The sequence below is a fragment of the Sminthopsis crassicaudata genome, chromosome 1, assembly GCF_048593235.1.
Source record: "Sminthopsis crassicaudata isolate SCR6 chromosome 1, ASM4859323v1, whole genome shotgun sequence".
Classification (NCBI taxonomy): domain Eukaryota; kingdom Metazoa; phylum Chordata; class Mammalia; order Dasyuromorphia; family Dasyuridae; genus Sminthopsis; species Sminthopsis crassicaudata.
In genome coordinates, this window is record NC_133617.1 from 138336777 (window position 1) to 138601096 (window position 264320).

The following is a 264320-nucleotide window of genomic DNA, read 5'->3' on the forward strand; positions in this document are numbered from 1 at the left end:
CATCTGCTATCCAAGATTCCTGGTATACTAACTCAATGTCTGCCCATCCAATTATATTATACAATGACAAATAAGCATTCTTCATCTGCCATGTTTTTCTGATGTGGTGGTGGCTGGGACTAATTCTCTTGAATGCATATGGATCTCCTCAATATGACAGGCAACCTAGAGTTTTCAGACAAAAAGCCCAAACGCATCAATTAATAAGAGCATCTGGAGAATGTCACCCTCAGTAGAGAATTCCTCCTCTGTTTGGATTCTGTGCAGACCATTTTTCACAGGACTGGGAAACACCTTAGTGAGTAGATTTCTCCCTATTTTATGCTGATAAGTCATTGGTTCATTGAACAAAATTGTGTCTTTGCTACACATCATAGAACATTGTATGAATTTAACACATTCATGAGACACCTTTGAAAACAAATTTCTCCTACCAAGCCAAATATGTTTTTAAAAAATGTAGCAGGACTTTATGTTCCTAAGCTATTCATTCAGACCTGAGTTTATTTTCAGCCTTGAACATTTACTAGCTATGTAATCATGACCAAGTCTCTTTACCTCTGTGCACCTCACGTTTCCTTATCTGTAAAAGAGGAATAATGATAACACCTAATTCCCAGAGTTGTTAGGAGAATCAAATTAGCTAATAATTATAAAGTATTTAGCACAGTGCCTGACCCATAGTGATTATGACTGTACTCTCCAAGAGAAGACCATCTATAAAAGTCTTCCTGTTCCCTTCTCTTTCTTTTATGAAGAATATTGTTGATATATGCATTGACTATTCCCATAAAAAATTTTATAGAGAGAAGAAAGTAGGACCTTGGAATCAACAACTACAGATACTTATTTGCCTTTAAAAAATTTGTTTGGAAAAAGTAGAACCCGTGATATTTTCCATTCTTTTGGAATCTTTACATCTTTATGTCATCTTGAAAACTGATCCCCAAGAGCTTTTAAAATTATATATTTAAGAAGGTAAAATGCAGTGATTATTCTTCTTAGTCATTTTGGTCAAGCTGAGTAAAGATATAGTTCAGAGATAAGAACTTTAAATGGAAGTAGTAAAGTAAATGGGAAAATCAGGATTTGAAAGTCAAGTTAATAAACTGTAGACAAAAACTTGAAGCCCATTGGCTTTTAGGGAAAGCAGAAATAGCATCTAGGAAGTAAAATCCTGAATATGAGGGTTGGGAGAGAGAAAATGAAGTAGTGAAAGTTAAAGTCAAGAAGTCAGAATCAATTTGCCAGGTTTTGATGGGCTCATGGGCTAGAATAGAGAGAACAGACAGCCAATGGAGAAGACAGTGATTGAGTTTACCTGAATGTGCTGCCAATGCTTCTTTTCCACCTTGACTTCCCTTGCAGATTTACCTCTACCCATCCAGCTTGCCAACACATCTCTAAGGTCTTGACAACCAAGACTCCTGGCGTCTTGATACTTTCCACTTCTTTTTGCTAGCAGGGACTCTTGTTAGCAGTTTACTGAGAGAGCTGCAAACAGTAACAGTTTTCAGCTAAGCATCTCCAAAGAAGAGTTGGGTCTCCCAGCTATAAGCTGGCATGTGGCTTCAGTCTCTTCCAGTCAATCAGCACTCTGGAAAACTGTGCTAATGCTGCTGAATAGTTCATAGTCTCCCACATCTTTGATCGAGGAGGGGAATTCTAAGGTTCAGGCGCTGGCCCTGAGTGGTTCTGAGAACTGTCCCAAAGACTTCTGATTAGGTCAGCAGCCTATGAGCTGTGGGAGTTCCCCGGAGGGCCAGAAACACATCACTAACTGTTCTTTGCTGCATGCTCAACCATGACTGCATCAAAGTATAGTGAATGTGGCCAGAGCCATTGTGAAGGAATGCAACAGCCTTTAAGCCATCAGCTCTGACATGTTACTAGAACCAGGCTAGAGTGAGGTGTTTATAAGCCTCTGTTTCATTAGAGTGTCCCTAAAGATAGCAAGAGATTGCCAAAAAAACAACCAAGTTGATTTGCCAAGGTTAAACAGCCAAGATGTGAACATTTTGAAAATACAACATGCCATATTTAGAAAAAGAAAAAAAGAAATTTCCATGCTAACTTTGGTGTGTATTTAAAATGAAAAGCAACTTATACATAGATTTGTGCAATCATCTTCTTTTATCATACTGTTATAGAGATGCTTATTTTATTGTATAAATTAAAAATAAAATAAATTTGAAAAAAGAAAAAATACCATATTATTTTAGAAGACATTTCTGTTGTAGTGGACATTTTATCTCAGTATTCTAATATGCTTTTTAAAAACTATTATTATTGTTGCTATGGTTCAGCAACACGGGTGAATTTCTGGCATAATATAATGATTTTTAGAATGAGCATCACTCCAAAAAAATTTATAATGATCATCATGAGACAAATCATTCTATATCTAACGCCCTTGCAATAGTTTTAGTATAGCAACATACCACTATCAAGAGCTTTATTAACACAATGCTTAAACTTTTACTTAAAGGGACGCGACCATTTATTAATCATGTAGACATTTATTTAAGATAAGAATCTACTGCCTACTACATGAACTCAGTTAATGTCTTAGAGAGTAATAGATTTTCTTTAATATATACCATAGGGAGTGCTGAGCCCTATGTCCTTCTGTTCAGAAAGATGAGACGTGCTTTAAATGCAATCCAGATGCTCAGACGTCTTTTGGTTCAACTCTTTAAAGTGCCAGGGCAAACCCTATGAGATGGAGCACATATTCCTAGGACCCTGGATCAGTTCCTCTCAACTGATAACACCTAATAATAAACAGATAGCAACAAAGGTAAGCAATGATTATCCCTGAACTTATTTGAACCAATGACCTCATCATTACCAACTTTTAAACTACTCAATTAACTGGCCTTCCAGTTTCAGGATGGATAACAAATAAAAATCCGTGATATTGCCACTTGGAGAGAGAGAACACAGACAGTTCACAAGCAAAAGAAAGCCCTTCTGGTTATAAATTCTGCTTTTCATGAGCATAAATAGATACTGATGATTGATCTCACTTCCAGCAGGGCACTACCAAAGCTCCCAGGGAGTTCAATAGCACACTCCCCCAGTAAACTCAGGAAAGTAATACTAAGTGGATGCAAAAGCCTGGGGCAGGAAAGATGCAAGTGTTCAATCATAGGTGTTCTCAATTGATAATGAGAAGGAGAGCTGATATGCTCAAAGTTTTCAGAGGCCTGAGCTTTGCTGATGTAATTTTGTCCATGGATTTCAATTCAAATCAATACAAATCCACAAGCATTTTGTATTTGCAGCACTGAGATGGGCATGTAGGAGACAAAAGCAACAATCCCCATCCTCATTTATCTTATATCTTACTGTGGGGTGGGGTTGGTGGGGACAACATTTATATAAAAAAATAAAATATGAAATGTATGCAAATTAACTGAGGGAGAGACAGATGTGGCTTCAGAATCAAGAGGGCCTGGCTCTAGGCCCCCAGCAAGCTCTGTTGTAGTGGATAGTTGCTTGGAGTGAGGAAGCTCTGAGTGCCAAGCTACGTGATCCTGGTAAATCACTTAATCTCTCTGTGACTCACTTTTCTGTCCGTAAAGTAGGATTGTTAATAGCAACTACCCTATTGTTGGATGCTTTGGGGTAGCTAGGTGGACAATGGATGGAGAACAGGACCTGGAGTCAGGAAGACCTGAGTTCAAATGCTGCCTCAAACATTTATTAGCTTGGGTAAAGTCAGTTGGCCAGTTTACCTCAGTTTCTTTCTCTGTAAAATGGGACTAATAACAGCATCTATATCTTAAGGATATTATCAGGATCAAATATTTACAAAGCACCTAGCAGAGTGCTTGGTATAGAGTGGATACTATATAAATATTAAGTATTTTTATTATATTTAAAGCATTTTATAAACATTAAAATTGTATTAAGTACTAGCTATTATTATTATCAAAGATAAAGCAGTTTGCTTTTAAAGTACTATATAAATGCTAGTTGTTAGTACCATTATTGTTATCATTATATATTGCAGAACAGATGCTAACCTGCATTGGAAGAGAGAATTTCAGGGCAGCTAGACGGCAAGGGCAGCTAGGTAACCACAATGGGCAGAGCACAGCCCTGAAGTCAGGAGGACCTGAGTTCAAGTTTGGCCTCAGACCACTTAACACTTTCTAATTGCGTGACTCTGAGCAAGTTACTTAACCCCAATTGCCTCAGCAAAAAAAAAAAAAAGGAATTTTCTTTGAAGGAGTCGTCTTTAAACAATGAAATAAAAAGTCTAAGTCAAAATAGAGCAGGCATAGATAGGGTGCTGAACTTAAAAGTTAAGAAAACTTGAAGTCTAATTCTATTACTGACATTTGCTATCTATGTAATCTTGGGCAAATCATTTAGCTTCAGTCTGCCTCAATTTCCTTGTCTATATTCTGTAATTCTACATTCCTATTCTATATTCTATAAAAGGGGATAATAATAGTACCTAGCTCCCCAGGTTGTTGTAAGGATAATATTTGCAAAGGACTGGCAAAATTTAAAGCACTATACAAATGCTGGCTATAAAATAGCAACAGCAAACATCAAAGCTACTGGGGGTATCACTAACAAAAAGGACTTACCAAAAAAATTTCAAGTATCAAGAGACAAAGTAATAAAAAAAATATCAAATAAATATATATCAAATATATGGCATATATTTAGATATATTATTATATAAATAAAATATAAACATTATATAAATATATTAAAATAAATATAAAATAGCTGAAATGCTAAATCTGTCTTTTATAAACTGTCATGCAATAAATATAGCAATGAGTTCATTGAGACATAAAAGATATAGATCTAAATGGAAGCTTCATAATGAAATGCTTGATTAAGGGTCCAGAGAACAAGACATAGAAGTTATTAATAATTATATAAAACAATTAATGATTATAATTTGTAATATAATGTATCACTAACAGGAAGGACTTTTATAAAAAAAATCAAGCAAATTAAAAGATATATAAAATATATGGCACATATTATGTATCATAAATTATATAAATAAATAAAATATAAAATTATATATATCATGTAATGTAATATAACATAAGACTATCCAATTACTAGGATTCAGTTGAAGCACTGAGGAGTTAAATGACTTACCCAGAGTTCCTAAGCTAGTATGTGCTAAATTGAACTCACTTCTTAGTTGTTTAGTTATGTCTGACTCTTCACCACTCCATTTGCCCTTTTCTTGGCAAAGATGCTGGAGTGGTCTGCCATTTCCTTCTCCAATGGATTAAGGCAAACAGGGTAAGTGACAGCTAGTAAATGTCTGAAAATGGACTTGAACTCAGGTCTCCGTGACTCCAGGCCTAGGGCACTATCCCCTACATCCTGGACATACTCAAAAAGGAAAATAAATGAATTCATCAATAAAACAACATGTGATAGGATCTCAAATCTAATGTATTCTATATTTGAATGACACATGAATATATGTATATTTCAATTGTTGAACTCACTGAAATAGAAGGGCAGGTTAAAAGAAAGGCCAGATTTTTCCCAAATCCCCCCCTCCCAAGGAAGGATGTGAATAACATGCATTCACTATTTCCAGCCCTGTCCTTGCTCTGCTATTGGCCCTTAGAAAGCTGAATCAGCTTTCCTTGGGGATTCACAAGCAAATAGGATTTCTTTCCTATTAGATTTCCTATATTCACAAAAAAACTATTAGTCTTCCTGAAGTTGACATTCATTACTATCAATTTCAGGAAAATTTCTGCTAACAAGAGGCTGGGGACAGAGACAGAGACTGGACCTGTGATTTCACTGGCAATGGGAAACTCTTGTTAAGGATACTTAATCTATGATACATTGTTGGTGGAGTTGTGAAAGAATCCAGCCATTCTGGAGAGCAATTTGGAACTATGCCCAAAAAGTTATCAAAATGTGCATACCCTTTGACCCAGCATTGCTGCTATTGGGATTATATCCCAAAGAAATACTAAAGAGCGGAAAGGGACCTGTATGTGCCAAAATGTTTGTGGCAGCTCTTTTTGTTGTAGCTAGAAACTGGAAGTTGAATGGATGCCCATCAGTTGGAAAATGGTTGGGTAAATTATGAAGATTATGGAATATTATTGCTCTGTAAGAAATGACCAGCAGGAGGAATACAGAGAGGCTTGGAGAGACTTACATCAACTGATGCTGAGTGAAATGAATAGAACCAGAAGATCGCTGTACACTTCAATGCTGTATGAAGATGTATTCTGATGGAAGTGGATATCTTCAACATAAAGAAGATCCAACTCACTTCCAGTTGATCAATGATGGACAGAAACTACACCCAGAGAAGGAACACTGGGAAGCGAATGTAAATTGTTAGCACTACTGTCTATCTACCCAGGTTACTTATACCTTCGGAATCTAATACTTAATGTGCAACAAGAAAATTGGATTTACACACATATATTGTATCTAGGTTTTATTGTAACACATGTAAAATGTATGGGATTGCTTGTCATCGGGGGGAGGGAATGGAGGGAAGGGGGGATAATTTGGAAAAATGAATACAAGGGATATTATTTAAAAATTACTCATGCATATATACTGTGAAAAAAAATTCTAAATAAATAAAAAATAAACAAACAAATAAATAAATAAATGATACTCAGTCTACCATGAAGGTTAGCACTTTTTCTGCAATCTATAGTCTGAGAGTTACTTAGCTAGCATAACAGTAGACAATTATGTTGAGCTGGAAGGTTTGCAAAGTATTTTACAAATATTCTCATTTTATGAGTGTTGTAAGTTTAGAGTGGAGGAAAGTTAGAGGCTGACCTAAGAGAACACAGTATGTGTCAGAACTTAAACTCAGTTCTTCCTGCCATCGCGGTCAGCTCTCTGACCACTATCACCAAGGGTGATAGAAATTATCCAGATTTTGAAAGAATTTTTTTAAAGATCATTATTCATAAATACTAGTCGCCAGAGTTGCATTGTCTATATTATACCTAATATGATAGTATTATTATAGTAGTATTATTATAATAGAACATATTTCTATAATAATGCCTTAAGTTTTACAAAGCATTTGTATCACAACAGTCCTGTGTAATTAGTAGGACAATATCATTAAGACCATTTTACAGATAGGGAAACTGACACTCAGAAAAAGTTGAATGATGTGTCGATAGGATAGTCACATAGTTCTGAAACACTGCAAAGGAGCCTTGAACTCATGTAGTCTGGCTAGCAACATGGCTTCATGGAAAGAGTCCTGGATTTGGAAGCAGATGACCTAGCTTTCTTTGTGTCCTGGGTGTGTCTCTTATTAGCTATTTGAACTTTAACAAGTCACTTTCTCTCTAAAGCCTCAGACAAGATATCCCTTTCATCCCTAAAGTTCTATGATTCTATTGTAATGGGGTCTATGAAGCATGCTCAGATTGCCTAACATGGTGGAGCTTTCTTGGGCCTGCCCAGATCTCCTAAGCATTTAACATGTTTGAGTATTCTGTTCACTTGTTCTATGTTCACTCGACTATGTTTTGGTCAGATGGCATAGCAATGTCTGTCTGTTCATCATTTTGACACAAACTAATGTTTATAGCTAAAACTGAATTTTAAATATAGGCCCAATTGGGAACATTTTATTGAAGCTAGATAACTTTACTTTTTGTTAGGCACAGTTTTTTGGGTCCTTTTTGATTGATTGCTGTGTATAAGGAATTGTATGAATCTTCAAAATGCACATAAGGGGAAAGGTGGCATGTGTGAGAAAGAAAAGAAATTGGGTGTTTTTAGTGTTTGTAACTTTATTGCTTTGAGAAAGAAAATGGAGGATGCCACCTGCACTCACACAGGTAAAGAGAGAAAAAGAATGGGAAGAAGCTGACAGGAGAGGAGTTGATAATATCCATCATATCCCTATCCCCTTTCATTACACTAGAGACAGAGAGAAGTTTCCTCTTTAGGTGAGATCAGGGACTCCCTCTCTGTTGGTTAAGCTGATTTACCTCCTGATAGGAGAGTTACTTTACTCTATATTGTCTTGAATATATTTTTATATGTGTATATGCTCGGATTTCTGCTTGCTATTAAGTTTACAAATAAGTATCTTTCCTATTTGCCACATGGAACTAGTATTCGGTAAGAAGCTTGGGGTTCCTCCTTCATTAAGAACCAGCAATCAGAACTTTGGCTTGAACCTGAAAATTATTTCCCCTAGAGTCATTCCTCACATTTAAAGGAGCACATAGTTTACATTTTAAATTGGGATCCTCCCTTTCTGAGGAGAGCAGAGTGATCAGAGTAAAGTTGGAGAAGATACTTGAGATGTGTCTCCTCCCTGAGAGTCAAACAGAGAGCCTCCTGGCACTATGCATGGCTTAACAAATGGCTACCCCACACCAAAAGGGCAATAGACTTTTCATACTACTGTGACTAATAGAAACTTAAAATAAAGCTATAACATAAGACAACTAAAGAAGGTATTACTGATCATCTCAGAAATTTATAATAAAACTAAAGGTTTGACTGACCACCTAGTTCAGCTAGAAGAAAAACTTTCAGCAGCTCTCAAAATGTGGTCCCATGGAGTGCCCCCCCCCCCCCCCCCCGGCCTTGTTTGTAGTTAGGAGCAGAGGAAGAAAAACAAGTTTTTGTGACTCCCCAGGACAGATTCAGGGGGCTTGGGTCATGGTCAACAGGACACGATTAGCCATTCACCCAGGTGCAAGGAACTTGGATCCAGACAAGATACCAAGAAGCTTGGGTCCTGTTCATGTATTTTACTCCTGGTTTTTCTCAAAATTTAGCCAATGGTTTAAAGTAAACATGTCCCTGGGGAAGGTCTAACTAATGAGCAAAGAGTACACATGTCCCTTTGCCACCCCCAACCCACATACACACCTTTCCCTATAAAATACCATCCTGAAGTTCTCCCTTATACCAACCAGTCCCCTGATGCTGCTTGGTCCTGTCCTGTTTTATATGACAATAAAGCTTTTGACTTTGAGAAACCAGCCTCGTGCCCAGGTAACCCTCACCTGTCAGACCTGCTCTCCCAGTCATTCTCTGACGCTGAGAGCAGGCCGGCCGAGGGCAGGGGCGCCCCTCCCCCTCTGCTGCTTTCTCTAGGAACTGCTCTTGAGTCCTTACTCTTCCCCCCTGCCTCTGACTCTGGGCCCTTCTCAGCATCTCCTGCCTCGGAAGCCACTGGGCAGGGCGCTTGCTGGGCCCAGCACCTGTGGGCACCCGCGCAGTCCTGCTTTCCTGAGCAGTGCCTCCTTGGAGTTCTCCTTCCAGACCGGGGTGCTTGCTTAAGCAGGAAGGGGGCCTTCACCCCTCCCCCACGCGCCCTGGTTTGGGTTCTCGTATCCCAGGGTAACCAGAACCTCCCGCCGAGTCCCCTGAGCGGTAAATTCACAGAACTGAGGAGGAAGCCCACGGCCTTCTCCTGCAACACCACCTGGCCACCGCGCCATTCAGAGGACCAGGGCAGGCGGCCTGAGCACGGGCCTAACGCTCCTAGCCACCGTTAGGCCTCCCCCCTCCTCCTCTCCCACGGGCCTCCTCTTCCTAACCCACTTGCGGACCTCCCTCCTCCCCACCCCCAACTCCTCCAGCTCCTAAACCCCGAGCAACTCTTCTGTTCTAGCCTCCTCCTCAGTGTCCGGGTGCGGGGCGGGGCAAGACCCCCAGCCCCGCCCACCCGGGGGGGCCTTGCCCGCGGAGACCCCACTCCGGCACCCCGACCTGGCCCGGTCGGGCCCCACTTATTCTTCCGCACTTTGGGCTTCACTCCCGCGGACTCCCTGAGACTGCCCCGGGAGAGTCCCGCTGGTGCGAGGCGTGGGGCGCGTACGAGGCGCCAGACGGGCCCCTGCACCTGCGCCGGGGACAGCTCCGGGACCGCTCCCGGACACGTGGGACTCCCAGCGCGGTCCTTCCGGGCAGTGACGCATCTGACGGCCTGCCAATGGGAGGGAACCTCCTGCTGGGGGAGGAGACTCGAAATAGTACCACCTCCTGGAGGCGGGGCGGGAAAGGAGGCGAGGGGCGGGGCAGACAAGGGACCGCCCAGATCTGCAGGAGGAGGGGAGGGGGGAGAGACGATGGTACCCCCAGAATATTCAACATATATGCAACAAGCAAAGGAAAGCAAACCATGAGGGATACAAAAAATGAAAAAAAAAATTGATTAAAGCTTGTTTAGAAGGTCTGGAGAAGTTACAGAAAGCCAGGGGGAACTAATAAACACTGAGATCACAGAACCTGTATTAGAACTTACTGCCACTTTAAAATCTTTAGTAGTAGATTGTTTGGAATAGTGAACCCATTATATGGAAATATGTACAAGTTGGAAAATGGATAGAGCAGGGAAATCGTTGGCTCTGAGATCTTACTTAAGGCTAGTTACATCCTGCAGGACTCGGAGTTAAAACAAGGTGCTTTTTAGGGACAGACTTTGGGACACTATGGTCAAGTTCACCAGCTTGGGTCCTGAGTCCCGGCAGGGGCCATGGTCCTGGCCACGGATGTTATTTAATTCAGCTCCAAACACTTGCTGGAAGCTCCCAACGCCTGACAAGGCCCCCCCCTCCCCCTCGGTCACTGCTTGCGTGGTCCTTCACGTCTATACCGAGGGCGGGGTGCCGGGGAGGAGGAGGACTGGAGGATCAGACGGAAGGTCCGGGACTGGACCCCTGCTTTAGTGCTGGCTAATGACCAGAGCCAGGACGCCCATCTCCCCAAGTGTCACTTTACATGTAAGAAGCAGGGCCTTGGTCCCGAGGCGGCCCCCAAGGCGTCCTGTCCGTGCGTCCCCTGGGCCTTGCCCCTCTGTAAGCGGGAGGGACCCTGGGACCGGGACCGCCCCGGTGCATGAGCAGGAGGTCTGAAGCCAGCCGCCCAGCTTCCCGCCCCCAGAGCCTCAGACTGAGGGGCCGCGGGGCAGCCTGGTTCCCTCCTTGAGCATCTCTCCGTCTGAACACGGGCGACTTTGGATGTCTAACCCTTCCTGATGGAGACAAGAGCCACTTACTCTGTTCTTACCTCTTTCTGCATAAGACCTATCCTTTCCCTCGGTTCCTTGGGGGCCTAGGAGGCAAACCCCGGTTGGGAGATGCACAAGACCTCCGGCTTGTGCTCACAAAGACCACCAGTTTTTGGTCTTCTCCAAACACCTGTGTCCTCTTCTTAGCCAACGCCTTGTGTCTAAGCTTGGCTTTATTTTTGTATTAGCCCCCAGCTGGCACTTCCTTCTACCACCCACCTCTCCCCTGCCTCCCCCTCCAAAGACTTACGAACCTGGAGGCTTGGGAAGATGGCATACTAGGAAGTGTCCTCAATGTCCTTGTATATCTTAAAAATCCCACAAGATACCCCCACGAGAGGCAATATCCTCTTACGCACCATCTAGAACTGCAGCCATTCTCTCCTGCCAATCACCAAGGGACCACTGAGGACTTTCCTTAGAATGGTATCCCTTAAATTTGCAAAACCACCCTATGCAGATTGGATCAGTCACTACCCTTTCCCACCAAGCTTGGGAAATTCAGAATTAGCTCTCCAGGATTTAAGACTTCTCCCTTGTTGGGGCCCCCTGTGTTCCCTCTCATCCCACCAGGAGTCTCATTCATTTTGTTTCCCAGTGAATTCTAAAAAATGAGACTCCCTCCCTGCCAACACCAATTCTTCCTGCAACCCAAACCGTCCCATTTCTCTTGATGAAGTAGCAGCCTCCTTTGGAGCAGCTCAGGAAGCATAACCAAGATCTCCTGTGTGTCCCTCATGGTCCCTGGCCAGCTCTTGAGAACAGGTGATGCAGCCTCCATTCCCATTCCTTGATTCCTATTACTCTTCCCCAGACAAAAAGTGGGAAATGGAGTAGGCCCAGGAGGGCCTCTGTAGTTAGGAGCAGGAAAGGGAAAACAAGTTGTTGCCCACCAGGACAGGTGCAGGGGGCTTGAGCTGTGGTAAACAGGACATGGTTAACCACACACTCAGGAGCAAGGAGCTTGAGTCCTGGTACACAAGATGCCAGGAAGCCTGAGTCCTGCTACAAGTTTCTATTCCTTTGTTTTTCTCAAAAATTGGCCAGTGATTAAGAAATAAACATCTCCCTGGAAAGGGTCTAGTCAGTGAACAAAGAGCAAAGAGTAGATGTCTTTTCCCCTTCCCCCACCTCCACTTTTCTCTATAAAATACCCATCCTAGGGGCAGCTAGGTGGCGCAGTGGATAGAGCACCAGCCCTGAATTCAGGAGGACCCGAGTTCAAATCTGATCTGACACTTAACACTTCCTAGCTGTGTGACCCTGGGCAAGTCACATAACCCCAGCCTCAGGGGGAAAAAAAAAAAAGTAAAATATAAAATACCATCCTGGAGAACTCTCTGGACCAACCAGTTCCTTGATGCTGCTTGATTCCATGCTGATTTATATGACATAAGGCTTTTTCCATGGAGAAACTAGTCTGGTGTCCCAGTAATTCTTTTCAAGTCTGCTTTCCCACTGCATAGGGATGCCTGGGGCTCCACCAGGTCTGAGGCATATTTATAATAATGCAAGGACAGTTTGATTTCTCATATGGTAAATACTAATAGATATAACCCACATAAGCAAAAATTCCTGGGAAGGGTCCTCAGTCATTTTTAATGTTTTTGATCCCTAGGTCAAAAATTTCAGAACTGCTGCGGATGTAGTCCAATACCTTCATTTACAAATGAAGAAACTGATGTCCATAAAGGTTGTATAATTTACACAAAGCAACATAACAACATAGTGACAAAAACAGAAATAGAATTTCCAGATTCTCCAGTCCAATGGTCTTTCTACTGTACCACAGCTATATTTATCTATTTGGGACTAGGATTTAGAATGAAATTCCAAATTCTAAACAAGTGGGTTTTTTTTTTCATAATTGTTGTTTTTTAAGATCTTGCCTTTGATATGTATCACGGGCCAATTGTCCAGGTTATGGAAAATATGAATTCAATGGAGGAAGGGGGTGGAGGGTGGAGAAGGAGGCAGGGTGTGGTCCAAAATAGGATCCAAGCAGTTAAAGAAAGCCAGGCCCACGTCAAAGCCAAGGACTCACAAATGCAATCCATCCAGAGCTCTAAGCAAGAAGTTGTAAACCAAGTATTAGAGCAAAAGACCCAAAACTTAGGAAAGATCTTTGGGGAGCAAGGCCAGGAAAACACTAGGGAGAGGAATGAGCCTAAGACAACATTTTTAAATAGGATTAGTTTGCTAGCGGGCTCCTCCCTTCTCTAGGACCTAGGAAAGTAACAAAAAGTAAGCAAAAATAACTTTCTTAAAGCAGACTAAAAAGATGTCACAAAATTGGTACATAATAAAGTTCATGTACTTTCCCTGGTGTTGAACCCCTCAGTTATTCACTCACTATTCATTTTTTATATTCTCCTAAATCAATAAATATTAAGTATCCTCATATGTTTATATCCATATACATACACACACCCACTTTAAAAAGTCACTACTATGATTTCATTAACAATTCTGGTATTTTTCAGGACTGTTTTACATTTTAAAAAAAGAGATATTGCCCCAAATATCTTTTGTTTATGTTGGTTACATTTATTAATGTTTACTTACCACATTCAAATCTAAAATAATTTTTGTATTGTTATAAAAATACTTTATGCTTTTAATAATATTTTATTTTCCCCCAATGGCATGTAAAAACAATTTTTAACATTCAATATTTAAAATTTTGAATTCCAAATTCAGTCCCTCCCTTATGTCCTCCTCCCTCTAGTCTTCCTCCCTGAGATGATAAGCAATCTAAATATATGTTATGTATTATATGAAAATATTTTGCATCTCCTGAAAGGGTCCACATTTTGAAAACCACTGATATAGAGAATTCCTACTAGAAAATCATCTCTCTACCAACATGGATTTATACCCACTCAGCAACTTATACTCTTATAAAATACTTCCCTACCTCTACACTCATCTAACTGCAATAGCTCCCTATTACCTCCAGGACCAAATACAAAATTTTTGGTTTGGCAATTCAAAGCTCATCCTCCACCCTTACCTTCCCAGTTTTCTTACCCCTTCTGCCCTGACATTTATCCTGGTATCCATAAACAAGACTCTGGGGCCCCAACATTTTCATTGCCTATTTACCAAGCCTAAAGTGCTCTCTCTCCTCAACTCCACCTAATCCTGGGCTTCCTTTATATCCCAATTAGTATCCCTCCCATTACAACTCCTCTCAAATCCAGAGCCTTCCCTTCATTATTCATTTTTCTATTTATCCTGTAACTTGTTTGTATATATTTATTTGTAAATTGTTTTCCCAATAGATTAAGGGCAGGGACTGCCTTTTGTCTTTTTTGATATGTTTGTTCCCTGTTAAGTGGATTTACAAATTATATTATCTACTTTTAAATAATCTAATTTCTACAAAGTAGACAAGGTTTTAAAAGATTATTGTAAGAAATCTCAGATTAAATGTAATACTAATGTGAGCACAAGCGATCACCAAGCCAATGGCAAAACTGGCATTTCTACTTTTAGAATAGTCTCATCAGTTGCATTATGAGGTAACAAGAATATTGACTGGTTGAATCATCTCTGCCAAAAAGTCCACCAAAGAAATTTAAAATTACCAGGATTTTTTTTTTTAATGTGGACTTACAGCATAATTAATGATGAATTTTATCCTAAATCCAAAAGATATTAGCTATTGATATTATGGAGCCATCACAATTAGCAAGACATTTTAAAGTTAAGTTTTTTGCTGCTAAAATTAATTATCTGCACACTTTAAAACATGGGAACAGAATTTGCTAATCTGTTTAACAATCTTCTCAATGAAAAGTGGCAGTGAGTGATGAGCCTATTTATAAAGAGATAAAAATGCAATCAACCCCTTCCAATTAGTTTGTAAGAACAACTGGCTAACACTAGGGAAGATGTAAATTTAGTAAATACTTTGTATAATTGGTGGACAGAATTCAGAAATAAGTTTCATGATTCAGTAAGTGAAGCCAATGATACACATCTCCCATCAACATCCCTATATCTATATGAGATAGCTTTTCCTTCTATGACAGCCATAAAAGTCAAGTATCAAAACAAATTAAACTTGGAACTGTATTAAATATTATTACCATCATTATTTATTTATTTTTATTTTTGCTGAGGCAATTGGGGTTAAGTGACTTGCCCAGAATCACACAGTAGGAAGCGTTAAGTGTCTGAGATGAGATTTGAACTCAGGTCCTTTTGACTTGAGGGCTGGTACTCTATCCACTGCACCACCTAGCTGCCCCTGTATCAAATATGTTAGATCAAGATTTTTTTCAAGTCATTATAGCATATTCAATCACATTCTCACTTCAAAATATCATCTTAATATCAATGTTTTTGTGGAGTTAATAAAAATATAGTGTGTTGTTCAAATATTTATTTCATCTCAATTTCATCTTCTCTCATCTATTTTGGCATATCTTATATGATGTTTAGCATGACTATATATGGAGAGAGAGAGAATTTATAAACATATATGTGTGTATGTGTGTGTATATGGATACACATGCTTTAGGAATGCTCAAAACATTTTTATTAGTAGGAGAGCATGAAAGTCGGGAGACCTAATTTATTTATAAAAAGATAGATTGAAGTAGATAACTTCTGAGATCCTTTCCAGCTTTTTTAGAACTTTGATCTTACTAATTTCTAATAAATTAGTTACCTTGGGAGAGGAGTTTTCTATCATTATTAGACATGGATTTCCAACCTGGACTATTGTTAACTGCAGGAGGTATGAGATGCTTATCAAGGGAATACTAGAAATATTTGTTAAATAATATATTTGAAATATTACACAAGTAGTGGTATTAGTGAAAATTGTAGATTGGAGAGGAGGTAGTGAGGAGGAGGTAGTAGGTGGGCAAGGAAGAAGGCATAGTGCATCTGAAAAATATGACACACATTAAAGAATATTTACTGACTAAAATAAAATGAATGAATTTTAGATGTAAAATCTTTGTCATATTTAGCTAAAAAGAAATTAGTGGCAGCACCCAATAAAAGAAGAACTCACTGATCTCTGCAATACCCAGAAATTTTAAATTGGTTTCAAGTCAATAAAGTTAAAACATTTTTGGTATGCCCTTAGAGAAGAATATTCTATTTTCTCAAAATGTCCACACAAGATTTTATTTCTGTTTATAACAACTTCTCTCAATCAATCAGAATTCTCAAGTCTTATTTTCAATCAAATTCAATGCAAGAAGCAAATTGAATGCTAAATAAGATATTCAGGTATCTCTTTAAAAAAAACTAATCTGAGAATAAAACTGTTCCTTAAAAAGAAACAAAATTAAAGTTCTTAATAACTTATTTGACTGTTCTGATAAATATTCAAAATTTTATGATACTAAAAAAGTGATGTACTGAATAAAGTCTTCTTTGTGAAGCATTATTTTGTGCATATATAGGATAAATTATAAAATGTATTTCTTTTTATATTGAAGAAATGAGTGGGAAGGTTTTATTGTAAGCCAAGAGATGTGGGAAAGACAGAGGTCTACCAGTACCACACCTCATATTATACTACAAAGCAATCATTTTAAAAAGGTATTTGGTATTGGTATACTAAAAGGAATTTGATATAAAAATAGAAAGATTGATCAATGGAACAGATTAGGTAGACAATGTACAGAATCAAAAGAGCATAGTAATCTACTATATGATAAACTCAAAGCTTCCAGCTTTTTGGGTAAGAACTCACTATTTGTCAAAAACTATTGGTAAATATGGAAGTGGTCTGGCAGAAACTAAGTATATATTAAGTTATGATACATATTCAAAGATAATCTCCAAATAGGTACATGACTTGAACATAAAGTGATAAAATAAATTAGAAAAGCAAAAGAAAAGTAATTTGTCTGATCTAAGAATGGTGACAATAAAGAGAAACAATTTTGAAAGACCTAAGAATTTTACTTAAAGCAAGAACTAACCCACTATTCTAAAAGACTCATGATGAAACTTGCTACACACTTATTGATGGAGGAGATGGACTAAGAATGCAGAATGAAATATTTTGTTGAACATGGCCAATGGGGCAATTCATTTTGCTTGATTGTACATGTTTGTAATAATAGTTTTGTTTCATTCAGGATAACTGAGAGAAAGGGACTTTTGTTGATTAAAAAAATAAAGTATGTTATGCTTAAAAAAAAGAAAAGAAAAGAAAGTATTGAGGGGGTGAGGATGATGGGATGAATAGACACCAACAAAAGATCGAATTCCTGGTAGCAACCCATTTTCTGACAGGGCTCCAGTGAAGAGCAAGCTGACCCTATAGAGTTACCTTGTACAGACAAATCTATCCTGTATATAATCCAAGGCTATCTTATAACATTTACTGATTTACTGACACACATAATTAGCATAATTAGCACACCTTGCTCTGGAACCTTTCCCATAAGAGGTGCTACCTTTCCTCTTGCTAATTCAGCTAGGAAACAGCCAAAGCTTGGCTCCTTGACCTGGAGATGGTTTAAGCTGTGAATTCATTCCAGACAATTTTCCACCTTTGTGACTTATTGTACTTCATCAGAGGGATTAGAGATTTCAGTGAGAATAAAGAATGGATAAGAAGCACTAGACTTATAAGGCATAAAAAGAAGTGGAATTATAACAGATTATGACCAGCTGGGAGAATGTCAGAGTTTCTAATGGGAAACATGGAACACTTGTGGTGTGTGACCATCCCCATGTATAGCTGAAATGGAGTAAAAGAATAAAACATGAGATTTAAGGTATTTAAGAAATGGGATGAATAGAACTAAAAGAGTCAAGGAATTCTTGGGTTACAGTCAATGAAGCATGAAAGTTCATAAGAGAGTAAAGTTACTTGGATAGGTAAATAAAGCCAAGGGAAGATGCACTGGGAGAAAGAAAATGAATCAAAACACTCTCAAAGGATCACTGGAGTTAGGAAAGTTGAGGAATTGTATGGTGAGCTTGTTGCAGGGGTCTTAAACACGAATAATAAGGTTTTCTAGGATGAATTCAAGAATTTATGTATTCAAGTCAAGACTTAAAGTCTGAAATGCACATTGAAACAGAGAAATGTGTCAATGTAATTCAACAAGCATTTATTAAGTATTTATCATATGCTAGGCTCTAGGAGTATAAAGATACTCTCCTAGGGGTATTATTTTTAATAAAGCTTTCATTTCTAAAATAAACAATAATTACTGAGAGAAGTAAGTATGAGAACATAGAACTGGGGACATCTGTTCACAATAGATCTTTACATAGATAATTCAAAACACTTAAAAAATGTATAAAACATTAGATTTGCCACTAAACATTTGGATGGTTAGGGAAAAAGCCACTGAGACAAAACACAGTAAAGCATATAGAAGGAAGGCATAGTTTACATAATAGTTTAAGTGAAAAAGACCTGGAAACTTTAGGAGACCACATTATGAGCCAAGTGTATTCTAATACCATAAGATGAATGGTATCCTGTCAGATATCATCTGAATCATTGAGCTCAGTTCAAGAGAAAGCATTTACAAAGGATGCTGATTGAATCTTAGTACCACAAAGTTACATTTAAAGAACACATCCCACCTTTCTACCGGTCAATAAACTGAATGTGCCCAAGTGAATATATAATCCCTCCCCCTGGGGGAGGTAAGGCTGGTAAATTGCTTCAGCTCTGGAGCATTGGATTGTTAATCAGTCAAGATTTATATAATTAAGTAAGTACCTATTATGTGTCAGGCACTATGCTAAGCATTAGAGATACAGAGAAAAGCAGGGTCTCTGCCCTTGAAGAGCTTATACAATCAAAAGGGGAGACAACATGTAAGCAAATATTAAAGTCCATTAGGTGTCTCTTACTACAGGTCTTCATGTAGAGCAAGGTTTCTTAATACCAAGAGAATTATAGATAAATTTTCAAGTATCCATGATTTTAATAAAAAAAATATTCACCCTTTCATTTTCATGAACATCTAACTGCAATTTAGCAGTTTCTTCCATTATTTTTGATACTATTTTAATTTTTTCCACAATTACATGTTAAAACAATTTAAAATTTTTTTTAAGTTTAGAATGCTAAAATCTATTCTCTTCTTCCTTCCTCTCTCTCCTTGAGATCAATGTTTTACATGTGCAATAATGTAAAAGATTTCTTTATCTGTCATTTTGTAAAGAAGATTGAATTTTTTAAAATGAAAGAGAGTGAAAAATAGCATGCTTCAGCCTGTATTCAGACAATATCATTCTTTTTCTGAAGGCAGATAGCATGCTTTATCGTAAGTCCTTTGGAATTGCCTTGAATCACTTTATTGCTGAAAATAACTGTCATTTATAATTCATCACACAATATTACTGTTATTGTATACCACTTTCTCCTGGTTCTGCTCACTTCACTGTACATCAGTTGATGTAAGTCTTTCCAGGTTTTTCTGAAATCCTACCTTTTCTTCTATAATTCACATAGGCAGTAAAACAAATTCTGAGAGGGTGTCTACAGCTTTACTATACTGCCAAGAGAGATCCAGATCACAAAAAAGACAAAGAACTCTTGACGTAGAATTTGGATGACCTCTTGTGGGGGATGTCTTGGAGGAAATTCCTATTCATGAAGAGATTTGAAATGATTTTTGAAGTCCTCTTCAAATCTTAGCTTCTATGATTTCATAATGAAATAATATCTGCAGAAATGCTTTGGAAATTATAAAGTAAAATATCACTGACAAGAGACATGACATAGCCCATAAACAGTTGTTCTTGGAATCAGAAAAAGTTGGATCCAAGCACCACTTTTGACATACATGAGCTTCATAAGTAGTACCAAGTCAATTAACCCATTAGCATCCTTAAACAACTCTTTAATATTTAATTGATTTGCCAGTCTAAATTTATGGAGGGAGTTTGCTTCATTCTGGAATGGAGAAATGAGGGGAAAAAGATATTTTCTAATTTTGTCCAATGAAGTTCAGCTAGAAATAGTCTGGGATAAATTCACGATTTAGCAACAATTTTTAAAAATATACTCTAGAGATGATTGATTGAAAAGGATGCATAAAATAACTGCTTTGCATAGTTAAATAAAGGTATTCTCATACAATCAGAGGCAATTAGACAGGACAATGAACAGAGTACCAACCCTAGAGTCAGGAGGATCTGAGCTCAAATCCAGCCTCAGACAGCTGACACTGTGTGATCTTGGACAAGTCACTTAATCCAAATTCCCTCACCAAAATAAACAAAAAATTCATCTTCATTAGGGTCATAGAGCAAACTCAGTACAGGAGCAGCTGAGACCTGCTCTCAAATGATTTTGATTTCTTCTACTAATCCTCTACATTTTGAAAGTTTTTTGTTCTGTAACAAGCTGGAGATTATGAGTATTTGATATGGTGATATTTAATGTTCAATATATCACCCTGAAATTTTGGTGGATTGTGATTGTGAATAACAAATAATTCAGTCTATAAAAATGCTCTAGTTTCAGGAGTATTCATTTATTCTTTTGAAGTCTACATTGATAGTAAGGTACTTTGCTATTTTTTAGTCCAAGAAAGCATGTACTCCTAGATTATTTCTCATTCTACTTCTTCCTTTCTGGTGAGGAAGCATTCATTTTCCAACAGCTGCCATAGCTCTTTGTGTTTCATTAGTATTGTATAGACTTTGTTAATATACCTCCTACATCTGTTATAATCTATTTTATAGTTCTACAAAGTGTACTTTAAGACCAGCGTTGTGTAGGCATTAATTGCTTTAAATTTGTTCCTCCTACATTAGCCTTTGATTTCAAGATACTTGCAAATCTCTTAATTATTGAGCTACAGCTTTTCCCTGAATTGTTTTATTTGTAAGTATTGCATTCTTCCATTGATTAAATTTGGCCTCTAGATTCAAGCCCAAAGCCTTTAATTTCTATCTTTCCTTAGCATATGTTAAGAGTTTTATTCTTATTGAGTCATATTACATTTTACTAAATTGTTCTCATCCACCCATTCCACCAGGGGAAGTCTTTACATGTTTGAGGTAGATACCTCCCCCCAACTTACCATAGGATTTGAAAATCTCTGGTTACTCTTCAACCTGAGTTAGCCCTTCTGCCAAAACAGTTTACTGGGTTGTGGCCATTATGCATGTTACAGCTTCTTGGAGCCACAGATGAGAGTTAGGTGAATCAGGTGGATACCAAAGATAGAAAGCATCACTATAAAGGGTTCTGCAGCCTTCACACCAAAAGTACCAGTCTTCCCAGAACAAACCCAACACCCTATGATGTGCCTTCATTGGAGGAGGCACTGTGCTCTATGAGCAAAGCAGAATTAAATTAGTTCAAAGGAAACAAAAATATGCAGAATTAGAGAAGCATCATTTTTAAACTTTAACATAGTGATGTCATTTTGGTCCTCTTTGAAACTAAAAAACAGTATTTTACTATCATTGGAGGAATAATTCACAATATAAGAAAGCTGTTTTATTTGTTTTTCAGTAAGGTTATATAGCTTGATATCATGTATACATCAAATAATTAATAAAATGTTTACAAAGTCCTTTGACATTTGAAATTTTCACAATCTAGCTCTTTCCTTTATAATCTTAAATTCTACTTCATTGCAAGAACTTTATGATTTATCCCTTTCTTGATGTTTCTTATACATTAAATTCCATCTCCCTTTGGATTGACTATATTTCATACTTGGGATGCTCTCTCTCCTTGCTTCCTTCAAGACTCAGTTCACATTCCATCTTCTGCAAGAGGTTTTCCTAAGTCCTCAGACTCAGGAATCTTTCTTGCTAAGGTTATTTTAAATCTACTGTGCATATATTTTACTGATCTATTTATTTACATATTGCCTCTTTTGTTTGATTGTTAGAGCTTTGAAGCTAGGGACTATTTTTGCCTTCCTTTTGCACCTAGTATTATGATTAATTAATTGATGAAATCGAACTGATTTCATCTACTAAAATGTATGACATGAAATTGGAAATTGAGGGGATTCTCATCAATTGAGAAGTGGATGAACAAGCTGTGGGATATGATTGTGGAAGAATACTATTGTGCTCTAAGAAACAATGAGGATAACTTCAGAAAAACCTGGAAAGACCTGTATGAACTGATGCAAAGTAAAGTGAACAGAACTCTAAGAACATTGTACACAGTAACAGTCAGCTGTGGATGAGTTAGCTATTCTCAGCAATACAATGATCTAAGATAATTCTGAAGAACCTATAAAAAAAAAAAAAAAGAAAGAATTGATGGAGTTTAAATGCAGATTGAAGAATACCATTTTTTTTTTCGATCTCTGTTGTCTTTCACAACATTGGAAATAAATTTAAAATGAAAAACTAAACTTACACAAATTTATGGCAAATAATTTCAGCCATTTTTTTCTGTTTTTAATAATCCTATTATCCTTTAATATTTGCAAGAAGAAACAAGCATTTATTAAGTGCTCTGATATTTATTACCTTTTTGACAAATCAAACTCCCTAGGCTCCCTTCATCTGTAAAATGGAGATTGGACTGCATGATCCCTGAGGTGTCTTATAGCTCTCATTCTAGGACCTATGATCCTAATATATGTCAGATGCTATGCTGGATGTTGCGAGAGAAAGAAAGAAAGGAAAGAAGGAAGAGAAGAAATAAAAGGAAGAGAGTAAGAAAAAAGGAAGGAAAAAAGGGAGGAAAGGAAGGAAGAAAAGAAGGAGGAAAAGTCCTTGCTCTCAGGAAGCTTATGTTCTATTGGGAGAAGACAAAAACACCCAGAAAATTAATATAAGATATTTACAAAAGCAGGAATGAAATAATTCCTGGGGAGGTGTGGGATCAGGATAAACTTCTCATAGGAGTTGGCACCTGAAATGGGCCTGGAAAGAAACCATGGAATCCATGAAATGGAGGTAAGGAATGAGTGCATTCCAGATCTGAGGGGTGGCCAGTACAAAGATAGAGATACTGGAAATGGAATGCTATTTGAAGTAAACAGCAGGTAAGCCAGGTTGGATGGAATGTAGAGTGTGTGAAGAAAAAATAGTACTCAATAAGCATGGAAAAGAAATCTGGGACTAGCTTTAAGAAACCATCAGGACTTATTACTCTTTTATATTAGCAATCACTAAATGCTTTTCTTGGAATATATGTGGTAAAAGGATTTATTTGAGTCTGTGTCTATTTTTTTTTTTTTTTTTTAAGAACTGCAGAAAAGGCAGCTAGGTGGTGCAGTGGATAGAGCACCAGCCTTGAATTCCCAAGTTCAAATCTGGTCTCAGACACTTAACACTTCCTAGCTGTGTGACCCTGGGCAAGTCACTTAACCCCAGCCTCAGAAAAAGAAAAAAGAACTGCATAAAAGTTAGGAAAATCATAATGGTTGAGATCAAATATTTGAAAAGCTCCATGCAGAAAAAGAATTAAATTTATTCTGGATGGCAGTTATAGAAAGGCAGATTTTAATTTGCTATAAGGAAATAACTTCCTTATAAGGAAAAAACTTCCAAATAGTCAAAACTACCAGAAAGTAAAATGGATTGCCTCAATAAGTAATAATTATAACAATTATAACAATACTGCCACAATAATTAAATAATTAAAGTAGAAGGAAAACTGTTCTTCATATCAAATATGGCAATCAAATGAATATAAATGTGTTAGTAGTCAATGAAAGAAAAAAAAAGATGATTCTCTCAGTGATATCTAAGAGGCAAGGTAGAGTACTGGAGTTGGAGAAAGGAAGACCCAAGTTTAAGTTCTACCTCAGTCACTTACTAGCAGTATGACCTTGGACAAAGGACTTAATCTCTCAGTATCAGTTTCCTTATCTTTTCACCTGATCATCTTCCACATCTTTCTTATCTGTAAAAATGGGAATGATTGCAGTCACCTCTCGGGGATGTCGTGAGGACCAGATAAGGAAAGTATGTTGTCTACCTTAAAGATTTTTTTGTTTTTTTGTGTTTTAAGTGCTAGTTTTCACTATTGTTGTTATTTAAGTCTCCCCTTAACTCATAAAGGCTGTGCTATTCTGGACAAGTCTTTCACCACTGTTGTCTTTCATTCATCATCAGAAAGGTGACGCCATAACTTGAATTGGATTGAAGTGAGAGTGGACTGTGCAAAGTCACCAGCATTCTGTCCTCCAGAATCATCTAGTCCAGTGGCAAGTGTCAGGAGAACTGGAGATGGGCCTTGATCCAGTGGGAGACCTTGGTCTTTTTAAGTTAAGGTCTTTCCCAGCTCTCAGTCTGACTGAGGCAACACCCATTCAGTGTCTAAGACAGGGGTTCTCAAACTACAATCCACGGGCCAGTTGCCGCCGCTGAGGACGTCTATGCGCCCGCCGGTAAATGGGCTGAGCGGCTGAGACCGAGTGTGAGCTTTTGTTTTTACTATAGTCCGGCCTCCAACAGTCTGAGGGACAGTGAACTGGCCCCTATTTAAAAAGTCTGAGGACCACTGGACTAAAGTTAGATAAGAAATGAGACAAAGAAAGGCCTTTTTTACCTAGTCAATAAGATATATATATATATATATATATATATCTTTTTTTTTTTTCTTTTTGATCTGGTTTTTCTTATGCAGCAAGATAATTGTATAAATATGTATACATATATTGAATTTAACATATATTTTTACATGTTTAACATATATTGACTCGCCATCTAGCTGAGGGGATAGAAAGAAGGAAGGGAAAATTTGGAACACAAGGTTTATCCATGCATTTGTTGTTTTGTTGCTGAGACAATTGGAGTTGTGACTTGTCCAGGGTCACACAGGAAGTGTTAAGTGTCTGAGGTCAAATTTGAACCCAGGTCCTCCTGACTTCAGGGCTGGTGCTCTATGCACTAAGTCACCTAGCTGCCCCTATGCATATGATTTGAAAATAAAAAGCTCTAATAAAAAAAGAAAAAAAATAAGGCATGCATTTGAGACATGGCAAGCATAATCTGGGGCCGGGGAGAGGGGGGGGAAGAACCTTAGAGTTTCTAGCCAAAATAGAAAAAATTACCATGCACATTCACTCTGAATCATCAAGGCCCAAACAATGTTTTTCTCTCTGGGTCTATTTATTCTCTCTCTCCAAGCCTATTAACTACCCTTAGTCACTGACAAACTTAACATTCTCTTCCCTTCCTAAATTACTTAATGTTGTACACTAATGGTAGCTGATGTTGCTTTAACAACCTATCACACATTGGCCTAATGTTTTCATAGAAAGCTCTACACAAATAATAATTCCCAGGGCAGCCTGTCTATTCTTAGTCAGTCAATAAACATTTATTAAGTGCTTACTATGTGCAGATATTGTACATTTTATCATCAATCTGTTCCTCAAGAAATGGTAGTTCCTTATACTGTTTCTTTAGACAATATCTTATCTCCAGGACAACCTGTGACAAGCAATACAATATCAGTATTCTTTGTTGTTGTTGTTGTTATTGTTGTAGAGACAATTGGGGTTAAGTGACTTGCCCAGGGTCACACAGCTAGGACGTGTTAAGTGTCTGAGGCCAGGTCTGAACTCCTCCTGACTTCAGGGCTGGTGCTCTATCCACAATATCTTAACCACATTTTGTAGCTGAGGAAATGGAGGCTCAGAAAAGTAGAGTTCTATAGTGTAAAAAAACACGAGCTGTGGAGTTAGAGACCATTGTTTCATCTTTTGGTTATTATTCCAATCCCAACCCTGGTACTTGGGTGATGTTTGCCACTTTATCTCTCCAGGATTAAGTTTTCTCTTTTACAAAGTGAAGAGGTGGGACTATAATTCCTTCTAAGGTCCTTTCCTGGTTTAAATCTGTTCTCAAAGAATTGAATTATCCATTATCATTCCCCAACTATCAGATATGGGACTCCAACCCAGATGTTCTCAATCTAAAGCCAGCCTTCATTCCACTATACAAAGTTACAAAAAATGAAGTCCAGATCCCTTTCATTATAGACTTCTTAGGACTGTCTTAGGAGGTCAGTTTTAATTATTTTTCTCGAAATGCTTTACTTTCCCCACAATTGTTTGTCAGAGAACCACAACATCAGGGAGGTGATGGCATTAGGTGTGATGGAATTGTACTTAAATGAGGGTGGGCTGTGCAAAGTCACGCGCCTCACTTCCCCCTCAGGCAGCCAGGTACACAGAGGACACCTGAAGAGGACCCTGGATACCGCGTAGAGCCGTAATCTTTTTCAGCTAAGGTCCTTAACAGATCTTCATTTGAATATTATCAATGCCCATTCAGTGTTTAATTTAACATTAAAAAGAAATGAGGCACAGAATGATAGCCTTTATTTAGCTTATTTAGTTTAAAAAAAAAAAAAAAAGCCGAATATGGAAGCTGATCTGCCACTGCTGTCCACTCTCAAATCTTTCTGTAGTTTGTCTCCATTAACTTGAGCAAAATGTTAAATTGGCTTTACAAATAACCACTCTATTAGAGGATGGGACATATGAAATCTTAGCATCACTCATAGGTGAGAGTGAGTTCTGTGAGAAAGACCCCAGAGTTAATCATTAAGCTGCAGCCTGAATAGAGCAGAGAGGTTGTGTAGGGGAAGATAAAAATAAGACTGGCAGTGTTGCATGCACACAAATTATAGGAAGCCTTGAATGCTAAGTTCAGATTGATTGGATGCAAGAAGCCATAGAGAGCCATTGTAGGTTTTCAAGCATGGTTAAAGTGATGTGTTAGTAAAAATAATTAGGCAATGGCAGAATAAATTGGAAGAATAGGAAGAAGAGAGCTAGTTATTATAGTCATCCACGTAGGAGTTTTTAACAAGCACTCCTTGGTGCTGAGGACTGGAGTGCCTTCTCCCAAGAAGGGATCCCGGCCTTAGGCTAAATGTGTTCAGTCTTAGGACAGCCTGGCTTGTAAAGATATTCTAGAACTCATTCGGTTATCTCCAGCTTATTCAGAATATAACTCTAAGGAAAATCACTTTAACAAAATTTAGTTTTGGCTCATGTCCTCAAGTGTCACAAAAGGAATTAACAGGATCTCATCTAGAAAGGTATTCAATATGCAAAGTACATCAGAGACTAGAGTAGTTATTTCTTCCACTATATAATTCCCATAAGCATGCATCTACAAATATTTCATTTTCACCTTGGTTCTATCTCCTGGCAAGTCAAGGCATAGTTTGGGTTCATATTCCTATTGATACTCATTTTTCCCTAGAAGTAAGTATCTGTAGTGTTTGTAGGAAGCACCAACTCTGAAAAGCAATGTAGTAGCTATAGGAAGTGAACTTCACATTATAGCCAGAAACAATTGAGGGATCCAGAAATTCCCTATCTCTTCAATTCATGAGATTGCCGCTAAGGCTCACAATCTCAGAATTGCTGAGAAAAGATACAGTAGTCAAAGACGAGGTGCAATATCAGGTTCATCACATGTTCTTGCTGTCATTTGTGAAAAGCCACATAGCTCACTAAGTCTGTGAGAAAATCCTCTCCCCTCCTAGGTAGAATAGAAGTTATTTCTCCTTTTAAAGTCTACTGAGCTCTTGCTCTTCAGTGATCAATTCTCTGATATCTCACACCTGGAAATGGGTTGAGGGGATGGGATACATGGGATTTGCACAATCATAAAATTCTAGTTTTGCAAATCATTTATTAAAAGGCCCACAGGAAAGGTCCAGGGTAAATGCACCACTGCAAACAATCCAGTTGTAGGGACAAAATATGTAGCACTGAAAAATATTTAAAATATTCCATTCCTGAACAGGTCAGAATGTCTTATTTACCCTCATTACATTCAGCTGTACATTGATAATGTACAAGACTACCACCTGAGGGTGAAGAAAAAGAAGAAATAGAAATTTTTTTCAAGATTTCTTGCTTGGGAAATGAAGAAAATTTCAGCCTTCTCCAATCACTCCAATGGGAAGAGTTCTATCTTTCCTTTGCTCTCCTCTATTGCTTTGTGTCATGATTATTTTGTATTGTTAATTCCTTTAAAAATTCATGAGCTGTTAGAAGACAAGTTTAGTGTCTTGCTCATTTTTATAATCCCAAATTTAATGTCATAAGAGAGGATTATAGGAACTATAATTGTTTACTCCTGGAAGTCAATTCAATTCAACAGATACTTATTTTTTAATGAGCATCATTTAACTTTATTAATGGGTATTATTTTGTTGTCTGCCCTCACTCCTCTTGAGAAGGCATGTAATTTGATAAAGATTATACATGTGCAGTTATGCAAAACATTTTCATACAAAAGAAAACAAATCAAAAACACACCCAGGAATAATAAAAAATTTTTTTTTCAAGTATGTATCAATCTGCCTTCAAACTCCATCATTTCTTTCTCTGGAGCTGGAAAGCGTTTTTTAATCATAAGTTTTTTTGGAATCCTCTTGGTTCATTGTATTGCTGAAAATAGATCATTCACAGCTGATCATCCTTACAGTATTGCTGTTAGTGTGTACAATATTCTGGTTCTGCTCATTTCCCTTTGCACCAGTTCATGTAAGTCTTTCTAGATTTTTTCTGAAAGCATCTTGCTTGTCATTTCTGATAGCATAATAATATTCCATCACAATCATATACCACAACTTGTCAGTTATTCTACAATTGATGGACATTTCCTCAATTTTGAGTTCTTCCCACCACAAAAAAAGGTACTCTAAATATTTTTGTATTTTTTCTTTTTTTAAAAAAAAATTTCTTTGAAATTCAGACCCGGTAATGATATTGCTGACTCAAAGGGGATTATTGATTTTTTTCTAAGATTTGTTCTTTGATCCACTCATTCTTTAGGATTAGATTATTTTCCAATTAATTTAATCATTGTTTCCATGGCTCTATTGAATATAAAGTTTACTGCATTGTCATCTGAAAAGGATGCATTTAATATTTCTGCTTTTCTGAAGTTGGTTGTGTCCAGTTCCCTCCTATAAATCGTTTAGCTTTTCCTTTAAGAATCTGGTTGCTCTGCCATTTAGTATATATATATATATGTTTAGTACAATGTTACTTCATTGTCTAGGGTACCTTTTAACCAACCGGAGTTTCCCTGATTATATTTTTAAATTTCATATATTTTTGGTTTTGCTTTGTCTGAGATCATGATTGCTACCCATGCTTTTTTTTCTTAACCCCAGCAGAGGATTCTACTCCAGCCCCTTATTTTTACTCTATGTGTATACATTGTATAATTCTGTTTTTTAATCCATTCTGCTATCCACTTCTGTTTTATGGGTGATTCAATTCCATTCACATTCATGATTATTTACTGTTTATTTTCTTCTACCTTATTTTTTCTTTCTTTATCCTTCTCTCTCTTTTTACTGTCTCTACTCAAAAGTCTGTTTTGCTTCTGTTTACTACCTCCCTTAATTTATCCTCTCTTCTCTCAGTTCCCCTTCCCTTCTCCTATCTCCTTCCTTTCCTATTTCTTTGTAGGGTAAGATAGATTTCTGTACTGCCCTGAGTGTGTATATTATCCCCTTTTTGAGCCAATTCCAATGAGAGTAAGGTTCAAATAGCATCTGTCAATCCCCCCTCCCCGTCTTCCCCCTTATTGTAAAAGCTCTTCCTTTTGGACTTCTTTTATATGTGATAATTTCCCCTGTTTTTCTTTTCCCTTCCCCCTTCTCTCATTGCATCTCTCCCTTTAACTTAATTTTATTTTTTGGATATCATTCCTTCATAGTCAACTCATTTTGCTCTCTGTCTATATATACTCCTTATTGCACTAATAATGATAAAGTTCATAGGAGTTATATGTATCATTTTTCCATACAGAAATATAAACATTTAATCGTTATTGATTCCCTTATGATTTCTCTTTTCTATTTAACTTTTTTGTGCTTCCCTTAAGTATTTGAATGTGGTATAGTCACTGCTTCCCCAGCTTGTGCTCCAGTCTTTACCCAGAAAGAAACTTTCTTCCCTTGTAGCTAGCAGTTCTAGCATTCTTCCTGGCCCTGTGACCATAACCAGGTCCCCTGCCTTCCTGCAGCTGCAATTGCTCCCTTCTATTTTGGAATTGAGATTGGGGTCTCTACTCACCCATGTGCAACCACAAGCACTTCTCCCTGCCAAGGAACTCTGCCCAAAGTCCCTGCTCCCCTGTGGCAGCCAGAGCTATCTCTCCTTTTGGTCCTGGGTCTGCATGGGCATAGGGTCCTGAACCTAGCATCAGAGAAGGGTACCCTACATTCTTTTTCCAATCAGCTATTTGATATCCCACCCTCATCCCTCCATCCTCCTTGGGCTGAGAGTTCCTAATGCTGCTACTGACACTAATACAGCTGCTTCCAAAGGCCCACCACTGGCAGAATCAGGGCTATTCCAGGCCCAAACACAACTTTTCCTTTCAATTCCCTAGGTTATCTTGGGCTGGAAAAATTGCATTACCCAACCTTTGGTTGGTTCTTATGCTCCAGAAGTTGATTTTAGCTGTTATTTTAGAGTTATTTGGAGGAGAATTTGGGATAACAGATATTTATTAAGTACCTGCTATCTTAGGCTAGGCACCGAAGTTACAAAATCCCCCCAAAAAACCAGTTTCTTCCTTCAAACAGTTTATGTTCTACCAAAGGCAATACGACAGGTGTTGGAGTCAATAAATACAAAGTAAACAAAGTAATTTCAAAAAGCTGTCTGCTTTTTATTGTAAACCCTTTTTTTTTTTTTTTTTTTTTTTAAACAATAAAGACTTGGGAAAGCACTTCAAGGCAGTTAACAATTGGTGTGAGGGGCAGAGAGAAGATAGGAAAAGGGAATCAGTAAAATCCCTGGGTAATAAGGGCCTGTGCTGACCTTTCAAGGAAACTAGGGATGATAGAGGTAATGAAGGATTGCATTCCAAATATGGAGGACCCTTTGTGTCAAGGTGAGAGATATTTTGTATTAGGACCTGCCTTTTGGTTTTATTAAGTATTCAATGTCTCTCATCTTCATTATACTTTCCACCTAGTGCAAAAATGATACTCATCTATCCTTTCTGAAGTTCTTATAGCTGGCAGTCAGAATTACTTCCATGATCAGTGGAAACAGCATGTAGCTTTTATCCAATAGGTCTATAATTTCACCTCTGAGTTTTTTCAAAACTGAGAGGCAGATGCCATCTGGTCCCAGTAATTTCTTTATACTTAGTTTGCCAATTAGATTAGAATGTCTCATGCATTCACTAACATTTATTCCCATCTCTGACCTGTCTGCTTCAAACCACCTACAGCTAAATTCAGAATAAAGACCGGCAAAATCACTTCACTCCCATTTCCCACAGCTTTGCTGCACTCCAGGTGTCTCCATCATGCCATGAAGATCACTTCAGCTCTGGAACTCACATCTTGGGAGTACCCTCTGCCTCTGAAGCACCTCCCTCTGATTGGGTGGCTCTTCCCAGCACCATTGAGGATGTGCTCCCAGGTCATCCATTTCTTCATTTCTCCCTGGACTATTGCACTGCACTCCAAATTTCTGCACCATGCCTGTTAGCTAGGTATTTCTCTCACTTCTGCCTTAAAGCTTCCTCTTTTGTGTTGTCGTAAGAACAGGGGATGTCTTTTTGCTTATTTTTGTACTCCCAGCAGTTAAAGCAGTGCTTGGCACATTGTAAGCACTTAATAAATGTTTGTTTAGTAACTAAGTTGAGTGATATTATTAAATTAACTTTCTGAAAATACAGGCCTAGTTGGGGTAATACTATGGAATGGAATATTGTTAAATAAATAACTCGGGATTGAGACTGGAACAAATGAAGAACTGAGTAATATTATAAATGAGATTTGTTGTTGTTCAGTCAGCCATGGCTGGCATTTCATGATCTTGTGCACATCCATACTGTCTGTGGATGTTCATGGAACAGATACAGAAGTAGTTTGCCATTTCCCTCTCCAGTAATCTTCTGAGATAACCCCTCTTCAATTCATCCTTTAGATCCCCAAAGTGGTGATTCTTCTCAGGTGCAAGGTATTCTATAAATCCACACTTCCAAAACTATCACTCAGGAGTACTTACTAGTACACTTAACCTTTAATAGTTATCTAGCAGCACAATTTTCTCAAAACAAATTATTTATCTTTTTCATCTAATTTGTTTTTTCCTCCTCAATAGTATTCTATTTTTTACAAATATACATAAAGATAGTTCTCAACATTTTTCTCCCTCCTCTTTTACTCTTTCTTCCCCAAGACAGCAATCCACCTGTTACAGGTTAAACATGTGCAATCCATTTAAACACATTTCTAGATTTGTCATATTATGTGAAAAAATCAGACCACGAGGGAAAAAACTATGGGAAAGAAAAAGCAAACAAACTAACAAAATAAAAGGTGCAAATACTATGCTTCCATCCACATTTGGTCTAGGCATTTTCCATCCCAAGTCTACTGGAATTGTTTTGGATCAAAAGCAAAGCTAATTATTAAGATAGTATTGTGAGGATAACAAAATTTGGGCTACACTCTTCCACATAACATCAGTGGGGAGAGTAGTTGTACACTATAAGAGAAAATACATGTAAAGAAACCCATGTCAGCTGGGAAACTCACAGCTCTGGCACTGCAGAGTCTTATGTGCTTTCTCCTCCTAGCTACACCCTGCATAGGTACACTAAATAGTACAGTATTTCTCCCAGACTTTCTTGGGTGTTTTTCTCTCCACAGCTCAATTCTGGGAATGACAAGGGCTGGTTCTCAATTCACAAAACTCCTCTGCCCTTAGTCACTGGTTTTGCTCCCTTATGAATGAAATGTTTCCTACCAAGAAAGATGTTTTTTACTTATAAGAAATCATAAAGGATAGAGCAAAGGGGAAGAATTCTCCCTTAATGAAGATGTCTCTTTCAAGGGCTAAGATCTTCCACAAGAAGTCTCTTTTAGACAGCAGAGGCCACTATAAGAATTATTTTCTGCTAAAACTAATCACATAGGAAATGCCATATCTTTTTGAAGGGCAATCAGGAGTTTGGTCAATCCTTAGTTGACCTCTGAGACATCAAGGTAGGCTGAAGAACTTTCTCCTTCTGCCTTTAATCTTCACCAATAATAGGATATTTTCTTATAAGTCTTGTCTTCTCATTATGTGGCCAAAGTATTTAACCCCCAGCTTCAGTATCTGGCCTTCCAGTGAATAATCTGAATTAATTTTTAAAAAAAGCTTTTAAATAGTTTTTTTTTAATTTTTTCAAATACATGCAAAGATACTTTTAATGTTAATCTTTGCAAAACTTTGTATTCCAAATTTTTCTCCCTCTTTCCTTCCCTCTCCTCAAGACAGACAGCAAGCAATCCAATATAATGAAACATGTGCATGAATGGATTTCTTTTAGTGTTGACTAATTTGATCTTCTTCAAAGACTTTTCCAGCCCCACAATTCAAAAGTGTTGATCCTATAGCTCTCAGTTTTCCTTCTAGTCTAAATCTCTCCACAATACATCACTACTGGAAAAAATAATTTTTTTTGTGGTTGTTGTTCAGTCATGTTCAACTCTTTCTTGACAAAGATATTGGAATGTTCACCATTTCCGTTTCCAGCTAATTTTACAGATGAGGAAACTTTGAGTATACAAACCTTTGTTATTAAAAATCAGAGTTTCCAACTAATTAGTTCAATTGGACAATGTATTGAACTCATCAGGCCACGCTCATGTTTGAATCCTCTGATTCTTGTACATGGAGGACACCATTCACCCTGGTCAGCCATTGTGTAAATGCATGCTCTTGGTCCTAAAGGAGAAAGGGCATCAGTGGACCAGCACCTACTGAGTTCTCCTACCAGAAAAAAAGCTCAAAACACATGCTCTCCTGATTATAGTCCTATAGCATCTCTTCATGAATGAAAGTCAGTCCTTCACTTTGTAAAATAAAACTATTTCTATGTCCTTATGTAGGGGCCATAGGGGAAAAATATTTTCGTGAGCTTTCATATCAAATTCTGTATAACACAACCCCATAGGAGTAATTTTTTTTATTTCTTTCTCTATTTTCTGTACATTGCAAAGGGTCTATGATTTTTATCAGCTTGGGTCCTCCTTCCATTGATTCAGATCACTGCTTTGTGATGACTCCATAAAGTCTTCCTGAATTTCTGTGGCTGAAAAAAAATCATTACTTTGCAGTCAATTTGGTAATAGGCCTCTCTGAACTGAGCAAAGCTGATATTCATAAGACAGACACCCAATCCATTACCATGCCCAAACTGAAAGCTTTGCCATTTCCTTCTTCAGCTCATTCTTACAGATGAGAAAATGGAAGCAAACAGGGTTAAGTCGTTTGCCCAAAGTCATACAACTAGTAAAGCTGAGGCTGGCTTGAACTCAGGAAGATTCCTGACTCCAAGCCCAGCACTCTATCCCTTCTCCTCCCCTCTCCTTCAAGGAGAGTCTCCTCTCTTAGGCATGTACAACATAAGCAAGTGCAAAGTGAATTCAACATAAATAAAAAGTAATTTGGGGGTAGCACCTATAGCTCGGAGGATCAAGAAGGCCCTCAAAGAGCTGGAGAATTCTAGGATGGAGCACAGTCATAAGCAGGGAGCCATCCCAGGCAGGAAAGTTCAGTCAGCTGTCATGGAGAATGGAGATGAAATCTTGTACCTAAGGAAGAGCAAATAATAGGTCAGTTTGATTGAACAGGCTCAAGGGCTTGGGATGGGGGAGGGACTCCAGGAGAGCCCACCATGAAGTGCAAACTCGCTTGGCTACCACCTTGCCAGCCTACAGAGGCAGCTGTGGTGCAGTGGTTAAAGGGCTTGGAGTGAGGGAGACAAGTTTAAATATGGCCTCAGGTACTTACCACCATGTGAGCTAGGGCACATATATGTATATATACACACATATAAATATGTTTGCATATATTTGTGTGTATGTTTGTATGTATATATACACATGTGTGAATATATATTACACATAAGTGTAATAATATATACCTACACATATATAAATATGTTTGTATACATTTGTGTGTGTTTGTATGTGTATATACATGTATATATTATATATATTATATTACACATAAGTATAATAGTATATGTATACCTACACATAGATGTATATATACATACACAGCCACATTTACACAGATATGTAATAAGGGACAGTAAAGAGACAATGGAGAATTAAATTGTTCTCTTCCCCCAACTCCTGGCTATATATATATAATGTGTGTATCTATCTATCTATCTATCTATATCTAGATTAAAAACATGTAGAGATGTTTAGATAGAAATAAGTGCTTCTAAACTATACACATATATATCATATGTAAGGCCTGTAGGGGTGTTAGTACAAATAAAAATCTCTCTGTTTTTATTCCTCCTACTTAGTACCTTAGGCTGATTTGCAAAACTAATATAGTTGGTTTCACACGGATGATTTTTCCCTTTGTATAAAGGCTATTCCTTATATAGATATTTAGAAACTTAAGACATCGCAGAAAAGGAAATCTATTTTAAATAATTACAAAATGAGTAAAATCCTTTGGAGAAGAACCTATTGCTTGACCAGCCTCATGCTAACTTTTAGAGGGCGTACCCACAGCTTCTACTGACACAGCTGAAATACAGAACAAAGCAGGATTAATAGCTGCTAATATGTTTTTATGTAACACGAGAATAAACAGAGAGAAAGTGATGGATGGAAATCTCAAAGCAGGAAAGGGAAGTCCTTGTGGGGATACAGTGACTTGGTGCAGCTGCTTCAGGAACTGAGGCTTTCCTGTATTAGCTCCTTCCACTCACAGGAAAGAGCAGGGATATAAATTCTGGAAGAGTGCTGCATTTAAAGGGTGCATCTTCTCCTCATCCCAGAGCCTGTCATGAAGATTTTGTCTTTAGGCAAAGGTCTTCTCACCTGCCTGATCCCCTGGTCTCACTTCCCCCAAGTCACTTAATCTCCCAGCTCAGCTGTATGTGTTGTTAACCAGAGTGGCCGCTGCTGGGCTAGCAAACGCCACTTTTGAGTCTTTGGAGAAGAGGATGGAGAAATGCAAATCCCAAGTGCTTCTCTGCAAAGTCTTGGCGGTCTTAAGATAGAGACATGCACGGACTTCACTTTGGTGGCGGCTCCCTCCCTCCTCCTGGTGTCTGGCTCCTAAACCTGAGCATCGAGGGCTAACCTTGACTTAAATCCAAATTCTGATAGAGGGTCATGATGAAATGCATGAAGGAAAATAATGTGAAATAAGCTTAGAAATGTGAGTCAAAGCTAGTTTTGGAGACCTTTAAACAACAGAAAGAGCAGTTTGCATTTTATCCTAGAAACAATAAGAGACTTGTGGAGAGTGTTTAAATAAAGGAGCAACATGGCCAGATACATACTTTAGGAATATCACTTTGGCAAGAGTATGAAGAATGGAATGGTAATATGATTTCTAGAAAAGCATTCATTTAAATTAAATTTCATGACAAGGCAATTTTCCACAGGATTTATTTGTAAGGGAATTTTACTGATATTGTCCAGCCAAAAATTCAAGAATATCTCCCAAGTATAGTTCTGCTTCTGATATTGTCTTGTCTTGCATAAAAGGTTACACGTTCTGCACCTAAGATTTGGAAACTTCATATAATTTAATCAGCTACCAGGCTTTCCATGATATAATTTCATTGCCAGAGTATATTTTGAAATTAGTGTCTTCAAAGAGAAATAATAGTATCAAAGGGTTAAGGGGGAGAAATGCCAGTTAACACATGAAGGAACAAAGTATTACAAGAATATATCAAATGTACTATTTGCAATGGACCTGCAAATAGATAATATGAATGTTTCACAAACAGTTGAAATATATACATAGGGACAAGGACTTTAAAAGACTTTGTTTCACATGCAAACCAAGAACTCAGTGCTAATGAAATTTATGTTAGTATTTGGGGGAGAAATGGATGAAGAAAAGATGTGACTAACATAAACATTTAAAGTAATATTCAGAATAAATGTTTATAATGTTTCTGATGGATGCAGTTCCTCAATTCTAAAATAAATTTACAGCATAGTCATCTTCCTATGGATATTTTCTATCCAGACATTTAGAATCCTATTGTGCAATAGTTTGCACTGTGTATGATTCTTTGTTTGAGGTTTTCTTGGAAAAGATACTGAACTAGTTTGTCATTTATTTTTTCCAGCTCATATTACAGATTAGGAATCTGAAGCAAACAGGGTTAAGTGACTTGCCGGGGTCATAATAATAAGTATAGAAGGCTATATTTGAAATCAGCAAACAATATATAACAATAGAAAGGGAAAATCTTATTCAAAATAACTAAAAAAATTGCATGAAATATTTGGAAATCAGTTTATTAAATAAAGTACATTGCATGCATATTTATTCTCCTTTTTTATTATAGCTTTTTATTTACAAGATATATGCATGGGTAATTTTTCATCATTTACCCTTGCAAAAACTTCTATTCTAACTTTTCCCCTTCTTTTCCCCCACCTTCTCCCCTAGATGGCAGCCACCCAATACATGTTAAATATGTTAAAGTATGTTAAATACAATATATGTATACATATTTATATAGTTATTTTACTGCACAAAAAAAATCGGATTTAGGAAGTATATAAAAACAACCTGAGAAGGAAAATAAAAATGCAAGCAAACAATAACAGACAGAGCGGAAATGCTATGTTGTGGTCCACACACATTTCCCATAGTTCTTTCTCTAGGTGTAGATGGCTCTCTTCCTCACTTAACAGTTGGAACTGATTTGGATCATCTCATTGTTGAAGAGAGACACATTCATTAGAACTGATCATCATACAGTATTGTTGTTGAAGTATATAATGATCTCTTGGTTCTGTTCATTTCACTCAGCATCAGTTGATGTAAGTCTCTCCAAGCTTCTCTGTATTCATCCTGCTGGTCATTTCTTACAGAACAATAATATTCCATAATATTCATGTACCACAATTTATTTAGCCATTCTCCAATTGATGGACATCCATTCAATTTTCACTTTCTAGCCACTACAACAAGGGCTGCCACAAAACTTTTCCATGCAATAAAAAGCTTTAATAAAAATGCTATACTATACTATCAAAAGTATATTTTATGAAACTCAATAAAATAATAACAAAATTCATTTAGAAGAATAAAAGATCTAGAATATAAAGGGAAATAACAGGGAAAACAATTGGAATGAAGAGAACCAGGACTTCCAGATCTCAAACTTTATTATAAAACAAAAATCATTAAAAACCATTTGGCATTAGTTGAAAAATAGAAAAAAATAGATCAATGGAATAGATTAAACAAGGGAGAATCAGAAATAATAAAATTTACTAAGCCAGAGTTCAATGAATGCTAAAAAAATGTACTTATGAAAGAAGTCTTTATTTCATAATATCTACTAGGAAATCTGGAAAGCATCTTGGCAAAATTGGGCTTAAACTAATATCTTATGCTATATTCCAGGTTAAATTCTAAATGTATATGTCACCTAAATATTAAAGATCATACGTTAAAAATTAGAAAAGAAAATGCTCATATACCTCAGATAGCTATGGATAGGAATGCATTTTTTAAAATTATATATATATATTTTAATCACTAAAAGTCTATTTTCTTACCCTCTCCCCAATACTTCCCCCCAAAGAGCACTAAGGAAAAACAAAATCCTTGTTTACATAAATACAAAACAAATGTCCACATTGTCCATGTCTAAAAAAGAGAGTCTCATTCTGCTCTGAGTTTTCACCTCCCTATCAGAAAGTAGTAGTAGCATAGTTTACCTTTCAAGAGAAGATAGCATTAATCTTCTGGAAGGCTACTTAGAGACAGCTGGCAGTACATTGTAACATAAGTCCAAATGTAGCTTGCTTAGTTGTGTGACTCTATGCAAGTCACTTACTCTGTCTGCCTCAGTTTCCTCAATGGGACAAAATAATAGCACTTACCTCCAAGAGTGGTTGTGAGGATTAAATGAGGTAATATTTGTAAAGTACTTAGCACAGTGTCTCTAATTCTTATTTATTTATTTATTTTAAACTTACATATAGAATGGAAAAAAAAAACAAAAAAAAATCAGGGGAAAAAAACATTGCCACGTACACAACAGAACATGAGGGGATTCAAAACATAAAACAATAAATTTCCATTTCAAGGAAGTCTATATGATAAATACCAAACATTGTATTTATAGCTGTCCATATTTCCTTTGCTTCCTTATATATTTTCTTTTTTCTATACTGTATACTTTTTACTTTGTTCTTTTTCCCTTTTTTCTCCTCCCCACCTCCCCCAAGAAGATAATTAAGCATGGCTATATTTATATATACCCATACATACACACATATACATAGTAATGTTTTTAAAATATTATTTCAATATGATAAAATAGGTTTTAACAAATAATTGTTTTCATTTTTTTCAGTAGAATGTCAATAATTTTCCTTTGATTCAGCCTTTTTATCTCATATTCTTTTGATTATTTGATCATTACTTCACTGCTTCTCATGAATTCTCAGTTTCATTTTTGAGATTCTGAATTGGCATTTGGCAACACTTTTGTTGTTGAATAAAAAAAAAAGTTAGGAAAATGAAAGTTTATATTGGAAATAGCATAATTCAACAGACTGGAATTAGAAAACCTGCTTTTGAATGTGACTGTCCAATATAGTATTTGTGTGATCTTGGGCAATTCAATTAACCTCTCTGAGACTAGTTTTCCCAACCACATTGAAAAAGGAAAGAAAAAAATAAGTGACTTTTTAATATAATATACTATGTCTTAAGATTTTCAAGATAAATTTTTATTGATATCTTTTGTTTTTATATCATCTAAATATCCTCCTTAAAGACTCTCTCCCTTCCCTCCCCCACCCCACTACTCTAGAGCCATCCCATATAACAAAGAATTTTTTAAAGAAAAAGGGAAAAGGTTTTATTGTCATATAAAGCAGGACAGGACCAAGCAGCATCAGGGGACTGGTTGGTATAAGGGAGAACTTCAGGATGGTATTTTATAGGGAAAGGTGTGTATGTGGGTTGGGGGTGGCAAAGGAACATGTGTACTCTTTGCTCATTAGTTAGACCTTCCCCAGGGACATGTTTACTTTTTAAACCATTGGTTAAATTTTGAGAAAAACCAGGAGTAAAATACATGAACAGGACCCAAGCTTCTTGGTATCTTGTCTGGATCCAAGCTCCTTGCACCTGGGTGAATGGCTAATCGTGTCCTGTTGACCATGACCCAAGCCCCCTAAATCTGTCCTGGGGAGTCACAAAAACTTGTTTTTCTTCCTCTGCTCCTAACTACAAACAAGGCCGGGGCAGGGGGCCCACTCCATGGGACCACATTTTGAGAGCTGCTGAAATTTTTTCTTATAGCTGAACTAGGTGGTCAGTAAAACCTTTAGTTTTATTATAAATTTCTATGAGATGATCAGTAATACCTTCTTTAGTTGTCTTATGTGATAGCTTTATTTTAAGTTTCTATTAGTCACAGTAGTATGAAAAGTCTATTGCCCTTTTGGTGTGGGGTAGTCATTTGTTAAGCCATGCATAGTGCCAGGAGGCTCTCTGTTTGACTCTCAGGGAGGAGACACATCTCAAGTATCTTCTCCAACTTCCTCCACAGAGGACCTTAATTCTTGCCATGAAGGGAAGCAGGAGGTTAGGATGGGAGGCTGATCACTCTGCTCTCCTCAGAAAGGAAGGATCCCAATCTAAAATGTAAACTATGTGCTCCCTTAAATGTGAGGAATGACTCTAGGGGAAATAATTTTCAGGTTCAAGCCAAAGTTCTGATTGCTGGTTCTTAATGAAGGAGGAACCCAAACTCTAAATCCAAGCTTCTTACCGAATACTAGTTCCATGTGGCAAATAGGAAAGAGACCTATTTGTAAACTTAATAGCAAAGCAGAAATCAGAGCATATACACATATAAAAATATACTCAAGACAATATAGAGTAAAGTAACTCTCCTATCAGGAGGTAAATCAGCTTAACCAACAGAGAGGGAGTCCCTGATCTCACCTGAAGAGGAAACTTCTCTCTGTCTCTAGTGTAATGAAAGGGGATAGGGACATGATGGATATTATCAACTCCTCTCCTGTCAGCTTCTTCCCATTCTTTTTCTCTCTTTACCTGTGTGAGTGCAGGTGGCATCCTCCATTGTCTTTCTCAAAGCAATAAAGTTACAAATACTAAAAACACCCAATTTCTTTTCTCTCTCACACCTGCCACCTTTCCCCTCATGTACATTTTGAAGATTCATACAATTCCTTATACACAGCAATCAATCAAAAAGGACCCAAAAAACTGTGCCTAACTAAAAAAGTAATCTAGCTTCAATAAAATGTTCCCAATTGGGCCTATATTTAAAATTCAGTTTTAGCTATAAACATTAGTTTGTATCAAAATGATGAACAGACATTGCTATGACATCCGAACAAAACATAGTTGAGTGAACATAGAACAAGTGAACAGAATACTCAAACATGTTAAATGCTTAGGAGATCTGGGCAGGCCCAAGAAAGCTCCACCATGTTAGGTTCCTTGAGAGCAAGGGCTGTTTTGCTTTTTATTAATTGTAGCCCCAGAGCTCAGCATAGTAGGTACTTAATAAATGTTGGTTGAATTGGATTGGATTGGTTTGGATTTCTTTCTTATTAACAAGTCAACAAGCACTTATTAAGTACTTACTATGTCCAGGCACTGTGTTGAGCACTGGAGATACAAAGGATGTACTAACCCAAAACCAGGTATCTCCTAAGAATTCACAGTCTAATGAGGGAAACAAAATGCAAACAGTACAGACAAGTTATGTACAAAATGGGAGTAGTCTCAGAGGGAAAATACTAGGATTAAGGAAGGCTGAAAAAGGTGGGATTTTAGCAGAAAACTGAAAAACCCAGGGAAGCCAGAAGGCAGAGATGAAGAAATGCCTGGAGTCAGAAAGTAGAGTATATTGTTTAATGGAAAGTAAATGTCAATGACACTGGATAGCAGAGTACCTAGAGGGGGAATAAAGTATTGGAAAACTGGGAAAGCTAGAAAGAGGCCATTATTAGGAAGGGATTTCTTTATAATCTGAATTTAGCAAACATCAAATAAAACGGGCATATGTGTGTATATATATATATATATATATATATATATATATATATATATATATTTATATATATATATATATATATATATATATTTATATATATATATGTATTTTACAACAAAAAAGATTGTACCTGAAAAAGCAAATCTCTTATGTAATCATGCTTTTCTTTTTAAATATATAATAAATTCAATATGTAACTTGCAAAGCTATTCAGTTTATCTATGATTGTTTCTGGCTTTCCTTTCAGTATTTTCTGTGTTGTTAAAACACATACACATATAAACATCCCTTTCCCTCCATTATCTTATCTTATCTTAACTTCTTCTGTCCCCATCTTCTTTCCCCTCTCTCACACCTCCCTCCAGATTTTACACTTTTGCTATATATATAGGTCCTCATCAAAAAGAGGAAGAAAAGAGTTGAAAAGAGATAGGAATGGAAAAGAGATAGGACTAGATAGGATCTAGTCAGATCAAGAATTTATCCCAAAGTTTCACATTCAGTTACTACAATTACAATTTTAACATATAGAAGAGGCACAAGAAGACATATTTTTTTAATGTACTTAATCACTGACATGTGCAGAAAGGCAGGGTGAGATAGCCAGTAGAGAGTCAGCCCTGGAAGTCATGAGACTACTGCCTCTCACACATTAGCAGTGTATTCCCGGGCATTTCCTTAACTGCTTAATGTCCCAATCAATTCTCCAGGACTACAAATTGCTGAAGAGTTGACAATGTGAATTGATGCAAGCTTCCTCATCAGGAATTCCCTAGATATACTGATCATAGATACATAGAAACCACACACACACACACCCCATCCATACTCCACCTTGCTGCTGTTACTAGCTAGGTTCCCATCTTAGTCTGGCTCAGGGAAATGATGCTATAGATGTCCCTGCTCCTAGGAAATTCACCCTACCTAAACATAGTCATACCTCCAGAAGGGACAAGCAGGGACAATGCTGTTTTATGATTTGGTAGACAAAAAGAACTGAATCCTCCTACAAATGCATCTGTCTTAGGGTAGTACTTAGTACTACCTTTGGTACCAGTCATAAAATGTCATCTAAGAGCTAAACACAGGGAACTGGTAAAATTCCTTTGGTGTCAGAGGCTGCACTCAGAGAAATTCATTAGTATTCTGTCTATCCTAATCATCCTGTCTTCACTCTGGGGGAAGTTTTATCAACTTGCATCAGAGAGACAGGAAGGTGAGTTTCTGGAATTCATATCTTCAAGGAGAGGACCTCTCATCAAAGAAGGGAGGAGCATTTAAGCTACCAGTGCTAGTAGCAACATCCTTGTTGGTTGATTTTATCAGTAATACCAATCAACTATACCGAGCTTTAAGGTTTACAAAACACTTTATATAAATTACCTCCATTTATCCTCAGAACAATCTTAAGAGTGAGAGGCTATTTTTCAGATAAGGAAACAAACTGAGAGCTGTTAAATCACTGGTCTGATGAAGGATTTAAACTCAAGTCTTTCTGAATAAATTTCTAGCATTCTACTTGCTATCTAGCTGCTTCTCTTCCAGAATTTTTTCTTTTAATCCTTGCTGATTTGGCTAAGTCTCTCCTCAGAAAAGGCTTAGCAAGTTTGTGGTTCTTTGCTTTCACTGGGTTCCCATTAGATTCCTGTGGATCATAGAAACTGTTATTTCCTGAACTTTTTATTAGTGATTAAAGCTCATACTTCAAATAGCATTCATTTAGCACCTCATTTCATTTGCAGGTGACCCTGAGTTCTCAAAGAGATTTATGGTCAGGAGAACTCAAAAGACTTAAAATTAAGACCAGTGAGACTTAAATCAAAGAACCAGTTTAATACCAGAAAGTTGGCTGTGCCATTGGTAAAGAATATTTTCTTTTATGATATAGAGGGATAATAATCATAAATACTTATTGATTGATTGAGCTACATTATTGGAGAGAGAACCACACCAATTAACTCACAGATCACTTTAAATATTGAAGTATGGCACCCACTTCAAGTGGTAAACAGATGTACAGGTTTCCAAATGACTCAGAAGTATGTTAATTTTGGATCAATGGCCTAGAAAAATTTTCTGTTCTGATTTAGTAGTAAAAACATTGTGAAAGAAGAAGATGCTGATACATTATCTGAGGCACACAAGTGTTGAAGTGGATAAAGCACCAAATCTGGAGTCAGGAAAACCAGAATCCAAATCTACCCTCAGCTACTTGCCAGCTGTGTGATCTTGGTCAAGTCATTTAATCTTTGCCTGTCACTTTTCTCACCTGTGAAATGAAGATAATAATTGTACTTATTTTTCAGAGTTGTTGTGAGAATGAAATAAAATATTTGCAAAGTGCTTTGCAAAGCTTTAAAACATCATGTAAATGTTAGCTATTATTATTACTATTATTTTTATTAGCATAATCATTACTCCATATTATAAGTACTCTGTACTGAAAGCAAACAGGAAATTGGGAGAGGAAGCAAAATTATGTGTAGAGGAAGGAGAGGGAAGGAATGGTAAGAATTAAATAAGGAAAAATGTAGGAGACAAAAAACAAAGAAAGAATATGATGAGAACTGGAATGACAAAGTGAGTTTCTTTTAACCTCCAACCAATAACTCAGAAAATGTTGGCATTTCTAGCTCTAAGAGAAAGAGGTATAGATTATTCAATAATGGATCTAAATAGTAAATGATAGAAAAAAATTATTTTCATGACAAAACATTAGAAAAGTTTCCCAGGTGGTTTAACAGAAATCTGAAAAGACATTTATGAACTAATGAATAGTGAAGTAAACAGAATCAGGAGAACAGTTTACATGATAACAGCAAAATGTAAAGACAAACAACTTTGAAAGTCACAGAAATTCTGATCAGCAGAATGACCATGACTTCTGTCTATTAATGATGAAAAAAGTTATGATAGAATGAGAGTTTTTTTTTTTTTTGACATGGCCAATGTAGAAGTTTGTTTTCTTGACTATATACGTCTTTATAATGGCATTTTGTTTTTCTTTTGTCCTCAGTTAGTGGATGGATAGGGCACAGAGGGACAAAGAAAAGGCAGACAGACTTTTGCTGATTTAAATTTTTAATTTTTTTAAGAGACCAAAATACTTCAAAGAAATAGTTGAATTCTAATTTCTAATATCTAAATTGATTTAATTTCTATAAAAATAAAACCACTAAATTATAAACCTTTTAAAGAGAAAAACAAATATATTTTTTTTATATCTTCAACAAATTTTAAAGACATTGCTGACTTCCCAAAATGATACATCTTAATAATACCAAAGTATTTCTTTAAAATCTGGGTTTAGCCTCTTAATTCACAAACTATTTATCAGTAAAATAAAAGCTTCTAAAGGAAAAGCAGGAGAAGTCAACAGTGAAATTAGGTATTAGCTGACTATCTTCTGTTAGGAAACATACTGCAAAGAGATAACTATGTAAGGAAATACTGTGTTGTAATTGTGGTGAAAAACATTACCCAGCCCCTAAACAGTTTCGAGCTCCCTTTACCAAGGGTAAGAATAATAACTCATATTTATATAGTGATCTACAAAACCCTGTGGGACACATTGTACAAGTATTATTTCCCCCATTTTACATTTGAGGAAACTGAGATACAACAAGATTATATAATTGTCCATAATTCCTCTCTCTGTCACTAATCAAACTTTAGACTCCTGATTCTAAGTTTAGTACATGTGCCACAATACCATATTATTTCTTCAATAATGTAATAATACTATCACCCTAATTAAATTATGATTAAAAAGAGACATTCTATTTACTATGTGTTTTACAATTGCAAGGAAGTCTCATTAGTTAACTTACTTGATATTTATATGAGCTTTGTTGTTATTATTGTTCAGTCATTTTCAGGCTGTCTGATTCTTTGTGACCCATTTGGGCTTTTCTTGGCAAAGATATTAGAATAGTTTGTCATTTCCTTCTCCAGCTCTTTCAACAGATAAGGCAACTTAAGAAAACAGGGTTAAATGACTTGTCAGGGTCACACAGCTAAGAAGTTTGCCATATCCTTCTCCAGCTCATTTGACAGATAAGGAAAGAGGTAAAGAGGATTAAGTGATTTGTCCAGGGTCACACAGCTAGTGACTGAGGCTGGATTTGAACTCAGGAAGATACATGTTCCTGACTCCAAGCCTGGCACTCTATACCCTGTGCCACCCAGCTGTCAACATGTATCAACTTTAAGGTTTGCTAACTACATCTATTATCTAAATTAAATCTTATGCAAATCTTATGAGGTAAGTGCTACAGGTCTTATTCCTACTGTTTTATAGATGGGAAAACTGAAGGCAAAAAAGATTGATTAATTTGGGTAGTGTCTGAGATGAGATTCAGAGCTAGTTTTTCCTGATTCCCAATCTAGCACTCTACCATGTTGACTTTAGATATATTTTACAACTTCTAACAGATTTCTTGCATTTAGTAATAATTACCATGACTATAATATTTTTCTTGCATATTCCGAAATGCCAGTTACTTCCTAGGAATAGAAGTTTCTCACATTTAAATTATTATCTAAGACTAAGACCCTTAAAATTGACTGCTCAGGTGCAACCTACTCCACAAAACCCTGAAGTCAAAAAAATTGTACTATTGGGTAAAACCTTAGAGGTCATCTAGTTCTCATTTTCAGATGCAGACACAGCTGAGAAAGTTAAATATGCCTGAAGTAGCATTCTCAGTAGAAGGATTGGGACGCTATCCCAAGTTTCTAGTGTTCTTTCTTTATAACCTAGTCAAAAGTGACTGCTCTATTATTTCAATTTTGATAGCATTTAATATCTGTAAAACTCCTGCAATGTATACTTCCTGACTTGTGTTGCAATCATTTGTGCAGACATCTTGTTCATTCTACTAGAAAACAAAGATACTTAGAGGAATGGAGCCACAGATTGTTCATATTTTATTCTCTGTGCTACATAAAATAGGTCTTCACACATAGAGGATATTCAGTAAATGTCTGTTTATGCTTTTGTGACCTTTTATTACAGACCATTCATGCAGATGGAGGAAATGGATGATAAGTTTCTGACGCTGATTATGAAGCTGAAATGGAGATATGATAGTTATGTTAAGGAACTTTACAGGTCTCTTCCCATTTCTTGGTCATAATTTCCTCATCCACAAAATTAGGGGGTTAGATTAAAGTATATGTAAGGTTCCTTTCAGTTCCAAAGATCTAATGATGACTTCTGTCTTGGACCTTTTCAGTACCACTTGCTAGTAGCAAAGCATTGTAGCATGGTTCCTTGTAGCTGTTTTGTTTTTATTTTTGTAGGTTTTGTTTTCTTTATGTCCTCACTGCCTGACATTATGATTAGCACATAGCGCTAGTTGAACTTAGTTTTATTGGTGATGACATTAATGATCTCATAACTTGTCAAAAAAGATCAGTAGGAGATTAGCAATACTTTCCAATTTACAAATTTGAATCCGATACTATAAGTATTGGTATACTTATAAGTACAGTTCCCCTTTGGCAACATCTGGGGTTTTTGTTGTTGTTGTTGTTTCAACTTTGTTCTGTGATTTGTTCAGTGTCCTTGCTCAAAAGGAACCATTCCAATCTGTTTCCCACAGACAGACTCCTATCATTTTTCAATTGAGAAACTAAGAATAGTTATTGTATAGAAATATCAGATCTTGTTGACAATACTATTAGTAGGTACTTCAAATATGTTAATGAATGAGTTGCTTCCAGAAATTGCAGGTCTTAGAAGGTAGTGGGCTAACCCTCATTGGAGATCTTCCAGCAAAGGCTTAGATGACCAGTTATTGGGATATTGTAAAGTAAACTCTTGTTTAGGTGCCTATTAGAGTAAGTGGCCTCTGAGGGCTCTTCCAACAGTGAGATATCATGCTCGAGAAAATAGAGTACAGTGCTGACATGGCTGGATTGATCATCATGATGATATAGTGTCTTTCTGAGAGAGAATACAATGGGCCTGCTACCAATAAAGCACACTCTTTGAATTCTTATTACAGGGATAATAATAGATTGTTACCTGATTCCTTTTATGGCCAAGAAATGCATTTCCCCCACAGCTAGTCTGAATAATTTGTAAATCAGTGACACACTGGATTAAGTGCTATCCTTGGAGTCAAGAGCTGAGTTCAAATTTTACCACAAATATTTGTTGACTATGTCACTCTGTGAAAGTCACTCAAACTCTTTCAGTTCTAATTTCCTTATTTATAAAATAGACCTATTTTATAATATATATCTATGTATAATATATAGAGAGATATTTATAATATCTATAAAAACTATAAAATAGGGATTTGGATAGTACTTCATAGAGCTATGAAGATCAAATAAGATGATATATGGAAGGCACTTTGGAATTTGTAAAGTACTATAGAAATGTTAGTAATGAATTATTAGTTATAACTATAGAAGATTTACTAGAGAATAAAAAGAATAAAAACCACTACTTTTGCATCCATTCCCTAATGTTCCATTCTCTAACTCTCAGAACCATATATTCTGGGAGATATTTGCCTCTGACTGGTCACAATTCAGGTCAATTCAGCAAACAGTTATTAGGTACCTAAAACTACATTGACTCATATATATTTAACATTTCTGCACATAAATTCAATTTTTTTGCATTGAAATTCAAACTTTCATAATATCTAAGTGCAGCCTATATAACAGTGTTCAACACATGCTTTGTCACATGATGGAAACTTACTGATATTTTGTGGGCATTTTTAAAAAAACTGAATCTTAAAATGCACTCATTATCACCCATCATTATCAAGTGATGAGAATTTTGATATCAGTTATAAAATGTGAAGCAAGGAAGAAATATATTTTAATTGAAGATGGATGAAAAATGGGAGCTAGCAAGAAATCCTAGTTGGTTTATTCCTGCTTATTATATGAAAACCCAGCTTAAAAATTATATCACACAGTGCTGCCATCAACACCTGACTCAGGCTGGTCCCTGCAATAGTTTAAGTCTGATAATGGAACGAAATAAGTTGGTTAACAAAGAGAAGTTCACTTGGCCATAATATACTAAACAATGACATGATGGAAGAATAAGGACCAGAACTCAGATTTTTGGATTCCTGGTCTTTTGTTCCATCACACCAAAGATGTCTTCCAAACAACAATAATGGTTTCTATTTTTATAGTGCTACGAAGATACAAAGCAATTCCCTCACAACAACTCATGTAGTGCAAATCTCATTATCCCCATTTGGCAGAAGAAGTAACTGATGCTCAGAGAGGTTAAGTGACTCACCCAAAGTAATACTTATTAAGCATTAAGGCTAAGATTCAAACTTGAGGTTTTCTGAAGATAAAAGGAGTTGATTTCTAAAAATCTATGCTATGCTGTGAATGATTTAGCTATTCTCAACAATACAATAACACAAGACTACTCTGAAGGACTTATGATGAAAAATGCTATCCACATCCAGGAAAAGAACTGATAATATTTAAATTCAGATTGAAGCATACTTTTAAAAATTTATTTTTCTTGAGGATTTTTTCATCTATTTTTTTTCCTTTATAACTTGGCTACAATGGAAATATTTTGCATGACTATACATGCATAACATATTTAATTGATTGCCTTCTCAATTGGGGGGGGTGGAAGGGAGGAAGAGAGGGAATATGGAAGTCAAAGTTTTAAAAATAAACGTTAAATGTTAAAAATAAATAAATCTTTAAATTTCGAATGTTTATTGACATCTTTCATTTTAAGTCAACTTCATTTCTAAATATATCCTTCCTTGTTCTGTTGCTTCAGTAAGCCAGCCTAAAATAAAGTTTTTTAAAAGAGAAAAAAGAAAATTCAGAAAAATTGGCTCAGATTCTCCTCAGATGGCTAAATGAGGAAAGTATACCAGCTCTCTTACAACTATTCCAGAGCATGAGAAAATAATACTAAATTGAGTAATAATGAAGAAATCCAAGGAGAAGCCAGAATAAGTGCATTTTCCCAGTTCATTTTGGCACAAACACAGACAGAAGTCTGTTGAACAAGCAAAAAAGATCAGACTAGAAAAGCCCTTTCTAGGATCATGATTCATGGAAGCTTTTACACTTGAGACCAAGAGCAAGCCAGGAAAATTCAGAACCTAAAGCTAGAATATAGGAGCCCAAAATTCTAGCCAAGAATCCCCCGGAGTCTGCAGCCAGCTATGTTGCTCTGATACTTGGAGATTTGTGGGACTAGACTCAGGAGAGCATCAATCATGGAATACCTTGAATCAAACCATTCCAGCTCATTGGTCAGAGCCATTCTTGAAGCTCTTGACAAGCACAGCATTACTCAAACTCCAAATAATTAGAACTTTAAAAAGCACCAACATTCCTTCCAGAAGTACACAAAAAGAGTATCTAACACAAAGGAAGTATGGCTGCAAAAATGGGTAAGCAGAAGAAAATATCAATGATAATGAAATATGAACTGAGGAAACCCAAGAAACATATGTAGAATAGAATGACTTCATGATATCTACATACAAAGCTTCAAAGAAAATCATAGATTTTTCAAAAGTTTTACTGGAATTTCTATAATATTGAATTAAAAGTTAAAGAATAATAACATAAATGAAACAAAAGCTCTAAATGAAATGAGAAAGGAAATAAGCGATGGAGAAGAAAGAATTAGGAGAATAATCCCCTTAATACAGGAAATATAAACCTTTCTAAATTGTAATAATCTTAGCAAATTACACTGGACCCAACAGAAATAAATTATTCTAGCAGACAATGAGAAATACTAGAGAAAAATTAAAAGCTAAGAAAATATCAGAAATTGAAAGAGTTCTGATTCTAGAGACTGATTCTAGAGATCAAGTTTCAAAATGTACATCTTATGCATACCATGATTTTACATATGCATAATACACATATATGCATAATACACATATATGCATATATACACACATGTATACATCTATTATGTGTATATATATAAAACCATGGTCATTTAAATTTTCTGGGCTTCAGTTTTTTAAAGGGAAAAGTTCAGCTTAGATAGCTCTGAGGTCGCTTTGAGCCTGACGTTATATGCAATGGTCTATATACATAATTCTCAGCTCCTGAAAAGAATAGAAGGGACAACCTTACATAGTATAAACTTTATTTTCTTCTCTCTTTCCCAACAATTTCCTCTCAGAACTACTAAACAATGGGACTGCAAATATGAGTTTCCTATTTATTTCCCTGCCATAGAAGGAAATGTCAATGAATAACTAGATTCTTAAAACACAGATATAAGAGAATTTGAAATAATAATAGCTCACTTTTATATAATTTTACAAAGTGTTCAACGAATGTAATATTTGATCAGAAAAAGCTGTGATATAAGTATTGCTTAGTATTATCATTTCTGTTTTTGTTGTTTAGTTCTATCCAATTCTTCATAACTTTATTTGGGGTTTTCTTAGCAAAAATACTGAAGTGGTTTTCCAATTTTTTTCTACTTCATTTTTTCCTCTTTTTTTGTGGAGGGGAAGGAAGGTAGTTTTAGAAGGAAGGAAGAGAAGGAACAAAAATTTATTAAGTGCTAGTGTATGTCTATATGTGCTTTATAAAATTTTATCTCATTTGATCCACACAACAACTCCAGGAGGTAAATGCTATTATTATCATCCCCTATTATGGGTTAAGTGACTTGGCCAGGATCATACAGCTAGTATTTCAATCTGGATTGGAGTTTAGGGACTTATGATTCCAGGCCAAGTATTTTATTTACTTTAACATAGTTGTTGCAGGAAAAGATGGGAAAGAGGGGGAAAATGCTTGAAAACTGGGGAGGAAAGAATTTAATTTAGGAAAAATTAAAAAATAAAACTAGCTGTTGGATAGGAAGCACATTTGTATAAGTGTTCACTGGTAGAAATCAAGATGCCTGGCACTTTCCTAAATTTGTTGCTGGTTTCATTACATGGATTGATGCAAACTAAAATAAGCAGTATTAGGAAAACAATATATACAATGACTAAAATAATGTAAATGGAAAGGATGACAGCAACAACAATAACAAAAACTGAGCTGTGTAATTATAATGATAATACTTGGCCTGAAGAACAAAGGAAAAAATTAATTACCTTTCTTTCATGAGAAAGGTTGGGAACTGGTAGAACACTGAATGAATATGCATATCATCTGACTTGGTTAATTTGTTGGTTAGTTTTATTGAACTGTTTTTCTCTTTTATTATTTGTAACAGGATATAACTCTGGGAGGGGAGAAGGGCAGAGATATATTTGGAAATAAAAGTGATTTTTAAAAGAGAAATAAAATAAAAACAATTTTAAAATAGTTTTTAAAAAGGGTTAACTTTCCAAAATAATATAAATTTAATTTATTTATTAATTTTATTCAATATTTATCAAGGGTTTACTATGTAGTCTGTGGCTAAGTACTGTGGGAAATATGAGACAGGTTGAACAAATAACTTTGACTCGAGGAAGAATACAAAAAGTACTATAAGAGATGAATGAATTGGGATTTCTAGGTAGTAGAAATCCCTTCTAGCTTTTGGAAACAAGGAACATTTCTGGAGCAATCCAGGGCTCTTTGTATTGCTCTATGTTCCATCTACAAGTAATATTCCCATGATTCCTGATAAGGTAGTTATTGTATACCTACAGTATCCTTAACTGAGAGGATTGGGGAAAGGCATGCCATAGGAGGCTTGAGAAAACAGTCAATGATAGAGGAATAGATCTGGGTGCCATTTGCTTAGGGAAAGTTTTTGACCCTCTCACAGCTGAAGAGGTAGCACAAAGCAAGAGAGAATCAAGAGAAAACATAAGAAGACACATGGCATAGTCTTAGGATTCACACTTAGTATGCATTATCTTATAGATGAAAAACTGGCAAAAGAGATTAAGAGGTTGTCAGACTAATAGGGAAAGATAGTAGAAAGCAGGGTCTCAAAAACTTAGATGGGGCAAGAATCCAAGAAAAGATGATTTGCAAGATTATATACTACAGAATAGTCAAGAAGGTTGAAAACTGGGAAAAGGATATTAGATGGGAAAATTAAGAAATTCATAGTAACTTTGGTTGAGTGATGAGGTCAGAAATCAGATTACAGAGGGGTTTGACGTGAGTGAGAGAAGAGGAAATAGAGATAAAAGGAAAAAGTCTTGTGAAATGTCATAAATTTGCAGATTTTAAACACAAACTCAAATTTTTTTTTTCATATGAATTATTCTCTGGCTAAAATTTCTCTTTCCTGTAACAGAGAGGATATAGGGTCTGGAGTCAGAAACACTGAAGTTTGAATCCTTCCTCACTTACTGTGCAACTCTAGACAACTCACTTAAACTCTTTTTGCCTCAGTTTCCTCTTCTATAAAATATAATAATAATAGCACTTACTTCAGAGGATTGTTGCGAGGATCAAATGAATTAAGAGATTTTTGAAAAGCACTTTGTAAAACTTTAAGCACTATATAGATGCTAACTTGTCATAGTTCAGAGATGTCCACCTCTTTGATACCTCATTTTGGAGGGTTTTCTTGGCAAAGATATTAGAGTGGTTTGTCATTTCTTTCTCCAGCTCATTTTACAGATAAGTTACCGAAACAAATAGGATGATTTGCCCAGGCTAGTAAGTGTCTATGTCTTCCTTATTCCAGGCCTTGCCACTCTTATCCACTGTCCCATTAAGCTGCTCAAATGCGAACTTATAATTATGTAATTATTTATTTTTAAATCTACTGTAGGACTTTACTTTTATCATCACTGAATTTCATCTCAAATTCAATCCTTTCTAACTTATTGAGATATTTTTGCACCTCAATCCTATCATCCAACGTAATAGCTATATTTTCTGTTATTCAAATTTGATAAATTTATCTATGACTTCATCTAGGTAATTAATAAAAATATTGGAGAGAATCAGACCAAAGAACTAAGGTACCATCAGAGCTTTTTCTGTAGGTTTATAAGAATCCATCAGTCACTACTCTTTGGTTCTAATCAGTCAACAATAAAGGCTTGTTGATTGATCAATTCAACCAATTCAAATCCATCTAGCTATAAGATTATGTAGTCTATCTCTTTTTTATCTTTCCACAAGGAAATCATGAAAGACGCTGTGAAATGCACCTCAAAAAATCCAGGTATATTGTCTTCTACTGATTTAATAAACTCTGTCAAAAAGAGAAATGAAAATAATCAAGTATGACCTATAATATGATAAACTCATGCCAGCTCTTAGTGATCACTATTTCTCTTTATAAATGCTCATGATCCATCTCTTTAATAATACATTCTAGATTTCTTAATTGAAGTGAAATTTACTGATCTATAATAGTTTTTATTTTTTCTTTCTTTTCTTCCTCTCTCCCTTTTTCTTCCTTATTTCCTTCCTTCCCTCTTCCTTTCTCTCGCTCTTCCTCCTTTCCTTCCTTCCTCCCTTTCTCTCTTTCTTCCTCCTTCCCTTCCTCAGTTTCCCTTTCTCCCCTCCCTCTGTCTTTTCTGTCCTTCCTTCCTTCTTTCCTTTTCTTCCTTCCTTCCTTTCTTCTTCCTTTCGCCCTTCCTCCTTCCTTCCCACCTTCCATCTCTCTCTCTATCTCTCTCTTCTCTATCTCTCTCCCATCCTTCCCTCCCTCTCTCCCTCTCCCTCTCCCTCCCTCCCTCCCTCTCTCTCTCTCTCTCTCTCTCTCTCTCTCTCTCTCCCTCTCCCTCTCCCTCTCCCTCTCGCTCTCCCTCTCCCTCTCCCTCTCCCTCTCCCTCTCCCTCTCTCCCTCTCCCTCTCCCTCTCCCTCTCCCTCTCTCCCTCTCCCTCTCCCTCTCCCTCTCCCTCTCCCTCTCCTTCTCCCTCTCCCTCTCCCTCTCCCTCTCTCTCCTTCCTTTCTTCTAAACTTCCTTCCTTCCTCCCTCTCTCTTTCTCTCCCCCTCCCTGTCTTTCTTTTTCTGAAAATCAGGACAGACACTTGTCTTTACTTCCATAGCACCAATCTCAAACACTACAAGCAGCAATCACATTCGTCTTATTTTTCTGTACCTAAAGATGTTGTTCATCCAGATCCAGTGATTTGATCTCCTTAAGAAGAGCAGCTAGGTATTCTCATGCCATCTTTCTTACTTATCTCATGTTTCAGCTCCTTGTTAACAATTTTTACTTTGTCTTTTCCAGTCCAAAAAGTGCTTTCCTTGTTAAAGGAAACAGATGTGATATAGTTTCAGTAATTCTGCCTTCTCTCCTTTGTTTTTTTCTTCCTTTGATCTTTTGTTCCCATCACAGCTAACAAAGCCTTTATAAGTGTCTTTAGCACTGATAGACTCTGGTTATTGTGAACTTTATCCTGACACCACTCTCTTAGTGCTACACTACATTTTTATGCTTATTCTCAGTTACTTAGCTTTGTCTCCTTGGCTCATATTCTTCCCTTGCCTGTCTTCTGGATACTTTGGAAAATTTTTTTGTCTCTTTCTGGTTCTACAAAGGTATCATTTATTAGGCTATAAGGTCTAAATAACCCTGCTAAATCCTAAGGTCCCACGTGCCTTGCTTGCTAAATGGTCTTTGAGATGACTATTTTAACTTCTTCAAAAAACTTTAGTCAGCATTGCTTCCTCCCAGATCCCCAAAATGCTCATTTTTTGTAGTCAAACTCATTAAAATGACCAATTATCAACAACTTACTTTTGTTGTAAATAATTTATTACTTCATTTGTGGAATTTTCTTGGCAAAGATACTGGAGTGGTCTGCCATTTCCTTCTCCAAGATCCCCAATTATAGTTGAGAAAACTGAGGCAAACAGCAATTTAACAATTTGCCCAAAATCACATGGCTTATAAGTGTCTGAGGCTGGATTTGAATTCATAATATCCTTATGCCTCCAACCCAGTATTGTCTTACTTAGCTGCTTTTCAACAGTTTATTACCTTTTCTTATTTTGAACATTAACAAAGTAACATCCCTTTTCCTCTGTATATACCTGAAAAATCACAAGGAACAACACTTGAAAATATAATGGAAGGGGCTTTCTGCTTCAGTAGCAATATTGCCCTACTGAAATGTTCCATCCCACCTATAGGAGCTAAAAATATTTGGAGCTAAAAAAGATTGTAATAATCACCCAATCCAACCATTCTCATTGTTCATTACCCCACTTCTAAACTCTCCCAATAAGCCAAACTAGCTTCCCTGTTCTTCAAATGCAGTACTTCATTTCTTATCTTCCCTCTTTTGCACTATTGTCCATTACTAAACTGGACTCTTTCCTGATTTTCATCTTCTCTTCGCATTCAGTGTTCTACCTGTATTTACCTATCTTTTAAAAATACTTTGTATTTTTTACATTTGTTTTATATGTAATTATATATGTAATTGTCATCTCTTCCTTTCACTCCACTTAGAATGTCAGCTCTTTAAGAGGTGGGATTGTATCACTCTTTGTATCTGTATCTGCAATGGCCAGCACACAATAGACATTTAGTAAATGCCTTTTGACTGATTTTTTGATTAATTTCATAAGCAAAAAACTCCTAAGATCCAGAAAGGAGAAATTACTTTCCCAAGGTCCAACAAATGGTTAATGACAGAGTCACAATATAAAACTAGGGTTTTATCTGCTGCCAGATTCAGAACTCTTTCTACTATAACTACCAGGCTACTCTGCCTGATTAGTTGAAAAGCTTTAGGTCTGGGTTTCCAAGATCAACTTCTTCTTTCCCTGCCCCTTCCAAAGGATTATGAAATCAATTAGGAAGAAAATCTTTGTTTCTGGATGAGAGGAAGGAGCTATCATGGTTAGCTATATGCCACCGTACTAGCAATTTTCTGTAACGTCTATATTTGCTTATTCCCTTCCCCAAGGTCACCTTCCTTTCCCTTTATTTTCTCTACCTCTTTCCCCTCTGCCAAAAAAAAAATCCTGAAATACCTTTCCCACCCTTTCCAAACAGAGAGAAAGATGGCTCAATTATATTTTGTATATTTGATATATCCTGAGGTCTACAATCAGGTATACAATTACAGAAAGTCAGCTCTGCAGCTTTATCCTTCAAGTTTCCTCTTTGAGGTACTCTTTGGGTCAGCATAAGATGTAACTGCAGACCCAAATATGAATAGATCTCTGAAGGAACACCCATATGCCTCACCAGAACCTGGTTGTGGAGGTTCAGTAGTCAGGACTACAAAAAGCAAACAAAGAGAGGAAATGAGAAAGGGTTCAAAAACAAGGCTACTGACAAGGCTCCCACACTACATCACCATTACCACAAAGGATGGACTGGTTTTAAATCATCATACATGGACAGCTAACTTTTTTCTTTCTGATTCAAGTGTAGGTGTAGCTTTTGGATTTTATCTCCTTTAATTGTTCTCAGCTGTGTTCCCTATTTCTACATCTACTGTTAAGAACTCTAGCCATTTTCCATACATAGGAATCTCTGTGTTTCTGAACTCAGTGCTCTTGGGACGTTGGAGAGAATCTCTATACTCCTGATGAATATAGAAAAGATTTCAGTCAGAACACATTTCTTCGTGTTCATCACTATAGAAAATCTATAAAAATGATAGGTGTGAGAACTCAGATATCAAAGAGTCCATCCAGAAGAAAGAGTATATGTTATGGTAAAAGCCTTCCTTTTAGAATGAAAAGACCTGGGACCTAATCCCCATACAACTACTACCCCCAAGTATTCGGCACAGTGCCTGTCTCATAATAGATGGTTAATCTGTCAGTTGATACTTTGCTAAGCACAGGGAATATAAAGAAGGGGTGGGAGGGGAATAGTACTTATTCTTAAGGAGCTCACCATCTAACGGGGAAGACAAGATACAAGCTACTGCATATATAAATAAGGTACAATACATAGACACCCGTAGACACACACACACACACACACACACACAGAGAAAAATTGAGGTAGACTTAGAGGATCAGTATTAACATTAAGGTGAATCTTACAGAAGATGAGACTTTAGCTGAAGCCAGGGAAATTATGAGGGGAAGATGAGGAGAGAAAATGTTCCAGGCATATAGGAAAGCATTAAGAATGGTGAGAGTTTGGGAAACAAGTGTCAATGCTACTGTCATTCTCGTCAACAGTCATGACACTGCAGAAGGCATATACTAATTCTCTCAAATCCCAGAGCAGCTAGGTAATGTAGTGAATAGATTGGTGCTGACCTCAGCTACTTACTAGCTTTGTGACTCTGGACAAGCCTCAGTTTCCTCATCTGAAAAATGAGCTGGAGAAGGAAATGACAAAATATTTCAGTATTTACGCAAATGGGGGTCATGAAGAATAGGATACAATTAAATGTAACTTCCTTGTGGGGAAGAATGATTTTTTTTTTTCTCATTTTGATTATCTTTGGCAGTTAGTACAGAATTTGGCCTAAATAGGTACTTAATAAATATTTTTTAATTTAGTCCATAATTTGTTCAAATAAATAGATAATAATTTCCAGGAAGAAAAGGAGGACTAGTAGCAGGAAAGTGCTGAGATAGGAGACAAAACTTGAGCTCTCAAATTTTTAAATGATGTAGGAATTTTAAGAGAAGAAATGAGAAGAATATTAACAAATCCTATTTGGAACTATAGCATTTATTCCATGTTTGAATCTACTATTTGAATCTACTACTTCTAATTCTACTAGTAATTCTAATATCTATTCTGCTAATGAGTTCCATATCATTGTTTGAAGTGAAACTTCTGTTTGTCTGACTTGGGGTTCAGATAGTGGCCCTACTACTTATTTGTTTCAAAAGTCACAGCCTTTATTTCTTCATCTGTAAAACAAGATTATTTTATAGAGAACCAAATGCAGAAATGGTAGATGTAATTCCCCAATTTCTTTTTGAAAAAAAAGAAATTTAAAAATCCTAATAATTATATTTGTCCCAAAGTGAAACAGGCTGCTTTATAAGGTAGTATACTCCTCATTATTTAATGTTTTTATTTCTGAAAAATATGTGGCCACAATATATGATTATAGGAAGAATTTATTTTTTCAAAAGGGATTTGCATTAGATGAATTACATAACATTAAGGTCCTGTACAGCACTAAGACTTCACATTTAAATGTAAAAATGACCAAAATAATCCATGTAAGTGTTATACTCAAGGTCCAACTCATTTCCTAGGCTGCATTTTTCTTGGACCAAATTAAGGGAGCGGAATAAGACACTCTGATCAAAGGAGATGCTGATTCATTAACTCCCTTCAGAGAAATTTTAAAGAGCATTGAATTCAAGAGATTTTGAAATTTGGAGGTCTTCCCCTATACTCTAAAAGATGAACATGCTTATGCACTCACATAGGTGGGTAGAAGCTACATTTTTAGAATGATGGGACTATATTCAAATGTGACCTCACCTACTTAGGGGCTATATAATAATAAGAAAGTCACTTAACCACTCCTTACCTCAGTTTCCCCAACTGTGGAATGAGGCTAATAGAATCTATCTCTTCAGGTTGTTAAGAAGATTAAATGAGATAATATTTGTCAAGTGATTGGCACAGTGTCCACCACATCACAGGCACTTAATGAATAGTTTTATCCTTCCTTCTTACTTAGCAAGACACTCAGATTTAACTCAAAATTCAGAAAATAAAGATAGTGTATCTTGGTGGACAGAGTGCTTAGAGTGAAGCCAGGAAGACTTGTGTGCAAAGTGTCTTGACCTCTCTGTAGCCTTTAAAACTATCAACCCCTTATCCCGCATACTCTTTTCTCTCTAGGTTTTTGTAACATGATTCTATTCTGGTTCTCCTCTTTACTATTTTGGCAGTTTTTGCTCAGTTTTCTTTGTTGGATCTTTTCTTGGGTCACAAACATTAGTAGCAGATATTGACCATATTTCAATTCTGGCATTTCTTCTTTTATGATATTTCTTTATAATAATTTCTCTTTATATATATATATATATATATAATTATAATATATATTTCTTTATAATAATTCTTTTATAATATTTCACTTGGTAATTACAAAGACACTCTCAAGTCTCTCTGAAGAACTTTAGAATCTGTTGTGAGACATGGGACTGGTACAGGATCATCCCACATGCTATGCTCACATTCAGGAAGGCATTATAGTCCATTAGTAAAGCAGAATTGCAGCAGCTCAAAAGAAAAGTGAGGTCCCCAGATTTAGAGACATCTCCACTCCAAATATTCATAGACACCACTTGTGTTTGGGGCAGGTAAAGGGTCTGATCAGCCAGTCAGACACACTGTGGCTTGACCCCAACATAGTGATGTCATTTTGGTCCTCCTCAAGAATGAAAGACAACAACAATATTACTTCACTTGGTGATCTTATCATCTTCTATGGATTCAATTACTTGTATGCTGATGTTTCAAATTTACTCATGAAGGCTTTCCTTAACTTTAAACTCTCATCTCCAACTGCCTTTTGGATATGTCAAGCTGGATGTGCCATAGACATCTGAGATTCAACATGTTCAAAACCGAACTCATTATCTTTCTCCCTAAATCTTGTCAAGGATGCCATTATCCTCGCATTTATAAGCTCAGGCTCACAATGTAGGTGTCATGCTCAACTCTTCACTCGCACCCTCGTATCCAAGGTGTTTCCAAGTCCGGTCAGTTTTACATTCATATCAGCTCTCACATATTCCTCCTCTCTCCTGACATTGCTACCCAAAGTAGTCCCTCATCATTTCAATTGCGATAGTTTTAATTTAATTTTAATCTGTCTTTTTTTTTTTATTAAAGCTTTTTATTTACAAAACATATGCATGGGTAATTTTTCAACACTGAGCCTTACAAAACTTTCTGTTCCAAATTTTTCCCTCCTTCCCCACCCCCCCATCTCCCCTAGATGACAGGTAGTCCAATACATGTTAAATATGTTAAAATATACATTAAATCCATATGTAACATGTATTGGTCAACCTGCCATCTGGGTGGGGGGAAGGAGGGGAAAAATTGGAACAAAAGGCTTGGCAATTGTCAGTGCTATAAAATTACCCATGCATATATCTTGTAAATAAAAAGCTATAATAAAAATATGTTAAATCCTATATACATATACATATTTATACAGTTATCTTGCTGCACAAGAAAAATCAGATCTAGAAAGAAAAACACCTAAGAAAGAAAACAAAATACAAACAAACATCAACAGAAAGCATGAAAATGCTATGTTGTGGAATTGCGATAGTTTTTAGTTGGTCTCCCTGCCTCAAATATCTCTCCACTATAGAACATCTACCATTGGATATAAAATTCATTTCCTTAAGATAGAGGTTTGACCATATTATTGACTTATTAAAAAAAATCCAACTTCTAGAATTAAATATAAAATACTCTAGCATTCAAAGTCCTTCATCACATGGTTCTCTCCTACCTTTTCAAGTTTATTCCCTGACCAAAGAAAAATTGTCTTCCAATGATACTGGCCTCCTTACTATTCCTTAACACAAAACAATATTTTATTCCTGACTGGATATATTTTTTTAAATTTATTTTTTATTTTTTATTATTTTTATTTTAAAAATATATTTCCCCCCGCTGGGGTTAAGTGACTTGCCCAGGGTCACACAGCTAGGAAGTGTTAAATGTTTGAGATCAGACTTGAACTCTGGTCCTCTTGAATTCAAGGTGGTGCTCTATCCACTGCGCCACCTAGCTGCCCCCCTGACTGGATATTTACCCTAGATGTCCCCTATGCCTACACTTCTCTCCCTGAGCCAGATGATTGTGGCTGAACCCACAAAGTTTTGAACACTTGCCCTTCCCTTCTTATATAGAGACATCAGTTTTTGGACTAGATCCAGGGCTGGAGAACAGAGGCTGCCTCTACTGTAAAGGGAATGCTATTTCTTAAACTGATAAACTTGAAAGCAAATCCTAAGCTCAGCATCCCAATGGGATAATGCAGATTTAGTAAAAGTTATGGCCAGGTTTTTCCTATAAAAGAGGAAGTTAAAAAGGCACTCAATTTGTAAGAATAAATTGAGTATTGGACTGATAGTTATTCTTACATAGGAAATAAATACTAAACATGGAAGAATTACATTTAAATAGAAATAATAGGCGTTAATAAACATAAAACTATGGTTCCTGTTTGCTAGGAGGCTAAATTCTAAGTCTCATTTTAACATAAAGAAGTTTTTCAAGACTGCTAATTGGGCACTTTACAATTCACCTATACATTGCCTTGTCCTATTACTCCCAACATTTGTTTGCTTGGTAACAGGGGCCAAGTTTGGGTCATTTCTCTTGTCCATTGCTTAGTACGGTGCTTGGCACACAGGTGCTTAATAAAGGTTAGTTGACTACAGAGCTATAATTAAGGAAAATTTTTTTTTTTAAATCCAGACTTCCTAAATGATAGAAAGCATAGAGGAGTTTAGCATTTAAGAAGGTTGGAAAGGTATTCAGAAAGGATAGCATCTCTGGTGTGAGGGCTTACCTATCCCTTTTCAGGGTTGCCCATTAACCTTTGGGTGTCCACTTTTCACCTAATTTTCACTGTAGTTTCAAGAAGCTGTAGCAAGTACAGCAGTCACACCTCAATAAAACTATCTTGGTAGATGAGCTAAATCTGGTTAAGAGTTATCAGTAGGCCTCAAATCTATCAATAAGTTAAGGGGGTCTCTACCCCAAGCATATAAAGACTTCTCATGGTAGAATAGGTAGATGAGAACAATTTGTTCAAAGAGGTATGAAGACAGCTGAAGCAGGTGTTGTAGAGCACCTAGAACCAAGATTGAAAATGCCAAGATCATCCATTGCATTCTGGGCCATCACCAGTAATCCTGATTTTTGTCTTACCACTAAACTTTGATATCTCAGGAAGAGAGAGGGGGGCTGACAACTCTGTGCAACTTTGCTTCAGTTAAGTCTAATTCACATATGCAAGTCAAAACTTCATCCTGTGGTGTCTTTGGTCCTTTTTGAAAATGAAGGATGAACAACTGACCTTCCTGGCTTTCATCAAGTCCCAACTGAAACCTGGCCTTCTTCAAGAGACCTTTCCTGACCTTCCTTAATTCCAGTTTCTTCTCTCTCTCTCTTAACTACAATTTATCCTGTATATATCTGATTTGTACATTGTTCTTTGTATGTTATCTCCCCCCATCAGACTTTGTGTGTCTTTGTCTTTTTTTGTGACCCCAGCAGTTAGCACAGTTCTTGGCACATGGTAGACATTTAATAAATGCTTATTTATCATACTGACTGTATGATTCTGGATAAGTTTGTCAGTCTCAAGGAACTTCCCAGGACTTAATCTATTCAATCATAGCCAGAATTGGACAGAGAAAATTACTGGCTGGGAGGTTTCTACAAAGATGAAACCACAACTCTTTCCTGAATTCTTGTGACTGATAGAATGTCAGTACTAGAGGGGACCTTAAAGATGACTTCTTCCAACTCTTCTGTGAATGCACCGAGGCCTAGGGAGGTAAAATAACCTAAGCCACACAAATGTTAATAGTTTGAATTGTCAGAATATTTTTCAAAATAATTTTATGATAAGATTACTTAATTCAGTATAAAAAAACTTTTAGTTTAATACAGGGTTTCTTAACTCATAATGACATAGATTACTTTAGAAGTCTGGTGAATTCTATTTGGACTCCTCAGAATAATCTTTTTAAATACATAAAATGAAATATGTAGGATTACATAGGAAGTCTTTTTTTTTTTTTTTTTTTTCCTGAGGCAATTGGGGTTAAGTGACTTGCCCAGGGTCCCACAGCTAGGAAGCGTTAAGTGTCTGAGACCAGATTTGAACTTGAGTCTTCCTGATTTCAGAGCTGGTGCTCAGGAAGTCAATTTCATTGAAACATGACTATATATATGTGTGTGCATATTTTTTGAAATATACATGTAAATGTATTTTTTAAATATATGGGCTCAGGTTAGGAACCTTTGTTTAATGTAAACCAGATTTGGAGTTTAGATGGGACACTTTAGTGAGCATTTAGTCATAAACATCTACATTATGCTGGTCTACTTTGGCTCAGACAATAGCATTTGGGTTTCCTTTTAAAAAAACCAATTAGTAGCTAACTGGAATGCAAGTTGTACTCTGGGAAACAGCCTTCCCTTTCCCCACAGGAAAAACTGGGTTCCAAAGTAAAGAATTTTTTCTTTTTCTCGAGAGAATGATTGTCTTTCTTTCCTCATCCCTGTAGTATAAATGGAGAGTAGCATTAATTTTATTGTTAATGAGAGAAAAATATAAACAGTCATAAGTCCTTAGAGATATTCAATTACCCTCTGTGGGAAATGGATAAGTTGGGGATGTCTACCTTGAAAGCTGAGAAGAACCTCTCTTTGCTGCTCCACATTTAGGCCAAAGAGGTTGATTTTGCCACATTCTATGTGCAAATCAGTTGTAATAAATAGAGTAGAGCTTAGGGGTTAGTACCATGTAGGAGAAGAAAAAAACCTCAGTGTTAGAAAGGCTATGGAAGAGGCTAAGTTTAAGTATTATAGATTTGAGCATTACAAACCCAGTACATTTTGAAAAATATTATTCTGGAATTTAACCTATGAAGGATTGCTTGCTGTCTTGAGGAGGAGGAAGGAGGGAAAAGAGAAAGAAAAATTTGGAACACAAGGTTTTGCAAAGGTGAATGTTGAAAACTATCTTTGCATGTATTTGGAAATAAGAGGCTTATTTCTAAGAGGCTTAAAAAAAAAAAAGAAAAATATTATTTTGGCCTTGGAAATATATTGCACATCAAGTGATCACAGTCATTAGTTTTTGTAATGGCAGGTAACAGATTTGTTCAATTGATCTTGAAAAGAAGGAAAGGTGGCATTGGTGACAAGCCCTGATAACTGGCCAGAAAGAAGCTAAAACAGACCAATGCTGTATTCACAATGTGACAAAGAAGAACAATTGTTGTTGGTTTGGTAATGACTTCTCTAATCTGCAAGAGTTCATGGGAGTGAAATGACTTCCCAATTAATTGATTTAAACTAAATGTCTTGCTTAATAAATATATTATTTTGGACAAATACTTATGGAATCAATCAAAGACTTAGAGTTGCAAAGGGCCTTGGGCCATTTTGTTGAACCCTGTGATTTAATAAAGGAGGACCTGAGGCACAAGGAGATGCAGTAATTTGCTTGGGATCATAAGCTAAATGGCCAAAATATTGGAACCCATATATTCTTGACTCTGAGTCCAATGCCTCTTCTATTCCATCTTATTTCTTTGAGATTTAGGCTGGTGTCACAAATACTTTCATTGAATTCCTAGGGATTAGGTAGAATGAGAAAAAAAAATGGTTTTTATTCTACAGTAGTAATTTCATTACTTCTTACATTCACTTGACTAATAAGTAAGGATGTTATAAATGGGTCTTTTTAATTATAAAAATCAATTGACCTTGGTAATTTCTATTACACTGGTGGAAATAGTTAAGAAGAAAAGAACTTGCGTTATTTTAAGCTAACTACTAAGGACAATGTAAATAAGTAATGCATATGCTTCTGTCTTTAAAATGGTAGAACATGCATTTATATTTTAGTATGTTATCTGTAAATTCATTAGTCTCAGTTGCTAGCATGATAGGATCAGAAAGTTTAACAATGTTTGACACTTTCTTCTTCTTCGATGTGTTCTCCTTACTTAGTTTCTATGACACTGTTCACTTCTGGTTCTCCTTATTTTATTGCTTCTTTATTGGATCATTATCCATATTCCAACTTCTTACCATCATTATCCCATACATCTCTCTTCTGGGACATTTTTCTTTGCACTTTCTCCCTTGGTGATTTCACCAGCTCCCATGGCTTCAATTATCATCTCTACTCAAATAACTCCAAATCTATAAAATCAACTGTAAATCTCTCTCTTCCACTTCAGTGCCACACCAAAATTGCTTGATATATATATATTTCTGCCTGGATATTTCATTATCATCTCAAACTAACATGCTAAAATAGAATTGATTATATTCTTAACTAATAAACACATCTTGTTGAAGGAACTACCATTCTCTGAAAAACCATTCTTTTCTTTTGCCCCTTCCACACATTACTTGGCCAAATTTTGTTAGTTTGGCCTCTATGTTTCTTATCCCTGCATCACTCTTCTCCCCTCTATACATCATCTCTTCTCTCTTTTGAACCTCTCCTTATCTGTTGGTTCCTTAATTGTTATTAAATATGTCCATCTCTGATCCTTTCAAAAAAAAAAACCCAAAAACTTCACCATTCCTCCAAAATCTTGTCCTATAAATTTTCTTCTATTTGTCAGCTCAATTCCTCAAAACAAAACAATGATGACATGTATTTGATGCTTCTATTTTACCTCTCATTTGTTCCTCAGTACTTTGGCTTTCAATAGCATCCATTGGCTGAAATTGTTGTATTCAAAATTATTGATAATCTCTAAATTTTCAAGTCTGGTCTTTTCTTAGCATTCCTTCTTCCTGATGTATCTATAGCTTTTAACACTATTGATAATTTTCTTCTCCTTAATATTATCTCCTCTCTGGATTTTTGAGACTATTTTCTCATGGTTCTCTTCCTACTTGTCTGACACTACTTTTTAGTCTCCCTGTTTTATCATATCACCCCTCAAATTGTAGGCATTTCCCAAGGTCAAGTACCATAGCCTCTTCTCCCTCTAAATTTTTTCTTGGTAGCCTTATCAGCTTTCATGGATTTAACTATCATCTCTATGCAGGTGTTTTTGCAAATATCTATCTATGACATACATGTATATTTACATATATGTGTATATCATGTATAGAATAGAAAAAATATAGAAAATATATGTGTATACATGTCTATGTGTGTAGATGTATTTATTCACACACATAACACAATCTTTGAAACTGGAATGATGTCATAAATGGTTAAATTGAATTTCTAGAGGTTAGGTAAAATAAGGAAAAAAACAACTTTTATTTCATAGTACTAATTTAGTATGACTTACTACCTAATAGGTAAGGATGTTAACAGGTAGAATTTTTATATAAATAAATTAACTTTGTAATATATATATGAATACACAAATATGAATATGTATATATGTATATATGTATATATATATATATATATATATATATATATATATATATATATATATATATATACACACACACATGTGTATGTGTTAGGATTCTTACAAGGTGCTAAGTCACTGGAATGGATATAATTATCTAATTTAGCATGGTTCAGTATGATTGATCTGATCCTACAAGGAGATGCTATAAGCCAGAACTTGAGACAAGGTAATGTACTTAGTTTACACCTTTAAAGGAGTTCACTCATTGATTCACACATTAGACTTCACACCTTTAGAGAGCATATATAAGGAGGAAAGGAAAAACCTGCTGATGGACTTTAGGAGATCCACAACTAGGATTGACTTCCGGGAGATCCACAAAGCCACAGAAACCCACAATCCCACACTCTTGGAGGAGGAGTCAGGAGTCATTCTCACTTCCACTTTTGTGCTAGCTGGAGACATTGGGAGGACAAGAGGCAGAGGCTGGAAGAGACAAAGGACTAGCAGGAAGAGCTCTCTTGAACCAAGGAGAGAGGAAGGCTCCAGAAAACTAGCCAAGCCCCAAGTGAAGGAGATAAGTTTTTGGAAAGAGAAAATAAAGAATTTGGACTTTAACTCCTGGCTGCATTTGAGGTGATTTTGGAAAATGAACTGAAACTAAGGCTGGTCCCAGAAGCTCCCCAAGAAACCTGCTCCAAGAGAACAATTACAATTTAGAGAACATTATATGTATGTGTGTTTCCATGCACATTTATATTTACATATCTATAATATATTTCCATATAGTCTCAATCTCTCTCCTGGGTTTTCAGTTCTGATTTGGTTCTGATTCAGTCTAACTTTATCATACTTTTCAAAGTTATCTTGGAAGCATGTCTAAATTTAATTCAACATATCTTAAACTGAAATCATAATCTTAATTCCCAAATCCTCTCCTTTAACATACTTCTCCATTTCTTTTGATGGCACTACCATTTTTTTTACTATCCCAGAAACATAATTTTAGCACTAATCTGAACTCCTCATTGCTCCTTGCTCCACACATCAAATTAGTTGCCACATCATACTACTTCTACCTTCATGACATTTATCTTACCAGACTCTTTCTTTCCACAGTTCCCACTGTAGTTCAGGTCATCACCTCTCATCTAGATTACTGCAACACCCTCTTAACTGTTCTCCCTGCCTCAGGTCTCTCCCCACTCCAATCCACCATACACAGGGCTACAAAAATAATTTTCTTTAAGCATAAATCTGTTGATATGATTCTCTTAATCAACTGCAATAACTTATTATACCTGAGAAAACATATAAACTCTGATTTTTAAAATCCTATACAACCTAGCCCTAACCTATCTTTCTAGTCTCATTAGACATTACTTCTAGCATCTTTTACCCTGTGATCTAGCCCCTGGTCTCTCTGTTCCTCTCATATATTTCATCATTCATTTCCATGTCTTTGATAGGCCATTGCCCATTACTAGATCATATTTCCTTTTTACCACAGTCTGAAAGAGTTCCTACTTTTCTTTATGGCAAATCTCAAATACCACCTTCTGCACTAAGCTTTTCCTAATTGCTTAAAATGTTAATAAGTCAGTCAACTAGCATTCATTAAACCCTTACAAAGTGACAAGCAGGGGCCAAAGCCAAGACAGCAGATAAAAGACAGGGACTCAATGGAGCTCCTCCCATTCCTCTTCAAACAACTTTGAACTAAAGCCTCAAATCAAATTTTGGAGTGGCAAACCAACAGAATGTCAAGGTGAAAAAATTTTACATCCCAGAACAACTTAGGAGGTTGGCAGGAAATATCTGTCTCAGCAAGATGGTAGTCAAACCTCTACTTAGTGCAGTTCAAGATGGGCTGCCAGCAGAGGCCTTGGAGACAGCTACATGAGCAGTTCAGGACTTTTCAACCAATCAATAGAAAGCATTATTCAGAAGTAAGTTGTAAGGGACCTTGGAGGACACTGGGTGCAGTATCCTGTTGCATTGCCCACACATAGTTCTTGTTTGCAGTTCCAGGATAAACATGAGCACTAGCTCATTAGTACTGGTGGCTGCAGGGATATTGGGCCCTTGATCTTGGATGGTTATTACCGACCAGAACACAGCCCAGGAGAGCAGTGACCACAACCCTCTTTAGATCATACTACCTTAGAAGAACCAAAACCTGGAAAGTCCCAGAGCTAGTTCTGAAAACAGAAGTAAGCAATGACTGAACTTTGAGATATTGCCCCTTCCATTTTGGGAGCAAATCTCAATTACAACAAAAAAGTATAAGTTAAGGAATAGGCAGGAAAATGAGCAAACAATGGCAACAAGAGAAACCAACCATAGAAAGTTAACTATGTTGAAAAGAAAGATCATGACACAAACTGAGAAGACAAAGAAGACCCCGAGACAATCCCATAAGATGTGGGATAGAAAATATCATCTGCATCTAGAAGAACCATGGAGACTGAATATAAATCAACACATGCTAAGTTTACTTCTTTTTTCTGTCTTTTTTTTTTTTTTTCTCTTCCATGGTTTTTTCCTTTTGTTCTGATTTTTCTTTTATCCCTGCATCATAAAGCAATGTGTTAGAGGGAAAAAAAAGATTTATTCAAAACTGAGGAGTCAGACAGACAGCAAAAAATTATGTAAAGCCTTACACTACTCTTGAACCATTCTAACAATAAGTCTAAGCTCTTCCTAATTACACACTTTAGTGCAAGCTTCAAAGATGCCAAATATTAATACATACTAACCTTGTTTATTTCTTAAAAATTGCACACATTTATTTACATATGCTCTTATAAAAAGATAATCACGTTTGAAAATAGATAATGACTGCATATCAAGAGGTTTATTTTTTGATTAAATCAAGCAATTCTTGTAAAAAAAAAAACCTACCCATTAAAAAAAAAAAAAAAGACAATGAAATAAAAACAGCTACATGCAATGCTTCAAAGAAAAAAAAAAGTGAATTGCTTACAGGTCCAAAAAGAATTCTGGGAAGAGCTCAAAAGGATTTAAAAAATCAAATAAGAGGAGTAGGAGGAAAACTGGGAGAGGAATGAGAAAAGTACAAAAAAATATTTGAAAAGAGAGCCCACAATATCTTCAACATACAGAAGATCCAATTCAGTTCCAGTTGATCAATGATAGACAGAAACAGCTACACCCAGAGAAGGAACACTGGGAAAGGAGTGTAAAATGTTTGCACTATTGTCTTTCTACTCAGGTTACTTATACCTTCGGAATCCAATTCTTACCATGCAACAAAAAATTTGTTTTTGCACATATATATTGTATCTAGGATATACAGTAACACATTTATTATATATGGGATTGCCTGTCATCTAGGGGAGGGAGTAAAGGAGGAGAAGGGAAAATTTGGAAAAGTGAATACAAGGAATAATGCTATAAAAAAAATTACCCATGCATATGTACTGTCAAAAAAATTATAATTATAAAATTAATAAATTAAAAAAAACAAATTGAAAACTCCAAACAAATACCAAATTTAAAATTATAAAAATAAAAGAGATAAATAAAATTAAGAGTTGTTTTTATGAAAAAAAAAACAACCCAACAACAACAACAAAAAAAGAAAGAAAGAAAGAGAAAGAAAGAAAGAAAGAAAGAGAGAAAAAGAGAAAGAAAGAAAGAAAGAAAGAAAGAAAGAAAGAAAGAAAGAAAGAAAGAAAGAAAGAAAGAAAGAAAGAAAGAAAGAAAGAAAGAAAGGAAGGAAGGAAGGAAGGAAGGAAGGAAGGAAGGAAGGAAGGAAGGAAGGAAGGAAGGAAGGAAGGAAGGAAGGAAGGAAGGAAGGAAGGAAGGAAGGAAGGAAGGAAGGAAGGAAGGAAGGAAGGAAGGAAGAAAGGAAGAAAGAAAGAAAGAAAGAAAGAAAGAAAGAAAGAAAGAAAGAAAGAAAGAAAGAAAGAAAGAAAGAAAGAAAGAAAGAAAGAAAGAAAGAAAAGAGAGCCCACAGCTTGGTAAAGGAGGTACAAAAAACAATGAAGAGAATAATACCTTAAAAATGATTACTGAATGGTAAAAGAGGCACCAAGATCAACTAAAGAGAAGAACTCATTAAAAAGCAGGATTGCCCAAATGGAAGAAAAGACACAAAAAATTTACTGAAAAAAATAATTCCTTAAAATTAGAATAAGACAAGTAGAAGCTAATGACTCCATGAAACATCAAGAAACAATAAAAATACAATGAAAATGAAAAAAAGGGAAGAAAATGAGAAATATTTCATTAGAATAAAACAATTGTTCTGGAAAACAGATCAAGGAGAAATGATTCAAGAAATGATAACTACCTGAAAGCCTTAATTAAAAAAAAAAAAAAAAAGCATAGATATCATCTTTGAGGAAATTATCAAAGAAAACTGCCTTGATAATCTAGGACCAGAGGGTAAAATAAAAATTAAAAGAGTCTACTGATTGCCTCCTGAAAGAGATCCCCAAAATGAAAACTCCTAGGGTATTATAACCAAATTCCAGGGCTCCTAGATCAAGGAGAAAATATTATAAATAGACAGAAAAAATAAAATATCATAGAGCCAAGACAGAATAACACAAGATTTAGCAGTTTTTGAGGAGAAACAGTCTTAAAGGAGAGAGAGGAAGAGAGAGAAAAACAGGTGGGGTGCGGTTGGAAGGGTGGAAAGGAATATACTTATTGTAACTGTGAATGTGAAAGGTATGAACTCATCACCCATAAAATGGAAGAATATAATAGGATAGATTAAAAAACATATTTGTTTACAAGAAATATATTTGAAATGGAAAGATACACACAGAATAAAGGTTAGAGGCTGGAATAGAATTTATTATGCTTCAGCTGAAATAAAAAAGCAACAAGGGTAGCAGTCATTCTCAAAGTAAATGAAAAAATAGATCTAATTAAAAGAAATATACTACAAGTTTGCTAAAAGGTAACAGAGACAATAAATATTAATACTAAACATATATATATATATATATATATATGTATATACACATTAAGTGGTATAGCATCCAAATTCTTAAAGGAAAAGTTAAATGAATTATAGGATGAAAAAGACAATAGAACTATACTAGTGGGGAGAACTACACGTTTCTCTTCTCAGAACTAGATAAATATAACCAAAAAATAAATAATAAAGAAAATAAGAAGATGAATAGAATTTTAGAAAAGTTAGGTAGGCTAATCCTCTGAAAAACAATTAAATGGGAATAGAAAGAAGTATACCTTTTTCCTTTTTTTTTTTTTTTTTTTTTTTTTTTTTGCTGAGGCAATTGGGATTAAATGACTTACTTGTCCAGGGTCACACAGCCAGAAAGTATTAAATGTCTGAGTCCAGATTTGAACTCAGGTCTTCCTGACTTCAGGGTTGGTGTTCTATCCACTATACCAATTAGCTGCCCCAATATACCTTTTTCTTAGTAGTACATAGTACCTACACAAAAATTGGCCATGTATGGTATAATTACCTCACAACAAATATAGAAAAGCAAAAATATTAAATGCATCTTTTCCAGATCATAATGTAATAAAAATTACATTCAATAAGAGGCCAAAGAAATATAGACTAAAAAATTAATTGGAAACTACATAATCAAATTTTAAAGATTGAGTAAATCAAATAACAAATCATAGAAGCAATCAATAATTTCATTAAATAGAAACATAGCAATGGGATATTATACCAAAATTTATAGGATGAAGGCAAAGCAGTACTTAGAGGAAAATTTATATCTTTAAATTTTTGCATCAATAAAAATAAAAAGAAAGAACATAACAATGAATTTAGCATAAAACAACAACAAACAACCTAGGAAAAGAAAAAGTTAAAAATATCCAATTATTGAAAATCATAAAAATCAGAGGAGAGAATAATACAATTGAAAATAAATCTATCAAACTAATAAATAAAACTGTGAGCTGCCTTTATTGGGGAAAAAACAGTAAATGGATAAACCAATGTTTAAATTATACTTTAAAAAGAAAGAGGAAATCAAATCAGAAATGGAGATGAAATTAAAGCAATTATTAGGATCCTTTTTGTTCAACTATATGCCAGTAAATCAGACAATCTAAGTGAAATAGATGGATAAATTGACCAGATTAACAAAAGAGGAAGTAGAAAATAAAATCCTCTGCCATAAAAAAAGAAATTGAATGTCATTAATGAACTCCCTAAGAACCAGATGAATTCACAAATGAATTCTACCAAATATTTAATTAGCAATTAATTCCAATACTACATAAACTATTCAGAAAAATAAGTAAATTCCTTTTATGATACAAGTGTGGTGCTGTTATCCAAATCAGAAAAAGCCAAACTAGAAAAGAAAATTAGTACACTTTTACTAATGAATATTGCTTTAAAAAGTTTAAATAAAATACCAGTAAAGAGATTACAAAAATATACTGCAAAGACCATATAAAATGAGCAGGTGGGATTTATATCAAGAATGCAGGACTAGTTCAATATTAGGAAAACTATTAGCATATATGACCATGTCAATAACTACCACAACCAAAAAATTCAATAACAATCATATGATTATCTCAGTAAGTACAGAAAAACTCTTGATAAACTACAACATTTATTCCTATTAAAATAATATAAATGGAGTGTTTCTTAAAATGCTAAGTAATATCTATCTAAAACTATCCACAAGTACTATTTGTAATGGGGAAAAGCTAGAAGCACCTCAAAAAAGATCAAAGGTGAAGAAAGGATCGTTACCATATTGTATGTATTGTTCTAGAACTGTACTATTGTACTAGAAATGATAGCTATAGTAAGAGAGTAATAAAAGAAAAAAAAAGAAATTGAAGGAATTAATATAGGCAAAGAAGATAGTTATCACTCTTTGTATATGATATGATGGTATATTTAGATAATCCTAGAGAATCAACTATAAAACTACATGAAATATTTAACAACTTAAGCAAAGCTGCAGGATATAATATAAACTCATATAAATCACCATTATTTCCACATATTTTGAACAAATTCCTATAGCAAGAGATAAAAAGAGACATTCCATTTAAAATAACTATAGACAATATAAAAAACTTGGGAATGTCCCTGAAAAGACAAACAAGAACTATATGAATATAGCTATAAAAGTCTTCACACAAAGTCAGATCTAAATATGTGGAGAAATATTAATTGCTCATGGATAGGCTGAGCCAATATAATAAAAATGATAAATCTACTTAAATTAATTTACTTATCAGTGTCATATCAAATTGCCAAAAATAATTTTTTTTGAGTTAGGAAAAAAACAAAATTCATCTGGAAGAGCAAAAGGTTAAGAGTATCAAGACAATGAAAAAATTGTAGAAGAAGGTGAATTAGCAGTATTAGATCTCACACTATATTACAAAGTGGTAATCATCTAAAAAATCTGATTCTGGCTAAAAAAAAAAATAAAATAAAATAGAGTGGTAGACCAGTAGAAGAGATTAAGTCAAAGAATATAGTAGTAAATGACCATAGTAATTTAATGTTTAATAAACACAAAGATCCAGGCTTTAAGTTTACACCTCATATCAAGTTAAAGTTAAAATGGGTAAATGGATTTAAACTTAAAGGATGACATAAAAAGTAATTAAAGGAGCATGGAATATCTTACCTGTCAGATCTATAGATAAGAAAAAAAAATTACCTTCAAACAAGAGATAGAGAACATTATGAGAAATAAAATGGATAATTTTGATTGTATTATATTCGAAAGTTTTTGCATAGGCAAAAACAATGCAACCATGAGAAAAAAGAAAGCAGGAAACTGGGAAAAATTGATAGAAAGTTTCTTTGATAAATGTCTCATTTCTCAAATATATAGAGAACTGAGTGAAAGTAGTGAGAATGTCCTTTGTTCCTTCCTCAATAAATGGTAAAAAGATATGAGCAGGCAGTTTTCATATGAAAAATGCTTTTCACATTTAAAAAATGCCAGAGATCACTATTGATTAGAGAAATGCAAATTAAAACAACTCTGAGCTACCACCTCATACCTATCAGATTGAGACTAATTCGACAGAAAAGGAAAATGACATGTTGCAGAGGATGTGGGAAAATAGAGATACTAATGCATTGTTAGTGGAGGTGTGAACTGATCCAACCATTCTGGAGAATTTGGAACTATGCCCAAAGGGCTATAAAATATAAAAGTATGCATACCCTTTGACTCAGCAATACCAGTACTAGATCTGTACCCCAAAGAGATCAAAGAACAAGAAAAAGGTCCTATATGTACAAAAATATTTATAGCAGGGCCTTTAGTGGTGTTAAAGAACTAGAAATTGAAGAGAATTGCCTGAACAAGTTTGGGTATATGATTGTGAAGGACTACTATTGTGGTATAAGAAATTACAAGCAAGATGGTTTCAGAAAAACTTGGAAAGATATATGAACTGAAGTGAAATAAGCAGAACCAGAAAAACATTGTACACAGAAAGCAGTAGCTATATGTTGTGATGGTCAACTGTAAATAATCTAGTTACTCTCAGTAATAAAAAGATTCAAGAGAATTCCAAAGGATTTTTGATGGAAAATGCTATTCACCTCCAGAAAAGAACTTACAGAATTTGAATATAGTTTAAAACCTTTTATTTTTCTTGGCTTTTTTGGGGGGAGAGAGTACTATGGTTTGTTTGTTTGTTTTTTTCAATATAGCTAAATGGGAATATATTTTGCATGACTGCATATTTATAATTTATATTAAATTGTTTGCCTTCTGAAAGGTGAGAAAGAAGAGAATTTTGAAGTTAAAATTTAAAAAAAGAATATTAAAAATTGTTTTTTCACGTAATTGACAAAAGAACCAAATCAAACTAAACTAGACCAAAACAGTAACAACAACAACAACAAAGTACCAAGCAGTGGGAATAACATTCAAGCAGAAAAAATGTTTCTACCCATAAGAAGCTTACAGTCTAATGTAGGAAGACAACATTGAAAAGTTGGCCTTGAGACAAAGGTAGCCTTGGCATATTCCTTCAATGGAGGTTCTGAGAGGAGGTATCAGCTAAGAGGTAGCAATAGAGGTGGATTCCAGGACTGAAGAGCTGGGGCTTGGAGAGACTCCAAGATGAAATACAGCCTGGAGATAAATGAGAGATAAACCCTTTCTCATGAACTATAATTTTTTCAATCATGTCTAACTCTTCTTGATCCCATTTGTTTTTGTTTTTGTGTTTTTTACATCTTTTTTGCTATTTATGCTTTCTAGTGGTGTTGTTAGGTCAAAGAATATTCATGAATTTATAGCCCTTTGGGCACAGATCATATCTTTTAATTTTTTATAAATTTGACTCAGTTACCTCTATGCTTGAGAAATGAGGCCTTATAAGAGGAACTTGCTTCAAAATTCTTTTTACAATTACTATTGCTAACTATATTCACTCCCTCCCCTCCATTTGTTCTCTTTCCTTTCATTCTGTTGCTCCTCAAAAATGTTTTGCTACTGACCACTCCCTTCTTCAATATCCCTTGTCTTTAATCACCTTTCCTCCTTCCCGTATTCCATTCCCTTCCTATTTTCCTGCAGGATAAAATAGATTTCTACACCCACATTGAGTATGTATATTACCATTTGGGGTTCTCTTGCCAAAGATAATGGAGTTGTTTTCCATTTCCTTTTCCAGCTCATTTAACAGATGAAGAACTGAGGTAAACAGATTTGAACTCAGTATATCTTCTTGATCCCAAGTCTAGCACTCAATTTACTAAATCACTTAGCTGCTCCTCCTCATAAACTATGTTATTTGTAACTGGGAACTAGCCAATAGGAGTCCAGAACCTTGAGGCTGTACATTCAATTCTGTCTAGTGCCAATCCACCAAGATATTTGGGGAACTTGCTTCCAGAAATGTATGATGATGTATATAATAGTGGAATCCTGTTTTCCATTCAAAGCATGTGCAGGTATTCTATGACTGTTTCCTATACACTTATTATATGGCAAACAAAAAGTCTTTTAATTGGCTGCCAAGTTGTGACAGAACATGCTCTTGCCTTGAAGTGTTATGAAGTTGTGAGTGCATTGTGCTCTCATTTATCATTCTTGCCTTTTCTTTGATTGGATGAGTCCTTAGAATTGTTTTGATCATGATCATGTGACCTTCAAAAGGTTGTATGAGTCTTTGGATGTCTGGAAAATGGAGTATTGTTAGGAATGACTTGCTTTATTTTTTAAAACTTTATTTTTCTCTGTGTGTACATGTGTTTCCTTTTGCAATATGGCTAACAAGGAAATATGTTTTTCATGACTTCAATATCATTTTGCTTGATGGGGAAGGGTCAGGAGAAAGGAAGAGAATTTGGAACTCAAAATTTTCAAAAATGAATGTCAAAAATTTTTTTATATGCGATTGGGAAATATTTAACAAAATAAATAAAAATATATTGGGGAAAAAAAGAAAGAAAGAAAGGAATGGCTTGCTTGATCTATCAGTAATTTGACTCAGTCACTCAAGATATTATGCTCCACAAGCAAGGGAGAAATATATCCTTACTACAATACACCTACGTGAATTTGTTGGGAAAAACATTTTGTAACCATTAATGTAAGTTTGAGCCTACTTTGCCCAGGAACCAAGATGGAGAGGGTGGGGGAACTCTGCTTCAAGTCAATAGCATTAGAAAGATGTCTCAGCCCCTCAAGAAAACTCCTAGAATCATAAAAAAGAGATGTAGTTTAGCTCTGGGGATCTCTCTAGTTAGAGAGAGTGGAAATTGAGATAAAGATCAACATGTAATACATTGTATTTATCTAAGTGAAATAGTAGATACAATGTAGGGTCTGGAATTAGTACAATCTGAGTTCAAATTTGGGCTCAGAAACTTAATAGCTGTGTGATCCTGGGCAAATAACCTAGCTTCTCCACAGCTCAGTTTCTTAGTTTTCTAAATGAGGATGATAATGATACTTACCTCCCAAGTTTGTTGTAAAGATCAAATAAGATAATATTTTTTAAATGGTTAGTAAATCTTGGGTCAGCTAGAGACAAAGTGGATAGAGAGCTGCCTCTGGAGTCTGGAGAACCTAAGTTCAAATCCAGTCTCAGACACTTAATAGTGTGACTCTGGGCAAATCATTTAACCTCTTTTGCCTCAGTTTCCTCATGTATAAAATAATTACTCCAGTATCTTTGCCAAGAAAACCCCAGATGGGATCAGGAAAAGTCAGAACAGAAAATGATCAAACACACTTGCAAATCTTAAAGCATATTAATGCTAGCTATTATTATTATTACTATTATCTATTTTTATGCATATATTTATATTTATTCTCTTATAGTTATATTGTGTATATTTACATATGCCTCTTTCATTAGAATGGAAGCTCTTTGAGCTTATTTATATTTGTAACATCTCACACTTTCTGATGTACTTGTCAGGCTCACATTGAGGTAGAAGATATTGAAAAAAACATTGTCAGAATATAAAGAGATACAAATTTATAAGAATTCAAGCCATTCTCCAATTGATAATGGTTGAAGGCTATGAACAATTTTCAGAAGAAGAAATTAAAACCATTTCTAGTCATATGAAAAGGTGCTCTAAATCCCTATTGATCAGAGAAATGCAAATTAAGATAACTCTGAGGTAATACTACCCACCTCTCAGATTGGTTGAGATGACAGGAAAAGATAATGAAGAATGTTTTAGGGGATGTGGAAAACTGGGACACTAATAATTGTTGGTGGAGTTGTGAACTGATTCAACCATTCTGGAGAGCAATTTGTAACTATGCCCAAAGGGCTATCGACCTGTGCATATCCTTTGAGGAAGCAGTGTTTCTCTGGGCTTATATCCAAAGAAAACTTAAAGGAGGGAAAAGGACTCACATGTGCAAGAATGTTTATGGCAGTTCTTTTTGTAGTGACAAGAAACTGGAAACTGAATGGATGCCCATCAGTTGGAGAATGGCTGAATACGTTATGGCATATGAATGTTATGGAATATTATTGTTCTATAAGAAATGATCAGGAGGCTTATTTTAGAGAGACCTGGAGAGACTTAACATGGACTGAAACTAAGTGAAATGAGTAGAACCAAGAGAACATTTTACATGGCAATAAGATGATCAATTCTGATGGGCATGGCTCTTTTCAGTAATGAGATGATTCAGTCCAATTCCAATGGTCTTGTGATAAAGAGAGCCATCTACATCCAGAGAGAGGACTGTGGAAACTGAGGGTGAATTACAACATAGTATTTTCACTCTTTTTATTGTTGTTTCCCTTTTTGATCTGATTTTTCTTGTGCAGCACAATAATTGTGGAAATATATATATAGAAGAATTGCACATTTAACATATATTGGGTTATCTGCCATTTAGGGGATGGGGTGAGGGGAAAGGAGGGAAAAAATTTGGAACAAAAGGTGTTGCAAGGGTGAATGTTGAAAATTATTCATGCATATGTTTTGAAAATAAAAAGTTTTAATAAAAAATATAAAACGATAGTACAATTCAACAAACATTTTCTATTGTGTACAAAAGTATTTCATCAGGTTCTGTCTTCAAGATCAGGGACTTAAATTCCACTAGAATGCATTCTCCTGTAGTTAAACATCCTAGCCTAGATAAGGACTTCTCCTGTGCCTCCATTCTTCTCCCTTTTCAATTCATCCTGAGTATAGAGCTAAAATAATTCTACCATTAAACAGGTCTGACCATGTTACTCCCTTATTCAGAAACCTTCATTGACTCTCTACTGACTAGAAAATAAAAGACACACTTTTCACTGTAGAATCTAAAAGTGTTTTCCAATTTGGTTCTAACAACTCTTCAGTCTTGTTTCATATTATTTTTCTTCACACATTCTACTTTCAGGACAAACAGGTATGTTATTTTCCAAACTTAATATTATACCCATTTCCTTTTTTTGGAATTTCATCTGTCATAAACTGCTAGTGAGAAAACTCTTCTTATGAATGAAGGCCAACTGCTCTGTGACTTACTGTGGTCTTAGAGAGTTACATAACATAGCTATGTGACAGAAGCAGGATTTGAATCCAGGTCCTCTTGACTTAGAGGCTGGCTTTCTATGCTCTTAGCTTCATCTTCCTTCCTTTTCCATTCTTGACTCTTTCATGAACAAGTTTAATTCGACAATGTTCTTTTCTCTCAAGTCCCTTTCCATCTTATCTTAAACCTTACCCAGGCTTTGATTACTTCTAACATCTATTGCTTTTGTTCCTATTCATTCCTTGCTGAATGAAATTAGAGAGAATCATAACACCATGCAAACTTGGTCCATTACAAATCTATGTTACATAATATCAACTTGTCTCCCTCCCATTTTTGCAAGGAAACCTTTTTACAATTCATGATCCCATTCACCACAAACCTTGGGTAGGGCTGCCTCCCTTCACTCTCTGTGTTTAGAACCTTGCTTCAGAATTTACTAAAGAAATTGAGACAATTCTTTGAGAGCTCTCTCTTCCTTTCCTTCTCTTTTTACATCACTCAGATACCTTTATGCCTGGAATATTATATTATTTGGTCTCTTCCACTTCAGTCCCTCCCTCATTCAGTTAACAAGGTGTTCTTAAAACTCATGTCGATGTCCCTCCCAGATTCAGTAAATTCAAGTGAATATTGATCAACTATAAAATGCTCTCTTTGGGGTTTAAAACCCCTTACAACCTAGTTCCTTCCTACCTTTCCAGTCTCATACTTCATTTTCTTCTATAGATTTAAAAATCGGATAACTCTGGTCTTTTGGCTTTCCCTCACAGAGGACACTTCCTCTCTAGATTGTATATTTTCATTGGCTGTTCTCTATGACTAGAATGCTCTCTCTTTTCACTTCTATTTCTTGGCTTCCTTTAAGTTTTAGTTAAAATTCTACTTTCTATAAGATATCCCCAATTCTTAATGTTAGTGTCTTCCTGCTGAAATTATTTCTAATTTATCTTGTGTATAGTTTATTTGGACATAATTCTTTGCATATATCCCTCACTAATCCTACCTTCCAATCTTCTTCCCCCCACACCAATATTCTGAGTTTCTAAGGGGACAGGGACTACTTTTGGTGGTTGTTTTTGTCCTGCCTTTCTTTGTCTCTCTAGCACTTAGTACAGTGCATGGCACAAAATAACATATTATATAGTGTAATAAATACTTGTTGACCTGACTGGACATATGAGGCTGCCAAACTGCCTTGCTAGTTGAATCCTTAAGGATTAGGAAATTTTTAGTTTTTCTATTGAGAGTGCCAGCAAGGGGTAAAATTTAGAACTAGTTACATACCACTTTCTGTGTTGTGGAAATAGATCAGCATCCCAAGACTTAGTTCACATGGGCTTTCACAGAACAGCTGTCTGAAATACTTTTTGAACCTAAAGTAATCTGGGTCAGTGTTGGAATGGTAACCTATGAAAGTGTCCCTTTACTAGTCCCATGGCGTATTTAGACTGTCCTGCTTTATGTATAATTTTTGATGTCCATGTTTTGCTGAAAATCTTTTCACTAAATCTTTGTAATAGGTAAAAAAAAAAAAGTTCTACAAAACAACTTAGGTTAACAGGATGCTTATTTAGAAACACATTTAAAGTATCTCACTAAAGCTCAGGATTCACTTTTGTGGTTTGAGGCCTAATTTGGCCTACCTCTTTTCCCTTTATTTTCAGTGGGAAAATTTGTAATTTCAGTTTAAATTTTCAATTCATAAAATTTTTTTATGAGTCATTTCTCTTTATTTGCCAAAGATTAATGATTTTAACATTTATCCATTTGATGTGTAATTTAAAACTTTATCAATCCTTTGAAGGTTAGAACATTTATTTTAATATGGAAAAAAATTACCAGAAGTTCTGCTGTGTCTGCCAGCCATGGAGTAAATGCTTAATAGTATTGTTCTGGTAATATATTTTGGTGCTAAGACACCCCTGGGAGAGGGCTTCAAAAGATGAGCCCTTACTGTAGAAGGTAATGACCCAGGGAATATCCCCAATGTAAGCTCTTTGAAGGCAGGAATTGTTTTATTTTTGTGTTCAATTCCCTTAGTGCCTAACAGTACCTGGCAATCAATCAATCATATGCATTAATTAAATTCCTACTATAGTGAGCTTTTAATAATTGGTTGATTTATTGGACATTTAATCAGGAATTAAGTAAACAAGGGTCCCCAACCATGTCCTGTGTAACTGGGGGATAGACTGATCTCATTTTCATTTTTTTTTTTTCATTTTTATCATTTTCTTTTAAAATTTTGAATTCCAAATTCTCTCTCTCCCTCTCACCCCCATTTAAGAAGGCAAGCAAAATCAGTTCTACATATGAAATCATGCAAAACATTTTCATGTTTAAAAAAAGTCTTTCATAGTTGATCACATTCCACTGTGACTATTGGTATGCATGATAATTGCTGTTCTACACTTTGCATCAATCTAACTCTCTCACGGTTTTTACGAAACCACTCCCCTCCTGATTTCTTACAGCACAACAGGATAATCATGCCAGTTTGTACAGTCCTCCCCCCCACCCCAAAAAGGGCCGCTTTAAATTTCTTTTTGTATGTATATGTCCTGTTCCTTTTATCTCTCAGGGATACACAACTACTAGTGTTGTTGTTGCATCAAAGTGTAGGTACAGCATAACGTTTTTTAAAAATTATTTGAGGAAGGGATTAAGCCTGTAAAAAAAAAAGATATACCAGAGGCATACATGATAATTTGAATGGTAGAATAAGCTAGAAAACTTGGGCTCCAGTCATGGCTGACTTTACCTCTCTGGGCCCTAGCTTCCTCATTGGTGAAATTACACTACATAGAACTAGACAATCTCTACCATTCAAAGTATATATTTCTCTAATTCTTGTTCCTATGGTTTGTAGGCCCCAGAAAACCTTCCCTATTTTGCTTATTATTATAACAGTCCCCCCCCTCCCCCTTAACTGCCTTTTCGAGTTCACTTTAAATACAACAGCAGTTCAAGAAAAGGAGATAAAGGACCCACAGTTCTTAAAATAATCAGGGTCGCTCCGGGGAAATCTGGGAGAAAACACGTTAACAGGCCCCTCCTCTGCGCTTCCCACCCGGGGATACCCTTTTTGCACTCCCTCTAGCATTCTCACCCAAGCGTCTGGGTTCTTTCCCTTCTCCTCCCTCCTCCCTCATAACACGTGCTCCGGCCAAAATGCTCTCTCCCTATCGTCCCATACACGAGAGGGCTAAGGAGGGCGGAGATATATCCGGACCAATCGCTCCCGTTTCTTACAGCTTCGTGGCCGTCCAGCACGGCGCCGACCAATCAGCAGAGCCGTAACGTGAATTACTCCCGTCCTCTTTCTCTCTCCCCTCCCTCTTCCCCCTCCCCCCTCCTGCCCGTCTCCTCCCCTCCTCCCTCCTCCCCCCTCCCCCGCCCCTCGGAAGCGGAGCCTGCGAGAGGGAGAAACTGGGGCAGAAGTGAAGATGGCGGCGGCGGTGTTGGTGGCGGTAGCGGCGTCTCGCCTGTGAGCGCGGTGCGGACTCATCTCCCTCCCCACCTTCCCCCCCACGCCCGATCCCCCCGTCCGCCGCCCCCCTCCAGTCCCCGGCGTCCCGGTAGCCCATTCCCTCCCAGCACGTCTCTGGGCTACCTCCTCAAGCCCTCCCGGCTCCCGACGCCCGCCCAGCCGCGGCCCCGATCTCGTCCTCGTCCTCCCGCCTACTCCCGCACCCCCCCTCGCCCCCTCCCCAGATCTTCGTCCTCTTCCCTCCTCCTTTTCCCTTCGCCTCCCTCCTCTCTCCCCTCCCTCCTCGTCCTCCTCCTCCCCCCTCGGCGCAGGGGGAGCTGCTGGCGGGTGGCTCGTCCGCCTGCTCGCCAGTCCGCCCGCCCGCCAGCCGGGCCGGCCGGCCCCGCACACACAGTCCGGGGGGGGGCCGGAGGACGAGGACGAGGACGAGGACGAAGAGGAAGAGAAATCCGAGGAAGGGGAGAAGGAGACGGCCCCTGCGCATTTGGTTCCCTCCATTTGGGGGCTGGGAGGAGGAGGACGAGAAGAGGGGTTGTTTTTTTGGGGGGAGGGGGGACGGGTTAGCGCGAGGGAGGTGGGGTGTCCTAGGGAGGAGGACGAGGAGGAAGCACCATGACGTCCATCCATTTCGTCGTTCACCCGCTGCCGGGCACCGAGGACCAGCTCAATGACAGGTAAGGGGGACTGGGAGGGAACCCCCAACTTGCTTTTCCCATCCCCCCTACCCTCCCATCTCCTCTTTAGCGGAGGTGGGGCAGTGCGGCGCCATGGGGCCTGGGGGTGCTGGGAGTGGGCTGGTGGGATGTGATTTTTTGGGGGGGAGTATTCGGGAAGGGGAGGTTGTAGGTGTTCAACTCTTTCTTCCTGCCTCTGTATTTAGGCCCTGTCCAGGGTAAACTTATGGTCCTGGGGAAGGAGAAGAGAATATGGGGGGAGGGGAGGGGAAACCGAGGGGCTCATCCCTGCCCCTCCGTGGGAATCACATTGAACGGGAAAGAGGGGAGCGACTCTAGCAGCCCCCTTCCCCAGGAGGAGTAGGTTGTAATTACTGCCGGGCCCAGGCCTGAGGAATCCATATTAGTCAAAGTTGAATTGAGACAGACAATGCGGATGGGGGATGGTGGAGGTGAAAAGGGAGGGAAGGTGACCGACGAGTCCGGGCCTCTGGGGTAGTGAGGGCTGGAGAGGGTGGATGAAGTGTTCCCTGGGTCCCTGGGTGGGCCGGATCCCAAGGCCGGGGAGAGAGCCGAAGGAGGGGAGGTTACATGGAGGCTTTGGCCCACTACGGGAAAGGGGAGTAGCCCATTCGCAGTTTCGGGAGGGGGGGGTAATAATGGGGGGGGGGTTTGGACAGGAGGAAACGCCATGATTATGATTATGATTATTTAATTTGAGCCCCTGCTGTGGTGAGACATGCCGATTCAGGGAGGGGGTCGAATCCAAGCCAAGAGAGAAAAAGAGATGGAGGTGGTAGTACATCCCCAAATGGATAGGCAGGCCCATTCTCACTCTCCCGGGCCGGCCTTTTGATGTTGGCTTTTTTCCCTCTCTGATCTCTTCCCAACGTCGAAGAGGGAGGGGTTTCCCTAGCTGTAATAGAACAGATAAAAAACCTTGGTCTAGTAAAAACTCTTTTCTATCCCTGCTTTTCTTAATCCCCTAGAAGGGTTTGCCACGGGTTTGTGGGGGTAGTTAAATAGTGTTTTGTTTTTAAAAATTGGAATGTGTTGGGTTTGGATTTCCCCCTTTTTTTGCTTTCCCCATGGCCCAGCAGATAAGACTCAGAATTGCTGGGCTGTATACTCATTTTGAACATAGGAAAACCAGGAAAAGTTCCTTCGCTGTTGGCCACGGAGGCTCGGAAAAGGTTGAGAAGAGGCCTCCATTAAATCCTGTCTTAGGTCCAACTTTGGGCTCAGTGTTTACTGGATCAGAAAGTAGGTCAATTTAAGCGTTCCCCTGTTAGTGTGGTAGGCCCTAGAGATACTTGTGCAGGCCTCAGGAGGCCGGGTCGGACCGAAGTTGAGGAGTTACATGTAATTTTTGCCGGTGACCCGGTGACACAATTCGCATGACGCCGCGTTTGTCATGCGCTTCCCTGTGGGAGGAAGAGGCCTGCCTAACTTGCGGCTAAGAGATTGGCCTTCTCTATATGTACGGGAAGCACTTCCAGTGTGGCCAGCAGCAGTTCTTGGGTTATAGAAGGCAAGATGTTATATTTCTTAGGTAGAAATCTGTCCAATTTTGCTAAAGTTGGTTTGTTTTTTTGTTTTTAAGGTTATGATAGGAAATGAGTTGGTCACATAGAGTTGTCAGAACTTTGCCAAGTTGCTTATTGAATTCTTGTTTCTTTCAGTGGTTCAACATTTTAAATGTTATTTTTATCAAGAAGCTTTTAAAGATTCAAAGGGGCTTGGTAAATTTAGATACAGCTATAAGATTATCCTGTAAATTTTCTGTACTTTTGATTTGTAATTTATGATCAAGTCTGAACCAAGAGGAGTTTTGAGATGGATATTTTGTATGTTATCTTATATTCCAAGAATTTTGACTCTTTTCATGAAAACATTTTAAATAAGCTCCTCAATTATTTTTATAGGAGCAAGTCTTTAAGGCTTTGTTTTGTTTTATATGTGAAATGTATAAATGTATCTTGTTTTGTTACGGTAATTATTACTGTAAATATGACTAATAAATTTCAACAAATTTGTTTTTGAATATAATGCTGAGCATAGAGAATTTTATCTCACATAAAGAAACACATGATTAAAAAGGAAAGTAGATGCAATTTAAGTATAGAATATTTGTGTACTGTTTTTACATTATCTACAGACTTCACAAACATTAGACAGTGCTGTAAGTAGAATTTTTGAAAGCCATAGCTAATAGTTACAAAATGTTTTGCTTGTGAATCTTTTCTTTGCAGTTGTCAGCATTTGTGATAGCAAACATACACACTATGATGTATACATTTTTGCATCCATATATTCACTATATACATATACATGTATGTAATGTAATTTTGAAGTATTTGACTTTGTTGGGAAAGATGTAGAGAAAGTCTTTGGAAAGTAACATTTGACTGTTTCAGGCAAGTTTTAAGGATCAAACATATTGTGGCATTGCTTATTAAAATCTAATACTTCAAGTAAAAAAGACTTGTGTTTTATGAATTCTTTTAAGTTAGAAGGAGGCTTTAATTGAAAATACTGTTTCATAGCTTAAAGTGAATTTGTATTAGGGTTCACTTAGTAGTTTTATAAAAAAGGACAATCATTGTCCATAATTCTACTACTGTGGTACTTGATTCTATAAACATGCACAAATACTGAATTCTGCATTGATGTTTTGGGTGGAGATGTGTATATTTTAAAAAATACCCAAATTTCTTATTCTGTAAAGCAGCAAGATTAGAGCTAATCATCTAAAAAAAAAAGCATTTGCCATAGCAATTTCAATTATATGGTTCTATATTTGTTTACAAATATATATTCTTTAGATATTCCTATAAGTCAGACATTTTGCTTGTCCTTTTCTGAAATTTAAGGAATCGGGGAACATATTGCAATTAACAAGGAGATTTTTCTTTTTTCTTTTTCTGATTGGTTGGTTCTGGCATGTAGTTTTTTACATATTGAAACAATAGCTTGGACCACTTAAGTTCCACAGCAGATCTGATTAAAACTGCCCTGTATCAAATTACCTTCATGTCACTTGCACCTAAATGTTAATTCTTGATGTCTAATTGGAAATGGGTCTTGGAAAGAATTAAAAGTCCATCATAAGCAATGAGGATGCCTTGTACTGACATCTTTTGATGCTTTGAAACTTTTCAATCAACAAACATTTATTAAGCACTTTGTGCTGTGTTGGCATAGCAGAAATGTGCCAGGTACTGTGCTAAATGCTGATTTAATACAAAGAAAGGCAAAAATGAAACTTCTGCTCTGGAAGAGTTCACATTCTAACGAGAGACAAGAATGAAAACAACTTGGTGAGGAAAGGATGGGAGAGAGAATTGTCATGTTCTTAAAGTGGGGAATCAAATGCTTACAGATATTTACTTGATACCTTGAATTAGATTTTTCCCTGATTAATTGGTTTAGAGCTGTGTTGTTAAAAATTCCTTGGTTTAGGCAAAGAACAAATTGTAGACTTCTAAGAGAAGCCTCAAATGCCTATGGCATTTCAGAGGAATAATTAAAAGTTTCTGCTTTATCAAGTTTGAGTAAAGTATAGATCATAGGAAAAATTAAAAGTGTAAAAAATAAGCACTTTAGAGATTAATCCAACTTCTTCATTTTGCAGACTGGAAATCAAGGTACGCTGAGGTTAAGTGACTTGTAGAAGATCACAGCATACTCTTAGACTGGCCAGATCAGGGCTAGGAACCAGTTGCAAACCCAGTCTAGTGATCTTGATAATAAATGACTCTTTGGAGTGTTTTCTATGATCCTATACTTCCCATTTAGTTCTTGGGGACAGTTTCCACAATTTGATCAATGAATTAGGGATTAGATTTATTAATCCTTTTCTTGAAGTAGGGGATAAGGTGTGGAAGTGTTTGGGGATGGTTAAAGTATTTTTCTAAAGCATTTCTATGACTAGGTTAAAGGCAAAGATAATTTAAAGAATGCATAATTTGTAAAAGGAATGTGGTTGATGGAGATACTGACACATGCTGAACTGAAAATAATTTAGAATTTTAGTAATAGTAAAATTTTTATTTGAAATGCAACACAGAAAGTGATGTATTCTTTTGGGCAGTAAAATGTGCTGCTTTTAAGAAAATTTGAATTTTTAGAATAACTTATTTTTAAAAGTACTCTTTTTAAGATTACAAGGACATATAGATTTAGAGTCTGAAGAAATTAAGAGGTCATCTAATTCAAATCCTTTCATTTGTATTGATAAGGAAACACTAGGCTTTTAGGCAGTTTTGTTTAAGGTTAAATAGCAGATCCTGGGATTTGAACTCCTATCCAAATTCAGCAAATTCTCTTTTCCTAGTACCCTAGTGCCTTAGTATTTGATATAGAAAAGAATTTAGGTTTTTTTTTTTTTTTAAATGATGAATTAGAGTATATTCAAAGGCTTTAATTACTGAAGTGCCAAAATGATACTGTTTTATAAGTCAATTTCACTTGTAAGATACTTTACAAGGGTTCCCTAATGATTTTTGTATAAACAATATATATACACTTGAGGAATTATCTCTGTTTCCAGTTAGCAATACTCAACTAAGATGAACTGATAACAGGTGGTGTATTTTTCATTTTTACATATAGAACCAGAGCCCAGAGAAAGACTTTTGAAGATTGTCATTTTTAGACTTGAGCTTCTATTCCTGATGCTAGCTCTCCTTTGTGTTGTATGTACAAGGGCTTAAAATTCAGGTTTATGTTTCAAAAACAGATATTGGTAATTTAAGATTTTAAATTGTTGCCACAGTTAAGTGGCTTTAATTTACAATTTAGAGCAAAGTAGTCTGTTGCTATTGCTACTTGTTAAGGTTATGTTAAGATGTTGCCTTTTTTTCTGTTAGTAAATAATATTTTCGGATTTTGATATTTTATTTAGTGCTTTAAAACTTGTTGTTAGTGGTTTGATAGAAAACCTAAACCTTTGAGGAAAAACTAAAGGAAGAAATTACTTTAAATGGTTGCTTCAAAATTTTACATTACACCACTCACATGAAAAAATACTTTTGAGTTCTGGTGATTCTCATAGTGTGGTCCAGAGAATCCTGGGCATCTCTGAAACCCTTTCAGAGTGTCTTCAGAGATTCAAAATTATGCATTATTTTTAATAATAGTAAATTGGATAGGTCTTTAATGTTTGATAGTATAAAGATGGAAAACAAAAATTTGAGAACCACTGTCCCATACTATACTGAAATTATTATGCAGGGGTGTTAAAACACTACAATATAATAATTTTTGTTTTGATACCTGTTCTGAGAAGAAACTTGAGTATGGACATGCTACTGGATGTTTTTTGATAGGTAATTTTGTTTTACTTTTGATAATCTGTATTAAAATTTAAAAAGGTATGCTAAGTAGAGTATTATGGGACTTAACTTAGTAAATATATAGTTATTATGGACAGTGGATAGAGCACTGAATTTGGAGTTAGGAAGACTGAATTCAAATCCAGCCTCAGATATTGTGTGACCTTGCTTAAGTCACTTAACCTTATTTGTTTCAATTTTCTCTTTTGTAAAATGAGCTGGAGAAAGAAATGGCAATCAATGCCAATATCTTTGCTAAAAAAATCCCAAATGGGATCACGAAGAGTCAGATATTATTGAAATAACAGAACAACAACAAAATGCATAGTAGCCAGTAAGATACATTGCTGTAAGATGAAATAAATGAGGTTGTAAAGTCTTAAGTCTTGTGTCGGTTAAATTATGTATTAGAGAAAGTTTTTTTTTAAACTTAATGCCTTGTAGTCATGTACTATGAAAAAATACTCCTCCATTCTGGTGCTCCACAAAGTGATATGCCTAAAAAAGGGGGTCTAATAGCATTTAATTTGTGGTTCCTTGGAAAGATGTCGAGCCCATGAGAACTTAGAAATTAAAGAAAGTTGGTCAGGAGAAGAAGATTAAAAGACAAATACAAATTAGTTTTGCAAATAAAAAAATTGGACCAAAGGAAACTTAAGTGTGTAAATGCTAATAAAAAAGGTGTAAACAAAACTGAGTGGATAATTATTACAATACACAGGAGTATAATACTTAGGAGTAATGGGAAGATTAGGAAAGGAAAAATTCCTGACCTGATTAGGTTAGGGAAAAGTCTTAAAAAGAAAATTGGGCCACTTAAGACTATTCTGGATTATATTGAAGGGGGAACCACATAGTTTGTATTTAAGGGAACACTATTATAGGGCTAGTAGAATAGTTTTAAGTGTCAGTTAAATTTTGGATAAGAGAACTTAAATTTTTATAAATTTACTATGGTAAAAATATTCTTCTATCCTGGGGTTCAATTTATTTCTTCTAAATTAGGGGGTGGGGTTATTTGGGCTAATTTTTGAAAATAGCCTTTTGGGGGTGGAGAGCAGCAAATAAATAGTTATAGAATCTTAACTCTGGGCTTCAGGATTGTCATTGGTAAAATGAGAGTTGTTGGATTTGGTGGTCTCTAACATTCCTTTCAGGGAGTCCAAAGTGTATATTTCTGTGAACAGAGTTCATCTAATTCATGTGTGATCTTCCCCAGAAGAAAGGTAAAGGACTCTTGGAAAATTTCTTGAAGTCTCTCTCTCTGCTTCTGTGATTCCCTAAAGTTTCCCCTCATGTGCTCTCCCACTCTTAGTTCAGTTAATTATTCTAAAGGTTTAACATCAGTGTGTATTATTAACAATTACTTATAATGGTTATGTTATGATGGTTCAATATAGGAGATTAAAAATGATGGTTTCATCTCGTGATTAATTCAAAAAGAGTTTAAAAAATAATTCATATTTATGTTTTTGATTAAATCAGTATAAACTTGGTTTTGTTGCAAAACTTTTTTAAGGAGTAATTTGTTGTATATTGTGACTTTCCTAATTATTTTAGTAGCAGTAAATTCATAGAAATCATGACAAATGCATAGTTAATGCACTTTTGAAGCATCTTAACTTTAATATTAGATATTAATATTTTTGATATATAAGTAAATATGTTTTTACTTTGAATAGTACCTTATTTTAGTTGCCAATATGATTTCTTGCCTTATTAAAATGATTTTGGCTTTTCTAGATGTTAATTTTCTTGTTATTAAGAAGTCTTATCAGCAGGTAGAGCATCCCTTTATTTAAAAAAAAATTTTTTTTCTTGATACAGATTCTTGCTTGATTTTTAAAGAGTGAACTTTTGTAAATGCAGTAAACCGAAAAAAATTTAGATTTTTCAGTTTGAATCTAGACAAACCACTACAAGCTTGAATGCTTCTCCTTGAGCATTGTCTGATCAATTGAACGCTCAATCTACTTATTTTGGTCTAGTCTTGATGACAGCCTGAAGCAGAATAATTAAGGGCATGATTTTGCACAAGGTATTTTGCAGAATTTGATGTTTTCCTTAATCACATGTGGGTCACAAATCTGTTGGCCTTAAATTTTTCTAGCTTCTTTTTTAAGGATGTAGCTCATTCTGTGATGATCTGGGAATTTTAAGCTAAATGAGGTTTCTGGGTTTTCTCTAGAGTAATCCAAAACCCTGAAGGCTGCCTTTGTATGTAATAGGTAAGGCAGAATTTGCCAGGGCTTTTTCCCAAGTTAATTTGCTTTGCTGTTAGCACTTAAAACATTACAGTGTGAAAAATGGCTTGTTAGTAGGCTCTATCTGCAATGATTTATTAGCCTTTTAAAAAAGAACAAACTTTAGAATTGTGGAACAAGTTAAAAGTTGAGCTGATGTAGAGGAATTAGCATGGGACTATTTAAATGTCTGAATTTTGAAATTAGTTACAAAAAATTAAGGGTTGTAGATTTTTTGACAGAAACATGCATAATTGTATGCATGTATTTGATTTTATACTTCTATATGTCAGCTATCTCTGTTTCCATGGACCTCTTTTTCTTGGGTGTGAAACACCAAGAAGCAATAATGCTTAATTTAGAGGGTGGTTGTGAAAAAAGCTATTTGAAACTTTGAATTACTACATAAATGTGAACAACTGCAAATCTTTTTTTTAACAGTGATTGCTTTGTTTTATCTCTTATTCCTTATTCCTTAGTTCAACAACTATTTAGGAGAAGAATGATTGAGGGGAGGAAAGAAATATCCATATATCTATATATTTTTTCTTTTTTTTTTAAGGATGTTAAGCTTGAGTTTTATTGTTGCTCTTTTTGGAAGAGTGGAAAGCTATTTTGTTCTGTGGTTTCCAAAAGAAGGCACATAACTCCACATTACAGTTGTCTTCTACATCACATTTCCAAAGTAATAAGTTACTAGGCAAAAAGAAAATTGAAGGTAGCATATATGTACATGTACATTAATATGCATGCATGTACATTCATATTAATATATATTTTATATTAATGATATTGACATATACAATGGCAAGCTTTTTATTAGGACCTGGTCCCCTTTCCTTAATACTTGTACAAATAATTATTATGACACTAGTCAAGGTTCCTATTTAAGAGACAGTATACTTCTGAATATATACATTCTTCTGTTATGGGAATAAAAAGATAACCTTTAGCATATTGTTTTTTGTTTCTTTTTTTTTTTTTAATTTTGTTATCTTTTCTAAAGCTTTCATGAGTTAATTTGGTGCTAATGCAATTTTTTTTTTCTTTTTTGGTTTTTCCTCATACCACTTTATTATTCCTAACAAATACAAAGTTTCCAGAGATTTTTGTTTTAATTTGCGTTTATGACACCCTTTCCTTTTGAACATTTTAGGACTTTTTAAAAGAATAATAGTGTTTTTGAAGGGGGGTAACTTCTGAGGGGAAATTGTATAATAAGCCAATCTTTGGATAGTGTTGAAAATAACGGCATTTAACTGAAAAATCTGGACTAGTGCATTTAACTTTGAGTGGAGAGGTTACTACTTTTATTTCCAAAGCATGGGATTTCTTTATGGTATTGCTTTATTTTATTGATGACAACAGATAAAGACCCTGAACAGAAGTGATTTCCCTGGTTTTAAACTGTTTACAAATTGAAGTTGTCATATGAACCATTGTAAGCATAAAGTGTCCTGCTAATAGTGTTTTCTTCTCTCTTCCCCACAAATATCTTTGAAACTATCAATTAACACCCTGAATGCCTGGCACAAATCAAAAACATTGGACCCTGAAACTTTTAATCAGTCTGGTTCTGGGTACAGGGGAAAATTGGATAAAATGTAAATTGGAGTATAAAAGTAGAATGTAAATGGGTGATGGGTGTGGAAGGAATAAAAATATCTATTTTAGTTCTGATCTATGTGAAAGAGAAATCTGAACTTGTAGACTTCATTGCCTCTCCATTTATATGTTTCCCTTAATTGGTTATACACTGAAGTGTGGAGAAAAGAAACTTCATCTGCTGCCTCTTAATGTAGTTGACTTGTAATAGAAAACAGTGGGCAGAGTTATCTTTACATTACCTATTTGCTGATAAAAGTTGAGATTTACTAGGATTAGAGATAGTATCAGCAACCAGGTGTTTGTGTTCCTATGTAAATAGGCATTTTTGTATGTACTGAGAGAAGATGAGCACCATAATGAATAAGTATTGATCTGAGTTAGGATGACCTGCCTGGGACACTTAATAGGCATGATACTGGACAGATCATTTAACATTTTCAGCCTCAATTTCTAAATCTATAAAATGGGGATACTAACATCTCACAGTGTTATTTTGGTGGATCAATTTAGATAAGTAAAGGTCTTTGTAGTCCTCAAAGTATACTAGTTATTATCACTTGAGTAAAAATAGTTTCAACGCTGTATTAACCTTTGGTTTTGTATAAGATTTTTTTGTATGCAAAATATGTATTATTAGGATAAAGAACCAAGAGACATTGGGGTGATTGAAGAATAGATCTTGAAGTTAGGACTAAACCTAGGTTTTGATCTCATATCTGACACTTATTGGCTAGGGATACCCAGGTAAAATACTTTTTGTGCTGTAGGCCAGAAATTTCAAACTCATCCCCTGCAAGACTCCTGATTAGGCCCTGAACCAGATTAAAATGCAATTGGGAAATGTCTAATAAAAGAAATACAAATGCAACATAAACATTATGAATTTGTAGTCTTTTAAGTCAATATATGGCCATCTGGGATCCCTTTCTTTTTGAGTTTCACATCACTGTATTAGGCAATTCTCTTAGATTAAGTTGCAGAGAAGGTGACTCCCTGCATTGGTACTAGAAGTTTCCTTACCTGGGGAATACTTAGAGTAGAGGCTCAGTCTCTTTGCATTCTTAAAGATCCAGATAAGGGATAGCTGAGAATATCCTATTCCATTTGGAAATATGGGCAGTGGGTAAATGCATTCAATTTCTTTGTCCATTGCTGAGTAGCTTAATGTTGTGTGTTCCTAACACAAGTGGAAGATGGGAAAAAGATCTTGGGGGATTTTTGTAGGACTGATTTTCTTTTTCCCCTCAGTATTTTTAGAGAATTCACCTTGCAGACTATTAACATGTACCTCAAGATCCCAATCGCCATATAACCACTTGGGTATGAGGCCACAATTGCCAGTTTGTCTTAACAGTTCCTCTTATTAATATTATCTTTAAAATATTTATGGCTCATAATAAAGTCAGTAAATATTTCAAAGTTATTTTAATGTTCATATTATGATTCTTAGTTGATGTAGAATTGCATTTCAGAAAAACTTGTTATTCATAAAAACCCCATACATATCAGAATTTAGATAGACAATATGCTGTATATATTTTCGAGTTTAATGTGATCATTTTTGTGTGCATATTTGGTATAAATATTCTATGGATAAATCTTTCAAAATCTGAGTTGCTGATTTGTATCGCTAAGAATTTTCAGCATAGGAGTTCCCCATACTAATAAAATCCCCAAATCAACATCTTTTCTGGGTAAGGTGGGAGGAAAAGGAGATGGATCTCTGTCACAAGTATTCCCAATCTTTTCTCCTTTGCCACTCCCAGTCATGAAAAGGATTTAGAGAGCCTTGGGGCTTTCTGGATAGAGGGCTAGATTTGGAAATCAGCTAAAATCTTGGTTCAAATGTTAACCTTTGACATTTCCTAGCTATGTGAGAGATGGGCATATGACTTAAATTTATCTGATTCCCCCCCCCCTTTTTTTTTTCCCTCTCTAAAATAATTATGCTTGTAATACCTCAGAGGTTGTAAAGGTCAAATAAGATGACTTGAATAAATTTTAGTGTATACATATGTCAATTTTATCCTGTCCTAAGCTTTTAAAAGTCTTCATTTTGAGGTTCCTCATTATCAATTTGTATCCCCTATTAAGGTAAGATAAGGGTTTGGACATCCTCTTTGGTCTCACGCTGATATCTTGACTTATCACCTAGCTTGAGAGGATTGAAGTATGTTATACCATAGGAGGTGGCCTAGTGTCCAGAAGATTCTAGTCCTTGCTCTGCCAAATCACTTAATCTCTAAGGGATACAATTTCCTTATTTGTAAAATAAAGGCCCTTTCTAGCTATTATAGATTGTTCAAGGAATGACTAGTTCAGCATTTGTAGACCATTTTATATATATTGTACAAGACAACTAGTAAAACTGTTCTTAAGTGATTTCTTTTTGCATTAGTTCTAATAAGTTCTTGAGGACAGAATGCAAGATTTCCTAAAGTTTATTGCTTATCTCTCTCTGTTTTAGCTGGGGAGAAATTCCTTTGTTAATGCTCTAAAAGACTAATATACTTTACTCAGAAAAGGAAAAAAGAAAGTAAAACTTTTTAAAGTAAAGTAAAACTAATTTTAAATTTAATTTGACTGAAAATACAAATTAAAAAGAAATCTATGGGGATAAAACAGGAATATGAATCTTTTCCTTTGGCTAGGAGTTCATTCGTTTTTTAGACCTTTGAGGAGATTCTTAGAGGGTTTGTTGAGGTTTTAACTGCCAAAGATTCATCAAAGAAAGGTTATTTCATTCTTTTAAAAATGATTATATAACGCTTTCTCCCACATTTTCCTTTAACATTTACTTGTTTTGACTTAAAATTAGTAAGAAGTTATTTTATGAGTCAGGATGTTTTGTATATCACTTAGAATTTCAGAATCTTAACCATCTTGGCAACCAATTTCATTATTTCACAGATGAACATATAGACCTAAGATAGTAAAAATTGTTGCCTGACTAGTTAGTGATAAAACTGGAACTAGAGTTTAGGGAAGTAGAGAGGCAGAGGCCATCACTTTCTAATGTATTGCAAATTATTTCTAAACTTTTTGTATTTGACACTTGAATAGTTTTACTTTGTAAACATGTTCATTGTCTTAAGTTTGTTGTTTCATTTCTGATGAAACTTAGAGGTTTATATCATTTGGAGACTTCATGTTTTAGTCTTTCAGCAAATTTTTTTTACAGGTGAATTTCATTTATTTTTGATTAAAGCTTTTTGTTTTCATATGCATGGATAATTTTTCAATATTAACAACAATTGGAAATTGTGTTCCAATTTCCTTTCTACTTCCCCTCCCCCTCCCCTAGATGGCAAGTAAAATATGTTAAAATCCAACATGCATACATATTTATACAATTATAATATGATGCAATTCATTATATCTTGCTGTACAAGAAAGAGCAAATCAAACAGGAAAAAATGAGAAAGAAAATAAAATACAAGCAAAAAACAAAAAAGAGTGAAAATGGCATTTATTTATTTGAATTTTTTATTAAAGCTTTTTATTTACAAAGCATATGCATGGGTCATTTTTCCAACATTGACCCTTGCACAGTTTCTCCCCCCTCCACCAGCTAGCAGGTACATGTTAAATATGTTGAAATACGTTAGATCCAATACATGTATATATATTTATATAGTTATCTTGTTGTGCAAGAAAAATCAGATCAAGAAGGAAGAGAAAGAAAAACAGAAAGAAAACAAAATGCAAGCAAATAACAGAGAAAGTAAGAAATGCTATGTTGTGTTCCACATTGTTCCCGTGGTTCTCTCTCTGGGTGTAGATGGCTCATTTCATCACTGAACAAATAGAACTGGTTTGAGTCATCTGAGTGTTGAAGAGAGCCACATCCATCACAATTGATTGTTGTATAGTCTTCTTGTTACCATAATGATCTCCTGATTCTGCTCATTTCACTTTGCATCAGTTCATGTAGTTCAAAGAGCCAAGCCTCTCTGAAATCATCCTGCTGATCGTTTCTTACAGAACAATAGTACTCCATATCATTCATGTACCATAATTTATTCAGCCATTCTCCAATTGATGGGTATCTACTCAGAAAACAGCATTTATTAATTATTAGTAATTTAGTGGTGGACTAATGCTACTAAATTTTCGTGTACTAGTTCCTAGAATTACAAATTGTAGTGATTAATTAGCTTAGAATGTTTAAAGTACTTGACCATTAGATCAAAGTTAGGAGTTTGATCCTAGTATTTCCAGCTCCTATTCAGTAAATTATTTCAATAAATGATCTTCTTAAAGAGAAAGAACCAACTTGAACAAATCAGTTTAAATTTATCATCACTGTGGGGGAAAAGCTTGATCTATTCCCCAATGGTACAATCTATGCCCAGCAGTTTAATTGAATGAAGGACAGTGCTTTTTTAATGAATTATATATAACGTAAATGTATGGTCTTAAAAAATATTAGATATTTAACTACTTGCCATCTAGGGAAGGAGATGGGGGGAAGGAGGGGAAATTTTGGAACAAAAGGTTTTGTAAGGGTCAATGTTGAAAAAATTACCCATGCATATGTTTTGTAAATAAAAAGCTATAATAAAAAAAAAAGTTAGAATGAGAAATTTCATGTAGTTGGGCAGATAACTATATTTAAGTGGAGTATGTAATAATTTCTTTTTTAATGATGATCTCATCCTTCTGTACTCCCTCAACTACCCATGCTTTCATATTCTATAAGATTCTTGTCCATATTCTTACATAGATTTCTTCATAGGGGATCATCCCAGTGCACTGGAGGCCAATTTTCCCCAAAATTTTTTAATGATTTTTGGCTACTGGTGTAAACTTGGGTTTTCTATCTACTGCTAAACCCTAGCTTTTACAATGAGACATATTCTTGATGGTGCATTTTATATTACTTATATGTAACATCAGTACTGAAGTCTTAACATTACTAATATTCTGGAACCTAAACCTACTATGCATCTTTTTATTGCCCTTTGGAACTTAGACAGTTTTGAATCTTTTGTTATTCCTTGATTAGTAGCCATTATGGGTAAACACAGCAGCAGCTATAGATGTACTGTGCAGTTTTCGAAATGTAAGCCAGTCTGCTCCCTTCAATTTTGAATCTAGCTCATTGTCCACATACAGCTTCTGAGATATGTGTTGATAGGCTACCTCACTGGGCTGCACAGATCCTTCATTAATTTACTCTTGTGTGGATATTCTTGTTTTTTGTTTTTTTTTTTAAATTTCTTTATTTTGGAAGAATAAAAGGTCAAGAATTGCAAGGGAACTAATGAAAAAAAACTCAGAGGAAGGTGGTCTAAGTGTACCTGATCTAAAGCTATATTATATAGCAGCAGTCACCAAAACCATTTGGTATTGGCTAAGAAATAGACCGGTAGATCAGTGGAACAGATTAGATACAAAGGACAAAAAAGGGTACATCTATAGCAATCTAATCTTTGACAAACCCAAAGATTCCAACATTAGGGATAAAAATTCATTATTCGGAAAAAATTGTTGGGAAAACTGGAAATTAGTATGGCAGAAATTAGATATGGATCCACACTTAACACCATATACCAAGATAAGATCAAAATGGGTCCATGATTTAGGCATAAAGAGGGAGATAATAAATAGATTAGAGGAACAGAGGATAATCTACCTCTCAGACTTGTGGAGGAGGAAGGAATTTATGACCAGAGGAGAACTAGAGATCATTATTGATCACAAAATAGAAGATTTTGATTACATCAAACTAAAAAGTTTCTGTACAAATAATACTAATGCAAACAAGATTAGAAGGGAAGTAACAAATTGGGAAAATATTTTTAAAAACAAAGGTTCTGACAAAGGTCTCATTTCCAAAATATATAGAGAACTGACCATAATTTATAAGAAACCAAACCATTCTCCAATTGATAAATGGTCAAAGGATATGAACAGACAATTCTCAGAGGAAGAAATTGAAACTATATCCACTCACATGAAAGAGTGTTCCAAATCACTACTGATCAGAGAAATGCAAATTAAGACCACTCTGAGATACCACTACACACCTGTCAGATTGGCTAAGATGACAGGAACAAATAATGACAAATGTTGGAGGGGGATGTGGGGAAATTGGGACACTAATACATTGCTGGTGGAGTTGTGAAAGAATCCAGCCATTCTGGAGAGCAATCTGGAATTATGCCCAAAAAGTTATCAAACTGTGCATACCCTTTGACCCAGCAGCGCTACTACTGGGATTATATCCCAAAGAAATACTAAAGAGCGGAAAGAGACATATATGTGCCAAAATGTTTTGTGGCAGCTCTTTTTGTTGTAGCTAGAAACTGGAAGATGAATAGATGTCCATCAGTTGGAGAATGGTTGGGTAAATTGTGGTATATGAAGGTTATGGAATATTATTGCTCAGTAAGAAATGACCAGCAGGAGGAATACAGAGAGGGTTGGAGAGACTTAAATCAACTGATGCTGAGTGAAATGAGCAGAACCAGAAGATCACTGTATACTTCAACAACGATACTGTATGAGGATGTATTCTGATGGAAGTGGAAATCTTCAACATAAAGAAGATCCAACTCACTTCCAGTTGATCAATGATGGACAGAGGTAGATACACCCAGAGAAGAAACACTGGGGAGGGGAATGTAAATTGTTAGCACTAATATCTGTCTGCCCAGGTTGCATGTACCTTTGGATTCTAATGTTTATTGTGCAACAAGAAAATGATATTCACATACATGTATTGTACTTAGACTATATTGTAACACATGTAAAATGTATGGTATTGCCTGTCGTCGGGGGGAGGGAATAAGGGAGGGGGGGTAATTTGGAAAAATGAATACAAGGGATAATATTATAAAATATATATATATATAATAAAAAAAATTAAAAAAAAAAAATAAAATAAATTTCTTTATTTTTTTAAAGACCATAAATCTCATTGAGAGTACTCTGTAATTAGTTTTGAGTTTTGATGCAATCGTCATAGTATAATTTGTAAATAAGCATCTGGAATACTGTATAGTCTATAGATATCCTACTTACATTAGGATCTGCTGCTTAGGACAATTCTGAATGACACTGGCAAACACATTCGGTAAATATTTTCTGTTTCATCCCTTGCTGGGTGTTAAACAAGAATTGTTGATCAAAGTTACCCCTTGTGGTTGCATCTATAAAGTAATTTTGGATATCATTTAGTTAAACCCTCTTATTTTATAGATGAAGAAATGGCTCAGAGTTTAAGTAACTTGCTTAACTTAAGCTAAAGGGTCATAGGTGGTAATTAGCAGAGCTAAAATTTGAAACCTCTGACTTGAAATTCAACACCATTTCTCTGTGTCATACTTCCTTTTGTGTATGTGTATGTGATTTTAACATGTGCATGGGAGATACTTTGCCAGTAGGAGAGCCTTTAAAGTAGAGGCATCATGGCCACATGCAAAATTCTCAAGTATAACCTGAACAAGATTAAAATGTAATTGGAGTAGCTTAACAAAATGAATAAAAATGTTATAATACAATGTTCATTTGTAGTTTTCTACAAATGTGAACTACAAATGTAGTTTTCTACATTGTGAAACTGCTGACTTAAATTATCTCATTGTATCTTCAGGTACTTAGGAGACTGGCAAGTGTGATTTCAGAGCCCCTGTCAGTAATTTAAAAGGTCATGGAAAATGGGAGAGGTATCATAAAGGCAGATTTCTCAGGCAAAGAATCTGAAAATTTTAAGCTAGTGAACTTGACTTCAATTCCTAGGAAAATTCTAAAGTACTCATTTAAACAAATCATTTGTGAATATCTAGAAGGAGAAGTAGGGGCACTTATCTCAGTGGGAAAATGCCAGCCTTGAAGTCAGGAAGAGTCATTTCCCTGAGTTCACATCTGGCTTCACTTATTAGCTATGTGACTTGGACAAGTCACTTACCTCTGTTTTGTTTGCTTCACTTCCTCATCTGTAAAATGAGCTGGAGATGTTTTCAAAAAAGCCTAGAAAGATTTACATGAACTGATGTGAACTGAGTGAAATGAGCAGAACCAGGAAAACATTATGCACAGTAACAGCAAAATTATGTGATGACCAACTGTGATGAACTTAACTCTTCTCAACAGTGAGGTAATTCAAGACAATTATAGACATGATAGAAAGTGCCATTTGTACCCAGAGAGAACTATGGAGACTCACTGTAGATTGAGTGCATAGTATTTTCACCTTTTTGTTTGTTTTTTTCTTACTCATGGCTTTTTTGTTCCCCCTTTTAGTCTGATTTTTCATGACAAATAGAAGAAATATGTGTAGAAGTATTGCTCATATTTAACCTACATGCTGTCTTGGGGAGAGAGAAAAATTTAGAGTACAAACTTTTACAAAAATATCAAAAACTATCTTTACGTGTATTTGGGGAAATCAAATACTACTAAAATATTTTAAAAATTAAAGTTACTTTGGAATACCATGAAAATGAGAAAAAATGACAAACTATTTCATTATCTTTGCGAAGAAACCCCCAAAAGGTCATGAAAAGTAGAAATAACTAAGCAACAAAAAGAGAAAGAGATATAGTATTTACAGAGTACCAGCAAAGTTCATCAAGAATGGTTTGTGCTGGACTAACTTAATTTTTTTTTGACAGAATTATTATTATTATTATTATTTTTAAGTTTTTACAATTCTGTTTTTGAAATAACAAAAATTTTCTCGTCATCCTACCTCTCTTCCCCTCTGCTCCAGTTAGGGAAAAATAAAACCAAAACCTTAATAAATATGTAGTCAGATAAAACATTTCCATGCTAGCTAGCCTGTCCCAAAAATGTGGTTTTTTTTAATTCCAAGGTAAGCAATAAATCATAGTTGGTTCCTGTTATTCAGGAGTTCTTTAGTTTTTCAAAGTTGTTTGTCTATATACTGTTGTTATTGTATAAATTGTTCTGATTTTGTTCACTTCACTCTGTATTGATTCATACTTTACAAATTCTTCATTTCTTATGGCATGATTGTGCCTTATTACATCACAATATAATAATGTATTACATTATAATCATCATTTGTCTGATCTTTCCAAATGATGGGTACCTCCCCTTAGTTCCCAGAAACTATTATAAATATTTATATTTATAATATAAATGTGGTCCTTTTCTTCTTTCTTTGATCTTTTTGGAATATAGGCCTAATAATGATATTACTATGTAGTAGTTAAAAGTAGTAACTATTTGAATATAATTCTAAATCGCTTTCCATTGACAAATTGTGAATTCACTCTTAATCCTTTTAATTTTTTTTTTTTTTTTAAACTCACCTCTTCTGCCAGAGATAGATTTTTATTTATTTATTTTGCTGGGGCAATTGAGGTTAAATGTCTTGCCCAGGATCACACAGCCAGGAAGTCTTAAGTGGCTGAGGCAGATTTGAATTCAGATCCACCTGACTTCAGGGCTGGTGCTCTATCCACTGTACCACCTAGCTGCCCCAGTATTTGGATTTTTAAAAGAAGTTAGTTGCTTGTTAAAATCAAATGAATTTCTAATTGTTGGATTTTGAGTTGATATAACAACTAAATTGAGGGGGGGGGAAACAGGGCTGGGAACACTATTTTGTAGTGGGGAACAACTGTTAGCCAGATGCTTGAGATGTCATACTCCACAATCAGCTTTTCTTTGTTTTACTTATTTTGCATGAGTTTTTTCCTGTGTGTCTCTGCCAGTCTGTCTGTGTATATATACATATAGGTATATCTATATCTATCTCTATATATAGATATATATAATATGGACATTTTGACAGAAGGATGAAAATAATGCTTTATTCATTTAGGTTGTAGACAAGATTTTGACAAATTTATCCCTTACTCTTATGAGGAAAGTGGAGAGATGTGAACTAGATCATACAATTAGAAAGATTCCTAATTAATTGGTCAGATGGTTAAACTCATAGTAGTTGGTTTATTTCATTGTCATGATAGATTTTTCTGTTGAGTATTCCATGGATTGAAGCTTAGCTCTGTACTCTTAACTCTTTCATAAAATGGATAAAAGGCATAAATCTATCAGAAGAGGTAATAAAAGGAGAGAGAACTGGTTAACAAAAGATTTGAACAGGTTAGATCATTGGGCTGAAGCTAAAGAGGTGAAATTCAGTAAGGATAAATAATGAAGTTTTAAACTTTATATGCCAAAAAACCAAATTTGAAATAAAAGGTATGGGAGGCATGGCTAGAAAGCAGTTTGTCTGAAAACTATTGTAGAGGACTGAACTTCAAACAGGATAAGGTGTGTGTGGCATTCAAAAAGTTCATGTGATTTGGGTATTCATTGAGAGAAGTATAACTTTTGGGAAGAGCGATTGTTTGTTCCACTCTTACTCTGCCTTCCTGAGAACTCAACTGGAATATTGTTTAATTCTGGATATTACAGGTGAGAAAGGACATGAGAAATTGTTGAGTATTCAGAAAAAGAATGTAGATGCTAGAATGCCAGAAAAAGGCATAGATTTCCCTTTCTTTGGAAGTTTTCAAGAAAAAGAATGGATAACCACTTGCTAAATATTTTGTTGATAGGTTCCACAAGGGTTATAGATACCCCTCAAATTACTGTGATTTTTCTCGGTTTTAGAAAAACATTTGCAAAAACTGTTTGGTTTTTTTCCAACTTGAGAATTCTTAATAGAGCATATTTTTTAAAAATTCCGAATTTATACATTAACTGAATGAACAGGAGTACCAGGCAAGTTGTATATGAAACTATGAATAACTTGGGTTTCACATAAGAGTACGGTACAACCAATGGTGTGTTCATAACTATGGTGTCTTCTGTACATTGCAAAAAAAAAAAAATTTTGAACCTCTTTACTGTTTTTCTTGTTTTTGGCAATCAGTTCTTTAGATCTTCCTCATCTACTTCTCTCATCAAGAAAAAAGGAAAACAAGATCTTTATTTAATATTCATACTTGTTGGGATAATCCAAAATAAACAGATTCCTGCATTATCTGAGAATATACAATGCCTAAAAAATTTTGAGAGGTGAGAAAGTAGACATAGGAATTGATAGTTATCTTAAAGTTAGAAAATTATTACTATTCATTCATTAAGCATTTTTTCCCCCTTAATATCTTTATAGACTCTCTTTTTTCTTTGGTCTTTCTATCTTTATAATCTCTTTTTTGAACTCTTGCTGCACCTCCTAATTGGTTTCTTCATACCTCAAATCTTTCTCTTATCCATCTCTATATTGATAATTCACAAATCTATCCTATCATTTCTCTGCTTGCCTTGATTTACCATTTCAATGCCAAAGAAGACAGGAGGGGGAAGTAGGAAAAACAAAGTGGTGTCACAAAAATATAGAGAAAAAGAGTTTACTAAGGAGATATATCTCTCTGCCTTTTGTGGTTAAACTTCTTGAAAAGAATTTATATAGGTACTTCTGCTTTCTCTCCTCATTTTCTTCTTCCAATTGCTCATTTCAATCCAGCTTCTGACCTTATCGTTATACTCTCCAAAGTTACCAATGATCTCTTATTTGTCAAACCTAATGGTCTTCTCTTAATCCTTATTTCTCTTGACTTTCCTTTAGCTTTAGATATTGCTGATCATTCTCTCTTTGATAACTCTTTTCTCTATGTTTTTGAGATACCACTCTTGCTTTTGTAATTCTTCCTCCTGCCTCTTGCATCCCTTCTACTTAGTTTCCATTGCTGGCTCTTCATATCACTCTAACCATAGGTTTTCTGCATAGTTATGTTGGGCTCTCTTCCTCCCAACCCCCCTTCATACTACTTCACTTAACCTTTAATTATTATCTTTAGGCCTATTATTCTCAAATCTATCCATATGTTTTAAATTCTCTGCTGACTTTGATGGCACATCTCTAGCTGCATTTTGGTTATCTCAAATTGCATGTCCAGTAGACATCTTAAACTCAGCATAAACAGAACTTGTATTTCTCCTTAAAACCTTCTGCCTGACCTATCTGTCTTCCCTCTTACTGTAGAGGACACCATCCTCCTGGTCCTTCTTGTATTCTTCACTATTTCTTATTTGCTCAAATCCACTCTGTTACCAAGGCGTGTTAATTTCATCATTGCAATTTCCTTTCAATACATACCCTTTCTCTCTTACTCACTCTGCGATAGGCCTTTATCATCTCATGCCTGGATGATTGTAGAAGTCTGTTGGTGTGTTAGCTGCCTCAAGTCACTGTACTATCTAATGGATTATAAGTTCAAAAAGAAACTAGTGAGGCATATTTCTATAATTATGAAGTAACAGTAGATTTTCTTTTTTTGTGTATGAGGTTTATAGAATTGGAAGTATGATTATAAGAGACATGTTAAGATAGTTTAAATTTGTCACAGCAGTATCTTTTAAGCTTGGTTAAATTTTGTGGTAGCATACATTATGAAAATGTTTTGGTGTAAAAAATAGTTACTATTTGTTTAGCATTGTGAATTAATACATAGTTTTATGTGGAAGTAGAGCAAATTTGCAAGTGAGATAAGTGACCTATTGAAAGAATCTCAAAAGAATGATATGATACTAAATAGCAAGTCTTTGATGGCACAGATGGTTTAAGGAAAATTTCACCCGTAATTATATGCATAAAATGGTTGTTAAAATAATCCTTGGTACCAGAGAATATTTTATAAAATACCAAGAAACCTTTCCTTCAGTCATTGATGAATTACGGGAACAATAGCTAAAGAATTTATTCTAAAAGAAAATCAGAACATCATTAAAACTTCAATATTATCATAATTTTAGTACTGAACAAAAATGGCAAATAAAACTTGTTTTAATGCTTTGAAGAAGAGCTGGACAAAGTATGAATTTTTTAAGGAAAATAATGTAACAATATATCAAAGGTTATAGTAAAAAAAAAAAAAGATTAACACACAAGAAAGAACCCACATCAACACCATAAGGGAAGAGAGTGTTAATTTATTAATATTTACTTTTAAAAGGTCAGTCTGACTTACATAGACATTTTTAGTTTTTACATACAATTTACAAAGATATTTTAATGAGATTCTTTTTATACAAAAAAAAGAAAGGTTATCTAGTTACTGGCTCGTCATCACAGAATAATGGCTCATAATGCATTTTCTTTGCTTAAGAAAACAAAAATTAGATTGAGCATCTAATTTATCAGGCTTAATTTTGAATGCTGTAATGTTGGAAATCAGGTTCACCCAAAAGTTGAAAAGTTGCCACTATTACTTAAATGACTCTGCCACAGATTTTCAAGAGCTTTATGATAAAGGAACTTCAGCAATGTTTTGATTGGGTACATACACTCTTTCAAAGGAGAGTGCTTAAGTATAGTATTTAAACTCTATCATTTGTTGTTATTTTAGGATACTTTTAATACTGTCACATATTTGATTTTTCCTTTCTCATTTTTTTTGAACCTTTTGATATTAGATAAATGGAAAAATTGTAGTATTGTACAATAAGGTTTTGTTAATTCTATATATGTTTCCTGCGTGTTCATAAGGTTTTAGAATCATTTAGGATCTTATATTCTTTTTCCTATTGAGTGTTTTCTAGGTCTATTATATCAGCTTATTAGTATAATGGGGCTTTTCGTATCCCATGAGCATTATTTATAATGGCAAGTACCTATGTCTATATAGAAATAAACCATTAGAGGTGAAGAATTCTTACCTGATTTGATATCATTTGAAAGTTTTAAAAAATAAATTTAGTACATTGTTATTAAAATTTCCTGGATGACTTTTGTTTTATGACGGAAAATACTTAAGATAACCTCGTCCCCCGTCCCCCCCCACCCCCCAAAGGAGAAGATATTGGATTACATGGAATTCATCAGGGGTTCTATATCTTATGCCTAGGCTCTTCCCAACTCCAAATAAAATGCTCTTAAAGTCAAATTCAAATGCCACTTCAGTCTTCAAGCTTTTTTCCCCTTAATTTATCCCTTCTTTACTCCCCAGATGAAGAAAGAGAATGAAAAATCAGATGATTTTGGTGTTTTGAAACCGGTGACTGAGAAGATAGTAATATTGGATGTTTGTGGGAATATAGTAGCCATCTAGTCCAACTACTTACTTTTTTACTTAATCATAGATGAGAAAACTGAGGTAAAAAGGTAAAAAGAAAGTATGACAGTGAAAGAGCACTGTCTCTAATAAAGAGGGCATGCATGAATTAACATCTCACTTAGTGCTGGTATAACTTTGGGCAGGTAATTTTCTGAGTATCACCTTTTTCTTTCTTTTTTTTTTTAATTTTATTTTTTATTATAGCTTTTTACAAAACAAATGCATAGTAATTTTCCAACATTGACCCTTGCAAAAACTTCTGTTCCAACTTTTCCCCTCCTTCCTCTCACCCCCTCCCCTTAATGGCAGGTAGTCCCATACATGAAACATATGTTCAAGTTTATGTTAAATACAATATATGTATACATAACTATACAGTTATCTTGTTGCACAGGAAACATCGGATTTAGAAAGAAGGTAAAAATAACCTGAGAAGAAAAAAACAAAAATGCAAGCAAGCAGTAACAGAAATAGTGGACATAATATGTTGTCCATTCTCATTTCCCAGTGTTCTTTCCTGGGTGTAGCTGTTTCTGTTCATTTCAGATCAATTGGAACTGGAGTATTATTTTTCTAATCAAAAGGATGTAGGAATTGGACTAGAAGTCATCTAGTTAGATAAGTCATACAGAAGCCAGAAATTGCATATGAAATAAAAAATGGAAAGATTTTGAACTGACATCCATTGCCTCCATCCAGTGCTTTTTTTCATTACAATAGCACTATATTGGACAGCATTTTGGACTGGGAATAAGAGGTAGATTTTATAAAGATGTACATAGCAAGTTTTGAAGTATACAAAGGACATGTCTCTAAGACATGTGTCTCTGAGCCAATAAAAAAAAAAAAAGACCATCTACTTCTCACTTATACAGCTGACATTTTAATTCAGACTCTCAAAATCTCTAGCTTAGTGGTCAATTGCAATATGTTCTAATTTCAGGACTCCCTGTCTCTAGTCTTTATACACTAATCCATAATTTACCCAGCTGCCAGAATGATTTTTCCTTAATTATTAGTCTGATTGTGAATTTTCCAATGGTTCCCTATTGCCAATAGGATTTAAAAACAAAATCAAAAGACCCACCAAAATCCCCAAACTTTTGTCTTTTAAAACCCTTCACAACTTGACCTCAACCTACTTTTTCTTTGTCTTCCCTCTACTTTGTAGACTTATTTCTTTAAGAATCAAATTCTGCTTTGTATGGGAAACCTTCCCTGTTGCTGCTATTGCCATTATTCCCCAAACTATCTTGTGTGTTTGTGTATACTTGTAGGCATACATGTCATCTCACATGAGAGAATACCATAAGTAAGCTTTTTGTGAGTAGTCTGGTTTTTTTTGGGGGGGGGTCCTTGTATCTACAGATAATTGAACAATGGGATTTAATCAGTGATTGTTAATATTGTGTGTGTGCTTTAGTGATTTCTATACCATGTTGCCTATCTTGTTTTCAAAAACTTCTATTTATCTGTCTATCTATCTATCCATTTATTTATTTGTCTACCTATTTATTTATAGAAAGAAGAAATAACCTGACTCTCTTGTTAGGAAATTTGAAAAGGAAGTGTAAAAAAACCTGGTTTTTAATTTTTTTTTTTTAGAGTACATAGAATAGGAGAAAATTTAGGATTATCCTGAACCATTTCCTCCTCCTCATCAGGGCCCAGCATTAGTGATTTGGAGCAGATGATGTTACTACTTCAGGCACATAGTGGAATAGTAAGAAAGAAAGAAAAGCTACATCTGGCAAGTCAAATTTAAATTCAATAAATTTCTTATAGAAACTTTGGTTATAAATGGCAGATTCTGTTGCATCTAGTATTATTGAGATGCAACAAAGTGTGGATTTTTCCATTCCCAGCTGCTAATATTCCCTCTTCCTCCTTACCTTATGTGGATTTTTTATATATATTTAAATACATGCATGTTTTCTTTATTAGAATGTGAGATCTTGAGGGTAGGATATTTCGTTTTTATCTTTGTCTCCCTCATACAGTACATGGCACTCACGCTGTGTTTAAATTTAAATGCTTGTTCATTGTTGATTGACAATAACTTGCAATGAAAAATGAATTTATATATATATATATATGTATATATATATATATATATATATATGTTATATAATAATTACATTGTTGATAGTAAATCCTTCCTTAGTCCAGCTATTGAGCTCTTGAGTTTGGGCTAATTTCTGAATCAGTTTAGTTCTCCGTAGTGAAGAGTGATTTCTGGGTTCCATTGTAACTCTGAAATGATTCTGTAGATTAAAAAGGCTGTGGGGCTAGCCAAGGGGTTTAGTATCTTGTACTAATATAATATTTCAGAGACTGTTTTCACGTTACAAACAACTGATTGGCAGTTAAACTTTTGGAAAACAGGCCATTTTACTTGGGAATTGTCTATATTAAACATTAATGTAAGATTCCCTTTTTTAACCTTTCTAATTTATTTTTTAATATGTTAATTATCTTACCCTTAAAGCCTCATTAAAGGGATGAGAGATGTAGAATATCCCCCCCAAAAATGCTCAAATCCTTAAAAATTTTGCAAATTTAAAAATATTTAATTTTCTTATTTGATATGTATTATTTTGCTATATGTATTGTTTCATTTTTTTCCTTTTATGAATGAAACTTTACTAAAACTTTAAAGGAAAAGGGTCTTTCTGTGTGTTGAATAGTAATGTTGTAGTGACATGAACTTTTTGAAATGGCACAGTATTTTTTAAATTTAATTTTTTAAAAAACATTTTGCTGGACAAAACTTATTTTTGACATTGTACAAAAGTCCTGCTGCAGAAATTTTGTATTATTTTTAGAATTTAAAAAATATGCTGATTGCAAACCTTATTTCCATTATCATTTCTATTAAAGCTTTTTATTTTCAAAATATATGCATAGATAATTTTCAATAATTCACTCTTGCAAAACCTTGTGTTCCAAAATTGATTACCCTCTCTTCCCTACCTCCCCCTCCTCTAGATGGCAGGTAATCCAATATTTTTATATATATGATGTATATGTCTATGTATTCCACAACTGTTACGCTGGACAAGAAAATTCATCCAAAAAATGAAAAAACAAAAGAGAAGAAAAACAATGCAAGCAAACAACAATAACAAAAATACATCTTATGATCCACACTCAATCCCCACAGTCCTCTGGGTGCCTATGGGTTTTTATCACAAGACCATTGGAACTGGCCTGAATCATCTCATTGTTGAAAAGAGCCACATCTATCAGAATTGATCATCATATAATCTTGCTGTTGCTGTGTACAATGTTGTTCTGGTTTTACTCACTTGACTTAGCATCAGTCTATATAAGTCTCTCCAGGCTTGGAGATCATCCTGCTGATCGTTTTTAATAGAACAATAATATTCTATAACATTCATACATAAACCTTAATTTATTCAGCCATTTCTCCAACTGATAGGCATCCACTCAGCTTCCAGTTCCTTGCTACAAATATTTTTGCACTTTGATCTTTTTTTATGATCTCTTTGGGATATAGGCCCTGTGGAGATACTGCTGGAACAATAGGTATGCAGAATTTGATACCCTTTCGGCATAGTTCTAAATTGCTCCCCAGAATGGTTGGTATTCAGTTTTTCCACATCCCATCCAACATTCATCATCATTGTCTTTTCTGTTATCTTAGCCAATCTGAGAGTTGTGTAGTGGTATCTCAGAGGCAAACTTATTTGCTAAAAGGATTGTTTCCCTTTGTTAACATTGATTTGGGGGGGGAAATTGAGTTCCAAATTCTTTCCCAATTTCCTCTCCCCCACTTTCTGAGAAAGCTTATCAGTTATATATGTGAAGCCATTCAAAACAGTTCCATTTTAGCCATGTTGAAAAAAACATCTCTTTGGAAATGGATAGAATTTTTCATTATGGGTCCTTAGTATACAAATAAGTTTAGCAAGGAGGGTATGAGTTAAGTCTTTTATAGTTAAATATTTTCAGGTTTTTAAGTAATGTATTTTTTTTTCTAATAATAAAAAAATTGGGAAGGACTAGATAAACTATGAACACATTTAAGCATAGGCCAAATATGATGCTCCACTTCACCCTTTCAAAAAAAAAAAAGAAAACCCATCAAAAACCCAAACCAAAAGCATTTGATGTTAAGATCTAGACGTATAGGAATAAAACTAACAGTAATAATTCATACTTAGGTTGTACTTTATTAGTTTTCAGCGTGTTTTCCTCAATATCAAGTACCTATTCTGTTTCAGGAACTGAGCTAGTAGAAATACAAAATGTAGTTATTTAATAATATACCACTGTGTATTCTGTTCTGTAATATTCTAGTTGAGAAATCTGAGCTTTGATTTTCTCAAGTGACTAGTCCAACATCCCATAACCAAGAAGTGGTCATCCAGCTCTCAAGTCCAATATTCATACTTTTTCTGCTTAATGTACCGTAGTAGACAATTTATTATTCTTTGTCACGTTCTGTGGAAGTGTTCTCTTACAGGCACCAAAATATTAACATCTAAATTGAATTAAAACACTTAAGTGCTTTGAGATGAGATCATATAGAGATCATTTCTACATGGAAAAATGAAGGAAGTCTTAATGTAGGAAGCAATATTTCAGTTTGGCCTTTAAAGGCTGGGAAGGGGGAAAGAGGTGGAATTGAAACAAAGTGACATTTATAGTAAAGAAAGAAATTAGTTCTTTCCTAAGAGGGTTAGCTTACATAGATTAGCATACAGTTGAGAGTTCTGTAGTGTCAAAATAACTAATGCCAATTTTGTTCCTGTTGTTGAAAGCCTAGTGCTATATGAATGTTTATTTTTATTCTTGTTCTTTCCTCATCTCTTATTCAGATAAAAATGAAACCAAGCCAAATTACTATTCTGCTTTTCCCTTATTTTCTTAGTATTTAATGATCTGTGACTATTGCACAGTTAAATAAATAACATTTTGATAATTGAATAAAAATTGACATAAGTTTATCATGATGACAATATAGTTATTTAAGGAGATAAAGGAACACCTACCTTGACTTCAGGGTGCTTAAAATAATTTATTTTGTTACCAGTAGCAATTTCAGTAACTAGGCTATTGTTGTAGTTTACTTTGCTTTAGGCTTTGTTGGCATGGGGGTCTGAATCCAATTCAAAGACTCAATAGTAGTACAAGTTGCTATGATTGCTTCAGATTAAATGATTGAATTTATATGTAAGATCTAGAGAGTTTTCTTTTATGATTGCCAGGAACTTTTTGTTTATGAAATCTTTCTAAGTGGACAAATAATATTTGCTATTTTTTTAAATGACTACTTTTAGTAATGGAGAGAGAGAGAGTGTGTGTGTGTGTTTCCACTTTCTAAATCTATTAGAGTAGCATTATATAGGAAATAAATCACAAAAATTAGAAATTGACAAGGGGACAAGATTTCTGAATTACTTCTCAGAAAACAGTGGCACAAATAATAAACTGTTATGTTTGATTTTAGGCAAGTTCATTTTTTGTGTGTGCTCTTGTGGTGGAAATTCATACTACCACAAACTATCCAAGGAGTTCTGACTCAGCAGATGTTAGAAAACTATTAATTTTCTGTTCTCTCTTACTCTGCTCACTCTTTTTCCTAAAGCCAACAAAATGGAACATACACTTTCTTGATGGAAAGGATTTTAGCACTTAAAGTTCTTCTCTCAAGATTGTCTGAACTTGCTGTTTCATATTGAGAGAATTTTCAAGTGCTGTATTTATTGATACATGGGAATTATTAAGTCTCTAAATCACAGGGAGAAAAATTTCCAAAAGAGACAGGAATAAATGGAAGACACTGCCTTGATGTTATTTAGGGGAAAAAAATTAGCGAAGCCTTTTATTTGAAATTAAAAACTTTCTCAAACTATATTTGTTTTCAGAAGTGGTTAACTAGCTCCTAGTTTTTAATTTTGGATTGATGATATCTTTAAAATTTGATATTTCCTTAGAAGTAATGCCAGTTCTCTTCTTTCTGGTTAATTTTCTTTGCATTTTTTGTTTATATTTAGGTATTGGCTTTTAGGAAAAGTAAGAAATGTTTTTTGTAGCAAGTGAACCTTGTACCTAAAATATAACATTGAAAATTTTTGATGATAATATCATAAACAAACTAAAGGGGCATTGATTGAAGTGCAGTTCTCCCAAACTCTTAGCAGAAGTTGTAAACTTTTTCCAACAGACATATGAGAAATAGGTGAAGTAGATATAAACTGGAGAATCATCAAATCATTTGAAAATATGAGAGTTTGGAGTGATCTCTGCTTAACTTTTTGTTTCTTATTAGCTCCCTTTGGGAAGTAAAACTGTTTATACTTTCCACATCAATCTGCCTATATATTACCAATTATCGCCAAGTTTCCTAAGAATTTGACTCTATGGAGCAGAGTAGTCTTTTGTGGGTGAAGCTTTCTTGGAGGAGTTGGAAAATACAGATTTTTTTTTTTAAATTTAGGTTTCTCTCCACCCACCCCCCTCCTCCCCAACTATCTGTGGGCATTCTAGAAGGATAAATTTCTGAATGTAGACTAATAAGTTGTGGATGTATATATTTTCCTATTCTTAGTAAAGAAAAATGAAGAAGGAAAAGTGAATATCTTTTGAAGAAATGCCAAGAATGTTTATTTATACTTCTTTCAAATTTTGGCAGATTTTGGCTAAATGATTATTTAAGTTGAATGAACAAATTTATGAAGTGTTTTTAAGTGGACAAAAATTAATTATTTTTAAAATGGTTAGAGTACTTGTTCTCAAATCTATCATAGGAAAAAGTCAGAAATAGAATTGGGAAAGAGATAGCTTAATTATTTCTGCAAGGGAACAATTATACAAGTAATCATGTTTGATTTTCAAACATTCATTTGAAATATGTGTTTCAAAATTTAAATACTTTATAGACATTAGTTTTCTTTCTTTGGTAGTAACCCATCAAGATTGCTATTTATTTTTGGTTTTTGTTGCTAATCATTCTTTTAGAGTTATGGATCTATTTGAGGAATCCAATATGTGATATCAAATTAAATATTTTGGTGTATTAAACACCAAAACATTTGATATAGTGATGGTGACATAAATAGCTATGTTTGTATCTGTTTGACACCAAATAACAACTAAGTTATGCAGTATATATGATGAGTTTTTTTGGGAGGAGGATCACTACCAATTCTCAATTTCATAGTTAGTTCTACTTATTAGTAGAGGGGGGAAGGATTTTCTTTTAAATGATATCAGATTAAATCCATCAGTTGAAATATGGACATGAAAGAAAAATCATAATTGGCAACTTTTGGTCAATTGAACCATGTTAAATTTTACTTTTTTACTTCATGTTAGCACAGTGCCTGGCACATGACATGATAAGTGCTAAATAAATTATTGAATTGAATATTATTTCCTAAGGAAATTATTGGGGGACTGGAATAAACATGGTAACTCATTTTAAGGGCACAAACTAAAAGAATATTCTTCCATTTGCACAGAGTGCTCCAATAATATAGGTTCTAGCCACTACTGAGATAATAAGCTTTTATAAATGCCAGCTTTTTTGTAGAGTCTTGTGTAGAGTCTGGGCCTTATTGCTAATGCAAACACCTGGACATGCAACCTTGATTACTGCCTCTATCCCTCCTGTTTTCTTTAATATATTGTATCTATAATCACCCCCACTTTCTAATCTTATTTCTCTCCAAATCTACTGACTCCTTTCTACTACCTACAAATACATTCATATTTCTTTTCCCTTCCCTTTGTTGCTTCCCATCTTTTTTTTTTTAAATTCTGAGCTTAAATACAAATAAATACTTTGTATTTATGATGTATCTTATTTGTGCATAGTTTTTAGCATATTGTTTCCCTCTTAGAATGTGAGCTACTTGAGAATAGGTACTTATTTTTGCTCTTTGCTTTGTATCTTCATTGTTTATTAGTGTCTACTACATAAGTGATTAATGTGATAACCAAATGACTGATTGGATAATGTAAGTTGTTGTACAGGAAAGTTTATGATTAAGTGATAAAATGAATGATACAGGGTGTACATATAAAATCCCTAGATCAAAGAATGTCAGAGTTAGAAAGAATCTCAGAGGCCTTTTTAGTCCAACTCTTACCTGAACAAGAATTCTCTCTATAATGTTCTGCTTTTACGTATCTAATCAAAGGAAGCCTTTACAGCCTATGCTCTTCTTGTTTTTCTAACATTAAACTTATTGGCAGTTTGGAGTCCAAGAAGAATTATCTTGTTCATTTTCCCACCAGTAGCCCTTCTAGTTAGAGAGCTGATCTCTCCCCTCCACCCCCACTTATCTTTTTTTTTTTTTTATATGACTAGAAAGTTTTAATTTCTTTTTTTAAAATTAAATTAAATTTTTTTATTTTATAATTATAAAAATTTTTTTGACAGCATATATGCATGAGTAATTTTTTTTATAACATCCTTTGTAATCATTTTTCCAATTTATCCCCTCCCTCTCTCTACTCCTTCCCCTAGATGACAGGCAATCCCATACATTTTACATGTGTTACAGTATAACCTAGATACAATATATGTGTGTAAATCCAATTTTCTTGTTGCACATTAAGTATTAGATTCCGAAGGTATAAGTAACCTGGGTAGATAGACAGTAGTGCTAACAATTTACATTCACTTCCCAGTGTTCCTTCTCTGGGTGTACTTCCCAGTGTTCCTTCTCTGGGTGTAGTTGTTTCTGTCCATCATTGATCAACTGGAAGTGAGTTGGATCTTCTTTATGTTGAAGATACCCACTTCCATCAGAATACATCTTCATACAGCATTGAAGTGTACAGCGATCTTCAGGTTCTATTCATTTCACTCAGCATCAGTTGATGTAAGTCTTTCTAAACCTCTCTGTATTCGTCCTGCTGGTCATTTCTTTTTTTTTTTTTTTTTTTTTTTTTTTTTTTCTTCTTCTTCTTTTTTTTTTTTTTTTCTTTTTTTAAAATTTATTTAGAATTTTTTTCCCCACAGTATATATGCATGAGTAAATTTTTTTTTAAATAATATTATCCCTTGTATTCATTTTTCCAAATTATCCCCTCCTCCCTCCACTCCCTTCCCCCGATGACAGGCAATCCCATACATTTTACATGTGTTACAATATAACCTAGATACAATATATGTGTGTAAATACCATTTTCTTGTTGCACATTAAGTATTAGATTCCAAAGGTATTAAGTAACCTGGGTAGATAGACAATAGTGCTAACAATTTACATTCACTTCCCAGTGTTCCTTCTCTGGGTGTAGTTATTTCTGTCCATCAGAATACCTCTTCATACCTGCTGGTCATTTCTTACAGAGCAGTAATATTCCATAACCTTCATATACCATAATTTACCCAACCATTCTCCAATTAATGGACATTATTCATTTTCACCCCCACTTATCTTGAGGCACATATCCAGTCATTTTATATTTCATAATACATTTTATAGGCTTTATCATTCTGAGTTCATAAATTGATAGCTAGAAAGCACTTTAGAAGTTATTTAGGACAACCTCTCAGTTTATAGATAGGAAAATGAATTAAAGGAAAGGTAAACTATTTGCTTAAGGTCCTAAGAATCAAAGCCAGGATTCTGTTATTCCAATAAGTTTTCCACTGTACCACTTAATTATCCTAGATACTTTTCATGTTTGGTATTTTTTCTAAATTGTGATGGTTAGAACCTGATGATATCTAGACACATTGAGATGAACACACTATTAATTTCTCTTAAAATCAGTTTAGTTTTTTTAGGCTGTTTTCATTCTGTTGATCATTGATTTGCAATCCACTAAAATTGCCAACATTTTAAGAAGTATTATCTCACCATGCTTTTCCTTCTATAATTGTATAATCTATTTATAGGATGAATGTGTGCAGGAATTCAGTTATCATAGAAAAATGTAAGCAAGAAAATAAAAATAAAAATGTAAAGTAATATATCTTTAGATCTGAAGAATAGCTAATTTTTCTGTAGGTCAAGGAAAAAAGGACAGGTATTTAATAAGGGACCAAAGATTTGAAGTCAGGGATTAGAACTGTTTGTAAAGGTCTTTGAGCAGACTATTTGGTTACAGAAGAGGAATGTTTTATAGTAGGGAGTAGGAGACAGCTGAGGAGAGGGGTGTTGAAGAGAGCCAACTCTATTAGACACTGAAAAGTTTTGACTTTTATCCTAGAGATAGTGAGGAATAAGTTTGAGGTTCTTGGTCCAGGGGATTGATAGGATGAAATTGGCAGTTTTTAGAAGACTGATCTGGCATTACTACTTAAGATAGATTAGACACAGTGGTCCTCAAAACTTTTTAAATAGGGGGCCAGTTCATTGTCCCTCAGACTGTTGGAGGGCCGGACTATAGTAAAAACAAAAACTCACATTCTGTCTCTGCCCCTCAGCCATAACCTGGCAGGCCGAATAAACATCCTCAGCAGAGCTTAATTTCAGAACCCCTGGAGAGAATGCAAATAGATACAGGGAGATGTCTACTAAATTTGCCTAGGTGTGAGATGTTAGACTGGATGGGTGACTCTAACTGTATCCTTTGGGGATTAAGAAGAAATTAGTATATAAGCTATTATGGTTTAACATTGTACTAAGATTTTTGGGATATTCTCTAACTCTGTTGTAATTGATCCTTGGTAGAGGGCTGGTGGGGGTAGTAGCCAATGAAGTTATTGCATAGAATTTAAGGCTTCTTCCACAGGGATTTTGTGAGGATCAAAAAAATAACAATGCTTTGTAAACTTTAACATATAGACAAATGCTATTGATTAAGGATTTATAAATTAATTTTATAAGTAAGAAGGTATGAATTAGAACTAAAATAAATGATTGTCTTTAAAAAATGGAATCAAAAAAGGATTGGGTCATTAAATGATGAAAGTGAGTAATTTATAAATAACTAAATCTAAGAAGAAAACTAGAAAGGGAAATCCTTTTCAAAATAATTATAAACATGTATAAAATATGTGGGAGCTAATCTAAGATACACTAAAGGACACTCAATAATATAAGGTACATTCAGCACATTAAACTGAATTTGTTTTAAATTTAGTTACAAAATGTTTCTTAAAGAACAACTTAAATAACTACAGGAACATTCAATGCTCATGGCTGAATCGTGCCGGTTAATAATACCACCAGAGTTAATTTAGCTTTAATACTATATAAGTTGAATTATCAAAGGGATTTTTTATAGAAGCGGACGCAAATAATAAATGGTATTTGGAGGAATAAAATCCTTAAAATACCAAAGGAAATTATGAATAAGGGTAGGCATGAAAGGAAGAGGTTATTTTTAGACTTCAAAATATATAAAAACAGTTATAACCCTTTGATACTGGTTACTAGTAGCTAGTATTTACATAGCTCTTTAAAGTTGACAAAGTATTTCCAAATATCTCATTTGATCCTCATAGTAGTGCCGAAAGACTTCTCTAGGGTCAAATAATAGGTAAATATTTGAGGGTAGATTTGAACTCAAGTCTTCCTTAACACCAGGTCCAGCACACCACCTACTGCATCAAGATAGAGAACTTGATCATTTGAAATATTCTGTAAAAAAGGAGAATCAGACATTATGGAGCTTAGTGATCTAGTGTTGGAAAAACTATATTTTTATTTAAGATAAAAGAATTTTCTCTTGGATCAAACCTATTAGGAAAACTGGAAGCCATTCTGGAAGAAGATAGGCTTTTTAGGGTTAGGATTTAAGGTACACACTATACATTCTGGTTATATAACATGACCAGAAAATTAAAGAATATATTATAAAAATTAGGGGGAAAAACATACTTTTCATAGAATTTGGTTGGCTATATTCTTAATCAAACTAGGGGTAAAGACTAGAAAAGATAATTTTGATTATGTGAAATTGAAAGGCTTCTTTACAAATAAAATTAGTTTATTAACAATAGGAAAAATTCTTTTATCAGATTTCTTAGATAAGAATATAACCAAAATATAGAAACAGTGGAATTAGATTAGATGCCCAAAGCCCAATAGATTCTCAGAAGAATTTGCAAACTATAAATTGTAATATGAACAAATACCTATAATTACTAATAAGAAATGTAAATAAAAAGAATTTTGAAAGTTTTACTCTTATAAACAGCATAGACAAGATGACAAAAGATAGGAAAACTCAGTATTTGAGGGGTAATGTAAAGATAGGAATAATATGTTATTGATGGAGCTATGTATTATTATCACCATTTTCTAAAATAATTTGGAGTTATGTCAATAAAGCGACTCTAAGTCATAGTCTTTGTTTTAGAGATGCTACTAGTGGGTAATTCCCAAGAAGGTAATTGAGAAAAAGAAAATCTCTGAACCTCAAAATATTTATAGCAACAATTGTAAGATCAGAGAGTTAGAAATAAATTAGGTGTCCGTTGAATGAGGAATGGTTATACAAATGGAGAGTGAACTTACTGGAATACTAGAGTGCTATGAGAAACATGAATATGATGAATATAGAAAAGCAGGGGAAAATTGCTTATGAACTTAAGAGTGAAATAAGCAGAGCTAGAAGAGCAATGTGAGTAGAAAGAATCACCATTGTGAAACCAGTTGAAAATGAATATTCCAAAATGAGAACAAGCTTGGCTCCAAATAAGAGCTATTAAAAAATACCTCCAATAATTCATTTGTAGAAATGGGAACTCCATAGTTGGGAAAAAACATTTTTTTTGATGTATTGATAGGCTTTGCCATTAACCATCACACACACACACACACACACACACACACACACCTTTTTTTTTTTTTTTTTTTTTTTTTTCAAATATGAAAGAATTTTCTGGGAAGAGGAGTGATACAAGGGGAAGTTCAGGCAATGTTTAAAAATGTGCAAAATGATACAAAAATTCAAAAGAAGGCTGATGGCATTTTGAAAAATTATTAGGTTAAATTTAATATAAACCAGAAAAACTCATTTGTGGTTTGATGTATGATCCCTTGTATGATGTATGATCCCTTGTATTATTTGTATGTTGAAATAACCTTTTTGGTTTATCATAAGTTAATTTTATGGCTAATCACATTATTATTAATGCAGAAGTTATACCAGTATAAATTGTTATGAGGAAGGAAAAATTGCTCAGGTATATATTATCAAACATGAGGTATGCTTGACAAATGACTAAAGATAATTATCAATGATAGGAATGAGAAATGATAGATAGATACCCAGAATGATCAATTGATAAGTCCCATAATATTTAGAGAGCCAGGAAGGCGCCAGCTTGTTGTATGAAGCTCACGTGTGGAACTTTTCGAAGTAATTGGACATTCTTCTCCTCCCCCCCCCCCCAGCTGGGGTTAAGTGACTTGCCCAGGGTCACACAGTTAGGAAGAGTTGAACTCGGGTCCTCCTGAATTCAGGGCTGGTGCTCTCTCCACTGTGCCACCTAGCTGTCCTTAATTGGACAAAATATGGGCAAGATTAGTTGGGTCCAGAAGCATTGTGGAAAGCAGCTTCTGAATCAATACAGTTGCAGATCCTTTTGAGTAATTAAATGGATGAACAAAGATGGAGTTACTGCTATATTCTAGGTAGGTTTTGCCCCAATGCAAAGTAGTTGTCAGAATGAAAGTAAGTACCATCTTAAATATTTACTAAAAAACCCTGTAAAAGTAGTAGGTACAGAGCTTTTGAGAAATAATACTTAACAAAACAGAAAAACAATTGAAGAAAATAAGTCTTCAGAGTATTGTTGATGTTCATCTAAAGTAAATTATTCCTTACTTCACCTTCCTTCTTTTCCTCCCCTCCATTAGGGTTTTTTATAGCTAATTTTTTTTTTCTCATTTACAACAATAGTGGATCAATCCCTATTTGGATACTTTCACTTTTAGAGTCCATTTACTATATGATAAGCATATCTTGTTCTCAACAGAAACACTCAAATGAAATCTGTGCTTTGACAGTTGTAAAAGAACTTGAACATATATTGGAGTAGCAATGTTCAAAATTTTTCCATAAAAAGAAAAACAGCTTAAAAGTGTATACATTCCATTGTTGGTGGAGTTGTGAACTAACTGATCCAGCCATTCTGGAGAGCAATTTGGAATTATGCCCCCCAAACTACAGAACTGTTCATACTCTTTGATCTAGCAGTGTCACTGTTGGGTTTGTATCCCAAAGAAATCTTAAATGAGGGTAAAGAATCACAAATGCAAAAAAATGTTTGTAGCAGCTCTTTTTGTGGTAGCAAGGAATTGGAAATTGAGATGTCCATCAATTGGAGAATGGCTGAATAAGTGATGTTATATGAGTATAATGGAATACTACTATTCTATAAGAAATGGTGAGCAGGCTGATTTAAAAAACAAACAAACTGGAAAGACTTACATGAACTGAGTGAAGTGAGCAGAACCAAGAAAACATTCACAGAAACAGCAAGATTATGTGATGATCAACTGTGAAAGACTTAGCTCTTCTCAGCAATACCTTATCCAAAACAATTCCAATAGTTTGGGATGGGAAATGCCATCTGCATCCAGAGAGAGAGAACTATGGAGATTGAGTGGGTATCAAAGCATATTATTTTCAACTTTTTTTGTTTGTTTGATTTTTCTTTTTTGCGGTATTTCCCTCTTGTTCTGATTTTTCTGGGAAAATATGACCAATATAGAAATATGTTTAAAATGATATGTACATATTTAATCCATATCAGATTGCTTGCTGTCCTGGGGAGGAGGGAAGGAAGGAGAAAAAATGGAACTAAAAATCTTACAAACAGAATGTTGAAAAATCTTTACATGTAATTAAAAAAATAAAATGCTTTAAAAAAATAAAAGTGAATACATTCTTTTTTTAAACCTACATTTACTTCAAAAATCTATATTTCTGTTTTTGAATATATGAGAATAGTTTAAATTTCTATCTATTTTGGGGTTTCCAAAACATTTTTGCATATATTATTTGATTAGAGTGATCATAGTTTTGTGAGAAACAAGTGCCTAACTGGCTTCTGGTTGAAGAATGAGAAGATAAACCTCAGAGAAATGATTAAATTATCTCTATTTATACAACAAATAAGTATTAGAGGTAGTATTTGAACCTATACTTTTTGGCTCTGGAAACTGCCATGTTAGTTACTGTTCTGTGATATATCTCATAAGAGGTTATGCAATTTTTAACAAAACTTTTTCAAATTATTTTATGCAGTGGAACACTTTTTTAGAGTTATGTAATTGACTGAGAGATACAGATATTATAAAATATGACTTTTGAGTGGATATGTTCATTTTAATAGAGGACCTGACTCTCCTCAAAAGTTCTGTCTGTATATCTGAACTGTATATGATTACACAACAGGTGTGACTTTAGTGATAACAAAAGTGAGATTTTTGCTCATGTTTTTGGTAAAGGAGGCTACGCAAATACACTTTTTTATTCCTAAATATACTTGGAGAGTTGTTGGTTCATTTGATAGAATTAAGGAATTTACAGTGAAGTGAAAGGAGAGAGTAGATGGTCTGCAACATCAAAGGGGAGATGGCTTTGTTGGACATTTTGGTAGTTGGAGATTCTGGAACTTTGATTAAAATTTGAGTATCAGAATGGAACTGATAAAGTTAATACTATCTATTACTATCTATTAAAAAATTCAGAAGAATAATGATTTATTCTTATAAACAGCCATTATTAGGGATAGAAGAAGCAAATAGGTAATAGTTAACAGAAGTCAGATGAGATGTGTAAGATTTAGATTTCTAATCATAGCCTAAGATAAAAGAATAATGGTTAGGGATGAAATCCATTTAATGGAAATTAGCAAAAATTTCCTGGAGTTCTGAGAATCTGATGAAGTCTTACCTGAAAATGGAGAGAAAAGAGAAAGATTACTACATGTAAAATTTTCTAAGTTGGATACTCTGAAGAGAAGGAGATTGAAAAATTGAATGTCAGAATGGAACTGATAAAGCTAAGAGACAGGATCAAATCATTGAAGTAAATAATACTTGCTATTAAAAAATTCAGAAGAGTAATGATTTATTATGAGCAACCATTGTTAGGGATAGAGAAATCAAATAGAAGAACAATTTACTAGAGAAAGTAATGCAAGAGGAGAGCCTACAAAAAATAAGCAAAACATTCAGTCCTGCTGTTTGACTGAGGAACTATATTTATTTACAAGGAACACAATAATTAAAAGGGAGCTATAAAAGGATTTGAGGAGATAGGGAATATATAGTGCCTACTATGTGCCAGGCACAGTTTAAACACTGTTAAAATATCTTTTTTGATTCTCACAACAACCTTGTGCAAAATTTGCTATTGTCAGTCCCCATTTTGCAGTTGTGGAAACTGAAGCATACAGTTGAAGTGATTTTTATGGAAATCCCATAACCAGTAAGTTTCTGAGATCAGATTTGATTGATTGATTGATCTGTTTGACTCCAAGTTCAACAATCTATTAGCTAGGTGCCTAAAAATTACTGACATTTTTATAGGAAAGAAAAAAGGAAGAAAACAGGTATTTTAAAAATCTACTATGTATCAGGGTAATTATGCTAATAAGCATTTTAAAATTTTTTCTCATTTGACCTGACAACTGTGAGAAATAAACAGATTAAATCACTTACCTCTAGTCATAAAGATAGCAAGTGTGTAAGCCTGGATTTGAACCAAGATTTCCTGACTCCAAGGCCCAGTTTTCTGTCTTCTGCACTTCCTGTATTGATCATGAAGAAAGGGACAAATATCAGTAGAATGGAGAAAGGCAAATACTACTTTTATATTCAATTGCTTCTTGGCAAAATTCTAAAACATTAAAAAGGATTTTTATACGAATGCTTAGGAAAACCACTGAATCAGGATGACTTTATAAAGTCATGCCATACTAAAAGCTCATTGATTTTTTGATAGGATAAATAGATTGATAAGATGCATGATGAGGATAAGAGTGTTGGGTTTGGTGCCTGTAAGTCTCATTTCTGACATTTACTAACAGTGCAACCCTGCAAAGTAACCCAATTTCTATAAATTCCCAGTAGTTCCCTAGGACTTAAAGTCATACTAGATTGCATTTAGTATGATTTTTTTTTTAAACTGGGAAATAGGCTATATATTTTAGATTTCTAAATATAGTAATCCTGGATTTCAGTAAATCACTTAATAGAATCATGCTCATGCTCTACACTTGTGGCTATTTGTGCTAAGAGATACTAGATAATAGCATATGTATGTTAATTTGGAGCTGGGTGGTTGAACTGTTGTATCAAAAGAATAGTCATTAATGGGTCAGTTTAAAGGAAAACCTTTCTGTTGGGTTTTCTAGGAATATGTGTGCCTTTGACAGACACTTTGTTCAATATTTTAATCATTAATTTGGATAAAGACCTCAATGGGCTGCTTTTGTATACTGGATTAAGAAGGGAGTGTTAGTTAATAAGCATATATACAGTGAAATAGTTGTTAACACTAGGAGCTTACATGCGAACACTAAACATTAAGGAACATATTTTAAGATTAGCAAACTAGATTGGAGAACCATCCAAAAAGATCTTCCCAGACTATAAGAACAGACATTTAGATTGAAGGGATAACTATAAATTTCTTAACTTGGTTTCATAAATTGTAGAGATACAAGATATAAAAGACATTGCTAAATTGGATTGCATTCATGTGTAAAAAGGTCCAGGGAGTTTAGTGGACTACATGTGCAAAATAAGACTATGACAAGTTAACTCTCAAAGCTGTTATATTATGGCTGGATTGGGAAGTATAATGTCCAGAATCAAGAAAATGATAGTTACTACTACTGTTCTGGTCAGACCATATCTTGATTGTTGTGATAAATTTTAAGTATTGTTATTTTAGGAATGTTGTAAAAAAACAAAACAAAACTAGGGCTATTCTAGAAGATGTGAATATATATGTGAAATCCTACAATACATATAATACTGATATTTATAATACTCAGTTCTTTTCTTTAGAGATAGATATCTTCCTTCCTAAGGTCCTTTTTAGTTCATTTGAATATTTGAGAACATTTATTATCTGACATTTCTGCTTCCCTTCTCAGATCCCTTTTTAAGAACATATAACAGAAATTAAGATCCAGTGATTTTTTTCATTCACTTGTCTAGGGTGGGAATAAGAATTAGAAACCATCTCTCTTAATCAAGTGGTATCTGATATAGAGTGGTTAAAAAGGACTAATGAGGAAAAAATTATTTGGGAAGTTTATAATTAAAATATTAGAGACAAATTTTAGGTCTTAAGCCTTTACCTTATATTTCATTAATTGTAGTTAGGTATTACTTTTAAATATAATTATATATAATATGTAACTCTATAAGTCCTAGTGCTTTGTATTTTATTTTATATGTTTTGTGGTAGAGAGGTAACAGTGTGGTAGAGAGACTTGAAAACTAAACAAAAACATGTTTGAAACAATGTTAATTCAGTATCTCTGATTTCATTTGAAAATTGTGTGACTATATCTCTTTCCACTGTCTTTGCAATTTGGAGAAGAAAAAGTTGTAAGTCAGCTTTGAGAAAACATTTTAGGATGTTAAATTGGGATTGAGTTCTGATGAAATAATTCTTTTTTAAAATTTTTTTTATTAATTTTCTAATTATAACATTTTTTTTGACAGAACATATGCATAGGTAATTTTTTCTCTTTTTTACAATATTATCCCTTGTACTCCCTTCTGTTCCGAATTTTTCCCCTCCTTCCCTCCACCCTCTTCCCTAGATGGCAGGCATTCCCATACATATTAAATATAGTATATCCTAGGTACAATATGTGCAGAACCGAATTTTGTTGTTGTTGTTGCAAAGGAAGAATTGTATTCGGAAGGTAAAAATAATCTGGGAATAAAAACAAAAAAAATCCTCACAGTTTGCACTCATTTGATGAAATATTCTTAATTCAAATACTTTATTTTTTCTACCTTTCATTAAAAACACTTGAGTTGATTTCTCCTCCCCCTTCTTACCTCTCTAGCCTTCTGAAATAACCTAAATCACTTTAAAGGGATAAATTGTATTGTTTAATCTATCTACAATATCTTTGCCAGGAAAGTACTAAAATTGTTAGAAGCTTAATGCTAATTTATCCAACTACCTTATTACTTTATTGATTGTGCTTCAATGTGATTAAATGCAGAATTGACATTGTTTTACAGCAAAATTCATCTCCCAAGTGTTCTGTTCCATTAGAAGTGAATGCAAAGATATACTGTGAAATGGTTATTTGACTTGTGGGGACTCAGAAAAACATTTTTTTAAAATTTTTCTCTGTGTACATAAAGGAGATATTTCCAAAAGCTGTGTTGGAAAACAGTTCATAATTTAAAGCATTTTAAGTGTCTGGATAAGATTCTTTTAAATAGATGAGTGCCATATAAAATAATGCTTATGTCAGGTCTTTAATGATTACATAATTTTCATTGCTAATATAAGCTACTTCCTGTTTAGTAGTTTGCTTTTATTATGCAAGGGAAATTTTCTGCTTATATTCATTTAGTACTTACTAATATACCAAGAACATTTTATCCAAATTGATATCTGAGACCTCAGAAATTTGGTTTTGTCGGATGATAGGTATTTGCAAGATTTTTAAAGTCAATTTTTCACATAGTTGCTTAGTGTCTATTAAAAGTATATTCAACATTAAAATCCATTTTTGTTTCATTTAGTAAGATAGCCTAACTCCACCCACTTCTATGCAGGACTTCTGACAGCATTCCAATAAATGACTCTTGTTTGCTTGAAAATTTCTGGTACCAAGCAGTTCATAAGGCAGACCTTTACATTTTTGATCTGCTCAGTATTATGTTTACAAAATAATTTAACTTCCATTTGCTGAATCTGCATGCAATGTAGATTTTTTTACATGATAGTTCTTCTAAAAATGTGAAAACTATTAAATTCATTAGACCACCTAGGCTTACCATGTCAACAAACCCTTATCATGTGTCATGATTTTGACTACTTTTGTGGTGATTCAGGTTTGATGGTGTCCTAATTAAGATCATTTTCACTTTTGAGTATTCCACTAACCTTTCAAAGGATCCTTTTTGTCAACACTCTACTTGTGCTAATACAGTTTAATAATGGCATTCATTCTGACCCATTTTAAATCTTAAATCAGATTATGCAATCCTTCAGTTCTTACTATTGATGTCTTTAACACACATTGGACTTGATTAGTTGAATTTTTGATCTTTACTTACTGATTTTAAACATTTGCTATTATGTCATCTTAGTGATTTTAATATCCAGTGTTTTCTGTTTGCTTCTAAGCTTCATTCTATTAACTATTCATATCTATTTTTTCTCAGTTTTGTGTCATCTAAATTTTGGTAAACATGTATTCTAAGTCATGATCCATACAGTAGAAATAATTAAAAGGACACAGAATCAGTCTGAGAGTTGATATCATCCTCCATATTGATGTTTAATAGAGAAGTCAAAACATTTTACTTATGATACTTTATCTAGCTAAGATCGTGTATATGTGTGCCTGGTGTCCAGTCTTTTTTATCTTCAATTCAACAAGCATTATTTAAGCATCTACTGTATGCTAGGCACTTCTACAAAGATATCAAGGGAGAATTTTATTACTTAACATATAAGTTATGCCTATACATAATCAAAAAAGGGGAACTTATTGATGTAATTTGTTTACATCAAACTTTTTCATGAACCTATATAATTTTTAGTGATCTACCAATTATTCTTTCAAAATACTTTAAACTGTGCATATAGTTTTTTTCTTTCAGTAATTTAGTTGGCCATAGATGTAACATTTAATCATCATTTAAAAAAATTATCAAACTGACATAACTTTTTTATAGTTCTATAGAAATGTTACTAATTAGGAAAGGTTTTAGTTAATACATTTATGTGTTCATTTAACCCCCTATCCGGGATTTAAAAAATCTGAACGTAGTGTAAAAGCAAAAGAGTAAAATTAAGTTTAAATAGAAGCATTTTTCAACAAGCATTTTAAAAACATACAGTATATAAACAGTCATTATACTAGGCCTTAAGGAGTTTCAAGAATGCAGCAGTCTTTATTCTGAAGCAATTTACACTCCAATAGAAGAGACTGCGTACACATATAAACATAGAATTCATTTAAAGGGAATAAATGCAAATTGTCAAAAAGGACAGGCCATTCATTGTATTTGGGAAATTGGGAAAGGTTCATGTTGGTGTCTGAGCTTTGTTTTGCAAAAAGGTTTCTTGAGGTATAAATGATCAGAGGTTTTCCTTTTAGGAGTGGAGGAAGGATATCTGTGCAAAAGCATGGATATGAAAGCTGAAGTGTCATGAAAGGAAAAAAGAAAAGTTCAGTTTGGTGGGATTAGTAACTGTAAAAGGGACTAGAGTGGAGAGAACAATTGGAAGACTTGTAATAATCTAGGTGAGAAGTAATGAGGGCCTCAACTGGGTCGTGTGATAGTTGTGTGAGTGTCATAAAGGGGTCAGATGAGAGATCCTATGAAGGTAGGATATTATAATATTTGGCAACTGATTGGATTTGTGGAGTGAGGGAAAGTGAAGATTTGAGGATATTGTGGGACCCTGGAAGGATGGTGGTGATTTCCACAGAAATAAGTGATTTGGGCTTGAACTGAGATGGTAGATGTGATAGTGGAAAGGAGAGGGGAGGGATGGTCAGATGTTAAAAATGTTGTGGAGAAAAAAAATGGCAAGATTTGGAACTAATTCAATATGTGAAGTGAGAAGAGTATATGATGCATTTCCTTTCAGTGTACTCCCTCCTCTCCTTTGCCTCTCTCCCCTTTTTTTCTTTCCATTTAAATTCTGCTCAAATACCAGCTTTTATATGAGGCCTTTCTTAATCTCTTCTCATCCCTTGCCTCATCCTTCACTTATTTTCTATTTATGTTGTATAGGTATCCAATACAATGTAAACTCCTTGAGAGCATGTATTCTAAACTGTCTGGTACCTAATGGGGGCTCAATACATGCTTATTAACTGATTGACATAAAGTACTGTCCTGTGTCAAGGGCCCTGTCTTGCCATCTCATGTTTATAATGGCAGTTTCCTAGAGAGTAGTCCAGTTGATTTCAATGCATTGATTAACATACTTAGTCATTCAAACATATTATATCAAACATATGACTATGATTAACATAGTCATTCAAAAAATAGTATGTGTACATAGTTTGCATGTTCTCTACCCATTAAAATGTAAATTCTTGTGAGTAGGTACTTTCTTTTGCCTTTCTTTGTATCCTTAGGTGTAGCACAGTGATTCACTTACTAGGTGCTTAATAAATGTTTATTGACTAATTTACCTGACTGGACTATTCTTGAGCCCATAATTTTGAGTCTTTTCTGCCAGGTTTCTCATGAATTTAGAAGTGTTATGGGCCATGAAAATGTCATCATTGACTATTGTTTAGAGCAGGGGTTCTCAAACTACAGCCGGCAGGCCAGATGCACCTGCTTGAGGATGTTTATGCGGCCTGCAGGGTTATGGCAAATGGGGTGAGGGGCAGAGACAGAGTGTGAGTTTTTGTTTCTACTACTATAGTCCGGCCCTCCAACAGACTGGGGGACAGTGAACTGGCCCCCTATTTAAAAAGTTTGAGGACCACTGGTTTAGAGAATTATAGAATGCTTGAATTCTTAGAAAAGTATATTTTTTGCTAATTACAGGATCATAAATATTTAATTATGAAGGAACTATAAAAATGGTCTAGTCCCAACACCTTTACAGATGGCACACAGATCTGGATAGGTTATATTTTGTTTAAAGTGATAGTTACTTACTGATTTTATAATAAACTGTCTATATTTGGCTTCTCTACTTTCCTCTCCCCCCTTCTACTGCTGGTATTATTTAAACTATGGTTATGATTAATTAATGATTGAAGTGAAAGATGATTAAAAAATAGCTAGGGTCACCTAGCTATTAATTTATCAAGCTAGAGTTTGGTTAAAAAAATACTTGAGTTTTCAGAAAATAATTTTCATTTGGATGCCTTTTTATAATTTTAGAAATTTATGGTGACTTTTTACTGTATTATATTATATTAAAAAAAATCTAGGCCAGTGATGGGGTTTTGCAAATAGTACAAAGAAGTACAGGAGAATTAGAAGTATCCGTTACAAACTACCCACACCTGATTTTTGAGAAAAAAAAAATTAATCTATAATTTGGCCATTCATTTCATATATCAGAAACAACAGCATAATAGAATATTTAACATCTTTTTTTTTCAGAGAAGAGAATCATTATTGATTTAGAATTTATTTTTTGAGAAAAAGTAATTTGGATGGAAAGCTCTGTTTTAGAAAACTAGACTTTTATACAGAATCACACGTCAAGTACAAAAACATTAAAGTCCAAGCACTGTGCCAAACACTAGAGATACAAAGAAAAGGGAAAAAAAATGGTTCCTGCTCTTAAGGAGTTCACAGTCTAATGGGGGACACAATAGGCAAAACGGCTATATACAGCAAGAAAGGGGGTGTCTCTGTGTGTGTGTGTGTGTGTGTGTGTGTGTGTGTGTGCGTGCGCGCCTGCAATTGTAATAGAAGATATCAAAAAGAAGACATTAACATTTAAGAAAAGAATTTGGAAAGATTTTTTTCTAAAAAAGTGTGCTTTTATTTGAGACTTAAAGCATGCCAGGAGGTAGAGATGAGTAGGGAAATTATTTCTGGTGTGAAGAACCAGTGAACATGCCTAGTGATCTCAGGAATAAAAAAGCAAGATTTGTGTTTACAGAATTAGAATAGCTGGCAGAATTGGGATGGGGAGAGGAGGGAGGGGGAGGGTAAGATAGTAAGTGCTTAGTAAATTCTTATCAATTAATTGAGACTATGGCAGATTGTTTGCCTGAAGTTATATTTTCTTTCTTTTCCATTGTTTGGATGGAGCCTTATTTGTCAGTCATACTCCCATATTGATAAAGGCAATTGAGTTAAGTAATAGAAACTTTGTAATTTCTGCTAAGGCAAATGTAAAAATAAAATCAATAAACTACTTTAATGAAGTAATAGCTTTAAAAATGTAATTTGTTTATATTAACTTTCTGATATCTTAAGCTAAAACATGAAATTGCTTATAATGTTAACAAAATATAGGTTAAGAAGATAGTTTAGTTATAATTGATTTGAGTATCTTTGCTTATCTTTTTAGAAAATAAGAATAATACTTTTACATTGTGGTTTACCATAGTCTAAATACATTTATATTATCTTTGAATATTCATGGAAACTATTTTTATCAAATGAGGAAATTGAGCCTATGATTGTTGGTCACAAGATTGGTAAACTGTGTGGTGTTTAGACCAGAATCTCAAATTTTTTAAAGTTCATTTTTCCTTGTTCTAGATCAGATCTGTATTTCAAAAATATTCATAACTTATTTATTTTTTTTTCCATTCTAAATCTTATGTGAGGTATATATACCTAGGGAGAAGCATCATTTTTGATTAGAAATAATTGGCATGTCCTGTATTGCTGAACTATAAAGGGTTGGTAGTAGATATGGAAAAAAAAGGTTTTCCGATGGTAGGAGGAGCAGAGAAAGAGTCTAGTTATTGGTTGTCCTTATGGAACAATAGCTTGCTTAGCCATGACTCAATCAATCAAATCAGCCTATTTGTTCTACCATACCGATTGTCGTCAGAATAATGGATAAACTACCTGTGGTATGGGAATATTCTTCTGTTTTCATGTAATAAGTTTTTTATTGCACATATTCACTATAGAAGTTTGTTTGTTTTTCCCAGGTTACGGGAAGTGTCAGAGAAACTGAACAAATATAATTTAAACAGGTAAGATTTTACTTGCTTTTTTTATGTCTAAAAATTTTGTTTCTTCCATGTAAAAAAGGCACTGTAGCATGCTTCCTAGAATTCCTTAATTAGTTCATTTTATACTAGTTCAAGTTTTAACTAGCAGTTATAAGGTATTTGTCAAGGAGACATTGATCTTATAAGTTTGGTCATTTCATTCCCTGGGCCTTGTTTGAATGAAACCTGTGATTTGACTTCATTAATATTTAAAGGAGTATTTTAATTGACATACACATTTTAGTAATATAGTAATTTTGAATGCCAGTTTTTCTTTTCTACTAATCTCTTCCCTTATCCCGAGCTTAAAATTTAATGTTATATTTGCTTTAAAATTTTTCAGTCACCCTCCATTGAATGTATTGGAACAGGCTACTATTAAACAGTGTGTGGTGGGACCAAATCATGCTGCATTTCTTCTTGAGGTAAATATTAATCTGTTAATGTAGAAATATTGAAAATAATCTGTCATTTCCTATTATTTCCATGACCGAGTAAAAGTCATAATTGTCCAGTAAGATTAAATTTTTCCTGAGTCCTTCATTACTGCTTCCCGCACTTTCCTCAATTAGTTGTATAAAATTTTTTAAGTTAAAAAAAGGGATTGAGGATGTTTGACACCTCATTTTACCAAAACCATATTTTTTCAGAGCTTTTAAAAGTCCTTGTCTTTTTCTTATTATGCATTTCTATAAAACTTAAGACACTTTGTAATTTCATATGTGTTCATCATGTCTTAAATATATAATAAGGTCCTTTGAGGTAAAGGATATTCTTTTTTGGGAGACTGGACAAATGTTCTCTCAAGAGTGCCAGCTCATTTTGGAGGGGCAGGATGGGCTAATATAAATGCTCATTGATGGAATGCTTATATATTGGCACTTCTATTTTAAAAACTTCATTTTCCCCTCTTGATTGTAGGATGGCAGAGTTTGCAGGATTGGTTTTTCAGTGCAGCCAGACAGACTGGAATTGGGTAAACCTGATAATAATGATGGGTAAGGCTGTCCATATTTTCTTCTTAAAATGTTTTAACTTTGGATATTATTTTAAATAGTTTTTGTGTTTCCCATAACTAAAAGCGAGGCATTATATCTAAACAGAGGTATAGTTTAGTAGTATTTTTCAACAAATTGTTTATTATTTTTTTATTTAGCATAGTAAAATTAAAATCGGCAGAGAATCACTTCCTTAAAGGAATGCTTTGAAGTTAATAGGTTCTAAAATAGGGGGGAAAATTGTTGTCAGTCTATTTGATTGGATTGACTTTGTAGGTCACTTTAAAATTTTGCCTTAACTTTTCAAATGACATAGAAAACTGATTTTACTATAGAATGCTTAACTGGATCCTAAATTTGGGGATCTTAAAAACTGATGGGTAATGGCCTATATGTTATTTTATTGGATATCAAACAGTTAACTTTAAATGTTACATTTAACATTTATTTGTAATTACTTGGTTGAACATTTTTATAGTGAGAACAGAATGGAATTGCTAATGTGAATAAAAAATGTTAGCTATGTCTTCTCATTTCAAGTTATAATTTTAGTAATTAGTTAGATTAGCATGTAATAATCCCCAAGGGTGTTGCTTAAGCTGGTATGTTACCAGAATAAGTCCCTGAAAATTGAGACCTGGGATTCCAGGTTTTGTTCCTAACCCATATGGGATTGTTTTGTGACTGATCTACCGTCTTTTATTTTCAGTTCAAAGTTGAGCAGTGGCTCAGGGGCAGGAAGGACATCCAGGCCAGGCAGGACTAGTGACTCCCCATGGTTTCTGTCTGGTTCTGAAACTCTGGGCAGACTGGCAGGCAACACCCTTGGGTAAGTTTTGATAGGATTGAGGCTGCAATTTGTTTGTATCATAGTCTTGTATGTGTCTATACACATATAAACTGTTTTATCATATGCATAAAGAACACTTATAGTCAGTAATGGTTTAGCTAGGGATTGAGTCAATTTATTCATTAGAGATCTAGGCAGTGATTTTATGTTTAATTATAGAATATTTAGCGGTAAACTAACAGTATATGTAGAAGTGAAGTCAATCAGGCTGTTTAGTCAGTGTTAGCAGTATTCTTAAAACTTGTTTTAAAAAGATCGGTATTTGACTTGATGACGCAAAGGAGGATTTTAAGAAATAATAAGATCTGTGTGCCCCTCATTTTAACTTTTTAATATGGGCATCAAACCAATCATTAATTGCTTTTTATTATCCAAGGATCATAGCCATTTTGGATCAGTTAATTGAGCATTCTAAAATTCTACAACTGATACTGTTGTTTCCATAATTTGAACCACAAATAAAGGAAAGTTTTACCTTTGTTCTTTTTTTTTTTAAACAGTTTCTCTCTAACCATCTGTCTTATAAACAGTTTGGTTTTCAAATGCTAAAGAGTAGCACCTTTATTTTTATTGAAGGTTTAAATTGTAGCCAAAATAACAAGTGACCCTAATGTCTTACCTCTGTCATATGTAAACCAACATTATTTTTAAAAATTATTAACAATATTTCTCCACATGAATTTCTTTCTGTCAGGCTATTTTCATTCAAAACAAATTTCCTAGATGAAAAACAAAACTATTCAATTTGAATAATAAAGACAGATGGATTTGTCATAAAAACTTTTAATAAATGTGATAACCAGTCAATAAATACATTAAAACATTTTAAAATCATAAAAATAATTCTGGACTTTGAAAACTAAAAAAATTCTAAATTTGATCAATTCTGTGGCTTTAACATATATTTAATAGCTTTTTTATGAATAGGTGAATTCGAGAAGAAATTATCAAAAATACTAGGAGATGAGGAATTTAACAAATTAAGAATAATCCAGGAAGAAAAAAATATCTTGACAAAGAATCATAAGATTGAAATTAAGATTTTAATGACAGGTCAAAGAAAATAGCTTAAAAATATTTGATAATGGGGTTGAAGAGGTGAAAGTGAGAGTATAAAATTAACTTAAATCATAATTTAAAGATGACTAAAATGTACAATTGAATATTGTATTTAACTAGAATGTAGAAAAAAATTGACTATATTGAAATAAATTGAATATATTTAAAACATATAGCTAGTGTAAATAGGATATTTTGAACATGATCTTTCTCCTCCTTAGCACAGTGACTTATACATAATAGATATAAGTTCCACCAGATCTTATTAAAGAGCTTTTAAAATTTTAACTGAAAACATTAAATGCCTTTTCTTTCTCAGCAGTCTTGATTGACTTTAAGAACAATTGTATTTAAATGTATATGACCTCTTATATTCATAATTCTTCTCTAAGCTTTTATAAAACTGAGTTTAACACTGTAATCTTAAAATATCTTAGTTTCCTGGTCTTAAGGAAGGCATAGAATGTAGAACATTTTGTAAATGTATTGTTCATGTAAATTCAGTTTTAACGATATTTGGACAATTGCCTTTTAAGAAGATGAATCATAATTGCTGGAAAAATTATGAATTGTCACAATTATTTTTATCTAAACATTTTAAAACTTGTAAAATTAAAAAAAAAAAGTAAAATCTCCTTAGCATGGGGGCATTTGTCCCCATTCATTTTATTTAGAAAATAGTTATGGAAAGAATTATGGTAGTGTTTATAATTTTCAAAGAATGGAATTATTTTAATAATAACATAACCATAATTAATGTGATATTTTAAGTAAAATCTGTATCAGTCATAACAGGACTAATTCTGAAGAAATAACAGACCTTGGAAAGACTTATTTTTCAAAATTTTGCTTCTGCTAGAATTCAGTAAAAGCTTTTACTGTATCAGTTCTGCATTTCTTTTCCTAAGTCAGTGAAAATATTTTTTCTTTTCTACTTTTCTACTTTTGCTCTGTAGCCTCATTACTTTTTTTAATTCAGTCTACAGCATTATTGAAAATATCTTATTCTCTCATCCCATCTTATCTAGTCTTCTCACTATCCCATCTAGATCTAAGTGTGTGTATGGTCCTATGATTCAAAGTAGTTCTTACAGCTGATAATTCACCTATACAGAATACTCAGCTGGTGGTGCAATGGATAGAGCACTGGATTTGGAAGACTTGTGAATCCATCTTTTAAAACTTAGTAGCTCTGTGATCCTGGACAGGTCATTTGGTATTTCCTCAGTTTCTTCAGCTGTAAAATAAGGATAATAATAGCTATAAAATAACCTACTTTTCAGAGTTATTTTGAGGATCAGTAATATTTGTTAAAGTGCTTTTTTCCCTCCCTTGAATCGGAACAATTTGGACCCATAAATGATTAATTTTCACTTTTATGGAAAGGCAGTACCATCACATTGATGATGAAATTATGTATGCTGCAATTGATAATTATATAGGGAAACCAAGTGATTGTGTGTAATTATAAGAGAAGTACAAATGACAAAATACAAGGCCTGCCTAGAAATGTTCAACCTGGGTACTTCTATCTTGACTTTCAAAAGATGAGTAGAATTTTCTTATTGACTTGGACCACCTTACTATCATTCTGTGTCCAGAGATTGAAACAAAAAGATGTATGATGTTGAGGCAATATCATAGCATTCATAAATTTCAAAAACTAGGATGAGTGACTTTTCTACATTGATACTTATCATAGATAAATTACTGTTTTAGTGAATTGTTTTTATGCCACCCTAAATAATAAAAATTTGTTTCCTGTAATCCTTTAATCTGTTTTTCTATTTGTTTTTACTCAGTGGCAGTTTGTGCTATAAACTTAAAGAGCCTTTTAAAAATATATATGGGAGGCAGCTAGGTGGCACAGTGGATAAAGCACCAGCCCTGGAGCCAGGAGGACTTGAGTTCAAATCGGCTTGAGACACTTGATACTTCCTGCTGTGTGACCTTGGGCAAGTCCCTTAATCCCAATTGCCTCAGCAAAAAAGTGTGTGTGTGTGTGTGTGTGTGTGTGTGTGTGTGTGTGTGTGTGTGTGTGTGTGTCTGTGTGTGTGTCTGTGTGTGTGTGTGTGTGTGTGTGTGTGTGACTTTCATTTCACAGAAATCTGAGGACCAGAGTGGTGCCCAAATTCACACAGACAGGAGACGGCCGAATTTTTACCTCAGCATGCATTTTCGGGTTCTAGAGTCGGTACAATTTTATTGCTCTCTAAAATCCATTTTTTATTTAACAAATTGTTATTAAGTTCCTACTCCATGGAAAGTACTTAGAAAACAAAAATTTAAGTGGATAATCTGGTTTTCAAGAAACTAGTAGCTGACAGTTTTATGATGTAGAGAGTTTCTAATGCTGCATTTTAATCCATTCATGGATTAGCGGTTATAAAGATGGAGGAAGGACTGGGAGTTGGTGATGGAACAGATTTAGAACTCTAGACTGAATCCTCATTAGGGAAATTCAAGAAAAAGTTATAGGTGATCAGTACCCAGAAGAGTACTGAGAACCAGGGCAGGAAGGCATCCTAGGCCATAACAAGACACTATTACTGGACTAGGTGCAAACATAGGACCAGGGCACATTGACTCGGACTTGTGCTCCTACACTTCACCTAGTCTTAGGCCCTAGGAATTGTACTGCAACAGGAACAAGTTCAGAAGAAGGCATTCACAGTATGACTGATACCTCAAAAGTAGAGTGAAGTATTAATTCCAGTCTCTAGCCCAATCTGAAATTTATAGAAAAATAACTAAACAGGAATCTTAAGACAAAAGGAGAACTTGTAGTTAGTTCTGCTATTGAACCAGAACTTTCCTAATGGCTGAGTCCAGTAACATATACTGATTCTCTGATTTGGGTCAGGAACTAACAGAGCTCAATCTGGAGTCTGGGGAACAATCTGGCTTTATTTATCTTGGATTAGACCATTTTGAGAATGCTAAAACATTAAGTCCAAAATCAAGAAGTAGACTGAAAGAATGAACAAACAAAAAGTAAAAAGCTGTTCTGGGTGATAGTGATGCTGAAGACACAAGGTTGGAACAAGAAGAATGACTTCAATACAAGCAAAAACTCATTGAAAAGTATGGCTTGAGCCCAAGTTCAGCTGGAAGAGGTGAAACAAGAATTTTTTAAAAAAATAATTTAAACTATAACCATGGCAAAAAAAAAAACTGGGAAAGGAATTGATAGTTTGGCAAAGGAGGCACAGAACTTCGCCCAAGTACCAAAAACTCTGAAAATAAGATCAGACCAATTAAAAGCCATTGAGACAACAAAGTTAAAAAACTAAGGAAAAAACAATTTATTTGACAAAGAGATCAAGGGAAAAAGAATTTAAAAATCATTGGGTTACTTGAGTTTCAAGACCAAACAAGCCTAGACAACATATTTCAAGAAATCTTTAAAGAAAACTTCTCATTTCTTAGAATCATAAGGCTAAGTGGAAGTAGAAGGAATCTGCCAGTCACTTCCTTAAAGAAATTCCAAGTGGAAAACTTGCTAGATAAAGTACAGAGCTTCCAACTCATAGAAAAAATATTGAAAGTATCCAGAAGGAAAGAATTTAAAAATCAAGAATTCATTGCCAGGATCATACAGTACATACTGTAAATGAATGGAGAGCTTGGAATACCATATTCCAGAAGGTAAAGCATATAGATAGTCATACAACCAAGAATTATTTACTATGCAAAACTATCCACTGCACAGTCTAGTTGTCCATATTGTAGACAAGACAACTTGAGAAATATCTGAACAGTGTTATGACTAAACAATTCCAGAAGGCTAATGATGAAATATTCTACCCTCTTGTTAGAGGTGAGGGATATAGAGCACGGAATTAAACATAAAATTGGTTGAAGACGGCCAATGGGAATTTTGTTTATTTTGAATTGTATGCATGTTTATAACAAAGGTTTTATTTTTCTTTTGAAATTAGGAGGTTAGGATAGGAGGGGGAAAAAGTTAGATTGTTGCTGATTAAAAATAAGTGTTTTTTAAAAGGTAGATATGCATAGATTTTAAATAATGAATGAATGGTATCACAATTTTCATGTTTGGGAACAGACCCAGAAAAATCCAATGATTCTGTCAAATTTGGGTAGCTAATCAACGACAATTTCTGCAATCCTTTTCACTTTCTATTGTTGCATTTCTCTTGGAATTTTTTTGTTGACAAATAGAATTACTGGAGAAAGTCTTAAATTAAGGGCAAATAATAGGTATCAAAATAATCTTAGGTTTAGCAGAAAAATAAGTACATTTTTCTGTTACTTACAAGAAAGGAAAATTCCATTTTATGAAAGTCTAGACCACCACAGATTTAAAGCTGGAAACTTCATTGGTTTTCTAATTGTTCCCTGCATTATGAGAAACAATATTATCCTCGTAGCAGAAGGTAGAGTAGCAGATTGCAATAACCAGAAATATGTTTTTGTTAATAAGATTTTCTAGTAAAAACTCTACAATTAGATGATTAAAATTGCCTTCTATAAACTCCAATAGATTTCCATCAGTAATACATACTTTCAACAAAAAAAAAAATAAATTTGGATATATTCTACAGACTTAGAGGTATCAGTGGATATTCATATGATCATTGGATTGTCCCTGGTAGAGGAGTAGAACCTGAGGAAAAACCAGGTGGCATTGTGGAAAGGTTTATGTAGAGGCTGGTGTCAGAGAAAATTAGGCTAACTTAAGGGAATATTTGAGAATCAAAATTGAAAACTGAACATCACATTTACTGTTTGTTCTTATTGTCATTGAAATATTGGAAGATTTGGAATATTCTGTTAGATAGGAATATAGGAAGAAAGAAAATAGTTCACATTAAAGATATTAAAGATATCAAGTTTTTCTTTCATAAGCTTGTATATGCTAAAAATTTGGAAAAATAGAAATTGTGTTGCTCACCCAATGTTTTTCACTCTTCCAGTTAATTCTTTGCTATTTCCTGTGAAGTAAATATGTAAGTGACTATACACAAGCTTTTTTGGTGTGGTTTATCTGGTGGGTATTTTTCTTTATAAACACAACTGTATGTGTAAGAGAGAGATAGACAAGAAAGGATTGAGGTCATGTGAAATGATTATTTGGCTCCCAATGGTATTTGAGAAGATTTTGAGGTACTAATAATTGTTTCATTTTGCATTCAAATGGTTTAAAAATCATTTCATTGCATGCTTGGTCATTTTGGATTACAGTTAACCACAAACTTGACTTTGCCATCCATGTTATATTGCAGTTTATTGAACAATATGTGCATTGCAAAAAATACCTTTGAAGAACAGAACTGTTTATGCAAAGTTGGACAAGGGCCTCATAACTAAATCAATTGATATCAATTGAGATAAAGAACTAAAAAAGATCAAATGTTTGTGGAATTTTCTAAAGTCTTCTCTTGTGAATGTTGGAGAGAATGTGGGAAAACTGGGACACTGATGCATTGTTGGTGGAGTTGTGAAAGAATCCAACTATTCTGGAAAGCAATCTGGAATTATGCCCCAAAAGTTATCAAACTGTGCATACACTTTGATCCAGCAGTGCTACTAACTGGGCTTATATCCCAAAGAAATACTGAAGAAAGGAAAGGGACCTGTTTGTGGCAGCCTTTTTTGTAGTGGCTAGAAACTGGAAAATGAATGTATACCCATCAATTAGAGAATGGTTGGGTAAATTATGGTATATGAATGTTATGGAATATTATTGACCAGCAGGATGAATACAGAGAGGCTTGGAGAGACTTACATAAACTGATAGTGAGTGAAATGAGCAGAACCAGGTGATCAATATATACTTCAACAACGATACTGTATGAGGATGTATTCTGATGGAAGTGGATATCTTCAACAAAGAGAAGATCTAATTCAGTTCCAGTTGATCAATGACAGACAGAATCAGCTACCCCCAGAAAAGGAACATTGGGAAATGAGTGTAAAGTGTTTGCATTTTTTGTTTTTCTCCCCAGGTTATTTTTACCTTCTGAATCCAATTCTTTCTGTGCAACAAAAAATTCGGTTCTGCTGCACACATATATTGTATCTAGGATATACTGTAACATATTTGACATGTATGGGACTGCCTGCCATCTAGGGGAGAGGGTGGAGGGAAGGAGGGGAAAATTCGGAACAGAAGTGAGTGCAAAGGATAATGTAAAAAATTACCCATGGATATGTACTGTCAAAAGAAAAGTTATAATTATAAAATTAACTTAAAAAAAATAAAATCTTATCTTGAAAAATATAAATTTTTAAATTGAGTTGCAAGTTGAGAGCAATTCATAAGAAGTGAAAAATTGACTCATTTCTTTTGACAGTAAATTAAATGAATACATATACAACTTCAGAATTAGTGATGTATGTATAATAAAATCTACCAAACAGTTAAATTGAATGAACAGAAATTAAAAGGAATAAAGGTGTGAGGTATATGATTGTAGTAGTTTGAGCCCAACTGAACAAAGTCAGAAATGGTCAAAGGTAAAGACATTTGCTTTAAGTGATACCAAATATTCACCATAATGAAGAAATTGAGATCTATCACTCCTGTACCCAGCAAATACATTATTTATTTGCCAAGTAGAGATTTATAGTATAGTTAAGGCCAATATTGTAGCTTTTTAAAAAAAAACCTATAGTGACGTTTAACAAAAGATTGAGCAGTATTGCCTTGCAGACTACCAACATTGAACAACTGAAGATAAATGAACATAAATAGAAATAGATCGATAGGTAGATAATGGCAAGAAATCCAATTGAGGTGTGATACTTAGTTGTATGTGATCCAAAAGGCTTTCTTTTCCAACAGCTCTTTTGCTTATCTGTTTGAAGACCTGATTTCAGGGGTAATTCTGCTTCTTGATGCATCCTATTCCATTTTTGGACAGTTCTAATTTCTTTAAAAATTTTTTACATCAAATATTTGAAGACTATTGTGTTACTTGAAGGCTTTCATTCTTCTGGATTTGCAAATTCTCTGGTATCTTATTGAGAATCATATGACATAGAAGTAATATCTCTTACTTTCATGATCACTGTATTCAATTTTCCTTATTAAAAATATATTTATAAAAATGGGGTTCTTCTATTAATATCATGCTTGCTAGATAATTTTCAAGTAAAAAATGATCCTTGGATTATGAAATGTATTTCAGTAAATATCTGTTCCACCCCCATGCTCAGATAAGCAGTCTGAGCAGGTTTCTGTACTAAATGGTTATTTCAACAAAGGGAAAATAGTAATCTTTTGTAATTAGCTTTTCCATAGAAGTCATGTTGAAATTTTGGTTTTAGAGCTCAAAATTTAAACTTAGTATCCTGTCACATAGTATTTTAAGATAATTGCAAACAAATATTTTTTAATGCTCCTCCAACATAAAGTGGTAGAAAAACTATAATTTTTGAAAAATTTTAATATCTTCATTTTTAGAATACACGCAAAGATAGATTTCAGCATTCATCTTTGCAAAACCTTGTATTCCATATTTTTTGTCCTCCTTTTCCCCACTTCCTTGCCTAGACATGAAGTAATCCAATATAGATTAAACATATGCAATTCTTCTAAACATATTTCCACAGTTATCTAAACATTTCCACTTTATCATATTGCACAAAACATCAGATAAAAAGGAGAAAAAAAATGGGAAAAACCATACAAACAACAATGGAAAAGGTGAAAGTTCTATGTTATGATCCACATTCAGTCTTTTTTTTTTTTTTTTTTTTTTTTGTATGCACATAACTCCCTCCATCACCAGTCTCAAACTGATTTTTAAGGAATTATTTTCTACATTGAACTTTTGTACCATCTTTTTCATTTGACCAATTTTACTTTTTAAAAAATTATCATTTATAGACAGAAGGCAGCATCATTGGTGGGGAAAACATTGTGATTGGCTACATGTAAAGCCTTTAAGATCATTGGTGTCTGGGACAGTATGTTGGGATGGAAATTAGGAGTGCAGAGCTAGCAACCCATTCTTCCACCTTGTTACTTAGAAATTCTGATTGATTTAGTCCACCTGCAAGAATAAGTAATGGTATATAGATAACACATTTCCTCTAATTGGTCAAGGACAGCTATTGTAGAAATAATAAATTTCTTTTAATTAAAATTATTTATAGGGAAATTGAACTTTTAAACTTAACTCAGAGAAAGACTGAACTTCTGAACCTGTGAACTTCTGAACTTAATTCAGACAAAGAAATGTGGTTAATACAAAATGTCGGAGGTGATACAGAATAGAATCAGTAACAAAAATGGAGACATGTTGATTGGATTTTCTTATTTTTAAGGCCAACTTAATGTTTACTTTTAAAAATTTCAATATGCTTCTTTTTTCTTGTTTTAACTCTTTCAAAATATTTTTGTGGCTGAAGTGACTAAAAATTTGAAATACCAAAGATTGATGTTGCCATAGATTTTGGCTTTTCTCCTTTTTAAAATAGATGTTGATTCTAGTATAGATTTCTGTGCTCAAAACTTTCCAGTATTTTTTGTTCTGTTTGCTTTTGTTTGGTAGAAAAGAAAAAAATGCTTTTGAAAACAGATAGACATTGAGATGACAAAAGAAAGGGAAAATTCATTAGGACAACAGATTTCTAAAACATGTTTTATACATATATACGTGCATATGATATATATAAGCATCTGTATATAATATGTAGGCACATGTGTCCATCTCATTGTGTTGACAAGATTGCCACCTGTTGGTTTTTTAGTAATGTTATGTTGTCAAGAGAGACTTGAAATGAATTGAACTCAATTGGAAAATATTGAAGGGCAACTTGGTTGTGCAGAAGATAGAGTGCTAGGCTTGGAATCAGGAAGACTTATCTTTAGGAGTTGAGATCTGACCTTTGACTTATTAGCCATGTGACCCTGGGCAATTCACTTAATCCTGTTGCTTCAGTTTCTTCCTGTCAAATAAGTTGGAAAAGGAAATGGCAAATTTCTCCAGCATCTCTGCTAAGGAAACCCCAGATAGGGTCATAAAGAATTGAACACAATTGAAAAATGCCTGAATGACAGAAGGGGGAAGTATTGATGACACAGTTCTAGGAGGCATGATATAATGGAAAAGAACATTCAACTTTGAGACAGAAAATAAAGTATCAGATCCTTATTCTCTCACATTCATTAGCATTGTTAATTTGAAGTTTATTTTAACTGTGAATGTGAAATATAAACTCCCTTTCAAGTCATCCTCAAAGGCATCATTATGGCATGGAAATTCAAGCAGGGAATGTCAATAGAATGTAAGTTCAACTTTATTTTTTTAATTATTTTATTTTATTTTATTTTATTTTTTATTTTTATTTTTATTTTTTTTGAGGCTGAGGTTAAGTGACTTGCCCAGGGTCACACAGCTAGGAAGTATTAAGTGTCTGAGACCAGATTTGAACTCGGGTCCTACCGAATTCAAGGCTGGTGTTCTATCCATTGTGCCATTTAGCTGCCCCTGAATGTAAGTTCTAACATGATTTAGAAAGCTGGAAAAAGAAAAATTGAGTGTGTTCTCATTTAGGTTGTTTGATTGTTGTTTTAAAATGAGCAAAATCACCATCTTGGCTCCAGGATTTTATTTTATTTTATTTGTTTTTCCAGTTATAACAAGTTTAGAGGGATTGTTGTTTCTATTGCATTCTCTGTAGTTCCTGTTTTGTTTTTACCTGTCTCTTCTGGGCTAATTGAAAGAGAATATGGATAGTGCACATGTTTTAATTTAAATAATTTATTTTAGGGTAGCCTCTCATGATTTCCTTATTTATTTCAACCCTTTACATATCTTGAAGTCATGTGTAAATAATGTTTCCAAAATATGAAATCATGAAATCACTCATTTGAACAAAATCACTCATTTGAACACTATTTGTATTTATTTGAGATGTTTTTGTTTAGTTTAGATGGAAAATATATTTTGGCACCTCAGCATATTTTTCTAAGTTGTTAAAACAGCTATTGTTGAGCTGTTTTTCAGTCATGTTAAGACTAACTTTTGGAAAGTAAGTTTTGTTTCTCCTAAGCACGTCTTAGTGTTGCTTTTGCAAATAAGCATTACATAGTAACTGTAAAAGCATTTAGTTAAAACAAATTGTATACCAAAAACATTTTTTCCCCTTTACTAACCTTCCCTGTCTTGGGACAAGGCTAATTAAAACCTCAGTTGGTTTTTCTGTCAGGATGAACTACCATGATATATGGATAAGTAAGTTTATTTAAATTTGATGAAATAGACATCTTTTTTGAAACTTTTCAAAAATTAAAGATACTGATTGTATGCATCATTTTTCAAATATTTAGAAGTCGCTGGAGTTCAGGAGTGGGTGGAAGTGGAGGAGGATCTTCTGGCAGGTCATCTGCTGGAGCTCGAGACTCACGAAGACAGACCAGAGTTATTCGGACAGGACGAGATCGAGGGTCTGGCCTATTAGGCAGTCAGCCCCAGCCTGTTATTCCTGCATCTGTCATTCCAGAAGAACTCATTTCACAGGTATATTGATTATGTTCAAGGGTATGTTAGGTGCACTGAGCTAGAGAAAACTCATTAATATAGGGAACTCTGTGATGGGGCACACAGAGATTAGGTTATCTATCAAGGGTTAGTCATCTGATATCAGAGGTAGGAGTTGATCCCAGATGGTCCTCACTCCAAGCCCTTCTTTTTAATCCCTATGCCAAACAAAATTTTTGTTTAAAGCAAGAGTTAACATCATGAAGTGATAAACTAGTATAACTCTTTCCCCCCCCAGAAAAAGGCCATTATTGAAAATGGCATAGAATAAAGAAGAGCTATAAATTTGGAATTTATTATGAATTTTTTTTTTTTTAAGGCAAGTAATAGAAATTTCATAGTTTACTTTTTAAAAATTGTTTTCTTATGAATATAAAAATGTTCTTTGGTATTCTAATTCAGTATAACAAAATGGGGAAATTCCTCCTCCCCCCCCCAAAAAAAAAAAAAAAAAGATTGGAATAAAATGACAAACCCTTCTTATGTATTTTCTCCCAAGGCTCAAGTTGTTTTACAGGGGAAGTCTAGAAGTGTTATTATTCGGGAACTTCAGCGAACAAATCTTGATGTAAACCTTGCTGTAAATAATTTGCTCAGCCGTGATGATGAAGATGGAGATGATGGGGATGATACTGCAAGTGAATCGTATTTACCTGGAGGTTGGTAGATTGTCCTAATTGATTGCTCATGCACAGAATTTTCTCTTGAATCCTTTACGGGTTTTAGCATCTTGTAGAAGTGGCATAATTGATTAACTTACAAATTTCACTTTGAAGAGAAAATGTTAATGGTTTAATCATTCAGGTTTTTCTTAATGTTGCTTTGATAACTAGTAAAAAGGAGCCCTGAATATAAGTTCCACAACTCATAAAATTTAGGTTTATCTTATTATAAATATTTTTATCAATCCTTTTTTCTAATTGAATAGGATCTGTGAATATTGGACTTAAATGTTTTATTCTCCTTATAGAGGATCTTATGTCTCTTCTTGATGCTGATATTCATTCTGCACACCCAAGTGTTATTATTGATGCTGATGCTATGTTTTCAGAAGACATTAGCTACTTTGGTTATCCTTCCTTTCGTCGTTCATCACTTTCCAGGCTAGGCTCATCTCGAGGTAATTTTGCACTTTTTTTTTTTTTTTTTTTTTTTTTTTTTTTTTTTTTTTTTTTTCTTTTTTGCTCAGTATTTATCATGGTAGAACATTAGTGACAAAATGCATGATGGTTTCCTTTTAATTTTTTTCTAATTATCACAAATTGAATTATTGTCAACTAGCATTTGCATAGGATTCTGGGAAAAGAACAGGTAGGTGGTTCTCACTTTTCTTCAAAGAGCCACAGTAGTAGTAGTATTATGGTCATGATTTTATCTAGATTGTGGTTTTGTAATCTATGACTATTTGTGATTTATAATCAAGTTTTTATTATATAATAAAATTTTTCATTAGGAATACTAGTTAAGAGCTCATAGCCAAATACTATTTTGTAATGACATGAATCATTCAGAAAGCCCTTTTCCATGGTTCTTAGGTTTGCATGATAATCCTATCATGAAGAAGAGACTGGGGAATAAGTTTAAAACCCATGAAAGACTTCTTAGAACTAGATTACAAGTAACAGTTTATAAATGATAAAGTGCTAAAAACAAATAATTAAAATATTACCTTTGAATGATACTAAGTCTTTTTATGCTTTTTACACAGTAGTGAACAGATCAGTTTTAAATTGTTAATCCAACCTCTGTATTTTGATTTAGTGTAGCTATTTTTACTTTTATTTTAACTATATCAATATCAAGTATATGTATAATTGCTTGGGTCAAAATTCCAGGAATTATTGGTCACGTTATGATAAGCCATTATTTTATGTCATTAGAAATTGTTCCCTTTTAGTAAAAACACCCAAGGTTTAAAAGAGGCAATGATGGTTACTTGATATGTATGATATCAATATGTAATATCTTTTGGTTTTAGTCAGTGTTTCCATAATGGCTAATGTACATCATGTGCATGTTCAGATGTTCGACATTTGACATAACGCCTTCTAAATCCCTCCTTTTTTTTCCCTTTCCTAAGGTTATTTATAAGACGTTACTACGAATTGTTTCTAATCCTTATTTTCCATGCATAGTTGACTCTTGGCAAGTTAGTTTTGATTACCTCATTTAAAAAAAAATCTGCATGAGCGAACTGCAGAGTACTGGCTTTAGACAGTTTGTAGGCCAATTGGAGGGGAAGCATTTTGGTAAGGAACTCTTTCCTACAAGGATCCTTTTTAAAACCTGTTTGGCTTTTTGGAACTTTTTAATTTGAACTATTAAATATTCTTGATTATTTAAAATTTTTTTTATAAATCCAGTTCTATAAAATACTACTTTAAAGAAAGTGGTTGGATTATCAAAGTTTTATATAAATTTAATGTGATTTGATTTGTCTTTTTCAGAATACTTTTTGTACAGCTTTATTTTATTACTAGAGACTCTCTATTAAACACTCTTTTTGGCTTGCATAAATTTATCTAACAGAAGTTGGAGTTTTTATTAAGCGAGTTTGCCACTAGGTTGATGAATATTTTAATAAAATTACTTGTAATTTAAAAAATTTTACCAAAAAAGCATTGTGTTTGCTGGAACAATTGTGCCCTTCCAGAATTTTTAATTTGCCACTTATAGCAATTTTTGGTTCATGTACTTGAAATGGTTAATACTTAGAATGTTGCATGTCAGACTTCTGAGACCTAAGTCTATTTTAAATTTTTGTCAGTAGATAAACTGCTGTTAGTTGCATCCTGAAGGGTCTTTACTAGAGAGTGGCTTACTTTTATCCCACTGGTGTGACCCAATTGCATACCAGTTCTCCTTCTTCCCTTAGAGAGAGACTCTGAGCTGTTGCGTGAACGTGAATCCGTTTTACGTTTGCGTGAGCGAAGGTGGCTTGATGGAGCCTCATTTGATAATGAGAGAGGCTCTACAAGCAAGGAAGGAGAACCTAATTTGGATAAGAAGAATACACCTGTGCAAAGCCCCGTATCTCTAGGAGAAGATTTGCAGTGGTGGCCAGATAAGGTATTGAAATTTCCCTATATTTGTTGTATAATATTTAACTATGTTCCATTTATTTTTCTAAAGGATTTTCTGTTTTCTTTATTTTAAAATGAATGAGAACCACCTGGTGTAAAATGTTCCATTTATTTTTCTGAAGGATTTTCTGTTTTATTTTAAAAATATTTTGTAAAATGAATGAGAACCATCTGATGTAAAAAAAGATTCTACACTTGGTATGACATCTTCATTCTTATTCCATTGATCAGTCAGTAAACATTTATTAAGCACCTACTATGTGCCTGGCTACTAAAAACATCTAATTTTATATTCTTTTGGAAAGTAAGGAGGTTTTTACATATATAGCTCAAGTGTGGCTTGTATTTTATCAAGACAAAATCAAGTGTTTGTTAGGATGGTACAGTCTGGAAATGTATAATTAATGTAATTTTGATAATGTAGGGTAATTGCACATTAAATATCATTTAAGTTTTTCGTGTATATAAATCTGTACAAAACAGCCAATTTTTAAGTTTTAGTGTTTTGCGATTTTCAAATTATTCTGAAATTTTATATAGATATAGTTAATTCATTTTCCTTTATAGTTACCTCCTGTGGAAAAAACTTGAAGCAAGAAGAAACAATTTTAAAATTTAAATTTTCATCTATTTATATTCATAATTGGAATATCTATTATAGTTTAAATTTAAGTAAACAACTTTTGCTTTACTTAACATTTCTAACAACTTCCATCAAGTTAATAGATTCCTATTTCATATTGAGTGTTGTATATGAGATAATACTCATCTATTTTGAGACACTGAACACACATAGGGAAAAATAATATTTTAAAAATTTTAATAATAGGGCTATGTTGTTTTTTTTTGTGTTATTTGGGCTTTGATTTCTTAATCTGTAAATCAGTAGATTTTGGATCAGGTACTTATCACTTTTGAATTTTGTGATCACTTGCAATTTGAGAAAATCATTATACTTAGATATCCAGAAGTTAAGACTTATCAAATAATCAAATCTATGAATAATTTTACAATTTTAAACTTGAAAGGAATTTCACCTGAATTATTTATTCTAGTCCTTTTGTAGTTAGAAGTTTTGACTTGATTTGTTGAGTTATATGCTTCATCAGAGATCTTCAGCTTTGGTTTTTTTATCAGAAATGCTTTGAAAACACTTATTTCATTGAGTCAATTTTTCATGATAGTGAAAATTGTATTTCAAGGAGTTTATTTCAAACTAAACAAAGAAACTATGATCTTATTCATCCTCTTTGAGTTTACTTGACATTTGAATACTTTTTAGATTCTTGAAGGGTTTTTTTGGTATTTTTGTTTTTTCTTTGATGTGTGGGACTTTTGGATTTTGACTAACGTTCAGAAGACTTTTTAACAGGCACTTGGTCAACTCTATCATCAACCTCTAGTACATCTGGGCAGTTTTCATTTGTAATTCTGAAAATGTGGTGTGTAGACTTTTTGTTGTTTTCATTTATCTGAACATTATTTCTCTGTCTTCCATTTTTTTCATGTTCTTTGTTTTTTTTTTTTTTAATACTTCTGTTGTCTCATGAGTCATTAATCCATTCTAATTTGATCCATTCTAATTTTCAGACACTATTCTTCTAATTGTACATTTCTCAATATTCACTTGACTTGATTTCTATGACTTTTATCCTGGATGACTTTATCTGTCTTATGTTTCTTCTTCTATTCTCCTAATTGTGGGTATTCCCCACATTTTTGTCACTGATTATTCTTGGTGATGGAATGCTTGCATTCTTCTCATGTATCACTCACATTTTTCATGATGCTATTCAGACTCATTACCTATGTAACATTTTACGTGAAACTTCAAATTTCTAATTTCCTACCTTCCTATTTGGAATATAGTTAGATGTGTGCATATTGCTTCCTTATTTAGTCTATTTTTGAAAAGGAAGAATCTTATTTTTTTTTTTTTTTTTTTTTTGTCTTTATAGTCTCATTAGTTAGCAGACTTTGATATATAGTAGGTCCTTAAATGCTTGCTTATTGTCTCTTTTTTTCCCTTATTTTATGTATTCCAGTGAACACATGGCGATAATAGTCACTTTGATGAAAATAATTCTTAAATCAGGAGGTCATATATGTACTAAATCTGTTATAACACTGATTTCTGTTTTTGAACTTCATTCCATTCATGATTACTAGATATTTTCACTTTGGTGGTCTGTCTGAATTACATAATTAGCATGTCCACATTGAATTTCAACTTTTCTCTCCAATTATATTTGACTCTTCTAGTTTCTTATATCCAGTCGTTTGTTAAGTCCTTTTGATTCTACTTTTCTAATAATCACCTATTTATCTCACTTTACCCATTATCTCTCATTTGGATTGCCTAATAATCATATTATTTCTCTTTTTCTTTTTTATTTATCTTCAACATCTTTCACATAGCTTTCAGAGTATGTGATGTAACTTTCTTCCTCTTATTTGCTTTTTGGATATTATCTATATAAGCTCCTTAGCCAAATGATGTAAATCTTTGAAAATTCTTTTAACTATAGCTTTTCACTTTCCTTCCACTTGCAATTGAAAAAAAAAAAAATCAACCTATGTTCTCTTGGCTGATTCCTAATATCCTGGTCTGTTTCTCTCCCTCACAGTCTATTTCAAATGTTTGACTATTTTATTAATACTGAGGTGAAACTTTTATATCCACTTTAAAAGTACTTTGAAATCGGTATCTGATTTTGTCCTCACAATAACTTTGGAGAGTTTATTTACATTGCTGTACTACATTTCTAGTTCTACACTTAAATTTCATATTCCATTGTTTATTATTGCACAAAATTTTGTTATAATTATTAGTTGCATTTGTGAACCAAACCTCATTTTAGTCCCTTGTTTATGGTATGGATGGATATTTAATTTCCAATTTTTTGATATATGTACTGTATTAAATATCTTGATACAAATATTTTCAGTATTATTGTTCTATGAGAAATGATGAGCAGGATGCTCTCAGAATAGAAAAAAAAAACAAAAAAACCAACTTGGACAGTTTCTTTGTTTTTAAATTTGACCTCCTGTGAGGAGTATATACTTATAAATATAAGCTTTAGGTCAAAGTAGGTAGATATTTTACTCATTTTTCATATAAATACAAATTTCTTTCCATATTGTTTAACAATTCACATTTATACCACTTGTGTTTTAATTTTGTTGTGTTTTCTTCTGTTCAGCCTCAGAAATTTTCTTGGTTGCATGAATTTGGTTCATGTATTAGCTTTTCAGCTTTTGAGCAAGAGAATTTGTTTTAGATATTTTCAGACATTGATTTGAAATCAGTAATTCATTACTGATGTTTTTTCACTTAACACACAACCATTGATTTACCATGAGAGATTGAAGTTATACCAAGAAGAACAAAGCTCTTTTTTGATATCTGATTTTATTAATGAATTAATGAATAGCAAAGAAAACAATTAAAAGTAATCCAAGGAAAAGGCTTGCAAATATTTATTAAAAATTCGAAATTTAATCATTCACTGAATTTATATTTAATATTTAAATTGACAATACAAGAATAATTGAGAAGTTGGAAAATTATTAATAGATGTAGATAATCTTTGAAAAAATACAGTACTCATTTGTGTTTTTTAAAAACATAATTAACAAAGCATGACTTTAGAAGGATTATTTTCTAATATGATAAGAAAATGTCATTCTGAAACTGATTTCATAGTTATGCATTTATGAAAGATTAGAGGTTGTCTTATTAAAAAGAAAACCCTTTTGCCTACCATTACTTAACATAATTCTTCAAAAGCTCCGAATCTATTAAGATACCAAATTAAATGCATAAAAGTAAGGAAAAAGAAGAAATAGGAAATTAATCAAGATAACAGTTTCACTGACAGGTTATAGATCTTAACAAAAATCTACAGAAATTCTAAATAACGTAGTATTGTCCAAAAAGGAATAATAGAAAAATAAGTTATTTGGGCTGGTCCTGACTTATGCCAATCTTTTGATAGACAAAAAGAGAAACTGAAAGATAATTGAACAATTATTTTACTTGGCTATTGTAGGGGAAATCTATTCGCCAAGGATATGCCCTGGCGATAACCTGAGCTGATTAATAAAGTATCCCTTTGATGAATAGAGTATCACTTCCTGAGTTGTCCCACATGGTCCAGTAGTTACATGAGTTTAATTGTTGGTTCTTTTATACTTAGGCACCAGAAAGCACCAGAAAAACTTAGGCACCAGAAAGCACCAGAAAGTGAAATTAATCTCCTCAGCTTTTTTGTTCTCTGGGTCAATCATAAAAGGCTTTTGTTATTGTTTTGAACTTTTTTAGCCTAAATTAGCTTTGACATATGTATTCTCTTACTGGACCAAAAATCCCATTTAAAATGATTAGAAAAGACATAAAATGTCTGCTAGTCAGTTTCCTAAAGCACACTGAGTACACGTATTGATAGAACAGCTTCAATAATTAAAATAAGATTGATTACTTGTTGAGTGGCCAGAGTGATATAGTAAAAATTATGATATAACAAATTTTATTTTATCAAGGTAGTGTAACAACAGTATTCATTTACAGGAAGAAAAAGTTTAGACTATTAAAGAAAATAATGAAGAAAAAAGGGATAAAGGTGGGGGAAAAGTTTATAGACCTGTAATATCAGTTAATATTATTTTTGAGCAAAAATGAGATGTTTATATGTCCAAGTGCTGAGAATTTAGGACTATATTTTAGTCACAACCTCAGAAGCAGATTGTAATGATTGTTTTTTGTTTTTTGTTTTTTTTTTTTTTTTTTGGTTGGTTTGTTTGTTTTTTGACAAGTTACAAGTAAATTCTGATTAGCGATGAATTACCTAAGCATACAATTAAAGGAAACTCAATTAAAACTAATGTCATCATGAGGTGTTTATCAAATCTGAAACACTAGTATTTGTTGGTCTAATTTGTAGGCTGCACATAGCACCTAACCACATCACTCCACTTCTTATTATACACAAAAATTAAAGCTTAAATAAATACTTAGTTGTAAAATGGAGTTTTAAAATTAAAAAGACCTGTTTCTTTTAAATTAACATAATTTTTTACAAGTTAAAAACTTAGGATATTAAAACAGACTAGATAAGGAAGAACTAGAACTAGGAGAACTTAAAATCAACCAATGTTTTGTACTCCTGAAAATGTGAAATATTCTAGGAAAAAGAATTCTGGATTTCAGATGAATTGCTCAGAAAACTACTTGTAATTATCTTCATTTTAAAATCAATGCTTCCCCACACAGAGTTCTATTACATACATGTATGCATTTATTCATACATACATATATGTGTGTGTATCACTCAGACACATCATGCTTGAAGGAAGTTCATGTATGTATCTTGTTTTTCCACTCACTGTACCCCTTTCCTACCTCCCTGCAGGCTAGTGCCTAATGTATTAAAGATCTCTGCTAGTCATGAAATTGTCCAGAATCAAACCAATTTTTTTTTTTAAACTTTCTTGATAGAAAGTCCTTGTATTTGGACTACTTGCTATAACATGTGTTTTAAAAGTCTCATTTTATAACAAACAATCATCATTACTCCCACCAACTCAGAGAGCAAATAGGTCTTGTTCATTGGCAAGAGGGTATAGCATAGTATAGCTGGTTTTAAAAGTCTTCACTATGACTTAGAAATACTTCTTAGTATTTGGGAGATCAGTATCAATACTGGAAGAGCCAATCAGTTGTCTCAGTATCTTCCTTTATAAAATATGAATAATAATGTCTATAATATCTCACAAGGCTGCTGTGAAGAACAATTGAGATAATTCACATAAAATACTATGTAAACTTGGAGTGCTATATAAATGTCAGCTGTTATAGTTATAACCTAGGTGAAGGGAGTGGGTATTGGGGAAATTTATTATCCCTATTTTGAGGATAGACTTAAATGTCCTACAAACCTCCTTGTACTTCTTGGAAATCTTTGTTTCTCTGCTTTAACCTGTGAGACTTAAAGTCCATTATCATGTTCCTGTTGGTATTTTTAATATGATTCTCAGTTTCTCTTCCCAAGATTTAGAATATTAATACTTTTTTTCTAGCAGTTGCCAACTTAATTTGTATCTGGCCTTGGTTTGTGTCTATAAAATATAAGAGTTGGAATAAATGGAATTTATTTTAGGATCATGGATTTAGAGAAGATAGAAGGGACTTTGGTAGTCTTCTAATGTACCATCTCCCCTGTAGCACCACCACTGTTTTATAAATGAGAAACTGAGGCCCATAGAGAAGTAGTAATTTGTCTGTTACATAGCTCTTAATTCGTAACAGTGGGATTTGAATGTAAACTCTGATTCAAATCCAGCACTTTCTCCAGAACCTTATGCTTTCTAGCTCTTTCTTGCTTCCCTTCTTTTCCCAGTTTTCCAAGCTCATAGGGATATTCCTGTCTCACCCTTCTTTAAGGTGATAATAGTGAATAAATTGTGTTTGCTATATAAAGCAACTTTCCTTTCTACATTTCAAACAGTTCTTTTGTGTTTCATTTTTTTTTTCCTGATAATGTTTTGATGAGTTAAAATACAAACTACTCATTATAACATTGCATTGTTATAATTTCTTTTATCTTGTAGGATGGAACAAAATTTACATCTATTGGAGCTTTGTATTCTGAGCTTTTAGCAGTTAGCAATAAAGGGGAGCTCTATCAGTGGAAATGGAGTGAATCAGAGCCTTATAGGAATGCACAGGTACTTTACCTTTTCAAACTCTAGTTCTGTTAGTCCTATAAATCAGTTTACAAATTAGTAATCATTTTTCTTATGCTTTTAAAGAATCCTTCATTACATCATCCACGAGCAACATTTTTGGGGTTAACCAATGAAAAGATAGTCCTCCTTTCTGCAAATAGTATCAGAGCAACTGTAGCTACAGACAATAACAAGGTATGAAACTTTCACATTGTTATTGATTTCATAATTAAACTCATTTTATTTCTTTTTTTACCATCAGATATGAGTATACTTTCATTGTTATGCTGTATAAATTTCTGTATTGTAAAAAATCTGAATTAGATTTTTGGCTAAAATTAGGTATGATTCTAACAACAATTCTGTTAATTTCATTTATCCTTGAACTATTTAACATTTTAGCAACAAGTTTCTGCTGTAAGGTAGGGTAGGAAGGAGAGAAAAGAAGGAAAGCTATACAATATACATATAGAAAAATTTTATATAATATATCTAAAATTTTTATATTTGAAGAATTCATAGTTTTAAAACTAATGAAACAGATTTGAAGACTTAGAGTTAATGCCAAAAACAGTTGGAAATTTCAATAACTTGTGAGTAATTTAGATGCATGTCTGAATTTCTGGTTTTTTTCCCCCTTATATAATGAAAGAATTGCAATTTAATTGTTTTGGAGCATTTTAGTCAGACTCATTGTTTCTTAATCAAGTGTGGTCATCAGTTATGTATGTTTGTGAGGAACTTTGTAGAAATTTTTATCTAAACAAGCTATATTTTGTTCTTTAGGTTGCTACATGGGTGGATGAAACTTTAAGTTCTGTTGCTTCTAAGCTAGAACATACTGCACAAACTTACTCAGAGCTTCAGGGAGAACGGATAGTTTCATTACATTGTTGTGCTCTTTACACCTGTGCTCAACTAGAGAATAATCTGTATTGGTGGTAAGTAAAAAGTTTGTTATTAGTGAATCTCACACCTGAAAATTTAGATATTTTGCAGCTCTTGGGAGGCTGAGTTGACATTTAAGGAAATATCAATAAAAAAGCTAACAATATTTTTCAGACTTGTGTATGAAATTAATAAGGGCTTTTTGATTTATTCCTAGTTGTTGAATAGCATGAAATAATAATCAATAATGAGTACATATATAACAAACATTTTTATAGTGCCTATAAATTTTTTTTTAGGTTTAAAATGGAACAGCCATTTATTTTTGTTTCTAGAAAAGGTAGTATATAATGATAGATGACCAGACTTTTATGGTTTTCAAAACAAGCCAGTATAATAGGTTTCTCTTTTTAAAAATTTTCTACAATGCCTATAATATGTTATGCTAAATCATCAAAATGATTGTGTGACTTTTTCACTATGAAAATAGTTCTACTTAGGATTCTTCCTTCTAATTCATTTTAACCATCAGTGTCAATATTGTTCAGTTCCGCAGATGTCTTTCAGTTAGTCCAATTTTGTCTTTGATTTGTCTTTAGTTGTTACTATCATCTAACCAGAAATCAAAGTCCTATTAATTAAATATTTCATTTATCTTTACTTCTGTCATACCTGACTTTGGCTTATATGTATCTGAGTTATCATGTTAAATTTTTTCATTAGTCTTCATGCCTCCAATATTCCTTCTCCCTTTTCTTCTCTTTTTCCCCACATCTGTTCTTTATTCTGTTGCCAAACTATTTTCCCTTATGAATCCTTTAGATATTGTGTTCAAGCTGTTATTGAGTAAAACTCAAAACTTGGCATTCAGGGTCTATAATGTATTCCTACCAAACTTGTAATAACACATCACACTTTATATAATGACTAAATTGGACAATCTACCACTTCTACTGTATTCCCTGTAACTTTTTTTCTCTTTGGTCATATTGTTTTCCATATCTAGAATACTCCCATGCCTTTGTACTTGTTTTAAAAAGTCTCTTTCATGCTTTTCTTTCTGACCTTTCATTTAGAATTGATTATGTCCCCCTATTGTCTTTATTGTTTATGATTTTTGTTATTTATTGTATGTCATTCTTGTGCCGTATTTTACTACTCACCTTTTAGGTACCTGAGAATAAAGATAATCTTATCATTGGCCAGAGCAACTTGTAGACTGCTCTGTAAAGAAGAACTTGACAGATGTTTCTTCAATTATTTTGTGATCAAACTAGAAGATGTCATGATATAGGGACTTCACTTTTCAAATTTAACTGATGATTCTAAGCTAAATTTGTGTGTGTGTTATAGACTCTTGTGGTAGTCTGATAAAGATTATATACCTTTTTATATTGTAACATGTAAAATGTATGGGATTGCCTGTCATCAAGGGGAGGGAGTAGAGGGAGGGAGGGGATAATTTGGAAAAATGAATACAAGGGATATTTTTTTAAAAAAATTACTCATGCATATATACTGTGAAAAAAATTATTAAAAAAAGATTATATACCTTTTCTTAGCATAATATTTTTAAATGCCTGAAATAGAATACATAGAGTCAAAGAAAACAATATATTGAAATACAATTATTAAAATACTTCAAAAAATAAGTTTCAACATAAATTATAAATACCTGATTTACTGACACTGTGTTATGTACCCTTTAAGTTTAATTATAGTACCTAATCTTAATGTAAGTGAAGATAAGGAATTAAAATTTGAAAAGTAATTAGTTGAGTAGCTATTTAAAAGTCCCAGAGATTTCTTACCCCTGGGGTCTGATAATATTTAGCATTCTAAATATAATAGATTTTTGTCAACATTTTACTTTAGAATATATAAAATATTTATTTTAAAATCATACAGGTTTCTAAAGTATATCTGCTTTGAGAATAAACAGAAGTGGTCAGCTATTGAATCTGTAGAAGGTTTATAGATAATAAAATGAATGATGCATTATTTAACCTATTTTAACCTCTCTCACTTTGAAGTTGTGATTTGGGAATTGGTAATTTTTTTCCTCCCATGTACCAATTTTTTATTTATGTTATTTTATATATATATATATATATATATATATATAATTTTTTTTTCTTCAAAAATACATGTAAAGCCGTTTTCAATATTAACTTTTGCAAAACCCTGTGTTCCAAATTTTTCTCCCTTCTTTTTCTCTTTCCCCCTTCCCTGGATAGCAAGTAATCTAATATAGGTTAAACATACGCAGTGCTTCTAAATATTTCCACATTTATCATGGTGCACACGAAAAATCAGTTCAAAAAGGGAGGGGGGAAGCAAGGAAACAGCAAAAAAGATGAAAATACTATAAGTATGTAAGTCCCCGTGGTCCTCTTTCTGGATGCAGATGACTCTCTGTCCATCACAAATCTATTAGAATTGGCATGAATCAGCTCATTGTTAAAAAGAGCCCAAGTCCATCAGAATTGATCATCACTTAATCTTGTTGTTGTGTACACACATGTTCTCTTGGTTCTACTCATTAGCATCAATTCATGTCTCTCCAGGCCTATCTGAAATCATCCTATTGATCATTTCTTATAGGAAAATAATGTTCCATAACTTGTTCAGCCGTTCCCCAACTGTTGGGCATCTACTCAGTTTCCAATTCCTTGCCACTACAAAAAAATGCTACAAATATTTTTGCAGTGTGGGGTGTTTTTTTTTTTTTTTTTTTTTTTTTTTCTTTTCTTCAAATGATTCTTTGGGAAGCAGACCCAATAGAGACACTGTTGGATTAAAAGACATGCACAGTTTGATAGCCCTTTGGGCCTTATTCCAAATTTCTCTTCAGAATGGTTGGAACAGTTCATAGCTTCATCAACAATGTATTACTGACTCATTTTACCCACATTCCCTCTAATATCAATCATTATTCTTTCCTGTCATCTTGGGCAAGGATTTGTTAATTTTAACAATGAATTGATTTTTAAGCAACTTTGATTAAAGATGCCAACTAATTCATTAATGACAGATTCTTATACATGTTTTATAAAAATCAAGCTCTGTTTTATTGTATATTATTTTTTAAAATAGCCTGATAATGGAAGGAAGCAGAAAATATCTGATTATCAGCTAGTGAAGATATGATAATAGTGTCCATGGTATGCAAAAATGTGACATTATTGTATGGCCATCTATTATGCTTAACACATGAATTCTTTTTTTTTTTTTTTTTTTCCTCCATAGCTAGGGCTGGTTTTTACATTTTCATTAAAATATTTATAATTTTATTACGTATTACAATAGTTTTCCTTCTTAATTTTCTGGAATTTATCCTTTAAGCCTTTGCTCAGTTGATTCTAAAATTCTTGGAATAAAGTGTTTAAAAAGAACCCTTCCTAGTTTTTTTTTTTAACTTCCATTTGTCTGGTGTTTGTATTCTCTTCCAGGGGTGTAGTCCCATTTAGTCAGAGGAAGAAGATGTTAGAAAAAGCAAGGGCAAAAAATAAAAAGCCAAAGTCCAGTGCTGGTATCTCCTCAATGCCTAATATCACAGTTGGCACCCAGGTAAGAGTTGAGACTATGGGTTTTGTGTTTTGTTTTTTTGTTTTTTTTTTTTTTTTCCTTTATTAAATATTTTCCCCCGGTTACATTTAAAACAAAAATTTTTTACATTTGTTTTTGAAATATTTGATTGTCAGATTCTCTCCCTTATCCCTACTCCAAACCTTATTAAACCATATATGAAGTTATGCAGAACATTTCCATAAAAGTCAAGTTGTGAAAGAAAACACATCTCCCACCCTGAGAAAAAGAACCTTCAAGAAAAGTAAAGTTTTAACAAAGTGCTTCAATCGGTACTGACGCACAATCATTGTCTTCTGAATATGGATAGGATTTTTCATCATAATTCCTTCAGAGTAGTCGTGGATGATTGTACTTCTGAGAATAACGAAGCATCCCAGAAAAATTACTAATAATTTGGTAGATGTTGCTTGACTTCATGTAGAAGTTGTTGGACAGAAACTGTCCAAGTTGGTTTTTTTCATCATTTCTCATAGAACAATAATATTCCATGACAATTATATACTATAATTTACTCAAGCCTTCCACAATTGATAGATATCCCCTCAATTTCCAATTTTTCCCCTCAGAAAAGATTTGCTACAAAAATTTTTGTAAATATAGATTCTTTACCTTTTGAATTTCTTTTGATATTCTGGTATTGTTAGGTCAAAAGATAGGTCTGAATTTATAGCCCTTTGAGAATAGATCATATCTTTTGATTATTTATCAATTAGGACAAAGTTTTTTATTAATGTGACTCAGTTCCCTCTATGTTTGAGAAATGAGGCCTTATCGGAGAAACTTGCTACAAAATTCTTTTAATTATTGCCAATTGCATTTCTTCTTCTCCCTTCCCCCCCCCCCCCGCCTCCATTTATACTATTCTCTCTTTTTTCCACCCTGTCCCTCCTCAGAAGTGTTTTACTACTAACCACTCCTTCCCCCAGTATTTTTTATCTCCCTCTTTCCTTCCCATATCCCAGTCTCCTCCTATTTTCCTCTTTTATGGCAAGTCATTTACACCATTCCACTTCTCCTTTTCTGTTTCTTCCAATTCATTCTTCTTTCACCACTTAATTCCATCATTTATTTTAGATATTATCCATTCATATTCAACTCACACCTGTGTCCTGGGTCTATAAATACTCCTCTTAACTCCCATAATAATGAGAACATTCTAATGAGTTACAAGTATCATTTTCCCATGTGGGAATATAAACATTTTTTTCTGATATCACTTTCCTGATTACCTCCTTATGCTTTTCCTGACTCTTGTATTTGAAAATCAAATTTTTCATTCAGCTTTGGTCTTGAAATTTGAAAGCTTGAAAATCCTCTATCTCCTTTTCTTCTCAAGGTTTGTACTCAGTTTTGCTGGATAGGTAATTCTAGGTTGTAATCCTAACTCCAGTACTTTCTAGAATATCATTCCAAGCCCCCCTTTTTTTTTTAATCATGACTTTTAGACAGTCCAATAATTTTAAAATTATGTTTCCTAGATGTGTCCTCCAGATTACTTCTTTCAGGAGTTTTGTGCAGCTGTTTTCAGAAATCCTTTTAGCCACCTGACCACAAACTCTCTTTTATGCCCTGGTGTAGTTAGGTATGTCCCTATCTCTAAGTATAAGATCTAGTGTGTTAAAGCAGCAGTCCTGCTTTTTCCAGGGTTTGGTCTGAATCTTCCCAAGTACAACCTGATGGGATTGCACCCTGGTTCCACAGACCTTTTCTGGTGACCTTCAAGTCTTTGGTGTCTCTGGGCTCAGACTTCTTGAAACTACCAGTACTGCTGCTGAATCATAGGTCATCCTTTGCTGACACTGGGACCAAGACTGCATTTACTCCCACTGTGGTGTAACTGACCTTTTCTGCTGACCTTCAGCAGGAAAATGTTGTATTCCATCTTTTGAGGTTTTCCAACTAAATTTTTTTGGAATTATTATTTAAAGGATGTTTGGGGGAAGAGGTGGGGCAAATTATTGCCTTTATTCTGTTATTCTGCCGTGTTGGCTCCATCTAGAGAGTATATTTGACAGAGAGGACTTCTTTTTAAAAACTGCTTTTTTCTTTTTTTAAAAAACGGTTTTTAAGCAATTTAGTCATAAAATTAAATATGTGTTAAGGTTAGCTTCAATTGATAGGTACATTATTTTGATGACAAATCTCCAACTTCACTGAATCTTAATTTCTTCATTTAAAAATGGGGATAATAACATTTACTTCAAAAGGTTGTTTTCAGGATCAGATGGGATAACATACATAAAATGTTTGGCAAACCTTAAAGTATTATATAAATGATTTTGGTTATCAACTAGATGATCCTTAAGGTCCTTTACAGCTTTAAAATAATTCTAATTTTATGAATTTTTTTCTGCTAGAAGCTTTCTTCATTGTTAATATAACTGTTAATATAGTGTGCCCCTCTTATTTTTTGCCTGTTTATACAGACAATCTCAAAATAATGCTGTACATTTCTAGTCTTTACACATTAATTAATCTCACTGAATTTTGTTCTTGGTTTCTGTACAGGACATACCTGTTTTATGCTATGCCTGGCTATAGTGATTTTTTAAAAAAAATCAATCATGCATGTCCCTTTTTGGCTTTTCAGATTAAATTTGCATAGAATAGGTGCTTAATATATGTTTGAATCAAAATAAAGAATTTTAATATTCTTTCAGCCTTTTTTTCCAACTAGATCTTTTTTTTTTTTTTTTTTTTTAGCAAATTACAAAGTAGCTGTTTTTATTATTATAAGATTAAATGATGTAACTGCATTTGGAGAAACTAGAAATAATACCTAGAGAATTCATGAAATTATAGTATCAAACATTTTGGAATAGTTTTTGATAGGTTAGAATCAGCAAGAAATTAGATCAGTTTGATGAATATAAGAAACAATTAGATAGTTTCAAAAAAACATTTGATGATCTTTTGAATACGATCATTGTAACACAAATATTTCAATGATAATTAACTGTGAACAACTTGGCTACTTTGGTCAATACATTGTCCCATGATATTCTCAAAGTACTAATAATGGGGGGAAAATACTATATACCCAGAGAAAGAAATTGTATTAAGATAACATTTTTTAAATTTTTTCTATGATAAAAGGGATATATTGGTAATTATGTTCAACCATACTTGCATTCATAGAAAATGCAATTTTCAGCTTCATCTTTGAAGTGAAAGAACAACAAAAATAAATTTCTACATCCAGCTACAAAATACTACCAGTTTACACCTTCCCACAAATTTCTCCAAATTATAATTTAGACATAACTTTGTGTTTTATATGAAAAAAAAAATTAGGCTCATGTTAAGTAATATAGCTAGCTACTAAGTTTTATGGCCTGGATCAGACCATGATCATTTCTTGTCACTGTTATATCCACAATTACATGCTTTGGGAAACAGGGACATTTCCTTTTTTTTTTTTTTTTTTTCCTTTTTCTTTTTACTTAATTTAATAGTCTTTTAAATACATTTTTATTTCTCTTGAACCTCCCCAACATACACCAAGAAGGCAAACAATTATAGATGTGAACTTAGGCAAAACATTTCTATATTAGACTTTTAACACTCAATTTTTTAAAAAGCATGAAAAATAAAAGTGAGAAAAGTGTATTTCATCTTGCACTCAGTTAATCAGTTCTTTCTTTGGAGGTAGATAACATTTCTTATCCTAAGTCCTTTGGAATTTTCTTGGGATATTTTATTGATCAAAGTAGCTAATTCTTTACAGTTAATTATCATTAAAATTTTGGTGTTGCTATATACGATTTGGTTCTGCTTATTTTATTTTTCACTGGTTTATATAGATCTTCCAGTGTGTTTCTGAAACTATTTCCTAATTATTTCTTACAGCACAATAGTACTCCCATCATAGTCATGTGCCAAAACTTATTCAACCATTCCCCATTTGTTGGGCATCCCCTCCATTGCCAACTCTTTATCACCACAAAAAAAGTTGCAATATATGTTTTTGTACAAAAATCTCTTTAATTTATAGACCTAGTTGTGGTATTACTTCATCACAGATTCTTAGTTCCTTATTGTGTAATAGAATGGTTGAGCCATTTCATTACTCCTCCAACAGTTCATTCATGTACCTATTTTTCCTTTTAACTTTTTTAATTTCTCATAGATATGATGTGATACCTTGGAGTTGTTTTAATTTGTGTGTCTCTAATCAATAGTGGTTTAGTAGGATTGTAGATAGCTTTTCTTCTGAAAACTGCCTATTCATATCCCTTGACAATTTGTGGATTGGCTTTTTTATACATATGACTCGAGTTGTCTACACATGTGGGAAATGGGATCTTTACTAGAGTAACTTGTAAAAATTTTTGGTTAGTTCCTATATGCCCATTTGTTAGGGAAGTTTTCTCACCTTGGTTATTATATCAGTATTGTATCCCAGTTCTAATGCCTTGCCCCCATTGTACCTCTCGCTTCCTCTCGAGAAATTCAGAAACTCTCTACACTAATGTTTATATAGGCTTTAAGGTTTGCCAGATCACAATGACTTTAGGAAGTATATTGTCATCATTTTAGAATAAAGAAAACTAAAGTCCCAACAGTTCCAGATGTAATAAAGCCAAAGACAAGACCTATCTCAAAAATCAGTTGACCAAAAACTGTACTATTTTATATTAGGCATAATTTCAAATTACTTGCCTCTCTGGTAGTTTTCATATTTCTTTCTCCTTGTTCCTTCTGTGATGTTTATAAAACTGCCTTTAAAAAAAAAATAGATATCACTTATTTACTGTTACCTTCTTTTAAAAATCACAGCAAAAACTTGGTAATGGACTATAATATTGAGGCTTATGTAAAGACTGCTTAAGTTATCTAACTTTTTTAGCCGTATGATTTTTATTTATATTCTTTATTTTCTTTGTTCATTGTTTCATATTCCTTTAATTTGGAAAGAGATGCTTTGTAATATTCCCTCTCACATTCTTCATTTCCTCTGTAATATGGTCTTTAAAATAATGTCTTGATTTAGATGGTAATTTTCTTTTATCAGGTGTGCTTAAGAAATAATCCTCTCTATCATGCTGGAGCAGTTGCCTTTTCAATTAGTGCTGGAATTCCTAAAGTTGGTGTATTAATGGAGTCAGTTTGGAATATGAATGACAGCTGTAGATTCCAACTTCGGTCACCTGAAAGCTTGAAAAACATGGAGAAATCTAGCAAAACTACTGAAACAAAGTAAGTAAATTTGATGAAATGCTAATTTGAAAACATATTTTATAATTAAGAACCTTGTAAGGAACTGCAACAACTTGTTGGGCCCTTAAAAAGATCCTATGAAAACTTTTTTTTCTTGAAAAACTTATTTGCAAAAAACTCCTAAGTGAAAATCAAATGTCTGTGTTTTGCTTTATGAAATCAATGAAAGACAATACTAAAGTACCTAGGAACAACTTTGTATATTTATCTAAAAGTTTATGTACAGTGAGTATGTGTTGTGGGGACAAAATTATTAGTCATTTGCTATTTTCACTTGGGCCTTCATTAACTTAGCATAATTCTTGTAATCTGCCTATTAAAATAGAATTGTTAATAAGAATGGATTAAGAACAATTAATAAGATCTAAGACTATATACTCTTATAAATTCAGAACTTTTTTTTTTTTTTTTGCTAAAAATATTCTTTATTTTAGACTCTCCTGAATAATTTTACAGCATCTTAATATATCTTTCTTTCCTCCCTCCCTCCCCCCAATATTTATCATTATATTTTTTTTATTTTTTTTTTAATAGTTTTTATTTACTATATATGCATGGGTAATTTCACAACATTGACAACTGCCAAACCCTTCACTCCGATTTCTCCCCTCCTTCTCCCCTTCCAGATAGCAATCCAGATAGAATCCAAAATGCAGGTGGACAAAATCAGAGGGATTGGGAATTCCTTTTTTTTTTTTTTTTTTTTTTTTTTTTTTAATTCATTTTGAACTTAAAACAAAAAAGGCCCCAGGAAGAACATTTCCATCATAAAAATAAAATTCAGTATAAAACCATTCATTTCCATTTCAAACTGTTTACTTTTTCTGGGAAAACTACATAATTATAGGAATAATTCTTTTGAAGTGGTGATCAGTGATTGTTTTATTTTTTTATGTTTTAACCTTCATTTTAGAATTTCAAGACAATTTTCCCTAATGACTTTTCATAATATTGTATCTACCTTTTAAAAAATATCATTGCTTCAGTAATGGACTGACCTAGCTATACCCAGTGAAAGAACTCTAGGAGATGACTATGAACCACTACATAGAGTTCCCAATCCCTCTATTTTTGGCTGCTTGTATTTTTGATTTCCTTCACAGGCTAATTGTACACTATTTCAAAGTCCGATTCTTTTTGTACGGCAAAACAACTGTTTTGATATGTATACATGTATTGTGTTTTAATTTATAGTGAAACATTTAGCATGTATTGGTCAGCCTGCCATCTTGGGGGAAGGGGGTAAGGAAGGGAAAAATTTGAACAAAAGGTTTGGCAATTGTCAATGCTTTAAAATTACCCATGCATATATCTGGTAAATAAAAACTATAATTAAAATTTTTAAAACATCATCTCTTTCAGATAAGCCAACTATTGTTAATATTATCTCTCTTTGAACTCTTCTAGATCAGTTGTTTTTCTAATAAGATGTTTCATATTTTTTTATTTTTTGTTTTCTTATTTCTTCTTGTCTTACAACATTAGCTTCTCCTTGACCAATTCTAGTTTTCCAGGTCTTATTTTCTTTTATTAGCTTTTGGATCTTTTTTTCCAATTGGTTTGCTTTCTTTTCAAAACTTTCATAATTGTTCTTCCTAATTTGTCTTCCACCTCTCTTAATTGATTTTTAAAGAGCTTTTTAAAACTGGTTTCTACTTGGGCTTTGTTATGTTACTTTCTTGTAGAAGTATGCACGTCATTACTCATCATTGATATACCATCATGGTTATGTGGTGGTGGTGCAGCTGTATTTATTTACTTGGTATTTATTCTAAACTTTGTTGATAATTATTTTGGTCTATTTTCTAATATTGATGAAAAATGTTCTTAATTTTTGTATAGTTTTAAAGCTTTACATTTAACTGACATTTGAGTGTGGAAACATATAGGGTACAGTTTTTACACTTATGAAAATTTGACCTGTTTTCTTTGCTTATTATTAGCTTTGCAGATATAAGAATGATTTATTTCATTTTTCTGCTGGTGAACAATGTTACTAATTTGTTTATAATAGTGAAGTCTTTTACCATTTGTTTTACGAAATAAAATGGCAATTTTGTTTTTGTTTTTTAACATAATGATAATAGATGACTTAAATTTTTTTCAAATTGAAATTTCATTTATGGCATTTATTTTAAGGAACATGAAAATGGGCTATTATGTAAACTTTCTCATGTAGACTATTGATTTCACAAACTTGTATTAACTAAACTGCTTAAAGCAGTTAGAGATGATTGAATTTAAGTCTTATTTCTTTAGTCCACTGAAATGTTTGGTAACCTCGTAGTAGACAGTCCTTGGACCTATTTGCACATGTTGTATGAGTGGTGGATTATAACTCTTGAGCACCTGGTTCTGTGTTGCTGGTGTATAGATTACAAAGCTAGAAATCACTGAATTTGCTTAATCTGTATGACCAAAATGAGGGGAATCTCTTGATTAAGAAAAAGCTGAAGAGTAAGTGCTGCATAATTTGATCTTTAGTCATTCCTTAAAAGTAAAGTTAAATGACACAGTAGATAGAGTAGTGGGGCCTAGAATCAGGAAGCTTCATCTTACTCAGTTCAGATTGGTCAATGACCACTAGTTGTGTGAGTCTGGGCAAATCATTTAATACTATTTACCTTAGTTTCCTTATCTGTAAAATGATTTGGAAAAGGAAATGGCAATCCCCTACGCTATCTTTGTCAGGAAGACTCTAAATGGGAGTCATGAAGCATTAGCCAGATGTCTCATGTGAACCCCTGAAATACTGATGAATTTAATGTACTGTCTTCCTTGACATGCAGGATTACATACACGGAGACAAATTCTGTTTGTTTTCTCATCTACCTTTCACTGAAAGTTCATGTAGATTTTGAAAATTTCAAAGCTTTAGGAAGTATGGGTTAACACAAAATTACTTTTTCAAAAGCCATTTTACCTAATTCTAGTGTTCTTTTTCAAATATCTCTTTACTTACTGAGAAGTAAAATCTTTTTTTTTTTTTTTTTTTTTTTTTTTTTTTTAATTTTAGACCTGAAAGTAAACAGGAGCCTGTGAAAACTGAAATGGGTCCCCCGCCCTCTCCAGCTTCCACATGTAGTGATGCATCTTCAATTGCAAGCAGTGCATCAATGCCATATAGTAAGTTATATAGCTTGTATAAATTGTTTGTTTTTTATTTTTATGTAACTTTATTCAGTGTACTTCTTGTTAGATGATGCGTAGGCTTTAGCAAAGACTGTAATATTTTTAATGGCATAAATATAACTTACAAGCAATCTAAAAGTAAGAAAACGTTTAATAATTTTGACAATACTCTTATTTATAATAGTGGAGTAATATTGATAATTCGGGGATAAAGTAAAACCATTAATTAAGTGTATCTAAATTAATTATAATAGCATATAATTTTTCCACCAGAAACATTGCAAGAAAAATTTTAGCATTCCATTTTTACAATATTTTGAGTTGCAAATTTTTCTTCCAGCCTCGTTTCTCTTCTTCTTAAGAAAATTTAATATAGTTTAATTAGTACCTAAATTAAATCATGCTTCAGAGGCAGACTAAATTGTTGCTTTAAAAGGAATACTATTCATGAGACCATATTTTTTAGTGCTTATGAAAAATAAAAGAGAAAAAGAAGTGATTGCAATTTTATGTTCCATCATCCTTTGCTGAAGATGAAGAGCTTGAAAAAGTCTGTGAAGAACTTGATAAGGGCCTGCAGTTCAAGTTAGCAAAAACCAAGTGCCTTAGAATTAGAAGACTTGGGTCATCTGACCTTAGGCAGCATATTTATTATTCAGGTCATCAATTTTCTTTATATGAAAATGAGGGGCTTTGTCTAAAGGCTTCTCAAGTCACTCAAGCTCCAGAGCAAAGATCTTGGCTTGCCTTTGTGGTAACCATGTGATCCTAGTCACTTAACTTTTTGGTGTCAGAAAATGGGAGAGTTTGTATGAATCATCTCTAAAAAGCTCCTTCTGATCCTCTGTCATCGATAGGACAGAAAGGATTTGTTGAGTTTGAGGCATCATTATAAAGTGCAAAGAGTGCCATCCTGATACTTTTCAAATACTTATAATCTCTATAGCCAGTTAGGTAGTTGGGGGTAGGGTGAGGAGGGAGGTAGAGCTGAATCTTGAGTTAGGTTGCCTAATCCTATGCTATGTCTTATTGATTCTACTTTTCCAACATCTTGTACATATCTTTTTTTTTCTCTAATCACATGGGCACTGATTTATTTCAGAACTTTATTACCTCTTCTCTAATCTATTATTATAGCTTCCTCCCTGGTCCCCCTACCTTAAGTATATCCCCCTATAATTTATCCTTTATGGCTATTAACTTATAGAGTACAGGTTCCAGAACCTCCCTTGCTAATTCAGCTCCACTGACTCTTTTTTTTTTTTTTTTGTCCTTGCTTGTCATTTAAAGCCTATTCCAGTCTGTTTCTGGTCTTGTACTATTCCATATGACCTGGGAATCTTAAGAGTTTCTCACACATGCCATCTCTTCTCCTTTTGCTTTACCCTAACCCCAATTGTTTCCTGTGCCTGGAATTCACTCAGTTCTTTCCATAAGCACTTGGAATCCCTAGTGTTCTTCAGAGTTCCAACTCAGAAGCCTAACTTCCTAACTGAGACCTTTTCTCACCCCCCTATCTGCTCCTCCGAAATTTTGGTTAGTATAGTTATATATGCTTCTCATAAATATATATCATGTCCCCTTGAGGACAGGGACTTTGTTTTGTTTTCCCTTTGTATTCTATGACTTGAGGGTCAGCTAGATGATCCAATGTCTTCTTGAGTTGAAGTCTGGTCATAGACTTTTACTAGCTATGTGATCTAGAGCAAGTCACTTAACCCTGTTTGCCTTGAATCCTCAACTGAAAAATGAGCTGGAGAAGGAAATGTCTTTGCCAAGAAAACCCCACAATAGGGTCAGAAAGAGTTGAACACAGCTGAACAAATGTCTGGCATATGTAGTCCAAGGTGATAGGGTTCAATTATTTATTCTCATGTCTCTAAGCTAGATGTTCTGTTAATAAGTTTATAGGATCATAGACTCAAATTAGAAGAGATTTCATAGATTATTGGATTCATCTCCTTAATTTTATTGATTAAAAAACTGACACTCAGTGGTGTGATGACTTGTCCATAGAGTAAAAGAGTAAAGGACAAAGCTAGAATTTGAACTCGGGGCCTGTGATTATAAATTTAGTTTAGTTTTTGTTTTTAACCTGTATCAGAAGTATAATCAGGAATATCATCTAGAGAATATAAACTGTACATCAAGTATAAATAGGTGGTATGTGCAAGACACTTTTAAAAGTAATATTGTATCATTTAACTACATAGCTCAGGATGGGAGATTTAAAAAAAGCAATGGGGAGGAAAGCAAGTATTATTACTGCTAGAAACAAAAAGTAATTTTAAAAATCAGTAACTATTATTTTTTGCTTACATTTTCCTCTTAATGATAAAACTCCAGATGGAAAATATCAGAAACGAATCAATAGTCTTTCAGAAACATTTCTCTATATCATGCCACATTTTCACAAGTTACATAGCCAACAGAGTAGAAGAATGCTAGCTCTCTGTTGTAATGTTCAGGCTAGCTTTTTGGAGGTGCTTCGGACAGACCTTGGTCTCACTCAGCAGAATAGACACCATGAAAATGGTCAGGAATAGAGTCTATTCTAGCCCAGTCTTGATTTTAGTGTAGGAGGCCCGAGAGCCACCAGGAGGATGGTCAAAAATAGAGTGCCCCATTTCCAGTCCTTCTTAGCCCTTACATACTTTATTGTAATTACATCATTACAGCATACTGATTATGTATGAACTAAAGAACCATTACATCACCATGCTAACTTAGTATATGTATATTAGAAAATCATCATCTCATCAATTCCACTGAGTTAACACCTGTTGTAAGTAACCTTGTTTCAGAGTTCCGTACTTCTACACTCTGTGACAAAATACTTGGGTTGGCAAGGTGAAAGGCAAAAAGTAATTCTTCTCTCACATGTTGAGACCATATAGGATTCTTTACCAATCACATAGATAAGTCTTCAGTTAAAATCATCATCTCTGCTGATGAACATCTGATGTGAATGATGAAATAGAAAAAAATTTTGTTCTTAAGTGTTTCTTTTTATTGGATTTAAATGAAGGAATAATTTCCAAAGTATGGTGCATTACTCTTGGACATTTAATCTTTTTATACCTTACTGTTATTTATTAGTGGATTATGTGGATATATATGCGTTATAATTCTTTTCTCATATGTAGATGAAATCTATAAAATCTTTTATATTATTATTAGTAATAGTAGTACTTACCATTTTGTTGTTGTCTAAGAACGACGAAGGTCTACTCCTGCTCCAAAGGAAGAGGAGAAGGTGAATGAAGAACAGTGGTCTCTTAGGGAGGTGGTGTTCGTGGAAGATGTGAAGAATGTTCCTGTTGGCAAGGTTTGGAAGAAAACTTTGTTCTCTCTTTTTGAGATGTTGGTCTTAATAATTTAAAGTGTTGCAATAGTATTATTTACCCCATTTTTAAATTTTAAAGAATTTTTGAATAATTTTAAAACATTAGTTTTGCTTTTTTGGGGGGGTATTTTTTTACCTTTTTTGTTATTGGTGTCCTATTTACTGCTTGAATCTTAGAGTTGAAATGAATCCTTAGAATGCATCTAGCACAGTATTTTTTTTTTTTTTTTTAATTCATTTTTCCAAATTATCCCCTCACTCCCTCCCCCCGATGGCAGGTAATCCCATACATTTTACATGTGTTACAATATAACCTAGATACAATATATGTGTGTAAATACCATTTTCTTGTTGCACATTAATTATTAGCTTCCTAAGGTATAAGTAACCTGGGTAGATAGACAGTAGTAGCACAGTATTTTTACCAATTTGTGAATCTTGCTGCAAAAGTATCTTCATAGCCTCCATGAACTTTTTTGGAAACTTTTGGTCAGAAATGACCTTACTTTTGTTTGACAACTCTGTTATGTAATATTGATTTTAGTTAGCTTTATGAGCTCCTTATACCTTAATTGAGTTAACTGGTCTGAAAAAGCTCCATGATGGAAGAAATTTTTTAACAGACTTTGCATTACCTTCTGAACTCACAGAGTATATTGAACAATTCATAAAATTTGTGCTTCATAAATATTTGGGAAATGAATAACTGTAATCTCTAAAGACTAGTGTCAAAGAGAACATTTTGCTTTACTCCATTTTTGAATTGCTTCAAATGTTTTATCTTTGAACCCAAATATCCTCCTTATACCTCTCACCTGTTAGATATTGCTATCCATCACTTATTGTTGGAAGATATGTGTTATATTACTAGTATTACTTCTCCTTGTTCTTTTCTCTAGATTTTTACATGTTCAGTGTTTGCTGAGATATGGGGGGGTGGGAGTGACATTAAGATTGATCCATAAAGACATAATCAAGGCTTAGCATAAAGAAAAATATAAATCAGTCTCTCCTGGAATAAGTAATTTATGAAATGCTTATTTGTGGTAGCATTGCACAGATATATCAAATTAAAAATGTATGCTGTCTTATTCAGTCTGCCAGTGGGTGATACTTTAAATATTAGACAAATAATAGCTTCATTAATATGAGCAAAAGGTCTATAAAATTATGGGGGGTGGGGTAGGATTTGTAAGGATAGCCCAAAGGGGGAGGGCATAGGTATCATGGAATAATATAAAGCAATAATCATGAGAACTATTTGGTACATGGTGAATAGTAGAAGGGCAGATCATTGGAACAAAATACATAAGCAAGGCTCAGAGAAAATTAACATAATATTTCAAAATTTAATTAACTCTGGAACACAGTATCTTATAGAAAATGAGCCAGGAAATAAATATAACCATGCAATTTATTTTATGTATCCCATAAGCTCTAAATATATAAAAGGTCCTGATAATAAGTAGCACATTTTTAGAATGAAACTGGTACTGTACTTTGGAATTCCAGTTAGTGAGAGAATTCATAATCAAATAATCAAATAATACATTACTTATCTTCTAGCTGTTTTCCTTACATGGCAATCTACGTACTAAATCGGCCTTTCATCATGCCTAGAATGCTCAGTACTCACCTCTATCTTACTGGCATCTTATAGTTTACTTAAAAGTTTCTTCAGGGAACCTTTTTTAGCCCTTACTTGCCCAACTACTACAAATGTGTTCTCCCTAAACTACTCTCTCTCTCTCCTCCACACCTCCCCTTACCCCCCGATAGGATATAAGGTTCTTGAGAGAAGGACTGTTTTGGTTTTGTACCCTATTCCACTTTTTGGTACATATAATGTTAATTCCTTGGCTTAAAATTTACCATAGAGGTGATGAAAAAGGAAATTAGAGAAATTTTTTATGGTTAAATTTTTAAAAGTTTTTGCAGTGTAACCTGAATAAAAAGCTCAGTTATTAAAAGTAGAAAATAATATTTGAATCAAACAGAAAATGTTAAGGATTATACCCCAGAAAATAAGTACATATTTTTTAAAGAACTGCAAATTTTCAACAACTATATTGAAATGTTTTAAGTCATTAACAAGAGAATTGTAATTTAAACAGTTTTTAGTTTTCACTTCCTATTTTCCAGTAGGTAAAGATGGTTGTAATCATTGTTGGAGGGTACTGGAGGCATAACTACCTAATATTAGTATTAGGTGTGAAATAATTAATTTTGGAAAATTGAATTTGTGAACAAATTTATTGATATCTTCATATATACTGTGACATAGCAAGCCTTTATCTCTGGGAAATCTGCCAATATAATTATAGTAGCCCAGGGAGGAGCATTTTGGTAATGGTGTAGAACAAACTGTGTAGGTGAATTTGGTAGAATAAATAATGGATTTGAGTAATCAAAGAAGCTTGGGAAAATTTATAAGGAATGCTGAAAAGTAAAGGAAGCAAACCAGAAAAAGCAACCTATAAAATAAGTACAATATTGTAAATGCCAGGTATAATGGTCCCTCTTGTCTTTGGAGAACAGATAATCAACATATCTATGTCCAGCCGAGCAGTAACAGAATGATCAACATGTCATGTATACTATCAGGATTAGGTATTTTGTTGGGTTTTTCTTTTTGATTAATTGTAGGGGAATTGCTGTATTTGGAAATGATTGATCTAAAAATAAAAGGTTTTAGTCAACTTTATAAAAGAAATATTGATGAATATTATTCAAAAGGACAAGCAGAAACTCCTTATTTCCTGTAGTAGAGAGATTGAGATGTATAATTGTAGAATGTTAAAGTAGACTACACGCACGTGTGTGCATTCCAGTGTGTTTTTATGTAACTGTTCTTTGCTACCAGGAAAGACTGTATGGGGTGGGGAATATAGGAGGAAGTGACAAATATGAAATGTTTAAAAGCCTTAATAAATGTAAAAAAATCAAACAAAAGGGATCTGACTGCATTGTTATGTAAGATAATAGCACGTTTGACTTGTGATTTTTTTGGTGTATTTTGCCCTGGTTGCTGCTAGTCTTAATTCTGAGTTTCCTAACTGTTGGGGTTATTTTAATTTAAGCATTATGGTATTATGGTTATAGAGTTGTATTTCTAGAAAAATCTTTCTCTTCTAGAAGTGCTTGTTTTCCCCCCTTAAAGTCAACTGTTTGGGTATAGTTTTGAGATTTGTTATTTTATATTCAGTCACATCTAGATTATTCAGTGACTTGCAGCCTGGAGTCAGGAAAAGCTGAGCTCAAAACCATCCTTCGACCTTTGCTAGCTTTGTGAGCCTGGGCAAGTCACTTATCTTTGTTTGTCTTCACCCAATTGTAGAAAGAAAGGCAAGCTGCCCCAGCATCTTTGCCAAGGAAACCCTTTGGATAGTATGGTCTACAGTGATTTCTTGTTGTAATTTTTTCAGTTTGGTCTAACTCTATGTATTCTTGGCTAAAATGAGTGTTTGCTGATTTATTCTCTGGGTATTGCTATTCATACCAAATCTCTGACAAACACCAATAGGGAGCAGGCTATTAAAGAAAACTAAGAAAAGGTAGGCAATTCTTACATTTGTTCTTGCTTTTCTTAACTTTGATACCCATCACTGATGGACATATCTACATTGAAGTAATATAATTTTATTATGTATTTCGAATATTTGGTTACAATTTACAATCAAGGATCCCTGAAATCTTTTAAGATGCAAAACAACTTTCTATAACATAAAGCACTCTGGACAATAAAAACTAAGATTTGAATCCTGCTTCTAACAATCATAGGCTGTGTGACCATATGTAAATTACTTTGCCCTCTCAGAGTTTAATTTATTTATCTGTAAAGCATACATTCCCTGTAATAATCACCTTTCAGGTAATCTTAGGATTATTTGTGATTATATAGTAGAATATATCCTGTATAAATCTTGTTTATACATATTTGCTTCTTGTCTCATAAGATTGATTGCTCTTTGAAGGCAAGGCCTTTTAAACTTTTTTGTTTCCCCCACATTTGACAGTGTCTAGCACATAGTAGGTGCTTACTAAAAGCTTCCTGACACATTGTTTTGAAGATAAGACATTGAACGTGAAAAACATGAACATGTGTTTACTGGATACTGAAAAACTTTCCTTTTCCTTCTCATGCTCATTTTACAGAAGAGGAAACTGAGGCAAACAGGGTTAAGTGACTTAACCAAGGTCATATAACTGGTTAGTGTCTGAGGGCATATTTGAACCGTGGAAGTTGCATCTTTCTGATTCCATGTGTAGCATTTTATTTATTATGCCACCTAGCAACCCCTTGATGCTATTTCAGCACTGAATGAAATTTTCTGAGAAATTTTGGTTATAATGGTGTTGGTAATAGTAATGATAATAATGTTTAATAGTAATGATAGCTAACATTTATATAGAGCAGGCACTATGTTAAGTGCTATATAATTAGTATCTCATTTGATCTTCACAGCAATTGTGGGAGATAGGTGCTGTTATCTCCATTTATATCCATTTTATAGTTGAGGAAACAGGGATTAAGTGACTTGTCTGGAGTCCCTGAATATCTGAGTATTTTTGAGCTTAGGTCTTCCTGTCTGTAGACCCCATGTTATCTAGCTGTCCTTTTAAGAAAGGAAAGGAAATGATTATAAACAGAAAATTTCAGTTATCCTAATTTTATCTAATTTTATTTATATCTTAGGTTTGCCCTATAATGTGATAGGCTACTGAATACAAAAGCATTGCTTTCAAAATAATTTGTTTAGGGGCAGCTAGGTAGCACAGTGGATAGAGCGCCAGCCTTGAATTCAGGAGGACCCAAGTTCAAATCTGGTCTCAGACACTTAACACTTCCTAACTGTGTGACCCTGGGCAAGTCACTTAACCCCAGCCTTGGGGGGGAGGGGCTGGGGGGATTGTTTAGCTCGAATCTTTTAAATTTTTTTGATATTTCATCATAAAATTTTTGAAATTTCTATAAAATAGTCTCTGCTGTTTGCAATAATCTTCATTGAATTTATTAAAAATTTTTGGAGGAGGTGAGGGAACCATTTTTTCTGCTTATGATTTTTATATGCTGAGTTGTCAAATTATTCTGTGTTATTCAACTTGTAAAAGGGATATTATGCTTTCATTTGAGCTTTTAAAAGGATCCATGATTACACAGATGTGATTAAAAAGCATATTGCCGATCCTTCCTCCTTTACAATTTTGATAGATGATTTTTGAGCCCTGCTATTGCAAAGCAAACCAAAAACCCTAGCCAAACAACATTTGACCAGATCTGTAATCAAAGCCTTTTGTTTACAATTTGGTAGGACCTAGGACAGTTTTTGCTTCTTTAACCATTAATTTTGAAAGCTTGTGGCTACTGACATGCCACAACAGGAAATTAAACAAGACTTCAGTGCAGGTTTACATGGTGGTATGATATATCCCTTGGTTTAAAATAAAGAATGATTATTTTTTGATTGCTTTTTAATGGAGGAAAAATAAAGCTGGTTAACTTTGTGGATTTCTTTGTTACAGTTGTTTAGTGATGGTTGAATGTCTACAATTAGACATTTAATTTTGTATTTCCATTAAGATTTCAAGAACATGAAATGTAAACTATCTGCTAGAATAATCTTAGCTTATCTGTTTAATACGTGTGTGACTAGACAACACTTTTCCTGTTTGACTTGGCTTTCTAATGTGTAAGATGGAAGAGTTTATAGAGATTTAGTTTGGAATTACAGTTTAAGCAATTTTATAGTCTTTTTTTCTTTCTTTTTATAAAAATGACAAAGAATCATAATTTCATTAATTTTCAATAGTATTAATGTGTAGCCTTTGTATATTGATTTCATCTTAGTGCTTTATTTGATATTTTTAATATATTATACACCTAGGTACTAAAAGTAGATGGTGCCTATGTTGCTGTGAAATTTCCAGGCACTTCCAGTAATACAAATTGTCAGAGCAGCTCTAGTTCAGATCCTGATCCATCTTCTCTTCTTCAAGATTGTAGGCTTCTAAGAATTGATGAATTACAGGTATGTTTGAAGTCACATTGTAGTAACTTTTTAGAAGCTATTTTTAGCTGAAGTTTTGGGTTCATCTTGTGATTGTATATTGACTCAGAAGTTTAATTTCTTTTTTACCATGTAGGTGGTCAAAACTGGTGGTACACCCAAGGTTCCAGATTGTTTCCAAAGAACCCCTAAGAAGTTGTGTATTCCTGAAAAGACAGAAATTTTAGCAGTGAATGTAGATTCAAAAGGTAAAGCTTTTGCCACCCATATATCTTTTTTATTTAGCTGTTTCAATTGCCTCTTTATTTTTTTTTCCCCTGAGGCAATTGGGGTTAAGTGACTTGCCCAGGGTCACACAGCTAGGCCATGTTAAGTGTTTGAGGCCAGATTTGAACTCAAGTCTTCCTGAATTCAGGGCTGACCCTAGCTGACCCCTGTTTTTATCTTCTTAATGCTTTTGAAGCAAGTCATTGAGAATAGTTTTGTAATATGGGGAAATAGTTCAGACTGATTTGAGGCATTCCCTAGCAATAGAGGGACAATGTAGTGAAAGGAAAATTGTAGTAGGAGTCAAGCTTGGTTGAGTTCTGACTATTAATTTTTTGGATAAGTTACTTAGTCTGAGCTTCAGTTTCTATCTTTGCAAACTGGAATATTACACACCTAAAATATCCCAAGTGGTTGTTTTCTAGATCAAGTTAGGCAATAAAAAGAGAGATAACTTTGAGATGGTATCAGTGATGATGGGTAGTTGTGGTGGTGCTATTAAATTGCTGTAAAGCCTACTGAATGTTTGCTTTTGTTTGAATTGCTTTTCATATTGACTTGCTAGAGTTTTTTTGGGTTTCTAATAAAGGTGTTGATGTTAAATAAATCAATGAATATTTGTATTTAATTTTTCTTCTTCATTTATATGATACTAAAGGTGTGCACGCTGTTTTGAAGACTGGGAATTGGGTGCGATACTGTATCTTCGACCTCGCTACAGGAAAAGCAGAACAAGAAAACAATTTTCCTACTAGCAGTATTGCCTTCCTGGGTCAGAATGAGAGGAATGTTGCTATTTTCACAGCTGGACAGGTACGAAAATGGTGAAATAGTTTAGTCAAGAGACATGGAATTTGGAACAACATAGGTACTTTATAAAGTTAATGTGGATTCAAGGTGCTTGCTTAGTAAATTGTAGCAACATTTTAAAAAGCATTCAGCCTATTTTATATGTGCTCTATGGCATCTTTGATTTAGTTCTTACCAGTTTTTCTTATTCGAAGAAAAAAATTATTTCCATCCTGTTCTCCAGTGACTTCATTTCAATAATTATAAACGCACAAATGCTAAAAATTTAAGATCCCCCTTTTCGTGTGTTCACAAGTGTCAACAGTATAAGAGACAATGAGGTGTACTGCACTTAACGTTGACTTTTTTTTTGTTTGTTTGTTTCTTTTTGGTTTTGTTTTTTACTAACTTTTATAATTATAACATTTTCTTTGACAGTACATATGCATAGGTAATTTTTTTTTTTTTTTCCCCTTAATGTTGACTTTAATGTCAACAAGAATTGGTTTAAAGTCTTGCCTCTGAAGGAGACATTCTTTCTGACCCTTGAAAAATCTCTTGGTAAATTGCAGGGAATGTGCCGACCTCTACTGACAGTGAAAGTGCCTAGCCCAGGACATTTCTGACCCAAGTTAAATTACTGTTCTTATCCCCTTCTTGTCCTTAGCATATTTTAGTATCAGAACTTTTACATTCATTTTAATATTAAATTTTAAGTTAAGCCTAATAAAACCTAATTTAAGGTTGTTTTTTTGTTTGTTTTTTGTTTTCTTTTTGTTTTTCTTCTTTTTTTCGTATTTCCACAATACAGGAATCACCCATTATTCTTAGAGATGGGAATGGTACGATCTATCCTATGGCAAAAGATTGTATGGGAGGAATAAGGGATCCTGATTGGCTTGATCTTCCACCTATCAGTAGTCTTGGAATGGGGGTGCATTCTTTAACAAATCTTCCTGCTAATTCAACCATCAAAAAGAAAGCTGCTATTATCATCATGGCTGTAGAGGTAATATTTCATTTTCTTTTTTATGAAGTATTTCTTGTAAAATTTAAAGACATTCCCCTGACCCAGCACATTCTTTATTTTCTTTGGTTTGCCATTTTTGCCTTTGTAGAAGCAGTGCGATGTATTGCTTTGTTGAAATAGTTGCTTTGTGTGACAATGACATCCTTTGCAAAGGTTTGAAGTTAATTTAAATCTGGCCAACAGTTTGAGAAAGGACTTGATTATCAGAATAAAATCTTGTAACTAAGTTGTGAATAATTGTTGAAATTGAGATATAAATTAGAATTTGTTGTAGTACATCCATAGAAATAATTTTGACATTTTAGTATGTTATAACAAGTCTTCATTTGTAGAACATAACCTCCCTTCCTCTGCAAACTTTGAATAAGTTAACATTTAGATGTTCAAATCTGGCAGTACCAATTTCTACGTATTCTTATATTCCAACTATATTAGTATCCTTTTAACCTAATATCATAGGCCACTAGGCTTTTTATCTATATGAATCTCACAGGTAATTGATATTTACCCCATTGAGAATCATTTTATGGATAGAAATATATCTAAGGATATTATGGAACTACTCTTTCATCAGAACTACATTGCACTATTTATTTAGCCTTTTCTTGGTGACTCATTCTCTTATGACTATCAGTTCAATTTTTTGTATATGTCCTTGAGGCATCTCACTTCATTGTACAAGCATATATTTCAGGGGCTTTTGAGGTCTTGGGACCTGTACTGATAAATTTGTTTATCTGCCTTTGATTGCTTTTATTTTTTCATTTTAAATCTTAGCAATTTTTTACATCCTTTTCTTAAATATTCATGCCCACTTTTAATTTGCTTTGGGTTGAAAAATCCAATTGTCATGTCTATTAGAGTTGCCTAATAAATAGACTTTGAGTAACCATGAATGTAGTCTCTCATAATAATATTCACAAGCTTTTGTTCGGAGGACTTTGAGATCCTTTTCCCCAATGAATTTTTTTTTTTTTTTTTTTTTTTTTATTGTTACCTGGATTTTGACTCTCAAATATTAAGGTTTCTTAGAAACGGTATGTAATGTATTTTCTCTTTAACTAGTTTAAGTTTTCAAAAAGAAGTCTCCTAAGTGTATCATTTGATAAAAATTCATCTGAGGAACATGCATAACAAATAAAGAATAGTCAAGTAGTATTTAGTGATTTTTATTGTATTTAAGCTAGCAAATCTACCACCCCATTTCCAGGTACCATATTTTGCCAGAGATGTATTAAATTTGTTTTGGAATACTTAGATTGTCTGTTTTGATTTGGTGGTGGGTTTGGGAGGGGTTTTTGGTGGGGGGAGGGGAATTTCACACTTTTCTCTGGTTCTGTCTTTTTTATTAGTAATTTTAATCTTGGGTGTAAGAAATAATAAAAAGAATTTTTATGAATAATATTTGGTCTGTTTCTTTTACAAAGAGTCATAACTTAAGTTTCTGCTAAATAATGAAGCATTTACAATTATCTTCCACGAGCTTCAAATTGAACACTTTTTTTTTTTTTTTTTTTTAATAAAACAATTCATTTATTCAACTGTCAGTTAAATGCTTATTGAATATCCAACAATGTATGGTTCATTTTAGAAGTAGGAAGTAGTATAGAAGTTTTTACATTTCAGAATGCCTCAGATTTACTGTTTAAATATATTAGCTTGTGTCAGAGTAGTCTTGAAATATAGTAGGAAAGCTTGTAAGCACTTGTTGGGTTGAGTATTTGGGAATCTCCTGACCTTTTGGCCTTATTTTGGATGTGACCAATTATAGTTTGTTTAAAGGTCTTGAATCTTTATCTTAGACCACACTGGGGCCTCTTGCAGTTGAGCAAGTGCTCATTTGGCAGTACTAGCTGGTGTATCAAATGATCTGATTATTGTGTTGTGTTATTTGCTGCCACTAAATATGGTAGGGTATTTAAAATATTGGAGAGACATCACAGTGACTTAGATGCTTTTCAGTATTTTTATAATTCCTAGATAATTATTAAGTGGAAAAGAAATTTTAATTAAAAGGAATTTGTAAAAGTTGTTTTAGCTTTTCTATGCCCCATAGAAAGAATTGGACTTTTACCTTCTGAATCTGTTTTCTGCTACTTTTAGCATTCCTTTTAGAGCTGGAAGGAATTTCAAAGCCATCTAGATCAAACTTTTTTTAAGAAGAGAGATCTGAGGCCTAGGAGGTTAAATCACTTGCCAAAGGTCAGATAAAAATAGTGACAGAGCCAGGAGAATCCATATTGTCTAATGCTAAATCCCATAGGCTTAGGAGAATGTGTTTAGCAAGTAATTACTTAAGTATTCTGAGCTTCTTTGAACAGTGAAGTGTATTGGTTGTCGCTAATGGATAAGCCTTCTACCTGATTTTTGGCGAGTTGAAATTTATGCCTAGATCACAGGTCATGTGCAGTATATTGTGTTTTGGGTATCCCCCACTGTCTGTCCTATAGAGACAGCCCTCCAATTTCTCTTGCAGCAGGAAACACATGCTTTTCCTATGGCTCTTCCTGGTCTGGACAAAGAGAATTAAAGAACCAGGTTAGGGATAGAGGGACACTCTCCCATCCTCCCAGCTTCTGTCATCTTCCAGAGGAATCAGGTCTGAAACGTAACTCTGTCTTTTTTGACGGTGCTTACTATTGCCTAGAAGCTACTTATCTCCCCTTCCCACAATCCCCATACCCTCAAATTGCAGATTGTCAATTATTTCCCCAGTTAGGTTATAAATTGTTTGAGGATAGGAATTATACTCTTGTATTTCCCCCATCCCAACACTTAGAACTGTGATTTGCCATAGTAGACATTCAGTAAATAATGTTTATTTTTGACTTAATAATAATAACCATTTCTGCAGATACTTTTGTTTATTATAACATTTTTTCATTCATTAATTAGGAATTAGTATTTCTTATTTTTTTACCAACGTTTGAACTTTTTCCACTGTTTTTCACTTAATTGTCCTAACTTGTAAGTAACTGTTGATGAGGTTAAATTAAGGATAGATTTTTTAGGGAAGGGAATGTTTTAATTTTTGTTATATCTCCCCCATTGCTAAGCATAGTGCCCTGTTTTTTTTTAAAAGTCATTAAGAATTATTTGTTGAATTTCTCAATCTGGTGTTCATGCTTGCTGACATTCTACAAGAAAGGAGAATCTGTTTAGATATTTTAAATAGAAACCTATCTCTAGAAGTATTTTGCTTGACAAGTTTCTTGGCAACATGTAAAATACCTAAATGTTGAGTTTGCTTACATCTTTGTTTCATTCCAGCAATCATTTAAAAAATTTGTAATTAAAGTGGATAAGATCTGAAGATTTTAGATTCTTTTTTGGAATTTCTAGTATAAGGCAAAAATGTTTAATGTTTTGGAGGATTGATACTAGAAGTCTAATTAAAATCATTAAATCTCTATAGATTTGGCTATGATTGAAATTCCAGCACCCCTCCATTCATGCTTCCTTTGATATTGTTGAAAGTTCAAATATTTAATTCTTTAAAGTATTTGTCCCTTGGGCTCTTAGTAAGGGCTACACTTTTAAATAAATCTAATCAATGTTAATTAAAGAAAAAAATAGTTTACTAAATAAAATGAAATCAAAACAAGTTGCAGTAAGTTTCAAATTGAAGCCAATTATTTGGAACACCGGAACTAAATGTCTGAGCTACTAAATCTGAACATCAAAACTCCTGTATATCAGTTATTGTAAAGCCTCCCAGGGCTATCATGGCCCAATTTAAAAAGCACTTCATATGGATTCCAAAACTGGGTTCAATTCTAGGCCTTGCCATTCATTCTCCATGTAACCTTGTCTTCCTCTCTGATTCAGTTCCCCCATTTATAAATAAAGCAGTTGTGCTTCATGATTTCTCCTGATTCATAGAAGTAGGTGATTGGAAGATCCTGTCTTTGTCTTTTCTCTGACTGAGCCCTTGTTGAGTCATTTTTCAGGGAGAGTTCCAAAATGTCTGGTAAAGTAGCATTGTTATCAGTGAGGTATACTGTTTGTTGTTAATGACAAGGGCGTTCATAATAACAGGAAGGTAATAGATAGAAAACAACCAAAGAAAGAAAGCATAGTGTTGTGGAGATGTTTAATGACAACTTTAAAGCCACTCATGGTATCATGGCCCTTTTTATAATTAAGGACATGGAGTATTTTGTTTATTCTAGAGCTGATTAAGCAAATGCATCAAAATGGTTAAGATCATTTTGGTACTTGAAAGGGGAGGGGCAGGAAGTCCAGAAAAGAAAATCATGTGGAACAGATTAGTCACTTTAGATGTCAGATAAACAAGGTATCACTGTAATAACTGAATATACATGAGACACCATTTTTAGTGATCTTAACCTTTTATCAGTATTAAGTTTTTCCCCCTAACATCATTAGGGAAAAGATTGATTTTTTTTTTTTTTAAATGTGTGTGAGGGAATTTCCTGGTACTTACAGCAGTTTATATTCATTTCTAGATGTGATCTAAAATTTTAGTACTTGGTACTTAATGTAATCATCATTTTTTATTTCTTATTTGAGTACAGAAACAAACCTTAATGCAGCATATTCTCCGATGTGACTATGAGGCCTGTCGACAGTATCTTTTGAATCTTGAGCAAGCAGTTGTTTTGGATCAGAATCCACAGATCCTGCAGACATTCCTCAGTCATAGATGTGATGGAAATCGTAATATTTTGCATGCTTGTGTATCTGTATGCTTTCCAACCAGCAACAAAGAAACCAAGGAAGAAGAAGGTAAGTTTAAAAACTACCTAAAAGGTAAAGATTATCTATCTTATCTAATAAAAAGGTATTTAATAGTAGTAGCTTTAAATTTAGGAGGGAAAAAATAATGATTTGTTTATATGTTTATGAATACTTCAATTTATACTTATTGTGTACTTGACAGCCAGTGAATACCAGTGATATCTATCATTGCTGCCTGGCTTTATTACAGAAAATTTTTAAAGTTCAAACTCATTGGTATTGAAATTACTTTGATTGGAAAATGTTATAGTAGTTGTAATATGTTTATTAAGCACATCATCCTTACTACCTTGAGAATATTCAGGGGATAAATTTCTGAATGTTAGTGTTTCATTAAAACATAAATATTAATTAACATTACAGTTATTCTTAACTGGATGTTATTTCCTAAAAAATAGAAGCATTTCCTATTTTTATTATATTAGATTGATTTTTAAATTTAATAAATAAAAGTATTAGCTATAGTTAATTACAATTTTATCTTTTGCCTCTCGTACCAAATGTTTTCTTATGTTTCAGAAGCAGAGCGCTCTGAAAGAAATACATTTGCAGAAAGACTTTCAGCAGTTGAGGCTATTGCAAATGCCATATCTGTGGTTTCAAGTAATGGCCCAGGTAATCGGACTGGATCATCAAGTAGCCGAAGGTAAAGTGATTTTCAACCAGAAATTTTGATTTAGAGAACAGAAAAATAGAAACAAATAGTATTGTATTTTTTTAAAAAACTGTTTGAAACTGTAATTAGTTTTACCATAGAAAGGAATGTCTGACATGATTGAGAGCAACCTTATTTGCAGGCACTATTCTTACCACTTACCACCCCCATTCCTCCCTCCTTCCAAAAAAAGTCCCAAACTTAATAATCTAGTGCCTTTTTAATCCTGATATAATCCAACACACTAAATTAGTCATTGTTGCACAGGAGAATTAGATATCAAATTGAAAAGAACTCCCATTATTTATTCTTTTATGCGCATCCTACGTCTTTGTTAACATATCCTGTTAATGAAAACAAATACTAGGAAAATTTACTTAATTTAGCTCTTTAGTTATGCAAAAACTATTCACTCCATATTAGTATCTCTAAGTTGTGAGATGTGTTTCATGGTTTAAAAAAAAAGTTCTGATTACTGGTGTGCCTGCCACTATAAAACATAAGGAATTAAACCTCTGTTTAAAATTTTTAATTCCCTAATTGTATCACAAACCCAGTCCCTACAAATAAAGCTTTTAGGTACAAAAAGAAATAAACAACACCCATTTATGCCTTCATGTAAGCATGGGTAGGTTTGTGTGTCATGCACACACATTTACTAAATTTTCCTTACAACAATCCTATGAAATAGATAGTGAAAGATATGAAATAGATAGTGAAAATCTTATCCTCATTTTTTCAGGTGAGCAAACTGAATCTCAAGTAGCTTATGTGGTTTACTGCCCCATCCTCCACTTGTTTCCCTCATTCTTCATTCTTTAGTTCCCTGCCAGACTCCCAGAAATTTAAGAGGAGCAAGTCGTATAATTCCACATCCATTGCTCTTTCCACTACTACACTATCTCTGTGTCGCACATTAGGACTTCAGTATGAGGCACAGAAAGTAAAATGTACAAAATAAAAACTATTTTGATTTTTGTCTTCAACTTAACGCTTAGAATTCTACTAGGTTAAAGGAAAGATTTGGGTCCAAAATTTATAGTAAAGTTATTCAGAAGTTTAGTATTGGAATTATTTCGATCATTTTACTTCCTCGGGGAAGATCCTGATGCAAATCAAGTTGGCTTCTCTGATATGGTTGGTCCAAATACCACTGCTGCCATCCTTTGTTCATGTGAGGAATATTTTGAAGGCAAAACACTAAAAGGAGCTTCAGGAGGGGGTAATGAATGGCTCACAGAAATAATTTGCAGTATAAGCTCCTTTGAGGAATTTGCTGAAGATATTACTGGAGTTCTTTAAACCAGTTTCAAAATCAGGGCTGTCTGTTGAAACAGATGAAAGCACAGGAATCTTAATCAACGTCTGTCAATAGGAAATCCACAGACTTCATTGATGTCATCATGTAGCCAACAATGGATTATATGAGTTTCCCCTTGATGTGTATGCAGGTTTGAGAATCATGAGCTGTATGCCCAAAACTGATGCACTCTCAGTGTAAAATAATATTATATTCCTTCAGATGATGATTTACCTCAAGTTTTGTTATGTGACTGGATAGGTCCTGAGTACAAAGGGCAGATTTAGTGGAAAACATGATTGATGCATCTGATTGCAGGTGTATTTACTCTAGAGATTGTTAATCTCGAAGACACATGACCTTCGCTTTTTTGTCACAGTGGTGTATTTGAACCATGACTGGATACTAAGGCTTCTGTAGTATGGATATAACGTGGTTACAAAGAGGAAATTACACCATCCTTGAATTCTTCCATATTGTCAGAACATACGATGACTGCAGGCAAGCCTATAAGAAGAAAACTCAAAACTCTGAATCTTAGCAGCCAAGATGGTATCTCCTCAGTATAATCCTCAGCCACTGAGGATCCAGGTGAATCTTCATGAATTGTGTACAACGTCTTGAAGAATAATTTTCTTTTTTAAGAATCTGTAAGAGGACCTGGGCATTCTGTTAAAATCTTTACCCAAAAGAAAATGAAGAAAAGAGGCTAAGGACAATTTAAAATTTAAAAAAACAAACAAAAAAAAAAAACCATAGGGGAAGGGATGACTTCTTGTCCCTCTCTTTTATAGGCATTTGACTACATCAGAACAACAAAAGTGGGAATTTACAAGTTCTTGATTTGTAAGCTTCATACATTCTTCACACACTCTTAAGCATTTTTCTTGTTGATAAAATATCATGTATTTGCTATATGTGAATCAGATATGCAGTACTTCCTAGTTATATTGTTCATTGTATCTTGAGGCATTTGAAAGACACCAAGTGTCTACTTCTAATAAGTTAAAATTGTAAAATTGTCATTGTTTAAAAAAAAAAAAACAGTAGATAAATATTGTCCTGATAGTGTCCTAGTTATAGAGCTGTGATACCTATCTAGAATTTCTGTGTAAGTATTTTACTTAGTAAGGAATTGAGGTCATCTGGATTTATTGACGTTACTTCTTATATTGTCTTTATGTTGTCTTAAGATCACAATTCAATCATTTAAAAAACAAGATATGTTACAGAAGCATTGTTTCCTTCACAGAAGATATTAACCACTGAGTTCCTTTTATGCATGTTTTAAATTATTAACTTTGCATGCATACTTCCATGTAACTTCAGAATATGTGTGTGTATATTTACACACATATACATAATATTCACACATATATACATACATGAAAACATAATGAAATGTTACAGAAGGTGTTTTTTTCAAAATTTGGCAACAATGAGAATTTCTGTAAGAATTTTTTAATTTATGGTGGTGTAATGGGAGATTTGTATGTGGTCTCAACATAAAATACCATTACAAATGATATTTCTATTTTAAAATGTTAATGTCAGAAGAACATATTCCACATATGTTTGTTGCCTAGCCCTTTAGATTGACTTTGTGTCATTCTGTAAAGCTATAGAGATTTTAAAGATCATAAGGATTTTGCTGTTTATAATAGATTAATTAGTTCTAAATATTTGGAGCCTTTGTGATTATATTAATTTTTTCTTTGGGGAATTATGTTTATACAATTTCAGTTTTGTAGAGCAAGTACTAAAAATAATAGCATTTAAAATATACTTCAAAAATCTAATTTCTTTGATCATTGCCTTGTGATTGGAATTGTATAAGCTCAACTAAGCTTCCTTATAGAAAATTGAACAAAATTTTTTAAAAATAATTTTTCCCCATCATTGTTGAGTTATTTTTAGAACACAAAGATGTGGTAAGTGTTATATAATTTCATAAAACTAGATTAGATAGAAACATTTTCCCTGTTGTACTTAGTTATAAAGCAAGGGAGATGGTAGACTACATCTTTTGCATCTTTTTCACTTTTCTTGAAGTTGTAAAAGGAGTTTTTAATTATAATCCCTTATGTTCTATTTAATATGGGAGCATGGCATAGTGGTTTTAACTGGAAACTAGGCTCTTATTTCCGCACATTCTCTCTTGCTCTGTGAATCAATCTAGAAGCATCATATGACATAATGGGAAAAACACAAGTCTAGATACTAGGAGACCTAGCTTCTTTTCCTAACTCTGCCACTAACTTGCTGTATGAGCAAAGCACTTAGTCCTTTTAGTCTCAACTTTTCTCCTGCAAAATTATGCTTCGGACTAGAAAAGGACTAGAAAGTTTCTTTCCAGCTCTGACATTTTATGTACTTTTAGAGTTTTCTTAAACTGGAATAATCCTTATTTGTAGAGTATCTTTTGAACTTCGAAGAAAAAAAAGTAATGTGTATTCATTAAGTCGTAGTTTGACAGCCAGATATTAGCATTCACCTCTTTTCTTATCTGGTTGTTTCTAGTATGAGACTAAGGGAAATGATGAGACGTTCCTTAAGAGCAGCGGGTTTGGGTAGACATGAAGCTGGAGCTTCATCTAGTGACCATCAAGATCCAGTTTCTCCCCCAATAGCTCCGCCCAGTTGGGTTCCTGACCCTCCTGCCATGGATCCTGGTAAGAGCTCTTATTTTTGTATAGTATTTAATACAAGATATTTAAAGAAATTAATGTCCTCTCTAGAGTAAAGAATGTCATTGATTTATGTTATGTTAAAACATAACAGTTTTAGTAATCTAGCTACCAAATAATTTCTATGAGAAAGGGATTAAGTTTAAAATTTATTAAAATGCTAGAAATAGATTTTTTTAAAAGCCCTTCAAGCATCACTTCTTTATTAGGATATTTTCTTTATATTTTTTCTGAAAAAGTTAAGCCCTTTATATGTAAGTAAATCAAAATAGTAATTAATCTAAGTGGATTCATTTTATTGTATTTTTTTTTTTTTTAATCCATTTTGACCTGACTCGTCCACTGGCTAGCACTAAAAAGCCAAAAAGCCTTAAGGTCAATTAAGAGAACAATTTGTTAGGGATATGTTTTATATAATGATGTACATCCTGCTGTTCTGTTTACTGAAAGATGGTGACATTGATTTTATCCTGGCCCCCGCTGTGGGATCTCTTACCACAGCAGCGACTGGCACTGGTCAAGGACCAAGCACCTCCACCATCCCAGGTGAGAATCCACTGTTTATCTGCATAGGCATTATAAAAAACAAAGAGGGTTCACTTTGCATATAGGTTTCTAAATATACATAAATATTAGTAGTTCTCTTGTCTTGATTGGAAAAGTTTCTAATCTCCTCTAAATTAACATTTTACACTCCAGCAAAAATGGGGCATGTATGTAGATATTAGAATTTATTCAGGTTTGTAAAAGTATTCTGAACTTAAGAAAATTCTTTTAATGAAAATAACTTATTACTAATACTAGTTTTTTTTTTGTTTTGTTTTGTTTTTTTTTTTTTTTTTTTTTCCCTGTAAAATATATAAAACTTAATATATAATTGTGGGTTATATTTTATATAACATAGATTTTGCTATTTTGTTACAAATCTCATCTTTTAATTACAGGTCCTTCCACAGAGCCATCTGTAGTAGAGTCAAAGGATCGAAAAGCAAATGCTCACTTTATCCTAAAATTGTTATGTGACAGTGTTGTTCTACAGCCTTATTTAAGAGAACTCCTCTCTGCTAAGTAAGATATTTTAATTTTAACTCTTTAAAATGTCTTCATATGAAATATTAAGTTTTTGTATTTTTTTTATAAAAATTTCTAATCTTGTATTTCTATTATGCTTCTCCTGTCTTTTGTTCAGAATTGTTATTTTCTTTCCATTATTTTTTTTTATGTACATTTAAAAATCCAAATTAATTTGTTTATTATCAGAAGCAAATTAGTCAGGGCTTATCTGCCAATTCAAAAACCTCATAATACATAAAACATTACAAATCTTAGTCTGCATGTGACTTCTGCATTCGTCATATAATCATAAAGATTTGTTTCTCATATGTATTGAAATTAGTGTCACTGAAGCATGTGACAAGTCAGGATTGCCCATTTCTTTTTGGCCAGCAACTAAAAAACTGTCTTTTTTTTTAATTTAGTGGATAGAATCTTGTCTCAGTAGCATATAAGTTTTATTTGCTAGGATCATGAGCATGGTTATAATTCTATCTTCAGATTTCATGCTTCTGATTTTCAATTCTACCTCTGCTTCTGAGTGTGATAGTGGGCAAGTTGCTTGTCTTAATATGGATCTTGGTATTTTTCCCTTAAAATTAATGAACTAGATTACATTACTTATACGGTTCCTTTGCTGACTTGAACTGTGATTGTAGAAAACATGATTTTTGTGTGTTCACTGCCCTTCTTAATGGCAACAGTTACCTTTAAACTTTAAAGATAGTTGTCTGCTTTAGACCCTTTATAACTCAGATAAACTTGACTGTTGACCTGCATTATGACAAACATACAAGAATACATATAAATATGTAGACATCTCAGTCAGGAAATATGTTTGCTATGTTGTAGGCACTAATTGTTGGGGATACAAATATAAAAAATGAAACTATGTTAAGTTTTTCATGAAAGAGAAGTAGTATATGAGGTAACATGGTAGCTAGAATGTTACCCTTAAGAAGACCTGAGTTCAAATGTTGCCTTAAATATTAGGTAGGCAAGTCATTTGAATAAAACTAAGCAAAGAAAAGTTAAGTGATAATTGATATTGAGTATTGAATACTTCACATAATTGTGAGCATCAAATGAGAGTTATGAATGTAAAGTTCTTTGCAAATATTTCATATGATATACAAAAGCTGGGTATATAGAAAATAAGATAAAGTAGTTGGAGGTCAATAACAACTTTGGGAGAGCAAAAAAAATGCTTCATTTAGATGGTGGTGCTTGATCTGTGTGTAAAATAAAGAAGAGAGATTCTATAAGAAAGAAATGAAGTGGCAGTCTACTTTTATGTATACAGAAACAGTGCATATTTCTATTTCTACATTTTCTTGAATCTAATTTTATATTCAAACTGATATTTTAGCATATGTTTTTAATATACTTATAACAGAGTGTTCTTTGATATTTAGGTTCTCATTCCCTTTATTTAAAAAAAAAATCCCAGCACTGAATTATTTTCACTTTAATTTGGTGGTGGAAACTTGAATTTTTTGTCATAATGTCACCAATATTAAAATTGGTGTGGAGAGTTAATATTGTTATTTTTGTTACTAATTTTACACCTATGCACAAAACCATGGCGTTCAACTCTTAACAGTAGGAAAAATACTGACTTAGAATCACTTGGTTTTTGCTGTACTTTAATTTCCTCATTTGTTAAACGAGGGGATAGGAATCTGAAATTGTTCCATCAGATCTAATCCTAAATCTTACAAGCTTCATGTTAGCCATATTAAGTTCAAGTAGATGTTCATTAGAATGGAATTATTTAAATCCCAGTTTGAGATGTGGTATGTGATGAGAGCCTGGAAGATGATCTGTACAAAATCTTTATTTCTGTCATAGTAATTATTGCAGCTGTATTAAATTTCTGAATGGGAATACAGAGAAGGTGGCAAATAATTTAGCTCTAGTCTTTGAAGAAAAAGAAAAAAAGGCCTGTACCTTCCATGTCTACATTTTTAAGTTGAATTAATAGCTATGATAATGAGTCATCAAATCCAAAGAAGAAGAAAGGGTATTAACTATTTAAGTATTAGCTATTAATTATTAACTATTATTTAGTTATTAAAGCATATTATTTTCCTATGAATAGTTAAATACTTTATTTGTATAGTTTTGTTAACATTAACTGTTGTTGCTTTTTTAATCTTTGAATCTCTATTGTGTGGGTAGTAGGCATTTAATATGTATGATTTGAATTTAATTCTTTGGATTCAATTGAATTTGAATGAAATTTTTTTGAGAAATCAAATGTTTCGAAAATTAGTAGGAATAGTTTTATAATGTTAAATTCTTCTTATCCCAGGGATGCAAGAGGTATGACACCATTTATGTCAGCAGTAAGTGGCCGAGCTTACCCTGCTGCAATCACTATCTTAGAAACAGCACAGAAAATTGCAAAAGGTAAATTTTTTTAATTTCCTAAATATACTGAGTTATGAATGTTCTTGTTTCTCCTGTATCCTTAAGATAACATGTTTATTACATTATGTTCTCTTTTGCATGATTCCTTTTGTGTATTCCAAAAATACACAAAAGAGGAATACACCTCTTCCTCCTTTTAATAATAAAGGTGGGGGAAGGAGTACTAGTTAAGCAAAACTAATGCAAAAAACAAACAAATTAAACTATTAATAGTTAAAATTAACTTCCAGAAAAATCCTCAGTATTATGTCAAATATCAAAAATCCATTTGTGTAATATTTATTCTTTCACCTATGTATTTAAAGCACAGAAACAGGAGCACAAAAACTCCATACTAAAGTGTTGCTCATCTAAATATTAAGGATCTTTCAGTCTTTTGCAGCTTATACATTATCTTTAGTAATCTCTATTTAGACTATAATGGAGAAACTTTAGGGGGAAAAAAAGAGGTAAACTAAGTTCTTCCTTTTGTATTTCTTCCTCATCCTTTAAGTAGAAAGAATGTTCTTTTTCAGGAGATTGAATGGGAGAAAATTGAGGGTCAAAGTGTTGAATCATCATGGTGGATGGAGAGCAGGATTATGTAAGGAAAGACACAAAGAAAGGAAAATCCAGTAGATTATGATCTCATAAGAGGATTTTAGAGTTCTTGAATATAGAGATAATGCATTGTGGATGATGGGAAGATCAACAGTATGACCATTGTTGGTTGTTATATGGATATTATGACTATAGGAATAGAGAGGACCATGAAAGATAGATAAAATAGAAGGTTTGAATTAAATATAATTAAAGGACTTTTGCATTACCAAATTAATGCAGTTTTAATAAGGAATTTAAGATTCAAAATTCTATTCTTAGATGAGAATTCATTTTTATAAATTTAATGAACAGAATCTGGTTTTTTCTCCCACTCCATTGGGAATGAAAAGAAAGAAAAGAAAAACAAATTCTTGGTTACTGTTATGTTTAGTCAAACACTTCATCTTTTCAAATGAATTATTTAGCCTACCTCTGTACCATTGCTATTTCATGATGGATCATTCTACTTGAGTTGTACATATTCTTTAGACTTCAATACATAATAGTTTAACATTTGTATTGTATGTTTAACTGTCCATTTGAGGAAAGAACTCAGTGATAGTGATAGAATCCTTTCATATGAACCATTGTTTTCAATCCTTGTAGCAGAGGCATCTTCAAGCGAAAAAGAAGATGATGTATTTATGGGGATGGTTTGTCCTTCTGGCACAAATCCTGATGATTCTCCTTTATATGTCCTGTGTTGCAATGATACATGTAGTTTTACATGGACTGGAACAGAACATATTAATCAGGTAAGCATACTATTTATAAATCATGGAACCTGAAATACTAATTGTAGAACAGAATTAAGATTTTTAAAAATTATTTCTACAATTCCAATTTACTTCTCTATTCTCCATTTACAGTTGATATCAAAGAGTCAAGGGTTTTTTAACTTCTGTAGTTAAAGGATCCATGATTTTGTCTTCTTGACAACTTCAACTAGTATAGATTATAACCCAGCCACACACACAAGTCTTAGTGATTTGTTTTGTTCCCTGAAGGAAAAAGGAAGAGAAAAAAAAACTTCCCAGCTTAATAATATCTGATTATGGGTTTTTCCCTCTCCTTCTCCTCTTCCCAATTTGCATCTATTTTTTATTTATTTAATTATTTAAATTTTCATGCTAGAAATAGGGCAAATTAAGCAATTTCTTCTAGGTAAGGTAATGCTCACAAAGTCTTGAGTTCATGGCATATACTGTTATATTACAAAGATTAGTCTGTATAACATAATTAGGTAATTCGATGATCATTTTTCCATACAGCAAGCATGGCATCTGTTTTCAGAAAACTACAGTGCTAGTTTTAACATTGCATTTATTTCTCTGTGTATAATATGTGGACAATGGGTTTCTCTAGTGGAAAAAGGAATGGATTTGGAGTCTTGAGAACCCAGGCTCAAATTCCACTTTTGTGATATTGTATGATTTATGGCAAGTCATTGAACCTCCAGGGCCCAACTCTCTTATCTTTTGAGATGATAAAAATCTATGATTCTATAATTTGACTTATATTCTCATTGTCCTTGAACAGTTGTCAAGCATGTGGGGAAAAAGTACTTGACATTGTCTTTTACAGCTATACAATTTTTAAGACAGTTGTTATTTTTATATTGTACATTTTGATTGTAGGATATTTTTGAGTGCCGAACTTGTGGATTGCTAGAATCCCTTTGCTGTTGTACAGAATGCGCAAGAGTTTGTCATAAAGGACATGACTACAAGTAAGTATTTTTCTGATTTTTCTGGAATCTTCCCTACCAGCTTTTTTGATTTAAATTTCAGGCATCAGAGTGTCACCCATTCTCTAAGAGTTGTATGTGGTCACCCAATTGGGCAGAGCATGCAGCTCTCCTGCCTCTTCATCATGTACATGTAATACTTTTCACTGCATATTTCAAAATGAGCTCAAAGGTTTTACAGAACTCTTCACTTTTAATATGTACCTATAGAAATGACATTTATTTGAAATATTTTCAGAAATTTAGTTTGAAAATTTCTGTATGGCTTCATTCTAGACTCAAGCGGACTTCTCCTACAGCTTACTGTGATTGCTGGGAGAAGTGCAAATGTAAAACCCTTATTGCTGGGCAGAAGTCTGCACGTCTTGATCTGCTTTACCGGCTGCTCACTACCACTAACCTGGTCACTCTGCCAAACAGCAGGCAAGTAAAGAAATCAGTATATACACAGAGAGCTTGGTCTTCTCATTTATATTTATATTTACATGTATACCAGGAAATAGTAAAGGCAGCCTTTTCTATTTTATTATGTTATGTGGCTTCTTGGTTCTCTTGTACCTTAGGGGAGAACACCTTCTGCTGTTTTTAGTCCAGACCGTGGCCAGACAAACAGTGGAGCACTGCCAGTATCGGCCACCTAGAATCCGAGAAGACCGCAACAGGAAAACTGCAAATCCTGAGGGTGAGCAAAACACAAGGGGTTCAAGGGTGAAAAGTAAAATCCCATGCCATCATCACTCTTAATTCTACTCTTACTTTTTTTCCAGACTCAGATATGCCTGATCATGATTTAGAGCCACCAAGATTTGCTCAGCTTGCTTTGGAGAGGGTTTTACAGGACTGGAATGCCCTAAAATCTATGATTATGTTTGGTTCACAAGAGAATAAAGATCCGTATGTACTAATTAGTAAATTTTCATTTTAGTAATTTGTATTTATATAATATAAATACTTGAATCTAATTTTTTTGTTCTTTTTTTCAAGTCTCAGTGCCAGCAGTAGAATAGGGCATCTTTTGCCTGAAGAGCAAGTATACCTTAATCAGCAAAGTGGCACAATTCGGTTAGATTGTTTCACACACTGCCTTATAGTTAAGTGTACAGCAGACATTTTGGTGAGTAACTTGAATGTTTACTTTCATATCTTTGAGTCTTTTTTAGGAATTTATTGCCTAAAATATTAACTTAATGAGTTATATCCCTATTCTCAATGAAAAATGCTACCAATCCAAGCACTAAGTTGAGTAAAACTTTTCTTAACCAGAGAACTTTTCGGACTTGGAAATAAAAAGGAAAATGAACTCCTCTACCTTTAAGGAGCTCACAGAAAAGAATTTTTTTAGTCATATAGATATTTCTATATTTCAAGGGAGTGGAGTAGCCAGCCAGGAAGAAGCCTCTTGCAGGGAAGTATTGCTTGAAGTTAGATATTCTAAGTGGCTTAAAGTTAAACAGAAGCTTTCCTTTTTTTGGACTTAATGACATTCTTCTGAGATAGATTCAGTCTGTTTTACAAATTAGTGTACTTTTGTGGAAAATGTTTCAACCATTCTGTAGAGCCTCAAGATTATTATGTGTGTTGATGCTATATTAAGTTTGGACTGAATCTATACTGCAAAGGGAATATCCTCTGGAAGGTGTTTTTTAAATAATGTTTAGTAGTGGTTAAATTTTTTCTTATAGATTTTTTTCCCCTCATTTGTCATACTCTTCCAAAATTGTCTTTCATCAAACTTTCCACCTCTCCAGGCTTTGTTTCCCATCTCAAAACAAAAAACCTCCACAGTTCTTATTTGTGGATTCTAACTTAGATGATTTCTGTTGAATCAGTGCTTTCTTGTCATATGACTAATGTCCACTTTCACAGTTCTTTTATGGGTGAATTGGACTTCATTTTTATTTGAAGTCATGATCAAATGAAAACCTTATACTGAGTTCATAATAGTGATTAATAAAAAATGTATATGGGAACTTCATAGCATTTGAAGAGTAGGTATAATTGGATATATCCATAACTCTTTTTTGTTTAGCTTTTAGATACACTGCTTGGCACTCTTGTGAAAGAATTACAAAATAAATACACACCTGGTCGTAGAGAAGAAGCTATTGCTGTCACAATGAGGTTTCTTCGTTCAGTGGCAAGAGTTTTTGTTATTCTTAGTGTGGAAATGGCCTCATCTAAAAAGAAAAAGTAAGATTCTGTTTATTTTCAATATTCTTTTGTGGGTTTTTTGGCATGTATTTTTTAAGCTTGTTATTTTCAAAGGATTATAACATAATTTACTCTTACTTTTTCAGCAACTTTATTCCACAACCAATTGGGAAGTGTAAGCGAGTATTTCAAGCATTGTTGCCATATGCTGTGGAAGAACTGTGTAATGTAGCAGAATCCCTGATTATTCCAGTTAGGATGGGGATTGCTCGTCCCACTGCCCCATTTACGCTAGCTAGTACAAGTATAGATGCCATGCAAGGCAGTGAAGAGCTCTTTTCTGTGGAGCCTCTACCACCAAGACCATCATCTGACCAGTCCAACAGGTAAATTTCATTTCTGGTGCTTGTTCTCACTATCACAGTAGCTTGGTGCCAGCAGCAGTCTTCCAAATCCCATGTGTCATCATGAATTATTCATAACACATAGGTCTTGAAAACTATTGGCTTAAATAGACTATATGACTGCCAAGAGAAAGAAAGATGAAGTAGCCACATATATTTGTTCAGCAGTTCCTTATAAATTCAGTGATATTGTGGGTATGTGTGTTCCCTTTTCTGTGTCTCCTCACCTTGGATATACACTATATGTATTGTATACCAAGATACTTATGTATCTTTGTCTGCCTCAAACAATTACAATCTTCCTTATTCAGTGTTGCAGAGCAGAAAGAACTTGAAGAAGAAAATAAAAGCATAGTAACTGAATTATGGTCCAAAGATAATCATCTTGATGCTTTAAGTCTGTCACCATTACATACCATTATCCACATCACTGCCAGAGTGATATTTCTCTAAAGCAAAGATGTGACCTTGTCATTCTTCTGCTTAAATAAGAGTCAGGATTTCCTGTTACCTTCAGAACCAAAGATAAAGCCTCTTTGACTCTTGAAAGTCTTTAATAATCTAGTTCCACCCTACCTTACTAAACACCATGCCCTTTGATACATACTGAGGTTTAACCAAACTGATCTTTTTAGTGTTCCTACAAAGTGATGTTACATTGCTCATCTTTATGACTTTTGAAGTATCTTATTGGGCAGGTACTGTTTTTCTTTTGACTTGGTAATCCCAACCAGTGCTTAATAAGTACCAGTTGCTTGATTGATAAACCCAAATGGGGTTTATTTGTATTTTGAGGCAATTGGGTTTAATGACTTGCCCAAACTCACACAGCCAGGAATTAATTGTTAAGTGTCTTGAGGTCAGATTTGAACTCAGGGCTCCTGACTGGTGCTCTATCCACTACACCAACTAGCTGCCCCTGGGCTTATTTGTCTTTTAGCAGGCTCCTGATTATATAGTTCAATGACCTTGAGTCACCCTATTATTCACAGATAATATCACTTTGTGGGCATTCTGTGGAGTTTGAAGGAGGTATCAAAAGCTTACTTTTTTTTTTCCCCCCTAGAGATAAGGAGAGTATATGTTAATCTTTTGTACATTCCTTAGAGCCATGTTGTTTAGATCTCACTCATCTCACTATTTTTATCAAATAAAATGTCAACTTTTCCAGTGTTTAAATATCACATTAATATTGCCTGGCCACTAGAAGGTTTTAACTAGTTCCATCAAGTTGTTTGGCTTTTTCCTCCTCTCTCCCATAACTCTTAGGGAACCACCCATCTTGTGCTTAGTTTGCCAAGATTGACTTTCTACTTCATCTTTCATGATGAAAGGCATTTTTGTCCTTAATTGTTTCTAATTACATAAGGCTTTCTTGTTCAAGGATCCAACATTACTAGGCTTTCAGATTTTTTTTTATTATTATTTATTTATTTATTATTATTGGTTTTTTTTTTTGTTTGTTTTTTTTTTTTTTTTTTTTTTTTTTGTAAAGTCCGTGAAAGAGCAAATCTTTAAAAATCTTGCATTTAACGATCATTTAGTGTGTGTGTGCTAATTTCAGATGGAATAATTTACATTATCCTCAATATAAATATTACAGATTTGTTTGCAGTAATCACAATTTGTATGTTTAAATGGCAAAAGTATTTATTTCTCTTCTACATTGAGTATCATCTTAAAATCATCTTTTACATCTAGAATGTCTTTGGTTTTTGCAGGCAATTTTTATCCATGAAAGTGGAGAATAATATTCTGATAGCGTCATTAAGTCCAGAGCTTTCAGATCTACTTGACATAGAAAGAATTGAAGCACAAACATGAAATGGCTCTTCACAATTATTTTCAATCAACAGCACATTGTTTCACAACATTGTATTACTTTGTTTTCAAAGACTCTTGGTGAAATTGTTAGAAAAAGAAAAATGTCATGCCAAATACTTAGTACAAAGATAGTAAATTGGTTTACTGATATAGTTGTGTGGCAATCAATATGCATTTATTTCAAGTTCCCATCATCTATCAGATACTGTTTTAGCAGCTAGAAGTACAAGTACAAATCATGAAACAACCCTAGCTCTGAAGGAGCTTATGTTCTTTTAAAGATGACAGCATGTATGTATTTGAATACTCTGGGCTTTTAAAATGTACCTTATTCAGGGTGGGAAGGTACTAGATATTAAGAACAGGAAGTAATGTTTTGGAATGGAGAAGGAAGGGAAATTAGCATTAATAAATACTTTATATTTGCTTGCGCTTTTACAAATAGTGTCCCATTTTAACCTTGGCAACAATTCTGTCTAGAGAGATTCTATTATCCCCATTTTATAGTCAAAGAAACTAGAACTGCCTTGCCAGTGGCATACAAGTTGTGTCTGAGGTTTTCCTGACTCCAGGTTTGCTGCTGTCTATCTGTACTGGTCTACCTTTCTCTCTAAGAGAATACATTCTAACCAAGGGGATGATGAGAGGAAGCTGTGAAGCAGGAAATAAAAAAAACTGTTTTAGGAAAAGAAAAAATACCAGTTGGATAAAACATACAGTGTCCTTAAGGCAACAGTGTATAATGAGACTTGGAAAAAAAGATTCTGGACTCATTTTGAGGGTTTTAAAAATAAATACATAGAGGACTTTATAGTTTATCATAAAATCTATCAGGGACCTATTAAGTTTGAGAAGTAAGAAAAAACATATCTAGTAAAGGCAAATCATTTTTGTAACAATATGCAGAATCGGTAAAACTAGAGATCTTAATTATGAGCCAAAGTCTATAACTTAATTGAGAGAAGAGCTCAGGTCTGAGAGATATGAAAGTAGAAATGATAAAATTTGAAAACAATTTAATGAACTATGAAACTTGGGAAATGGGAAAATTTTAAAGAGAGGAGTTGAATTTTTTAAGACATCAGATTTGAGGTGTTTCAGGGGCATCCATTTTAAAATGTCCATTAAGGCAGTTAATGATGTAGGAATGAATCTCAGGGAAGACTTTGGGCTATATAATATACAGGTATTTGAGTTATCTGCATTGGGAATTGATAAGGTTTCCCAAAAAAGTTTTGAGAAAAATGAAAAGAAGTTGCAGAACAGAGATTTGGGAAAACATTTACAATTTAGAGGCATAGAGTAAGTAATGAAGCCAGCAAAAAAGTGTTCAGCAAAAGAAAGGAAATCTAGGAGACATCATAAAAACCTTAAGAAGGGGAAATAGTCCATCTTCTCTTGGGGATTCTTTTCTGCTACAATTATATCTTGAACACAATCTATTCCGACTTGCCACTAAAATATAGTGCATTTTTTTGTATTCCCTTATAATTCTATCATTATATCATAATTTATTGTGGTATTATGATCTTGAGATCGGTAAAGCTATACCAATGTAGTATAATATCTAAAGATAAAGATGGAGACTTTTAAGAATCTGATGCTTGATAAAATCTTCCCTCTAAGGACCAAACCAGCTCTATTATTAGTCAGTGGAAGGTTAACTAATGAATGATCAATTCATTTTAGTTGTCTCAAAAACTACTTTTAAGAAAAAGTAATTTAAAATAAATTTAATTTAAAACATTAAAATATATGTTTTCTGGTAGGTTGTTCATTTTTCTTTAATGGCCTTAGACACTTAATTGCTATGTGAGCCCAGGAAAGTCACTTAATCTTGTTTGCCTCAGTTTCCTTGCCTTTAAATTGAGCCAAAGAAGGAAATGGTAAATCATTCCAGTATCTTTGTCAACAAAACCCCAAGTGGGATAAGGAAGACTTGGACACATTTGATTAACAACTGAACGACTCATTAGTGGTAAATTGTCCTAGCAACTCATAAGATTTTACCTTCCTTCCTTCCTTCCTTTTTTTTTTTTTTTTTTTGGGGATTAAGTGACTTGCCCAGGGTCACACAGCTAGGAAGTGTTAAGTGTCTGAGACCAGATTTGAACTCAGGTCTTCCTGAATTCAAGGCTGGTGCTCTATTTACTGCACCACTTAGATGCCCCACAAGATCTTTTCTTAAGATGCTATTATCTCCATTAAGAATAGAAGTCCCATCACTGAAAAAACTACTATCTTAAGAAGTATGCAGGTGCAACCTTGAAGATTATGAAAATCTAATATCCATTTTAAAAAAGGGAGATTGCCCACCATAAAAATAAAATACTTTGAGATTAGCTTATAATTTTATGATTTTATAAGAATATAATTTTATCTGATGATTATAAATGTATATTTATATTTATTTTCAAATCATCAAAGTTCTTTAACATTTCCCAAATCCATCAGCAAGTATTAAATCTTTGTATGCAGGTACTATGCTTTAGTTTGGTATAGTAATATAAAAAAGAAAATAATAGCTTAGTATCTTCTATCAAGGGACTTTTTAGGAAGTTTTTGTTAACATTTAATTTGTTTTCCAAAATATTTAATAGGAAATTAAATGTTGTCTTACAGTTTTTCAGTATAAAAATATCTTATTCACTTCCCTACAGCCATACTTTCAATTTTGTGTGGATGTTTAATGTTTTTATACTCTGGCTGTTATTTTTTAATTCTTTCAATATATTTTTGGCCAAGTTCTGTGGTCAGATTAATGTAAGGCATATGGTGTGGATTTATTGGCTCTGTGAATTTAAAACATTGTATTTGAAGTAACCTTTATTGAGATATTGAATATAAAGATTTTATATTTTAAGTCAACTTTCTAGATTGATTATTAACTAAAAATGAAGTCTTTATATACAAACATTATATATAAAAAATATTTCTGGGCTATTAATGATCTTTCTCTTATGACCCCAAAGAAATTAATGTGTTTTTTAAACAATTATTTGAAATGTAAACTATTTGTATTAGCAATATATTTAAACTTCTCTAATTCTTTGCAGTTCTAGTCAATCTCAGTCGTCTTACATTATAAGAAATCCTCAACAGAGACGTATTAGTCAATCCCAACCTGTTCGAGGCAGAGATGAAGAGCAAGATGACATTGTTTCAGCAGATGTGGAAGAGGTTGTTTTGTTTTATAAGATTAAGTTGTTAATTTTTAATGGTTTATTAATATGATAGCATTTGTAATATGCAATCACATAAATGAATCAGCTATCTTTTTGACTAATGTTTAAGCTTCAACTTTCTGACATAACCATCCTATATATTGTTGAATACTTGTATCCTTAATTCATGATTTGGTAGAAAATAGTTATTTTGATTTAGATATCTTTAGGTCATCTGTGCCTTTCAAGAAGGTGTTGACTGAGGATAAATACCACTAAACTTGATTTTAATTTGTTACTGTAAAACTATTTTTCATATAGTTAGAAAGACCTTCCCTTTCTGAAATAAAGGTATTAGTGGCAGGGTATACTTTCATACCTACTTTATTATACAATTCATTTTTTTTTACATGAAATGTGTTTTCATTTGAGTAATTATTATAAAGGAACATTAGTGTTGACTTTTTTTTTTTTTTTTCATAATGGGTATCATTTGTCTAAAAATAAGATTTTGTGTTTAGGTTGAAGTTGTGGAAGGTGTTGCTGGAGAAGAAGATCATCATGACGAGCAAGAAGAACATGGGGAAGAAAATGCTGAAGCAGAGGGTCAGCATGATGAGCATGATGAAGACGGTATGAGACTGGTTGAATTTTCCCTGTAGTGATTGTGGTAGAGTGGGGAGAGAGAGGGGGACCATGTATTTCATATTTGAAAAACACTTTAAAAATGGAATTATTTTGTTGAAATTATTGGAATAGGGAGCATAAAAATAAAGGATCTTGGGAATACCTTGAATACAAGCCCTTAAATAGTTCTTCATATAAATTAGTGTTACATGCATGTATGAATGTATGTACATTTATGGTCAATTTCTTGTTTTTGTTGATATCTAATTTCTTGGAGCTTGTGGTTGCGTATTATTAAATTTATATTTCCATCTTCTATGACTGTCTTTTTCCCTTAATGTTTTTTCTTTCCTGTGTCTCCTGGTCTTTAACTTGATTCCATAGAGTAACTGATATTTCTCCTTTAAAATATTATTAGGGAGTGATATGGAACTGGATTTATTAGCAGCCGCTGAAACAGAAAGTGACAGTGAGAGTAATCACAGCAATCAAGATAATGCTAGTGGGAGAAGAAGTGTTGTGACTGCAGCTACTGCAGGTTCAGAAGCAGGTATATTGTTTCATCATACCTCCTTTTCCCCTTTTTAATGCTGAGCACATTTAACTGGTTTTAGAATACATCAGATCCCAAAATGAGAAAGATGCCTTTGATTTTTTTCTGCAAAATGTTTGTTCTGAAAAACAATTTTGTTAATTGGACTAACATTCATCTAAGAGCTCTTTTAAGTTCAAAGAAAAGATGTTTAGTCATTTTAATGATCATTTTCTTGTTTTCATCACTTTTTTATTCTTTTACCATATTATCCACGGAATTTGGAAGAATATTAGGGAGTGGGCAAGAATGATTAATTTGGAAAATCAATTTTCCTGTGCACTGAAAACTGAAAACAGCTTTGTTGTGGCAACAACAGCTAATTTGAGTCCTTTTAAAAAAAAATTTCCTTAAAGGATATATACAAAATCATACTGAAAATTTCCTATCTGAAATAAGTACTAGATGTAGTTTTGAAGGATCCAGCCCCATTCTTAATTTTAAGAGTTAAGATAATCTTACGGATGCATCTTATTAGCATTATTCTTTCATTGGGGGAAAAGCACCAGACCTCTCACTTATTAAAACTATTAATTATTTTTAGTGTTTGTTAAATTTCTCCCCATACCTCCCTCATTTGTTGTTTTTATAAAGACAGTCTTTTTTAAAGAGAATAGGACATTTTGTAGGGGCAGAAAAGACCGCAATTGAAGTCTCTCTCATATGTTTTCTAAGAATACTTGGGTTGTTTTAAATAAGTAAATTGCCTGGTAATTGACAACTGACAATTGCACTGATTTATTGAAGGGGGAGTCATAGAATAGGGGAAGTGATAGCAACATGATCTTGTATTGGGCATTTGAGCCAATGGAAGAAGTTTAGCATTTGTGAATAAAGTTGAATAGGATAACTTTTAATGTTTGGTTTATGCTGATCTCTTAATTCTATATAATTTGTGCTAGAATTAGGAAAGTTAGTGATGAAGAGTAACACTGTGTTAAATACTTAGTCAAATTTTTATTTCTCTGAATTGTACCAATGAAGTTTTTTCTCTTCTTCCTCCCTAATTCAGTCACCTTTAAAGATTACTTAATGGTAGTCATCATACATAATATTTAAACGCAGTTTTTGATGTTGTTAATTATTTATATTACTGATTCCATTTTCTCATTATTCTTTTATGAGGTAAAGAACATAGGCTGTAATATCCTTCAAAAGTTTCCTAAGGGTAATCAGCCCTTTTTTCCTCTATCTCACTGGCAGTGAATGGCACACATATTCTTTACATAATTTTTCTCCTCGATTTTTTTTTTTTTTGATAATAATAATTCAGATTTATATAATACATTAGCAATTGCAAAAATGATTTTCTCCCTACAGCTCCCTGAAAGAAAGAGCTAAATATTGTCCCCCTTGTTTTCTATACATAAAGAGTCAAGATTTGAGGAAGCCTCATGACTTGCCTGTGAACATCATGTGGCTTCTAAGTGATGCCAAGGGACTAGATTAAGTTATGTGACAGTGATTCATTTATACTATCTATAAAATGGGTTACTTATTTAGTATTGGAAGTTATTTTAGCAGTATTTCAATTTTATGTTGCCAATCATACATGGACTTATTTTCTCATTAGCTTTAAAAAGTTTATAATCAGCATTTATTAGAAATTGGTTTTATAAACCACTGATCACATTCTGCGTATTCTGCTGTACATGTATGTTTTCTCAAAAGTAAATATGCTGTAATAATAAAATAATTACATTTTAGTACCAACAAATTCAGGACAAATTTTTCTTTAAATAAATTTAGGTGCCAGCAGTGTACCAGCGTTTTTTTCTGAAGATGATTCTCAGTCCAATGACTCCAGTGATTCAGACAGCAGCAGTAGCCAGAGTGATGACATAGAGCAGGAAACCTTTATGCTTGATGAACCACTGGAAAGAACCACAAATAGTTCTCATGCTAATGGTGCTGCCCAGGCACCTCGCTCTATGCAGTGGGCTGTACGCAACACTCAAAATCAGAGAACTACCAGCACAACTCCTTCCAGTACATCAGCACCAGCAGGCAAGTCTAAATGCTATATTTTCCAGTTAGTGATTAAATAAATTTTTACTAAAACATTTTTATTTTATGGGAGAAAAATGAAATCTTAGAATAGTTTGTGTTGTGACTTGTTTTGTTATGGCTTGAGTTTTAAAAAACAAAAATCCAAATCTGTTTTCATAGCTTATAGTATTCTTTGTTCACAAGGCAGAAATCAGCATATAATCAGTATCTTCATTGAATGTTCTGGGACTGATAACAGATAGATTTGTTGTGGGAATTTTAATATTATATATCAGTGTAAAGAATAAGAAAAAGATAATTATCAAAAGATGGATAGTTCATCATGGATTTTTTTTTTTTCCTTTTAGCCAGCTCAGCAGGTTTGATTTATATTGATCCATCCAACTTACGCCGGAGTGGTACCATCAGTACAAGTGCTGCAGCTGCTGCAGCTGCTCTTGAAGCCAGCAATGCCAGCAGCTACTTAACATCTGCAAGCAGTTTAGCAAGGGCATATAGCATTGTCATCAGACAGATCTCTGACTTGATGGGTCTTATTCCTAAATACAACCATCTTGTATACTCTCAGATCCCAGCAGCTGTGAAACTGACTTATCAAGATGCAGTAAACTTACAGGTATGAATCAACTTAAAATGTACATTATCTTTGTACCATTTATTATTGATAGGACATTATAAATGATTAAAATGTCAGTAGGCATATTATTCGGTTAACTTAATATGTAGAACAGTCCTCAAGACTATAAATATATTTCTTGAATTAGCCTTACTGTGTCTTATTTCATTGGATCATCATCTTGTTGTTTGTTTTTAAAACAGAATTATGTAGAAGAAAAACTGATTCCCACATGGAATTGGATGGTCAGTATTATGGATTCTACAGAAGCCCAGTTGCGTTATGGTTCTGCATTAGCATCTGCTGGTGATCCTGGGCATCCAAACCATCCTCTTCATGCTTCTCAGAATTCAACCAGGAGAGAAAGAATGACTGCTCGTGAGGAGGCCAGTTTAAGAACACTGGAAGGCAGACGGTATGAAATTTTGTTTTGTTTTTTAAAGTTCACCCCAGTTTTGAAAGAGAAAATTTTGTAGGCAGGAATTTAAGAATATTTCCAAACTTTTCTTTTTTAATAATCTAAATTTGCTTGTAATCAAGAAAACAAATATTTGGCTACTTTAAAATGTTAAAATATGGGGTTAGAATAAAACGACATATAATTATCTCCTAAACTTCCATCAGTTTTTCATTTGTCTTAGCAAGGATATTTGCCAGCATTAAATGGTTGATTGTAGCCATATTAGTAATGATTTTTGTAGTGAAATAAAGAAGGGAAGAAAAGGATGGAATCAGTTGTTATTTAGTAGTGTGCTTAAATTGAGGAGCATCTTTCATAAACATACTTTTCTAATAAGCACTTTATGTGCAAAACATTATGCAAATATTAGAGAAAGAAAAAGTATAAGAAGACACAAACATTGCCTTCCATCATAGAACTTAATTTAACTTTAGTAAAGAATAGATATTCATAAAGTGGATTTATAAGCATTTATATAGTACCTATTATGTGTTGGCTACTGTGCTAAGCACTTTTTATAGCTATTCTCTCTTTTAATCATTCTGACATCCTTTGGAGGAGAGAAGTGCTATTATTATCCCCATTTTCCAATGGAAGAAACTAAGGCACATGTCTGAGTCTGTATTTGAACTCATGTCTCCCAGCATATTAGCAACTATACCACCAACTGCTGGTTAGAGTGTTTGCTTTTCGGTCACGCACAACACTTGGTTTTCAGGGCAGAGATACAGGTTTGGCATTTTCTTTTCCAAAAAATTTCTGCTACTCAGTTGTTTCCAGCTCTTCTTGGCAAAATAATATGCTACTTTCCCAGCTCTTTTCACAGCTGAAGTAACTGAGGCTGACAGGGTTAAGACTTGTCCATGGTCTCACATAAGTTTGAGCTCAGGTCCTCTTGACTCCAGGCTTGGTGCAGTAGGTAGTAGTAGCTAGCATCTTTGCCAAGCAAGCCACAGCTGAGGTCACCAGACTTGAAAGCACTAAACAACAGCAACAGCTTGAAAGCTTAACTTGAAGGGTTTAACTCTTTTGTAATATGTAATATACTCAATCTTCTTTTTGAGCAGGAACATATTTTCTTTTGTCATTAGCACAGTACTCAAGATAGAGGATTAGAAGCCACTTGTCTAATCCATATCTGAGAAAGAATAATCCCATCTACTCCAAAGAGGTAGATAGTAATTTCTCCTTCCCATGTGTTTGGATAATTTCTTTACTTCAAGTTGACCTGATTCAATCTCTCTTCCTCCCTGCCCACATACTATATCAATTTCCCTTTTCTTTTCCGCCTTAAAGGTTTTTTTATTTTTTGGTTGGTGTTTGTTTGTTTTTGTTTTGTTTTGTTTTGTTTTGCTTTTCTTTTTCAGTTTACCCTCAGGAACTTTCACATCCTGGTTACCTTCTTACTCTACAGTTCATCAGTGTCCTTCAGAATGAGATCCATTACAATAGACACTTGAAAATTCCTTCATAGATAGATGTGGAAATATATATTGTCAATGAATAAAAACATATTAAGTGCTAACTATGTGATAAGCATTGGGCATAAAAATAGACATTACTAGATCAGGAAGCAGATTCAGAGAGATAGAATGACTTATTTCCAACAAGTATCTAGTATGTCTCTACTGTGTTTGAGGAAAGCTCTTTCTTTGGAGTACAAAACCAAAAAGCCTTTGCCATGAAAATATTTATATTCTTTTGTTATTAATAAGTGTTTTTAAAAGTCTAATTGTGCTGACAGGATCACATATACATTTTTCTTTGCTGAGTAAATTTTATTGATTTATTTCGTTTTTACATCATTTATATTTTCAAGTTTATCTCTCCTTTTACTGCCAGATGACAGTCCCTTATATAATAAAAATGAGGAATACAAAACTATCCATCAAAGTTAATCAATATATCCAAAGTTTGATACTATATTCAATGTTCTAGACTCATAACTTTTCCCATCTTTGCAAAGAACCTGGGAGTGTTGCTTTCTGATACATCTACTTTGTAGATAAACTTGGTCCTTATAATTTCACAGTTTTTTGTTTCAGTTGTTTTATTTTTGTTTCTATAGGCGTGCCACTTTACTTAGTGCCCGCCAAGGAATGATGTCTGCTCGAGGCGACTTCTTAAATTATGCCCTTTCTTTAATGCGATCTCATAATGATGAGCATTCTGATGTTCTTCCTGTTTTGGATGTTTGCTCACTGAAACATGTAGCATATGTTTTTCAAGCCCTTATTTATTGGATTAAAGCAATGAATCAACAGACAACTTTGGATACACCTCAACTGGAACGTAAAAGGTAAATTACTTTAGTCTTAAAAGTTACATGTCATCAGACTTTGGAACCAGGAGACAGAATCAAGCAAAAAAGAAAAAAACCTTGGAGAAAAGTTGCATAAAAAGCAGGCTACACAACAATTTATGATTGTGTACAGGACCATACTCCTTTCTTCCATACCTAATACATTAGCCAACAATATTATATTCTGTATTGAGTTTGATGTTTGAAGTGATTATATTATGGTTTTACCTCCATAAATACTCAAGTATTTATTACTTCTTTGTTATCCAGTAGTACAAAGCTCATATTCTTTATATATATATAATTTTTTTTTCCCCTTATCCTGGTCTCCACTCCTTAGTCACAGAGTAGAGCTATTAAAAACTTAGCAAGAAGTTACACAATGCAATTATCTTTAGGAGCCTACTTTTAAACATGTCTTTCATAAACGTCTTTTAGTCAAATAACACTTCTATATGAATATCAAAGTTGACAACTGTTTATTTTATAATTCATGTTTTCTAAGGAGAATGAAAGATTTGCATTTTCAGTTTTACATTAAATCAGACTTAAACTCTTACCCCTTTTGAGACAAGTAAAATCCAACAGACTTAAAAGTACATTTGATAGGTTATACCTTATTACTTGATTGAGGTTTAAGCATACCTAATCTTACTAACTAATATATGTGGGCTCTTTTATTATCTATGTCTAATTTAAAATTTAACATTGTAAAGCTTTAATCAACTGCTTGCCTTTTTAATACTTCAAATTAAAATGATGGGGTTTTTTTTAATAGAAAATATAGGAAATTTTTTTAGGCTTTTTTTTTTCCCCCCCAAAAGTTTTATGATTTGTACAGTGCCATTGTTTTAGAAGAAGGAATGAGGTTTTTAGTATTCATAGTTGACTAGTATATACTCTCAAGATTTGGAACTAATTTAAGGATCATTATAAATTGGAACTAAATAATATTTCGTTATTAGTTGCTAGTTATGGGAGGAATTACCTTTAAAAAAAAAAAAAAGTTAAATCAACTTGTCCATTGAGTGAGTGACCAAACTAATTTGTAGATATGATATAAATCATAAATGAAAATATTTTAAAGTTAATAAACAAATCCCCTAAAAAATTTTTTTTTAAAAAATCCAGCCAACCACCAAAATGCTATCAGCAAACTTATAAACTAGCCTTTTTGTCACTTCCTAAAGTCGTTACTCTTTTCCCATGTTTTGATGGTCTTCAGTTTTTTCTAAATGTCATGTTTCCAATCCTTTCTACTTGCTGTGACTTCACAGCATTAGCCGGTGCTAATGCAGCCCAAAAAAGTTCATGCTAAATGACTGGCTCATTCTCTTTTAGGACACGGGAGCTCTTGGAACTAGGTATTGACAATGAAGATTCAGAGCATGAAAATGACGATGACACCAATCAAAGTTAGTGCACAGAAAACCCGTTAATTTATTTCAAGAAATGACTGCTTCAGTATTATTCTTTCATATTTTTTTGTCTGAGTGGGAATTTCTCTTTTCTTCATGCTCTTTTCCAACTATTTTCTTACTTATATGCCCCTTTTGGGTATTTTTACTTTTATTGAGGTTTTTTGTTTGTTTTTGTTTTTTAAATATGGAAGTTTGTCCTATTTTTCAAAAATTCCTTATTTCCCAGCTTTTCCTTTACAGCTCTTCCATTAGTGAATCTATCTTATAAATGAAGTAAAAATATAAAAGAACAGAAATATCCAAGTATAAAAATCCAAATTTAGTTTACTGTGTTATAATTATAAATTATATGACAGTTAAAATGGCCAGGGAATCATGACTTCTGTACATTCAACTATAATTTTTAGCCCAAGAGTTTCACTATTGTGAAATTCTGATTATCAACTCTTTGATTAGAAATTTTCTCTGCCAATGAGAGTAAGAACAACTGTGGATATTCCTATATTTGTAGTTAACACCCAATTCATTATTTCAGTATTGTTTCATGGGCATACCACATTAGATGTAAACACATACCATGAGCAGTATTCCCTGGGTAATTTTTTTGCATAAATTGCCTCTGACTTTTTCTTTTTGAAGGACAAAGGGAATAGGGTGGCACATGTAAAGGTTTTTAGCATCTGAGCAATTTTTCCATTTCTTTCAGATTTTAGATCTTAAGTTGTCAGACATGCTTTCTTGTCTCCTCTAAAGAGAGAGAATTATAGCAATTTTAGAAGAAAAAAGTAAAAAAAAATTTTTGGCATTGCCATTGTTCCTATAAAGGCCTACTGAAAACTTTCTTAGTCGAGTCTGAATAATTTATATTGAAGACTCAGATCTTTGTAGTAACTATTTATTTTCTAAAGTTTTGGAATTTAGTTGTCTATTATTTCTAAGTGGAACTTTTCTTTCCTAACAAGATCAAGAAATTTAAAATAAAATTTGATTTTTAAAAGGTACAGGTAATAAATCCATTTTAAAAAACAAAACTTTTTTTCTTTCTGTTTAGGTGCTACATTAAATGATAAAGATGATGATACTCTTATTGCAGAAACTGGGCAGAATCATCCATTTTTCCGACGGTCAGATTCCATGACATTCCTTGGATGTATACCTCCAAATCCTTTTGAAGTACCTTTGGCTGAAGCCATTCCTTTGGCTGATCAGCCACATCTACTACAGGTGAAACTAAAGGCCAGTTCTAAAGTCTTTTTGGTTTGTCTAAATTTTAACTAAATTAAATGTGTAGCATAACTAGAATGTTTCTATTAAAATTACAGCCAAATGCTAGAAAAGAGGATCTTTTTGGCCGCCCCAGTCAGGGTCTCTATTCATCATCTGCCAGTAGTGGGAAATGCTTAATGGAAGTTACAGTGGATAGAAACTGCCTTGAGGTAAGGCTGCAATAATCTGAACCATTTTTTAAAAGAAATTAATGCAGTTTTACTTGGGCACCTTTTTTAAAGAAAGTGTGAAGTAACTCCAAAAAAACTAATGAATGTGTTCAAAAGTACTGTTTGTTTACATTTACACACATTCTCTACAGGTAGTACTTCTTTAAATCTTGATTTTTTTTTTTTCTTGTTATCAGTGGAGATGTTTGGGAGGTGAAGCTATTAGAAAGTGGGGTGAATTTATATTTCTTTGACTTTCAGCATTACACATGGAATAAAAAAGTAAATAGATTTGCATTTGTTTTTTTTTTTTTTTTTTTTTTTTTTTGTTTACTAAGTACTACCTCTCAAAAAGGGGATGTTCCTAGAATTTGACACCTCAATGTTACATCAAAATATCTTTTTAAATGTAGAATTTGCCATAAAAGCATAAAAAAAGAGCATAAGCGTTTTAGTTCCATATTGACATAAAAAGAGTGGCAGTCGTTGAAAAGGTTACTACCTTTTTAGAAAAAAAAAAATTTGGCATGACAATTCTTAAGATGAATTTGTTTTTTCAAGTATGTTCTATACCTAAACAAATATCTTCTAGAGCCACCTAAGTATTCACTTATGAAGTCCAATTCAAAATTGTAAATAAATGTAACATGATCCATAAAATATGAGTGTATAATATGACATATTCAAAGGATGGGTGTATTACATTGGGAGTATGAAGACTATAGTCCTAATCTTGACTCTACCCTTCACATCTTCTGGGAAGTGGAGATATGTTTACCTTAGAAGATTGTTGTGAAAATTAAATGTCTTAAAATCAAAGTCTGTCTTAATAATAGTATACCTTAAAAATATTAATTGGTATTAATCTTGGGAAAACTTTAAGAAGAAATTCAGATAGCTCTTGAAGAGATTTTCTCCACTTTCACTTTTAATAGTACTTAAAGTTTATATTAATTATAATTTTGTCCAGGTTTTCTTCCAAGCTAATTTTATTAAACACAGATTTTGGATATTTATGGCTAAGGATTTTCCTTTGCTGTATAAAATGATTGTGTAAATATTTGCTTTAAAAAATAAAAACACATGCTGATTAGTTTATATTTGGCACTCAAAAAAATAATGAATTCAGGAATTTGGTGTAACTAGTATTTCAGGGACAAAAAAATTACAAAATGAAAATGACAATAATGATATGGGGAATTGTATGACCATGTATTTTTAAATGTCTTAGAAATTTCTGAGATGCTAATGTATATTTTTAAAATGGTAGTTGATATCCAAAAGAGAAGGTAAGTTTAGTAGCCAGAATGATCAGTAAGTGGAATTACTATAGTCAGATTTGATGAGTATTGTTTCTTTTGACTATTTACTTTAGAGAATTATTAAGTTGAAATGATGTCTTGAATTGATTTTGAAATCAATCATTCATTCTGAAATTCTTCAGGTTCTTCCAACTAAAATGTCTTATGCTGCCAACCTGAAAAATGTAATGAATATGCAAAATCGGCAAAAGAAAGAAGGGGAAGAACAAAATTTGCTGACAGAAGAATCTGAGAGTTCAAAACCAGGGCCATCTGCTCATGACCTTGCTGCACAATTGAAAAGTAGTTTGTTGGCTGAAATAGGATTGACAGAAAGTGAAGGACCTCCTTTAACATCATTCAGGTATTTTTAAAATATGAATATGATTTTCATAGAGACTCTGTACTCTTAAAACTTAATAACCTTGTGATCCAAGGCTCAGAAAGTTCGTGGAGTAAAAGTCAGTTTGTGTTGAGTGTATTTGTGTGTTTCCTTAGTGATAAATGAATGTAGAATTTTTTAAAAATTAATCCTTTTCAGTTAATAAAAATCTATCTTTTCTCCCTTCTACCCTCACCCTCATTTGAGAAAAAAATAGTTGGAGGGGAATACCATTTTAAATGTGTAGTTGATCAAAACAAATTTCACCATCGGCCATGTTTAAAAAAAAAAGTCTCCAATTGCATTCTTGCATCACCTCTTTACAGGTGGGTAATGTGCTTCATTGTAAGTCTTCTTGAATTGCAGTGACCAATGCAGTGCATTGTTGAAGTTGAAGCAGAAGTTTTAATCTGTAGTTTATATTCCTCATTGATCTATAGTGTTAGCTAAATGATTCTTCTCCTTTTTTATTTCAGACCTCAGTGCAGTTTCATGGGAATGGTTATCTCTCATGATATGTTGCTGGGACGCTGGCGCCTTTCTTTAGAGTTATTTGGCAGAGTATTCATGGAGGATGTTGGAGCAGAACCTGGATCAGTATGTAATTTCTTCATTGTAGATTCTGTTTTATTTTGTCAGTCATTTCAGAAACTAATGCCATCATTTTGTATTTGTTTTCAGATTCTCACTGAATTAGGTGGTTTTGAAGTAATAAGAATCAAAATATTCCGTAGAGAAATGGAAAAACTGAGAAATCAGCAATCAAGAGATTTAACATTAGAGGTAAAGTACTTTTTCACTTTATAGCAGAAGTTTTTGTGACAGTTGTTGTCAACTTAGTGACATTGAATGTAAATATATAATAGGTCTGAGAAACACATTTACTATATTTAAGTTGTGAGAAACTTTAGAAGCTGAGAAAATTTTTTTCTAATTTATATGAGCGGTGGGTGGGGAATAAGCATTTGTACAGTGTTTACTATGTGCTAGAAATCTTTTAAGCTCTTTTACAAAATTTACTTCATTTGATATTCAAAACAGCCCGGCAAAGTAGGTGCTATATTACATTTTACAGTCAAAATAATTGAAGCAAGCAGAGATTAATTGATTTACCCACAGAGGTTAAGTGCAACCAGATTTGAGTTTGGGTCTTCCAGACTGTGTAGTACCAGCCTACCAAAGAGTAGTGCTTTAAGATAGTACTTTTTGGAGAGGTTAAGAATTTTGATAACGTTCAGTTATACATAAAAAAAATTGTTAATGAAAGAAAACATTTACTTATATCCTCAGTCATTTTACCCAGGAAAATTGATCACTGTGTCCCATGTTTTTCATTAGGTTGATCGAGATCGAGATCTTCTAATTCAGCAAACAATGAGGCAGCTTAACAATCATTTTGGTCGCAGATGTGCTACTACTCCAATGGCTGTACATAGAGTAAAAGTTACATTTAAAGATGAACCAGGAGAGGGCAGTGGTGTGGCACGAAGTTTCTATACTGCTATTGCACAAGCTTTTTTGTCAAATGAAAAACTGCCAAATCTAGATTGTATTCAAAATGCCAACAAGGGTACACATACCAGTAAGTATTTTTCATTGTAAACTCCATCCATTGTTGATGATGAAATATAACTTAGTATTTAAAAAAAAAAATATGGACATTCAGATATTTACTTTTGTCTTTAGCTTTAAGTAGCTGTGTCAGAAAAACATGTTTTTGATTTAAGCATATGTTATGGATTTAAAAGTTGTTATATTTGAATTTTAGACCAAAAATTACGTACAAAACTACATCAGAAGTGTTTAAGGTGACATTCTGTAGTTTTGCATTAACATGTTTTTCCATTCATTCCAAGAAGTCACAGTCTTATTTATTCATTTGTTCATTCTTCATTTAGCTTAGTGGTTCCCCTTCACTGAAGTTATGCAAAACATCTTTCATAAAAGTCATGTTGTGAAAGACAACATAGACTTCTTCCATCCTAAAAAAAGAGGCAAACACTCACTACACACGCACGACAACACACACACACACACACACACCACACACATACTCAGAAAAAATAAACAGGTAAGCGGAATATAGATACCGCTTCAATCTCTATACAGATACAAAACAATATGGATATGATTTTTCAACATTAAATTTTTTCAGAAGTAGTTGTGGATCATTGTTCTGCTGAGAATAACAAAGTCATTTAACTTGTCATCCCAGAAAATGGCTATTACTTTATACAAATTGTAAAATAATCTTTTTTTTTTTTTTTTTTTTTTTTTTTTAAGAGTTCATATAACACCTTCTTAGTTTATATACCAGTTCACATGTATTTTTCTTGTATACAGCGTCTGTTCCATTTTCTAACAAGGTTATCTATGAATGTATTGCATCATACAATCAGGGCAGGGATCATGCCTTACTCGTTCTTAAATACTTCGGCACTTGTCACAGCATTCTGCACAGAATATTATATAATAAATTCATAATTAGTCCAATCTTAAAATTAATTATGAAAAATAACTTTGGTTATCTGATATTTTGAGCAAACAATAATAGCCTCTTAAATAACATGGTGGTTTCTATTTAAGAATGTAAACCTGGTCAGAAGAAAATATTCTTTGCAAGAGTGAAATTTTGCTCTTTGGCACATTTTATGATACTCTTAGGGAAGATTGAGCAAATGACCTCTGATATGTGGTGACTACAGAATATATAGTATCTTTTTTTATATAAGTAATAGTTGAAGTAGTAGAACTAGGATAAGGACATAAATAAGTATTTTAAGGGCATAAATTATGAATGTAATAAATATTTATGAATTGTCACGTATGCTGGCATTAATGCTGGGTTATAAAGAGTGGATTTTTTTTTTTTTTTTGTGAGCAAGGAGGTACAATTTTTTTTACCCTTGTCTCTAGCATACCTTATCCAGAAAATGAACCAGCAACCTTTTTTGGTTTGCAAAATTCTTTTTGCCAAATCTTGGAACATCTATTTAGCAAAAAATAACATAATTTGGAGTACCATTGAGAACTTTTCATGATAGCATTGATCCATAGTTGTTGTGAACTTAGTATGATCTATATAATAAGCATTTTGTTTCTTCATTTTTCTTAGAGAAGATTTAATGTGTTAGCAAAAGTAGATCTTTGTGACCTTTCATGTTCACTGGAAAATGATCACTGAACTTGCTTATTACTTGTCATTACTTTTATTTAGGTTTGATGCAAAGATTAAGGAACAGAGGGGAGAGAGATCGGGAAAGAGAACGAGAAAGGGAAATGCGGAGAAGTAGTGGCTTGCGAGCAGGTTCCCGAAGAGATAGAGACAGGTATGCTAATTATCTGTTTATTGATTTATAATGTACTCTCACTGCTTTTAACTAGCAAGTATACAACATGCTTACTAATTAATGAAAAATATGAATTATAGTATAGTTTTAAAGAAATAAAATTTTGTGACATTTAAATAGAAATACTTGTCATAATCAAAAGTAAACTGGCCATGTAGTGCTTTATAAAATTTTTATTGAATTTATGTGAATTTTTTAAAATGTGGATTAGCTTCCCTATATGGAGATTGTAGTTTATAATATTATATTTAAAATCCTATTTATCAGGACATTTTAATTAACTTTAGTATTATTTCTTGAAATTATGGAATTGCATAATTTTAGCAAAGTCAAGTTAACTTATTTTATTAAACAACTTTTTATATTACAATCGGAATTAATGCAATTTTATGTTCTAATTCTGTTGCTTCTGGTATTGAGATTTCACTTTGTACTGGAGGGACATAAAGTTATATGGAAAATTTAGTAGCTTTCTTTGGTGTTCAGGGATTTTAGGAGACAGCTTTCCATTGACACAAGGCCTTTCAGGCCAGCATCTGAAGGCAATCCTAGTGATGACCCTGATCCTCTTCCAGCACATCGTCAGGCACTTGGCGAGAGGCTTTACCCCCGAGTTCAAGCAATGCAACCAGTAAGACCAGAACGCATGGGTGAAATTGTAACTAATTGTATTATTTCCTGAGATTTTTGGTTTAGAGTTGTAGATGTTATTGTCAAGAAGTCAGCCATTCATATGTTCCAAGAGTTATCCAATGCTTTTCATCAAGCAGTAGGGTTAGGGAAATGCTACGGGGAATATGACTCATACAGTATTTAAACACTGGTTTTTTTCTTCTCATTATGACTGATTTTGAAGCATGATTCTACTAAACTGGGTAGATCATCTGTGGATTTCAGTTGGTACATATGTTTACTATTTTAAGTAATTAACTAGAAGTTTACAGATAATGCTTATTTTACAACTTTGAAAACAAGTATATTTATTGAAAGATAAGTATACAAGCCAATTTTCCAAATAGAGAATGTCAAAGAAATTACACAGCCACTGTTTTCTGTGTATATATAGCTATGTAGTTATTGGGGAAAGATGAGCAGTTATTCCAGGGGAGAACTATCACCTGAGGTAGGATTTAGTTATAATTCTGTTATGAAAGTTGTGCATTTATTTTAGTAAGAAAGTTTAATCTTAAATACAATCAGAAATATATGAAGTAAAATGGGTGAACTTGGATGCTATTGGATTTGGAAGCAAAGGATCTAGAATTTCTTTGCTTGTCTCTGGACTTATATATGTATATTATGAATAGTTTTCTGTAACTAAACATGGAAGCCTTAGGAGGACTGTTTGAATAACTTTGTTTTGTTGTTTATAGGCATTTGCAAGTAAAATTACAGGTATGCTTTTGGAATTATCCCCTGCTCAGCTGCTACTTCTACTAGCAAGTGAGGACTCTTTGAGAGCAAGAGTAGATGAGGCTATGGAACTTATTATTGCACATGGAAGGTAAATATATATTTGAGGAGGGAGGGGACCATTTCATGTTTATATTATTTGAAGACTTTCTACTTAAAATATTATGTAGTTAATAACCGTATTTTATTTAATTTGTACCATAAAACCCCATTTTTGAGTTATCACCAAGTCCTATCCCTTTTGTCTCCTTCTTCCTCACCATTCACTTTAAACAAATTTCACAATCAGATGCCGGAAGTTCCAGCATGAGTATAAAATTTTTGTTTGTTTTTGTTTGCTTGGTTCCATATAAAAGGGTTTTTTTGTTAGCTGAATTTCCTAATTCTCCCTTTTTGTTGTCCTGTTTTCAAAGAAAGTAGGCTCTCATTGTGTTCAAAGTGTTGATTTTTTTTTTTTTTATTTTCCTTTTACTTCCCACTTGTATGAAGTGCTATTCTACTGTCCTGGAAAATTCTACTCATTCTCTAAGGTCCAGTTTATTTCTTCTCCACAAAGACAATGTTGATTCTGTCTTGTTATTCCAAAAATTTTTATTGTTCTTCTGTGCATTTAATCTTTTCTAGATGTTCTGATTATGTCCTTTTCATGTTTATATAATTTACATGATTATTATTGTCTCTCAAGGGAAAATGGAGCTGATAGTATCCTGGACCTTGGGTTACTAGACTCTTCAGAAAAGGTGCAGGTATGAAATCTTTTTTGTAAACAGGATCTAGGCAAAAAGTAGGTAAAAAGGCAAAAAAAAGTAGGCAAAAGTAATTAAAGAAACTTGAATTAATTAGTTGTCACTACTTGTTCTCCCTAATATTTTAAATGAATATGTAAAATGGAATTTATTTTTTTTCACTGTTTTTTATTTTACCAAAATTCAGATTGTTTACTTGATTCATTCTTCCTATTCTCTCCTCTTTCAACCAATAGTCCTTCGGATACTCAACTACATTTTAGAACAGAATGCATAGGGAGCTATGTAATGTAGAAATTGGCATTTTAACTTAATATAGTTAAAAGATAAATGAAGTAGGATACAAAGCTATTAGAAGAAAGGCAAATTAGCACATGAGGAGAATTTAACCACATTTTTGCTCATCCTGCATCACTGCTTAAAAGAGAGTAGCCTGTGGGCCCTAATTTAAAGCAAACTTAGAACTGGATTTGATTTGCCATGGCTTCAAGAGAACTTGAATTGTTTTGGCGGAATAATTTTTATGAGAAGTATCCTAATAATAGTCTCCATACAAAGGGAACTTAGGCTAGACTTATAAAGATGAGATTTTTCTATATGTTGAATGTAGTCAAGAGTGCAGAAAACACAAATGTTTAAACATTCTAGTATTGGATATGAGTTTAAAAGTTTGTGTGCCCTTCCATAAGTAATCTCCATAAATTAATCTCTTGGTGTGTTGTTTGTTCTTAGGAGAACCGAAAACGACATGGTTCCAGTAGAAGTGTAGTAGATATGGAATTAGATGATACTGATGATGGTGATGATAATGCTCCATTGTTTTACCAGCCTGGGAAAAGGGGGTTTTATACTCCAAGACCTGGCAAAAACACAGAAGCAAGGTTAAATTGTTTCAGAAATATTGGCAGGTAAGATAATAACCAATTTTAAAATTTTGATGATTAAAAAATGTTGGGTTTTGGATTTAATTACATACATACATTCACTATAGAATCAAATTCAGTTGGTTTATAAAGTCATACATACATATACAGGCACATACACTTTACTTGCACCAGAAATCTTAAATATAAATTTTGCCCTTAGAATTTATCTGGTAAAATTAATGTTTCATATTTAGAAAATAATTAAGTATGTGTTAATGCCATACTTTGGTATTGTTTAAGTTGCAGCTTCATAAATTTCCTCTTATTTTTCATCTTCAGAATCCTTGGACTCTGCTTGCTACAGAATGAACTGTGTCCTATCACATTGAATAGGCATGTAATTAAAGTATTGCTTGGTAGAAAAGTAAGTGATTCTAAGTAGCCTGATTTTGTTAATGTTTATAAGCAATAGTGTTAATAATAGATCACATTTTATGTTGTGCTTTATAGAACACAAAGCACTTTACGTACATTAAATTATGCTTTTGATCCTCACAAAAATCCTGGAAGGTAGGTGTTATTATTACCATTTTTATACATAAGGATTTGGAGGCTTAGAAGGGATGTGATTTTCCTAGAGTGGTAGCTACTAAGTGGTGGAACCTTCACCCTTTGAATTCACTGAGTAGAACTCCAAGTTCATTTTTCTACTCTATCACAATTAATAATTTTTTTTTTTTTTTTTTTTTTTTTTTTTTTTTTGGGAGGCTGGGGTTAAGTGACTTGCCCAGGGTCACACAGCTAGGAAGTGTTAAGTGTCTGAGACCAGATTTGAACTCGGGTCCTCCTGAATTCAGGGCTGGTGCTCTATCCACTGCACCACCTAGCTGCCCCCCCCCCCCCCAATATCTTTCTTTATACATAATTTAATATTTAAAAAATCAAATGTACTGTATACTATCGTGCAGAGTTACTTTTTATATGCTGACAAAATTGACAGATGTTCATTTAAAATAAAAATTACAAGTGAAATAAAAGATATCAGGAGATTCCCTTAAAACAGAACATTATAAAATGATTAGCCTGATAATCAGGAAGTGTTATATGCAGAAATTTGGTTTTGTTAAGTATTGAGCTATGCACCAGACCATGTGGTAGATGCCATGGCAAAAATGAAACTATCCTACTAAAGAGCTTATATTCTAGGGGTTGGGGAGGAGGGAAACATTAGATACATATAAAGTAATTTCAGATAGAAGGAATAGTAAGATAGTAAGATTCAAATAGAAGGGATAGATAAGGCATTAACCATTGAGGGATGGGAAGTAACACTTGTGTGAAACTTGTAAGAGAGCTTGGAATTTCTAGTAGTGTAAATAAGACACGTTTTTTTGAAAAGGGAAAGAGGATACAGTCCATGTGAATTTATAAATCTAGGAGATAGAATATCATGTATAGTTTGGTTTTATTAATATAAGATATGATGAAAAGTAATTATGAAATTAGTTTACAAAGTAGGGACGATATTAGAAAGGCCTTTATGTGTCAGTTTTATTCTGGAAGATAAGAAGAATGGGAGTTTCCCAAATTAAGAAGATGTATAATTCAGGAATGTCATTTTTTTGGTACTAAGTTTAGAGAGAATATTGTTATTTAGGATCTCTGATCAGAATATTATTAATGTCTCTATTCCCTGTGCCTAGAACATAATAGGTACTTAATAAATGCATATTGATTGGTATCCTAAAGAATATTTTGTTATATTGATGTCTTATAAATAAGTTTGATTGTTTTCTTTTTAATATCACCATCTACCAATACAGTCTTCCTCTTTCTTCTCCAAGAGCTTTCATTTATAACAAAAAAAAAATGAGGAAAATTAATTCATCAAAAGTCTAATATTAGCTATAATATTCCACAATAATGTAATTTAGATTTAAACTTTTAATATTGGAAAAAGGGTCTTAAAGATCATAGATGTTAGACCCACCCACTTATTTTGGTGAAGACACTAAATTCCTAAGAGACTTAAGAGATCCAAAGGAACACTGATAACAAATACAAGGGCTGACATTTCAACTCAAACCTCCAGTTCACTGCATTTTCTCTTCACATGTGTTTGTCTACATTAATATGCCACCATTCAAAAAGAAATAACACAAAATTTTATTCAGTATACCGTTGTAAATGAAAAGGCATTCAATTCTTTAGAATATAAGAATGTTGATGATAGTTCTTACAAACTAAATTTCTCTCTATTTAATAAGCACAGAATAAGAAATATAAAAGTTCATTTTAAAAAGTAATTTATAGTGTCATATGACTTTGAAGCACATTGTTATAACCTGTCCAGAGGAAAATTATTGTTATTCTCTATTGTGATTTTTCTTTTCTTTGTTTTGGCCTGAGTTATTTGCTCTAAACCTCAGTATGAATAATTTCATGTAGTGATGTAAGAAGTTTTTTTGTAATGTCATAAAATATCTTTTTTTTTGTTAGGTTAATTGGCATGATTTTGCATTCTTTGATCCTGTTATGTATGAAAGTTTGCGTCAACTTATCCTAGCCTCACAAAGTGCAGATGCTGATGCTGTTTTTGCAGCAATGGATTTAGCATTTGCAATAGACCTGTGCAAAGAAGAGGGTGGAGGACAGGTAAGTAAAATTCCATCTGAAGTATTTATTAAAAGTTTATTCATAAAATATTGAATTCCTGAAAAGAATTACATAAAATGATTAATAATGAAAAATGTTCTAATGTTTTCAGTGTAGGTTTTATAATTTAGACATACATACATACATACATACATACATATATATATATATTGGCTTTTGAATTGTTTTTAAACTTAAAGATTCCTTTAATTGTTTTTAAGAGCTGGTGTATCTTTACATCTGATTTCTGGTTTTTTGGTTCCAGTTTTTTAAGCAGAATTATGCATCTTCATTTTGCACAGGTTGAACTAATTCCTAATGGTGTAAATATACCCGTCACCCCTCAGAATGTATATGAGTATGTACGGAAATATGCTGAGCACAGAATGTTGGTAGTTGCTGAACAGCCTCTACATGTAAGTAGTAGTAGTTGTTGTTGTTTAGAGTTTTTTTAGAATTTTGTCTTAATATTAATCAAGTACAGAAACCTAAAGCCTAATTAGCCTTGGCAATATATTTGGTGTTTCTTGTTTATTATAATTTTAATGCAAGGCTGAATAATAGCATTGCCTAAGTTTTGTATACATTACTGAAAGCAAGAAACAAAGGAGAGAAAAGACCTCAAAATCAGTGTCAAACATGAGAGGTCCAGTAGGATCTAGCGGGATACACTTCCTTTTTTTTTTTTTTTTAAACTTGGTTTAATTGATACAGAAATCATTGCCATTATTTGGCTTTCTGACTTAGCTGTGGTAAAATCTTGGCATGTGTGCATGTATCTTCATTCTTTAAACTCAAATAATATGAAAACAATTTTAGCTCTATGTAAATTCATATTATTCAAATTCAACTAAAAGAATTTTTAAAGAAATCTGTGTTCCAAAAACACCTGATAATGTTAGAGTGCTCTGCTTTCTCTATCACTTGTGCCCCTCAGCTTGATATTCCATGTCTCCCTGCACCCCCTGAAAAATCCTTTAAAAAAAAAAATTATCCCTTCAAGTGAAAGCTGAACAAACTGCTTTGACACTGCTGCCATTGGATTGGGTGCTTGGCTTGAGAACTTTGCCCTACTCTGCCCACCTCCCTTCCCATGTGTTGGGTCCCAAGTGTCTGTCAGTCTGCATTTAGGTATTGTGTTGCAGATCCCTAACCCCAAGCCTCCACCTTAACTTGTGTGGCTCTCCATCGTGTCCTTCAACTGTGTGCCTGCCCCTTCTGTCTCCCTCCCTCTCCACAGACAAATAGTCACATTATGTACAACTTGCTTTGTGTAAATATCTGCAGAACAGTCCACTTAATTTAAAATGAGAATTGTAGTGGAAAGAAGCATTTTCACATTTGAGTGATGAGATTCATTTGTTGTTAAGAAATCTGAAGATCATCAGATAGCCACATCAGTGGGAACTAATGCCTGAGTCCACCAGCCTGTCTTCGGGGATTCCCTTCTCTGCCTTTACTTTTGACCCTCATTATCTGTCACCAGGACCAGGCCTCTTTAAGCCTGTTTCTTCATTGGTAGTATGAGAATAAGTGTCCTGTCCATAGGGTTGTGATGATAAAATTAGGTAAAAGTATTGTGCTTAGGCCAGATGTTATTCCTATTTCTTCATACAGTTTTCTCCTCCCAGTTTCCATTTTGAAACACTATTAAAACTTCTGATATTCCACAATCAGAGTTAATCTTTCTTTAGAGGCAAGTCAACAGCAGTTAGACCCTGGGCTTGCAGTCAGGAAGACCTGAGTTCAGATTTGACTACAGACTTTTAATAGTTGTGTGACCCCGGATTACTTAATCTCTGCCTCACTTTCCTTATCTGTAAAAAAATGATAGTAATAACATCTCCAAAGGATTTGTGGATCAAACTTTGCAAAAACTACCTGACATAGAATAAGTGCTATAAAAGTCCTTATTCCCTTCTCTCTGCCCTTGCATAACATTTGGTTTGCATTTGCATTTAATTTTATAAAGTTGCTTCTGTTTGTAAGTGTTGTTTCTTCCCACTGTACTCTAAATTCCATAGTGCAGAGAACTATGTCCTAGTCGATCTTAAAAATCACCAACCAACAGTTTAATGACCTGACTTAAAGCTATCTTTCATGGCAGTTGACTATTGTATATTAATTTATTTTCCTCTTCCCGTTGTCTAATTGATCTTTCACTTTTTGCAACACCTTGGACTTTTAGTTCGTTCATTAAACAAAACATGTTCAGTGTTCATTTGACTTCAAAATTATTTCTTTTTTCTTAAACTTATGATACATCCCTGTTTCATTAAAATAATAGATAACACTGACTCTACATGACCCCATTGGGCATTTTCTTGGCAAATATACTGGAGTAGTTTGCCATTTCACTTTCAGTTCCTTTTATAAATGAGAAAACTGACAAACAGGGTTACGTGACTTACCCAGAGACACAGCTAGCTAGTATGTGTTTGAATTTAGATTAGAACTCAGAGCTTTCTGACTCTAGGCCTGGCATTCTCTTTACTATGCTATCTAGCTGCCCCATAAATAAATAGTTGAACTGAGTGGAAAAGAATGAAAGTAATAATTTTTTTTCATTATAGGCAATGAGGAAAGGTCTGCTGGATGTCCTTCCAAAGAATTCATTAGAAGATTTAACAGCAGAAGATTTTAGACTTTTGGTAAATGGTTGTGGTGAAGTTAATGTGCAAATGTTGATCAGCTTCACTTCTTTCAATGATGAATCAGGTATAGTTTATTTCGTTGAGTGTCTTCTAGCTCAATCTTCTCTTTTTTTTTTTTCTTTTTTTCTTTCATTCCTGTTTACATAGATGATTAGGAAGGCATAAATTAGGAGAAATACCTGTCTTACCATGTCTTCAAGTGATATAAAGCCCTGTTTCTTCCCTCCAATAATTGTAATTAGCTCCTTTGGGGACCACTTTTATGATTTCATTGATCAGTGTTGTCAGACTCAAATAGAAATGGATCCTTATAGACTGCATTTTGACTTAGAAAACTACAAATTACCATTACATTTTTATCTGGTTCAGACTGAACTTGGGGAATTCACAACAATTTGAGGATGACATTTGACTCATAAAATAATGAAAAATTCAATCTGTTTTGCACTTTTATCACATTATATAATACTTTGGTTTTCTTCCACTTTCAATATGCCATTCATCTAAAATTAACTTCTAATGGACTTACCAAAAGATGCAGAGTAATAAATTGTAAGGAAGAATGAGGTGATGATTGTGGCACATATCTCCATTCTCCTTCTGGTTAATAGCACTATCTTTGGGTTTGCATACTGGAAATAATGTTTTTTAACAATGTATTTTTAAAATAAAATATTTTGACATATGATGGTAAACAATTTTACCTATATTTTTAAGATTAAGTGTATATCATGATAACTCTCCCATATCTTCATTTTTTATAAAGGAGAATTGGGATAAGGATAACTAAGTATGTTAGTAAATAATTACTATCAAGATAGTAAAACCTTCTCCTCCTAATATTTTATGATATCAATACTAATACTTGAGACATCAGAACTCAAAAATCAAACCTAAAACCAAAACAGACATCTTAAATGAATTGCCCTGATAGGTTGGAGCATTTAGGAAGTAGGATTAGAATCATTGTTTCATTTTACTATAATCCTATGTTATTGTTGTTGTTGTTATTATTATTATTATTAAAGCTTTTTAATTTTCAAAACACATGCATAGATAATTTTCAACATTCACTCTTGCAAAACCTTGTGTTGCAGTTTTTTTCCTCTTCCCTTCCACCCATCTTTTCCCTTAGATCACAAGTAATCCAGTATATGCCAGAAAAACAATCTTAATGTTTTTCAAAGTGCTTGTTCAAATTGATTCAGATTCTGATGCATCCTCAGAAGCTGTCGTTGTTTGGGTCATATACCTTAAATGTTACATATGAACATGCATAATTTTCATTATTAAATCTGTTTCTCTTGTGAGAAAATACATAGTGTTCTAAAAATATTATGTCTTCAACAAATTGAATTTAAATTATTTTTTCTTAGGAGAAAATGCTGAGAAACTCTTACAGTTCAAGCGGTGGTTTTGGTCAATAGTGGAAAAGATGAGCATGACAGAACGGCAAGACCTTGTAAGTCAAATGCATGTATCATAAAATATTTAGAAGAAAATTTAAGATGAGATTTAGATTGTCAATAATATCTCTATTGGACTCTAGAAATAAGAAACTGAAATGTCAATCCTGTGATTGTGAATAATACCTCTATAGGACTCTAGAAATGAGAGACTAAAATGTCAATCCTGTTTTTTTTCCCTTGGGGGGAGTGAGGAATGTTTACTGATATTTTACTAAGGTGAACAAAGTCTAAAAATTTATTGGGTCTATCTTTTTACAATATATATCACAGATCACTAGGCATAGTGAATTCTTAACTAATAAAAAAACAGTGATGACCTGTCATTGACAATGTATATGTGCATTTCTGTTTTTCAAATAGGTCTGATTGATTTTATATTCCCTTATTTTTTCTGATTAGTGGCATGTATTTTTAGTATGTGTTAGTTTAATCAATGTTACAGTCTATAGAGGATAAAGTGACAATTGACTGCCAGATAACATAAATATGTCAATACATAAATTTCCATTTCTTTTGGAAAAAAAAGACCTGGGATTAATTCCTTCCAAAGATGAAATTTGAAAGTTTCAAAAACTCATCCTTTTATTAAGTTGAATTTTAAATTCTGCCATTGCATGTTGAGAAGCTCATTAATAACAACTTCTTAGGACCACCTTTAAGTGGTCTCAGGTCTGTGGAAATATATTTCCACCCCTTAAATATTAGTTAGCCGAAAATTATTAGTCTACTACGAACAAGGCATTGTGACAAAGCCTAATAATGCTGGAGTAAGGCACAATCTGTGATCTCACAATCAGATTTGTAGTTGAGGGTAGAAGTGACTTTTACATGGATTACCAATACAAAGTTAGAATAAGTCCCAACTAAAATTCTCTGAGAGCTATTGGAATGGGAAAAGTCACTTTCAGTAAATAAAGTTGAGAAAAACATTTTATGGAATACCTAATACCTCAGTTGATCATTGAAGGTGAGCAGAATTCTCATCTCTTCATTTCACATACACAAGGGAAGGCGGAGGAACCATGTAAAAGGATAATTAAAATTTTGTCAAATACAAAAGTTTTTTTTTTTACTTAAAGCCCATAGGCCTAGGTCTTTCTATGAAATATTTTATCCTTATATCCTTAATAAGGATTAGGTCACATTTTTATCACTAAGAATCTATCGAAGTCAGAAATAGTTCCAGGTGGTAATTCTTTCCCTAAATGGTTAAAGCTTTTTTGATAGCCCTTAAATCAGAGACTTACACAACTGAAATGATTAACAATTAGTTATGAATTGCAATATTCATTCCCTATCTTAAACAATATGTGATCCTTCAATTTAATCTTATAACAGCCTATCTTAATATGTGACACTTGCCTTCTTCCAAACCATTTAGGGCACAGTTATACTCAGAATTAAACTTAGTACTTCCTCAAGGTGGACAAGTTTCATAACACATAAAACCATTTGTCCAGTGGAGAAAAATTCTTTAGTCTTTTAAAAGTTCTGTTACTTATGCAAATTATAAAAAGGGTCATATATTTCTTGAATTTTAGAAAACACCAACAATCCTTTTTTTTTTTTTTTTTTTTAATCCCTTTTATGAAATAAATTCAGGAGTTAACTACTTCTTATTGGGCTCTTAAGAATGCTTCACAGTTTTACCTCTTCTTTTCCTTTACTTCCTCCCTGCATAGGATGCTCTTCATAAAAATTTTACTTTGCTTGCTAGCTATAAATTCATTTTTCTATCTATGTATTCACTTTCCTCTTGTAAAGTAGCCATTCAGTTTTTAATCTGAAAATATCTTTTTTTGTAAAATAAAACAACTGTCCACTTTTGTTCAGACTACGTTCCCTAAAGCAGCTTTGCTTCTTGGTCTGATTCCTAACTGGAATTGGAAAGAACAAAATAAATCTACGTGCGCTTCCTAGTTAATTCAAGAGGATGGGTGCATAACTAGCTTTCAGGGACAGTTCATCTTCAGATATATTAACATTTGTTATCAACTGAATGCAAAAAAATACAAAGAATGGAAGTACCTTAAAACTCCCATTTTAATTTGACTCATAATTTGAGTATGATTTAAGTCATATGTAAACTGCATGTACTAATATTACAGATATTATTTCTATGTCAGAACCAAAACACTGAATCAATTATTGACTTAGTAATACTAGACACACAATTGCCATATTCAAATTCTTTTAAAATTCATATTAATATATTTTAATTTCATTTCTCCCTCTTCCCAAAATAAACTGGGGAATACATTTACCTAATTCTCGATAGATGGGCAAACAGATCCTATAGTGTTCTACCTTTATTCCTTTACCTATAAAAGGAAAGCTTGGGAAATGGCTTCTTTTAAATCTTCTTTGGCATGAAGTTTAGTCCTTCATCATGATTTCACAGCATTCTCTTTTTTAGCCCCCCTTTACCTCTCCATTCTTAAGAGTTTATTTCTTTATAACCAAGAATACTAACTAAACAGAGAGACAAACAAACAAACAAATAAATAAATAAATGAATGAATGAATGAATAAAAGGGGTGAAGGGGGAAAACCTTATAATATACCCTACTTGGTGATTTCCACCTCTGTTTTATCTTGTCCTATGATTGTTTTTCTTTTCATACTATTTTCTTGGTTTTGCTTATTTCATTTGGCATGATTTCAGATAAATCTTCTCATGCTTTTGTTATTTAATGAAATATTTCCTCTTACTCCCATTCATGTGCCACACTTTTTATTTAATAGATATGAGTAGATACACATCTTTTCTACTACAAAAAGGAATACTATAAAAATTTTGGTGTATACATTGACCTTCCTGAGTGTTTCTAATAGTGACTGAGAAAAATCATTATCATACCAGTGCCAGCTATCAGAGGAAAATGAGTGAAAATTGAACATAGAGTTAAATGAGTACCTCATAGCAGGGTAACATATATGCTCTATCAATCTTTCTCCTTGGAGGAGCACCATACCCTAAGTATTCCTTTACCAAGCTAGTTCAAAACATTTCCACTATATTAGGGTTTTTTTTTGTTTTGTTTTTAGTGCAGGGAAGTATGTAACTAACTTCTAATTAACTAATATCTAGGGAGATAATAACATCACTTTGAATAAATTTAAAATTACTTCTTGTGTATAAGAATTATATAAAAATATAGTAAATTAGTAACAACTAATATGACAAGATCAGAAAGTATAATCCTAGTTTTATTTCTGTTTAGGTTTACTTTTGGACATCAAGCCCATCATTGCCAGCCAGTGAAGAAGGATTTCAGCCTATGCCGTCAATCACAATAAGACCACCAGATGACCAACATCTTCCTACTGCAAACACTTGCATTTCTCGACTTTACGTCCCACTTTATTCCTCTAAACAGATTCTCAAACAAAAATTGTTACTCGCCATTAAGACCAAGAATTTTGGTTTTGTGTAGAGTATAAAATGTGTGTATTGCTGTGTAATATTACTAGCTAAGTTTTGTAGATTTTTCCATTTGTCTATAAAAGTTTATGAAAGTTAATGCTGTCATACCCCTGGTGGTACTTTAATGATTAAATGCAAACATTCCTATACCAAGTTTGTAACCTATAGGTCTAAGGAGCACTAGCAACATTTGTCTGTAACTGTTTGCTAGTCAATAACTTCTTGGCCTAACCCCAGCCAAAGATGACAGCAGAACAATATAATTTACACTGTGATTTATCTTTTTGCTGAGGGGGAAAAATGTAAAATGTTCTGAAAATTCACTGCTGCCTTTGTGGAAAGTGTTTCAGCAAAGGTTCTTGTATAGAGGGAGTAGGGAATTTCAAAATAAAAAATTAAGTATGTTCTGTGTTTTCCTTTTAACTTTTTTATGGTGTTTAATTTGTGGTTGGCTGCAGTTGTGTATCATGTATATTGAACTTGTAAAAAGTTCTTGACATTCAGATCACTTTTACCTATGAAACCACTTTCTTTGAGGTTTGTTTTGGTTGCATTGAGCTCTAGGACATTAGATAATATCACTAATATTTTGCATGTAATTTGTTCATTTGAGTGAAGGTTTTTTGTGTACATAAGGTGGGGCCAATGCACAATACTTTATATCACAATCAACATTTTTTTTTTTTTTAATTTAATTTTTTTTTTTTTTTTTTTTTTTTTTTTAATCCCTGTTTCAATGGGCAGTCAGTCAGGAGGTTGCTCCACTTCATTTCTAATTAGACATTTGTACTAAGGTGTTTCAGTTATGTAAACTCAGCCTGGGCACTTTCTGATAACTGTAAAATGTTTTATAAGATCATGATTATTGAAGATACATTTTGGAAAATTTTAATGTTCGTGAGCAGCTTAACTACTTTTGTATCTAGCCTTTTTTAAGTATCTTGTTACATTTACTTTTTTAAATAAAGAAATTACAGAAGAAATGTCAAGTTATATTGAAGAAACAATAGTTTTTATTTATGTAATCTGTATATTTTTAAACTAACGACAGTACACACCAGACACAGTTATGAGCTTACCAAAAATCTGATTTTTAAGAACTTAAAAAAGCTTTTATGTATATGGATTATAAAGAAACAGAAGTAATTCAGTCTACATTTTACAGTTAGCAGAGAATCCTGAATGGCATAGGCCAGAAAAGCCCATATATTTTAAAAATTGAAGAAGGCATTTATTTCTGGCCCTTACGTGAAATTGATATCTAGTCAATCATTCAATATTCATTCACTTAGACTAAGTAGAGATACTTTATGAAAACATATTTTAGTTAAGAAGAGTGACATTTTTTTTTTTTTTTTTAAATTTGGAAGCCTAAACATAATTCAGTTCTTATAGTTTTAGAATTTTCATGTAATCTGCTATAGGAGCGGTTTTTTCTTTTTATTTCACTCTTTCTAAATAAGATGATTATAATGCAAGAAAGTCATTTTATTTGTTAATAAGAAGAATAAAGGAGTTCAACTTTTTGCCTCCTTTGTAGTGCCCCTATCCAGTTGAGAGAGATAATTAATGTGACTTGCTTTAAGTTGATAATTTGCCATCCTTTTCTTGCAACTTCATGGCACTTAATTGCAAAGGAGATCTTTATCAAATTCGTTGCTTTTACTGGAAATACATATAATCTGCTGTGTTTATTTTTATAAAAATTTGATCCAGAGTCATTTTATGAAAAGGGACACTTCTTTGTGATTTTTTGAATAAGTAGTAATTATATTGAGGGTAGGGTGGTAATCAACTTGATGGAAACTTAAGCTTTTTGACTAGAATTTGGTAGGTAAAATCATGAGATTGGGCTTTTTTTTTTTTTTTTTTTTTTTTTAATCTCAAGTGAAAAAATGAATTATTTAAAAATAATCAACAATATCTACTAAGCCTTCCTAAAGCAAAAGTTTTGGTCAAAATGTACTAACAAAACAAAAAAAAAAAGGTTAACTTTAAGTGAAGTGTGAAAATCATTTATATTTAAATTTATTTAAAATGAAAGTTTCAGCTAAAATGAAGAGTCTCAGCTAAGCAAGTTTTAAAATAATGTACTACCACCCTCTTTAAAAATGGTAAGTTATCAGAATAATCTATCTGTACAATATCTCTTGTTGGCACAGGTTTTATTGTGTATATCTTAGTTGTGTTACTGCAGGAGTATTTGGACCAGCTGTACTCCATAGCATTGTAAAAGTGCTAGACAAATGTAAATTTTTTTTCACTTTACATTCTAACTGGTACCAATTTTTTAGATCCCTCTCCTCTGAAAGTCTAAGAAAATGGTGGGGGTTTGTTTTGTTTTTTAATGAGAAAGAGACATGAATTTCCTAAGGTATGATCTTGTTTTGTTTGTTTGTTTGTTTTAATTGCCCTTTTTTTCCCCCTCATACCTGTGGAATATAATTTATCAGTATGTAATCTCCTGCCATTAGTCTTATCTACCTATTCTATCCTAGGGAATATAGATGTGACATTCATTAAGTCTTGTAAATGTATTTAGGTACACATCCTGGTGTTTATTCTTTTAATGTAAGTACATTTAGTTCGTTGCTGTTATGCACATGAGTTGAAATTATTTTAGTTGATAATCATACTCAGCAAAAGAGGTGAATATAAAAAAGAATATAGATAGGTTTGTTGTTCTAATTATGTTGTTTACTGCACAATAGTGCATGAAATGAAAATCATGGCCTTCAAGAGTTGTTTGGCATCTTTATAAAGGCAGCCCCTTGCTTTGGCGTACAATGTGGCATTTTTCAAAATACAGTGGAAGAGAAAATTACTGGATTCTAATTACATCACTGAATACAGCAGCACCATATAATATAAAGTTCTTATTAGAAAAAATGTAAAAGCTTTATAAAAAACGAAGTCCATGGGAAGAGGGTTAGAACTCTCAGAACTGTTTTCTACAGGATTGTAGAAAAATAAAAACTACCACAAAGACTTATTACCTCACTAAGTAATTTGAAATGGCAGTTTGATAAATTTCTGTTATAATTTGAAAAGAACTTTCTTGGGGCAGCTAGCTGGCTCAGTGGATAGAGCACTAGCCCTAAAGTTGGGAGGATCCGAGTTCAAATTTGAGCTGACACAACACTTCCTGCCTATGTGACCCTGGACAAGTCACTTAACCCCCATTACCTCAGCCAAAAAAAAAGCAAAGAAAGAAAGAAAAAGGATTTTTTTTTTTAATAATTCCTAAACTTTTTACTAGGGAAATATAGGACCAGAGAGGAATGGGAAATAATAATTAAGTAGTTGTTTATCAAAGCATACTCAAAACTCAACCTCAATTTCTGTACCAAAATGCTTTTAAGTAGAAAGTACTGTTTATGATGAAAAAATCGTTTTCTGTTGAAATTTCCTCTTTCTGGTAAGTTTTAAAGGAATTTTCCAAAAGAATTGTATATTTTAGTAATCAATTTGTTAAATCATGATTTTTCTTTTTTTGGAAGAATGTTGACTAGGACCTGCCGCTTAACAGGTAAGACAAATTTGCTGGAGAACACTTCTGTGTTAAGTATTTTACTTGTGGTAAATGTCCAAATTTGTCAATGACCACAATGAAATAAGATTGTTTCAGAAGCTTATATATATGTCTAATTTTTGGACAAGTTTATCTTAACCCTGTTGACAAGTGTTATGAGTGTTTTGTCATAGCAGAGCTTTTTGTAAATATAACGTGTGCTGCTGTTGATTTAAAATGTCCTATTTTAGAACATTGAGTAATATCATGAATATTTTCTTGACTTAATGGAAGTACAGATTAGTGATAACTGGTAGAACATTTATTCAAAAACACTGAATAGCAAGTTCATGACCTTATCAGTTTGAGGATTTGGTTTCTTTGTTCCTTAAGTATATATGTAGTCAGTTTTCTTTTCTTTTTTTTTTTAATCCAGAGGTCTTTCAACTTGTGATCTTAAATTCACTCCTTTTTATAGACTGCTGGAGTTGGAAGGGACTTTAGAGAACCAGTGTAATGAATTTTAGTTTGAACAACTGTGTCCATAAAATTGAATTATCATTTTCCCTTCTAAATCAGCTTTTCCTCTTTCTCCTTATCTGTTTTATAGAATGTGCTACAGTTTTCTCAATCACCTCAGTAGCAACTCTAGCTCCACATAAAATCAGTATTTTTTGCCTGCTACTCAGTTTGTTTTTATCACTTCACTCAAAGACTGTTACTTTAGCCATCTAATTAGCCTACCTCTCCAAGCCAGTTTCAGGATCAAGATTTGTAGAATTGAAAGGACTTTAGAGATCACTTAGTATGACTTTCTCTCTCATGTTTAGCTTCACCTGATTAATTTGATCGTATCATATGCCTACTCAGAAATACCCATCTCTTTTTATCAGTTCCTTCAGATTCTTTAATGTTCTCTGAATTTATCCTTGATCCTCTTCTAGACACTTGACAATCTTGTTCATGCCTGTTGTTTCCAACTACTATCTCTCTTGTCTGCAACAATAAAATAATACTCCTGACTTTGACACTCTTCCAGCTAAAGACTTGCATTTCCAGTAGCTTATGAAACAGATTTGATATCAAAACCAGGTTCATCTTTGTCCCTAAACCTTCTAATAGCAGTCTGCGTTCCATGTTCCATGTTCATAACTTTGGCCTTAGCACATTAATAAGGGGCTCAATAAATGTTGATTAATTGATTTTCTTCCTCATCTTATTTCTTTTATCTCCATAGTTCTCTCTCTGGATGCAGATGCTATTTTCTGTCCAAAGTTTATTGGGATTGCCTTAGATCATTGAATTGTTGAGAAGAACCAAATCTATCTTAGTTGATCATCACACAACTGTGTACAAAATATTCCTGGTTCTGCTTGTTTCACTCAGTATCAGTACATGTGAATCTTTCCAAGCCTTTTTAAAGTCAGCTTGTTTATCATTTTTTATAGAATAATAATCTGTTGTCTTCATAGATTGCAACTTGTTCAGCCATTCCCCAATATATGGACATTACTCATTTTCCATTTCTTTGCCACCACAAAAAGCTGCTACAAAAATTTTTGCATGGGTATATCCTTTTCCCTCCTTTATGATTTCCTTGGGATACAGACCCAGTAATAGCACTACTGGAGCAAAAGATATGCACTGTTTATAGCCCTTTGGACTAGTGCAAATTACTTTCCAGAAAGGTAGTATTATAAATAACACAGTTCTTCGTAGGTTTTAGAAATGACAACTTTATCAGAAACAGTGGCTATAAAAATATTTTCCCATTTTTGTACTTTCCTTTTAATCTTGTTTCTGTTGGTTTTGTTTTTGTAAAAACTTTTTAATTTAGTGTAATCAAAGTTGTCCATTTTGCCTTTCATAATGTTCTCTAGTTCTTCTATGGTCATAAATTCCTCTCTTTTTCAAAGAGCTGATAAAGTAAATTATCCCTTGTTATTCTAATTATGCTTATGGTATCACTTTATTTGCCTAAATCATGTACCCATTTTGACCTTGTTTTAGCGTGGGGTGTGAGATGTAAGCCTATGTTGAGTTTCTGACACTTTTCCCAGCAATTTTTGTAAAATAGTGAGTTCTTATCCCAGAAGTTTTTCCATTTTTTCATATTATATCATCTGGTAAGTCAGTGGTCCCCCATTCAACCTTCATACTAACATCATAATAAGCTTATTTTTATACATAGATCTGGTCACTCCACTTACTTGTTTAAAAAAAATGTATCATTACTTTGAATTTTAAAAATTTAAATTTAAAGTTTCTTTGCATGACATTTAAAATTTGTATAACAATTTTCGTGCTTTATCATATAAATCTTGATAAGTTTTGTGGTCTAGACAAATTGGAATACTATATCTTTCAAATTTGCTTATTACTTTCATCCCTCTGTACTTCAATTCATTATATATTTCATTGTATAAAACTTCCTAAAATGCCATTCTTCACCTTTCAAATTTCTTTTCTTTTAAAGCCCTACTCATTACATCACAACTAAAAATATTTTCCTGATCCCTACTCATCTGTATTTTTCTTTAGACATCACCAAGTACTATTTCCTAGTCAGTTGCAGGTATTACATTTTTATGTAATTGCATATCTATAATGATGGCTTCTGCCTTTCCTTCTTCAACCACTCCCACCCACCATTACTTTTTTCTACCCCCAAATTGAATTGTAAACAATTAAGTTAACTTATTGTCACCATTATCCTAACTTGATCGAGCCTCAGATAAATTTTGTATTTTAATAAGCCTTAACACAGTGCACACAAGTTTTTAATAGTTTTTATTGTTGTTGTTGTTTTTTAATAATTTTGTTGCAGTCAGCCTCCACAAAAAAAGTCCTAATCCAGTGTTTCATTAAGTTGTGGAGGAAAGTTTCTGAGTTCTCAAAAATTGTAATCTTTGACAAGCTCTGGCATGACAATAGACTGCTTTTAAATAGACTGCTTTTTGAGTAGTAGTCTAACAAGGTAAGAAGCAATCAGTGAAAAAAAAATGCAAAAAGGATTCCTCATTATATTTGCCTTTCACTTTTGTGGTATTGATAGCAGAAAGGGCAGGGAGGGGGTGCTTAAATCAGATGGATTTTTTTTTTCCGATAAATATTAGGTGTCAGTTTGGAGGAGCTTAAGCTTTATTGTGTCCAGAAACTATGAGATCCTTGTCCAGTGACCAATGAGTAATCATATTATTTGAGGAACTGAATAATATTGCTCTTAACATGGTCCCTATAAATTAAATTATACTACAAAAGGAAGTTAATGAAACAGTCTCACAGGAAAAGTCAACATTTATTAAGCACTATGTATTAAGGACCATGCCTAAGTGTGAAGAGGCAGGTAATTCTCCAAAAGCCCCCTCCCCTCCAACTGTGAATCATAACACCCCTGAAGGAATTGCATATCAGTGTTTACTGTGCAGGTGTTGCTTGTGGATTGGGAATGAAATAAATCAGATGCAAGAGGGAAGAGGAGAGAGGTCAGAAAATACAACTGCCTCTCTGGCTCCTTGTATCCTTTCACATGAAGGGATCTATTCTGGTCAGAATTAGATCCCCAGCAGCTACTAGCAGGTGACTCCTGTAACAAATAACACCTGAACAGGGACATAAGAAACAAAGAAGCAGCAGCGCTCGCTCGAGAGCTGTTCATGAGTGGGATCCTCCCAGGAGAATTCCTTCAGTAACCCGTGGGGAAAGAAAGTGACAAGAGCCCTCCGGAAGACTTTTTCAGTCATCTGGGTAATTAAAATGGGTCAAACATCAAAGGGCAGAGCCAGGAGACTGATAAGGGACTTAGGAAAAATGCCTACTCTGACTACAATCCTATTTCTCTGTCATAAAGTTTGCCTCCATGATATCTCACAAGATGCAACAACTGCTAGAGCATCTCGCCATCCAGAGGTATAGGATGAAAAAGACTTTGATAGTGCTGTTTGCATTCCTCAGCATTCGGACTCAGATAACAGCCACTTTACAATATTGGTTAAACTTACTGGCCATGCTGTTGGGGGAAAATAATCGTGTTCCCATAAAACAAAGAATGGGGAATTATTAAGTGTTAAGAACCATGCCAAAGTGAAGGGGCAGGTCAATTCTCCAAAAGCCTCCACAGCTGTGGATCATAACATCTGAAGGAGTTGCAGGGCAGCCTTTGCTGACAAAGGTGTTGCTGACTGGGAATGAGAAAAATTGGAGTCAGAGGGAAGAGGAGCCAAGTCAGAGGTCAGAAAACAGCAACTGCCTCTCAGTCTAATTGCATTATCATCTTCATTCGCTCAAATAACAGTGAAGGACTACGGTCTTAAGTGTGAAGGGGCAGTGGATTCTCCAAAAGCTCCCACAACTGTGAATATAATACTTGAAGGAATTACAAATCAGCCTTTACTATGCAGATGTTGCTTGTGAATTGGGAATAAATGGAGGCAAGAGGGGAGTGGTCAGAGAATGCAACTGCCTCTCTGTCTCCTTTGTATCATCATCCTCTTATATGAAGGAATCTGTTCTGCTGATCAGAATGCGATCTTCAGCAGCCACTAGCAGGTTGTTCCCGGAACATGTGTACCAGAAACTACTAAGTGTGAAGAAGTATTATTTTGGGTCTTTATTCATTCAAAGACAGCAAGACCTTTCATGGTACGTTCATCAATGTACTGTAGATAAAACAATTACTGTAAAAAAATTCGCAAAAGGATTTTCATTAAAGGTAACTGCAGTTTATGTACCAAGATCTGTAGTGAAGTTTTTAATTGGCTAAATAGGTCTTCCATATTCTAAGACTGACTTCAATGCAGATGTGAACATAGAGAAACAATAAGAAAAATATATTGGGAAAATATGGTTCAGGAGAAATAAATGAGAAAAACTAAAGGTGTTTTTGCCTATGTGTGATACTTTTAAAAGGGAAGTCAAGGTAATGAATGTGGTACGCACCAAATGTTTTTATAAGAAATTGATTAATATCAGGAATTGACTCATCACTAGTGCAAGTCAGTTCTAATTTAATTGACTATACATGAGAGAAATGAACAAAAGAACAGATGCCATCACAATTATTTCCAAAAGAAGATTGGATGACATTAATCAATAAGGACACTCTTAAGAACCTGGAACACTTCAATCAGCAAACATTTATTTTCCTTGCCAAGCAGAAAGAAATAGATTCAAGGGCATCAATTTAGAATTTCATTTGTAGATTCATGGGGTGGTTGGAAATAATCACATAAAATCACAAAAATCCTTCTAGAGAGGAACAATATTTGCCAGCTAAACAAGTTCATTCTGAAGCCATTAAGAACAAATAAGGAAGACAATTGAAAAACAGTAAAGATAAAGTATTATTAAAAGGGTTTTTTCAATATTTCTGGTTATACATGTGTATTAACTTTAATGTTTAATCTTTATGAATCATGTTGAGAGAAAAATCAGAACAAAAGGGAAAACCACAGGAAAGATAAAAAGCAAAAGTTCTTTATATTTTTTTTTAGAAATGAGACCTTTATGAGAAACAGTGGCTGTAAAAAAAAAATCCCTTTGTACTAACCTTTTAATATTGTTTCTGTTGGTTTTGTTTGTGCAAAAGCTTTTTAATTTAATATAATCAAAGGTGTCCATTTTGCTTTTCATAATTTCATAATAATGCTTTTCTTTGGTCATAAATTCCTCTCTTTAAAGATCTGATAGGTAAATCATCCCTTGCTTTCCTAATGTGCTTATTTTGGTATGGGGTATGAGATGTAGGTCTATGTTGAGTTTCTGATACATATTTTCCAATTTCCCCAGCAATTTTTGTGAAATGGTGAGTTCTTATCCCAGGATATGGAGTATAATCAACTATAGCTGTTGATTGTTATGTAATGTGTGTCTAACCTATTCTACTGGTCCACCAACTCTCTCTCTCTCTCTCTCTCTCTCTCTCTCTCTCTCTCTCTCTCTCTCTCTCTCTCTCTCTCTCTCTCTCATATATATATATATATATATGTATGTATGTATATATGTATGTATATGTATGTGTATATATATATGCTGAAGCAATTGGGGTTAAGTGACTTGCTTAGGGTCACACAGCTAGGAAGTATTAAGTGTCTGAGACTGGATTTGAACTCAGATCCTCCTGACTAAAGGTTTGATGCTGTATCCACTGTGCCATCTAGCTGCCCCCCCCTTTTTTTCATACTCGATATTGTCCCTTTTGTTCTTCCAAATGAATTTTGTTATTTTTCCCAGCTCTGTAAATTATTATTTTTTTTAAGCAATTTGGTATGGCACATATTTGAATAAGTAAATTATTTACATAGAATTGTCATTTTTATTACATTAGTTGTTGGAATTCTTTATGAATGTTTGAGAAAGGAACAGACAGCCTTTTCCCAACTGATGTTGATTTAAATATTGCAAGAAATACAAGATCATAAATCTAGGCCCTTGTTACAAGGGGCAAGGGTCCTAGATGATTGAATTTCTAAAATTCCTCATTTTGTAGAAGAAACAGTCTGGAGATGGGGGTGTGGGGGTGAGATTGAATAACTTGCTAAATTCATAAAGATAGTATGCGGAGTATATGACTGAGATGGAATTTAGAAGTCATATTCTCTGGTTCCAAAATCTTGTTTTCTTTCCACTGTACCACAGTGCCTTTATTACCTGTTAAGCATTTGAAAAGCATTTGGTTGAACCAAAGGGTAAAATTCTCCAATAAGGGAACCTCCATAAAATCATATAACAAGATAATTTTGACTTGATTCTAATTATTAATATCAGCATAAAGTAAAGTGGTAAGTGCCAAAGATTTTTACCACCTCCAATTGGTTTTGTTTCATATTCCAAATGGAAAAAGATTTCCAATAGATGGTGAGATACCACAGATACTACTATTTGTGATGCTGATTATATCAAGTTTCCTAACATTACAAAATCTGGATGAGATCCATCATCATTTAAGAATTCAGCCTAACTTCCTAAATAGGAAGAAAGCAAATGAAGAATACTAATTGTCTAGCCTATGTCCAGAATTTGGATAGATATCTTGTAGAAGTCTATCAATCAATACTTATATTTTATGAACAATGAACTTTATTGAGATATGCTAGATTGTATTTGAAATATTTGTACAGTGCTTATAATGCCTCTACTTCATCTTGAAATAAAGGTCCATCTTCAATAAACATTTATTAAGTGACTAGTATGTGCCAGATTTTGTGTTTAGTGCTGAGGCAAAACAATTCCTTCCCTCATTGATTTTTAAATAGCATTATTCTAGTAATGTGGTGGTGTCATTGTAAATCATGAAACAACAGTCCCTGAAAAGTCAAAAGTTGTGGGTCACTAAAATGCGGTATAAGTTATGTAAGAGGCTACAACATATTACCAATAAGTAATTGTGCAAAAGTGGTATTGCAGATGAAGTGAGTCATGCAAGTAGCAAATCAACTTAAGAGTAACTATGGATAGCCTTTAAGTTCCATTGGCTTCCATTCATTTTCAAGAGATTTAGTTGTTTTAGGGTCTTCTGCATCCTGGGTGGACCTTCACTAGAAGAGGGATATGACTAAGAGTGGTGAATAAGTTGTAGTCTATATACAAATCCACAGAAATAATCGGCAATTATATTCAAGACCTTCCACAATTTAGTTTCAACTTAACTTTCCACCCTTCATTTGTATTTATCATGTGCACCTAAGCAAGGCCTTAACCATTTTTATTTCAGTCCATTTGTAAAATTAGAAAACTGAATTGGATAATTTCTAAGGGTCCTTCTAAGTCCATGTCTATGGCATTTATTGAACATCTTTGCCCTCAACACTACCTTTCCTTTGTTTCTTAGCTACCCCACAGAGGTAGTGTCTTCTTTGAGCTCATGGTCCCCTCCCAATTCTTTACACTTAAGAAATTAATGTGAATTGATTATTATCACAATTCTACTTCCTATATTTCCTTCTATCCTTTTTAAAAATTTATTTATTTTACTAAATTTGCTTTTTATCCTCAGTAATTTCATTTCTCAGTCTCTGCCCTCCAAGGTCATCAGACAACTTTGTGGCTTAATTTCCTTTTCATTGACTTTGTTTTTGACCAGTTCAAGAAGGCAGTATCCTTTTCCCACCTCATGTATTCACAATCAATCAGCTGGCCATCTTTAACCTTGTGATGAGGTCAGGATAGCAATGCCTAGTTTGAAATAAACATGTGGCATTCATAATGGCCATTCTCTTTGGCAAAAGGCAGGTTTATTTAGGGGGGATAAGTTATAGACAAAATGAAAGAATGGAATTAGGCACCAGAAGTGGCCAATATTAAATGGAATTGGGAGAGCATATAGTTAGCAAAGATGCCCCAGGGAACTTCACATCTAACCAGGAGAAAGGAAATACTCCATGAGGTGGAAGAAAGCCCTAGACTGGCAGATTAGAACCATAGAGGAGTTTAACAGACTAATCAAAGTTAGCTAAAGTAGGGAGAAAAGTACTTCCTTTTGATGGTACTAGTATGAGAGAGACAAAGAGCAACCTCATAGTGGGCTTATCCCTGAAAGAATTAAGCAGAGCTTTTATAGAGGAAATATAGTAGGGGGAGAGGGGGGATTCTCAGGGAGACTCAAAAGTAAAGACAGGGACTCAGAGGGAGGGGTCTGGAGCCAGACAAATTGTACCTGACAGACCAGGTACCAGACCTGTCTAAAGATATACAATGAATATCTCTATAAAGATTGGTTGAAGATATCCAGAGGCTGGGACAGAGACTATAGAGGCTGATAAAGAGTTCCTTCCTGTACAGTCCTGGAATTATCTGATAATAGCTTATTCCTGACTAAGGGAGGGAATAAATCTCATCACTTGGATAATTTCTATTTTCTCTGCTATTTCAAAGTTGATGAATGCTTTGGAAGAAAGTAAAGAGTCTATAAATAATTCAATCTGATGCTTCTCAATGGTATACAGCATTTTTATTTTCTAATTCACCATTAAACTTACCAGTTGTACAAGCTTCTTCTCAAGCCCCCAATTCTAGCTGCACTTTATCTTTTTTTTTTTTTTTTTTTTTTTTTTTTTTCAAGAACAAATTTTATTCACCTAAAAAAATTGGAGAGAATTTTTTGGGAGAAAATTTTTGAATGAATGAATGAAAGGCATTATATGTCCTAATTATAGAAATACCACAGGAAAGATATCCCTTATTTTTTATTTTAACTTTTTAATTTTTATGTATTTAATTATAGCTTTTTATTTACAAAACATATGCATGAGTAATTTTTCAACATTGACCGTTGCAAAACCTGTTCCAAATTTTCCCCTCCTTCCTCCTACCCCTCCCCCTAGGTGGCAGGTAGTCCAATACATGTTAAATATGCTAAAATATATGTTAAATCCAATATACCTATACATATACAGTTATGTTGCTGCACCAAAAAAAATTGGATCTAGAAAGAAAGGAAAAAAAAAAACCTGAGAAGGAAAACAAAAATTCAAGCAAACAATAACATAAAAAGTGGAAATGCTATGTTGTGTGGTCTATAGTCGCTTCCCATAGTTCTCTCTCTGAGTGTAGCTGATTCTCTCCATTACTGAACAGTTACAACTAGTTTGAATCATCTTATTATTGAAGAGGGCCACGTCCATCAAAATGGATCATCATATAATATTGATGTTGAAGTATATGCCGATCTCCTGGTTCTGTTCATTTCATTCAGCGTCAATTCATGTAAGTCTCTCCAGGCCTCTCTGAAATCATCCTCTAGCTGCACTTTATCTTACCAGATATCTTGCTATCTAATTCACCAAGAAAATTATGACCATCCCTCATGAGTTTCCTCTACCTAATCTTTGTACCTTAATGCTTCTACATGTTCAGCCATCTTTGCTTTAGTGTCAAGATCAGGTGGCCTTTTTAATCCCCTTTTTCCCTCTTTAATCTTCATTTCTTCCCTTCTCCCCCATTCATTACTTTTGTTCTCATATCCTTCAATTATATTCAGGTCTCTTTTATCCTGTCCCTTTACCTTCCCACTACCAGAAAAATCAGTTTTCAGTTCCTCATGAGAACTTCCTAATTGATTTCCCTATTTCTCGTCTCTTCTATCTCCAATATTCCTCACATAGCTGCTATAATAATCTTCCTGAGGTTCAAGTCTGATTGTCTGCAGATCAAAACCTGTGGCTCCCTGTTGCCTATATGATAAAACAAATTCTTTAACCTGACATTTAAGTCCTCCACAGTTTGTTTACAACTTACCTTTATACCTTTATTTTTTTATCCCCCTCATACACTATGATTCATACAAAAAGACTGTCATCAGTCAGGTATCTCTAAATTCCTAAATCATTATTCATTTTGTTAATATATTCTCTTCTCCAGTCTCTCACAATTCTTTTCCTTAAGGCTTAGTTCACATACTTCCTATGAAGCTTTCTCTAATTCCTCCCAGCTAAAGAAGATATTTAGATGTTTTGATGAATCCCCATCACTCTCTCCTGAGATTATATTTCTGTGTACATGTTGCATTTTTCCATCCCATTCATACAAATATAAGAAGCTTGACAGTTGGGATTATTTCATTTTAATGTTAAATTTTATATTTAGATGCTCTGCATAAAATACTTAACTTTGATTCAGATTGCCCGTAGTACCTTGCAGTAGATATTTACTAACTACTGTTCAAGTAACAAGTACAAAGATGTAATTTAATTAATATGATTACTCCCTTTACTTATACAAAATACATTTAATTTTCCTGATGCCTAATTTTCTTCTAATTTTTAGATATAGTTGGTATATTATGAAGACAGTATAAGATTGCATTTTCTTTGAAAGTAGTTTCTTTAAATCTTAGCTGCTTTTATTAAGAATGACAGATTATCCTTTCAATCTTGTAATTGCTATCAAAATTGTTTTAGAGTACATCTATTATTAAGGAATTATATTAATATTCATTTTTCTTCTGGATATTAGAAATGAACTAAATTCATTTGTACTAGAGTGTCCATTTCTCTAACCTAGGGAATGGAGAACCTGGTCCATATATATATTTCTTCCAAACAAGAAAATGATAGTTCTTTATACTCTAGGAAAAAAATCAGAAAATAAAGGCAGGAGTGTATCTCACCCACATTCCTATCCCCAAGTAGGCTGTTAGCAGGCTTTTTTTTTTTTTTTTTTTTGTATCTCTAACATTTGGCACATAACAATGCTGAGGCACAAGACACCCCAACAATGTTAGGGTCACCAGGTTGTTGTCATTGGTGTGGGGAAAGAATTTACAAACTCAGTTTATCTCCAAGTTAAGGAGCAAAGATGTATTACATTGCTAACAGCAGGCTAAGTTTCAAAAGAATTTAGCAAAGAATCAGGAGCAAGAAGATAAATTTGTAGGAAAAATATAGAAAGATCAAAGGTTTCATGTCAACTGGTAGGCTAATTTTGTGCCTTAGAAGTAAAATTGTAGGGTGAGATAGAGTTGAGGTGTGACCTGGTATGCATCCCATTATTGAACTCTATGTCTTGAAATTTTTGTTAATATGTCCAACAGATTGTTATCTGGCAGCCAGTATTGTTTGTGGAACTACAGAACTCCCAAGGCCAGGTGGTTTTAGGATTATTGCTACATCCTCTCTAGGAGCTACATTAATCATTCCCCCCTTCCCAAGCAATTGGGACACAGTCATTTGGGGTAGAGGGAAGGTCTCCTAATGCAGCTACTTGAGGCTGATAAAGGGTGCAGAGCTGAGTCCAGACTGAGGCGGGAGATGCATGAGTTGAATATGGTGGCAGAGACATCCAGAGGATGCTGTCTCAGAATTAGGTAGTTGGTGATAGGTTAAACAAGTAGTGTGGAAGTTCACATGTTGTATGGGAGGAATTAACTTGGAGAAAGTGGAGGATAACAACAGCAAAAAAGCTAGTCAAGGAAAAAGAGGACATGGGCAAATTCACCCTTTTCTATCTAGTACATTTCCAGTTTTTCCACAAGTCCTGTGGAATGGTAGTTTTGAATCTTCTCAGAGTTCATAGGAATGTACATGAGAGAGAAGAGGTAACAGGAGTGGCCCTTTTAATTCTAGAAACATGAGTCCAGATGGGAAGGCCTTCAAGTTTAACTGAAGTTGGAGTAGTCAGAATGACCCCATTTGGTCCTTTCCATTTTATGCCCAAGGGATCACTACGTTGGGTCTTCCAAGATTTTAGGTATACCATGGCCTCCGGATTTCCTAGAAGACAGTCTGGGCATTTGCATCTGCCCAGGTTTAGGGAGATGTCCATTGTTATGTTCAGAGAAAGCCTTGCGGATTGTATGGCAGTGATCAGATGCTGTTCTGACTGTACAAGAAGGCCTCCCTTACACAAGTGCAACGGGACTAAACTTCATATTCTCCTGAGGAGCAGACTTCCACCAATCCTCTGGAGTCTTCAAGCAGAGTTTAGAAAGGATTTGCTTGGAAGTGATTCATTTTCTCCACCTTTCCAAAAGTTGAGGACCCCAGTCAGAGTGGAGGGGTGATTAAGTAGCCATGAGTTCCTCAGCCGCAGCTTATTTGAAGGCTGGGCCAAAATGAGGTATGATTTTTAGTAAACACTTCCTAAAATCTAATTGCCAGTCTGCCCCTAGATATGTACCCCTTCTCTGGCTGGGCTTGGGGGAGAAGTTAACAAACCTGGCCAACCTGTCTAATGCTTCTCCCACCTTGTGACCAGTGAAAATAGGTTTCACAAGAATGGGAAGCATTCGATGTCCATCAGTTGGAGAATGGTTGGGTAAATTGTGGTATATGAAGGTTATGGAATATTATTGCTCTGTAAGAAATGACCAGCAGGAGGAATACAGAGAGGCCTGGAGAGACTTAAATCAACTGATGCTGAGTGAAATGAGCAGAACCAGAAGATCACTGTACACTTCAACAACAATACTGTATGAGGATGTATTCTGATGGAAGTGGAAATCTTCAACATAAAGAAGATCCAACTCACTTCCAGTTGATCAATGATGGACAGAGGTAGCTACACCCAGAGAAGAAACACTGGGAAGTGAATGTAAATTGTTAGCACTACTGTCTGTCTGCCCAGGTTACATGTACCTTCGGATTCTAATGTTTATTGTGCAACAAGAAAATGGTATTTACACACATGTATTGTACCTAGACTATATTGTAACACATGTAAAATGTATGGGATTGCCTGTCATCGGGGGGAGGGAATAGAGGGAGGGGGGGTAATTTGGAAAAATGAATACAAGGGATAATATTATAAAATATATATATATAATAAAAAATTAAAAAAAAAAAAAAAAAAAAAAGAATGGGAAGCATTCCTTCCCAAGTGAGTAGCTTGGTGTAGGCCAAAGAGAAGTTCCCACTGGCTGGCCTCTGGGATTAGAAGCCAGCCGGAGGTGTTTGAAATCACTCAGGAGAAAGGGTGACCTTTCTTTACTAAGGGTCTGTTCCTGGGACCTATAAGAGGGAATATAGGAGTTGGGGAATTAAAGGTGCCACAGTCAGGGGCAAACAGGCATCATCTAGTGGCTGAATCTGCAAGCCTGTTTCCCTTGGCCTGAAGTAAATCCCCCTCTTGATGTCCTTTACAAAACATAATAGAAACTTCTCTAGGTCCATGGATAACTTGCAGTAACTAGAATTTCCCCTGCACACTTAATGGCTGTCAAAAGTCCTGTCCATATAGCCCCATGAGCATGTAAAACACAAAAGGCATTTTCGGAGTCAATAAAGGTTCACTCTTTCCCCAATTCTAAAGCTCTGGTGAGGGCGAGTTTGGTGAGGTCCCAGGGGGAGTGGCTTAGCCTCCAAGCTACTATTGAGACTCACCAGAGTGACCTGCCTTCCTTTCCCAGTTTTCAAACTGGATTCATCAGTAAATCATTCACCCTCTGCATTGCTGGGAGGAATGTCACTCAAGTCAGGTTGACTGGAATAAACAGCATCTAAAGCTTCCTCACAATTATGAGTGATGTCTCCCAAAGGAGTGTTGTCAGGTGTGAAGTCCGAGTTAGCTCCCTGTTGACCTCAGGATCAGCCAAAGTCAGGAGCAACAAAAGTCCTTTGGCCTTCACAGGGAGAAGCAAAGGAAATGGATGAAAACTCCATGTGCTCTCCACAACCTCCTCTCTCCTCCTTATCCACAGCCAGAGTGACCCTGAATTGTCTTATTCTACCCCCTAATTGCTCCTACAATTCTCTGTATACACCAAAAAAATCAAGCCAGCATGGAATAGTGAGAAGGGCCATTTTCCCAAGCATATTCTTATAAAGTACCGTCCACAATCGGTAATTAGCCTTAAGTGCTCGGTTGTCTGATTCCAATGCACCTACTCAGAGTTTCAGCCCTTTACACCTCCAGCTTTCTTTTATTTTAGAACACAGGTGGTCACGCCCCCCCTGACTTCTCAGGAAGGGAGATGAAAAGCACCAAAGGGAAGTGGGGATTGCTAATGGGTTTCTGGGCTAACGGATCTTATTAGAAACAGGTATGCACAAACCCATCAGCATGGGATGTATTACACAAGCACATAGCAATAACGCACAGGCTATTAGTGATGACTCTCCCCACAGTCAGGTGTTACACAGTGGTGTAACAAACATGAATTGTACATGGAAGTAATGATATAACAAACAATATAAATCAATACTGTGTTGTAAAGGATTTCCAGAAGTTGTAGAAGGAGGGTATGTAAACATCAGTCACACATACGCCTCCTTCAGCAGCAAAGAGATAGTCCTAAACCAAGCTATTGTCCATTGCTTCACATGTCAGGGAATCCAATGATTCCTGCAGATTTTGAAGTCCTGCAACAGTCTTATGATGCCTCAGAGAATCCAATGATTCCTGAGGACTTTCAGTCCTACAACAGTCTTATCATGTCTCAGAGAATCCAATGATTCCTGAGGGTTTTGAAGGCCTACAATTTTTTTTGATGTCCATGAGTCAAACGCCATAACTCCCATGCTGTTTCAGTGGTAAGCACAGTCAGCAATGGAACCACCCAATGTTTCTTGGGTCTTCTCTTTCATTTCAAGGGTCTGCTCTGTCTCTCTCCGATGGAAAAGGCAAATATGGCTCATTGGCACCCATCTGATTCCTTCTCCATCTGTAGGGATATAAGCAAACCCTCTCACCCAAGCAGTTAACCTATCTGGTCCCTTCCATTTACCACTTTCTGGTTCTCTCCACATCATCTGGCAATTATCTAAAGACAGTGGAGCTGCTTGCACTGATCATAAAGCCAGTGCATCTTTGTCAAAAAATCAAGAAGTTAATAGTATAAAGAGATAGATTTAGAAGTTCTCTAGGGTTACCTGTGGCTCCCCCTTTCTTTTGTTTTTGGAGAAGCATTTTAATGTCTCTTTCTCCTCTCTACTATTGCCTATCCTTGAGGATTAAAGGGTATGCCAGTGGTGTGTAAAATCTTATACTGTGCACAAAAGTATGCAAAATGTTTATAAGTATATGCAGGTCCATTGTCTGTTTTTATTGCTTGTGGCACATCCATATTGCAAATGCTTGTATAAGGAATTCAGTGACCACTCGGGATGTCTCTTTTGCTGCTGGTATTGCAAAAGTGAATCCGGAAAAGGTGTCTACCACAACATGGATAAAAGACAGATGACCAAAAGGTTTATAATGGGTCACATCCATTTGCCAAATTCCATTGGGTCTCAAACCATGCTGGAGGGAGCATAGGAGTGTGGAAAGGAATGCAAGCTGGACAAACTTTTACTATGCTCCTAGCTTCCTCTCTTGTTATTCCAAATTGTAAACATAAAACTCAAGCAGCCCGTTGATATTTAGAATGAGATTCTTGGGCTTCTTGAAACAAAGGAGTATTAGCCAACATACTTAGAAGTCTATCTGCCTTTGAATTACCATCAACAATAGGACCTGGAAGTCCACTATGAGAGTGGACATGCAAGATATAAATCTTACCTCACTTGCTCTTCAAGTTCCTTAAAGATCTGATATATATTAGAGGCTACAAATTTTATTTGGGTTGTGGCAATTCTTTGTACCACACCTACTGAATAGGCCGAATCAGATATTATATTTATATCTCCTGGATAATAAGTAAGAGCTAGAATGATTGCATACAATTCATTCTGCTGAGTGGACTGAAAAGGAGTTCTGACTACTCTCTTTATAGGTAAGTCATGAGAGTGTACAGTACAAATATTATTTTTGGATGCAACTGTAAAGATAGTTGGTCCTTTAAGAGGAACTTTAGAAATCTTTTCTTCAAAAATCCATTGCCAATTATGTAATAGACCCGTGTGTAAAATTTGGAGCCATGGTTAATAAAATTTGCCATTCTGGGATGGTTTCACAGCATACATTAATTTGTGCATTAGTATAAAAGGTGTATATCTTGTCAGGTCTTATCCCAGATATTGTACTGCTTGCTTAATGGCCTTTAATAAAATTCTAGCCACAAGCACTGAGTAAGGAGTAAGGTTTTGTTCTGGTTGTGCTGGCAGGTTCACCCACTCTACCACACTGTCTCCATGGTGAAGCACTGCTGTGGGTGCCTCTTGTGTAGCAAAAACTGATATTTCCAAGGGTTTTTGAGTGACTCAAGCATATTAAATAAAGCCAGTTCAACTTCTCTCAAAGACTCTTGAGCTTCTTTTGTAAGCTGGCATTGTGAGTTTAAAGCACTGTCTCTCTTTAAAATGTCATATAATGGTTGCATTTGATAGGTAGTCAAGCATAACACTGGACACATCCATTGAATATCTCCTATCAATTTCTGAAAGTCATTTAAGGTATTTAGCTTCTCTGTTCTTAAGGAAAGTTTTTGTTCTGTAAGCACCTTAGAGTATAATTCATATCCTAAATATTGAAAAAGGAGCATGTCTTTGATTTTTTTTTCTGGAGCTATGTGCAATTTGTAGTTCCATAGTATTTCTATAGTCTTGTGTAGACATGCTTCTAACATTCCTCAGTTGCACATCCCACTATATCATCCATGTAAGGTACTTTTGGAAATGCTTTTCTTACTGGAGTAAGAGCAGCTGCAACATACATTTGACTCATGGTAGGGCTGCTTTTCATTCCCTGTGGCAAAACTGTCCATTCATATCTTTTATAAGGCTCAGCTAAGTTAACTCTGGGCACTGAGAAGGCAAATCTTTTCATATCCTCCTTATCTAGAGGGATAGAATAGAAACAATCCTCAATGTCTATCACCCAAAGAGGCCATTTTCTAACAATTGAGGAGGAGATGGAAGTCCATGTTGAAGAGTTCCCATAGTTTCCATTTATCTTTCTTAAATCAGTCAATATCCTCCATTTTCCAGATTTCTTTCTTACAACAAATACATGGGAATTCCAAGGACTTAGAAAACGTTGTAAGTGTGCTTGGTCAAGTTGCTCCTGTATTGTATCTAATAAGGCCTGAATTTTCTCGCTACCTAAGGCCACTATTCTATCCACACTGGTGTATCAGTTTTCCATTGGATAGGAACAGGTGAAAGTGTTGGCAGGCCTTCAACAGTAGCCCTGCCTGAAAAACTGAAGTACTCATTTGTAATCCTAATTGTTGTAAAACGTCTCTTCCCCACAGATTAATGGGGATTTTTCAACTATAAAAGGATTAAAAACTCATGTTTCACCTTCAAAATCCATTTCAAAGAGGTAACACTAATTTCAGCTGCTATTGATCCTCCTATGCCAGGCATATAAGTGTCTGCCTTAATCTTTGGCCAGTGACTGGGCTAGTTGGCACCTCTGATGACTGTATGATCTGCACCTATGTCTACCAATCCTTCTAATGGTATATCATTTCTATAGATAGTGACTATAAGTTGGTCAGCTGTCACAGATGCTGTCCAGTATACTCCTGGATACTGTTGCTTGGAGTCAGAATCTGGGCGACAATCACCAGATTGCTTATTAGGAGTCTGTATCAGTAAACCTGATGCTACTACTTCTGGTTGATAAGTCATACATTGTCTACCTGTATTAGTGACTGGGATATCTACACATTCCCCAGTTTCCCACATCAGTGTATGGATGGACATTGTTTTATAAGTACCCTCAGGAGGTGAAATGGTCAAGCCCATTGTACCTGGAGGCAAGGGATCCATAGGCTGGAGAGGAATAGATTTCACCTCTTCAGGGGGTATCTCAGTTGTCCCAGCTGTATATAACTCTATCCTCCCCAATTGTAATTCATTTCTCCCATCAGATTGCTTCCTGGCTGATTGGTCATGTCTGGGTTCTGAAATTATAAAGGCTCTCTGGGTGTAGCATTGGCTGCCATCATGCCCCAAGTATTTTTTGCCTTGGGCCCTGGGACTGGGCCCTTCATTCCCTTTCACTGAATTAGTCTACATTCTGATGCCCAATGGAAGCCTCTGTTGCATTTTGGACATGAGGTTTTGGGTCTTGTTCTCCCACCCTTTATTCTCACTCTGTCTCTATGCCAACATTGAGCTTTCAGATGCCATACTTTACTACATTGAAAGCATTGATGAGTCTCTCTGGAAGTCCCTTGCCTGTGAAGACTGAGTTAGCATCCTGGATACTTTAGAATCAGCTGGAGTAAGGATAAACAAAAGACCCTTTTGGGGTCGCAGTCAGGGGAATAGCTATAGGAATCTCCACACCTTTTTTCTCTCTCTCCACCACCAAAGAGTGATTCCCACTTGTCTTACTCCACCCTCCGATGCCTCTTTTTATTCACTGTCTACATCCACAGATGGAGCCAGCACAGGACAGTGGGCCAAGTCATTCTCCAAGCATATATGCTAATAGAGTATTATCCAATTGGTAATTAGCCTCAAGTGCTTGGCTATTCAAATGCATCTCAGTTTCAGCCCTTTACACTTGCCAAAAGGGACCCTGTCTTCCCATTTTGGAATCTTGGGAAGTCTGCATCACAGCCTGGGTATAAAAGATATTTGTGCCCACTGTGACACAGTGTCTTATGATCTCCTCTAAAGGAGCATCCTTGTATAGTCCTAGTATAATTCTTCTACAAGCCTCATTAGCATTTTCTTTAGCAAGTTGCCTTATCATAATTTCTGTTGTTGCATTTTCACCATTAGTCCGTATGATAGCTGTCTGCAAATGTCCCACAAAATCAGCAAAGGGTTCATTTGGCCCTTGTACTATTTTTGTGAAGGCTTCACTCTTGTTGTATTTACCAGGGAGAAAACCCCATGGTTTGATAGTAGCAGCAGCAATTTGCTCATATGCTGCTAAGGGGTGTTGCAATGTTTGCATAAGAACCTACATCAGTTAGTGGGTCACAGGTGATTGAAGTATTAACTCCACTTTGACTATTTGATTGGGCTTGTATCCTACAGAGCTCACTATATTCAGAAAGCCACAAGTTTTGTCCAAGTTCTAAGAATGTCCTTGCTATAGATTTCTAGTCCTTAGGGGTTAAGATTTCATAAGCCAAATTCTATAATAACATCTTAACATAAGCTGATGTTGCCCCATAAAGAGTGCAAATCTTTTTCAGGTCTTTGAGGACTTCTAGATCAAAAGGAGTGTATATTCTACTTTCTTGACCTGAAGAGTTAAACTGTTGAATCACAGGATACATTTCTATTCTCAAATCAGCTATATCCAGCCCTTCTTCTGTAGCATAAAGTAGTGCCTTTTGCATTCTAGTCATAGGAGGGGGTGATTGCTGGGGGGAGGTGCTGGTGATATCATTCCCCTCCCATTACTCCTCCTCCCTCCATCCTGGAAGAAGAAGTTGATGGGGGAATGTCAAGAACCAGTTCCATTTAGGTGGGGTTGAAGCTGTGTTGTGAGATTGAGAATCACCACACCCATCAATATTACTTAACTCCTCATGCCCTCTGGTGATATTGTCATTAATCTGTCCTTTGTCTTCCTCCTTTTCCTCACACTTTCTCCTCTGGCTGTTCTTAAATTTTTTCTTTTTTCTATAACTTGCAGGATTCTTTAAGGCCAAGTGTATTATGTTGTATATATAGAATGTTTCCTTGGAAATTGAATCAGGATCTTTATCATTGTAGTATTCACATAGTTGATCTCCTACTAGTTTCTAATTATCTGCCCCTATTTCTTCTTCCTTTAAGAACCAAGGGGATGTGAGTTCTAATATACCCAAGAGTCCACCCATCTGCTCCCAAGTTACAAGTAGCTTTGTCCCTTGATCAACTTAAGCATGCTTTCTATAGTGGGCAGTGGAGGTGGGGATGGGGCTGGGGATGGAGGAGAATTTTTTCCTAATATCTGCCCCATTTAAGCTAGAAAAGGTTACTAGTTTAGCCCTTAACAAAGTAAGTTCCCTTTTTGTCTATTAAAATACCCTATACATCTATAGCAATCTAATCTTTGACAAACCCAAAGATACCAACATTAGGGACAAAAATTCATTATTCGGAAGAAACTGTTGGGAAAACTGGAAATTAGTATGGCAGAAATTAGATATGGACCCACACTTAACACCATATACCAAGATAAGATCAAAATGGGTCCATGATTTAGGGATAAAGAATGAGATCATAAATAGATTAGAGGAACAGAGAATAGTCTACCTCTCAGACTTGTGGAGGAGGAAGGAATTTATGACCAGAGGAGAACTAGAGATCATTATTGATCACAAAATAGAAGATTTTGATTACATCAAACTAAAAAGTTTCTGTACAAACAATACTAATGCAAACAAGATTAGAAGGGAAGTAACAAATTGGGAAAATATTTTTAAAAGGAAAGGTTCTGACAAAGGTCTCATTTCCAAAATATATAGAGAACTGACCCTGATTTATAGGAAACCAAACCATTCTCCAATTGATAAATGGTCAAGGGATATGAACAGACAATTCTCAGATGATGAAATTGAAACTATTTCCACTCATATGAAAGAGTGTTCCAAATCACTACTGATCAGAGAAATGCAAATTAAGACAACTCTGAGATACCACTACACACCTGTCAGATTGGCTAAGATGACAGGAACAAATAATGATGAATGTTGGAGGGGATGTGGGAAAACTGGGACACTGATGCATTGTTGGTGGAGTTGTGAAAGAATCCAGCCATTCTGGAGAGCAATTTGGAACTATGCCCAAAAAATTGTCAAACTGTGCATACCCTTTGACCCAGCATTGCTGTTATTGGGCTTATATCCCAAAGAAATACTAAAGAGTGGAAAGGGACCTGTATGTGCCAAAATGTTTGAGGCAGCCCTTTTTGTTGTAGCTAGAAACTGGAAGATGAATGTATGTCCATCAATTGGAGAGTGGTTGGGTAAATTGTGGTATATGAAGGTTATGGAATATTATTGTTCTGTAAGAAATGACCAGCAGGAGGAATACAGAGAGGCTTGGAGAGACTTACATCAACTGATGCTGAGTGAAATGAACAGAACCAGAAGATCGCTGTACACTTCAACAACAATACTGTATGAGGATGTATTCTGATGGAAGTGGAAATCTTCAACATAAAGAAAAACCAACTCACTTCCAGTTGATCAATGATGGACAGAAACAACTACACCCAGAGAAGGAACACTGGGAAGTGAATGTAAATTGTTAGCACTGCTGTCTATCTACCCAGGTTACTTATACCTTCAGAATCCAATACTTAACGTGCAACAAGAAAATGGTATTTACACACATATATTATATCTAGGTTATATTGTAACACATGTAAAATGTATGGGATTACCTGCCATCGGGGGGAGGGAGTGGAGGGAGGGGATAATTTGGAAAAATGAATTTAAAAAAAAATACTCACCCTATTTCCTGGTCACCGGGGACTTCTTCAGTGAAATTAGGGTCCTTAGTCCACATGTTGTGCACCAAATGTGAAGACCGAGTTAGCATCCTGGATATTTTGGAATCAGCCAGAGTCAGGATAAGCAAAAGTCCTTGGTCTTTATTCTTGGTCTTTAAGCGTAAAAGTGAAGAGAATGGACACAAGATATCCATACCTTCCTTCTCTTCCTCTACTGCCAAAGTGACTCTGGCTTGTCTTACTCTAACCCTTAGTCCCTCCTACAATTCTCTGTATACACCAACAGATTGAGCCAGCACAGAATAGTAGGAAGGGCCATTTTCCAAGCATATGCTAATAAGTATTGTCCAATCAGTAATTAGCCTTAAGTGCTCGGTTGTCTGATTCCAGTGCACTTACTCAGAATTTCAGCCGTTTACAGTCAGGGAGCAGGGTGGCAGATTGAGAGTATGGCACACCTGAAGACTCAGGTGGGGGTGACTAGCAGGAGAGCCTACTACCTGATAAGCCTCCCACTGCCACTGATGACCTTTGGCTTCCAAAATGCTCTGACCCCAGAGGGGGTGTTAGAACCTCCAATACTTGGCCTAGAGTGAATTTAGAAGCTTCCTCAATTAGAAAGGCTGGAGCCGCCACTACTCTAAGGCAGGGATGCACTAAGTCAAATTGCTTTGAGAAGTAAACAACAGTTCTGGGATCGAGTCTCAGGGACTGAGTGAAGTCCCTAAGGCCTGGTCCCAATGTTCATCAACATACAGAGTAAAAGGCTTTCCTAAATCACGTAAGGCTGATGCTGGAACAGTAGTCAATTTAGCTTTCAGGATCTTAAAAGCGTGGGTCTCATCAGGACCCCAGTCAAGGGGCTTGGCAATAATCCCTAAATCAGGTATCCAGATTCTACAAAATCCAGGCAAGCCTAGGAAAGTATAAGTTGTTTCTTTGTAGCAGCTTCTGGAAGTGACAACACTTCCTGGGAGTCCGAATTAATTCATGGTCCAAATACTTAACAGAGTGATAGGTTATGTGGGCCTTGAACAAAGAAACTTTAAGTTAAGCAGCCAGAGAAGGCTCCTGGGTTGGACAACAGATCAGGATATTATCAACATACTGGCTAAGGCTGCTATTAGCAGCTCTTGGTCTCTTAAATCTTTAGCCATTGCCAGTCTAAATAAGTGGGGGCTAATTCAGAAGCCCTGATGTAGCACTGTCCATTTTAATTGGTAGGGGTTAGGTTCCTCCAGATTTGTCCATTCAAAAGCAAAAAGAAATTGTGTCTTTATGCAGTGGTATACAAAAAAAAAAAAAAAAAAAAAGCATCTTTAAGATCTAAAGTAGAAAATCCATTACCTGCCCCCTGGGATCTGAGTCAGGATGTATTCAGGCATAATGGAATGAATAGGAATAACTGCCTCATCAATAGCTCTGAGAGCCATACCATATGGAACTTCCCATTTGGTTTCCTAACAGAGAGAATAAGAATATTACAGGGACAGTGGCAAGGAACCAAAAGCTTGTACTTAAGAAATTTTCACTCAGGGGTTACAAAACCTACTGGCACCTATGAGGAAACACACTGGGATCCCCAAGATGTATTAAAGTTGGAGTGGCATGAGTAGTCCACCCAGGGATTCCTTAGTCCTAGACAGAAGAATCCACTTCCTTCCAGCTTTCATATGGAACGTGGGAAGGCTTTGAGAGAAGCACAAAAAGTGGACCCAGGGGTCTGAGAAGGGAAAATTGGGTCCCCAATTTCACTATTAAATCATGCCTCAACAAGGGTGCAGGACAGGAGGAAATGATAGAAAAAAGTATTTGAAAAACAGGTCACCAATTGGCAAGGCAAGGCAAGGCAAGGCAAAATTTCCTAAGTTGTCCCTGAGGAGTATCTACCAGAGGAAAAGGAAGACTTAGCCATATTATCCCCAAACTTTTGGGCTAAACCCCAGAGTCCCTCTTTCTCCTCTGTGGTATAAAAAGAGATAACGATATTTAGCATTTCCGCAGAAAAATCAAATTAGAGTGAGATAGGGTTAAAAGCCTCAATATATTTAGTGGGGTCCTCAGAGGAAAAGCCAAGTTTTTCCTAATCTGGGAAAGGTGTGACATTGAGAAAAGGCACATTTTTCCACCTTGAGAGTCTGCTCCTTCATTCATGGGTACAGTTTAGGAGGGGTGGCTGAATCAGGGTCCTGAGGGAGAGAAAAATGGGTTCTGCTCCTTGTATGGGAGGGACTGAGGAGCAGGACCAGGAGATTTGAGAATCCAGCTCAAGAAATGAGGGTCCAGGAGATCTGTGGGAAGGAGACAAATTGAAGAAATATCGTAGGACAAAAGGTCTGGATCTACATAAGAAGATGGTCCATGAAGGAATTCTTGGGCCTCCTGATAAGAACTCTATGAGGGGACAGAGAATCCTTAGGGATAGAGGTGGACTGTCACTTCTCGATCATAAGCTTTACATTTCCTAATCTTATTGTTGATGTTGGAAAGGGAACCCCAAAAGATTGGAGTTACAGACTGGTATTGGGCAAGGTGTCTCAAAAGAATTTGCAGGCTTGAACCCATTTTAGGTCAAGGGACAAAGTTTATTATAATTGTAATGCCATTACAAGTGGTCTAAATTCCAAGAGAATTTAGCAAAGAAACAGTAGCAAAAAGGCACATTTATCTAGTTCTTCATTTTACAGATATGCTAATTTTATGGGCCACAGGTAGGACCAAGGAGTGATCTCTGGAATTTGGTTATCACTCTTCAAAAGATGGTAATGTTTGTTGACAATTATTAGAACAATAGTATTCTTAGGTTGGGTGTAGGAGTTCTCTAAGGCAGTCTCCAAAGCTAGAAGATTTAGAAAGTTTACTGACTTGTTTAACATAAGCTCCCTAAGGTCAGGAGACCTCAAAATCATTGCTGTCTCTCCTAGAAACTGTATTACATCACTATAGCACTTCATTTTCTCCAGCATCCCAGGGTGAAAAGGGTGTTAGATGTTCCATAGTGAAGAAGGAACTATGCTGAGAATTGAAAGAATTTCCAAGTGTTCCCAGGCAAGGAAAGTTTGCCGAGTATGAAGCTTCTGACCACTGGATAAACCTTCCTGGGTTCTTGGGATGTCCCAAACTACAAGATAGGGGTGAAAAGGGGATTACCTTACCAAAGAGGATGTAAAATTGGGTCTCCTCATGCAGGCTACCAAATGTTGAGGTGTAAGACACCCCAACAATGTTAAAGTCCCCAAGTTGGTGTCATAAGTATGGCAAAAGAATTTGCAAATTCAATTTGTCTCCAAGTGAAAGGGCAAAGATTCATTACACTGTTAACAGCAGATTAAGGTCCAAAATAATTTAGCAAAGTATCAGGGCAAGAAGATGTTTATAGAAAAAAAGATCAGGCACTTTGTCATTGGTATGTTAATTTTATGGCTTAGAGGTAGAATTGAGGAGTGGTCTGGTATGCACTCCATTATTGGATTCCATGGCTTAGATTTTCTCAGAAATTTTGTTATTATTGACTAACAATTTGTTATCTGACAGCCAGTATTGTTTGTGGAATTATAACACTCCCAACACTAGGTGGCCTTAGGGTTAAGGCCAGGTAGCCATAGGATTATTGCTAAGGGTTATTGCTACATCCTCCCTAGGAGCTACACTACATTACTAGAAACTTAATAAATGTTTGTAGACTTTGTATAGGAGAAAGAACACTGGATTTGGATAACCTTGCACAAGTCATGATGTCTCATGTATCCTGAAACAGGGTGAGACATTCAAACTAAAAGTAAAAGGGTGGAGCTTCAGGCAAAACCAAAAAACCAAAAAAGCAGGAGTAGCCATCTTCATCTCAGATCAAGCAAAAACAAAAATTGATCTAATTAAAAGAGATAAGGAAGGGCATTATATCCTGCTAAAGGGCAGCATCAATAATGAAGCATTATCAATATTAAACATATATGCACCAAGTGGTGCAGCATCTAAATTCTTAAAAGAGAAATTAAGAGAGCTGCAAGAAGAAATAGATAGCAAAACTATAATAGTGGGAGATCTCAACCTTGCACTCTCAGAATTAGATAAATCAAACCACAAAATAAATAAAAAAGAAGTCCAAGAGGTAAATAGAATACTAGAAAAGTTTGATATGATAGATCTTTGGCGAAAGCTAAATGGAGACAGAAAGGAATATACTTTCTTCTCAGCAGTTCATGGAACCTATACAAAAATTGATCATATACTAGGGCATAAAAAACCTCAAAATCAAATGCAGTAAGGCAGAAATAGTAAATGCATCCTTTTCAGACCACAATGCAATCAAAATTACATTTAATAAAAAGCCAGGGGAAAATAGACCAAAAAATAATTGGAAACTAAATAATCTTATACTAAAGAATGATTGGGTAAAACAGCAAATCATAGACATAATTAATAACTTCACCCAAGAAAATGACAATAATGAGACATCATACCAAAATGTGTGGGATACAGCCAAAGCAGTAATAAGGGGAAGTTTTATATCTCTACAGACCTACTTGCATAAAATAGAGAAAGAGAGGGCCAACGAATTGGGCTTACAACTAAAATTGCTAGAAAAGGAACAAATTAAAAACCCCCAGACAAACACAAAACTTGAAATTCAAAAAATAAAAGGTGAGATTAATAAAATTGAAAGTAAAAAAAACTATTGAATTAATTAATAAAACTAAGAGTTGGTTCTATGAAAAAAACAACAAAATAGACAAACCCTTAGTAAACCTGATTAAAAAAAGGAAAGAGAAAAAGCAAATTGTTAGTCTTGAAAATGAAAAGGGTGAACTCACCACTAATGAAGAGGAAATTAGAACAATAGTTAGGAGCTACTTTGCTCTACTTTATGCCGATAAATTCGATAACTTAAATGAAATGGAAGAATACCTTCAAATATATAGCTTGCCCAGATTAACAGAGGAAGAAGTAAGTAGTCTAAATAGTCCCATCTCAGAAAAAGAAATAGACCAAGCTATTAACCAACTTCCTAATAAAAAGTCCCCGGGACCAGATGGATTTACATGTGAATTCTATCAAACATTTAAAGAACAACTAACTCCAATGCTATGTAAACTATTTGAAAAAATAGGGATTGAAGGAGTCCTACCAAATTCCTTCTATGACACAGACATGGTACTGATACCTAAACCAGGTAGATTGAAAACTGAAAAAGAAAACTATAGACCAATTTCCTTAATGAATATTGATACTAAAATCTTAAATAAGATATTAGCAAATAGACTTCAGAAAATCATCCCCAGGATAATACACTATGACCAAGTGGGATTTATACAAGGAATGCAGGGCTGGTTTAATATTAGGAAAACTATTAGTATAATTGACCATGTTAATAATCAAATTAATAAAAACCATATGATCATCTCAATAGATGCAGAAAAAGCATTTGATAAAATCCAACATCCATTCCTACTAAAAACGCTTGAGAATATAGGAATAAATGGACTATTCCTTAAAATAATAAGGAGCATATATTTAAAACCTTCAGTAAACATCATATGTAATGGCGATAAACTAGAACCTTTCCCTATAAGATCAGGAATGAAACAAGGTTGCCCACTATCACCATTACTTTTCAATATAGTACTAGAAACGCTAGCCTCGGCAATAAGAGCCAAGAAAGAGATTCAAGGAATTAGAGTAGGAAATGAGGAAATCAAATTATCACTTTTCACAGATGACATGATGGTATACTTAGAGAATCCCAAAGACTCTGCTAAAAAGCTATTAGAAATAATTCAGAATTTTAGCAAAGTTGTAGGATACAAAATAAATCCACATAAATCCTCAGCATTTTTATACATTAACAACACAATCCAACAGCAAGAGATATAAAGAGAAATTCCATTCAAAATAACGGTCGATAGTATAAAATATTTGGGAATATATCTACCAAAGGAGAGTCAGGAATTATATGAGCAAAATTACAAAACACTTGCCACAAAAATAAAGTCAGATTTAAATAATTGGAAAGACATTCAGTGCTCTTGGATAGGCCGAGCAAATATAATTAAGATGACAATACTCCCTAAACTAATCTATTTATTTAGTGCTATACCAATCAGACTTCCAAGAAACTATTTAAATAACCTAGAAAAAATAACAACAGAATTCATATGGAATAACAAAAGGTCGAGAATTTCAAGGGAAGTAATGAAAAAAAAATTAAGTGAAAGTGGTCTAGCTGTACCTGATCTAGAACTGTATTATAAAGCAACAGTCACCAAAACCATTTGGTATTGGCTAAGAAATAGACTAGTTGATCAGTGGCATAGGTTAGGTTCACAGGGCAAGATAGTGAATAAAAATAGCAATCTAGTGTTTGACAAACCCAAAGATCCCAAATTTTGGGATTGGAATTCATTATTTGACAAAAACTGCTGGGAAAACTGGAAATTAGTATGGCAGAAACTAGGCATGGACCCACATTTAACACCACATACTAAGATAAGATCAAAATGGGTCCAAGATTTAGGCATAAAGAACGAAATCATAAATAAATTGGAGGAACATGGGATGGTTTACCTCTCAGACTTGTGGAGGAGGAAGGAGTTTGTGTCCAAGGGAGAACTAGAGACCATTATTGATCACAAAATAGAAAATTTTGATTACACCTAATTAAAAAGTTTCTGCACAAACAAAACTAATGCAAACAAGATTAGAAGGGAAGTAACAAATTGGGAAAACATTTTTACAGTTAAAGGTACTGATAAAGGCCTCATCTCCAAAATATACAGAGAATTGACTCTAATTTATAAGAAATCAAGCCATTCTCCAATTGATAAATGGTCAAAGGATATGAACAGACAATTTTCAGATGAGGAAATTAAAACTATTTCCGCTCATATGAAAGAGTGTTCCAAATCACTACTGATCAGAGAAATGCAAATTAAGACAACTCTGAGATATCATTACATACCTGTCAGATTGGCTAAGATGACAGGAACAAATAACGATGAATGTTGGAGGGGCTGTGGGAAAACTGGGACACTGATGCATTGTTGGTGGAGTTGTGAAAGAATCCAACCATTCTGGAGAGCAATCTGGAATTATGCCCAAAAAGTTATCAAAATGTGCATACCCTTTGACCCAGCCATACTACTACTGGGCTTATATCCCAAGGAAATACTAAAGAAGGGAAAGGGACCTGTATGTGCCAAAATGTTTGTGGCAGCCCTTTTCATAGTGGCTAGAAACTGGAAGATGAATGTCCATCAATTGGAGAATGGTTGGGTAAATTATGGTATATGAATGTTATGGAATATTATTGTTCTGTAAGAAATGACCAACAGGAGGAATACAGAGAGGCTTGGAGAGACTTACATCAACTGATGCTGAGTGAAACGAGCAGAACCAGAAGATCATTATACACTGCAACAATGATACTGTATGAGGATGTATGCTGATGGAAGTGGATATCTTCAACATAGAGAAGAGCTAATCCAATTCCAATTGATTAATGATGGACAGAATCAGTTACACCCAGAAAAGGAACACTGGGAAATGAGTGTAAACTGTTATTTTTACCTTCTGAATCCAATTCTTCCTGTGCAACAAGAAATTCGGTTCTACACACATATATTGTATCTAGAATATACTGTAATATATTTAACATGTATAAGACTGCCTGCCATCTGGGGGAGGGGGTTGGGGGAGGAAGGGAAAAAAATCTGAATAGAAGTAAGTGCAAGGGATAATGTTGTAAAAAATTACCCATGCATATGTACTGTCAAAAAAAAAGTTATAATTATAAAATAAAATCAAAATTAAATAAACAAACAAACAAAAAAAGAAATTGAGGCTCTAGAAAAAAAAATTGAGGGACTTAGATTACATGGCCTTTAAACTTATAAAGTCTATGAATTTATTAATGATCACTAATTATTAAGTTAATTTCAACTCAACCTCATTTTCACATGGTCATTCTTGGTGATGTCAGCTCCTGTTGGTTCAACTGGTATCACTACACTGAAGAATAATAGCTCTAGTATCTCCTGAACTCCAGACATATTACACTATTAGACATCTCAAAACTCAAACATGTCTGTATCAATTTAGAGGATCACACATAGATTTAGAGTTGGCTTACCTTCTCCCACCCACATCCTCCTCTTCCTCTCCTCCTGGTTTCCCTTTTCATTCTGGGGGCATTACCATACTTCTAGTCACCCATGTTTATAACCTTAGTATCATCTTGATTTGTCCCTTTCATCCATTATATCCAGTTGTCAAGTCTTGTTGACTGTCTTCCTGATAATTCTTAAATTTGTCCCTTTCATTCTAGTTATAAGACCACTAATTTAATTCAGGTCTTCATCTCTCACCAGTACTATTACTATTAAGAGTAGACTCTTAAAATTGTTTCCTGTCTTAAATCTCTCTCCTCCCCAATCCATCCTCTACACAGCAGACAAATTGATTTTCCTTAAGTATAGGCTTGACCATGTCATTTCCCTGCACATGGTACTCCATTGTTATTTTCTTGCCTCTAAGATAAAAATACCAATTCTTGTATTTGGCCTCTAAAGCCCTTTGCAATCTAACTCTAGGCAACCTTTTCTGGCTTACTGAATTATTCACCACACTTTATATTTCAGCTCAACTTGCTTACTTGCTATTGCCAAACCAATTATCTATCTCCATCTCCATCTTTTGTACAGATTATTCTTAATACACTTCACCAGAAAATTTCTAGCTTCCTAAAAACTTAGCTCTTAACAATTTACTACAGGAAGTCTCTCCACTTGCTAAATCCCTTTCCCTGAAAAGTAATCAAGTTAGTATATATTTTGTAAGTATATGCTATGTCCTTTTCTGCCCCTTTTCTCCCAATATAAGGTAAGCTTTTTTTGGTCCAAAT

General features: G+C 34.1%; 1 protein-coding gene across 7 annotated transcripts; it reads left to right on the plus strand.

The window, feature by feature from the left end:
• Positions 1 to 83418: 83418 nt before the first annotated feature.
• Positions 83419 to 231181, plus strand: UBR5 (ubiquitin protein ligase E3 component n-recognin 5). Of its 7 annotated transcripts, none has more exons than XM_074267798.1 (59): positions 83419 to 84140; positions 132133 to 132177; positions 132539 to 132620; positions 133117 to 133193; positions 133903 to 134022; positions 145409 to 145598; positions 146119 to 146278; positions 146590 to 146739; positions 148477 to 148688; positions 155315 to 155431; positions 155516 to 155626; positions 156218 to 156372; positions 159772 to 159889; positions 164925 to 165109; positions 168147 to 168256; positions 171478 to 171590; positions 177494 to 177637; positions 177753 to 177864; positions 178542 to 178696; positions 179484 to 179681; positions 184241 to 184451; positions 184983 to 185109; positions 188939 to 189090; positions 189556 to 189651; positions 190050 to 190173; positions 192473 to 192570; positions 193780 to 193928; positions 194811 to 194902; positions 195197 to 195343; positions 195484 to 195602; positions 195688 to 195814; positions 195905 to 196034; positions 196950 to 197110; positions 197218 to 197457; positions 202356 to 202479; positions 202985 to 203096; positions 203509 to 203640; positions 205432 to 205693; positions 206044 to 206308; positions 206512 to 206723; positions 208837 to 209067; positions 210412 to 210485; positions 211543 to 211715; positions 211814 to 211927; positions 213372 to 213592; positions 214087 to 214207; positions 214292 to 214393; positions 214949 to 215192; positions 216828 to 216939; positions 217447 to 217591; positions 218334 to 218464; positions 219059 to 219119; positions 219852 to 220027; positions 220325 to 220409; positions 222485 to 222640; positions 222943 to 223056; positions 225214 to 225358; positions 226671 to 226756; positions 229988 to 231181. In XM_074267798.1, the coding sequence occupies exons 1-59, from the start codon at positions 84079 to 84081 to the stop codon at positions 230198 to 230200; spliced, it is 8400 nt and encodes a 2799-aa protein (XP_074123899.1). In that variant the 5' UTR covers positions 83419 to 84078; the 3' UTR covers positions 230201 to 231181. The 7 variants fall into 7 exon arrangements, with proteins under 7 accessions (XP_074123899.1, XP_074123907.1, XP_074123916.1 ...); XM_074267806.1 differs by having other exon boundaries at positions 205432 to 205689; positions 206040 to 206308; XM_074267815.1 differs by having other exon boundaries at positions 184986 to 185109.
• The last annotated feature ends 33139 nt before the right edge of the window (positions 231182 to 264320 follow it).

Excerpts from the sequence above, each read along its gene's own strand:
- UBR5 (XM_074267798.1), top strand. The coding sequence starts at position 84,079 with ATGACGTCCATCCATTTCGTCGTTCACCCGCTGCCGGGCACCGAGGAC. Across the intron at positions 133,194-133,902 it reads AAACCTGATAATAATGATGG|TTCAAAGTTGAGCAGTGGCT; the intron begins GTAAGGCTGTCC and ends TTTTATTTTCAG. Across the intron at positions 218,465-219,058 it reads CTTATTATTGCACATGGAAG|GGAAAATGGAGCTGATAGTA; the intron begins GTAAATATATAT and ends TTGTCTCTCAAG.